The sequence below is a fragment of the Ictalurus punctatus genome, chromosome 5, assembly GCF_001660625.3.
Source record: "Ictalurus punctatus breed USDA103 chromosome 5, Coco_2.0, whole genome shotgun sequence".
In the NCBI taxonomy this organism is placed as follows: Eukaryota; Metazoa; Chordata; class Actinopteri; order Siluriformes; family Ictaluridae; genus Ictalurus; species Ictalurus punctatus.
Window position 1 is genome coordinate 7,711,267 of NC_030420.2, and position 251,051 is coordinate 7,962,317.

Genomic DNA, 251,051 nt, shown 5'->3' on the forward strand with positions numbered 1-251,051 from the left:
AATGTAAATAACACTTAATATTTGGTTGCATATCCCACGCTTGCAATAATTGCATCAAGTCTGCAACTCAGTGACATCACCAAATTGTTAGTTTGTTCTTTGGTGTTGCTTTTCCAGATTTTTACCGCAGCTTCTTTCAGTTGTCATTTCTTTCGGAGGGGTTTCTCCCTTCAGTCTCGTCTTCAGGAGGTGAAATGCTGCTCAACTTGGTCAGTCTAAAACCTTTCATTATTTCCCCCTGATAAAGTCCTTTGGTGAGTTGGCAGCGTGTTTTAGATCATTGTATTGCTGTATTATAAAGTACTCCAGATTAATTTGGAAGCATTTCTCTGTACACTGGCAGACAAAATATTCCTGTAAATTTCTGAATTCATTCTGCTGCTACCATCATGAAATACATCATCAATAACGATTAGGAAGCCTGTTCCAGAAGCAGCCATGCAAGCCCAAGCCATGACACTACCTCCGCCATGATTAACAGATGAGCTTGTATATTTTGGATCATGAGCAGATCTTTTCTTTCTCCACACTTTGGCCTTTCCATCACTTTGGTCGAGGTTAATCTTAGTTCCAGAACTTTTGCGGCTCATCTCTGTATTTCTTTGCGAATTCCAATCTGGCTTTCCGATTCTAACTGATGATGAGTGGTTTGCATCTTGTGGTATGGCCTCTATATTTCTGCTCTCAAAGTTATCTTTGAATGGTGGATTGTGGTAACTTTATCCATGCCCTGTGGAGGTTGTTGGTAATGTCACTGACTGTTGTTTTTGGGTTTTTCATCTCAGCTGTCACACAATGTTTCTGTCATCAACTGTTGTTGTTTTCCTTTGCCCATTCGGTGTCTGTTGCTCAGTACACCTGTGGTCTCTTTCTTTTTCAGTACATTTCAAATTGTTGTGTTGCCTATGGCCAGTGTTTGTGCAGTGCCGCTGATTAATTTCTCCTCTTTTCTTAGCTTCAAAATGGCTTGCTTTTCTCCGAGACAGCTCTCTGATTTTCATGTTGGTTTATCCTTTTTAACAGCAAATGCAGTCTTCACAGTTGAAACTGAAGGCTGGAACCAAGACCTATTTATTGTTTAAACAACCAATCTAGCAGCACACACCTGGTTAACAAGAAACACCTGTCAGTCACATGTTCCAATATTTTTGCTCACATAAAAATTGGGTGGTCTGATACAAAATGCGCTCTGTTCTGACATTTAATACATCTACCAGGAAATAAAAGCTGAAATTGTAAACTCGCATCTCAAATTCTCTGTTGATCTCAAACCCAAATGTCTGCAGCCTACAGGGGGGAAAGCACACAAAAAAGAATTGGCCTTGTTGTTCCAAGAGTTTCGGAGGGAATTGTTGATCATGTATTGCAACTATCGAAGAAGTATAATCTGTGTTTAATTTGCAGCAAAACAATTGTGTTAAAGTACTGGCATCATGAGTGTGGTTGGTGAATGGCCATTGGGTTATTATTCAAGTCTCTTAACCCTTAACAGTTCAGATGTTTGTCGTAATAATGTACTTTTAAAAATTGTGTTGTGTGGTGTTTCCATAATTTTTCTTTATTTTTTTTATGGCATGATAATAGGCCATGTTTGTAGAAATGAAACATGACAGAGCATGCTCTTGTAGGAAAATAATCCACAACATTGTCACAATTTGCCAACAATTACAATTTCTTTTAAAATTTATTCATAAACAGCACCTACTACTTTTAACTGTTTATAGCTTAGTTATATATAATGTAAAAAGTCCACAAGTTACTTCCAATTATCCCATTATAACAGCTACAAAGTCATTTCCTCACGAGTTTCTCTTTTTCTCTCACTTGACGTAAATAATACAAAAAGACTCAGCTTGTTATGTTACTGAGAAATCAGAACGTGCAAAGCCCAATGTCCTGAAGACTTTCCCATTTCACTCATTTATTACTAACCTTAGATTATGCAGCACATCTGATATACAAGCGCCTGTTAATGAGACTATAGGCTATTATAGAAACGAAAACATATGAACACATTAATATAAACGTGCAGTTGACACTATTGTCAGAGCTGTTGTTATGGAAAATTAATCAACACTTTCTGACCAATCACATTCAAGAATTCAACAGCACTGTGGTATAAACAATAATAAACAACATGTTTTAAACAACAACATTTAGATGACTCCGAGCTAGGCCTATAAAGGTGATGTCATGGTTCACAGGCTCTAAGCTGTATTCCCACAGCCATATAAGCTTTGACATATGCATAAATAGAACTATACTGTGCTTTGTAATGAGACAAAAGCATATTTTATTCACCTCAGATGGAAGCATACCACATTAACCATTTGGATTTTCATACTGATATCACCCTTTTGTTGTTTCTTCTCTTATTTTTTATTTTTTATCAATCCCAATAAAATACTTATTGCCAGAACTTCACTTCAGCAGCCACCTACTAGCCTATTTGATTTGGATAAAGGAAGCAAAACAACTCACGCATAATTTCAAATGTTCACTGTATTTATTTTTTGTTGTCTGATTCACAATAACTTTGAAATGCCACATAGATTCATTCATTTTAATCATTTCTGCCTACTTATTAACACACAGTGTTTACAATTTCTTTGCACGGACCAAATATACAAAAGTCAATTGTGCAAACCTCGTGAAATACATTATAACCCTTGGGGTTTACAATTGTGTTGTTTACAACCCGTATGTCTTGACACCCCAGAGAGGATTGCATTAAGTCACTAACATTACCTATTTCTATATCCATGATCTGTGCTTACAGGCGCTTTTATTTAATCGTAGCTCATTCTACAGCCAGTTTTGAAAGCTTATAGCTTATGCATGTCAAAATAAATACAGTTTAATACATTTTAATATATATACAAAGTTAATAGTGAATCGTTATCTAGAGTTCGAGACATGTTCAGTGGTCTACCACGGTCTCCACATGGTTTGAGCGGCGGCTTGTGGCGCAGCCTGAGCTCTACCGGAAGCTGGTCCAGGGATGGCGCTCGCGAGGTTTTCACTAGGAAGGACGTTGTTGGATTTCGGGCTCAGGAGACGCTCGTGCTGGATCGCGCTGGAGTTGCGTGAGCTGCACGTGCGGCAGGCTGGCGAGCTGGAGAATTTCGACTGCTGGATGAAGTCGTGCAAGCGCGCGCAGGATTCACTGTCGAGGCTCGTGCGCGGGAGGAGCGCGGAGACCCGCTGCAGGCACGCTTCATAGCCCTCTCTGTAACTGTCTGCTTGGGCTGGAGTGAAAAAAGGGGAAAATAACATTAGATATGCTATATTTGTCAAATGATAAAAGTAGGCTTTTTTAATCTTGTAAAGTATTGTAAACAAACGCACGCGCGAAATTACCTTTAACTGGTGAAGAGGAGAGTTCTCTAAGAAACCTAACGGTCATTTCCAAGATATCGGCTTTCTCCAGCTTTGAGTAGCGAGAAGTCTAAAAATGTAGGGAAAATTCATAACATTAGGGTACCATTCTCATAAGTAAATGAACCTTAACATTGTTATATGTCATGAATTTCCAACTTTACATAGGCCTACTTACATCTTTGCCAACCAGAGGGACTATCAGCTCCTTTAACTTGTTAAGGCTCTCATTGATGCGCGCGCGCCTTCTTTTCTCCATTAGAGGTTTGAGAGTCTGCAAGAAAAGAGGGGGAAAAAAGCATTAAATACATGACTTTTTTTTAAACAAAACACAAAGAGACTTTTGTGGTAATGTTGAAAAAAAAAAGAAAATAGTATTCACCTTTCTCAGTTCGTTTGCCTCTTTCCTTTGAGCCACAGTCATTCTGGAGCTGAACGAGTACGTGGAGTCAATAAGGATGTTGGGAGTCATGTTTCTGTAAGCCTTTGGTTTGTAGATGTGGGCTCGTAGAAAGTCGACGGTGGTTTGTGGTCGCTGAGACAGGAGTCCTGTCTTATATAGCGGCCTCGGGCGTCGGGGGGAGTGTCACAAATCTATTGTGGCACGAGGTTGAGGAGGAGGGTGACACTGGAGACCCCGCGCGCTTTTCCCCAGCCATCTGCTTACTGGAGGATTGAGTTTTAATCTGAACTGGTGGCACGCGCCGGACTGTTCCAACCGTGTGAGTGTATGACCCTAGCTTTTTTTTTTTTTTTTGGTGCCTACTTCTATGAGTATTGTTAGCATTTTAAACCTTAGTGTGATCACTTGTTGATTTGAAATAAATCAGAATAAAACACCAGTTTGAAAGACTGACCCCTTAAAAAGTCACATGAAATCATATGATGTGAAATTTATAAGTGGTTTTGAGACACTTAATTTATGTTACATGTTTATGACTTATTCACATATAGTGCATGTGTTTTTTTATGTTAATTTTTAACAAGGCCACTTGGTTTTTTTAATTTATTTATTTTACATTTTGTCATTTATTTTCACAAATAGGGCACGTGATTTCATTTCTCAGAAGCACTTTTGGATCTGTGTTCAGATTGTAATTTTGTTAATATTGTAACATGAATCATTCTTTTTCCTCATGTCACTGCTGACATGAAGATCACATGATGAAGCGTGTTTACTTGTGCAAGTTCAGGGCATAACATGATGAAATTCACATGCAATCACATCTGGACAAATCTATGTGAAATGTGTATTTTTTTCTCTTTAATGGGCATGTAGGCTTTTCATTTGTTTAAGTTGCTCAATATTAACTTCTCGTACTTTTTTAATTAAATATTGAATCTTTTTTTAATGTTTTGAAAAAAAGCACAATAAATTTGGTACTATTTAAAAAAGAAGCTCGACATAAGCCAGTATCCTGGACTAGACAAGTCTTTACTTTAAAGCTGTGTATTAATAAACGTGTTCTTGTTTTTCATTTAAATCAATAACGTTGTGCTGCTTTTAAGCACATTTGCTTTTGTGGTGTTTCTATTAATTTACTTTGTTATAGGTTTAACTGTGACCTGACTGCAGATGGCTCTGGGACAGGGGTCATGTGTCTCGATCTCCAAACATTCAGCTACCCAAGCCACGCCATATACTGTATACAAATTTGGCGTTTGTATAAACTTTACAACAGTTCTGATTGGCTGAAATTGTTTGTGTAGTGACCTTCAGCTACCTACAAACTAGGTGACTTCATCGTGGCTGGGGGGAGGGGAGAGTGGTCTGCAGACAACAAAGTCTAATATGCTTGCATACTGAATGCTTTGTCAGAATAACTATATTGCAGTGTATGTTGTTTTTTGTTTATTTGTTTGTTTGTTGGTGTTTTTTTTTGTTTTCCAGCAAGAACGCACAGGCAAGCATTGTTCCAAATATCGTCTAATAATGTGTGAAGAATGCCTATGTTTATTGTGAGTGCATAGAAATCAAATAATAATTCCGTGAAACTAAGCACGAGAATTTTTTCTGAATAAAGAGCGAAACCGTTAATCGTTAGAAACGTTCATAGATACTGTTCTCACGCGCTTGGCACGAGCCATTGATGCGCGCCAGATGGACATCTGCTACCGCAACCAATGCGCGCACTCTGCCACCAACCAACCCCCAACAACTCTGTCCCACTTGTAACCTATTCAGTGCACATATACAGCAAGTTTGTGACATTGACATTGGTGATTTTAAAGCAACATCAAACGTATCAAATTATTCTTAGAAGTAATAATGCAAAGTTTTATTGCTGAATGATGTCTCAAGCGCGTCTCGTGCTTAACGGTGGAACAGTCAAACTCTCGAGCTTCTTGTTATCTGACTCCTGAGGGGAAAACACCCAAAGGATGATTTCGGTTTGACGCTGTCTTTGTGCATATTTATGGCGTGGGTATCCCATCTGTGCACGCTTCAATCTGTGTTAGCGGATAGACCTGAACCTTCCCTGATAGTGTACCAATTCCAGGGGCACATAAGGAACTCATGCAGTTTCACACCACTACCATATAATATACTATTTTTAGTGATATTCTGGTGAATTGGTCAATCTGTGAACAACAAATAAAAAAATGCAGCTTTACACTTGGTTGATTGGTCTATAAATGATTCATTTTAACTGTGCCCTAAGCTAAACAGAAATCATAGTTCTAGCTACAAACTTCCTAATAACTGTATGTTTTTCATCATATAATAGAACCCAGTGTCTTTGCCTAGTCTTAAATTATGCCTAAATTAGAATATGAACTACGAGTCTACTGCAAATGCTGAAGACCGTTTTTTGTTACACTGATATCATTACAAAGATTAACATTATTGGTTGCCATATTGTGTACGACAGTTAATGAGCTAAAACATATTATAATATTTCTAGCAGGAACAGGTTGCTACAACAAGCAGCAAGCTAAATTCTTCACATTGGCTCAAACCTAATGGTGGGGAAACATCGAGACACCAGCAATGCTGACTTATTAAATGGCAGTTCAAAATAAACCAATAAAAAAACTTTAATAAACTTTAATTTTGTATACTACACATGATTAATAGCATAATGTGTAACCTAAGTCGACCAATAGTCACCGATATTAACCCTAAATAGTAAAATGACATTGTATCAGACATTGCTGATTCTGTAAATATTTTCTTTAATTTTTTAAGCTTAGTCATTGGCACATTACGTGTCAAGCTTTTATATCACTATTTACAGTTATTTTTGTACTTAAATACTATACACAGTTCAAGCAGAATATTTCATATTAGGCCCAGAGACCAAGTTCAAAGCAGGAATTCTTCCTGCATGGGCCAACAGGCATGAAACCAGTCCATTGCAGGGCATCACACACGCTTATGCACTCATTTCTACCTAAAGGGACAATTTAGAATAGCCAATCCACCTAGTGACATGTTTTAGGTGGGAAGAAACCAGAGTATCAGAAAGAAACTTACATGGATAAGCAAGGAGCATACAAAACTCTGTACCAACATTAACCAGAGCTCACGATACAACCACAGACCATGGAGCTGTAGGACACCAACAATAACAATATCTAATCAATACCTCTGGTCAATTTTTTGGAATATACTGAAACAAATATTATTAACATTAAATGATTATAAGTTCTCATGGCTATACAGATAATTTGTCTGGCATACAGTAGAGTAGAATGTTATTTTATGAATGTTTTACAATAGAAATAGTCTCAAAGCTTACAGACATCAGTGGCACCAGTGCACTAACAAGAGTAATGGTGGCAAGGAAAATTTCCATGGGAGTTAAGATGGAGAAACCCTTGAGAGAAACCAATAGACCTTCTAAGCATTGGAGGCCAATACTTATTTGGTCAGGAATCATGAATTACTTTTTATATTCCATAATCTGAAATTTCTAGTTTATGGCATATCCATCAATTGCTAGTATAAGCAGATGCCAGCAGCTCTATATTCTATCATCAACAAACTCAAATTAATGCAAGTAAATAGGGTGGAGTACTGATCTAATTTCACCAAAACTCTCTATGTCCAAGGCTACATAGTCTAGAACATTGGTTCTGAAAGTTGGGTCCAGGGAGACCCAGTGGTCCATGAAAACCTGATCTATTTTTCAAACATCAGCTGTCCAGTTTTGGTGAGCTTGTGCCCACTGTTGCCTCTGATTTATATTATTGGCCAACAGGAGTGGAACTCCAGGAGAGGAACTCTCAGGAGATCAGCAGTTTCTGAAATACTCAAACCAGTCCATCTGGCACCAATAGTGGTCAAAGTCACTGTGTTTTTGATTTCATGAAGCTCTTGACCTGTATCTGCATGATTTTATGCATTGCGCTGCTGCCACATGTTTGGCTGATTCGATAACTGCATGTGAATGGGTGCAACAGTTCAAAATAACATAAACATTGCTTGCATTAGCTTATTTGATTAATACACTCACTTAGACCTATTAGACCTTATATTACAGCTTAAGGGGCCCCTGGTTCCAAAAAGTTTAAGAAAGTATGTGGACACCTGATTATCACAACCAGATGTGCTTGCTGAACTTCCAATTCCAAAACCATGGGGATTAATTTAGTCCCCCCCTTTGTTGCTATAACTGTCTCCATTCTTCTGGGAAGGGTAGATTCCACTAGATTCTGGAGTGGCTGTGGGGTTTTGTGCCCATTCAGCAAAAAGAGCTTTAGTTAAGTCTGGCACTGATGTTGGTCAAGAAGGCCTGGCATGCAGTAGTTCTTCCAGCTCATCTCAAAGGTGTTCAGTGGGCCTGACTTCAGAGCTCTGTGCGGGTCACTTGAGTTCTTCCACTCCAACCTTGGAAATCCATGTCTTTATGGACCTCATAGGGACATTGTCATGTTGGAACATGAGAACCTTTTTGAAAACCTTATGTCCAGTGAAGGGAAAATCATAACGCCACAGCATAAGACGACATTCTAGACAGTGTGCTGCCAACATTGTGGCAAGAGTTTGGGGAAGGCCCACCTATGAGTTTGATGGTCAGGTGTCTATATACATTTTGGCCTTATAGTGTATTTTAAGAGCTATATATAAGTTTACAACTTAACAAGGAAGATGGGGTGCAAACTTTGCAGTTCTTGTAAAAACCTTAGCTACACACTTTTGAGTTCACTGGAGTTGGTTGATGGATGTTCCGCCAATTCTTCTAAAGTGAGTTTCAAATGTCAAGCTAATTCATTCATACCTACTAATAAACACATATTTATACTATATTGAAAGCACTAGGTATATATGGATGAATTATGCACACATGCACAGCTCATTTTACAAATGTATCCTGTTTTGGAAGGTCAGATAGGGCTATGATTGAAATAAACCTGTTATCATTCAATGCCTGGTATCATACAATTATTTATTAAGTAAACAACATCCGGCTAAACTCATGTGATTGCTGAAGCTCAACATTTGGCATTTATGTAACTAGACAAATTTACAAGAAGAAAAGCATTGTTACTATGTTCTATTTTGATATTAATGTACTTTATAACAAACATCAGTGGGCCCAGACTCACCAAAACTGGACAGTTGAAGATAATTTTGCATTTAATGTGTTCTGAGATGCATTTCTGTTTAGCACAGTTGTAAAATGGTTATTTGAGTTACCATAGCCTTCCTGTCATGTCCCAGTAAAGTGTATATAAAGTCAGTGTATATAAAGTACTTTCTCATGTTTCTCATGCACTTTTCTCATGGATCAAAGGTTAAGGCTCTGGGTTACTGATCTGAAGGTCATGGGTTCAAGGTCCAGCACCGCCAAGCTACCACTGTTGGGCCCTTGAGCAAGGTCCTTAACCCTCTCTGCTCCAGGGTTACAGTATCATGGCTGACCCTGTGCTCTGAGCACCAACTTCCTAACAAGCTGGGATATGTGAAGAAAAGAATTTCACTGTGTTGTAATGTATATATGACAAATAAAGGCTTCTTCTTCTTCATGTGAGGGACTCTAGAAAGGATCATTCAACCATTAATGTTTTTTTTTTTAAAGAATGGCATTTAAGAGAGATTTGACATGATTTTTAAAATTTTTTTTAGTTCTCTCTTTTGTTCATTTCTTATAGGAACTGTACTTACATACTAAGAATAACAAAAGAACTTAATCTATCTTCTTCTAAATTTATGCCATTACATTATAGCTGTCTTAAATAAGTGTCTCAATTTTTACTATTACCTTGTCCAAATATAATAGCATTTGCTTTTTCTGATGACTTAATTCAAAACATGTGTGTTGTACACAGATTAAAAATGTGTCCTCATTTGACAGTGAGACATGTTTTGGGATGCTGTACATCAAACTTCTAGTGTCCAATAATTAACAATCCAAATCTGTGCTTGAGCTTCCCAAGCCTAAACTAACGCTACATTGTGAACATCTGTCATTGTGCAAAGATGTGCTGTGTTTAGAATTGATATGTGCTATGTGGATAGTAGTGTGGCTTCCATGTATCGCAACTGTTGAAGCACCAATCTTGAGAGGGGGATGTTCATGTGGAGCTTTTTGCAGTAGACTTTCATGTTAGTTTTCTTTTATTACTTTAACGTTCAGTGAGGTTACAGTAGGTTGTGTTAATATACATATATTTGATAAAACATGCCTGATTACTTCATCTGTATTGTTACTCTAAGCTTCCATTTAGTTTATTTGTTAGAGAACTCAACCCAAGCCAACAAGTGATCAAGCATTAAAGAGCATCCAACAACCAGACATTTGTCCGTCATACAAGCTTCCTTATGTGTTCATAATGGCATCAAGACACACAATTTTCCTTTAATTACACAAAAAAACCCAAGCCAAACATCAAGCCAAGTATATTGAACATCTGCTGATGTGTAACTTTACGCACAAACATTTGTTTTCCCCCTGAGCATTTTGTGACGTTGAGCAGCATCGCCATTTTTTCCACCAATAGAATTGCAGGATTCACTCCCACATCAGGCTTCACTCTTTTGAGAAACGATGCGCCTGCGTCTAGAGTCGACCCCTGAGGGATGCGTGGAAAGTTACTTGGCATCTTTATCTGGTTATCTATATATTGCACACATTTGGTAATTTTTCATAACCTAGCTGTTCTACCCATTCTGATGTGCGCATGCTAGAAAAGAAAGCGCGCTTTTTGAAAGCTGTTGCTCCCCGAGAGCCCGAGGGTGCTTTTTTTTTGGGTCATATTCAAAGCACGAGGACGGCACGAGCCACACAGACAAAAGAGCAGATGGCTCTGCAATTATAATGAATTATAGAGACAAGTAGGCAGCTAACTCGTGCGTTTTCCATTTCCATCTAATGACGGGTGGAAATGCGGTCTAGATGGCTGCATGTTAAAAATAAAAACACGATGTCCAACTACAACATGTTAGATCAGTCTCTAGACATAAAAACGAGTAAATAGGTTTTGTGATATATTTTGCACAAGGGGAGAAAATCAATGCATCATGCAAGTCGTTATTTAGTGTAATCTACACGTGGCCACGTATCAGTTAATAAATTCGTATTATATAAATATGCAGAGTGAATTGTTCAGTTGCATTAAAGTCTCTAAGGTTAGACAGGAGTTCGATGGTTCACGTGGTTCAGGAAAGGGCGGAGATCTGCCCCGCCCACAGAGCGCGTGCCCTCGTCTCATTTGCGCTCGAGCTCCGCGACAGAAAGCGCGCTAGATACAAGCGCACGCGCCAGATCTGCACACCTCCAATACTGCTCATGCAGAATGGGAAAAGAAAAAGGAGCGAATGCCTGGTGAGTGCCAACTCATTTGGGTTTGTTTTTGTTTGTTTGTTTGTTTGTTTGTTTTTCTTAATTTTCTTTGGTAGAAAATAAATAACGTTGCATATTTCCATTCCTGTATTTTATAATTATAAATTGTAGTAATGTAAACAAATTTTTGGAAATTGCATTGCTAAGTTTATGTTAGTTTATTGGCCTATTACAGTCATGCAAAAGTGACGTAGGTTTGAAGCGTGCCTCTGATATGCGAAATCAAATATGATATGCAAGGTCTGCCATAATGAAGGAAAAGATTGTTAGCTTAAATCCATCATCTACTCATGATGCATTCGTTAAGCGTTCTTTGGCTTAGTTTTCTAGAGGAATCTTTAAATGGTTCTGTTTAAACAAAAAACATAACCCAAACCTTTTCCCTATCAGAAAAAAAAAACTTTAACTAACCAAAGAGCCCTTAAGGAACCCTTTTTTTCAGATTTGGTAATAAAAAGGATCATTATTATCTCTGAATCTCAGAAATAACAGCTAAATCTGTTGTTTAATTGTTTTACTAATCTACCTGATAATGAATTTGTTTTATGAAATTAACAGCAATGTGAGAAAGCGCAACCACAAGTGCTCCCATCTTGAAACTGTGGTGAGTCCTAAAGTTCTACAAGAATGATGAACAAGAACAAGAAAAAAAAAATCTTAGTAATGTGTGTGTCCTTTTTTCAAGATATCTGTATTATAGTGTTAATGTAGTACCATGTAATACAATGATTCAGTTTTATTCTATTCAAGGTTAACAGCATGCTATAAAAAGGCAATAATATTAGAGGTTTGTTTAGGGAGGGGGTTTTCAAACTTTTTACAGATACTTTTAGCTTAAATCAAATTCTATGGACTCCATCAGGACAGATTTATTTTGAACACCAATCAAACTATTCAAATAATTGGCTCATTGTTTAAATGTGTATGATAATATTGTAACTAATTATTGGTGTAAAAAAAAAAAACATTTTATTTCTGAGCTTTCCATTCACAGAGCACATTAGGAAGTTGATATTGTTTATAGACCTACATGTTTTGACTTGTTAAGGTTTGGATTAAATCCATTAAAATGATCCATCAAATAGACTACTAATTATAAGAACTTAATAATAACTGTTATAGCTCAGATAAAGGTGGGTTGTGATTTCCACATCTGTATCAAAAATGTTTTAAAATCTTTTTTAAAAAATAAATAAATTGTTTTTGCCTTTGTTTCACCGATCCCCCGACCCCATTTTGAGAACCACTGGTGTAAGATATGGGCATTTAAACCTATACAATAAACTACTATTCAAATATTCACTTTAATTGACCTATGCAGATTCACATTCTTTTTAGATACCTTCATCCTGAGTTCTACACCATCTAGCCTACATGCACAAAACAGGTGAGTGTCTTCATACAGAATGGGTTTATTAAACACTTCTGAATTTGCTGAAGCTGTGCTTCAGTCTTCTAAACATGTTGTGGTTTGACTTCAGCCTACATTAACTGATTGGAGAGAAATTTATGTTAATTACGTGCAATTAAATGTAGAATTTGGGTGGCATGGTGGGGCAATGGATAGCATTGCTGCCTTACTACTCCAGGTTCCTGGGTTTGATCCTCAGCTCAGGTTACTGCTTACGTGGAGTTTTGTATGTTCTCCCTGTTGTTTGCGTGAGTTTCCTTTGGGTACTCCAGTTTCCTCCCACTTTCTAAAAACATGCAAGTGGGTTGACTGTCTAACTCCCGAAGTGTAAATGAGTGTGTGAATGTGTGTACAAGAGATTCGCTGCAATGGACTGGCGTCCCATCTGGGTGAATTCTCCTGCTTTGTGTCCAATTTACTTGGATTGGCTCCAGGATCCACTGCAACCCTCACCAGGATAAACCAGTTACTGAAGATGAATAAATGAATGATTTTCAATTACATAACTTTAATACATTAACCATATTAGTAGTTATCATTTTATACTTATTACATTTTAAATCCATTTTTTAAATTGATATTCACAGAATGGTATCTGCTGATGTGTGTGTGTGTGTGTGTGTGTGTGTGTGTGTGTGTGTGTGTGTGTGTGAGAGAGAGAGAGAGAGAGAGAGAGAGAGAGAGAGAGAGAGAGAGAGAGAATGAAATAAAAAAATTTCTGTGCTCTCTGGGTTTTGTGTCTTCTTTGAACACCAACACACACAGCCAAAGAATAAAATAATTTTCTCCTGGTGTCTGTGTTATTTAACATTTTACACAAATCATCAATATTTGCAGCCTAATGAAACGATAATGCTTTTGGCATTTGTGTGCGAGTGCTTTTCGAGAAAAGGGAAAATTAAATGATTACATGTATAAAATGCATTGATTACAAATGCACAAAACGATAACGTGTGGCATACAACTTACAAAGGAGTGCAATGTTAAAAAAAGGAAATGGTGAGAATAAGATAAATTTGCAAACTGATAAGCCATAATATAGAGAGAAATGTCCATGGTAAACAATGCAAATAAAAATGCACATGCATGGTTTCATGTGTCAAATGTGAAGGACTGATTATATGATGAATGATCAGATTTAGAAATGAATGCAAAAATGAGCTTTATGAAACGCAAAGCAATGTTTCATGTACAAAAGAGGTTGCACTGCTTTAAGCAAAATATTTCTCATGACCAAGTCACGTGTTTATCGGGTTATAAGACATCTGTTAGAAGGCTGTCCAGCAAAAATAAAGCACATCTGTAAGGAATGTGAAGTTTAATAAAAATATGCATTATATATATATATATATATATATATATATATATATATATATATATATATATATTTTTTTCATGATTATTTTATATATTTATATTTGTATATAAATTATGCAGACTGTTTTCAATGTTATTCTGTGAAAAGCACAAATCCAAAAATTTGCATATACTAGGCTACTTACATAATAGCCTAATTATATATAATATTATCAAATGCAATTGTAGGACGTTGCAGTTTCCCGTCTCGCGCCCCAACATGGCTTCCGTGGGTAATGTTTAATGCTCTCACTCTCACGCTATAAGATCAGTCCTGTTTTGTTCTGCACCAGATGGCACTTTTCCGTTGGCGCTTTCTGACTCCTGACACTGATAATTGGAGGGAAATTTGAATAACTGTCACGCGTCTGACGCGTGCGACTTATAATTCCTGCATTTCCCACGCCACGGCTGAACAACTCTCAGCAGGCTATGGAGCTTCTCCAGGGTAGCATACACAAAGAACCCATACTAAACGATATTAAATGTTAGAACCATGTTTTTTTTAGTATTCGTAGGCCAATCCTACTAAACAGATATGCTACTATTATTTATAGGCCTATTTTGGGATAAATATATATTTTGACACAAATGCTACTTATTTTAAAGCAGTTTTGAATTATTTCTATTTACTAGTAGTTACATGCTGTCTACAGCATGCTATATGATGTATGTTTATATGTTTTGGTTATTCGGGACTAAACAAGTTTTATGATATCAGCTACTTTACAACGTTTTATGATTAAAATTTATCAAAATTGCATTTATTATTAAACTGGGACATGGTATTGCCAATAGCCTCCTTTGATGTTTGTTTATGTTTTTGTTTATGTTTTTGAAGCTCAAAATAGCGTGAAATCCGAAATAGTCAGGCAATCACTGCATGAACATAAGGAGAAGTCCATACTCAGTCTGAATAGTTGAGACAACATTCCCTGTGGTCTGTGGGGACCTGTTGCGCGCGAACCCCCTGAGGAATAAGCCGCCATGAGAGTGGCGCGTGCGGCTCAATATCTGTTAAGCGCTTGAGGAGGAGGAGGGAGGAGGGAGAAGGGAGGAGGGGTGACAGCTTGATTGGGGATGGGGGTTCATATGAGTGTGTGGCACGCGCCGGGCACGAGCTTGAACCCCCCCTCCCGTGGGACGTTGACTGCCTAAAAGCAGCTCGAGCAGAACAATTAAGCTCTGGAATATGAATGAGATTTTGGGATGTGAACTAAAAAAAAAAAAAGAAAATAAAATAAAAATAAAAATTGAATGCCTGTTTTTTCGTGGGTATGTAAAAACCATGAACACATTTTAAAGGATATGCAATGTAGTCAAGACATGTATTTAATTTGCACGTGTTACAGTTTACAATGTAACATGTTACAATTTAATAGGCTAGGATAATGTTACGGATCAGTTATGTGCAATAAGGCCTATCTACCAATGCAGTTAGTTTTACTCGGTTGTATTTTAATGCATTTTGCACTCTAGTGTCTTTAACAGTTTAAAATAAAATGCAAATACAATACAATTTAATATAAGAACGCAAAGCTGGAGCGTCGCATTTAACAGCGCCACGCGCATAAATCAGGCTGTGCTCGTCTGCCATCTATTGGTGATAAAGGGTAAAGACTGTTTTATGAATATCCTAACGCTAACAGTCTGGTATTTGTAATAGGCTACACTGACACAGCGGGAAAACCCCAATAATAATAACAACAACAATAATAGTGCAAATTGATAGGATAATAATTAAAAGAAAACTCAACCAAAATAGCCTATACCAACATATTGAACAAAATATTCTAAAGTAGATTAAGTAGAATTAAAACAAAATACACCTGTAAGACAAATATAAAATCCTGCATGGCACTAAATGGGTCAAATGAACTAAAACAAATGAAAACTATCTATAATTGCGTGGTGAATAGAGGCTCGCGCACGGCGGGTGAACTCGTGTAAACATGACGTTGTTTGCACGCGCTGCCCCTTTAAAGCTGAGCCGATTTAAGCGAGGCAGGTAACAACCAAAGCAGCCAATCCTCCTCCCCGTCATAGATTATTTAACAAGTTGTCGAGGCAGCGAAGAGCGTCTAAAGGGACCCGAAGAAGAAAACGCATCAAAATGTTCAACTATTCATCACCAAAAATGTAGGCGGGCTGTCTAGAAAGTTGTGGGAGAATAACGGAAACGGGTAACAGGTGTCCTGGAGCTTTTGGGAAAGCGCGCGACAGGAAACGTCAGACGATCCGCTCGCATTCTAGCAAAATGGACTGGCTTTGCTAGCTCGTGCGCATCTTTTCTCTTAGACTTCTGTTCATTATCACTTAACAACTGAGTAATGCTACATGGCCATGTGACGTGACATGCCGATCGAGCTGCTCTTGCCTTTAAACGATTTATTGCATGGAGTGAATAAGAAAATTGCGTGCTAGTTACTTTTCTGATTAATTTGTTTTGCACTGCGCGACACCTGAGGTTTTTTTTTTTTTTTACATGTTCAATGGTGCATGAATAGTCACCTTGGCACAGGGAGTCATTATGACCGTTGAGGGGACACTTCTCGCCGCCAGGCAAGGCGAAATAGATACTCTGAAAGTGCAATTAGAGGAAAAAGTGCTCAATAGTGATGTAAAGGACTCTCTCGGAGCGACGCCCGTGCACCACGCGGCGCGCGCTGGCAAGCTCAACTGCCTCCAGTTCCTGGTGGAAGAAGCGGGCTTACCGGCGAACAGCCTGGCTCATAACGGCGCGAGCCCCGCTCATGACGCAGCCGCCACCGGCAACCTGGAGTGCCTGCAGTGGCTCCTGTCTCAGGGAGGCTGTCAAGCTTCGGTGAGTGTGATGGGTTTTCCCTCCCAACTTCCCGTTTTAAACACAAACTCAGCTCGGGGTGCACAGAGCAGGTGCGCCAGCTATGCATGATCTGGCACATGGCACCCTCTCCCCAAAGCATCTCTTATCAGTGGAAAGAGACCATCATGATAATCTGGCTGGTGGATCATTCTCAGCGCAACAGCGACATTGATATGATAGTGAGTGTGGTGCTAGTTTGAGTGTTTTAAACACCTCAATGCCAAAACAAAGCCAAAATCCAGGCAACAGCAGCTCTATGCTCAGAAACTGACAGTGATAGTCTAGACCAGTTGTTCTCAAACTGGACCCCCTTGGGTCCACGAAGCATAGCCAAGTCACTGGCAAGTCAGTCCCAACTTGAACCTTCTTGTCCGACTTGACAAAAAGGCTAATAACTATAAGAACTATGTGATGAAACATACTAACTGTGATACTAGTAGGTTGTGATTTGTACCAGTTTAACATAAAAATAAAAAATAAAAATCAAAGACCCCCTGGCTATGCTTCACTTGGACTGAATGAGTTTAATCCAAACTTTAATAACTCAGCTCAGAAACAAGTCAGCCTATAAATGTCAATATATTGTACACTTTGAATTAATGAGCCTAATAAATCTGTTTTTGTTGTTGTTGGTTTTTTTTTAAATGAAGGGGTGTCTGGCTGCAAAAGTTTTTGAGAACGCCTGGTCTTGATGGCCATTAACATAAACTGTGTAGCATATATGATCTTCTTATAAGATAGTCTTATGTCCATGTCATAAGGAAAAGGTTTGAGTTGGGAGTGCAGTCGCCTGAATTTATTCATATTGATCTCATGAATTAAGGTGATTAAGGTGGATTATTGAAGTAGATATGTCAACAACAGTGAACAATTTGCAGCACATCAATTTCTATTCATATTCCATATCTAAATCTTGTGTTTTCCCCCCACTATGGATATATTTAATATCATTAAGGTCAAAACTATCTAATACCCTAATCTGCAAAATAATCAGACACTACTTTTTTTATTTATAAAATTGGAATATTGGATACATATATTAACGTACCTACATGAGCATATCATTATCAAAACATGTTAGGAGGAATTTGTTCACTGGAAATAACCACAAGTCCTCATTTTTTGTGTGTGTGTTTTGGCATCTTGGGAGTCAGCACGTGATGCACAGTAATGACAGCACACATCTTTTTACACTGAACATGACGCAAGCAGCGTGAGGTGAAATCGGAGTCGTGACAGTAAAGCATGTAAGCTTTGTGTGTGGTTACTCATGTAGAATGGACCGTTTGCTGGTTTGTTCTTGATTTATACCTTCCCTGGAAAAGGAAAATATGCCACAATCAGTACGTTTACATGGACAACAATAATCCAATATTAACTTGATTAAGACAATACTCTGATTAAGAAACTAGCATGTAAACAGCAATTCTTTATTACCTTAATCTGACTAAAGTCATACTCGAAGTAAACACAAATCAATTTAAAACATGTGGAGTATTCCTGTTTTAGTCACATTATCAACGTGTATTACAGACATTTAAACAGCTTAATCACACTATTCACGTTGTGTGGGAGTATATACCGCAGTTTGCGATAGGACACGTACACACATGACTTTGCTCAAACGTTTTACGGCAAACAAGAGAGCACGGCTGCGTCCGAAAACGCGTACTTACCTGCTATATAGTAAGCGAAATACATGTATCTCAGCCACTATATAGTAGGTAAGTACGCAGTTTGGATCACAGCCCTCGGCTTCAAGCAGTCGTCTATTTGCATGTATAGCATGACAAATAATTAAGTGCATTTGAAGCTTTCGTAAAAATTAAAAAAATAAACACCCAAAAATGTATACGGTACCATTACGAAGATGAACTGTATGTTTATACGTGAAATGCTGGAGGAAACGTCGGATGGCGTGGCACGGTGATGCAATACCGTTAATCGATCTATGTTCTATAACATGTAAAACGGGAACATGAAAGGAGTATTCTAAAAGCAACTGATGTAAACACCTTAGTCACAATATTGTCTTACTCAGAATAAGGTGAATAATTAGATTACTGCTGTCCGTGTAAACATGGTCAGTGATGTAGACTTCACATTTCACAAATCAGTGGCTGATAGTTGTGGTGACAAGTTCTATGGACTGACAAGGAAAATGTAGTTTTGTTTATTATGTCTCCTTTAAGGTAGCTAATTATCAATTAGTCCAATTTTTCTGTTAATTCGACTGATTTTCTCAAAAAGTCACACATTTGTATCGTCCCTAAGAAAACCATGCAGCTTTATGTGTCACAAATAAAAAAGAGACACCATTAATATAATCTGCATTAGAGGTGGCCAGTATGATTTTTAAAAAATCACAACACTTGTAGACATTTCTACTACACGTGATATGTATCAGAATATATAGGTTCGATAGATAGATAGATAATTTATTGGTCCTCAAAGAGGAAATTTGTTTCCACCGTGGGTGCATAGAAAAACAAAAACATAACAACATCATCCATATAAACCATCGTAGAGGGGAGATGGGAACAAAAAGAAAAACACCAGGATCATCATACAACAAATGCATCTGGCATCACAATGGCTGATTACCTATGTGTTTAACGCTCGTATAGCCATAGGAATAAATCTCCTTCCATAGATGGCCTTTCTGCATATGGGTAGACGATACCTGCGGCCAGAAGGAAGGGGGTTGAAATATTGATAAAGTGGGTGGTTTCCATCATTTAAAATTTTATGTGCCTTCTGGAGCGTATATGAAATGACGCAGTCCGATAAATTGGATGTGGGAATACCAATAATTTTTCTCGCTAAATTAGTTATTTTCAAGAGTTTGTTCTTATTGGTAACTGTTAGCATATGGAAAAAACAAATGGCACCATATATAAGAACCAATTCAATAATACTTTGATACAGAAGAAGAAGCAGACTAGGCTGAACAGACAGATATTTAAGTTTACGAATAACTGTGAGTCTCTGTTAACAGCACTTGTAAATACCTAGAGTGTGCTGATTGAACTTGAGATGTTTATCCAATTTAATTCCCAGGTATCTGAAATGTTCAACCCTTTCAACCATCTCTGCATTAATGGTAATACTGGAATGATGGGTCAGTGTTTTGGAAGAGCTAAAAACAAGTTCCGTAGTGTTTTCGATATTAAGGTGGAGAAAGTTATCATTACACCATGTACTAAAATGTGCTATGGAGCGTTGATAGTCCAAAAAAGAATCATTGTCCGTATTAAGCAATGCAAGAATGGCAGTATCGTCTGCATATTTAAAGTAATGAGTGGTGGTAACTGGACTTTGACAGTCATTTGTATAGAGAATATAAAGAAGTGGATTAAGTACACACCCCTGAAGGGCGCCAATGTTGAGAACAATAATGGGTGATAATGCATTGTCCACCTTTACCACTTGTGGTCTAGGTTTGGTAACAAACTGCCAAAAGAAGTATTGTTTCATTGTTTTTACAAACCTGCGAAAAGCATGGTGGCTTAGTGGTTAGCACATTTGCCTTGCACCTCCAGGGTTGGGGGTTCCCACCATGGCCCTGTGTGTGCGTGATATGTATCAGAATATATATATATATATATATATATATATATATATATGTGTGTGTGTGTGTGCAGAGTTTGCATGTTCTCCCCGTGCTGTGGGGGTTTCCTCTGGTTTCCTCCCCCAGTCCAAAGACATGCATGGTAGGCTGATTGGCATGTCCATAGGATGTGAATGTGTATGTGAGTGTGCCCTGCGATGGGGCCATGATGTACCACGCCTTGTGCCTGATGCTCCCTGGGATAGGCTCCAGGTTTCCCCATGATCTGAAGGAAGGATAAGCAGGATAGAAGATGGATGGATGGAATATTGTATTGTTATATTGCCCAGTATTAATCTGCATGGTGTAATCATTGGATCATTACATTGAGCCCTTGCGCCCATTGTTTTAGTCATTTTTATTGGCTATAATTAATGGACATTTATGAATAGTATTTGTTAAAGACTATGATGTCACTAGTATTGAGCAACAATGTATGGTTTAGCTCAGTGTTACTAAATGCAGTCCTCAGGGTCTACATCTTTGTTCTGTCCCAGCTCCTAATACACTGACCATACTCAGTGGTCTTGAGTGCTTGGTTTGGAGATCGGGGCATGTTGGGGTAGATGAAGTTATGAAGGCTGGGTTGGAAAATAATGAATATGGGGACAGTAATTCACACAGTTCTGTTTAGTTCTGTTAAGTTATATCTCGCAGGCCTTTGTTTTCTACAGTAATAATGATATGCATTGTAGGAGGACATTGTATGAAATCGGTCTTTGTTTGCCAATACTGCATTTGTTTGTATACCGGAATAATGGCCCAAATCTTTGCACATAGCTGCATTGATTGGTAATGCCGGTACTGGAGCTTGTATTATTTCCAGTATAATGTATTTCCAGTTTATATAGTTGGCATGTAAACAAGTCTTTAACTGATAAGACATAATTTGCTTAGGCACATAAAAAAGTGCGATTAGACACAAATCTTATTTTTTGGCTCATGACTTGAACAATTTGGGATATTATGTAATATGACGTGTTATCTAGAACAACAAATTTGTGCTGGCTATCATTTATGCAAGAGCAATTTTTTTTTCATTAAATATTAAGTCTGATAGACATTAATAGTAATGTTTCAGCACTAGCCAGTGTGTTAAGTTGAATTAAGTTCACTCCATCATATAAAATACAATGTAGATTTCAAAGATCTTGTTAATATTGTACAGATCTTAGAGCTGAATCACTTTAAACATATATCTTTACCAGGTTCAGATACTGTCTGCAATCCAAGTGCATTTGAATGAGTGCATTCCCAAAACCAACAAAATGACTGTCATAATAAAATGGTTGTCATAAAAATAAGAGCCTGGCTAAAATAGAGGTTCGAATAGGAGAATATGTTGGATATTATTATAAATGTATAAAAGAAACATAACACAGTGCAAAGACATGAAAACGACATCTTTACCACATTTTTTTCAAGGGTGTAAAAAGATGACTGTTGTGAAAGAAAAATGGTCTTAATATAGACTATGCTGTAAATGTATAAAGGCTGTCCAGAGTAATAGTCTGGAAGGTACTTAGAAACGTAAGGAGCTTTGATCACACAAAAGGTGTATCTTTATCTCAAATTTGTTTCAGTACAATATCTTTAATTTCTGTATGTAAAGTAGCACAACAAGTCGGATATAAGTTTTTTCTTCATGTGACCTTTATGTGCTCTGATTTGCATGCCTTGAATGGTAAAGGCCATTTGAATGACACCAGTGCGGTACTCCACATGGCTTCCTGGTTCAGCAACCTGATCTCATGCAATATTTTAAGGAATTATATGGCCCAAAAGGGAGTATATTGTTTTTTTATATCGAAAGCTCAGACCACAAACCTTGTCTTAATTATTCTGAATATATGATGTGTGTTTAAGGAGTGGTTTGTGACCATAGGTTTGGGTGGGGCAGGATGACCTTGATAATGACATAGCCTCACACAAAAGGCTATCACATTTGACTTCTCTTATAGGCTACCATCTAGTGAATATTTAGAGTAACCCCATAATTGGCAGCTAGGAGTTTGAAAGACTTGAATGAAATTGAACAAACCATTTACACCAATTTTCAGCCAAAGAATGCAAATATGTACTCTGCTGTAAAAGCCAGCGCCCCAGCACGGACGAAACGCCAAACATTGTGTAAAAAATAAATAAATAGACAATTCCTATAATTGATCAAGCCGAACATCTTTTCCATAACACTTCAACCTTTCTGTTTAATTTGTCTAATTTGGAAAGAAATTTAACTCATTGATTTTTCAGGAGTTATTTTTTTTAACACAGCTTTATTGACATCAGACAATAGCAATTGGTGCAGATGGCTTCTGGTTGCTGACAATTGCACTTCAAAGACACATTAACAACATAGCTAATTGCATAGCTAGCTACATAAGAGTATATATTAAACTTGCTAATCACATTCTTTCTAATCAGAGAGAGGGTTAAAAGCTGTGGACTAAAATGATGTGCAGCAGTGTTCACTTATGTTCAAATATATTTTATAAAATAAAATCACCTGTGTTCAATACAGAATTCCCTTCACCATTTCCACAGACAAGGTAATATCATCAACTGCCATTAAGTGTCCTGTCCACTGAGGATGGGGCAGCGTGATGCCTGCCACAATGGGCCTCCATTAGCGCTTGTTGTTGTACCAACTTTTGACCAGTAAATGCCAGAATAACTCTATGGAGCTAAATGGGGCAGTGAGCACACTGTTCTGTGATGGTGCAACATCTAGAAAAGCATCCAAAGCAATAGAGCATCAAATAGCGTCATTTTTTAAAATTGTTGGTTACTCAAAATTTATTAGAATTGAAAATGTTTGAGGACTTGACCTACCTCAGTGGAAGAGCCACTCTTGTGAACGCATTCTTATGAATTTGTGATCCTGAAGCCATGTTACCTTCATCTATTTGATAGGTTATATGAGGAAGTTTAGATCTTTTAAATTTTCACATTCACAGTAATAATTCAGTGTCTCATATATATATATATATATATATATATATATATATATATATATATATATATATATATATATATATATATATGTATGTATATTGCTTGTTACTGGCTGACCCGGTTATAATGAAGTTAGCTTGAATTTAACATTATCATGAAGTGTGTGAAATGAGATGCATGCGGTACATTTGTATTAATGAATTAATTAAAACTCTTACTCCACATGGGAGACAGCATATATCATTAATACAACTTTTAAGAGGTTTAGTTAGATGTTCCACACAGAAGAATCTTTGCTGCTGCTCTTGGTATGCAGTGTTGTGTTCATAGTCTCTCTCTCTCTCTCTCTCTCTCTCTCTCTCTCTCTCTCTCTCTCACACACACACACACACATACACACACGCGCACACACAAACAGCCAGTATAAAAATAAGGCTTGCGTATGATGTAAACGTGTAAATGGAATCATATCCAGTGACCTTTGTGTTAAAAGGTTAGGGTGGTAGCTGCCATAATGGATATGTAACCAGAGCTCACGCTTTCATTTCCATGTTCTTTCTCCTTCTCACATTCACTAACATCAGTTATCTCCTCTGCAATTCGGAAGCTAGGGTTAGTCAGTCGATGTAACATAAAGCTTATGGGATTAGCAACAACACTGTGTTTGATACATGAGGTGGCTACTGAAGTACCGCTAAAAGAGTTTATGTTTGTTTAAACTGCCTCTTAAAGGTGAATGATGCAGAAGTTTGGAATTTTGCCCTCTCTGGTAGCAAAGGGTATTGCAAGCTAAGAACATTACATAATGTGGGTTCTGCTGTGCCTTTCTACACTATCTAATTAAATCTCATGTCTGCGAGTGTCAAATCAATAGACATTCATGGCTGTATACCAAACCACATAATACATACTAAGTAATTTGCCTAAATTCTGGACACCAATGGTGAAATGACTAACTTTTTATACAGTTTTTGCTGTGGAAATAATTATCTGTTGTTTTGTCAGTGTGAGTCAAATTTCTGCTGTACATCTGTATATCTGGTGTATATATATATATACTATATCTGGTGTATATATATATACACCAGTGGAGCCAGCCGACTAACTTAATCTAGCTATCTGTATAATACAGTATAGGGAACAAAACAGTCATGTGTGGTTGCTTCCAGTGTGTGTATTATTATGACCTGTTTGCTGTTCTCTGTGTATTTTGTTCTCCAGCATGTCAAACACATTAGACATGTTTGAAAACTTTTCCCAAAGTTGACCCATGACATGAGATACACCTGAGATCGCATTTCCATTGAAATTTTTTTTTTAAAATTAATTGGAAATGAAAACCTTTTTTTTTTTTTTTTTTTTTACTGAAAACCTGTGAGTAGCTAACTTGTTTTGTTCCACAAAAGTAACTATAATTCAATAAAATGTATGATAATTTCTATAATTAATAACATATTGTAATCGTTGCCAAATTGCTCTGTAATAAAACACTTTGGGTCATGCTGTTCCTGGAAAATAATCAGCTTGGTGTGTTAACTCCACAATGTGTCGGGGCACATGACATGACCACATTGTTGCTAAATTTTTTATAACTGCACAACCCTCAAGGGTTTTATTCCTTATTTAATTTTTCTCTTGTGTTTGCAGAGTAAAGACAACTCAGGAGCCACCGTCCTGCACCTGGCTTCACGCTTCAGCCATCATGAGGTCACAGACTGGTTACTAAAGAGTGGAGAAGGGGATCCCAGCGTTGCCATGGACACAGGTGCTGTGCCTGTTCACTACGCTGCTGCTAAGGGTGACTTGGCCATGCTCAGGCTGCTATTGGGACACAGCCCAAAGTAAGACCATTTAGGTGCACACAGGGGTGGATTAACACCCAGGCTAGCCTAGATGCCCCTACTGTGATCAGGGCTCATTGATTGGTAAATGTTTTTTTTTTTTTTTTTTTTTTTTTTTAGAAATTAGTCATCAATGTCCAGAAAAATGTCTTCCATGACCATATTGTTGACAGTCTACAGTTTATTGTCAATTTTGGATGTGGTGCATCTATGGATTAAAATGACACAGAAAACATCTATGAAAACAAAGTAGCTTTTGAATACAACACTGTGCATAAATGGAATGTACAATCCATGCTTGTTAAAGCATGCTTGTTAAAACTTTAGGTTTAAGGTGCATATTGATGTGTGTCCAGGTCATACTCTATAACCGCATACAATACAACCTTTACGTTGTATTGAACAGTAGAATAGGGATTCTTTTATTGTAACCAAAACAGACAATTTCAAAAAAGTTAATGAAGCTTATGACAAATCAGCAAGGTTAATAAGGCGAAGCACAGAATGGTTATTACTAAGCATGTGTCTTATTTCATTGATTTAGCTGTCAGTTATTTGGTGGATGTCACATAAGTCATGTAGGTCATCTTATAAGATCTTCCAATTCATAATGCATTATATTTTTCGTCAACTTTTGGGATATGAGGCAAAACATCAGTGTAAAATAAGCTCTGCTTTTCACCCTCTTGTCTACCTTTCCTGCCACACAGACACACACACACACACACACACACACACACACACACACACACACACTGTTGCTAATCAGCTCTGTCTCAGTGGAACTCTGCCCCATAGAGATAACACTTAACACTTATGGCCTTGTTATTGTGATTCACATTCTACATGCACCACTGAACACATACATCCTTAACGACACCACCCAGGCCTTTTGTGTAAGTTGCAAATCAAGTGGCAACTTGCAGGTGCATCTCCATTCAAAAATCCCAGATATATCTTGTATGTGACCTAGAAGTCCCAAGCTAGCTGACATGTCAACAGTTTCCTTTCCTTAAACAGTCAAGCATGCAAAAGTTGAAAGAAAACACTCTGAAACACTTGAAGATTGAAACCAGGCGATGTTTTTACAATCTTCAGGTGTCAGGTTTCAGTGAGCCTGTGTCCACTGTAGCCTCAGATTCCTGTTTTTGCATGACAGTAGTGGAACCTGAGGTGGTCTTCTGCTCATGTAGCCTGTCTGTCTCAAGATTGGACATGTTGTACTTTTTTGGAATGCTTTTCTGCTTACCATGGTTGTAAAGAGTGGTCATTTGAGTTACTGTGGCCTTCCTATCAGCTCAAATTAATCTGGCCATTCTCTGACCTCTCTCATCAAAAAGGCATGTACGCCCACTGATATTTTTGTTTTTACACACCAAACTCTAGAGACTGTTATGTGTGGAAATTCCAGATCAAACCAGTCCATCTGGCACCAACAACCATGCCACGATCAAAATCACTCAGATCATATTTTTCCCCATTCCAATGTTTGATGTCAATATTAACTGAAGCTCTTGACCTGTACTATGCAACAGTATATATATACTGTTGTGTGTTCAGGTACACCTACTTTGCATGTACATTCACTGGACATTTTATGATGTACATTAAACATTGGAAATATATCAAATTAACCCATGACTCAATTGCGTTACAAATTGCATCTCTACACTGGTTACATTTGTTGCTGTCTGCAGGGATTATTTCCCAAAGAGGCAACCCAAAAATAATGCGAAATATTTGTCTCAGGTTCTCACTTCTCATCTTTAATGATTTAAACACCAAATACCCAGTGACATTCCACACATTTATAATTACACATTTTCACTATTAGTTTTACTGTAGTCACAGAACAATTCAAAGTATTTGCTGAATATCCTCCAAGATTAATTATTGAATAATAACCTAAAAATGGAGTGGAGTTTGCTAAAAGGTTTACATGTGGGCTGGATACGCTTGCAGCATGGCTGAGTTTTAGGCCTAGTCTGCACTAAAGGTGCCTTCACTCTAGGAGTTCCTCTTGAGTTGAACAGATGCAATACCCCTGAAATTTTAATAAGGAAGAAAGCTGTGCTGGTGCTCAATACCTCAGTTCCATTCAGCAGTGTGTGCTTCCGTCACCATGGTGACCCCTGGCCAAATGAGGTAAACAAATACTGTTGAATAGAGGTCCGCTTTCTGCCGGCCCTGCCTTGTGTTGATAGGGTTGTTTTTGACGTCCAGAGATAACATCCCCATGGCAGAATCTGTTACCTCGTTGAAATATGGCGGATTTGGGATGAGTGCCAAATGCTGAGAATGACCCTCATTAGGGTTATAGTGTTCTTATTGGCACTTGAGGACAGCTTTAATCGCATTTCAGTGGTGATACAACACAACTGCATCGAGTCGCTTTAAGATAATACGACTGAAGTGATACCACAGAGATTCTTTTGTATAATTTGGTAACTGCTTAACCCCCCAAAAAAGTTAATCATTGATTTTCTTAATACTGGAATTGAGAATATAAGCAAGCTACATCAAATGGGGAACAACACAAGACTTAACTTCTGCTGTAATCATAAAGACTGTCCTGAGCTCACCCCAGGAATCTTATTCGCTATATGCTGATACTGAACATCCTCTCAACACATCTAGTTCAGTGTAGAAGAGGAATGATTTATCCAGTGAAACCCAGAATCAGATGGCTTTTCTTTTGATTCTGGTTTCTCTCAGGGTTTCATCCTCATATTGGTTTTTCTTTGCGACTGTTACTTGCGTACTTGCTTGTTGATTAGGGATCTGAAATCTTCGCCAAAATATTTGTAAAGCTGCTTTGTCACAATATCTATTGCTTAAAATAATAAATAAAATTGAATTGAATTGAAATACCACCCTATTTTAAGACTTGGTGGAAGCACCTGTGAAAGAAAAAGTATTCTAGTCTGTTTAATTGTAATGTTGTACCACAATAATGAAGCGATTATTAATGTATCATATAAGAGAAATTTACATTGGAGGTGTAATGACTTATAGCCCCCATGCAAACACCAGATAAACAGAAGGTTAATGGTGCCATCCATAGCGCCGTATCACAAATGAATTGTATTGTACTGTTGAATTGTGATTTGTCAGAAAGTCTCAATTGTCCCATCTTGTTTCCTTGCTATCTGTTCTGAACAGCAGACGTGCTGGCTGTTATCAACCGGTATTCAAGCCAGCCGTTTAATGGTGTGGAATGTGTCCTTCGTTAGGATATCAGTGTCCTTTTGTGAAAAAGTGAAAGGGCTCGGAGACAGATGTAGATAAAGCACTTGGACAGTGTGGCAGCGATTTATGAGAGCCGATCAGATTGGGCTTTTGTTTGTTCGTATCATGTTGTCACAGGCTGTGGACTATATTTTGTGGCTGCCCACTGATAATGTTAATGGAATATAAACACAACACAAGACACATGGACATAAAACTTGCCAGACACATAAGACTCTGCATGGCAGTGGGCAGTTATGCAATCAATTAGTGCAGATTAAGGCTTTAGCTGGGATTAGCAAATGTTTTAGTCCAAATAGGGAGACCATACTGAAGAAACATACATATTTAAATATTAAAATGACAAATTAAGTTGCACTTCACTATTATGCGACATACAGTATTATCTTAGCTTTCCGCATGGTCTCTCTCATTATTGCTAAGTATCATTTTATTTCAAAGAAACTTTTTTTCAGGGCACCTTATAATTGAGTTAGCATTGAGCTAGCAGTTGAGGGTTAAGGGTCTTGCTCAAAGAAAACTGTAGCTATTTGGATGATTTTGTTTAAGTGGTTTAGATTGATTTTGCATTTCTTTTTTGTGCTTACACATTCTAAAAAGAAGGCTAAATATGCTAATTATGTATAAGCAAGTTAACTTGACCATTGCTAGGTAGTTCTTGCTAAATTTTATTTATTGATAGCTTTGATAGCACTTTGGGAGCAACATTGCTTAAAGGTTTGTCCATTTCTGGTAAAGTCTTGGGTGAAATGATTTCTTTTGCCAGGTTTTTTTTTTTTTTCATTTAGAATCTTATGATTAGCAAAAGGTTCATGCTAAGATCAGTAGTCATGCCTCTGTGTCTCAGAGTTAGATTTAATGTTAAAACAGCTTAGCATGTTAAGTGTATATCGAGTGTATTTGATAGACATGGTATAGGCTACAATAGACAGACAATGAATTTCAGTCTTGTTAGTCAGTTCATTTGCAGTAACGTTAGCATGTTGAACTGCAGGTCACCTCTGTGAGGAAAACCCTCAGTATCTCTCTCCAGATATCCAATATGTCCACGCTATGAAAATGAGCGTTTGTCCTTTGAACAAAAGGTCCAGTGAGACTTTTTTGGCCGAGTTAGCTATTTGTCCTCTTGCATTGGCTTGTGTTTGAGGAAAAGACTAACTTTTTTACTTGAGCCTAAATTATTCAAACATTTCATGCCACTGACAAATGATGACATCAGACATGAAAATCAGATGATCTCATGATGGCCAGATATTGAATATGTTTTGAATACATTTCTAAGGATTCTGATTCATATAATGTGCCTGTATTGTTCCTGTAATGTGTGTGTGTGTGTGTGTAGTGTTTGTGTGTATGTGTGTGTGTATATAGTGTGGTAGAGTGATTCTGAGCTTTTTCTGCTTTCTCTCCTGACCCAGTACACAGGTGACTGAGCCTGCTAGGTTACACTCATTAATCTTTCACCCGTCTGACCACTTCCTAATGACAGAGCCCCTGAATAAGCCCTCTTCTTCTAGTTTGAAATATTCAGTGCCTCTTTGTTTTCATTTAGACCAAGACTTTTTTTGTTTTGGCTTGTTTATGGACCTGCATAATCTTGTTGACAAGTTTGTGGGACCTTGCATATTTAATTGCAATATGGAATATTCCCTCCAGTGTGTGTGGGTAACAGAGAGAGGGAGTAAGTGAGAGTGCATGTGTTTTTTCTTTTCTGAAAAGGGGAATTGGTTTCAAGGGGAATCCAGTTCTCCAACTCTTCTCCTTCTCCCTCCTTGACCCTCTCACTCCATTTCCGTCACTGTGTAACACTAAAACCAATGGAGCGGCACTAATCCTCTTAGGGAATTCATTGCTAACTTGTCAGTCGGTGTTCAAATAAAACCGTCCTTATGGGATTTAGACAGGAGGCTTTCACTCACTCTCTGAGCTCCTGATGTGATTGGAGAGTTCGGCTCAGTTTGGCTAATAAGAATGGCTTAAATGTTAAAGCAGCACATTAATGTCACCGATTCATGAAACCATCAGTTCTGTTTTACAGAAATCTGAGATTTAATGCTTCACAATGATGCTTGTTTTCTGAAGTAGATAGACATAGTTTCAGTTGTTATTATAAAAATAAATAAACACCTTTTTTTGTGTTTTACTTTCCTTCATCAGCTAGAAATCGAGCCTAAAACACTATTTAATTATTCTGCAAAAAAAACAACCATTAATTACATCCTCTTTTCTTCGATCAGGTTTGCCTTGTATAATTGCCTTGTCAGCTTTGCTTAAGCTAACCAAGCAATCTCTGTTTTCCATCTTTTATTTTTTCCAGTGTTGTCAACTTCCAAACCAAGAACGGTGCCACTCCTCTGTATCTTGCATGTCAGGAAGGCCATCTAGAGGCTGTCCAGTACCTGGTGAAGGACTGTGGCGCAGAGCCAACTATTAGAGCCAATGACGGAATGACGCCTCTGCATGCTGCTTCCCAGATGGGACATAATACTGTTATTGTTTGGTTGGTGAGTGAGAATAGGTTTTGCACGAATTTGCAATTGATTCTCATTTACATGTGTATAAAGCATTTACATGAGTACACTTTGCACGTCCTTACACCTTCATTCCCTTCCACCTTTTACCCAACAGTTGGGAAATTGCAATTCATTTAAAGTTGCTACACTTTTGTGAAATGTTTCTCTCTTTAGATTTTTTTAAATTATATTCAAATAGATGTGTAAACCCACTGGACTTCACTCCCTGCCGATTATTTAAACCCAAAGTAAAGTTAATGGAGATAATTGAAAGGAATAGTTTGACAAATAAAATGATATGGGGAAAAAATGTCTCACACTAGAAGTACACTATAATTCAGTTCTTTGGCAATATCATGCAGACTTAATCCAGTGTGGTTTAGGATACAGATGGGTGTAATCTATAAAATTGAACACTACCTTATCATCTTTATGGTGAATTATAACAGAAAGCTGAATGATCTGCAGATGACAATGTTATTCCACTTATTCCACTGAAGTATGCAAATACAGATTATCCTTGCTATTAGAAGTGCATCTGTTTGAATCAATTTAGCTTTATCCCTTTGTCTTCAGTGATCAGGATGAACTCAAGAAGTCTGTGATTATTAATTCTCCAAATATCCCCTGAGCCACCGTGATTGTCTGCCACTGTCCACTACATTGGGTCTGTTTCATTTCTGAGCAGATGAACTTTACAAACATCAGCCTGTCTGACCGGGACAACGACGGCGCCACTGCTATGCACTTTTCTGCCAGCCGAGGCCATGCCAAGGTTCTCAGCTGGCTCCTCCTCCACGGTGGTGAAATTGTGACAGACAGCTGGGGTGGGACACCTCTCCATGATGCGGCTGAGAATGGAGAGCTGGAGGTGGGTGATGCACAGAATTAAGTCTGAGGGAATGCTCAGTGTTACAGTATTGTAATTTCTGTTGTCATATTACATACCAAAGATTTATCAGACATAAAAATTTATGATTCTTTTACTTATGACAAATGCAATATATGTAAATTTTGATCTAAATTATACCATTAAGTGAGTAATCATGCTCGCTGTAGTTGCAGCGGAAGTCATACGGCCAATTAAATGGAATATGGGCTTGGCACACAGAGGAAAAAGCAGGTGTTGGTTATGCGAATGCAAAGTGGAAAACCAGCATTTGCATGACTTACAGAGTAAAGCGTAAGCGATCTGGCGGAGCAGATTTTGCCATTAAAGGGAATATTTGTGGCTTTCCCGCCCACATAGGAAGTTGCGTAACCTGTACAGAGGGTCATTTGAGTCTAAATTTTAAAACGGTTTCAGTGTGATTCCCTTAGCTGCGGTGATATTTCAGTGCTAATGCATTATCGGTCTTGCCTTATAAATATTGAGGTGACTATGACTAATGAATATTTCAAAGGAAATCACCCCTGACCCCTGACTACAAAACAGTGTTTTATATATAGCTGTTATCATTCGGCGTGGACAGGCATCATATAGTTTAATTCCATTAGGCTATGAGCAGTAAATAACAAAAGAATCTTTTGTTCACACACATTACCTAAATAATTTCAGGCTAATTGATTTGTGTTTTGACTTCTGATTTGCTTAATCTCTAAAACGAGTAAATTCTCTGTGGGAAGCGAAACAGCAGGTTGAATAAGCAAGCCAGACTAAATAAGACTGTAGCGCTAGACGCTAGTAACTTTATCCCAGCAAAGTGGTCTAGAGAGAATGAGGGCAGACTCACACTCTTTCTGTCACCGTGGGTTTGAACGCAGGACAGCTGTCATCATGAATGTGCTCCTTCAGCAAGAGGCTCTTTTGAACCTAGCAATTGGTTTAAGTGCCCTTAGCTCTTTTTCAAAGACTAACATATGTCAGGGAGTAACACTGACACAGATATTATTCTGTGTTTAGTAGAACCGCTGTATTCAGTGCGTTTTGTCACGGTTGACTAGATTGTGCTAACGAGGCTAAGAGGGTATCAGCAGGAACATGGTGACTGTCCATATTTTATTGGAAATTTTAAAATATGTGTGTGGGGTGAGGGAGGCGAGGGGGCTTGGGGGGAGGGGACAATAATGACTGGGTTGCTGAAAGAATGAAGTCTCTTTGTGAACGAGATAAACCACAGCGAGAAGTGGCTTAGATAAATAATATACGGAATATAATACCAAATAAGGACTACAGTTAGGTCTGTAATAAGTCTTTAGCCAGGTATATAAGGTTGAGCAGTATGATTATATATTGACATTATGATTTGAAATTATGTCACAATGCACTTTTGAGATATCAGTACTGTCAACACTTTTATGACACTAGTTGACTCATTTGTTACTCACAGTAACAGTACACTATTACATTAGTAGTATAGTACTGTAGTACCATTGTACCTAATGTTTTATGTCCTTTCACATGCTTAATAACTTTTTGTACACATTAAATATAACTATCATTGAACTTAGATCAAAGTTTTTTTTTGTTGTTTTTTACTGCCGTTCCATGAGGAAATCTTAGTAGGAATCCTAAATATTGCCATTCATATTGTGTATCATAAAAATGTTTCATAACATATTTACCACTGTGATAAACCAGAGACATAACAGAGAAGCACAAGAAGTACATAGTATAAGGCAATAACCATGGATCAGAAAGTGACTGTCCACTGTTAATTTAAAAATGATTGAAACGCATCATTAAACAAATAACACGTGCAACAGTGGATATTTAGAGCTTGTGAAAGGGTGCCAGTAATTTTGGAGTTGATTGTTATAATACTGTCTGTCTCCAAGTCTCTCTCTTTCTCTTTCTGTCCTCACAGTGCTGTCAGATACTGGTGGTGAATGGAGTGGATCTGGGTATTCAGGACCAGGACGGCTTTACTGCAGCAGATCTGGCTGAATACAACGGACATGAGCAGTGTGCCAAGTACCTCCGTACAGTCGAAACCATGGTGAGAAGCACATGTGTTACTGTTTGTTGTCTTTCCAGCTTTTAGAATAAAAATCCTCTGCATTACAATTCAAGATATCTACCTTAATGCAGATAACATCCAATCCACATGAAATACCAGAAACCCTAAGAGCAGCAAACTTGCATCTAAATCAGCAGGTGGCGGATTCTAGAGGAGTGATTTAGTGATGAAGCTTCAGTATAAATAAAGTAACGGCTTCATCATGAACAATGTATAGAGCTAGAAACTAATGAAGAGTATATTTTATCCTGACTTCCTTCCAGAGCGTGGAGCATCGTGTCTTGTCGCGGGATCCCTCAGCAGAGCTGGAGTATAAGCAGCCTGACTCAGGCCACTCATCTCCAAATGGCACGTTAAACACGGCAGCCCGTTTCGATATAGGATCTCCCTCCAGCTCACTATCCAACTACGACACGCCCAACTCCAGTCCGTCCAGCACGGGGGAGAAAAAGGGCAGCTCTGCACCATTACGAGTAATAGGTAAGGCAAGCATATGAGAGGCATTTTAGGCTATAAATCAAACTGGACATCTCACAAATACTATCATACATTCTCACAGACACTGTCATACTCTGTCATGCACACTACCAGACCTCTTATGCATTCTTTCATACACTCACACACATACTTCCTTACTCTCATACACACTCGCAAACCTCTTACATATACTATCCATCTCTCACATACTGCCATACACACTAGCAAACCTCATACATACCTCATACACACTCTATCATACTCTCTTATAAACTATAATACTCTGTCCTATACACTACCAGACCTCTTGATGTCATACACTTAATATCATACTCCCTCACATACATACACATCTTACATATTCATATACATATCATATGCTCGCACAAATCCATTCATACTCTCTTACACGCTCCCATACTCTGTCATACACACTAACAAACCTTTTACACACACTCTCATACTCTCACACACATACTGTCAAACTCTCTCACACACTGCCATACTCTGTCATAAACACTACCAGCCATCCTACATGTTCTATTGTATTCTCACACGCAAACTGCCATACTCTGACATATACACTAACAAACCTCATGCACACTCTATCATACTTTCACACATACTATCATACTCTGTCATACACGCTATGCCACTATGGCACAGACCTCTTACACATCCTTTCATAATTTCTCACACTTAATATCATACTTCATATCATCACATGCATTGTAATACTCTGCCATACACGCTACCATACCTCTTACACACTCTGTCGTACTCTCACACACATTGCGTACCGTGCCGATGCAGTACCTAATGCACGGCCTTCGAAACAGAACGTACTAATCAGTGTGTGTGTAATATGAATACAATCCCAGACATACTACATCCGCCATGTTGGCATTGTCAAGTGACCTTCGACGTCATCATAAACACAAAAATCTTAAAGGGACCACCAGATTAAAGCAACCGCACTAACGGCGAAATACACATCAGGAAAGTTAACTGAATTAGCAGTTTAAAGTGGGCGGGGTTAACAGGCTGAGGTAAATTCGTTGCCGTTAGCTTGGCCGGCTAAGGCATGATGGAGGTCACATTAAAGGTTTCAAATGCTGTGACAACTATTTTCTTGTTTAAACCTTTAACAAGTTAACAATTTATTCGGGTATTGTTGAACAAGTCCCGTTTAACCAAGGTTTAATACTTAAAAAGAGCCGATTTTTTCATTCTGAGCCCGTCGGCACCAGTCCCGTTGCATTATGGGATTTCACTTGTGTGGAGTTGCACACATCAGTTGCACACTGCAAAATCTTGCCGGAAGCAGAATGCCATCCTGGTATTTCTTGCCTATTGTTTCTCGCCTAGAATTTGGACATACTGCCGTACTGTCATGCAAACCATCAAAACTCTTACCCAGTCTATCATACTCTCTCTCTCTCTCTCTCCCTCTCTCACTATCAAACTAGACACACACACACACACAGATCCTAAAAGGATTTTGATGCATTAACACTGTGAGGCTGGTTGTTGAGTTTGAAACGTCCTGCATCATCATGACGATTGGGACCACATGAGACATTTAGTAAATACAAAGCTGTTTTGTCCTACATGGCTTAAGAAATTGTGTAATTATACAAACAATTTTGTAACCTTCTAAAGACTTTCATAAATCTGGGCTTTGGACTTTATTTCTCTGAATTCCTTTGTGTTTTGAACAAAACCATGCCCTTTCCAGTAACCCATAAAGTGCAGGACTAGTAGTGCTCACTGAACTGGAAGACTGTCCATACAAATGTTCCCAAGGTGATTTGAGGGCAACATGCTTAGAGCAAAACCAGTGGTGCCCTCCAGTGGAAAGACAAAGATCTGCATCTGTTTCTTTGATTACTTTTTTTGTGTGTAGGGCCAGGCATGCATTGTACTATTGGAGCCATTTTAATTCCACTGTCTTGATTCACAGACACACACATATATATATATATCGGCAAATCCACAAGCTGTACTGTATACGCCCACCCAGCCACCTGCAGATCCATGTACCTGTTCTGTTCCTGGTTTCAGTTTCAGTTAAAACAGTACTTTCAGACCATTTTACATGTAATTGAATGTGAACTTGCTTAGTCATCATTATTAAGCAAATGGATGAATGGATAGTGGATGAATAGGTTAATGGCAGACTTTTCTACGTCGGATGAATGCTAATTGTGTGTTTTGTCAAAGGGGGTCCTGAGACAGCAATCAATGACATGCAGACCTACATGGACATGCTGAACCCTGACCTCACTGTTGGGGAGCAGAACAAGAAGGGGCCATCGCAACCTCCGCCTCCTCCCACTTTCCCCCCACCTCCTCCACCTGGCTCTTCACAAATCCCTCCACCTCCACCCACTTATCCTGCACCAAATTTGTCTGAGGACGAGTCTGCTGAGTTTCTGAAGGTGAAGAGCAACCTACGTCACGTGGACAGTTACTCTGTGAAAAAAGAGGTATGCCATGTATCCTTTATCCTGCATCCATTACGTGACTGAAAAATAGCCAAGAATTTGAGCAGTGCAAAATTAAGTCTTATCTTATTTTTCTTTTTAAAGCATATTAAACAGTAACTGCGAAAACTAATAGGAAAAGTATGGGGCAAGCAAGTTGGATCATTAAGCAGAATCAGAGTACGAATCTTTTAATATTATACTAAAATATAGTATAAGATATATTACACAATATTAAAACATGACTATACAAAACAAACATAGCAATCAATCTAATGTCAAATCCCTGATAAATCCTGCTTTAAACAGGAATCCCACGTGAAGATTTGTGTATATATTTGCCTATAAAATATTCTTCCTGGATTTAAAATAAAGAAAATTAGGCAGCCAAGTTGAAAAACTAAGAAGGGCAGAGGAAATGTTTTAAGGTCGGTTTCCATGTTAGCGCTGCAACAGGTGTGAAAATATAAATTTTTGATGGTAATAGTCCATACCAAAATACACTGATGACTGTAGCAATTAATATTGTTACCCACTATCTAGGTTCCTTCTATCCTTACACATCCTGCAGTATTCAGGCATTAAAGTTCATTTGTTTGGTGGACTCTCCATAGACGTTCTAAGCATCATTATGAATTAATTCATTATTCTGCAGAGGTAAACAATCTGAAACAAAATCCTATTCATTTCTCAATAGACCATCTGAGCTTAATGCGGTTGCTCTGTAGAGAACGAACTTTCCAGAACATGAAGTATACCTTCTAGTGTTTTGCCACTGTTGTCTAAGTGAAAAATATACTAATCAGATGTCAGCTCATTAGGGGTATACACCTTCTGAGCGTACAAAGCTTTATGGCATGACAATGTTTTGAGAAGAAGATAAGAGGTTATACTTAACCTAATGGACAGTGGATGGCCGAGTCTATAAGATAATATGGCATGGAGTAATCTGCTAATCTTTAGGGCTTGAATGATATGTTGTTTCTAATATGCTTATCAAACACAGCTCAATTGAACCCCCAAGGCTTGGTGCCTGTGTTACTGAAACCTTGCTAAATTTAAAGCAGCTTGTCAGCCCATTACACACAGGCCTCATTATATATTACAAGGGCCTCACAGGGCATCACATCAAGCATGAAGGAGCGCTGTAACAAGAAGACAGCATTGTGCTGAGAAGCAGGTGGGTGTCATTTATGTGCATGGGGTGCAAAAAGTGTTAAAACATCATGGTGTGAGTGTTTAAAATCTATTAAAATCAATAGTTTACACTCTGTTCTCTAGAAAAAGTACCTAATGTGCAGATTAAATTGTTGACTGCATCGTTGAGTTATTTTGGTGCATTGAGATAACACTTGCACCAGACCATGGATAGTTCATTATATAACAATAGAAATGAACATAATTTCCTCCCAATAGTCAGTTTTATCCTTGGGGAATCTCAATTCTCAACAAATGGCACAGCGGGGAATCACTAAGTGTATCCCAGCTGTGGGACACACCTCCGGCACATCCTCGAGTGGAAATGTGTATAGGTACAGGACAATTCTAAACTAACCACATCACACAACAAAATTCATGATGCAAAGTTCAACGTGTTGTACTGTGGTGTTTGGAGACCATGAGAACGTGAACTTGTGGCCTGGTCAAAATTCATGGCCCATTTCCCACTAATCAAATGAAGGCGACACAAAAGCAAACATACATAATGCAGCTTTTGTGTCATTGTCCTAATGAAGGAGGCCCATTAGCCCGAGCCAGACTCCCACCGGTTTTAATGATGTGCTGAATGATGGACCGGACATTTTCTTCAAGTAATTAACTGTGCCAGCACTCCTATACAAATGAGCCCTTGGTTCTAATAAGGAAAAGAAAATATGTTTTTATAGCTGTATACGGTAGTGTCACATTAAGTAGGGAATAAAACATGCCAAGGCATGCTGTTATAGGAAAATAATAATAGATTTATTTGTGAATGACAGGTCATATTTCTCAGCGTTTATAGTTATTTAATATTGGGCAACATTCGCTAGTGACAGTGGAAATCAGTTGCTGTGATCATTAACATTATAGCAGCTGTAAACAGTCATTCCCTCACCGACCTCTGTTCGTCTTCGTCATGTTACAGAGAAACCAGAGAGTACAAAATTCTTTATGTGGAAGACTTTTCTGTGGTGGAAAACTAACTAACTGTTACAAAGCCCTTACACTGGAGACTCCTTCTATAAATGTTAAATAAACATCTCTTTATAAAGGGCTTCATTGTATATATTATTAAACAGTTTAATTAGTTAAATAACAACATGATTATGATTAGCTTCAGAATATATGGAGCATCCTCTATATAAATTCCTTGTGAATGAGTTCTAATATGTATGTGTGTGTGTATATATATATATATATATATATATATATATATATATATATATATATATATATGTATATATATATATATATTTGTGTGTGTGTGTGTGTGTGTGTGTGTGTGTATGTATATATTGCCAGAGCTGCTGTTCTAGAAAAAAATTCCATACCTTCTGACCAGATTTAAGAATTCAACGCTGTCAATGTGTTTTGTAATATTTTATCAAAACGTTCTGTTAAGTTCTTGGAAAAAAATTATTATTTATTTAAACTTTCTAGACAAAAAACAGGGCTGCATCTCTCGAAGGTATCGCAGTACTACATGACTATGTGCAAAAACAACTCCTGCTTAAATCACATGTTCACTTTGAAGTTCTGTGTGTGCATTCAGTAGTAAGAAGTGTGTTTGTTTTTGTAACACAGGCAAACGGTTTAGGTGTGGTTTACAGGCTCTTAATTAAAAGAGAAAAATCAGTCTAAACCCACCAAACTGTGTCTCTCATCACAAAAGCATTTCTGATATTTGAAAAGAACAATTTGGAAGGATATGTAGCAGTTCTGCAGTTGTAGTTGAACAAAGTCATCTAATATCCAATGTGCGCAATACTGTGGAACATGTAACGTAAATCCTTTGAAATGGTAAATACGTGTATATTTGACGTCCAGTTTCTGGCATGGCTCACTGATACATTGATAAGGTCGGTTAATTAGAGTAACCTACCTCTCATTCACTTCACATGAACACACACACACACACACACACACACACACACCTGCTCCCAGGTGAAAAGCTCTGGTCTGGATTTTTATCACTTGCATTAATTATTAATAAGAGGGACTTTACAGGAACAATTATGCACGCACACACACACACACACACACACACACACACACACACACACACACACACTTTTCCCATTGAACAGAAGGCTGAAATTTAGAAAACAATAAGCCAACTGCTAAACACTAAACACTTTTTTTAAATAATGTGTTTAAAATGAGTGTTCTAAAATATACCAATTTCACTTTGATTTATACTTTTTTTGTGAAACTAAATTATGAAACTAAACAAATGACAAAATGAAAACAATTTAAAACTGCTGCGTTTGCTGCTGTTATACACAGTGTCAGAAATCCTCTTTTACTAAAACATCTGGTTCATACGATGAAGGACGTAATAATGAGCTGGAACAGTTGTGTAGGCCTTAAAAATGTGCCCTCGGTACTGGAGTTGAGTATTGCTGATGTCAACTATTCATGACTTAGTGATTTCTGCACTTAAAGTGGTATTTTAACTGTCGATTTAGTCGACCGAATGTTGACCAACGGAAAAAAAAAAAAAAAGTAAGATGTCACGCTTGCACTGTGCATAGTGTGCTCTTTGTTTAGTGGCAAAGAAAATGGCAATAGACAAAATCAACAATTTGAATAGATGCATTTTCCTACACTAAATATGACAGTGACTGAACATTGGCGAATTTATTGACACTTTTCAGCAGCGCTGTGCATTCATGGTAAGAGCGAGTCATCAGAAAACACTGATGAAAATATTTGCCGAAATGCTAATATTTGTTACTTTTGTCTTAATATAAACTGTTCGGTAGCAATGTTGGGTGAGTTATTCAAGAAAAGTAATCCACTACAGATTATTAATTACTACAAAAATACACTACAATAAAGTTGGATTTATCAGAAAACTCATATGGACGTTTATGCACCTTGCTTTCCTGCTCAGCATCAGAGGAAATTACTGCTTAACGGATTAAAAAATAAATAAGTAAGTGTAATAAATAAAATAATAAATTAAATAAATTAAATAATAAAATAAGTAAGTAAAATAAATAAGGTGTATATCCATTTTTCCTCACACTGACTGTATGAGGTAGCATTTGGCAGACTGAGAGACTGTCAGCCAATAAGACACGAGTATTCCCCTGTATTTTCATGTAAACCGTGTCTGATTGGTCTCACCTCCGTTCACTGAAGATATAAAATTACAACACCACCGTCTTCATTTACTGACATTCAATTATGTAGTGACAAACTGCTCCAAGTGGAGAATTTTTCAGGGCTAAAGAAAAAATCTTTAGGGCTAGAGCCTCGATTGCCCGGGCCAGGTTATGCCCCTGGCAGCCGTGCAAAACGTGATTTATTTAAAAAATGCATTTGACTTAATATTGTTGTCTTAACAGTAAATTCGTAATGCAAGTAACGTAATTTTATTGACATCAGTAACTGTAATCAAATGACATAAATTTAAAATGTATTGCGTTACATTACTGCGTTAGCAGAAAAAGTCATTATAATACAGTTTGTAATGCGTTATACCCAACTGTGTTCGGTAGAAAAGCATGGTGCACTTCCCCTCACAAAAGCGTCACAGCTTTTAGAGTTTACAGATGTTGTTTGTCTTTCACTCAACTGTGCACACCCTTTCATATGTACACTCACATATATATGCACATATATACACTCGCATACAGACTGCAACTCATTATTTATTTGCAGTAGTAATGAGGAGAAAGCAGCATAGCAACAATAAGTATTGTCCATGAAAAACAATCCCCTGAGGCCACCACAGCACCACAGGTGCTCATGGCAACCACTTTCTGAGGCACAGGCTCCTTGTTTAGTCTAATGGAGTTTACTGGCGTTTCATTTGTTTGATGTTATCATATTCACTTGAATAGCGTGTCTAATATAAAGTGCTATATTAATAGAAGACAGAAGCATTGTTTATTGCACAAGTCATATTGCATAGACGTTTCTGAGCTGCTGTTAAACATATATATGGTTACTTTCCTCTATTTATTTTCCTTACTGTGAGCGTCAGTGCATTCATATACTTCCCAGTGTTAAAAGAATCAAACTGTTGTACTTTCAGAATGAAGGAGCTCTGTGTTTGTAATCAGATTCCTGCCAGTGCTCATAACGCAATCGTTAAGCCAGCTGGAGATTCAATACCAAGTAGCCATGCCCTGTGTGTGTCTGTGCTTTGCATAAAAAGCCCTAGCCGCTCTGGGTTTGCGATTGGTCAGCACCTGGGCAGTTACATCACTGTGCTGGGCTAGGATTGGCTAGTGCGTCTGTGAAGGCAGGGAAAGGTAAAGCCAGTGGCAGGTAGAGTGTCACACGCACAGTGGAATAAGGATCCAGTGTCACCTGTGCAACCGGCAACTCTGGGCTTCGCAGTTTCTCTGAAACTGACTGGGCTACAGAGACAGGGTAAGACGCATTATATGCTTTTTTTTTTGGTGTGGGGGGGTGTTTAGATTGTATTTGGTATTTGGATTAATGCTTGGCAAGAGATTGATCCTTCGTGAAACTTCCAGAACGTTCTAACAGCTTGGCTTGTGACCTAGAAGGTACTGTGTAAATGTAAAGTAAATGTTTCTGGGGTTTTTTGTGACAGTGAAGTGGATTTTAGAAATAAATTTCATTGTTATTTATTATCGTTTGTATACGATTACATACATAGTGCTTTATACCTACATACAAGCGCTGATAACCTTCTGTGGATGTTGATCGGAGCTTAGAGGTATCCTGAACACCCTCTGAATGAGTCATAACTAAGTCATGGTTGCGCAAGTGTGAATCGTTAAACGTGTGTGGAGGATAAGTAAGGAAAAGTTCCATAGGTTTTGAATGGGCATGAGTTTAGAAAGGCAGATCTGTGTGGCCAATTTCCCTGAGGTATTACTATCACACCATCTACACAGGGCCGGCTTGTGTTACACCAGAAGCCTATTTACAGGGAGGAAAGGGCTTAAATCAACAGTGCAAATAGGTATGGGGTCAGTAATAATTTGGGTCAGTCTTTGTTAATGGGGGGCGGTATGGATGTTAAAAGTAGCTGTAGTAGCCTGTATAGAATTATATAGAACCAAGGACAAGTTTATAGTTTGTTTTTTTTGTCATTGCTGCTTGACAGGGTGCTTGAAATGTACAAATTTCTGATGAATTATGTTCATCAAGATTGCCATAAAAGCATGCGCGGCAATGCCGCGTCCTCTCTGCTTCCTGTACATTTGAATTATTCAGGCTTGTTTTCGCACACTATTCGTCTGTCACCTGTTTCACCTCTTTATGCTCTCAACTATTCTTTTGTTTTTTGTTTTCTCGTTTCATTTTCCTAACATATTTCATGTTACGGGTTGCAGTTGGTCTTATAGCACAATAACAAACTGTACAGCTTCAGTGGCAGACAGTTGAAGTGTTTTTGAAACCGTACAAGGTATGACCCTTAAAAAGGTGGGATTGGAATGCAAATAGAGGCTTTTTGCATTAGGAAAATTCATTGAGACCAGGAAAAGCAGCGTTGCATATTTTTTGGGACTATCTGGAAGATGGCTGCTTGTATTTAGGTAGAAAAGAACTGCAGAAAAGACCCGTGTGACTCTGATATGTTTTTTTAGTATCAACCAGGATTAGGATATAGACTGTTATCTTGTATGAGTGTATTATAAACAAGTAGAATAAGTGGAATTAAGCAGTGGCTTGATGGGGAGCTTTAAAAATACAAAGCAAAGCACAAAAGAAAGGAAAAGAGGATTGTGTAAATCTCATTCTTTGGCATGTTTCATGTAGACCAATGCCTCTTTTTTGGTCATTGTGCCTGTTATGTATCTAGTTAAGCCTGATAAATATGTGATATAAGACACCATACTATTATTTGCTCTTTTATGTTTTTGCATCATTTACATGTCCACCTCAAACGAATTGTCTATGTGGCAGAATCTATTTTAATCATTGTGCATATTGAATTCCATAATCTACTTCCTCCCTAGGCTTATGCATCAATGGGAATTCCAGTATAGTCTGTAGGTCTATTGATTCAGTCCTAGAACACTTAATTACAATATGGCATGATTAAATTTCTCAGAGCAAGTATGATGTTTCAGGATCAGTTATACTTTTTGTAAAAGGCAAGCAAATTCATAGTGAGCTCAGTGTAACCCTTTGTGTGAGTCTGTGTGTTTTTTACTGTATCTATTACAGTTTGCTTTAATACCCTGCACGTAGTTAATCCACACTGGCATATTTAACTGAGGTTGCCATTAGAAAGCGTTTTAAAACTTAAGCACAAATTAGGTCTAAAAGCATAAATGTGTAAAATATCATTGTGTTTTGTTGACATACAGTCACAGTCTACTTTATTAGGAACACCTGTATACCTGCTCATTCATGCAGTTTTCTAATCAGGTAAAGTGGCAGCAGCACAACGCAAAAAGTCATGCAGATACAAGTCAAGAGCTTCAGTTAATGTTCATGCCAAACATGAGAATGTAAGAAAAAGTGTGATCTCTGTGACTTGGATCCTGACATGGATGTTATGTTAGTAACCGAAGGGCTGTTTGAGTATTTCATAAAATGATCTCCTGGGATTTTCACACTCAACAGTCTCTAGCGTTTACATCAAACGGTGCAACAACAAAAAAAAGTTAATTGAGTGAGCGACAGTTCTGTGAGTAGAAACACCTTGCTGATAAGAGAGGTCAGTGAAAGATTGCTTCAAGCTACCAGGAAGTATATAGTAACTCAAATAATCACTCTTTGCAACTGTGGTGAGCAGAAAAGCATCTCAGAACACAGCACATTGAACCTTGAGGTGGATGAGCTACAACAGCAGAAGACCACATCAGGTTCCACTCCTGATGGAATCTGATGGAAAAGGAATCTGAGGCTATCATGGGCACAGACTGACCCAAACAAGACAGTTGAACACTGGAAAAAGTCCAGGTGATTTCTTTCTAACCTTAGTTAGAAAGATTAGGTTTTGCACTGTGCTGCAACCACATGATTGGCTGATTAGATTAGCTGCATGAATGTGCAAGTGTTCAGGTGTTCCTAAACAGTGAGTGTATATTTGTGAAAGCACACTGACTTCGCCAGGACAAACAGTGTGTCTTTATATACTGAAGGAAATAGGTCAGAATATAATTATAGGCACTATAATGCAAAGAGGCAATAATTGGTTTTATGAAATGCAACACAAGGTTCAACCAAAGTGCATCCACTCCAACCTGATCGCAGGTGTGAATTCAAACAGACGTGGCAGTGTTGATGGATTTTGTTTCATTTCATATGAAAAAGATGGGACAAATGCAAATCCATCACCCCCAAATTACCCTTTGTATAATTTTTATACAAGACTGGATATGAAGACATGCACATAAATAAAAACAGTAACTAATGATGCCATGTGCTGTACAGTGAGGAATGGCCGATGAACAGGAGAGTGTATAGACAGAAGACAGAGTAGGAGGGAGATGTTGTTCAAGATGACAAACAGTCAGACTAGCACACTATCAGCCATGATTTGCGCATGTTTGGCCACATACATCTCATGAGGTGTAGTAAAATCTATCTAGCCAAAAAGAAATGAGAGGGGAGGAACCACTGAAGTCTTCGATTCAATTATTTGTCAGCTTTCTGAGTGTTTATTTTACTTACTTTAATTCCTTTATTCATTCATTTCAGTAACAGCATCGTGTTACGTTTTGGTTATTATTTTACTCTTGAACAAAAGATAATCAAAGGAAATATAAACACCTCAATCAATAATTCATTACATATCTCTTCCTTGTTTGGAAAAATGACAGCATCAAAAGAACTGTGACAACTGTTCAGTGGAAAAATATGATTTGTTGTAGAAATTCTCAAATCTCAAATGTGCTAGGAACTGTGATGTGATTTTAATATTATAATAATGATATAACATAATGAGTGTTCTTGCCTAAATATGAGAATATGAGAAATGTATACAAGAGAATGCGAAGAAGTATAATCTTCAGAATGCTGATCTGAGATCAGTAGCCACTCTACACATTACAATAGAAAACTGGATCAATAGTTTAAGCTTTCATATTTAAGATCACTCATGTATATTTGATTCGACATTAATTTTTGTCTGTGTGCTTTATTTTATCGGCACCAGGTGTCAGGAGGGGAGAACTCAGACAGACTGCGGCGGGTGGACTCCAACAGGAAGTCACGAAGCTTCAGTAAGCAGCCCAGCACTGGAGACTATTACAAGTCCCTGGGCAACGACATCACGGACGTGCAACCCAGGACAGACATGGCACCTGATGAGGAGGTACGTCATGAACTGTTCAACTTTGTAGATATCATTTGGGTACAACTTTGGTGCAAAGTTATTTACGTGACGAAAAAGCACAGGAAAGCAATACCAACATGGCTGCTACGTATTCCTGTGTGTATGTGTTTGTGTGTGTGTGTGTGTGTGTGTGTGGACCATTCCAGCAGCTCCTCTCCTTCACCTGCTACACTAAAGCACAAATCCGTGCCGGGTGTGGCCCAGCACTGGCAGAACCTGGCTTTTAATCCACATATTAGTTGCACTGCTCGATAAACACTATGAGCTGTTTGCATAGCTCTTTCATCATGTTACATAGCCATGACATTTGGGGCCTTGGGTTTTTTATATCATTCATCAAAACAGAGCTACGCCTCATTTCCAAAACAGAATACGAGTCCTCTGTCCATTGTGCACATTTAGTATTAAAACAAACCTGACAGATATAAAACACATTATGCATTTTATCTGAAACCGAGTTACGAAAAACCGATTCCGTTTTGACAAATTAAAAGGAAAATTACTGGATTCTTCACTAGAATAAATAAATGAAAATGGTTTGTTCTTATTTAATAATGAGAGTGGAGGCTATAATGCAAAATGTATTATATCTCAACTGTCATTTATTTTCATTTGTAGTTTCATACAAGAACTTGTTAAGAGACCTAAAAATTTATTTGTGTCAGATTTAAATGCTATATTCATGAATAAATTTTGCATGACATCTTCAGGTGTCTATATTAATAGAAATTCAAAAGTGATAATATAATTTTAAAAAAATATGGCTGCACTGAAATTTTGACTATCAAATTTTCAGTTGCAAATACTCAAAAAAGGCCAAGAGTTCAGCAGAAACATAATTGAGCCTCGTCACACACTGCCTAGTGGATGTTATTTTTAAAATATATTTTATATATTACATATATTTTTTATACCAAAGAAATCAAAGAAGTATTGGTTTTTGGTGTGTACCAGTGTGTCCTAAATTTTCCAGGAATTTTCATGTCGATGCATCATCTCAGTAATATTGCATGCTTTATTGTTGCAATTTATGTTCCTGAGTGGTGCAACAGAAAAGCGTTTGACATATCATTAGGATATTCCATCCATCCATCCATGGTCCATACCGCTTATCCTACACAGGGTCGCAGGTTAGCCTGGAGCCTATCCCGAGGAACTCGGGGCACAAGGTGGGAACCCCCTGGAACTGGTGCCAACTCATCGCAGGGCACAATCGCACACTCATTCACACACTACAGACAATTTGGAAATACCAATCAGTCTACAACACATCTTTGGACTGGGCTTCCGAACCCTCAACCCCAGAGGTGTGAGGCAAATGTGCAAATCACTAAGCCACCATGCCCCAATCATTAGGATGATGCCACAGCCATTTGTAATTCAGAGTCCAAGAGAGCAAAATTGGCTGTGCTCTCTGGTTGGGAGGGATGGAGACACTAGCCAATCATGGGCATCTGTGAGCTCATGTATGTGGAAGATAGCACGATTCTGCTGTGTGTTCAGGTGAGGGTGTCTTCATGTCTCCGACAAAGTACATGTTATCCTTCACCCTCTCTCCAGTTGGTAGCTGTCACGCAGAGGTGATTGCTTTAAGACTACATGGGAAATCCTGCCTCCTCTAACCTTTCACTAAAATGCAGCAATGAAATATTTACAGAAGTGTCTATATTATTCATCAGTCTTGGTGAAATTGATTATATATCTAATATTATATATCTAATATATTTCTGAGATATCTAATATATCTCACTGCAATTCTCACTGTTTGTTCAATTAACATAAATTGTATTTGGAGGACAGTGCAATCTCCTTCGAAGAACCCGATAAACCGCGATAATAATCCAGCAAAGCCTGGATTCTGTGGGCTTCTATAGAAGATTCAAGTACAATGCTTTTGCTGTGTATGTGTAATAAGGGAGAGCTAGATATTAGGGGAAGAACTGGAAGAAATTGGGTAAAAAATATTATTTCTCTATTAAAATTCTTCACTGATACCCAGTGCACACACACACACACCTCATTATTGTCTCTGTAATCTCTGTTGAGCTAATTACACTCCCAGTAGGAATCCACCCTCTCCAGTGGAACCAGATGGCACTTGACATGTCCCCTGAGTAAAGACCCATTAGCTGCTCCATTCATTGTGACATGAAGTGGACCATATGGTGGGAGAGGGGAGAGAAGCGTGGGTTCATTAATTGTAGGGGAGGGAATAGCACGCACGTGTCTGGCACGCGCCACACACTGGGGGCTGTGGGGGCACGTGCCATGGGGAAGGGGCGGAGGGTTAGGAGGAGGGATGCCTTTATTAGTACTGTGACAGCTGGGGGTGCTGACAGGGTAAATAATAGTCCCCTGAGAGCAGGAGTGTGGAGGATTGTAGGGCTTAAGTCACAACAGATGTCTGCTCATTCCTCCGAGTCACTGATCGTCCTCGCTTAGCTTTTGAGCACTAATAAGGCAGCTTGAATATGTGAGCGAGGAGATGTTTTTGAAAAACCTCTAAGATAGTAATAATGAGATAGTAATTATTATAATTTCAGTAATTATATGCAATAATTAAAATTCTAAATCTGTGATGCAATTAATTATTACATTTTGAGGCCTGTGACTGACTAAGCAATTTATCGTATGCTGTTTTACAGGGAATAATCTAGGGTTGAGGGTTTGAATCCCGCCTCTGCCCTGTGTGCGTGTAGTTTGCATGTTCTCCCCGTGTTTTGAGGGTTTCCTTTGGGTACAGAGTCCAAAGACATACGTTGTAGGCTGATTGGCATCTCTAAATTGTCTATAGTGTGTGAATCGGTGCGCAAGTGTGTGTGATTCTGCCCAGCGATGAGTTGACACCCCATCCAGTGTGTCCCCAACCTCATGCCCCGAGTCCCCTGGGATAGGTGCCAGGCTTCCCGTGCCCCTGTGTAGGATAAGTGATACAAAAAAATGTATAGATATTTTATATATTATTGCTATTTAATTTGACTATTTTGAGGGATAAATGTTTTTATAATTTCTTAGGAATTATTTCTGCGCAGAAAACGTGTTCAAGGAAACATAGCAAATAATGTGTGAAAGCCAGGATTGTTTAACACTACCAATTTTGTATCATTCAAACCCCTTGAGTCCTCACTGATGTCCAGTGATGGACAGAATACAAAATAATTTGAAAATAATAACTTGAAGAAAAGCAAAATTAAAAGTAAAATAGTTATGATGCAGACAATGTTACAAATGACTTTTTTTATGTCTATTTGTCTACTGACACATTTAATTTGAAAAGTTGTATTGTCTATTCTGTCCTTTTGATAAATAAACAAGCGAGCTATGCTCAAGTGAGCAGCACCTTCATTATCAAGAGTATAATACAAAAAAGTCAAGTTAGCTGACTGTTGCTCACTAAGCAACTATTTTAATTTGATCAGTAAAGGTAAAAGTACTATGATTTAATAACTGTATACTCAGAAAGTACTGTTCCAGTGAACCATGTACTCAAGTACTGTAATTAGAGTTATTTTCCACCCCTGCTAACTTCAGTTCACAATCAGCCATGTTATAGCTACAATGTGGGAGAAAATACTAACGACTCTTGCCTCTTGGTTTAGTTTGACATAATTTGACAGTAAAATGATGGTGTCTTCTTTCCACATGCAGGGTTCAGTGTTGTTGGAGGAGCCGGCTGACGCCTCCCTTGTAGTGGAGAATGGGTCGGGAGAGAGCGAGGAGCCTCCCGCACCTCCTCCTGCACCTCCTCTGCTTCCTGCCCAGATTCCACCTCCAGCACCCCCACTGCCTTCGGAGGTCCCTCCACCTCCCCAGAGCAACCACGCTCCTCCAGCGGCCTCCAGCCAGCGTCGCATGTCCTCCTCCTCTAGCAGTGAGTACTCTCTGACTCATCAACAACATCCCTCCATCCTCAACTCTTTTCTCCTGTCATTTTATAAATGGTCTCATGGCCCGCTCTCCGTCACACTATCCTCATCTAAATAGTCTTTCAGTCTTCTTAATTTCTTCTCTTTCCGTGTGTGTCTTCTGTTGGATATGTAGGGCTGATCATATAGTCAGGTATTTTTCTGAGGGGAAGCCTGGGTGTGTAAACAGACAGGTGGATGAACAGCAGGTGCTCGTGCGCTCTTTGGTTTCTATGAGCAGCAAGCAGACCTGAGCTCTGGTGCTGTAATTGGATTTAACTTAAATTGAAACAATTTCTAATATAATCTCAATGAAAATGAACTATACGTAAGGAATAAAGGGATATAGCAGCTTTTTTTAATTCTTTCTCTTGAAGTTAATCAGACAAAATAACACAGTTTATCATGTTACTGAGAAACCAGAAAGGTCAATCTCCTCTGTCCTAAAGCGTTTTCCCATGGCAGAAAATGTACTGACTTCTTTTCTTAAACAACAGCACTTTTTTATGTATATTATTAGGCTTAGATTATGTGGCACGTCTGCCATGTAATATAAACCTGTGATCTAAACTAAGTACAGCCTAAACTACTGTCAGAGCTGCTGTTATAGAAAATTAATCAACACCTTCTGACCAATCAGGTTTGAGAATTCACAAACGCTGGGCTTTTTTTTAAAGCTGATAAATCACCCCTGAGCCCTTTGCTTTCATCTTTTGTGTCTTGGGCTTTTTTTTTCACACTCCATGTTTATAGATACGATTCTTTGTGGTTTAACAAATGGATATTGGCACAAATTACACCCAATAGTATGACTGCGCACACTGGGTTACTTTTTTGAGATTCTGTATAAGATTATGTTACTTGAATATAGAAATTGCAACGGTGCAGCTTGTAACGTTACTGAGATGAACAAAATTGTTTTTATTTGAATGTCCATACAGTATTTGCTATGCGTTAAGGTTAAAATTGATTGTTAACTCTATTAAAATGTAATTTTTAATATTAATATTAGTAAAGTTAATAGTAAAATTAATTGAATTTTGATGCCAAAACTGACAACTTAAAGTATGTCCATGTAGTTGGACAAAAACAGCTGTGTCAAATACTTGTTTTAACCATATTTCCATGATATCAGTGTTGAGAATGTTAGATAATAATAGATTAGTCGAACAATGCTTTCCCCACACTGTTCAGCAATAGCGCTCCCCATCAGCTAGATCCCAATCAACCCCTGTTGATTAGCCACTTTGGGTTAAGCTGCTCTCCGAGACTTAGCATTTGGACTACAGGTGTATTTGGGCATAGAGCAATGAAATTATTCAAGCACTAGAGCTTGGCAGTAAGTTAAATTTTTCACTGGTCTCGATATGGACTGGCTATGCTGAATTGACCCTTGGTGTGAATGAGTGTGTGAATGTGTGTTTGTCCTGCGATAGACTGGCATCGCATCTAGGGTGTATTGTTGCTTTGTGTCCAGTTCTCGGGATAGGCTCCGGATGTCCGGATCCACCACGACCTTGACCAGAATAAAGCGCTCACTCACGATGAATAAAGGAATGTCATTTCTATAATTCGGTATTCTTAGTTTAATTTTGTTTGCACTGTTAAGTTCAATAAATACTCTCTATCTCTCTCTGTCTCTGTCTCTCTCTCTCTCTCTCTCTCTCTCTCTCACACACACACACAAACAGCTTTCTTCTTAGCCAATCAGAGTAATCCTATGTGATAAATTGTATAAATTGGTAAAGCATGGCAAGAATTAACTCTGTCAGTTAACTAAATGATGTAAGCCAGATCTATGATGTCTATGCTTACTACTTTTTTTAATGAATGTGCCAATGTGACAATTTCCTCCCATATGAAAACAAATTTATTTTAATATAACAAAAATTGTCACCACTTACTGTTTTTGAGGTGTTTTGAAAATAAAAATATATATCACAATAATTTTTTGTTTATATTAGAAAGCGTTTTTTATGTCAACTCTATTGTGAAGCAATCATTAGGTAGCTTTATGAATTATATATCAAGCTTTATTGATATCATCATATTATAGATATAGTTTCTGGGTTTTTTTTAATTCCTTAATCTTATCAGCATGATAGTAGTGAAAATCCGCCTGATACTGAGCAGGAGTTATTGAGGAGTTATTTATTTATTCAGTTTATCGTTTTTTTTAAAGAATATGTTGAAAAGATATAACGAAAGAAGAAATTATTAAAACAAACCCGATGAGATCACTCAGAAATCTGTAAAATCTCGGCAAATCGTGTGTTTGTCTGTGACAGTACTGCGGAACTATAGTTATCTTAGTAATCTGCCTGTCTTGTGTGAATTGTGTGACATAAAGTTCTCAGGATGGCAATAACACCTTTAACTCCCAGCTTATCATTCATTTTAAACCTCATTATTCAATAACCACTATGACTGATTCAGACAGTTTCATTCACTTTAGTAATATAATATATATTTTTCAATATGCAAAAAAAAGATAAGCTAAATAGCAATGCTCTTCAGGAAAAAGAAGATACATATATTTCACATGGGAATTTTATGATTATTCACAGATCAAATTCATATTTATGTCAGATTTATGAATTATATTCATGCTTTATTTTAATTCATTCATGCCTTTTGTGCAACAAAAGCAGCAACAGAAACGTGTTCCTTCAGTTTCTGTTGTGTGAAAAGATCGAGTAGTGACCCCTTTAGGTTACAGTCTGCAACACATTTGATGTAAAACCCAGTCAGGAGACAGTGTAAATATTTTAAAGATTCACCCTGTTACCATGAGAGCAGCCTGCTTGCGCTTCCCAAATATCCGTTTACGAATTAATGCACGGGGGCTATCGTTACCTCCAAGTCCGGTTTAGTGTTATCCCATTTGCGTAATTGCTCCTCTTCCAAGGGACGTCGGTCTCAAACCATTCAGTTCAGGATTATGTCAACAAAATACGCTGCACTGTATAGCTGGCATTGCTTTTGTGTTAGTCAGTCCATTTGCTCTTCAGAGCATCTGTACCTTAGACAAATTTGAATGAGAACCTGAACAGGTTGTATACACAAGCAGCCGACAAAAGAGGCCTAATGCCTCAGGAGTGGCTGTGAACAAAAGAGCACTATGACTAATAGATTGACTTGTTACACATGAATCTAAGGACTTATGTAAGCAATGTATGCAATTGTGTTATACACTCAGTGTAGTGATGCACTGAGAAACACACTTTTGCAGATAGAGAAATCAGTTTAAATCTGAGACTTGCTTAGTAATTTTGGTGTTGCTGTAGAAATTGACATTAGATTCCATCCTTATCAAACTCCTTACATCAGCACATGTGTAACGCATTTGCAAAAAACAGCAGTTCAGATTTTTGTTTTATTTACTAATTTTGTTTTTGTCCTTTTTGTGTTTATTCACTCCTCTTCTCTTGCTCCTCTTATGTTCATTTTGTTGTATCCTGACTTTTTCATTTGTCACTTGCCTGCTGTCCTTGTCTTTCCATCACTTATTCTGTTATATTCTTTCACTTGGACTTGAACTTGGGTTTTTTCCTACTGGTGTCTCTTTTGGCCAAAATCTTCTTTCCCTCTATGCGGTCGCTCTAAAGGAGGAAATCTCTCCTCTACCTCTGTCACTCCTGACCCAGAATCACTCCGGCAAAGGAAGAGTAAGTATTCATTTCCCTGCAACAACACAGATCTTTCTCCTGCGTGTGTGTTTGTGGGAGTATTTACTATATATATATATATATATATATATATATATATATATATATATATATATATATATATATACATACACACACACACACAGTATCTCACAGAAGTGAGTACACCCCTCCAAAAAAATATTTGATTATATCTTTTCATGTGACAACACTGAAGAAATGACACTTTGCTACAATGTAAAGTAGTGAGTGTACAGCTTGTGTAACAGTGTAAATTTGCTGTCCCCTCAAAATAACTCAACACACAGCCATTAATGTCTAAACCGCTGGCAACAAAAGTGAGTACACCCCTAAGTGAAAATGTCCAAATTGGGCCCAAAGTGTCGATATTTTGTGTGGCCACCATTATTTTCCAGCACTGCCTTAACCCTCTTGGGTATGGAGTTCAGCAGAGCTTCACAGGTTGCCACTGGAGTCCTCTTTCACTCCTCCATGACGACATCAGCTGGTGGATGTTAGAGACCTTGTGCTCCTCCACCTTCTGTTTGAGGATGCCCCACAGATGCTCAGTAGGGTTTAGCTCTGGAGACATGCTTGGCCAGTCCATAACCTTCACCCTCAGCTTCTTTAGCAATGCAGAGGTCGTCTTGGAGGTGTGTTTGGGGTCGTTATCATGCTGGAATACTGCCCTGCGGCCCAGTCTCCGAAGGGACGGGATCATGCTCTGCTTCAGAATGTCACAGTACATGTTGGCATTCATGGTTCCCTCAATGAACTGTAGCTCCCCAGTGCCGGCAACACTCATGCAGCCCCAGACCATGACACTCCCACCACCATGCTTGACTGTAGGCAAGACACACTTGTCTTTGTACTCCTCACCTGGTTGCCGCCACACACGCTTGACACCATCTGAACCAAGTAAGTTTATCTTGGTCTCATCAGACCACAGGATATGGTTCCAGTAATCCATGTCCTTAGTCTGCTTGTCTTCAGCAAACTGTTGGCAGGCTTTCTTGTGCATCATCTTTAGAAGAGGCTTCCTTCTGGGACGACAGCCATGCAGACCAATTTGATGCAGTGTGTGGCGTATGGTCTGAGCACTGACAGGCTGACCCCCACCCCTTCACCCTCTGCAGCAATGCTGGCAGCACTCATACGTCTATTTCCCAAAGACAACCTCTGGATATGACGCTGAGCACGTGCACTCAACTTCTTTGGTCGACCATGGTGAGGCCTGTTCTGAGTGGAACCTGTCCTGTTAAACCGCTGTATGGTCTTGGCCACCATTGCAGCAAAGTGTCATTTCTTCAGTGTTGTCACATGAAAAGATATAATCAAATATTTACAAAAATGTGAGGGGTGTACTCACTTTTGTGAGATACTGAACACACACACACACACACACATACATATATATATATATATATATATATATATATATATATATATATATATATATATATATGCCTGTGTCCTTCCTGCTTCCTGTTCTCTTGTAAGCTTATTTGGATATGATCCGGCGTCATTATTATATTCTTTTATTAGCAGTGGCTCTGTTTGTATGTAAGGAATAAAACACAACGGGGCATGCTGTTATAGCTAAATAATCAAAGACGGGATGGTGTGAGGCAAACTCAGTCACAGTTATCAGTCTGGAGTTGATTATTTTCCTATAACAGCATGCCTGAAGTGTTGTATTCCTCTTATACCACAGCAGTTTGTCAAGAACTACAATTTTTATTAGTTAAAAGAATGACACTTCATTCAAGTTAGTTCCTCTCATACATTATAGCAGCTATAAACAGTCGTTCCTTCACCAGTCAGTCCTTTCTTTCTTTGAAAACATAAAGTTACAGCATTACCTCTGAATGTTACAAAGCGCTGACACTGGGGACTCCTTCCAAAAAAACAAAGTAAAACAACCTCACAGAAATCTTAATCATATCAACAATTATTTAATGTTAGCCTGTTTATGTGGCACATCTGCAATACAATTCCAAGTACAACTACAGGTCTGTTGTTACTTTAGAAAAGATTGTGTATTAGAATGAGCACATTACTATAAACCGTTCAGCCGGAACCACTGTCAGAGCTGCTCTCAGAGAAATTCAATGACCAGTCAGAATTGAAAGTTCAACAGTGCTGTGGTATACATAAGAGTTATATTCTAAAAAACAAATATATTGTTTTTTAGAATATCATTTTAATATTCAAGATGGCTCTCTTGTTAGTGTCTTAACAGTGTATTACATTTAAACCTATGCACTATAAAAAAAGTCTCAATAATCGGTAACAATTTACAATAACAGTACATGAATAATCATGCACTTATACCTGAATTAATACTTACTTATATATAAACTAAAGATGAGTTAAGGCATGTACTAATCACGAACGAATGAAGTGCTTAAGTTCCGAACATTAAGTTCAATGTGAATTTTTTTATGCGCAAATAACGACCACCTTAAGTACGTTAATACATGTTTGTTAGCTAATCTCTTAATTAACACGTATATATACGTGTTAATTAAGAGTAAGCTAACTCAAACATGCTCTATAAGTAAGAATATGAATTAAACAAGCATAATTTCAAATTGTGTATAAAATTTGTCGTATGCAGCTACGTACACAAACATCATTGGATGGCCTTGAGATGAAATTATTGGTGTTTATTATTAGTGTGTCTTTCTACATTCCATAGAGTCGATCGATGCTAATTGTGAAAGTAATCCAGTGCCATCCAACACTGTGAAAGTGTTACCCAGTAATCATTGTTTGCAATAATAAGCATAATGTACACGGCGAGAGCATTTAAAGTTTAACATGATGTGCTGAGAACTTTTAAATGTACAGTACATGTACAGTGTGACTGATTTTTTTAAACACTACAATCACGAAAATAATAGTAACAATTACAAATCCATTGTAACTCAAAGTGCTCTAAAGTGAAGAGTTAGCGATGTAAAAACAGCCCCGGAAATTACGAGCTGGCTGAAATGAAACAAAGTAGAATCAAAAGTAGAACAAATTAAAGCAACAAAATTTGTTGCAAAACTGAAAATATAACTGCAAGTTAGAGAAAGAACAATAAATAAATGTTCCAAAAAATAAAAACATAAGTCATAAATGATATTTTTGGTGTTTTTAACTGTATTTATTTCAGGTTTATTTTTTTAGCATGTTGTGAACTGAGTCACAGCAAAAAAAGTTTACAAAGGCCTGTAAACATCCAGAGGTTTTAATCATAGCACTTACCCCTGGTGACTGAACCCTGCTTTCATCAGTATGCTCTTTCCTGTATCAGTTCGGTCTCTACCATGGCACACACATCTGTCGTGAGAATCCAGGACAGCACTTCTGTTCGTTTTGTAAACGAGTCGAGATCACACTGATATGTGCTTGAAGCTGAAGATGTATCAGGACACTAAGACTGATGGTATTGTGTGTTGTGACTGGCATGCGGATAAGTGTGAGATGAATGTGTGTTTGTGAAAATAAGTTTGTATGTTGTACATTTCATCTGCCTTCTTTCTGTTTGTGGGCATATTTCTGTGTTCTTTCTGCCTCCATTTAATATGTAGTTTGAGGTCTTGAGAGAATTTAAAATGGAGGAGGCGGGGAAGGGAAAGTGCAATCGGAGCCAGCTGAAAAGGTGATGAGAGGATTAGGGAGAGAGGAACGATTGCATGCGAGACTGCTGGAAAGTGAGTGAGAATATAGAAAGGGGAGTCTGGGGTGAGCGACTTGAAATCCACTTCCAATTTGGCAGCGAGTTACAATTTGTCCAAGCTGATTAGTGCTGATCTCTTTAGAGTTCAGAGCTGTGACGAGCCTGAGCTCGCCTTTTTTTTTCAATCATTCTCTGTGGAAAGACTGTGACTGAGCTCGAAGTAGAAGCAAGAGTTTACAGTATTAGGGATGTAAGAACGTCAAGGACAGCTGAACCAAACTCAGAAGGTGATGTACGGTTTTGTTTAAAGTTTTATAATGTCAGGAATGTAAATGCTTGCTTCTAGTCTGAAAATGGATGAAACTGTGGTGGTAGAACATTAAGCATTTGATTTCAGTATTGGATTATATGACAGGCTGTGGTTTCTTTCAGCAGATCCTTTGTGTAATTTGCTTGTGTTCAATGCTTATTCAGATTTTCTTCACATCCTCTGGAGCCTTACTCAAGAATGTGCTATTTAATTTGTTGTAAAGTTACATGTCTTTGTATTTAACTGCTGTGTGCTCATATAATACCCTGAAATGATCAGAACACATTTGTTCGTTGTTTTTGTTTTTCAGTCAAATGTTACGGACAAGTGTCTTTTGTTTCAAAACTGGAACAAAATGTTCCAAAATAACATGATTAAAATGAATAATGTGATTAAAACTCTTTGTAAGAAGATTATGACTTAATCTTGCACCTTGCATCAAGATTATTCTGAAAATTTGTGGGGAAATGCATTAGTTATAATAGAATTGTTTGCTTTAAAACAGTTCATATAACTTTAATGTCTTTTTCCAAAGCAAAATTATATATTTTTTTCAAGAGCCTGTCATCATGTCATAGGATTAAAACCATCCTAAAAATGGTTTCATCATCTAGGAATTATGATTCATTTAAATGGTTGAACTTGAAAATCTATAGTTACGATGCCTCTTTGAATACCAAACACATTTTGAAGCTTTTTAGCAACTTTTTATCAACTACAGCTTTATCAAAGTGATCTTTGTCCTTTATTCAAAAATTTGATTTGCTTCATAAACAATAGTACTCATTATTTAAAGGTCATTATTTTGTGTATTTCGTTATTTAGTTATTCAGATTTAGGTGTCTGGACACTTGTTTCTCTCTCGCTCTCTCTCTCTCTTTCTCTCTCTCTCATGTTCATTTGACTCACACTTCCTGTGTTTGCCTTAGGCACTAAATCCTTCAACATGATGTCCCCTACTGGCGATAACTCTGAGCTTCTAGCTGAAATTAAAGCCGGGAAGTGCCTGAAGCCCACGCCTCACAGTAAAGGTTACACAACCATCTACTCCAGCGGTGGCTCTCCAGTGAATAATGTAAGTGCTATTCTGTCATTAAGTACACAATCTGTGGTCTAAATATGTCCAGGTCAGAAAATACACAGTAACTAGTCCCATTTTTAGGAATTTGAGCCTTATTTACCAGTTTTTATTAAAGCTCTGTGTCACCGTTGTCATGGGCCAAACCGAACCACCAGATTTTCCGCAAGATTTTCAAAAGCTCCAGCAATGCTGAAACATTTCTTCATACTTGTGCGTATGTTGATGAACAGCAATCACCTGTAAAGTACACACATCGCACCGCTCATTTGCATTTAGTCAGACCAACAAAACTCCATAGACAGACAGCTGAAAGGGCAATAAGAGGACAATCAGGTGAAAGAAAAAATATTCTCAGAGGCAGAAGTGGAAGTTATTTTACTTATGTCTACACCAATTAAAAATATTATTAAGCAGTTTAACACTTGAAAAGGCTCAAATCTGGAGACGAATTCCAGGAAATGTAAGTGAAAAGAAAATGGTTTGACATGACAATGGAGAAGAAAATATATTTATATTGTACTCAGGTGAGCATGAGCACCAAGCACTTTAGCCTTTTGCACACTTTGGCCTCTTGCATCCCAATGCTCAATCCCCGATGCTGTGTTGGAAAAGTATTCAGGGTGTTGGACGATGCACAGTCGGAATTATACTGCATCGGCCTTTTATAAGTCACGTGGTGCTGCTTCTAAAGCATTGCACAGCATTAAACGAACATACACTTATTTGTCTTATTTTAGTGACTGGGTTTATTTGTCTAAATTTTTGGATTTTACGTTGATCTTTCTTTAGTTAATACCATTAATATGAAATGACTGGGTTTCACAAAATTGTCATTAGATTTGTGTATGTACTTGAAATAAAGAAGCGGTTTAAACTTGACAGTGTTTAATAACCTCAATAACTCCTCGCCAGTTTTGATTTGAAGGTTTACATTAGTGGGTTTCCTTACATGTAGGTTAACTCAAACTCAAGAGCTCTTGAAGGATACGTGCAGAAGGACACGTAAATTTTTCTAAATTCATTTCATATTCACTTACATGAATATGAAAATTTCTTGCATAATTGTTCCCACAATTGATTTACGAATAAATTTGTTTTGATGCAGCTTGTTAAATTAGGCCCCTTTTTTGTTAGTTATTCAGCATATCAATGGTGGCATAAGGTGTCATTAGGAATTGCATGGCTCTAATATTGACTGTTTTTTCATCTTGTCATCTCTATTGCATATACACAGCTTCAGCCTTCTTTGTTTGACCAATACAGTAAAACATAAGGGTATAGGCTTAATGAGAAAAGACCAGCCAGTCATGAACCTGAAATGACTGCTGGCTGTTCCCTAACATTTTATCTGGGTGAGGGTTAGTATATGCATATATTACTGTTTTATTTATTGTTTTCCAACTGGTGTGTGTTTGTGTGTGTGAGTGTACACTGCTGCACACATACAGGACAATATTTCATGAACATGGCCACAAAAAGATTAAATAGACAAACTAATCAAAGGGAAACAAGGAACAGGTGGGACTAATTGACTGCCAAACAACAGAGACCAAGAAGCTGAGGCACAGAGCATGTAAGGAACCTGGAATGCCAAAAGGGACAAAAGAGGCACATAGCGAGTGGAACATGATAGGGACAGACGTAGGGAAGCTGTAATAGAAATAGGGGAAGACGTAACAGGTTGTATACATGCTACTGTGGCGCCACCGTGGCAGTATCTCTGCTGTTCTGAGAATGATCCACTAGCTAAATAACTTATAAAAACTCGACCTAGCATTAATCCTGGCATTCCCTTTCCATCACTGAATTCCAAATCTCAAATTTTTTACTTTGTCTCAAAATTCTGAGATAATACATAAAATTACAGCATACTGCTTCTGTCAGAATGTTTTTTTTTTAAACACACATTTTTTTTCTTTTCTACCTGGGGGAAATGGACTTCCATAACACTCAATAATTGTGTATCTGTATAGTGCAATTTTATAGTAGGTGTACCTGATTTATTTGTATACATAAATGTATCATTACTCTTCTCTTATTTCTCTTTATTTACAGGAACAAATTACATCCAAAAAATGCGAAACAGGAGTAGTTAGCAAATTATTAGGTTGTAATTGTTTTACTTACAAACATTTATAAATGCTGGAAATAGTTTTTGTCATTTTCACTGAGATTAAGATTCTCACATTTTGATCAGATTTAGATTGTTAAAATATAATTCCATTATAAATCTAACCCTACTGATGTTTCCCTTTTCAGGAAGAAAGTCCAGCGTCGCCACCTCAGTCCCAATCGGAACCCCAAACTGAGCCCCAATCTCAGCCCCAACCTCAGTGGCAGCCACAACCTCAGTCCAATGCAGTCCAATCGACAAAACAAACATCTGATCCCACTTTCCCATCTACATCCACAAATCCTACGGCTTTTGGCACTTCTTCCCGGAAGATGAGCACATCACAGAGCTATGATCATCTGCCTGTTGTGGTGAATGGCAACAGTGCCTCGGGTCAGACGCGTAAGTCCAGCCTGGTGGATATAGAGGCCCTGGTGCCCACCCATGATGAGCAAGGCAGACCCATTCCTGAGTGGAAGAGGCAGGTGATGGTGAGGAAATTGCAAGCAAAGATGCAGGAGGAAGAGGAGAACAAGAAAAAGGTAAGGAAATGGGTGAACCATTTTAATTTTTTTTTTTAAGCAATGTTTTTGGAAGATAAGCTGAGAAACCGTCTTTGCTATTATCAGCATTACATAAACATTGCGTTTTAAATATCTCTCGGCTGGTAATTATAGTAGATTTTCAAGCCATAATTTACTTGAGCATGTGTACTTAAGGGAAGTCACTTTCTCAGCTTAAACTACTGTCATTATTTGTCTCTAGCCTTTTGTGTTCATGAGCCTGAAGTGTGTGGATGTGAGATTTTGCATGTTGTGGTATGTTAGTGTGGATTTACTCTGAAATAATTTCCTGTCTGCTGAGACATCATTTTAAACCATCATATTTTGCTTTCTCATGTATGAGTGAGGCTCAAACATGTAAATGATCTGATAATGTAAAAAATATTCAGCACAGAATTGGTTATAGCGATGAGCAGTTTAGAAATATAATTCCTAGTAATTGAATGGAGCGTATCAAGAGATTTTGGTATCAGTTTCTCTGATCATATCCATGTTTATGTAAACTTCTTAGACTACAGAAAAGCTATGTCTAACAACCTTAAATGAACTTTTCTCTAGTGCGGTCATATATTTATTTAGTTATTTATTTATTTTAAACAAGAGCATTTTGTGGTCATCCATTTGCTCGTGAAAGCCTAAAATGCATTCAGTTGTGTGATGTTGACTTGGTCTAGGATGTGACAGACAGAACATTCCGTCTCTTTGTAAATATATAAGTAAACACACCTGTCACTTGCTGATGGGCTGTCAGGCAGGGCTGAATGTACAACAAGAAGCACTCCATCAGTGGTGTGGGTGTTATAATAGACTCATCTGGTTAGCTTTAATATTAACTGCTTATATGTGATCTTGATCAAAGACCAAATGGGAGACTGGTTTCGTTACACATTTAAGTGGCATAAAAGTTTAAAGCTTAATAGGCCAGAAGGCAAGATTTTATGAAATGCATTCAACACAACTTGCATTTATTTATTTATTTATTTGGTTCCATCTATTACTACTGCACTTTGACTTTTTTGTCTTTTGCATGTGTTTTTGTGTCGTTTGGCTGGACAATGATTTGTCCTGTGGTGTGATGCAGTGTTCACTTTGGGGCTGCTGTGACCATCCCAAGACAATTTTAAATAATATAAATATTGTTTTCATACTCTTGAAACTTGGTAAGATATAGATATTGGTGATGGGGCATGACAGCTCTAAGTTTTTACATGGGGATTCAGTGGTGTGATGCAAGGTGCCCTCACACTGCAAATTATGTCTAAATCTTGGAATGCAGTTATGTCTGTCTACCTTTCTCCCTGTTTTTCAAAATTCATGTCTATATTTTCAAAATCTGTCAAGGCCATTGGTTGTCAATCAAGTCATATAGAAGCACCTGTCATTCCATATATTTTTTACATGTTCATTGAAGGTCACTTGACCATCATGCTTGTACATTCATCAACTGGACTGCTAATGGAATGGACTAATTATGTGGAATGACTGCTTATAGGCTTGGTTCATAATCCAGACTACAAATTCAGAGTAGGCAGGATAAGTGCTCCTGTTAAATAGGAATTTGATATAGCTAGTCTAGAGAAAAAGCTAGTCAAATTGGAAGCTTTTTGCCTAAATTTTCCCATACAAACATGCTATATTGAGATCCTCGGCAACTGCAAGTTGCTAAAGGTCACACTGCTTCAACTCATCTCAGCCATAGTAAAGCAGCTACCATTGCACCACTAAATCCATGTAAGGTTTGAAACGTTTGGTGTGAAGAAGCATGTCTGAGAAGCCTTGGACCTACAGACTGAAGGACAACCCATCCTTCTGTTTTTGTTCATCTCTGTCTCCTCCTCTGACCCTGCTTTAGTTTTCTACCAGTGGATATTTCCAAGCACAAGACTGGCATTACTCTCATGCACACAATGCTATACTGGGTCCATTTGGTGAACTGATGACTGAGGATGACCTCATTCGCATTGAGAAACAGATTGAGAACCTCCAAGTTATGCACAAAGTGACAGAGGTAGAAAAAGAGCTGGAGCAGCTGGAGAAAGAGTTACATCAGCTCCTCCCTGTGTCTGCTGCCCTGACCCAGGACCACTTCTCTGTCAACCCCAAACAGGTTCATGGGCAAGCAGAGGACCTTCCTGCTTGGTGTAGCAAAATTTCTACACTGCTTAAAAGTATGGCCATTCTCCTTGCAACATTAGGTGGTAAAGAAATTGACATTCTGGAAATGATTAATCAAGGCTATACATATGAAGGTCTGAAAGGTGGAAAGGCACAGACAACGTGCGTTACCTCAGGTAACATTGGGCGATCGCAGTCTTTCTCAACCCGAGAGGAGGTGGAGAAGGAACTCAAGCAGTGTGGTGTGTCAGTGAAAAACCTGAAGGCCAATTATGAGATGATCCAGAGCCAGTCTAAGTATGAAGAGGACAAGATGAACCGAGTATACAAACGGAAGAGATCCTTGCCAGTCGTGAGTGAGTGCAGTTATTCTCCTGAGCCTATCCTGGAAGATGAACTACTCTTCACACCTTGTGACATCTCTAGTGACTCTCAAGTCACTAATGGTCTACCACCAGAGCAAGATCCAACCTTGCCATTAGTAGATGAGCCGGTTGTAATACCATCATATGCACCTTTGACATACAGTGGATCTAATGGTGTACCCCAGTCGGGCATGGATAATCTGGTACACCCTCTATCCAGTGACCCTGCACTAAATGGAAACCATCACACCCGCAGCCTCGAGGTGCAGACAGACCTGAGCTATGTTCAGGAGTCTATCGAGATGAGAAAGGAGAGGATTGTGTTCTTGTTTCTGGAGCACTGGAGAAAGTACACTATGACCGATTCTTACAGACCCAAATACACAGGGAGAAGAAGAAGTCAAGGAGTTGGGATGGATGGCTATCACTCCCAGGATAACAATAACCAGTTTGAATTGGATGGGAGCGAGGATGACCAGCTCCTGCACTTTATGAAACAGAGGCAAGTAGTAGGGAACCTGCTTGGCCACTGGAGGACCATTATGAGCCAGGTACCCTCACGTCAGATCCGTCGGCTAAGTCGGGCTCAAATGATCTACTGGCCTGAGCATTTTCTCCCTCATATAAATGGGGCTTCAGTTCATTATGATAACCTGACCCTTGATCTTTTCATGCTTGGCTACTTCCAATTGCTTGAGATGAACATGTCTCGCAGTGAAAGGAAGTTCAGACACTTACTGTGCTATGATATGTTTGATCGAATTGGCAGCCATCCTTGGGAAGTGATCCGTGAGTTCCACCGTGAGGTGATGGAAAGCATTGAGAGAGGGAATCGTGATTGGACAGATGGTTTTGAGGACATCAAGCTGAAATACTTTGGCGACACTATAGACGGTGGAGGGCTGTTGGAGACAACTCAGATTGACTCACCAAAAAAAATTCAGGAGATCTTAGACTCAGGACATGTACCTGAGACAACACAAGAACAAGAGTCTCTTGAAAAAACTGAGCAAAATTCAACACAGGCACCTGCATCTGACAAAGAACAAGCTTCCACACAGGTGCCTGTACAGGACACAGCAGAAGCGAGCTCTACAGAGCAGACTGATAAGCCTAACATATTGGACAATGATCAAAATGCAGATAAAGCTAATGCAGAACAGCCAGAGAACCAGACAACCACACAAGTAACAGCTGAAAAGCCTCTGTCTGAACCCTTCAGCGGTCATGCTGAGAAGCAATTTCCAGGCAAAGATAATGAAGAGCTGAATGAGGACTCGATAAAACTTATTTATGATCTTAAAGAGTTTAGCAATGAGGATATAATCAGATACATTGAGCGAAGTTTTGCCTTCTGGAAGGAGAAGGAAGCAGAATTGTTTGATATCTGACCAATGAAGGCGATTATTTGATCAAAAGGAACTTAAAGGAAGCCTTCAGATAAAGCATGTTATGAGACAAAATGTCTGTCCAGACATGTGAGAGATTTGGTTAGAGAAAAATAATCTGATATTCTCTCCTTGACTGAAAAATGACCGAATGCAGGTTACTGCTGAACACTGCAAATCTAGTGTCCACCTAAAATATAATGTAAGGTTATTTGATGGAAGTCAGTGGACTTTTTAAATTGGGACTCCAATTTTAATCTGATGTCCATGAAGAAAGGGCTATGTTAAATGCACAGTGTTAGGGGAAAAAAGTTTGGACAAGTGTAGAAGGTCCTCAGTCAAATATTTGTATGGAATATATGGATATATGGAGGTAAGGAAATATGGTCAAGTTGTAGTCTTGGATGGTGGTGGCCCATGGTCAGTGCTTGAACATATTTGTTTTTGTTGCTTTGCAAGAGAATACAAATATAACAATTACTGTCTACCCTTGGTCTAGTACAAGGCAATTCAGCTTCACAAGCAAGTGGGCCTAACAGGAAACTGATGCTGGATATACAGGCCAAGCCACAATGTATTGTTAAAAAATGACCAGTATTTTTCTCATATAACCCATAATCTATTTGCTGGTATAGTGAGTAATTCTTTGTTAGTTCAATCTAGATGATATGGTTTTTCTGGGTATTTTTTGTCTTTTAAAAGATAATTCACAATTGCATAATATAGAAAAACATAACATTTTTACTATTTCCAGCTTGTAAATATGGAAATAACATCACTACTAATTAATACAGAGACAGCAGAGACACAATGGGCCGGATTCAGGCCATAAAATATATAGTAGTTTGGTGTAAATTGCATTCATAAAGCGTATTGAGTTTGGCTCTTCCTAATTTTGGTAGTTATTTCATCCATGAACATAAATTAGTTTAATGAATTTGCTTCTGAGGTAAATTAAAATTTACTATTGCCGTTTCATTTTGGCCCTCCTTATTACTATCATTTTTTTAAATTTCATTTTTATATGAGTTTAGCCACTGAGGTATTAATGAAACCAAAACTCTAACCCTCTTCTATAAGCACAACGTTCATACTGGGGTTATGACATGAAATATTACTAAATAGTGAAATCCCTGGTTCTTGGTTCACTGTGATGAACTGGTACGCCACTCAGGCTGTGTTCTCACCTCATGCCTAGTGTTCTAGGGTAGGCTCTGGAGCCACTGTGATACTGATCCGGATAATGATGAATGATTATCTAGTAGCTTCGTGTTCAGGTGTTCCCGCAGTGTATTTAGGATTGTTTAAGGGCTTACTTGGTACTAACTCAAATTTTACCAAAGATTACCAGTATTTCATCATTTTTACCATTCAAATACATGCCCTTTAATTAGCTTGTTTTGTAATGTAATTGTTTTTGATATGCAAGTGAACTTAGTCAGAAAATTATTAGATGTTTTAAACTCAAACTACAATCATTATATCATTAAAGTGTTTATTGATTGTAATTTTGGCTGTTAATGATGTTTTGGATGTTCATTTTGATTTAACAGTTTATCCACGTTTGAAGTGTTTATGTTTTTTTTGGTTCCACATCAATAAAACATGTAGCGTGTATTTCTTGCTAATGTGCTTTTTTTCTGTCATTTAATTTTTATATGCATGCCTTCCTATACATACAGTGAAGAGAAATACATATTCGGTCACTTTTGTTTTTGTTCTTTAATATGCGACTAGTACATTTATCCTTTGTCTCTTGACTTTACTGTGAACAAAAAAGTGAATATTAGGTATTCATAAGCATAAACAAAGATACTATATAAAAATATATATAAATATAAATCAATTTGCAGATACAAATGCTGCAAAAATTTTCTTGTTCAAATTGCACCTGGTGTCTTAAAAGACAAAATACTTATTATTGTTATTGGTTAGGAAGATTTAGTAGGTGAAGGAGCTTCCATGAAGTAGTTTTTACAGACAACATTATTAAACAAAACTTGAGTAGAAAAAGTTACAGAGCCATAACAACAACAACAAAAAAATGTAAAATTGGCTCAGTAGACATTTGGAAAGTTCATGGAACCACAACTAATCATCCCCAGACAGGAGCGCCATGCAAAATTTCACAACGTGCATTCACACTAATGATAGGCAGCAGTTCTTTGAAAAGAGTTGTAGGTTGCCTTGAAAGCAGCAGGAGCAACAGTTACACACAGTGACACAGAGAGACAATAAGTAATGAAGTGCACTGCATTCATCTCCATTCCTATACCCCACGCAAAACTCCTCTGCTAAAAAAAAAGCACAGCGATGCACATCTAAATGCATTTAGATAAATCAGAATTATTTTGGAATAATATACTCTGGCCAGATAAAACAAAAACTAACTGGCAATAATTCACCCTACTGTGTTTGTAGAAAGACGGGTTGTGCACATGATTCCAAGAACACTGTACATACAGTGAAGCACTGGGCTGGGAGCATCATAATATGGGGCTGCTTCTCTGCAAATGGTCCTGTGGCACTGCGTGTCATTAAAGGAAACATGTACCAGGACATATTAGAACAGACTCCATCAAAGGGACCCTCAGAACCTTGAATAATTGAAGACAGCTTGCTAAGAGCTTGGGCCAAAATTGAACCACAATGCTACTAATACCTAACTAGTTACTTTTGAGATGTTACTGTAGACACCTCAAAGCTGTAACTGCCAACAATGGCTTTACAACAAAGTACTAATGTTGGTCATCTGTGGTGTCTGAATACTTTTTCCCCTATGATTTTTTTTTTTAAATCATCTTTGTTTATGCTTATAAAAACATACTTTTTTGTTCATATTTCAAGTCCAAGTACAAAGTCAAAAGATATATTATGTGTCTAAATGTAAAGTGAATATATGCACTGGAAATATATTAAATAAGCAAAAAGTGAATACTGTATAAAAAATAAAAAATATGGAATGTTATTCCAGTCAACATTACTTTAATTACCTGGAGATGTCAATCTGACTATAAAGTCTTTGATGTTTTTTTTTAAAAGGTTAATTGGATAATTAAGGGTTCTTAGCTTCCATAAAGGGTTCTACTTTGAACCTTTTCCAATAGAGAATGAGTCATTTTCATTCCAACCAATCATAGGTCTTTTAATAAGTTAATCGGTCCTGCTTTGTTGGAATAAAGCCAGTAACCACACTAGCCATTTCTGGATAAGATTGATGACTCCTGCTTTAAGAGTTCCTCTATAGCAATGGTTTACAAAAAAGAGCCACAAGGACCCCCATTGGTCAGTAAAGCATAGCGAAGGGGTCTGTGATTGTTTTTTTTTTGTTTGTTTGTTTGTTTTGTTTTGTTTTGTTACAGTGGTTTACAATATTTATTATATTTAGGGGTCCAAGCACCCAAGTCAGCTCAGACCTAGTGTGTTCTATGGGTGGAAAGTTCAGGAATAGAAAACTTTATGGATTCAAAAAATAGTATATGAAAAATGTAAATAATGTTTTTGAAATAGATCCATACTGAGTGGGTCTTTGGAATTATTATTATTATTTATTTTTTTTTTTACAGTTAAAGGGGTCCCTGCCTACAAAACATTTGAGAACCACTGCTTTAGATGGATCCTGTGGCCAAATAGGATATTTTTAAAAAATTGTTTAAAGTTGGCATCCAAAGCACAGTATGTTTTGGTCTTATATATTATCTGAGTCACGTGCACATGCAGATCCCCAGAATTGCTGCCAAACACCACTAGGAAAACGGTGACAAAACACCAATCATATCCAAAGCTTCATTGTTGACATATCAACTTAAACATATCAAATTATGAAACTTGTTTTAAATATTAATCCATTTGTTTTCTTTTGGTCTTTTTTTTCTTCAGTTATAATTCCCAGGGGAGCATTTAAATATTAAGTTGTAGATTAGATTACCATGCTGCTGGAGCCTTTGCCAGTGATAGGGTAGGGTTCCATGCTTCACTGGAGCAGATTTAGAGTAATTGATCCACTTTAAAGGGAAGACGAGAAGCTCAAAATGGCCACCTCCTGCTCTGGCCTCTTGTTACAAAGTGTAAGTCTGCAGGAGATAATGTTTCATTCAGTGTGAAGACAGAACTGTAGACCAGAACTGTAGACTGTAGTGGAATTTGGTTTCAGGTTCTCCTCCTCCTCCAGTTTTCCCTCATGACTTCCGTTGGCGAATCTTGAGGCCTGAGAATACGTTGTGTATGAATTTGTTAAAGGTTTACAAATTGAATGTTTATATGTGTAATGCATTCATACAGAGGTCATTCTTATTAAATGCTTTACATAAGAAGAAAAGATGATAAAATTAATTAAATTATGTGTAAAATAAAATGCAGAAATAAAAATATATTCAGATAAGGTACAAATTAATAAAATAATTGAAAAAGGTATGATGTGCAGAATAAAGTGCACCAAAAAAACAGAAATGTTTTCAACCTGAAAAATATCCCACTTTATGATACATCTAAGATGTTCTGCAGGTTGGTTTCAATGTAGCATGAAAGCACAATTTTAGGCAATGTTAGCTAAGGTACGCATGGATTTTATAGACCTACTAGGTTTAAACTGGTGCTCAAATTTATTAGTTGTTTGTTTGTTTGTTTGTTTGTTTGTTTGTTTGTTTTTTACATATATATGAATGTATATTTTATCATTTTTGTTTAAATTATCTTGTTTTAGATCTATTCTAATACAAAAACCTGAAATTATCACTCTAATTTGGCACTTGTAGCACACTACATTTTAATGATTTACAGTTAATATTGGTTTATTTATCTTTTCCTCAGTCTCCTTTGACTTGTAGCAGTGTAAATAAATTGAAGTTATGTTTCAGTCAGCTCAATGACCACACTGTGTTGTCTCTTTCTGATAGATTGAGGAGGAGGAGGCCCTGCTTGCAGCCATGCCTGCATGGAGAAGAGACATCATGAAGAAAAAACTGGATGAAGAAAAGTGAGTAAACATACTTAAGTTCTGTAATTTTGTCTTCTTTTATGACTAGCGTTCATTTAAAAACACAAATAATGGCACCTACCCTAAATGGTAATGTCAGAGAAATGACGTGTGAAGCAACTTCATAATTTAAAAAGATGATAGACTGATCTGTAGTCTATGTACCTCTATGTACCTCTACATTTGTCTCAGACTTGACTATGATGCCCTCTTTCTGTCTTCTGAATAGACAAGTTACCAGTACAATTCTGAAAGAGGTCTTAAAAGAGACCTGAAAAGAGACTTTTTGTACAGTTGTATGCAATGGTTTGGGCAACCATGGCAAAATTAATTTTTTTTTGCTTTTTGAAGTGAAAAGAAGTAAACAACTTATGCGGCAAACTATTATTGTTGTTGTTCTGCAAAAGTTAATGTACAGTTACTTTATATTTGATTAACTTAAAAAATAGTAATTGTAGCATATGTAAAGGGTTGGACACCCATTCAGAATTTATTTATCATATTTGGCTTTAATTGACTCAAGAATAGTCATTAGGAATTGTTAGCTGATGACAATTCCAACGCATAATTGGAATGCATTTCATTAACTATGAAATGGCAGTTAAGGGGAACTATGGAATACAAGAATCTGAAGACTGAGAAAAATCTCAGATAGTATTGCCTGTGTGCTGGACAGAAAGGCAAAGCAAAATGTGCAAATTACATCAAGGAGTGGTGTCACCATTATTCTCTGCAGAATTGATTGTACAAGCATGATCTGCATGGAAGAGTCATCAGAAGGAAACCTTAGCTGCAGCCTCATCACAAAAGTAAACATCTAAAGTATTTTAAAAAATCTAGATAAGCCACAGGTATTTTGGAAATAAGTGCAGTGGACTGATGGAGTAACAAGGAACTCATCCAAAACATACCTCAAAATGAATAACTTAAAGAAAGGCAAGCTGAGGCTTTTGAAATGGCCCTCAGAGACTTGAACATCATTAAAAATATGTTGGTAGTTCATAAAGTATTTGCTGCAGAAATTACTTCAAAAATCAATAAAATATGTAATTTGGCCAGGGATGCCCAAACTTTTGCACATAACCGTAGCAGTGCATTGTACAGACTAGATTTTACACTGCTTGTAAATGCTTGTCAGTATATTGAAGTATCTATATGTAGTGTTTTTTCACTTAGCTCAGTATGTTCACTGTAATTTATAAATCTCTCATTTTCTAATGTCTCTTATGAACCACCTGGACGGGCAGGAAGCAGAAAAGGTAAGATATTCATAAGATGGACCAGTGATAAATATGCATGTATTCAATCCTTGGCATAGTTATAAATTATCTATGTATCTATCACCAATATCTATCTATCTCTCACTCCCTTTCTCATGCTCTCTCTCTCTCTCTCTCTCTCTCTCTCTCTCTCTCTCTCACTCTGTCTATATACAGAGAGAGAGAGAGAGTCACCTCCAAAAGTATTGGAACAGCAAGGCCAATTCCTTTGAAGACTTTTGGGTTTGAGATCAAAAGATGAATATGAGCTGATAGATCAGAACTTCAGCTTTCATTTCCTGATATTTACATCTAGGTGTATAAAACAACTTAGAACATGGCACCTTTTGTTTCAACCCATCAATTTTTGAAGTGAACAAAGGTGCCCAGGTGTTTCTTGTTGCCCAAGTGTGCACTGTTAGATTGACTGTTTAAACAGTTTAGTTCTGAATGTCTGCTCTTAGTTTGAGCCCTGGGTTTTTCCTGTGAAGACTGCATAGAGCTGACTATGTGACAGAATATTTCTGTAGATTTCTGAATTCATTGTTCTGCTACCATCATGAGTTACATCATCAATAAAGATTAGTGAGCCCATTCCAGAAACCCAAGCCATGCAAGCCCAAGCTATGACACTACCTCCACCATGGTTAACAGATGAGCTTGTATATTTTGGATCATGAGCAGATCCTTTCTTTCTCCACACTTTGGCCTTTCCATCACTTTGGTAGAGGTTAATCTTTATTACAGCACCTTTGTGGCTTATCTCAGTATTTGTTTGCGAATTCCAATCTGTCCTTCTGATTCTTACTGCTGACTAGTGGTTTGTATTTTTATTATTATTATTTATGGGTACGGGGGGTTGGTCTTCTACACACTCTGTCATCAGCTGTTGTTAGCTGTTGTTATTTTCCTTGGCCAACCCATACTGTGTCTGTGGTTTCTTTCTTTGTCAGGACATTGCAAATTGTTGTATCAGTTATGCCCAATGTTTGTGCAATGCCTCTCATTGATTTTCCCTCTTTCCTCAGCTTCAAATGGCTTGCTTTTCTCTCAAAGACAGCTCTCTGGTCTTCATGTTGGTTTATCCTTTTTAACAACATATGCAGTCTTCACATGTGAAACTGAAGGCTAAAACCAAGAGTAGATGTTCAGAGCAATTTATTGTTTAAAAAATCAGTCTAACAGGACACACCTGTCACATTTTCCAATATTTGTGCTCACCTACAAATTGGGTGGTCTGATACAAAATGTGCTATGTTCTGTCATTTAACACATCTACATATAAACACCAGGAAATTAAAACCGAAATTGTAAACTCTCTTCTTATATTCATCTTTTGATCTCAAATCCAAATGTCTTCAGTCTACAGCAAAAAATAATGAATTGGCCTTGCTTTTCCAAAAGTTTCAGAGGGGGCTGTGTATATTAGTTAGTTTGTTCGTGTGAGTGAATATATACTATGCAATAACATTGTGCTATGTTATTGGTATGTTGTTTTTTTGTCCTCTTGTGTGTGTTAACTTTATCGCCCCTCTTCTTTTGGCATGGCAGGAAAGAAGAAGAGCGACTGAAGATAGAGAAGGAGAACGAAGAAAAGATGGAGCTGGAACGGCTGCGTACGTTAGGCTATGATGAGACCAAGCTGGCGCCGTGGCAGCGGCAGGTCATTTTAAAGAAAGGCGACATAGCCAAACAGTAGTTTATCCCCATTCTGTTTCACACACATCTCTCTGCTTCCATCATCTGCAGGACACCGCATTACCCACAATCCACCAGTTCCATTCCACATACTGAGAGGCTCAGCACACAGCACAGCTGTTTGAATTCATGCAGATTTGCACTGTTCAGGACTGTTAACGGATCCATAGTACATTGCAATGAGAATTATGTGTTATTGTAAAAGCCTATAATTCATTAGTGGTCCTCTATTTGTGCGCCTGTAGATTTATTACAAATACAAACAAAAAAATGCCTGCAATAATATTGAAAATACATACATTTCAATGCACCTCACATTTCCACATTTAAAAATCTTCAAAGTATTTTCATGTCTAGAAAGAGTAGTTATTCTATACAAAACGTTTAACTTTTTTTTTTTTTTTTAACCAGCCAATCATTCTAAAGGAAATTTGAATACAGCATACTAGTTAAACAGATTATGCTGACATCAAACTACATACAAGTGCACTGAAATAATTATTAAAGAGTGATTTAACTACTTTTGGCATATGAGAAAAAGATATATTAATTGATAATAATGTTCACAATATTAACCTGGACTTTTGTGCATGTGTTTTAGTTTATGTAGTTTGCAGTCAACCCACCGATTAATAGGATTCTTAATTGAAATAATTCATTTTATTTGTTTTTTTTTACACAGTCATGAAAAGGTGAAATATAACAATAGCCATAACCATAAGATGCATATTGATATTTCCATAATGACCAGAAATTGGCAGAATATGCTGCTGTCGTTAATATTTTACTGTGTAATACATTCTGTCCAAAAACCACACATGTACTTTACTAAGATTTACCAAATCACAGAGTTTACTCTAGGGGCAGAATATTTGTGGTTGTTTGTCTGAACACATGGGCAAGATATATAGATATGGATATGTTAATATCTTATTCTGTTATTACTGTACATTCATTTTTGGTCTTGCGACCAGAAATAGATGATTATGCATGAGGGTGTACATCCGTTTTTATCAGCACACTTTTCCTTCATTACATCTGCTCATAACATCCCTTGTACAGATAGGGTACCTGGACCTTGGAAAAGTGCCGGACGTGTCTTTCTGAATGTCTGTGTATATATGTGGTGTCTGTTCTGTGTCATAAAATGTGTGATAGTTAAACGTGATGTATTTAGAGTGTACATGTTTTGCAAGTGTAAAAAAAAAAATTGTCATTCTCATACAAATATGTGCAATGCATGCAATATTTGGTTTAACTTCATTTGATGCCATATTGATGTTTAAAACAAAGCTATACACAAACGCAATTGCCATTAGAACATTTTCTATTTATGAATAATGTACATAGTTATACTGAGGAAAAAACTTTGCTGCCCTTTTTTTGCTCTATGAAGGTCCAGATTGTCCTCCTCATCCTTTGCTTGCATTGATTTCTTACTCTAAACCATCAATGTCAAACGGGCAAATGTAGCAAAATAAAAATTTGATTTCTTGGAATTCATAATGCTGTCTTTGAATAAATACAAATGTCCTGTTTTGAAAAGCCTGATAGTGCAGTGGTTAGCATTGCAACCTCACAACTCTGTAAAACCCTGATTCAGTACTGAGCTCTGGCTACTGTCTGTGTGGAATTCTCTCACTGTGTTCACATGGGTTTTCTCCAGGTTGTGCAGTTTCCTCCCACTCCCCAAAAACATGCCGGAATGGTTATGCTCTGTGTGTTGGCTATGCATCTGTGTGTCCCTAGAGTCTATGCTAGAGTCTATGCCCCTTTAGCCTATGCTAAATCTTGCACTTAAGTAGGCTATGCCAATCAGCCATGACATTAAAACCACTGACATGTGAAGGGAATAACACTGATTATCTTCTTACGGTGGTACCTGTCAACATGTGGGATATATTAGGCAGCAAGTGAACAATCAGTTCTCAAATTTGATATGTTGGAAGCAGGAAAATGGGCAAGCGTAAGAATCTGAGTGACTTTTTTTTTTTTTGAGGGCCAAATTGTGATGGCTAGAGGACTGGGTCAGAGCATCTCCAAAACAGCAGGTCTTGTGGGGTGTTCCCAGTATGTAGTGTTTACAACCTACCAAACGTGGTCCGAGGAAGGACAACCGGTGAACCGGCGACAGGGTCTTGGGCGTCCAGGGCTCAATAATGCGTGTACGGAGTGAAGGCTAGCTCGTCTGTTCCGATCCCACACAAGAGCTAGTGTAGCACAAATTGCTGAAAATGTTAATGCTGGCTATGATAGAAAGGTGTCAGAACACACAATGTATGCTTGCTGCATATGTGTCTGCGTAGTCGCAGATCAGTCAGACTGCCGATGCCCACTGCCGAAAGTGCCTATAATGGGCTCGTGAGTATCAGAACTGGACCATGAAGCAATGAAAGAAGGTGGCCTGTTCTGATTAATCACATTTTCTTTTACATCATGTGGACGGCCGGGTGCGTGTATGTCGCATACCTGCGGAAGAGAGGCATCAAGATGCACAATGGAGAGAAGGCAAGCCAGCAGAGACAGTGTGATGCTCTGGGCAATGTTCTGCTGGGAACCACCTACCTAAATATTGTTGCAGACCAAGTACACCCCTTCACAGCATTGGTATTCCCTAATGCACTTGACTAATGGCAGTGGCCTCTTTCAGCAGGATAATGCGCCCTGACACACTGCAAAAATTGTTCAGGATTTGTTTGAGTGACATGACAAAGAGTTCAAGGTGTTGACTGGGCCTCCAAATTCCCCAGATCTCAATCTGATCAAGCATCTGTTTGATGTAGTGGACAAACCAGTCTCATCCATGGAGGCCCCACCTCAAAACTTACAGGATTTAAAGGATCTGCTGCTGACGTCTTGGTGCCAGATACCACAGCACACCTTCAGAGGTCTTGTGGAGGCCATGCCTCGACAGGTGAGAGCTGATTTGGCAGTGAAAGGGTGACCTACACAATATTAGGCAGGTGGTTTTAATGTTATGTCCGATCGTTGTAGATCTAGATATGATGGTTGGACATACCTATATTTGACCAGCAGATGGCGCTATGTAGCCTTATCTACAATTAACCAGTCGTAAAGTGTGATAATAATTATACTAATGACCTTCAAATTCTTTGGAGCAAAGAAAGCAACAAAATGTCTCCGTGTTGAAAAAAAGAGGACATTTTAAGCCAGATAAAGCCATTTAAAAGAAGTTCTAAAACGCTTATGAGAAACATCCTGTACTCAAGCACGGATTGTGGGCGTGGCTTCCACACCTGTACTCGCATATCCGTAAAACTCCCACTATGCTCGTCGTGTGAACGTGTCCCAGTGTTAAGCTATATGGGTAAGTTTTATTTTCTTTTGTTTTGTTTGAAATTATCATTAACTATTATTATCATTTTAGCTTAAATGGCAAAAAATAATGTCGAGTCCCAAATCTTGAGAACGCTGTGAAGACATTTGTGTGGGGTTTGTTTGTGTGTACCTGAGGAAAAGTTTCGTGTAGCCGAATTCTTATAGCCTATTACAAAGAGGGAGAGAGAGAGAGAGAAAAAAAAGTCTCTCAAGACAGTGATTATAGATTGTCACGTTATTTTGTTCCGGCTAGTTTTACGCTTTTTGTTAGGATTTACTCCTGTTCCCGAACAAATATATTTCTATTTTCTATTTCCACAGGCTTATTTTCTGTACGCATATTATTGGTTAGTTTATTTATTTATTTATTTATTTTTTAAATCTGAGTTAAATATCCCTGTACTGTGTGTGTGTGTGTGTGTGTGTGTGTGTGTGTGTCAGTGCAGCGCGCGCTTGCGTGTTGATGAACTGGAGAATGATAACATTTCCACATAGATTGAGTTGGGACAGGAGTTAACATCCAGTTTTACTGGGTGTGAATGTTCAGTTACAGAGCACTATTACTGTATCAAAACAAATCGGTTAAATATCCTCAATGACTCATGCACTTGATCATAGACAGTACAGTATAACAGATAATGGAATACTATCATACAGCAACAACTACAGTTGCAACAACTCCTTTTTTTCTTTTTTTTTCTTTTTTTTTTTTTTTTTTAAATCTTGAACAGATGTACAGTGGTGCTTGTGAAACCTTTACAAGTTTTATTTATTTATTTTTAGAATTTATTTCTGCATAAGTCCTACAAGTAGATAAAAAGAGCCCAATTAAACAAATGAAATAAAAAATTATTATATTTGGTCACTTGACCAAATGAGGAAAATGTTCCAATATTATGTAATTGTGAGTGGCAAAAGTATGTGAACCTTTTGGTTTCGGTATTTGGTGCGACCCCCTTGTGCCGCAATAACTGCAACTGAATGTTTATGGTAACTGTTGATCAGTCCTGAATATCTGCGTGGAGGAGTTTTAGTCCATTCCTCACCACAGAACAGCTTCAACTCTGGGATGTTGGTGGGTTTCTTCACATGAACTGCTTGCTTCAGGTCTTTCCCCAACATTTCTGTTGGATTAAGGTCAGGATTTTGAATTGGCCATTCCAAAACACTAACTTTATTTTTCTTTAACCATTCTTTAGTAGAATGACTTGTGTGCTTAAGGTTATTGTCTTGCTCAAGGACCCACTTTATCTTGAGATTCAGTTCATTCACAGATGTCTTGAAATTTTCAGAATTCATTGTTCTTTCAATGATGGCAACTCGGTCTGGCCCTGATGCAACAAAACAGGGCCAAACCTTGATACTACCACCACCCTGTTTCACAGGTGGGATAAGGTTCTTATGCTGGAATGCAGTGTTTTCATTTCTCCAAACATGACGGTTCTCATTTAAACCAAAAAGTTTTATTTTGGTCTCATCCGTCTATAAAACATTTTTCCAATAGCCTTCTGTCTTGTACATGTAATTTTTAGCAAACTGCAGACAGGCAGCAATGTTATTTTTGAAGAGCAGTGGCTTTCTCCTTGCAACCCTGCCATGCACACCATTGTTGTTCAGTAGTGTTCTGATGCTGGACTCATGAACATTAACATTAGCCAATATGAGAGAGGCCTTTAGTTGCTTAGAAGTTACCCTGGGTTCCTTTGTGACCTCATGGACTGTTACAGGTCTTGCTCTTGGAGTGATCTTTGATGGTCAACCACTCATGTGAAGGGTAACAATGGCCTTGAATTTCCTCCATTTGTACACAATCTGTCTGACTGTGGATTGGTGGAGTCCAAACTCTTTAGATATGGTTTTGTAACCTTTTCCAGCTTGTTGAGCATCAACAAATCTTTTGTTGAGGGCCTCAGAAATCTCCTTTGTTCGTGCCATGATACAGTTCCACAAACGTATGTTGTGAAGATCAGACTCTGATGGATAACTGTTTTTTAAATAAAATGGGGTGCTCACTCTCACCTGATTGTCATCCCATTCATTGAAAACACCTGACTAGGGATGTCACGATACCAAAAATCCAGTAGTCAGTACTGATACTACCAAAAGTACCCGATACCAAAGTCGATACCACGGTGAGGTTTAAAAAAAATAAAATAAAAAAGACTTCTTTTTTTTAAAAATAAAATTAAAAACTCCTGGAGGACTACTGTTGGCTGATCGAGAGAGAGAGAGAGAGAGAGAGAGAGAGATTTTAGTTATCAAACACTGTCTGACAATGATTAATAGCAAGTGCTAATATACACTCCTAAACGTGCACGCCTTCCCCCCTATACTCTGAATTAAATTCACTGATATGGTGGCAGGCCAAAAAGCATGAACATTTGAATAATTATTAGTGACATTAGGCTACATTAGCTGGGCTGAATGGCGATGCATAGTGGCCCATTCGGAGGTAGTTTATAACACTGCAATGTGTTAGCGTCGTTAACAAATAACTGGCTATCGCTAACATTACATGGAGTATAACGTTAGCTGGTTTCACGGCCACAATGCCAGCTGCCTCAAACAAACAAACATAATATAGAGCCTTCTTTCAGGTGTTTCGCCAAATTCCAGGTGTTTCCTTGGTTTGTTTGAAACGAACGATAGCATCGGTTGCACACCGGAAACCGATACTAGCTTTCCTCTCTTTTCCTCTAAACGAGTCAGGGCGGAGCTAAACTTGTTAAGCTAAGCTAATCTTTTGTAGTTTTTCCCGTGTGTTTGTAGGCATTCTTCTTCTTCTTGACCACTTGTGGACCGACTAAAACACTTGTGCGTATTTTCTGCCCCCATCAGGTTCGGAAGAATTGCCACCTCGAACCTTCATAACATACGGTACTTACGCTACCGCTGAAAAACAAGTACCGTCACATTTTAAGAGTGTTGGTACCAAAGTATCGATTCTCATGACATCCCTACACCTGACTCTAATTTCACATTCAAATTAAACTGTTAATCCTAAAGGTTCACACAATTTTACCACTCACAGATATGCAATATTGGATCATTTTCCGCAATAAATAAATGGCCTGTGTAATATTTTTGTTAAGGACTTGTGTGAAAATCTGATGATGTTTTGGGTCATGTTTATGCAGAGATATAGAAAATTCTAAACTTTCTATCAAGCACCACTGTATGGGGTTGACGTTAAGAGAGACGCAGACAATTCTGTTTTTAAATCTGTGTACTCGGGCTTCTTTCTGAGACAAAATGCTGTTTAACAGAGCAGCCTCATTCTAAATTCAGCACACAGGATTATACTGTCGTGACCATAATAACAATATCATCCATGTGCAATATTGTGATGTATTAAATCAGTGCTTGCAGTTTGATTTTCCTGCTTATGCACACTTGATTCAACTTCTCAAACAACCTGGAACATTAGCTTTCACTTTGATTTCAGTTTCAATTCCCAATGTATTCTATTGTTTGGAATTATTGTATTTAGTAGACTTTTCTGTGGTTTAATTGCTGTGATGCTTTGTTAACTCAGTTTCAATTCAGCTCAATCAAACTTGTTTAGGAGCCATTTCTGAAAGTTGTTTTACCTGTCTGCCTTGTTAAATAAAGGATATCATGAAAACAGCACAGAAACTTGGCACCGCACTTAAAGTGCTTCACATCCTTGAGGAATCTCCTGAAGGCTGGAGTTTCTACTCTGTTTTCTGTGATATCCTTTATCTTCATGTATTTTCAAGCTAATTACGATCATTTGAACAACTCAGATAAGTAAAACAACTGTCAGAACCTGCTTCTGAACAGATTTGATTGACTTCTGAATTATAAGTCTAGTTGACTACCACCAATCCCACCCTACCTGTCTCTGTTACAACTTGCAGGTTATGACAATGGTCTGCTGACAGCCCCGAGCAAGTAAAACCATTGCAACAGAAACTCTTCAGCGCTTCCCTTCCAAATTAAAACAGGTCCACCATGTCACACCGACAGTCCCAGACACCTACGGGGGACCAGTCTCCTCTCCTTCTGGACAACATGCTCTCCTCCCAGCTTCACCTGGATTGCCAGGCTGATCTTTCGTCCTCAGGCACAAACCTCACTGTACCCGAGCAACCTTCACGGACTCCTGTAATCCTCAGCACCCAGAGTGAAGCAGCTCGGAAGCTTGGAACCCAGCAGCTCATCCCCAAAAACCTGGCTGTCACCAGTCGACCAAAGAACCGCTACCACACCACGGTGGTCACGCTGCCTGTAGTCCGTGAGGCCCAAAAGAACTTCCAGCGTTTCTCTCATTCTCCTGACCTCTCCTGGGAGGACTATGACAGTGATGATGGTGGCTTGAATAGGAACCGCAGGAACAAGTCATACCGAGCTGCTGTCACCAGTCTCGATGCCGATTTGATGTGGAAACAGGATCTATTGCAGCCTGTTAGTGAGGAGAAGGAGAAAACGCCCAGCCCGAAGCCAGTTTCCAGCCCTGGGCGCAAAGTGAGCCAAACTATGACCTCCTGGTTTTCTCTTAATGTTGTTGAACATCTAAGGCCATATTCAGAGTTGTGTTATGAGTGTGTAGTGAAGATTTAATACCAAAATTGCACATATCAGTATTCAGACCTCAGATAAATCTACAGACTAAAGCTGTATTCAGAAGTTACACGAGACTTGCCTAAAACAGAGGTGTGTCTTACTTACTCTTGATACTGACCTTGAGCCAATTTTCCTTGTGTGATATTGGCTCGAGTGAGGAGCAGCCTTCTGTCTAATTTTTAGATATTCTCACAATATGTCACACTGAAATTTATGTTTTGGGCTGTAAAAACTCTTAATGTGAATTTTAAGAAAGGGATGAAGCTATTAGTGAACTCAAATGGCATTAAGTTTTTTGTTTTTTTTCCCTCCCAAATGGAGGTCTTTGGAGAAAGCAGTATCTTAACTGTAAACATGGCTTTTCTCAAGAACTTATTAGATGTTTATTTCAGTGTTTGCCATCTTCCTATCAGTATATCATCATATTAGCCTTCTTTTTTATTGATAAATTGTCAATTTTATATTACAATTTATGGCATTTCACAGCATATGTCTTTAATCCATCCGCATTTTGCATCTCTGATTTTTCTGAAGGCTTAAAGGCAAGTGCTTGTGTTTAAGGGCAGTGGTCTCTAAATAGATTTAACTTTCCATGTATATATTGGCAGCAGTTTTGGGCTTACGTTACCAACTTTGAATGTGACCTTTAATGCATTTTACAAAAATGTGTCTTGTAAAAGTATTCAGATTCCTGACCAATTTTCTGAAACTACTGAAACTCAAAATCAATCAACGTGGCTTAGTGGTTAGCACGTTCGCCTCACACTGCCAGGGTCGGGGTTCGATTCCCGTGGCTCTGTGTGTGTGCGGAGTTTGCATGTTCTCCCGTGCTGTGGGGGTTTCCTCCCCCAGTCCAAAGAAATTCTGAATTTCCAGATTACACGCATGTGTGTCTAAAGTGTCCGTGGTGTATGAATGGGTGTGTGAATGTGTGCCCTGCGATGGACTGGCACCCTGTCCAGGGTGTACCCCGACTTGTGCCCGATGCTCCCTGGGATAGGCTGAAAAGGAGGAAGTGGTTGAAGATGGATGGATATATAGTTACAATAATTCATTTTAATTGAACCATTGATTCAAGTCATCCTGCATCCTGATTCGGCGTTTCACCGAACTATGATTCAAAAGAGTCACTGAAAACACATGGGAGTAATCAGTGTGTTGTGGAAAGTTTGTGATCTGGCTTAGTACTCGGTCCGTGATCGGCTGTGTTCGAGCAAGGAATGTGTTTTGGTTGCTGCAGCTGCCGAATGAAATAAATCATGTTTGGTATGTAAGATACAATATGTATTTGTTGTGCATCCTTATCTTAAATATATTTTAATGACTGTTCATACAAACATGTGGCAGTTGTTATTGTAATCTCCTATGAGTTGTCTTACTAACAAGCTCCTTACATTCCACATGGGTAAGATCACATTTCACCCCATTTCTGTTCTCTCTCTCTCTCTCTCTCTCTCTCTCTCTCTCTCTCTCAGAGAACCTTGGGTAGAAAGAGGAACCAGAAGCATGGCGGATCCTTTAAGGATGGTATGAGACTAAATACAGTGCAGGAGTGGTTGTGATTTTGACATTCATTGCATTCAGCAGTTTGTTCGATGGGGGGCTGTGCTCATCGATAAGAAGAAATTTCTTCTGGATAGTTGAAGGACCCTAAACGTACCAAATATGTCTTTTGTTGTTTTTTTTTTAAGTAGAATAATATGTGTGATACATGCCGTTCCATCTTTGAAGCTAGAGCTAAGCTTTTGTACACAAAATATATATTTTGTTTATTAGTGTTTCTCCTTCTTCAGTAACACTAGTAGGTAGATGCAAGTATAGATAACATGATCCATGATCACTGCCGTCTTGCCACAGATCCACGTTTATACCAGGAGATCAAGGAACGAGGTCTCCAGTCTAACAACCTGGGGCCTGATGATGATGACTTCAGCCAGATGCCAGAGGAGGACCAGGGCATTGTTGTGAAAAACTACAAGGCAGCATACATGACCTGGAGCCAACTTCCTCAGGTAAAGAGGAGATAGGAGCAGGAAGGCAAGAATGATTGAGTGAACTTAAAAGCACTTGTATATAGACCTATGTTTCATATGGTTGACTATCATGTCTGCTTTAAATATTCAACTGATGGAGCTTTAGATCAATTTGATATGGTCTGGAAGTTAAAGAGCCTGGCTTTGTGTCATGGTCCTGAAGACATTTTAGCACTCGTCTTTCAACGTTTAGTCTTAAGGGTAATTCCACAACAGTTTTCAAACTTTCTGATCTGGATGAAGCTATTTTTTACTTTGTAGCTCTTGAGCAGTAAGTTGAATCCTGACCCTCATTTAACAGCTGTGAACTTCCTAGCCAAAATGATCGCAGTATCTGATCTGATTAGTGAATAACCTGTAATTTCCTACAAGTTTATAGTTCTTATCTTTTTGAAACTCACAGGTGAAGGAGATGGGCATTCTAGAGACCATTTCACCTGAGGAGCGTAAGCGGCAAGAGGTAAATAGTGTAAAAAGATCTTGTAATTTGTATTATAGTGGAACATTTGCTGTATGGTTATTATAATTATATGACCGTAAAATACATGTTCTGTACATGTGCTTAATAACGGACAGGACAGGAAACCTGAACGCAAACCCAGCCATGAATATGAGCAAAAGGTTATCCTGCAGTCCTTCAGTCTCTCTTGTTAGAACTTGATACATTGATACAGCATGACAGGTCTAATACACAGAGCTTGCTGTCTTCTATGGAATTTTTTCCTATTCCTGCAGTGAGACATATTGGCGCAGAGCATAGTGGTCATGATATCATTTCTTGATCTTCTGATCAACGTCATCCCGCAGGTGATCAATAGGGCTGGGGATCAACTGGATTTAACAGTCATTTGTATTGCTGAAAGATTGTCAGTTGTTTGGACACAGTGAAACAGCTTTGTGCTACAGTGCCTAGCATCACTAACACATGACCAGCCTACCTGCATGCCAGCAGCAGCTATCCGTTTTGCTTTTTGTAACATTCAGGGCATTGTGGAATGCGCAGGAAGCTAAGCGTGTGCCCTTTTCTGATCTTGAATAGAAAACCTTTTAAAGGTGACCTGACCCATATGAGATCGAAATGCACTGCCTTTCATAGGCTACACCCTGCTTTAAAAATGTAAATAAAAAAATTATCAGATTTAATGATAGGTTGTATTTCTGTGAGAAAACGAAACCAACAGTCATATAGATTTTAACCAAGATTTTCATTTCTGTTTTCCTTTAGTATACTTGCTGTTGATTTTGAATGTATTATATTATCAATACCAAGGAAACATTTTCATTTTCTTTTTTATTGAACTGACGGAATAGCAGGGACTTTCAAATGTGATAAGGCTAAATGCTGGCTCGGTTTATGGCAATTAAATGTCTGGTTTCTGAGTGGAGTCTCAGTGCTGTGTAAATATCAAGGTCCACCTTGTACACACAGCACGGTCACACCCTGTTATTCAGTCCTTGACTGTTTCCTGTCACACAGCATTATGTATGAGGTCAGGTGCTTGTAATTTTGTACTCATGTGGTTTACTTTGAATGCCAAATAGCTTTTTAATTGTCCTGAATCTACAGGATATATGTAACATAATGCTCGATTTTGACTATGCGCCATACATATTTTTTATATACATAATAAACTCATACATACAAAAAAAAATTCTGTCCATAAAGACCTAATGTACAGTATTATAATACATTTAATAGTGAGGGGTAACATACAATTCCATTAAGGGTAATGGAGTAAATATTCCAAAATTGAGGTCCAGGCCTAAAAAGTGTTCCAGTTGTAGCCATGTTCAGAACTACGCACACAGTGAAAACGCCTGAATTCAGATGACTGCCCAGTACAGCCAATAAACTATAGACAAAGGCAAACAGGATTAAAAAAAAGAAGTAATTTTTAAAAGGGTATTAATATCAGTATTACTGTCATTCCACAAAGTGCATTTATGCTTATTTCTGTCTCGGTATTTCCAACCAGCATCTTTCTGTGCATTCACGTAGGGCATTTTCGAGATTATGACATCCGAGTACTCCTACCTGCACAGCTTGGGCATCCTGGTGCGTCATTTCAAAAGCAACGAGGCTTTGAGGAAGACTATGACCGCAACCGAACACCATCATCTCTTCTCCAATATCTCTACAGTCCATGACATCAGCAAGCGGTACAACATTGGAAATACAACTCCATAATTTCCCCACTTCACCAATATGTTATTTCAAAGACACTATTTGAGACTCATTTATACACCTTTTCAGGGCCAGTATCAGACATACTTTGTGACTTATACACAGTACACACGCCGTCACACCTGAAGACATGATCGTTCAAGTGGCAGCAGCACAGTGCATAAAATGATGCAGATCAAGCACTTCAGTTGGTCACATCAAACATTAGAATAGGGAAAAACGTGATCTTGGTGACTCTGGCATAATTATTGGTGCAGTATGGGCTGGTTTGAGAATTTCCGAAACTACTGATGTGAGATCTCAGGAGTTTACACTGAATAGAAAGCTGCAGAAGACTAGGCGACATTATTCCAATCTTCAGCTGTAAAAATTCACTGTACTCTCAGATTCCTGTTCTGGACTGACAGGAGTGGAACTCAATTGTCAGCGTCTTGTGCATACTGAGATGCTTTTCTGCTGACCACTCTTGTGAAAAGTGGTTATTTGAGTTACTGTGCCTTCCTGTCAACTCGAAACATCCTATGACCATTGTCCTCTGATCTCTCTCATCAACATGGCGTTTCTGCCCTTTGGCATTTTCCGTAGTTTTTCACACATCTTTTCGAACTGCTGCTCATGCTGCGTTGCCTGGCAGCATAACACACTCACAGGAAAGTGCCGTGCTATTCGTTCGACATGCATGAACTTGGCTTGGGCCACTGTGATTGATGGGGAAGAAAAGAGTATGACCTCTACCACCCAGAGAGCAGGGCCAAATTTGCTCTCTCGGACTCCTAGATGTGGATGGCTGTGGCATCATTGGGATTCAAACCCTTGATCTCTGAATGATCTGGTGTGCCACTCGGGAGTTTTTCCAGTAGTGTTCCACACCATTCTGTGTAAGATCTACAGACTGTTGTGCATGTTAATCCCAGGAGATCAGCAATTTCTGAAATTCTCAAAATCTCAACTGTATGAATCTGTTCTTATGAGAGATGATGGTTACCATTTTTCTTAACAGATCATTATCATATAAATCAAGTGTAATGAATCTAAAAGGACTTGATCTGGCAATGTAGCTCAACTTCATACTCTTCATTTTGTTTTTATGAAAATACATTACAGATGATTTGCATTATACCATATATACAATACTTATTTGGTAGTTTTGAACTGCTTTAGATTTGTATATTTTATATTTATATATTTACATTTATATATGTGTATACACAGTAGTATTCAGACTTTCAGCAGTATTCAGTCGTCTATGTTCACCTAAAGAGATGTGTCGAGACATGCTTGTGAAACCGGTTTTGCAACCAAACGACTGTAGGTATCAAATTTCTCAAAATGTTGGTCTTCTCGCACAGTGCAGTGCTCTTTACTTTGGCTTTGACTGAGAGAACTGAGTCAAAAATACCGTAATGCTGTCCTGCAGATAGATGGAACAATGTGGTACTGTTCCAGCTTAAGTTATGCATAGCTGGTTAAGTATGCCATTAGGAACAGAGCACAGTTCCTCCAGGTTAAGCTATATAGGGACATGAGAGGGACTCCTTTTGAAATTGTTTTTTTCAGCCTGGGGGTTCTCGTATGTGCGGGTAAAATGGAAAAGCAAACCTCGGGAAAAGCCACCATACATACAGTACTCTATTTCAGCAAAATAGCACACAAAGCAGATTTTTGAAAAATTGTTTTAACATATTGGTGCGATCAGCATTTAAAGAAAATCGAATAGCTCGTTGCTAAGATCTATTTTATTGAATGTTTTTCTGCAGATTTTTTGAAGATCTTGAAAGACGTCATCAAATAAACCCTGTCGTTCAGGACATCAGTGACATAGTCCAGGACCACGCTACGAATCACTTTGAGCCATACATTGTGTATTGCTCCAATGAGACCTTCCAGCAGAGGACACTACAGAAACTACTGTAAGCACACGGGCGGGTAACGACTTGTGTTTAACCCTCAGAATGATACATTTTTGGGTTCATAACCTGGGAATGTTTTGAACATTTTCGAAATTAGAATTAGGGTTACAAGCACTTCTCCTCTCCGATCTTTGACATGACATCTTGGGACTGTTGGAAAATATTAATGTAATTGTTTATTGTTCCCAAAAAATCAAAGTGTGTGAATGTGTGTATGAGACTGGTGTCCCATCCAAAGAATGCACACAACCTTAATGTCAGCCTGTCATTCCCTTTACTCCCATCTATGTGGGTCTAGTATGACTGCCTAAAATATTAATGGTGATAAAGTTTTTTTGTTTAATGGCTAGGGCTTAAGAGATTAAATAATATTCAGTCGATAGATGTCAGTATGAACAAATGAAAAGTAATGATTGTAGTATGAGATGGCAGTATGGCCACCTCAGCACATGACCAACGTGTGTGTGTATGTGTGTGTGTGTGTGTGTGTGTGTGTGTTTCAGTGCATCTAATACTGCATTTAAGGAGGTACTGAAACAAATCGAGAGCAGTCCGGAATGTGGATCATTACCCATGATCTCCTTCCTCATTCTGCCCATGCAGAGAGTCACCCGCCTGCCCCTGTTGATGGATGTGAGGAACACACTAAAGCACACTGTTTCTCTCTTATTTGAAATTGCCTGCAAAGGGGGAAAAAATGTCCTATTACTCCCTAGCGGGACTGAAGTTTCTTCTTTCTCGCTACATTCATGCAGACCATCTGTCAGAAGACCACTAAGCAGACGAATGAATACCATGCAGGTCGCTGGGCGCTGAAGGCCATCAGTAAGGTGTGACAGTGTTTTGAGCTTGTGTCTGCTGTTTGGCACAAACTAAAGTGTTCTTGAGAGTAATTTGATTGTTTGCTCTTCAGCTGGTAAAGAGCTGTAATGACGGTGCCCGGAGGATGGAGCGCACCGAGCAGATGTACACCATCCAGAAACAGATGGATTTTGGAAAGATTAAGGTCTCTGCTTGTGCACTGCAGTCATATCATATCTAAACCATTTAGAATCGCATTCCTTTCGTATTTATGGCAGTTATCATCGCAAAAGTCGATTGTAGCGAAATACTACAATGTGGTGTTGCTTTGTAAATACAGCCTGAGGTCTGTAGGTATATAAACCATTGATAATGGCGAGCGTAGCTGTAATTAAAAGCTATTTTTGTGATGTAACCGAATGCGCGGGTCTCACTGCGACTTGTTGTTCCATTGTATTTGTATAGCCGTTCCCGTTAATCTCATCCTCTCGCTGGCTGCTAAAGAGAGGCGAGCTGGCCATATTCACGGAGGAGATCGGGATCTTCCGGAAGGCCTTCAGCCATAAGAGCTACTACCTCTTCCTGTTCAACGATGTTCTCATTGTTACCAAGAAAAAAAGGCAGGTCTACTCATCTTTCACTACTTTCCACCACCACCACATTACACAGAGCTGTCCAATCATAAACACTGATTATATGGGTTGGTTATTTATTTATTTATTTATTTTTAGATGGGTGGGAGGGGCGTTTGTAATGAAGCCGCTTTCACCACTACACATTTAAAGTATCTTGAGTGGAATGCACAACACATGCACAACAACTTCACACTCCTGTTCAGATAAATTTCAAGTGTTTTAAGCTTTCAAGCTTGAAACACTTCTTGGATATATTAAACAGTTGGGGTTTATTTTCCATGTTAGATATATATTTTTACGACTGCCGAGTAATGGACACAAATGTATTTTTAGCTATTTAAAATTACTACTGCTACTGCTACTGTCCTTTCAGTTAGGGCAGGAGGTCAGAGACAGTTTTTGAGCAAAGACAGATGTGGGGATAGACAGTTGCAGAGATAGACTGATGGACTCAGACAGAGACAGAAGCGGACAGGAAGAGACAGGCTCAGATGAACACTGACAAAGACAGCACTCGCAGTGGGGAGGGTGGAAGAGTTAGTTTAGCAGAGCATGCCTTACATTCCTACACAACTCGTAAACATATGTTGTTTCTGTCCATCTGAGGACCTCAGCCACCAATCAGACCCAAACATTCCAGAGAATGGAATGCCCTAATCATAGTGGGTATGCACAATAATGGCAAAAATTCTAATCATTATTATTTTTCCTCAGTAAACAAATGTTGCCTGTCTAAATTCATTGTAATAAATTATTTTAAATGTACAGAAAGCACCTTTTCACATTATAAAATAAACAGTACTGTTCTTTAGCTAGATTTTGGGCGAAGTTCTCCAAGTGTACTTCATTTGGTTTTATTTTGTGTGTAAATATATGCAGCTCAATGAAATGATTCTGTATTGCTTGAATCACAGGCTGGCTGTAATGTGTTTGTGTGCAGTGAAGAAAGCTACGTGGTGTTTGACTATGCCACCCTGGAGAATGTGGAAGTTGAGGAGGAGGAGGAGCAAGCTGGCAAGCTCTACCTGCGGCTTAAACCCAATAGTGAGGGGCGCTGTGAGCAGATGGCTCTGGTGGCTGAAAGCAAGTAAGAGACACATCTGTAGTGCCATCTGCTGACAGAAGTGATTTACTTGTGTGTGTGTTAGCAGTATAGTAGGATTTAGCAGGCAAATCTTTATCCTACTATGTCTACACCCTCCCCCTTTATATAATATAATATATAAAAACACAGTGCAGTTAATTCAGATTTGTGCATGAGTATGGATGTCTGTGTTTGCAGGCTAGACAGAGCTCGCTGGGTCACTGCTCTACGCTGGTCTAAACTAGGAGAGAGTTCCCCTAACAAAGATGGTGAGTGTGAGCTCACATATTAGAAATGACTAAATTGGTGCTCAGTTTTATTTAATATGTTGACACATATTGTCAGTTAAATGATTGGGTTCTCTGTAAAAATTGCATTGTTCTCGTGGTCATTTAACCATGTTAAAACTCAGACATAAACCTTTAGTCCTGTATAGTCGTTCTCTTTTACTCAAATTTAGATCAGTGCAGAAACTGAAGCCATTTTAGCTATTTAAAAAATATAGGTGCTTGTTTTAATTCTTTGTGTGTATTACAGCACTTCCTCAATATGAAGCCACTAAAGCTTATATGCCCAAAGAGCCAGATGAGCTGAATCTCCAGCAAGCTGAAATAGTCATTGTCTTGCAAGAAGTGGATGGTAAGGCCAGTTTACATACCTTTTTTTAAAAAACAAAACAAAAAAAAAACACCTCAGACCACACATTATAGCACCTAGTCAAAGGAGGCCAGTAGGGACAAGGTGACCTTTACTAGCAGCACCTAATATTCCTAGGTGAATTATTCTTCAGAGCAGAGCCAAACTCACCACTGATGCTAAAACTATTATAAAACTGTGGTTACCTCTAATAAAAAGGATACAATAATATGGTGTTCCAATGTGACAGAACACCATAACCAGACTGGGTTCATTTATAATACAAGTTGTCCATTTCCAGTTATGCAAGCTCATTTTAAACACCTCACTTATGTGCATTACATGCATCTTATAGCACAGTGTGGATTTAATTTTCTGTAGCAGCATGGCTGTTCCAGCTATAACATAAATGAGCTCAATAGTGAACATATTAAGAAAAGTGTTATTACGTTTTCTGTTAAGAGATGTTTAATATTGTGAGAGGAATTTACATTTTTTGGTTTCTCAGTACAACTCTAGTTACAATAACGTTAGTGATGACAGGAACTAACTTATCTTGGGGACATGCCATAATAAAATGTAACTAAACAGCTAAAGCATGTGTTGTGCCATAATAAAAATTGTTTGCACATCCCTGGGATTAAAAGTAATAACACACTCCAGGATGTGCTGTTATAGGAAAGCTAATCCACTGTGGTTTAACTTTATCAGGCCACATCACACATCATCAGCCTAGATTATTTTCCCCTAACAGCATGGAGAGTCATGTTATTCCTTGCAAAAGAAGGGGTGAGACTGGTGCTGCCCTTTAATAAATATTTTTCACATAGGCCTTTAAAGTAGTTTTTTGCTTAAGTGCTGAGGCTAGAGAACATTGACATTTTGAGCTTTATGTCTCAGGTTGGTACTATGGGGAGAGGATGAGAGATGGAGAAAGGGGCTGGTTTCTAGCCAGTTGTGCTACACAGATCACCAACCGCATTACCATTGAGAGCAACATCCAGCGAATGCAGCGACTGCGCAAGGAGACCAATGTCTGAACAGAGACTACAGCACATGACACTCAGACTAAAGCACTGAATACCTGCTGTCAGTTAATACACAAAAGATGGCAGTTTCTTGGAAGAGTAAGCATCTGTGCCTTTCAGAGTGTGAATGAACCTTGCCTAAAGGTGGAATCAAACTCAACGAAGCAGTGAAACTTCACCTTTGATTTTTATTTTTGAGCTTGCTTTTTGTTAAAATTCATGTTCGGATACATAAAAAGTTATTTAAAAATGTCAAACTGACCAGATATCAAATTACTTTATTTTTAAAAACCATTTGGTGTAAAAACATAAGACCGATTTAGAAAAACATCTGTTGTTTCCCCAAAACTTTTAGCTGACAAAAATAATGGAAAAAACAAAAGAGGGCTGCATAGATTCTGCAGGCAATCGGTGGTAATCTGGTCAAACACATGTTGCAAGCTTAGACGATCGTCAGGTCAAATCTGGTTCTTATTGCTCAGATCTTGGATGTTTCTTCTTGTTGACAAAACTGAAAAGGAAATGGGAAGGGGAAAATGTTTTTAAATTCAACTGGAATTAAGGTTCACAAGGTTACTTGTACAATATTCACAGGTCACAAGTGAAAAGAGAAAAAGCTCCATGAGCCAGGCATCCAGTTTGCCTGCTCAAATCCATTGCATTAGCTCATGCTGTTTGTATTGTAAAAGCTGGTCCAGTATGTCAACAGAACCACCCCAAATGCCACACCATTTCTCTTTGCACTAGACATTCACTAATTATTTATAGTCATGGGTGTCATGGATGTGGAATCCAACATGGAGTGCTTTAAAAAAAACACCCCTTATATAATGTTCATTTTTACTTAATTTAAGCCTTAGAATTAAAGTTTCAACACTGTTTTCCCCACTGTGAATGTTGTTTGTCAGAGTCATGATTATTACTTTATTTTCAGCAAGCCAATGGTTTTGAAAGTTTCTACTTTGACAGTCCTGTACATAGTGATTATATAAGAGTGCACAGTCAGTATTGGCACAAACATTTTCGTACTACATTGCCAATTTATTTGAAACATCCTCCCCAAAGTGGTCCAGTATAGGACAGTATTTTTTTGGCCATGTAGATTTTAGAATGCATGTGGTACACAAATGCCCAAAACGTGTAAACATCTACCCATAAACTACTTTGATCCTAAATAATTAGATGAACACAAAAAGACCCAAAAAACACCCCAGTAATTTTACATTAACTAAGTCAACTTTCTAACAAACAATTGCACTAAATGTAGACAGTTATGGTATGGCCATAGTGCATTCTGTAAACCTGTGTATGAACGTCTACAGTAAGGGTCTAATTCACATCCACTGTTAAAGATTTCTTGTTCTTAGCAGTTAGTTGGCAGTATGACCATTAAATCACAGAATAACTGCTGTGTGGTGCCTTTTAAATAGTGATTAACTAAAAGGGTAAAAACCAACCCGGCAGGATGGTGCGAGATGGTGACGCCGGCGGCGGTTGGTCTACTCATTCCCGCCCTGTTCAGCCTCGGGAGCGGCTGATTTGTCGCTTGATGTATCGGCTGCCTTGCCGTCTTTGCCGTCCTGGGGCTTGGTGGTCTGAGGCCGTCTGCGGCGGTAGTTGAAGTTGCGGCGGTAGCGGCGCTGCCTGGGCTCCTGATTCTGACTGCCCTCGCCCTGGTTCTCCTTATCCTCTTCCCCTTCCCGTGCAGGCCGGGGTCGAGGTGGGCCCCTGTGTGCACACAAGCCAGGGTAAGCAATAAAGCGCAATAAAGCATAATCAACTGTACGTAAAGGAAAGCATAAACAAATGTTCCTGGCATTTATCCTGTAACCAGACAGTCAGATCCTCATGCTAGCAAATGCAAGCATACAAACCTTGGTCTGAACCTTGGTCGGTAGCCTCTGTAGTAGTTCTGCCTCACTGGTTTATTGCCCTGGTCTGGACCACCCTGGTTCTCATCACCTTCACCACCCTACAAGCAAGGCACAGAAAAAAAAAATAATAAAAATAATAATAATAATAATAATAATAATAATAATAATAATAATAATGCAACAATAATAATAATAATTATTTAAAAAAAAAACATGCACATACACCTACAAGTGTAGATATAACAGTTTCACTTAAGCTACATAGCAAGCAAAAGCTTTTTTTTTATTATTTATTTTTATGTCATGTCCATGTTTGTCATGATCGTGTGCCAGTGTACCTCAGTCATCTCTCCCCTGGGTGGAGCGTTGGTGTAGGGGGGTCTGCGGCCATAGCGTCTTCTCACGTAGTATGGGGGGTAGCGTCTCCTGCCGGGGAAGGTGGGTTTGCGCGGCTGCTGATCACTTTCACCAGCGCTGTCTCCTGCCTCCCTCTTGTCTCCCTCTCCATCACTTGGGTAGTTGTCCTGGTAGTCACGTGGGGGACCCCTCCTGCGTGGGTAGCGTCTATACCTGTTCCTGTCGGCCGCATATTTGCTGCCCTGTACAGGCACGCCGCCTGGCCCAGTCACATTGGCTGCCTCGGCACCCTACAGGAATATATTGTTGTGAAACAATTATGGGGAAAATGACTGGCTGCACGATTAAAACATGTAATTACACTTCTCTATTACAAACTGGACACACTTTACTATCAGCAACATTTGTATCGCGTCAATTTAATTAGTTTTTCTTATTTTTACGTAGCTTTGTCCACATGGTCAAGATGAAGAGCTAACCTTTTCTCCTTCAACCACATCAAACTCCACAGTCTCTCCATCCCCTACACTGCGGAGGTATTTCCTTGGGTTATTCTTCTTTATCGCAGTCTGGGGACAATAAACAAACAGGAGCGGTCACAACAAGAGTTTCAATGAGACATTCGTTTTGCTTCAGTTTAGGTTACAGTAAGAAACAAAACCATCAGTGTATGTGCCAAATGATTACCTGATGTACAAAGACGTCTTCTTTCGTGTCATTCCTTCCAATCGAAAGAAAACAACCGAACGTTAGAGACGCAATATAAATTGAACAGAGACTAAACAAACGGGTTTCAGATAATGGTCACTGGGTAAACAATATCATGCTGTTTCCAGTACTCAGCAGCTTGCCTATAAGTATTTAAAAACTCTTAATAGGATTGAGGATGTTCCCTGACCCACATATACATACACACACACACCTTATAAACAAACAAACATAAATAAATAAATATATTACACACACACACACAGTCTAGTTTCTGAGGGGGTTCAAAGCAGTTTACCTGTTGATGAAACCATAGCCGTTTCTTACGTTGAACCACTTCACTGTCCCCAGGACCTTTGTTGCTACAAGGGGAATAAATAAATAGGTCAAAAGAACCCATCAGCTTCTGAATCATCGATTACATCTCCCTCACAGCAGTTTTTTTGTGAAATGAAACCGCATAGCTATCAAATCAAAAAAAGCATCATGAACCTAAACCACTGCCAGACTCCAAGCAGAAACTATTTATAGCCTCCAACTGTCCCGCTGTTTATAGACTCTGATTTAAAACTGATGGACTGCATAACCAGCTGCTCGTCTCAGTCTTTTATTTCCAAAAATGTCTTGCCAATGGGTCAAGTATGAGCGTGCAGTCGGAATTTAAAACGAGCTGCTGATTTCAGAGGAGAGTTAGAAGTACAAGACGCATCCCGGATAAACAATTCTCGTCTTACGGGTCACGTAAGGTCACTGCGCGGAATCAACGCCGATTCATTATTTCCAGGAAATGACACAGTGAGGGTTGAAAGCAGGAAGACACGCACAAGTCACACGTGGTGCATGGCCCTAAGAAACTACTATAATATCAGACAGAAATGACTAGAGGCGTGTTGTATCAGGTAAAACCGGGTAAAGACTGAGTACGGTCGGGTGAGTTGTGCCGAGTGTACACGCAGATAGCGAGGCTTTGCTAACTAGCCTGTCCTGCTGCGCTTATAGCAACTAGCCTCAACCATGTGGTCGGACATGAGCCAGGAAGCAAACAGTCGGTTCCTTTGTACCTCAGGTATACATTTACAAACCAATTCCGTGCTTTGACGCACAACGTTTTAAAACGCAGCGGCGCGTTTCAGTGCAGTTCCTCTAAAAAAACAAAAACAAAAAATCAAATCACCCCAAACTCGTGCGCGCTTAGACAATAGAAATGTCCGCATCCTGACAGAGCGGCGGACATTTTGGGAATGCTAAGCTAAACATCCAGCTAGCGGCACTTATAACCGGTTCGGCCTCTACGTTGATTTGCGAATATGGCGATGACTACAGTTTAGGAAAACTGGAAATGAAACGAATCAGTACGTCAGTGTTAAAGCATCCGTTTGATTTGCGCTTTGCCCGTATTATCGCGCAGTACAGCTAGGCCGGAAGGCTAGTCTTACACCGATTAAGGCAAACAAAGAGTGGCTCAGAAAATTCTCAAACAGCTCTCATCAGGAATTTGAGAAATGGAGATTAAAGTCATTGTATTAGTAAATATGCTGTATAATGATGTACTCATGGCTAACAAAAACAAACGGACCACTAGCCATCAGTATGTGGCTTTTGAGGACAGACGGACGCAGATACACACACACACGCGCGCGCGCGCGCGCACACACACACAGACAGCGGGTCATGATCAAGGCCAAACTCACTTCGATACTCGGGTAACACAAACCAAGGTGTCCGATATGGTCAGGTCCACGAACCTATTTTCAGCGGCAAGTTCATTCTAGTACGGCAGAGTAATCGTTTCACTTAAATTTCGGATTAATTTTAGATTTCAATATTCTGGATACAGACTAGTATCTGACCGGCGCTGGAACACGCACTCACAGGCCTCGGGTTAGCACTTCGCTAAGTAGCATATCAGCTAGCCTCAGTCATGAAGCGATGTCGGACTGGCACGCGACAGAACTGGAACACAGCGCGTGCGTTGGTTATTTGGTTATTTTACGAAAATTAACCGTCGGCCTGAGTGAAAGCTGATCCAGCTAAACAAATGAACGTTAACATTATTTCGTCAAGTAAGCAGAGCTAGCTAACTTAGGAAACTTTCAACCGTTCAACTCGTATTTATTTATATTTCCCTTCCCACAGTAACAGTTGCGTCGAAAAACTTCTGGCACCAGAAACAAACCTGTCCCTGTTCATCGTCAGTTAAGAAACGAGATCCAAACGAGATAACGAGTTACCACGGGGCTGGTCACGTCCCAAATGCCTGCTTAAATATACTTTAGAGCGCTGGCCTCAGTGTGTTTTCAATACAGTGCGTACGGTTTAGTAGAGCAGCTACTGGGGCTAGCAAACTCACCGATGACCTTCTTATCCCCCGCGGTAGCTGCGGCTGCCGGGCTGGATGGGCTCTCCTCGTCGTCGGCAGGCTGCGGCGGCTGCTGCTGCTGTGTTTCGGCCTCGCTGCTCATGGTGGTTTCTTGTTGGTAAAGCCGGCGGTGGCTCTCTAGTGTGTTCTTTTTTTCTTCTTCTTCCCCGGTGCTAGATGGTAACCTGGGCCGGCGGTGGTGGTGGTGGGGGCTACTGCCTTCGGGCTCTCTGCTTTCCTTTCTCCGCTCCCGTTGCCGATCGAACTGGACGGAATTAGAAAAGATACCGAAGGATATTCCTGAGCGAACATCCCATTCTTTCATCGGATTGGTCGAGGCGTTGGTCATCAACCTACGTCGCGCGTTTTCCTCAGGCTTATTGGGTGGCTTTGATGTCAGTCACGTGTGCCAGTGCCTATAGGGTCTGTGATTGGCTCGTCGAGAAATGAGTAACGAAGACTTTCCTTTACATGTCACTAAAATGGAGACAGGAAGGAATGAACTCAAATGCCTACATTTTTTTTAACCCATGCGGGCTAGAAATACGATTTTAAATGTCGGGTATAATCAGTTCACCGTCTTTTATTTGTGTTTGTATGTGAGAAAAGTGTCACTTATAAAGCACGACCCTTTAAAATGGAAGTGGGTTTGAAATTACGTCTGATAAATGTTATCACTACAGGCTTTCATTTACAACCTTCTGTTCTGTACAGATCTGTGTGCTTTCACAGAGAGGAAGGCAAGCACTAGGTACTCCTTTTAAAAGAGATTGTCAAATTAAAACAAAATAGTACACGAGGCTGTATTTATTATTTATACTACTACTACTACTACTACTACTAATAATAATAATAACAGCAACAATATTTAGTAATGTGTTGGCAGACAAACCTCTAAGATGGTTTTCATAAAGGATTCTCTTTACTGTATACTGACAAATGCACTCGAGACCCTGTACACAAGCTTTTTATTGGAATAAAACAATACTGTCATGCTCCTTTTGTTTCAACTTAAACAAAATAGTGTGAAACACTTTTAGCAAAGCATCCAGACACAGAAATGTTGCACTGTATGAACCATCATGTCTCTTTTTTTAGCCTTGTGATTGAATTTACAATTTCACCGTAGACACAGGGTGTCTGAAAACCACATCCTCTCACACAGACACTGCCCACTGCATTTTAAACAGGAGCACTAGTTGAGACCGAGTCATGACCAAGTGTGAGACAGTCCCACACAACCTCCTCCACGTTTGTCATGTAAATGTTGTGCTGGCGCTGCAGCCGAGTGGCTGGACGACGTATGAAGAGCTTGTTGTTAACGGCCCGGCACAAAGACGGGCTTTAACATCGACCCTCAGAAACCTCCTGCCGAGACCAGAGCTCTTCCAGCATTTCTGCTGAAAGGGCTCTTTTGTGTGGAGGGGATGGGGGTCTGAGCCATGATAGTGGGTAGAGAAGCAGGCTTTTGGATAGGTTAGGATGTGGATTTGGGGAAGGAGCAGAGACAATAGAAATTTCACTACTCAGGAACTGGCATTAAATGGCACACCTTAGGACAAAGGCTCGGATTGGTTTCAAACTCCTGTTTGAATGCTTCCAATGTTGTGCCGCTTGGATGAATTATTGGCTGAAATTTCAATTTATTAATCAGACAAACAATGGCCAATGCATTAATAGTCATGGAAAGTCAAGGAATGAATGAAACCGTTCCTTACAAAAAAGCTGAAATTTATTCAGGATACTTGGCAGAGAATGCAGTCAGACAACACTGTGAATAGTTAAGTGTAAAGCGATGCAAAAGATGGACAATGAAAGTATTCTTATACCTCAAGAGAAACAGGAGACACTTGTTTTCTGGATTTGTCTCACCATTTTGTTAGATCATCTTACTAAATTTATAGGAGGACATCACAGTTATTCATGTTGGAATTTGTGAAACAGATAATGTATTAGAGCATAGTGATGTTGTAGATCACAATAATGTCAGAAAACCACGCACACACAAAAAAAATCACGATTAAAGGTTTCTCTTTTGGGTGACATGAATATAATAAACCACTGCATACATGTGACAACAATAAAGCTGTTTGAACAGAAGAATGGAAACAAAAGAAAGGATCACATTTCTCCACACTGGGCGATGACGATGGGTAGTTTGGGTTTGTTGTTTGGTCCTGTAGGCACGTTCTGCAACACATGTTTAAAGAAAGAGGTTAAATAATAGCATTTACAAAGCTTATGATGCCAAAAATGCCTCAGGTTTTTTTTCACCATAGTGTCATCTGAAATGTGACTAAAACCCATCAACAGAACTGAAATCATGCATTAATATTTCGCTTTCAGTATGGGCATGGCATAGTCCAAAACCAATTGGACACTGGACATTTTGGCTCTGGACTCCAGAACACTGGCTTTGAAATGAAACAGTTACAACGATGGTACAGTGCAGGGCTTCTGTTTTAATTAGAGGGTGTAGACGTGTGTAGAAATTACAGGCATTTTACTACATAGTGTCATCACTTTATGTAGCCAACAATAATTGTCCAATTTGCTTCTCACTCTGTACTTGGATAAGGGTGCTAACAAAAGGTCAAGAGCTGATCATAGCCAGGACATTTACAGGTATATGTGGCATGTTGTCTCACAACAAAATGAGGCACAGAACAAACTCCCACCATTATGATCTAACATGGATTCGCACCAGAAAATACTGACAAGCTTCAAGAAAAGAAGGGCCAGGGTTACAGCTGGATTACAGCATGACGGGGTGTGCTGTTATGGAAAAATAATCAGTGACAGCGTGGAGTTATCTGTTACAAGTTTGAGGTTTATTATTTGCTTAAAACAGCGCACCCAAAAATGTTTTATTCATCTAATATTATATATTATTATTAATCGATGAACAACAGGTCATACATTTTTATCCGTTTACTATTGTGGAAATTTGCCAGAACAAGTTAGTTCCTGTTATCACTTACGTTGTAACAGCTATAAACAGTCATTTCTGCACCAGATTCTCTTTTTCTCTCTCAAAGGTAATAATAAGAAAACAAGTATATTCGATGGGTGTGTCGCCACTCCCAACAAGTGTGGTCCTTCTTGTTACTAATTTGTATGTCTAATATACCCTTAAAATAACCATTAAAATAACCATTAAAGGAAGCTGTGACATTGACCTTGTTTGGATTTAATCAGTATATCTGCTAGTTATAATGATAATTCCATGTAAATCCCACAAACATTGAATCAATTGTTCTTGGAATATGCAGCCAATCAGAATCTCAGACGGGTACACAGATAGATGTATGGTTGTACAGGGAAAAGGTTTGCCTAAAAGTGCTGACGTGGGCAGGGTGTTCTTTCATAAATGTAAAATAAACATCTCCTTTCAGAAAGGAGTGAACCAGCTCTACCTGTTCTAGTGAACCAGCTGTTTCTATAGAAATTATAACATATTAGAACAAGTACATTGATATAAATTTGTCTTACACTGGCACTACTGTCCGAACTTCTGACCAGGTCCCGGTTTCACGATAAAATTCCCCGACGGTTAGTATTACCGTGTCACATTTAATTATCATTAAAACCGTGATTTATAAAACAAACGGTAAATGCTGTCCACACACACCCAGCATGAGTCTGACGCAAATCTAAAGTGTGGTCATATTTTGGCTTTTATAAAAATGTTAAGGGAAGCTTAATAGAAGATGATAACCTTGTCTGCAGATCTTACCAAAAGAAAGTTGCTGCGAAAGGGGGCTTTGGCGCTTCTTCCTCTTTTCCGCCCTCACTTTTAAATAGCTTATGAATGCCCATGCAGCCGTGTGCATGCACTTTCGCATTTGAATTACTGGCAATTTGGGGGGCAATTGCTTGAATGCTGGGTTCGTTTAAGGGACGTGCAGAAGAAGGTTGGGGGGGCCTCTGGGGGCTCGAGCCCCTGCCCTTTTTCTAAATGATTTGAAAGTGCCCCTGTCAACATTAATTAATAAACAATTATATTATGTAAAAAGCATTTGAATTCAAATTAACATGAGCGTACACAAAGTAGCAAATGAATCAAAGAAAGTCAGAGAATTTTCCTATTTATTTGTCTGACTCGAGTTTCGTCATGGCGCAATCGCGATGCCACCACTGCCACTGTATTAAGAATTCAACAGCAAGGTGCTATAAAAAGGTAGAGCTTTGAGATTTATAAACAGATGAGATAAAGTTTAAGCTGTGCTACTGTGATGGAATCAGTAAAAAGGCTTCTTTCTTTCTTTTATTTTTTAAAAGAGCTGCTAAAGATCCAGTGTCAAACTCAATGGTGGCCCTGTTCACACCTGGTATCAACATCCATCTCGGGTGATCTGATCACTCATGGACAGCTGAGACGGAGAGCTGTTTACACCTGGTATTTGTATGTATATCAAATGCACCACAACTAACCACCTGAGATTAGATTTCATGACATAAATAAGTTAACAAAGCGCTCCAGCAGTAGTATTTGTAAAAGTAGTTTTAATGGGGATAACCTTTACTTTACTCTTAATTCAGTAGAGTGCCTGAATCCTAAATGGTGTTCTATTGGGTACAGAAGTGCACTTCAGTGATTCTAAAATGTTATTACTGTTTAGCCCATATACAATCATGTGAAAAAGTAAGGACATCCCATGGAAATTGTTGGCTTTTTTGATATATTTGGACAAGCAAACATCTGATCCTCTTTGAAACAGTGCCTATTAATAAAGATGATACACTCTATCAAATGACACATAAAATTTACATTTTGTAGTAATTTTCACAATTTAAATTAACAACAACAACAAAAAAACCAGATCAGATCGGTTCACATGGAAAAAGTAAGTACACTCCTACATTTTTCACACCTTCAAATCCATAAAATTAGAATCAGGCGTTCAGGATTGGGTGCCAGTTATTAGAACTGCTTAGGGGGTGCAAGTGGAACCTGTCTTATTTATACACCTCTCATATCTAGTGTCTGGTGTTCCCTTTGTTATCGAGGTGTGTGGTGTCATCATGCCATGATCTAAAGAGTCCCCCAATAAGCGGCACAAGTTAGGGGTTAGTTAAGTGATCACGGAAGAGGTGGGTGTTTAGCTGTTTTTTGAAGATATTGACAGATTCTGCGTCCGGATTGAGGTTGGAAGTTCATTCCACCACTGAGGGACAGTTAGTTTGAAGGTTCTGGAAAGGGACCTCATGCCTCGCTGAGTAGGCACTACCAGTTGTCGGTCGTTAACAGATCGCAGGTTGCTGGAGGGAACATAAACCTCAAAGAGAGTTTGAGGTAGGACAGTGCTGTTCCAGACAAAGTCTTGTACGTGAGCATCAATAACTAGAATTTGATGCGGGCGGCCACAGGAAGCCAGTGGTGGTAAATGAAGAGGGGTGTGACATGGGTTCTTTTGGGCTGGTTGAAAACAAGGTGTGCTGCTGCATTCTGAATCATCTGAAAGGGTTTAATGGAGCTGGCTGGGAGGACTGGGAGAAGTGCGTTGCAATAACCAGTTTTAAGATAACAAGAGCCGGGACTAGTAGCTGTGTAGCCTGTTCAGTGAGATACGGTCTCGCTGTCATCAAACTATGTTTTAACTGAGTATGTCGGTTTTCAACCTCCAAAATGAATTCCATTAAAACAGCTTGCTAGCAAGTCATCATGTTAACAGGTAATAATCTTGAATTACTAATTTTCTCGAAACAACTAGCAAGATTCAATAAATGTAATCAAAGAAAAAATGTAGCATTTATTAGCACTACTCCACTACATGGTCAGTAAAATAGTTCAGATACTTATTAAAAAAAATAGTGTCACTACTGCATGATAAAAGCTTTTTAACGTTTTGTTTTGCAGCTTTCTGATTATGCTGTAGGCAGAAACACACTTACTTTACAAATACTCCAGAACAGAGCATGTTTCTATGATTAACCCGACCATCAGGTCATGGTGCCCAGTAGCTGTTAATGCACAACGAATTTGACAAAGCAGCCAGGAATACGAATCACTGTTGCTCTTTAGCTGCTCAGTGAATGCTGAAGAAGAGTAATTAAAAACACATGGTTAAAGCAAGTGTGGAGTTCACAGCCAAAAAGTAAAATGTACTTGGCTTACCAAGTCTTACGCTCAATGCATACTCCACTTAGCACAAAAAGCACTGAAAACATTCCTTCATCACAGGCCAGGTAAAGAGGACCGTGAAGATATCGTTAGACAGATGTGTGATGTCTATGGTCACGGACTACAAACGGTCACCAATTGCAGTGAATTGTAATCAAGAATTAAATACTATGGATGCATAGTACATCAGGTATTGTTCTAATACTGTGCTCATTTACGGGTAGTCTTGCTTGTAAAAATGCTCTGATACCAGGCTTTGACTAGGCCATTCTATAACCCTCCATTTCTTCTTTTTGATCCATCCCTTGATGGATTTGCTAGTGCGCTTAGCATCATTATCCTGTTGAAAGGTAGAAATTCCAATTTTTGGTCTCTGGTAAGAAGAGTTTAAAATGCACGCACGGTGCTGTGAATTGCGCACACAAAAAAGTGCATAAACATACATGTATACGCTATTCATGACCACTGTGTAAAAGAGGGAAACTAAAAAGAGCTAAGTAGCATGTTCCGTGATGTCCCAAATTGATTAATACTAAATAGGTTACTCATTTTGATATCAGTATCAGTATTAATGAGTATCAAAAAATGTGTATTAATTCTCATAGTTAGTGTGAAATTAAGTGTATTGATGCATCGATGCCAATTTGATTTAAGATCATATTACTTCCAGGAAGTGGGGACAATGTGTGTGCAATGAAATGTTTCGGCTGATATAATTGTACACACCATCTAAATAAAGCTGGAATTCTGTGCTCTAACCTCACAGTCACTCATCAGTATCTAGTGAAAATGACTAATGCATCAAATCTATGTTGCTCACTGAATGACATCATACACTGCACAAAAACACTTATTCATTCTGACGGTGTCAAAGCTCATGGCTTCATCATACACGTTTTAAAGGCAGCATTAGTTTAGTACATGACTGCAACTAGCCTTATAATATAAACATCTGAAGAGCAAGATTATTCAAAGTTTATGGTTGTTTTACTGGGAGTCGTTTGATGATTTAAACTCAGAAGCTTACCTCAATTTTTCTCATGATGAGCAAACCATCCACCACTTTGCCTGAAATGAAAATAAATAATTAAGGAAAAATGCAAGGAATAGTCAAACAGACATTCAGGCATTTCAGAGTTATGCTTAAATCAAGATTTCTGGAGCACCATTAATCATGTCTCTATTTTAAAGTGTCTTGGAGGAATGATGTGTGTATATATACACATGAAACCCACTTCACTTTTCCCCCAACTTGGAAACACAATAGATTTGCAGAATAGGATAGAGTTTCTAGCACTCACCGAACACTACGTGCTTCCCGTCTAACCAGTCACATTTTGTACAAGTGATGAAAAACTGGCAGCCATTTGTTCCTGGGCCACTATTTGCCTGTGGAGAGAGAAAAAAAAAAAGAGGAATGAACACGTTAATAAGATTCAAAACGGGAAAACCGTACAAATGAATATTAGAACTCTACTGATACATTAAGGTCCACCACAAATATCATAAAAGTTCAAACAAATCAAAATACAGTGGTGCTTGAACGTTTGTGAATATATAGAATATAGCAGAATTTTCTATATATCTGCATAAATATGACCTAAAACAGCATCAGATTTTCTAGTCCTTCAGAAGTCTTACATGTGGACAAGGAGAACCGAATTAAACAAATGAGGCAAAAAAATTTTATACTTGGCCATTTATTTATTAAGGAAAATGATCCAATATTGCATATCTGTGAGTGGTAAAAGTATGTGAACCTCTAGGATTAGCAGTTTAATTTGAAGGTGAAATTAGAGTCAGGTGTTTTCAATGAATGGGAAGACAATCAGGTGAGTGAGCGCCCTATTTTATTTAAAGAACAGTTATCTATCAGAGTCTGATCTTCACAACACGTTTGTGGAACTGTATCATGGCATGAACAAAGGAGATTTCTGAGGACCTCAGAAAAAGTTGTTGCTCATCAGGCTGGAAAAGGTTACAAAACCATCTGTGAAGAGTTTGGACTTCACCAATCCACAGTCAGACAGATTGTGTAGGAAATTTAAGACCATTGTTACCCTCCACATGAGTGGTTGACCATCACCGATCACTCCAAGAGCAAGACGTGTCACAGTCCACGAGGTCCCAAAAGTAACCCAGGGTAACTTCTAAGCAACTAAAAGCCTCTCTCATATTGGCTAATGTTAATGTTCATGAGTCCACCATCAGCAGAACACTGAACAACAATGGTGCGCTAACAATCACTTGGACAAGACAGAAGGCTATTGGAAAAATGTTTTGTGGACAGATGAGTCCAAAATAGAATTTTTGGTTTAAATGAGAAGCGTTATGTTTGGAGAAAAGAAAACACTGCATTCCAGCATAAGAACCTAATCCCACCTGTGAAACGTGTTGTTGGTAGTATCATGGTTTGGGCCAGGATGTCTTGTCATCATTGATGGACCAATGAATTCTGAATTATACCAGTAAGTTCTAAATGAAAATATCAGGATCTGCCCGTTATCTGAATCTCAAGACAAAGTGGGTTATGCAGCAAGACAACGACCCACACAAGTCATTCTACTGAAGAATAGTTAAAGAAGAATAAAATTAATGTTTTGGAATGGCCAAGTCAAAGTCCTGACCTTAATCCAACAGAAATGTTGTGTAAGAACCTGAAGCAAGCAGTTCATGTGAGGAAACCCACCAACATCCTAGAGTTGAAGCTGTTCTGTACTGAGGAATGGACTAAAACTCCTCCACACAGATGTTCAGGACTGATCAACAGTTAGGGTACCGTAAACATTTACTTGTAGCTGTTGCTGCACAAGGGGGTGGCACCAGATACCGAAAGCAAAGGTATACATACTTTTGTCACTCGTAGATGTGTAATATTGGATCATTTTCCTCAATAAATAAATAAATGACCAAATGTAATAATTTTTGTTTCATTTGTTTAATTGGGTTCTCTTTATCTACTTTTAGGACTTGTGTGAAAACCTGATGTTGTTTTAGGTCATATTTATGCAGAAATATATAAAATTCTACAAACGTTCAAGCACCACTGTATTTAGCTTTAGTTGAACTTTTATTATGTCCTTGGTGGAACTTTGTGTCATTAGAGTTCTAGTATCTTTTTGTATTGTTATTTTTTCACACATTGCCAGTCACATATAACTGGTTGACTGTTGGTCATTATTTGCGGTTTTGTTTTCCTTCTTTGAATCTTAAACGCTTGAATTTGATTGTCAGCATTTTTTTTTGTAACAGTAACAGTTTTCTTTCACAAAGAGTCCTCAGAGTTGTGGCTATTTTTGTCTGATTTAAGTGAGAGAAAAATGACAGGCTGGTGAGGAATGGCAGTTTGCTCTACAACATTAAACCTAACCATGAATGGAAAAAAGTACTGCATATCATTGTGATATATAAAAATTGGACTCGTTGGCAAATTGCAGTGGTACAAGAGGAATAAAATATGGTGGGACGTATTTTTTTTTAGAAAAAAAAGAAAAACTACTTGTGTGCTAACACAAACTATGCTTTGTGTTGAGTTGCATCACAAAACCCTGTAGTTGATTACTTTCCTAAAACAGCACACCCCATTATGTTTTGTTCCTTATAGAACACTTGCATGACTTGTTTGTCAACCACAGCAGTGACAGTTTTCACACTTTGACTTGTCTGCACACTCAATAACATATATTAAAAGAACAATGTAAATGGATCAGTGTATCTCTGAAGGAAGTTTGGCTTGCATTATGACCAGATCTCAGGTGGGCACGACATAAAAACTGTTTGCATCACGTTCTAGGCTGGGAGGAGGGGGGGGGGGGGGGGGGGGGGTTGAAACACACCTGCATGATACGTAGAATTATTTATACAGTACACTGAGTTATTCCAAAAAAACTACAGGAAAGACTGTGTAGAGGGGGGGTGGGGGGTGGGAGGTGTCCTCTCATAAGGATGACTCTCATAATATAAAGAAATTTCTGGCAATGCTACTGACAGCTCCCTGACTTCGCACACTCTCCTGACTCATGAGCTTATTTACATACTGTGCAGGAGGAACAGGAATACAAAGTGTAGATGTTGAGCAGGGAAATAAATACAAGGTATAAACAAGGGGCCACTTTTTTGGCAAATCCTCTAAAACACTTTCAAATGCATCTATGATTCTACAAAAAGTGTCCCAAAAGTCCCCATACATAGGGAAAACTAACACTTTTTTAGCTAAATGTAACAAACATCCTCTACATGATTGCCATTTCTTTCTTTTCTTTTCTCTCACCTTGCCTCTCCCACTTACGATGAACTTACGGTGTTATGAATGTAACTGCATGTATATTGCACCCTTGCGACAGCTTCTCGATCCAGCCATGAGAATGATTTCAATATGGTCTGTTTTTGTCAAAGGTATTCTTAAAGGCTATCTGAAAAATAAATTTATATGCACTGCCTGGCCAAAAAAAAAAGGTCTCTGTTTGGATTTAAATAAGCAAATACTTAAGAGCCTATGATTGGATCCTTATTGCAGTTATTAATGTGTTTTAGCTGGCAACAATTATTTTAACTCTATCTGATGCAGTGTGTAGCTTCTCATTTCTTAAACAACCATGTCGGAAGACTTATCGCCGGGTCGTGGAAAAGATGTTGCTGTGGTTCAGAAGGGGCAAATTACTGGCCTGCATCAAGCAAAGAAAACAACTAAGGAGATTGCTGAAAATCCTCAAATTTGGTTAAGAACTGTCCAACGCATTATTAAAACCTGGAAGAAATGTTCAAAATCTTGAATGATCGTGATTGGAGATCTTTAAAACGCTTGGTGAAGAAGTCACATTGTAAAAAAATCAACAGTGGAACTCACGGTTATGTTTAATAGTGAAAGTAAGAGCATTTCCACACGCACAATGTGACAAGGGACTAAACAGCTGTGTGAGGCTAAGCAGATAAAAACGGCTTCAATTTGCTAGGGAGCATAAAGATTGGACTGTGGAGCAATGGAAAAAGATCATGTGGTCTGATGAGTCCAGATTTACCCTGTTCCAAAGTGATGGGTGCACCAGGGTAAGAAGGGAAACACATGAAGCGATGAACCCATCATGCATAGTGCCTAGTGTGCAAGCCTCTGGAGGCAGTGTTATGATCTGGGGCTCAGAAACATTATGCAGCAATAAAACGAAATCAGCTGAGTACCTGAATGTACTGAATAACCAGGTTATCCCATCAATGGATTTTTTTTCCCCTGACAGCACAAGCATATTCCAGAATGACAATGCCAAGATTGATTGCCAAGGGTGAAATTATGAATGTTTCAGGGAGCATGAGGATTTTCACACATGACTTGCCCACCACAGAGTCCTGTCCTGAACCCCATCGAAAGTCCTTGTGATGTTTCTGGAGGAGACTTGTGCAGTTTCAGGTAAAACGTGTGACTTGTTCATCATGCTGAACAAACAAACTTAACAAACACACACGGCAAAAAATGACATTTTAGCAAGTGAATCTATCTTGACTGTAGTCAAATGTATCTAGTGTTTTCTACTATACAATTACAATAACCCAAATATAAGATTATTAATCCTATTTTGAGACATTTTTACTAATTTTAAGATTTTGATTTTCTTATTCTATTGGCAGATCATTTTGCTCATTTCACGCTTTTTTCCCTACTGTAGAAAGAAGCTAAATTATCTGCCAATTGTATCTGTATTGTATACCTTGTATTTATTTCCCTGCTCAACGTCTACACTTCGTATTCGTATATATTTTGTACTGTACTGTTTGGTTTCATTTGAAAATGGCATAAGAAATGGTGTGTGTGTGTGTGTCAGATAAGGTTATTACAGTTCAATAATGTTACATATACACAATTAAATAGAACTTACATTAAACACAACAGTATCAAAATACTGAATCCTTCATATTATCCAGACATAGTGTTTTTACTTGCTTAGAGTACATTAATATTGTAGAGTACTGTATCAGCAATATCTCCTACTATGTCACATTTTGACTTCATACAATGTTTATAGTTTTGTTCATTTTTTAAAAATTGTTTATTTTTACGTGCTTAGTGCACATTAATAATCGTGCATGGTCTTTTGTCTGTGTTCAATGTTTACTGTTTGCTACTTTTTGTACTACATAAGTGTTCACTTGCCATTTTTGCACTGTGTCTGGGTAGGAGTGTGCAACTGTAGCACAAGAATTTCACTGGTAGATGCTTAAAGCACTCTTTATGTACATGACAAACTTGAAACTTGATAGAAAATGAGCGTGTATGTGAGCGAGTATATTTACAGGTGAATTTGTATCAATAGGACATATCCAGCATTGAATGTATAATTTAAAAATTTATATTCTATATTATAATATGCATTCACTGTCCGCATTTTCCATACCATTCTGTGTAAACATTAGAGATATTGTGTGCTAAAATCCCAGGAGATCAGCAGTTTCTTATATACTCAAACCAGCCAACAATCATGGTCATGGTCAATGTCACAGAGGTCACATTAATCCCCATTCTGATGCTTGATGTGAACATTAACTGAAGCTCTTGACCCGTATCGGCATTATTTTATGCACTGCAGCCATATAATTTAGGATAATTGCATTAAAATACCTTTGTAAAGTTCATTCATGTGGTGGCTGAATCTGAGCTGAAATAAATGACTCATTTTACCAACTGCAGTAAGTTTGAGTGGGCCGGCAACTAGCACCTCTTTTTAATTAGTATTTTTTTTTATTACAGAGTCTTAGGATTTTTTTGAAGCCATAACGCAACATCACCTCTTGATGATCATTTGTTTATTATACATTATTAATAAGTCAACCTCATTATTAAAGAGTAAAATCACAGATCGTTCTCCCGTGCAATATCCCGCTGAATTCCCTACTCACACCAGTCCAATCGCTCGCAACGTGCATTTGGAAATAAGAGCGTAAAATTATCTGCTGCAATCAGCTGTGAAATTTTCAATTTAACATTTGAAAAGAGTTCCAGCCTTACCTGACCCATTGTACCTGATGATCCAATTCAAGGTGTACATATTACATGTTAATACAAGGTGTAAATATTAGTGATCACTTACCATAGACAGCAAGCCAGGAGTAGAATGTTTCAGTTTAAAATTTTCATCTGCAAATGGACCTCTGTAGATGCTGCAGATTCCCGTGCCATCTCCCTGTGAGAAAACATCATGGAATGAGAGATCTGAAGTTCATGCCACATACACACTCGTCTATTAGTTAACCAAGCTGCATCTGATGGGTTTGAACACTAGAGGGTGAGAGAGGACATTCAGGCAGTGAGCTGTCTTTCTAAAACCCAGTGAACCAGAACTCTTAGTATTAGCTAACAACATTGCAGGTTTTATCTATACTGAATTAATCTATATTGGGTAAAGCTACACAAAATATGCTTAATGGATGCAAAAGTTAGGTTATTTTATGCGGCTCGAATGGGATTTCTGGGCATATGCCCGTTAAAGCAAGATACTTCAGGTCGCAACATCTATGCTGCATCTAAAACATCTCCTCTCTTAAAATGTAGTAGTAAAAATATCAAAACTCAACAGAACTTTTCTTGTCCACCTGTGACCACCCATTATTATTAATTATTTTCATGTAGGAGGCTTTAAACTCCACCCACACAACATAATCCCGTCATGTCGTATATCCCTGAAAAGCTTGTCTCAATTTATGCATCATGATGATACATGTCAATATGTCCTTTATAGAACTTATAAACCACACTAATTAGTGTGGAAACATATTAAAACACAGTGTATTTTTAAACCAATAGACAACAGATCAGAATTTCAGTTTTCATTTCCTTATATTACATCTAGATGTGTTAAACAATTTAGAATATGGCAACTTTTGTTTGAACCCGCACATTTTTTAAGTGATCAAAAACATGTAACTGATAGATGTTCCTTGCTGCCCAGGTGTGCCCTGTTAAACTGAACGAAGAGAGGGTATGCACATGACGTCACGGTAGCCAGAACTCGCCGTGGTCACGCCCACTGAGTGGCAAAAAGACTGAGTGGCAGCATTAGTGTACAAAGTCGTGTGGCTTCTGCTTGGTTGGAGTGAAAACCTGCACCCACACCGGCCCTTTCTGGATACGAATGGATACCCCTGTTCTAGAGCAATCTCATCATTTTCTACATCATCGAATTCTCTGGTGCAGATCACTCCTTTGCAGTAATTAAGAGTGGGATGTGGAAGGACCTTTATTTCAAATGAGCCAAAAAATTTACACAAAGTATATTCTCTGCATTGGCTTTTTTAGACCATTCTACCAGAATCTGTCCAGATCTCAGTTTCTTCACACCTTTCACTGCACCAGCTATTCCTCTAATGCCCTTATGAATGACAAAAGGAGATTTTGTGATCGGCATATCCAAAGACATTGAATAATTATGAATTTTGTCCAACCTCCAGTACTTAGCATGGGAGCATATTGTTTCTCGGAGTTACAGTCTGTGTATAAATCTAAAAGACGCTTCTTGGAGGTATGCTTGGTAGCCATGTGTAAAGTGTTTTACTTCATCATCTCTACTCCCCACCCACCTCGGAGTCCAACAAGGGAATGCACAGAGCTGCAGATATCCAGCAGATTACACCCTAACCCCATAGGGACGGTATACTTGAGCAAAAGGGGCATCAAAGGCTCAGTCCGCTCGATTGACACTTAGCCAACGCCTTCTTGGAGTACCAGAATGATACTTGATATTATATCTCACAGTATTCCCAGGGCAAGTCTTGACCAGCCAAGTGACTGGAATGGGCCTTTCCACCCTCCACTCTAGATAAAGTAGGAGCCAAAGCACCATGTTGAAAAAATGGAAGCTGTAGCAAACCACATTTCTCAGGGACCAGGATCTCTTCTTTTATCGACATGGGTCGCAACTCACGGCAAACGAGTTTATCAAACATTTTAAGTCTTTTCTATGCATACTAAACAGGCCGCCAAGTAGTATAGCATTTTGCACTACATTCATCTATAGAGTATACATTTTTTTCAAGAGTCACATAATGCATACAATCTCCCAGGCCATTTTTAAAGGTACATGGGAACTTAGCCTTCAATTTTTGCAGTATGACTCACCTGATTAAGAGAGTGGCAAAAGCCATCATGTTCTTGGCAGAACTGTCTGTGTTTATTCCAAATATTGCTCCAGTATAAGTGAGCCCAACTGGTCTTTTGAAAATCCCAATTTTACCTTCGACCAATGTAAAAAAACTGACATTTTAAATTAAATTACTACACGTCTTACACAACTTGAAGAGAAGTGAATCCTGTCCAGAATATTCTGCCACAGTTTTTCTGAAATCTGTGTATTGAGCTCTTTCTCTCATTGTTGTTCTAATAAAGATAGGGGCTTTCGAACCGTACGAATGAAGTACATTACTGCACATACCAATGGCATTTTTAGACTGAGGGCTAATATTCACTTTGGTATCTAAGAGTGAATTAGGTGGCAGCAGTGGAAATTGGCAGCTACTTATGACATAACTGCACAGCTGCAAATACCTAAAGAAGTGTAAACGTGATAAAGTGTGTACTAAGTTGTTCTAAGGATATGAAAGTGTTTTCAACATACAGATCTTTTAATGGAGGGCATAAACATATTTTTTTAGTATTAGGCTAAATCTATCTTAAATAATCTAAAGATTATGTTAAGGTTAAAGCTGTACAGTATTTATGTTGTAATGTACATATGAATTAAGATCATGTTTGAGCAGCTTAGGATGCCATGTTAGAAGCTTAATAATAATAATAATAATAATAAAATTATAATAATAAACCTAAAGGAATATGTTTGTTCTACTGCTACAGTAAATATTCATTCAGGAATTGGAACATGTAATGGTCAATATGTAGAGGCTGTCACAGGATTTACCCCACCCAGATGGCAAACACACGATACCTTAAACAAATTTACAGCTCATTCAGCTGTTGTGTGCTTCAGTTGAATTCAGTAATAAGTCATAGAGTCGTGAAAGACCCGGGTTCTGCATATTTACATAAAAAAACCACTGCAAACTTACATTTACAAAGTCGCCACCTTGAATCATGAAGTCTTTAATAACCCTGCAAAAGAGAGAATAATAAAACAGAACAAGGTAAATAATATAATTAGAGATGCACCGATACTAAATTTCTCAGCCGATACCGATTATTCAGCACGATATCGGCCGATACCGATAGTTCTGCCTTTTATGCCTTCTTTTAAATTAATAATAATTAAATCCACAATTCTGAAAGAAATGCAAATAAAACTTTATTCTTTTCATTTCAACAAGTTGTTTCACAGTAACTGGTCTCATAAACAGAAAACACATGACTCAAATTAACATTAACACATGAACTCAATTCTGAAGATTAAAGTAAGATTTATTAACAGAATCCTGTTAGTCTCACATTCACTCACCACAAACAAAAGCATTTCTACTTTATCACTGAACATCAAACTGGTGATATATAGGCCTAATATAAACCTTTTTTTTTAATGATATTAACTCATATTAACATTAACTACACATGAAATATACTACTCTACAAATATTTTACTGTGCAATATATAACTTTTTTCAATTCATCTTCATTTAAAACTTTCAACGGTGTATTGGTCCTTTAATTCAGCATGAGCAGCTCGAGTAGAGCGGGGGAAGTGGGGGGAATTAGACTTGATGCCTTCACTGCTGCAGCGTCCAGTGTAAAATTTTTAGCAGTGCAGAGCTTACAGAGCTTACAAACTACAGTTTTCTCATCATTCCACACAAGAGACATCTTCTTTACAAAATCGATGTGTTTTCCCACCCTCTTTTTATTGACAGGATATAATAGGCCCTGATCATCGGATGTTTTTAAATTATCGGCCAATAGTTGATAGCGGGAAAAATAGCCTTTATCGGCCGATACATCGGTGCACCTCTAAATATAATGTACTGCATTAAAAAGAGCAATATGCATTTGGCAACTCATGGGGCATCGGTGTAATAGTGTATTTGTGAAGGGCTACAGTACAGGCTAACTGTTAGCTCCTATATTATAACAGCTGCAACCAACTGATGTCATTCCACATTCAGTTCATGGATCCAAAGAAACTTTCACATTCTTCGTCAAAGAAATCAACATCATCTTGCTTAACAGAGTTATAAACTATGACCTTCGAGCTGTTTATCCATAATGCCTTCTAGCAGATTACACCATGTCCCTAATACAGTACATGTTTGTAAGATTGAAATGGGTTGCTAGGAAAATAAAGATATGGGACGCAGGCTTGGGACAACTTAGACACCTCTTTATTTTCCATTCTTTCTTTTCCAAGCACTTTCTGACTCCTGGTCTTGCACGGACACATACACAACAACAATCACAAACACAGTTCAGCTTCTGCTCTAGTGCTCTGGCTTCCATGCCACTTCCTCCTTAGAACTTAGAAGGCTTTAAACTCTGCCCATTCAACATAATCACATCACGTCATATATCCTGTGCCAAGATGGTACCGTGTTAGTGGCAACCAATTACAGCAGCTCCTCCTGTCTCTAAATATATCTACTGCAAAAGGCTCACTCCACCACAGTAAGAATCACTTCTATTGATTTCTAGCGCACATTTAACACCATCCACCTTCTCCTGCTGATAGAGAAGAGGAGAAGAATGCTGGTGGACGTTTCCATGATCTCCTGGGTCACTGACTACCTGTCGGACAGACCCCAGGCTGTGTGGCTGGGAACCTGCCTGTCTGAGCACCTGCTGTGCAGCACTGGAGCACCACAGGAAACCATGATCTCCCTCTTCCTTTCACCCTGTACACCGCAGATTTTCAGTACAGGTCGGATCTCTGCCGCCTTCAGAAAACCTGACAACTCTGTGGTGGCCGGGTGCATCAGGACAGGAAGAGGATTACAGGGACCTAGTCAACAACTTTGTGCAGTGGTGCGTGAAAAACCATCTGCTTGTCAATGTGGTCAAGACCAAGGAAATGGTGGTGGACTACAGGAAGAAGAGGACCACAACCATCCCTATTACCATTATGGGTCAGGATGTTGACCTGGTTGGCACCTACAGATACCTTGGTGTCCCATCTCGACAACAAGCTGGACTGGAAAGTCAATTCAGAGGCTGTGTATAGAAAACGGATGAGCAGAATCTACTTTCTGAGGAAGCTCAGGTCCTTTAATGTTTGTACAAAGATGCTAGAGATCTTCTACCAGTCTTTGGTAGCCAGCACAGTCTTGTTTGCAGCAGTATGCTGGGGAGGTGGCATCAGAGCTGGAGATGGAAAACAAAAACTTCAACAAACATGATCAAGAATGCCGGCTCGGTCTTGGTCTGCTCTCTGTACGGTTCTGATGCGGTGGAGGAAAAGAGGACACTCAATCAACTCAAAGCCATTCTGTACAACAAACAGCACCCCCTCCATGACCTACTGGTTACAGCGGAGCTCCTTTAGTAGAAGACTCATTCAGCTGTTCTGTAGAAAGGAGCAGTAAAGGAGGTCATTTGTACAAACAGCGATTAAACTGTACAACAGCTCATCAGAGTATTGGGACACTATTTTGCGTTGAGCCAGTTCATTTTCAGTTCATCCTTGAACTGAAAGTTTATTTCTGTTTACAATGTTTACACTGCACTACCACATCAAACTCTTACACTGTATACTTTTATATATATATATATATATATATATATATATATATATATATATATATATATATATATATATATATATATATATATTCTTATTTTGTTTCATTTACCATGTTAAATTGCTTTTATACTCAGAACCAAAAACCTCTGTTTCTATATGACCTGTAGTCATGAAATTTTGCATGCTCGTTCCAACCCTATTTGGAAGGATATCACAAAGGAATTTCCCAAAATGCACACTTCCTCCTTTTTTCCTCCTCACTGCCACTTAACAGTGAACTAACCACAGGTGCACCCTTATCCCTACCAATCATTCACCAGCCAACACTCGACTGCACCCCCACGGCCACAATGCTTTTGTGCAGCTATAACTCGTAGGATCTTTAAACAACAATGAGCCTGTTGTTGGAGACGCGATACAATCAGCAAGGAAATAAAGTGTTCTCTATGATATGAAGAGATTGAGGAGTCAGTTTTGCTGTTTGTGTTCTCTGGGTGGAAGTTGCGCATAGATCGTTGCAAAAAAAAAAAAAAAAAAAGCTTAGCTAGTCTATTTTGTTGATAAAAAAGTGAGTAAAAAATGCAGAAAGGGTACTACACAGATATGAGGATGCCCCTCATGTGTGTGATGTGTGGAAAAGGTTGTTGAGCTTCACAAAAAGGGAAGTTGCTATAAGAAAATAGCACAAGCATTGAAAATGCCCATTTCCACCATCAGGGCAATAATTAAGAAGTTCTAGTCAACTGGAAATGTTATGATTAAACCTGGAAGAGGACATGTGTCTATACTGTCTCAACACACTGTGAAGAGGATGGTTACAAAAACTCTCCAAGGATCACAGATAGAGAACTGCAGAAGTTAGTTGCGTCTTGGGGTCAGAAAGCCTCCAAAACTACAATCCGAAATCATTTACATCACCACAAGTTGTTTGGAAGGGTTTCAAGAAAAAAGCCTCTACTCTCATCCAAAAACAAACTCAAGAGTCTTCAGTTTGCCAGACACTACTGGAACTTCAAATGGGTTCGGGTTCTATGGTCAGTTGAAACCAAAATAGAGCTTTTTGGAAATAAACACCAAAGGTGGTTTTGGAACGCAGGGAGGTAGCCAGAGGACCTGGACATTTTGTTAGGATACATGGCATCATGGACTCTATCAAATATCACCAGATATTAAATGAAAACCTGGCTGCCTCTGCCAGAAAGCTTAAAATGGGCCGTGGTTGGATCTTCCAGCAGGACAATGATCCAAAACATACATCAACATCAACACTGACCACAAAATCAAGGTCCTGCCATGGCCATCCCAGTCCCCTGATCTGAAACCCATAGAAAACCTGTGACATGAACTGAAAAGGAGAGTCCACCAGCATGGACCTTGAATTTTGAAGGATCTAGAGAGATTCTCTATGGAGGAATGGTCTCAGATCCCTTTTCATGTATTCTCCAACCTCATCAGGCATTATAGGAGAAGACTCAGAGCTGTTATCTTGGCAAAGGGGGGTAGCACAAAGTATTGACTAAAAGGGTACCAATAATTGTTGCACACCTATATTTAACAAAGTTTATATATATATATATATATATATATATATATATATATATATATATATATATATAAATTGTTTGATATCCATGAGAGCAAAGTATTTTTTTGGGGGGGGGCTTTGGACTGCAATTGATACTAACAGTTTTGCTACAATGAATAAGGACTACAATTGCTATGATAGTTTTAGTACTGCAATTGCCACAAACTTGCACAGAAGTCTCCGTCAGTGAACAGTGGATAACTTCAACAAAATAGACTTCATGTGAAAACTCTACTGAATTTCCTGGTTACTCAATTGCACTTTTTGGCCAGGTAGTACACAGTTATAGAAGTGAACTGTGTATAACACTATCCGGTGTCACTATCCGGGTCTTCTCAAGGTTTCTTCCTCCTATTGTCTCAGGGAGATTTTCTTTGCCAAGATCGCCACTGGCTTGCTCTTTAGGAACAAATTTTATATCTTGAATTTATATAGTTCTGTAAAACTGCTTTGTTAAAAGTGCTATACAGATACAACTGAACTGAACTGAATTAAAGACAATCCTGCAAATCCACATTTTAGTGAATAAAAAAATGTGAAAATCATGACAGTCAGAGCCATCACTCAATAGTAAATTTTTTTTTTTTAAATGTTCATTCATTCATCTTCAGTATGGGAAAAATAAACATTTGCCATGCAACAGTAGTCAAATGAAACCAATCTGATAATCTGCTAGTGTCTGGTGCCCACTAGGTAACTTTGCAAAATTTCTTTTTGCTAAAATTAATTAAAAATTAATTAATTAATTAAAATTTCTAAAATGAAATACAGTGTTGGTCAGAGTTTGAAGAAGCAGAGGATTCTACTGGTGAAATGATTTGTACCGTGACATTGGATCACAATAAAGATAACGGATGGAAAATATAGAGCCATAAGCCTTACCTATGGAACGTGCATCCTTTGAATCCGATAGGAACACCGTCTTTCCTGTAAATGATTTGCATGATTCAAATAAAGGTGAAAGAAATGGAAATAGGAAAAATATCACAGCAGACTTCACAACAGGCTAAATCGAACACCAAACAGATTTAAAGTTGAACAAGATTGATCTTTACTGTGTTACTAAAAAAGCTTGAAGCAAGGCTTTTATGGGGTAAAAGGTATTTGTCACAGTAAGTCAGGAAATTCAAGGACAAGCATGCTGACAGAAATGAGGCTTCAAAAAGGTGTAAAATGACACCCGATCTGTAAACAGATCCCCTGAGACTCAGTACAAAGCAATTAGACTGGGTTACCTGAATTCTCCTGTGCAGAACTGCCTGCAAGACAAAACACAAGTGCATTGTAAAAACACAACACACAGACACATTAGGTTTTACACACCAACTACATCAGTTATAAAATAAAAAATAACACAGACAAATATTTTCGACTTCTATTAGAGTTTAGGAAATAAATGGAAAATCGAAAACATCTGTTCTTATTCACTGAACGTTCCATGAAGTAATGAGCAGCAGCGAAATACATAAAATCATGCAAATACATGCCAAGAGCCTCAGTTAATGTTCATATCAAAAGCTGTTCACATCGCCTAGACTATTCCCATCTGTCAACCGTCTATCTTCACTAAGCCTGTGCCCAATGTAGGCTCAGTTTTCTGCTGTTTTAGTCCATCTTCCACAAGGTTTGAAGTGTTGTGTCTTCTTAGAGGCTTTTCTTCTCAGTGCGGTTGTAAAGAGTGGTTATTTGAGTTACTGTAGCCTTCCTGTAAGCTTGAACCAGTCTGACCATTCTCAACAACAAAGCAGAACTACTACTCACTGGATGTTTTTTGTTTTCCGTACCATTCTGTGTACACTCTAGAGACTGTTGTGTGTGAAAATCCCAGGAGAGCAGCAGTTTATGAAATACTCAAACCAGCCATTCCTCATTCTGATGTGTGATGTGAACATTAACTGAAGCTCTTGACCTGTATCTGATGATTTCATGCACTTCTGCCACAAGTACTATCTTAGTGGTAACACGTACTATCTTAGGCTATACTATCTTAGTGATAAAATATATATATATATATATATATATATATATATATATATATATATATATACACACACATACACACATACACACACAGCAATAAAGAAAAGTTTATTTATATTCTTAAATCAGCTGGATAGTTGTGACAAATTTGAGTAAATTCAATACTGAGCAAACTAATTGTGATGATCATTTAAAACATTTTTGTGCCGCCCTGAAATTACATGAATTACATGAGGGTGTAGGTGGTGTAGGACGTGTAGGCCCGCATACTAAATTGGCCTGCAAATAATAAACTGACTGTATTATACAGCACATGTGTATCCTGAATAATAATAATTAAACCATCATACCGGAAATTCTCAGCAGTCTTGGGAACAACATCTGCAAACAGTTCAATCTTCATTCTTCCAACTTCCTGCAAAGACAAACATGATTCAGTTAAAAACGAGCAAATCAAGACACAAGGACACCATACGTGGAGCTCAGTTTAAATTATGCTGCCACTGTATAGTAGGTCGAATACAGTGGGTTGATTTTGGCCTACACATGCCTGCCCATTGAAACCAGACCAAGACAAGCACATGTCCCACAGTGTCACTGAACTGTGTGGGCTTATGAGGGGACAGTCAGCAAGGTCATGTAAAAGGACTCATTTGTCTGATAAGATCGAGTGTAAGTATGTTTAAGACTACAGCAAGCTCAGAGATGCACTGGGAAGCAATCGTTTTAGCTTGTGTCAGGAATTACCTACGGAGAAAAAATTGGCCCAAGAAAATTGATCAGCAGATGAATGCGGTAATGAAGGCCAGGTTTTCACCTTAAAAGCACTGCACATGGTTACATGCAGGTAAGCAATATGATCTTTTTCTTGGCTCCAATCACTGAATTTTCAAGCTCATGCCAAACAGAGGAGGACATACATTGCATTTACATTTCTGGCATTTGGCAGATGCCCATATCCAGAGCGACTTACAGAAGTCCTTTGAAGTCTCTATCAATAAATACATCCTGGTCATCCTCATCCTGGTTCACTAGGTCACGGACTAAAAATACCATCAGTTTTAAAACTCTGTTGGGAGCTAATAGAGTAAGAAAATACAGTTTTGTTTTGTTTTTTATGAAAAGTGCTAATTTAATTACTTTAGGAACTTTAGGAATATTGGTATAAATCCAACAGCTGCTGACCATAGATGTTTCTTGGGGGGTATGTATTAATAAGGCCGCAAACAAAATGAAGTCAAGTGGCTATTTTGCATTATGCTATAGACTACTATCTAGTGAATTTTTTTACCCTGTGATAGGCAGATGAGAGATGACAACATACTGTACAGTAATCCAGGACAGAGTCCAAGAGCTCTTTTTGAATAGTTTTAGAGTTGCCCGATAAAGCAGGTACATTTTCCATTGTCACAGTGTGTAAGCCAATATATAGAAGAGCTAATAACATTGACCAGGGTTGCCAGGTTTCTGTAAAATTTCCAGCCTAACTGCATCTCAAAAAAAAAATCACCCAAAAGCTAGGCCAAAAATGGAGACAGTTTTCTTCTTTCTCTCAGACTTTTGTTTGGGAAACAAGGTCACCTTGTTGCACACGCGTTTCTGATGTATGGACGTTTTCCACTTGAGAATTCGTTTCCCAATTTTTGCAATATAGTAGAATACAGTAGAAATGGTTCTGTACATCATAGACACACTGAATGTGTGTCTATGTTTAATTCTGATTATGTGCTATAAATCAAGTAAAAGTTGGCCTGAATGGTCATAAACAGAGCGCATGGGGCAGCATATGGGCATCTATTAGTGCTTACTGCAGTTCCCATTTTTGCTAGATGCAATAATAACTGTACAGTGCTAAATGGAGAAGTAAATGTACTTCCCCATGATTTATCAACATCTAAAAAAAATAATAATAATAAATTATAAATAAATAAAAAAGTGACCACATCAATGGAATATCGGCTTATATCTGTCAAATAGCAAAAAAAAATAAAAAAATGCAGTAATAGTATTTCAACTGAATTTAAAATGTATACAGTGGTGAATAAGGACTTTATGTAGATGAACACTGTAGGAAATCCAAAATGAAGGACTCTGGACTAAACAAAGCTAAGTCAGTGTTAGATATAACCAACGTGTACAAACACTCAAGAGAATTTAACTGGCTATATTGCTAAATAAGTGAAGTGGAATTGGTGTGTAAGTGTAGAGAAACCTCTTAGACACTGGTGAGAGTGGCTCCACTGTAACGAACACAGCTGAACAGCTAAAACATGATGGCATGGTAATTAAGGCTCTGGGTTACTGATCAGAAGGTCAGGGGTTCGAGCCCCAGCACTGCCAAGCTGCCACTGTTGGGCCCTTAACCCTCTCTAAATTTTTATTTAAAAAATAAAAATGTATATAAATAAAATTTTAAACTCCTAGACGACATCCTCCTCTGGCTAATACTGGCAAAAATAGAGAGGGGGGGGATATTTTAGTCATCAAACACTGTCTGACAATGACTAATAAAACAGTGCTAAGTGCTAATAACAAGTGCTAAGGTGCACTCCTAAATGCGCACACACACACACACACACACACACACACACACACACACACACACACACACCCCTTATACTCTGAATGCAAGCATTAGTTTAAATTCACTTATATGGTGGCAGGCCAAGAAGATTTATTAAAAGCATTAACATTTGAATAATTATTAATGACATTAAGCCTCATGTTGCTGACAGGACATGGGCTGAATGGCGATGCACGGTGGCCCATTAGGAGGTAGTTTATAACACTGCAATGTGTTAGCGTCATTAACAAATAACTGGCTATCGCAAACATTACATGTAGCATAACGTTAGCTGGTTTCACGGCCACAATGCCAGCTGCCTCAAACAAACATAATCCAGGACCGTCTTTCAGGTGCTTCGACAAATTCCAGGTGTTTCCTCGCTTTGTTTGAAATGAACGATGCTAGCTTTCCTCTCTTTTCCTCTCAACGAGTCTGCGGCGGAGCTAACTTATTGCCATTTTCTGTAGTTTTTCCCGTGTACTTGTAGTTGTTCTTATTCTTTACCACTTGAGGACCGACTAAAACACTTACGCATATTTGCTGTCCCCTTCAGGTCTGGAAGAATTGCAAACTCGTTACCTTCATTACCAACAGTACCTACGCTACTGTAGAAAAACAAGTACCGTCACGTTTTTAAAATGCTGGTACTGGGGTATCGGTTCTCGTGACATCCCTAGACCTCAGCTTCCTGACATGCTGGCGTATGCTTAGAAAAGAATTTCACAGTGCACATGTATATGTGACCAATAAAGACTCATTATCATTACTACTGAAAATGTTTGCTTGTGAAGGCTTGCAAATAGTAAAATAAACAACAAATACTTATGGCTTAATTATGCATATCCTTATAGAAGTAAAAATGTTTGAACACCAGCAGCTGCAATTAGAACCGAAACCTCTTCACTTGTTCAGCTCATTCTAATCCCAGATTAATGTTGACTTGGTTTTGGTATACACACACCTATGTCAAGTGATTCTAGCTCAGGAGAACCTACCATTACTCAGGTGTGCATACACGGGCGGGGACGGTCTACTCTGTTCAGCCTTGTAATTGGATTTGTTTGCATAAAAGCATCAAGATGAGCTTCTGTAGCAGTGAAAATGAAAACGAGACACCACACCTGAGATTCACAGAGCTGAAACTGTTTAGTGTCCTAAAGATTACGCAGTCCCTCAAGGATTTTGCGATCGCAGAAATTAAAACAAAGTCAAGGAAACTGCAATATTCACAGTTTTTTTTTTTCCTGCCATTTTTCAAAATTTCCACAGATTTTCTGCAGATTTGGGCCATGTGACTTCACCACAACGCGCATTCAGCCAAAGCCCTCGTCGATTCACGGGTGTCGAAAAAGAGTACAGATAAAAAGTCTCATTTACCAACAAACATCACGGAGAAAGACTGTGCAAAACAATTTCTTGCGATTTCGCCAACTCAAGTAGCAAAAAAAAAGCTAATTTTGAAAAAAGCCACTGCAAAATTAAGCATTTTGGCCACAACAATCACAAAAAACTTAGCAGAATCCTGTATGGACTGATTATGCTTAACTCGACATAATTATTAAAGCAGTATTTAGGGTGTGTAAAACATAGTTTTACAAACTGGGTCCATGAGAAGCAATCCACACCCAGGGAGTATGAATTTCAGGTCTGGTTTCATTCCAGCTCAAGCCTGAGCCTTTTCTCTCACCACCTTTTTTACATAGTCAGAGGACATGGTTATCATAGTTAACATGTAATCCGTTAATATTAATATATAATATTAAATTAATTATTTTTTGGATGTACTAGTTTAGACCTTAAATAAAATAAAACAGCATTAAATATTGCATTACATCTAGATTTATTTCACATCAGTTACTCTTACTCTGACTTTTTCTCACTTTTTTTTTTTAAAGAGACATTTTTTGCATTTAAAAAGTGCTCTATTCGCATATCTTCCTTCCATGAATGTCAACACGATTTCTATATTAAATGGTGCTCTCAGACTAATCCTCAACACAGGCAACGTCTGACCATTATGTAAACTGATCAATACCAAGAGAAGCAATACAGAACTGTTGTGAAGAAGTCTGTGAGCGGTTTAGAAAATTTGGATGGTGTGGTTTTCCATCTTTTGATGCAAAGAATGTTGCCATCACATAATTCTTATAATTCCCTTTTGGTTGTCTTCCCCCCCCTGGTTATAAAAGCTAAATTCAAACCGGTAGATCTAGAGAAACATGAGCAGAGGTGTTTCTTTAGGACCCAGAGAAAGACAAAACCTGGCAGGTGTGGTGAGAAGCAGTTGTGCGCTTCAGATATAATAGGCGTGGTAGAGCAAAAGGAGGAGCATCTGTGCTAAACAATTCACGTTCAGTTGAACACCTCAAGCTTCCACAAACACACTACAATATTGATGGGGGTAGCAAGCTCAATATCTTCAGCAGACGACAAAAGGAAAACAAGAGGAACGGTAAAGGTGACAACTACTATGCACTATTCATGAGTATTTTTATTTTATTTTATATGAATCTTGTTATTGCTGTTTGTTAAATACTTTTCCTGATTCCATTTGACTAAGGAAGTAAAGTAACAAGTGATGTCACTGATACTATGATACTAAAAAATAGCATCTTAATTCTTTAATTCTTAATTCATTATGCACATAATTCATAATTGTAGGAAAATAATACTAAGTACAATATATAACAATTACTGTTTTGCCTGCTTGAATGAAATGCCAGACTTTTGTGGAACAAGAACTGCAAATCATACATTTTGAAATCTTAGGACTTTCTTGTTAAACAAGACTTCTCTCAGACGCGACTTTTTTTTAGTTTTTGATACTTTATTTCCTGGAGAAGGATTTTGCTATAAAGCTCAGGTACATGAAGTTGTATTCACTTGAGCAATCTAAGTCCAAAACTACGTGAATATGTGGTAATGACTGACAAAATGATGAGGATTGCTTTAAGCTTAGCAGAAATCCACTGACTGGTCAGGGTACCAGTTGCACAAGGATATAATTTCCTATGGAATTGCGTAGTGTGGTATATTTGGTTGTGGTTTGTCTCTTCGCCTGTCTGGTAGCTAACATGTAAAAATGTTCATCAAACAAATATAAACCCCTAGTTGAATCCCTGCCACATCTGTTCATGGTGGCGAGCAAGGTCTACAGTGATTGGTTTAGAAATCAGGATACCAACTGGAAGTCAAATGCAAAGTAATTAACATGAGTCTATATTGAACATAATTGGTTACATAATTGTTCATAGCTCGAACATAAATGTTAGAGCTTTGAAACAGTCTCAATGCAAGTGAGTGGACATGGCTTAGTGAATGCTTTTAAATGCTTCATGAGAGGTAGGGAGGGGTGGGACTTCTGCACAAAACATTCCAGATTTGCAGATACATATGCGTCATTTTATTGGTTAAAAAAAACAGATTGCCCTTTTGACATATTTTTGAGCGAAAATTCATACTAGTGTACTGCGATGTTAAACTGCGGAGCTCCTTTGCAAAATGTGTAATGGTGGGCATGGTGGCTTAGTGATCAGCACATCCACAGTTGGGGGATCAAATCCCACCTCCATCCTGTGTGTGCAGTGCATGCATGTTGTCCCCGTGCTTCGTGGGTTTCCTCCAGGTAGTCGATTTCCTCCCACCAGTGCAAAGACATGAGTTGTAGGCTGATTGGCATCCAAATTGTCCATAGTGTGCGAATGTGTGTACTATTGTGCCCTGTGAAGGGGTTGGCACCCCGTCCAGGTTGTCCCCTGCCTTGAGTCCCCTGGGATAGGCTCGAGGGTCCCCTGTATAGGATAAGCGGTATGGAAATAGATATTATCTATTAGGTGTAAATGTCACTGGATACTGTGACAGTGTAATAACGTGTACAATTAAATCGGTGCATTACTTAAGCATCGTCTGCATAGCTTTCGAATTTCGCTGCAGAATTTATTTACATTTTTTACATTTATACAACTGATCAGTTGAAGGTTAAGGACCCAGCAGTGGCAGTGCTGGGATTTGAACTCATTACCTTCCGATCAGTAGTCCAACATTTTAACCACTGCTCAGATTTGTCTTGACTGGTTTCACAAGCTCACTTCATATATCTAATCATTTTCTGTCCATATTTTCTCCACCAGATTGCACTGTCGAAGTGAACCGAGCTGCTGACACAATAATGATTCAATATTCCCCAGGGAGCATGTTGGCCATGATCCAGGAAGAGAACAAGATCTGCTCCCAGGACACAACTCTGGAGTACTTGATCCTCCTTCTTTCCAAAGTGGCTCTGAATACACTAGTCTTGTCCTTCTGGTTGAGGAGCATTACCAAAACACTCCTTGGTGTTTGTAGCATCTTGATATACCTGGCGGATCTGCTGCTGATCTGCTCCATCTTCTGGGCATGGTTGTTCCGGGAGAACCATGGTACCTATGAAGTCGTGTGCTTCAGCCTTTCATACAGCTCCGCTGTTTACTCCCTGCTACCTCTGCCTGTCCTACTGGCAGGAGCTTTAGACTGTGTTATCCATCAACATGTGGGCTTTGATCAGAAGTCTTTAGGCAGAACTGCTGTCCGCTGTGCGGTAGTGTTGCTGATTTGGACACTGGCTTGCTTTTACTCTTTCTGCTACACAAACACAGAGCTGCTGACCATCCAGTACAAAGATGTCAAAGCTCTTGTGTGCTCTGTAGAAGGATCTGTGGCAGTCAGTCATTTCAGTTTGATTCTATTCATCATTTTAGGCTATATACTTCTGTTTCACTGCAGAAAGCTCCCACGCTGGATTCGCCTGGCTAATAAATTGGCCAAGCAGAGGACTGGCTCACTTTCTATGAGTGATCTAGACTTTTCTAGGAATCTGGAAAAGCTTGAATCAGGAGCCTTTGAGGACGATTACATGGATATCATGCAGGATCGTCCTCCTCTCAGCATCAGTCTGGTTCTTTGCTTTGCATTGAACTGGACACCTTACGTGCTTATGAGCGTGACCTGTGATCTCCTGGGATTTACGGTGCCAGCTTACGCAAGTGTCAATCTCCTTTGGACTGCCTGTGCCAACAGCTTTCTGGTGGGTATGGCTTTCTGGTACAGAAGCAATAAGCATGGACCTTTCTGTACACTGCCAGATGACATTTGTCCATGGAGCTTTTACTGGTATTTGAGTAAGGAAAATGGCCAGTTTACAGCTAGCACAAAACTCAAGACTGAACCGTCAATTCTCCAGACTCTACAATAACTTTTGGCAGTGAAGATACCTTTTCATTTGCATCTTGTCTGATCATCTCTGGCACAAAGTCAGATGAGCTACATCATAAACCCCCCCGTCACTTCACAATGGTGAAAAACGCATTTCTATGAATAAAACACATCGGAGGTCACAGGGTGAGCTGCTTTGGGAAAAATGCACAAGGTTGTCCAAAACATGAGAATGTTATATATTCAGTGCTTCAAACAAACCCGTAAGTGTATTAACAGATCCATGTGCTGTTTAATGTGTTCCAGACATGTTTTCTTCAGTACAGAAATTTCATTTTTTTTACCTTTATATCCTTATCTGTAAATGTTAGAAATTCATGCCAATATTTCCATTTTACATAAAAGCTCGTCCTGACAGCGAGTGAGTCTCCATTAAACTTCACTGAATGAGCGCGAGTCCATGCATGCGCGTCAGTCAAACAGCACGCAATAGAAAGGAAGCGCATTAACTTTGACTAAAATATTCATTTTGATCAAATATGTTGTTCGATGCTATGTTTAGAAACAAAAGTAATTGTGTTGAGAGCAGTAACTGTAATGGGGTTATAACATGTCATTGTATATAAATGTAAGACATGTCATACATTACCAGAATAAAGTAACATTACTGTGTTCAAATGAGAGTTTTAGTTTTTCTTTTTTAGCATTTTTAATATAGTGATTTAACTTCTGCTTTAAAGCTTGTGGACAATCAGTTGTTTTTTTGTTTTCAAAATATAATGTTAATATTTGTAAAAAATCCTTTGCACAATGTATAGCAGAACATAGATACATTTAATACCTTTTTCATAGCCTTCAATATGCACAATGTTTGAAGGACAACATTGGGCAGAATGTGAAATAACTTGTTTTTTTAACTCTTTAAAAATTGGCCTTTTAATCCAACTAATCGATCAATTGAAGAAATAATCAACAGATTAATCGATTATCAAAATAATCGTTAATTGCAGCCCTATATTGGAGCATATTGATACATATTGTAAGTGCAATGCACTTTGCAATCTAATACAACTAATATGATGAACTGGTGAAGTGTCCCTGTGCAAGAGTGGCCTGCATTCATTTAACCATTTATTCATTTTATCTTTCCAAAGACAAGGTTAACAAAACATCATCAGAGTGTTTACAGAAGAAGAAAAGTTTGCTTTGTTAGACTGCTCATTTGTAGACTGTAGGCTACTGTAATATCAGCAAGGCAGAGGGCAAAAGTGTGATAACGACACGTTACCCTGGGCAAAACAGAACACACAGTACCGAAGCAACAAGGCAAAGTGTGCATTTACTGACCTAAATTCATGCTCAAACATCATTTTACATGCACAAGGGCATGGTAAAGAAATTTCAGTAGGTCTGTAGTGTACATATACATATTTTTGTACAAAAAAACCCCCATAACCTCAACTCTTTTACATGTACGTTTGAACAAAACATGATGGGTAAATAAATGAGATAAATACTACAGTGCCATAGGTTAACTATTAACATCTCGTGGTGCCTTCAGAACAATATTTGCTATTAGTCACCATGTTTACAAAGAAAATGATATCGAGTCACGTCAAAAATGTTTGTGTAACTATAAATACAATGCAACAGGTTTGGTTAAAGATATGTTATGTTCAAGAATATTTTAGAATGTTATTAAGATGCAATTTGTAATGTACCAAAGTGTTTCTAAATCCATTATAATCATAACGACTTCATATATTTCTAATTGCAACAGTGCTTTGCAGAACCGCTATGTAATTAGCCATCTGGAGTCAGAAAAGAGCTGCTCAACTTCGCAGCTTTTCTTTAAAAAGACAACTTACCTTGCATACCTACTGCAGATTCAACTGAGGGGTCAATAGGGGGAAGGGGAAAAAGTAGTAAATGTGTGCTCCGAGTGGCTCTCTGCAGTATGCAGTCCCATACACGCCTGGTATACTTCCATTACATACACCTCAGGTGATCTGATCATGTGATTCAATAAATCATATATTGCTTCTAATAAGGCAAAATTAAATATATGGCATTCCATGAACTAGTTCTTTCAAATTCAATTCAATTCAATTTTATTTGTATAGCGCTTTTTACAATGGGCATTGTCTCAAAGCAGCTTTACAGAAACATATAAACACATTTTAAGTGTGTGAATGTATCCCTAATGAGCAAGCCGGTGGCGACAATGGCGAGGAAAAACCCCGAAAGTATAGACGATACGAGGAAGAAACTTTGAGAGGAAGCCGACTCAAAAGAGAACCCATCCTCTTCTGGGTAACAACGGATAGTGTGAAAGCAAAGGAAGTTCATTAGGGTTTTTATATGAAGTCTGTTTTGTTGACCTAGTCCACCGTTTACTAAAGGCGACCTGAGTGCAAAACTGTATGTGGTAATTGCAGTCCTAAGGCCATAGTAGCAACCGTAGTCCCAAACAAGGTGATGAAATGGTTTCATAGTATTACATATTATGACAGATTGAAAAAAAAATAATAGCTGTGAGGTCAAGCAAGCCAAATCAAGGACACAAATAGTTTGCACATAGTGAGAATAGTAAGTAGTGTGTATATTCATATTCAAAAATGTCTAACCAGCAAACAAAACATTAACACGTTGCGGATATCAACCGCCGTAATGCAGAATTTCAAATGAGTTCGATTCTGCGTGAAAACCGCAAACCTGGCAACAAAGGTGATCTTTTGATGTTGACTGGGTTTCGCAAGTGTCAATGCCGGTGTCTGGGTGATTGGATCACAACTGATATATCAGCTGCAATGGATCTGTTTACAATATAAAATTTTCAGAAATCTGTACTATATACATCACCATCCACTTTAATAGGAACACATGTACACCTGCACATTTATGCAGCGTTATCATGTGGCAGCAGCACAATGCGTGAAATCATGCAGATACAGGTCAAGAACTTCCGTTAATGTCCACATCAAATGATAGAATGGGGAAGGAGAATGTGATCTCGGAGACTTTGACCGCGGCATGGTTGTTGGTTGATGGGCTGGTTTGAGTATTTCAGAAACTGCTGATCTCCAGGGATTTTCACACACAACTGTCTCTGGAGTTTATATAGAATGGTGCGGGAAAAAAAAAAAAAAAGTGGTCCGTGGAAAAGCATTTCAGCATGCACAAAACATCAGGCCTTGACATGGATGGACTACAACAGCAGAAGACCACATCAGGTTCCACTCCTGTCAGCCAAGAATAAGAATCTGAGGCTATTTTGGGCACAAACTCGCCGAAACCGCTCTTTTTCCAAGTCTTCAACACTCATTTTTGAGTTTGCATGTCAGAGATAGTAGTCCACTTATACAACAATTTGCCAACAATTACAATTTTTTAAAAAATGATTAATGAACAACACACTGCACTTTTTAACTGTAAGCAAGACTTTTGTGCCGTCGGATTTCTCAGTAACATGACAAGCTGTTTATTCTCAAAACAGAGAAAAAAATTCATCCTTTTGAGGGAATAACTTATAGAGTAGCTATAACAATCAATACCAGGAACGATCCTTTGTAAGGACACTTACTGACTTTTCGAAAGCGGCTTCACTCAAGACTCCTTGCACACATTTAAAAAAAAAAAAATAATCTCTCCTTACTGAAAACTCCATCACGTCGATGAATGTCCACAAACCTTTGGCCATATAGTGTACATCCTTGTAAGCGACCCACATTCTTTATCAAAAGCTCAATTATAAAGGTGCTCATTATGCCATGGAAAAGAGAAAGGCGTATACTCTCAGGGAATCTGATACAAGAGCAATTCAAGTGACCGGCCGACTCAAAATCACAGATACATCACTTCAAATACTTCATAAATTCAAACACATGATTGGTTATGGAGAGACGGAGGATCTATATCTTGATCACATCAATCTAACACAGGAGGAGTAAAGACATGTGGACTGCAGGTGCCGCCTTTAACTGGCTTGAAGAAATCAGAAACTAAAACCTTGAGAACGTGATAAAAGGGAAACACTGCATCATATACAGGGTCACTGCAACCTCAAAAAATATTATAGAGACTAAATCATGAGGGAAAATGTGTACAGATGACCAACAAGTATAAACTAAAGTCAAAACAGAAATCGAATATAAAAACATAAAACTGATATAGAATAGTACTGTAAAATAAGAGAGATCATCAACTATAAGTAAAAAATTTACACACCCAGCATTTGCGTCTGGTACAGCTCTGCAATATAGGGTTATGGTTAGGGTTGGTCACACTGTTGCTTTGCCACAAATCACTTTACTACACTATTACAATTCAAAATATAATTGCATAAATCTGCGGCAACTGCACTCATACTTGCAGAAATATAGCTCGGCTTAATTATATTACAGCTCTACATTTTTGTAGTATCCTCCATATTGCATATTTTGCACTGTGCTGTCTGAACAGTCGGTACTTTCTCGAACTCCCTAAGATCATAAATTTAATTTCCCCATTTTCTTAAGACGATCTGCTCTTTCTCGGATTTGAACTGCTATGTTCGCAGTTAGCATGTTAGTAATATTCACTTTCTCCATGCCTCCTGTAGAGATGTACCGTTGCATTGTTTTGTATTGTATTATATTATGTGGCAACTGTTCTGCCCTGAACTATGTGTCAGACTTTGAAAAAAGGACATTCTACACCTGGCTTATGAATACATCCTGATAATGTTTCTGGAAAGCCTGATGAACTGCTCAGGCCAGAAAAGAAACAGGATGAACCACTTTTAGGCAAATCGGATCTACATTCACCAGAAAAAGACTTCACAGGACTGTTTTTCAATGCGCAGAAAGTATGACCAATACCACTCCTTATCGGTGTTATTCTGCTTATTTAGGTCCTGTGAGTTCTAAAGGCGCCAGGTAACTGAGATACTGGAGCAAAAGCAAACAGCCCCACTGTCAGTTTGTTTGAAGAACACATATTTAACAGTCCAACACAAACATCTTAACAGTCATCTAGTCTAAACTGAGTGTCTGTAGTGCAACACTTTCTATAGGTTAAAAGACACCACAGTTAATTTGCCTAAAGGTGCTCTGAACTGAAGGGTGGAGATGTGTACACACACACACACACACGCACACAGTGGGGGAAATAAGTATTGGCTGCATCAACATTTTTTTCAGTAAATATATATTTCCAATGAGGCCATTCACATGAAATTTTCACCAGACATCATTATTAACTCAAGAAATCCAGAAATTCGGCCGAACAAGTGAAAAAGCTGAATAAATTTGACTGTACAATGACGTGTTTGAGGACGTGCCAAATAGCCTAGCAACCAGAGTTAGATGCGCGAATTTCATGACCTCCACTTGCGGCAGCACGCTCGGAGCGATGAGGGGGCGCACGTATGCACGATCTAGGTATGAATAACACTAACCGTTTTTTTTTTTTTTTTGCTATTTTCAGCCGTATAATTTCGGTTGCCAAACATTCGGTGCATCCCTAACATTTAGGGATTTAACATTCCTTAAATGTTAAAATGTTAAATTTAACATTGCTATTATGATAGCACATGCTGCTTGGGATTGATCCTGCTATGTTTATGTATATGGATGTTTGTTCGCTCTTGTTTCTCGGATATTTTCAAGTGTGCTTGCAGAACAGTGAAACCTACTGAGGAGGAGATGCGACTGCTGAAATTGAAGAACAGCCTTCATCACCAGCTGATAAAATCAACGCCCTGTTGTGAGTGGGAGGTTGGAGAGCCCGTTTTTACATAACGGCTGAACTGGTTTTACATGCAGATATACATCACAAAAAGTAAATTGGCTTTAATTTCCTGGGCTTTGTAATGCACAATTAAAAATTTCAACAGGGTTTGATCCCTCGGAGACTGAGACTTCCTTGCATGACCCACTGGAGGGCGAGACCTCTTCCTTCAATCCACTGGAGATCCAGACTACCTCGTTCAACCCACCGTGGGTACAGACTTCCTCGTTCAACCCACTGGTGATCCAGACTTCCTTGTTAAACCCTCTGGAGATCCAGACTTCCTCGTTCAACCCCCTCACCGGACCCACCGTGGGTACAGAGTTCCTTGTTCAACCAGTTGGGATCAAAGCTTTATTGCTTAACCTGCTGGGGGTCAGACAGATTTTGTGTGCTAATATTTTCAAGTGTTACCAACAGTTGTATTCAATTAAGCCACATTTAAATGATGTATAAATACCGTTTAGTCTTTTCACCATCCTGACACTAGCATTAGCACTGTTCAGCAATAAAAATGGACAAAATTCCCTGCCCATCTTTTTCCACTAAACAAAATAGCATTCTCTCTAAAACTGCATACTTACACTAACTGGTTTTCCTATTACAGTCAGGGATTTTTAAAAACCTATCATGTATTCTTCAAACCTACTGAAAGGTCTGTTCCTTGAACCAGAGAGAGAAATAGTTGGTATATATTGTAACCGTAGTTTTGACAGGTATAGGTCAAAGGTCAAAAAGATACACATTCTAACTCTCTATATCTAGATCAAGGGTCATGATCATAAAAATATTAATAGTTATGTTAAATCTGGATCACATCCATTCGTGACCATACCTGGTACGGCCATGTGTTTTCCACCCCACACACGTTGCACGCATGGTCCTTCTAACACTCTGTGGTAGGTCATAAAAATATGGATAGTTATGTTAAATCTGGTTCCCATGCATTCCAGACACATATGTTCTCATACCTGGTACGGCCATGTGTTTTACGCCCCACACACGTTGCACACATGGTCCTTCTAACACTCTGTGGTAGGATGCGAGTTAGAATGTGTATCTTTTTGACCTTTGACCTTAACCTGTCAAAACTATGGTTACAACATATACCAACTATTTCTCTCTAACCAGTCTTCTGGATTTTCTAGATTAGTAACTAATTTATTTTTTTTTTTAAAGGTGATGTCAGAGGTTTCAATTTGAGACACACCTTGAGGCAACAATCAGGATGACAGTGTATTTAACATCACTGTGCATAAAATCACTCAGCATGTTACAGTTTAACTTAGAAACCTGACAGACAAGGATGTTTTGGCTCTGATGTGCCAGAGGGAATGTTGCATTAAATCCTGCACAAGATAGACAGGCCAGTATATGAACAATGCCACATGTGTTGCTGCTGCACCGGCGCACACACACGCGCGCACACGCACGCACGGACGCGCACACACACAGACACACACGCACGCACACAAAGTCAGACGTGAAGTACTAATGTCTGCTTCACGTCAAGTTGTATCATACCACCCCAGCCTGGATTGTCCTATAACGTCCCACTGAGTTTTATGCTGTATTCAGCAAGAGGTCGTAACTCGTAATTCCCAAACTCCAACCAGGAAAAACCAAAGAAAACACACCACACAGTAAACTATGAATTCCTACTCAGGAACTCGAGATGGTCTCCTCTACTCCAAGCTCCTCCAAGTTCAGCAAGTCACGTCAACTCAACATGATTGTCCACAGCAGTAAACAAATTAGCACTTAGGGATTTTGGTCACGTATGTTACTGACATAATAAAATGTTAAAATTTTATAGCAGTCCTAACTTATGAATTTGGAATTTAAAAAAATAAATAAAATGTAGGGAGGTAAAGGCTTGGGGGTCGCACAAATTTCACAATGTTCATTTGGGGTAATTTGCCCAAATATTCTGGGCAAATCTATCTGAAATGTTAGGTTATAATGCATTCATGTTGTGTATAATCTCATTTGTACAAGTGAGATTATTAGACAGGCAAATTTTCCTGCACAAAACCCCTTCTATGAGGAGGCTCGAAATCTTGCACTCACCCTAAATACTTCCCAGTTGAACAAATACACAGGATGTACAAGCCAATATTACATACCCTATGTAGTGCACTCACTACATTTTGGACCTAAATGTATACAGGTAATGTAAACTAATCAGAAGTGTTGTCTCTGTCGCTATATTTAGCAAATTTTTAGACCTCTTCAGTGACTTTCATTCAAATAAGAGCCTAGTGACAAATCTAGTGACTTTTTAAGCACATCAGTAACTCTCTTGAACTCGATACGGTTCTCCAGCTCACATCTCAACTGCTGCTATACAAGTTTAGAGAGCAGGTTCACTCGACTCACTCACCATCAGTGTATTACGCCTGACTGTCTTGCGCTGATGACCAATCCCAGATCACCACTGTTCCCAACGACCAATCCCGGATCACCACTGTTCCCAACGACCAATCCCGGATCACCACTGTTCCCAACGACCAATCCCAGATCACCACTGTCCCCAATCACTGATCACCACTGTTCCCAATGCCCAATCACTGATCACCACTGTTCCCAATGCCCAATCACTGATCACCACTGTTCTCAACACCCAATCACTGATCACCACTGTTCTCAACACCCAATCACTGATCACCACTGTTTGTTCCCCCATTCACACTCCCTCGTTTTTTTTTTGTTTTTTTTTATAAGTAAAAATCAAGTAACCGCTTCCATAATGACTACTCATGGCTTCTTTTTGTCGTTCTAGATAAAATAGTATTTTGGAAATAGTGTAAAGAAATTGTCTGTGGTGCCATGACCGAAGATGACTAATTTCTATAACAAATGATTGAAGAAATAAATGATAATCTACTGTTTTCTATTATGCTCGATTATATTCTAGATGAAACTCTACCTTTCGCCTACTCTAATCCACTGTATAATTTGATTTACCGATGCGTGGATTATTAATACGCAAATGAGTCTGTAACGTCATCTAGCGAGACTTTAAACGTGCTTTACCCACTTTCCCCTGAAAAGAGTTGGCCACGGTGCTGCAGTAAACAGAGTACAGTGGAACCTGAACGCTCCACACAAACCAGAAAACGCATTTACCAGTGACTCTCCTTTAAAACACAAACCGACAGGAAATGCAATACCAACTATTAAAAATTAAGCTAATGAATGTGGTTAAGTTAGCCAGCTACATATATTGTGCCAGTAGCAAATAACTAGCATCACTTCCCACCTGAGAGTGACTCGCTAACCGAGAATCTTATCAAACAAAACCACGCAGCAAACTCCGGTTCTTATGAGTGACTTATAAAAATATTTGTTACGCTGCTTTTTTATTATATATATACACTTTTTTTTAAGAGTAGACACAGCGTTTACTGTACAGCACCTCCTCACGTGCTCATTCAGTTCATGATTTAGTTAGTTAGCTAGCTTGTGGACTAGCATTAGCTGCATAAAGTGGATAAATTACAGCTCTTACCTGTCCTCCGATTGTCACATCAAAAAACACAATGGGATTATTAGGGTTTGAAGGTTGGACGTTCATTATGTAGCATTAATAGGGAATAAAACCAAATACAACTGATTTATTTGGCTGGTTTTAGTGAACAGTTCCACACATTCAAAAACGGAACACTACGGCAAGCTTGAATGGACATATCTACGGATAACACTGAGGGACAAGAACGTCTCGCGCTAGCCGTATTTAGAATTTGTGAACTGAATTTTATATCCTTTACGTTACTTTCTTTCTTTCAGATAAAAACCCCTGTGTAACAATACAGTTATGATAATTACTACAAGGCACATACGTGATTTTCAAAACACTTCCGTGCACTCACGGAATTATAGGCGTTTTTTTTTTCTGGCTATTTCATTTTTATTTATTTTTTGTTTGTTATTTATTTATGTTTGTTGTTTATTTAGTGTAACCACACCAAAGTTGGCTGTTTTCCTATAAGAGCATACCCTGCTGCATATTATCCCTCTTATATGACAGCAAATTGCCAACAAGAAAAACTATCAAATTTATTACATTTATGGCATACATTTGATCAATTTATATTACCATTTCATGTTTTGGGGTATCTGCAAAAGGCCTTCATGTTATCACTTATATTCTAGCTGCTATAAACATTTCCTCAGTTTCTCGTTCAGAGACTGAGACTCCTTACTGAAAGCTTCATCATATCTGCAATTATATTATTCTTCGTTAAATAACGCACTTTTAAAAAAATCTTATTTGACTTTAGACATGGTGCATTTGCCATAGAAGTGTGTGTGTAAAGTAAAAAACCACCACCATGAATAACAAGAATATGAGAATGAGTGCTTTAAATAAACCGGTGATTTGAATTTGTACTGCTGTCAGAGCTGCTGTTATAGAGGATTAACCAACATCATGTGATCAGTCAGGATCAAGGATTAAACAGTGCTGTGGTATAACTACAATGAACATTACACTATATACACTTTTAGTTGTCATTTTTATTATAGCTTTTACAACTTAATTGACTTGTTACAGATACAGGATGGCTTTAAAATGATGTCAATCACACTAAAACAACATTCAGAGATAAGCTCAAATGTCTCCAAAAAATAAATATAATATAATAATATAATATAATATAATATAATATAATATAATATAATATATAATATAATATAATATAAATAAGCCTGGTACATCATACAGGTGTTTGATTATAATAATAATAATAATAATAATAATAATAAATGATGATTAAATCACAATGGAACTGTTCATTATTCTTGGTGCAAAAAGATTGCCAACCCCTAAATTAACCAGATGGCAATAATCCTGATATTATTTACTTTATAGAAATCTATATTAGGCAGATGAAAAGCACAGAAACTTTCAAAATAGCCTAAACATTTCTTCCCAAAGATATACTGATAGATACAACTATAGAGAATCTTGTAAAACGTATCTGCTTTGACTCAGAGTCTAAATCTTCAATTAATCTTCATTAATTTACTCACTTCCGAAATAATTCTTCATTCATAAACAGCTCTCACTGTGATGCTTTATTTTAGGAATAATTCCAGAAGATGCACCACTAATCACACTTAACATTAAATTTGGTCCTTGTTGTATGTTTATTAGGACACTTCCACATGTTTTGTAGGTAGCAAAAAAAAAAGCCAAAATCACTCAAAAGAAACCAATATTTAGAAGGTTCATTTTAATGAAAGGTCTTCCAGAATTTGTATACAGCATTGTGTATCATTTCCCCCAAATGTGCTATATATAAATATATAGATAAAATGACCCACATTTAAAAAACAAAAACAAAACCGTAGAGATTCTTATCTCTTGGGCCAGTTGTGACGAAATCCTCTGAAAATGAAAATATAAGACAAACGTGAAATGTAAAGACAGAGCACAAGCTATGAAACTCATTATAAAAACAAGGAGGAAGGCTGGCAAACAATAAGGTATGCATTTCAATACCTGTCAGATTTTGCAGGCAGGTAGGACATGCTCCGGCCTCCAGCAGCACTTGGCTTATTTCCTTTAAGCTTTTTCTGAGGGGGGGAAAAAAACAAAAAAAAACACATCATCAGTGATCATCCCCAATTGATTAACTACAAATCAACTGAAACAATTTACAATACATCAGAGTCCAGCTCACATGGAGATTATTATTACCTTTCGTTTATGCTCATACGCCTGTCTGTTTGGATCGAACTGCGTGGAGTCTTTGGGTTTACCTAAAGAACAGAATAAACGTTAGTGACAAGTGTGTGTTAAAAAAATAAAATAAATAATAATAAAAAAGAACCGTCTGATGAACAAAGGAACCGTTTAAAGAAAAAAAAAAAAATTGCACCACTGTTCCAGTTGTAATACAGTGGAGGTGGGAAGAAGAAAGTAACTAGAAAAAACTTGCATGGCAACCAGACTGCTAATGGTCAGATTTTATAATGAATTAGGAAATTAAATTTCTGAGGCTGTGTGCAATGTGAAATCATCTCTGTGCTTACATCAAACTCAACCCAGAATTTAAGTTTTGTCCAACCTTTGAATATTTTTCTTCCTGCCTCATTACTGAACTGCCTAAAAAAAATATATCAAACCATGAGATCTTGTGCGATAGAATTTATTTCATTTATTCATTTAGCAGACGCTTTTAATAAAAGTGACTTACAAATGAGGAAATACATGCAAAGCGATATATCAAGTTTGATACACAAACTGTGCTACCATACAAGATTTTTAATTGAGCGCTAGAGGAGCAAAGTGCACAGAGTAGAGGTGTAAGGGCAGTATGTGTGTAGATTTTTTTTTTTTGAGTGGGGACAAGTTAGGGGTTAGTTAAGTGTTCACAGAAGAGGTGGTTCTTTAGCAGTTTTTTTTTTATTATTTATTTATTTATTTATTAATAAAACGATAGTGACTGATTCTGCTGTCCGGATTGAAGTTGGACGTTCATTCCACCACTGAGGGACAGTCAGTTTGAAGTATCTGAAAAATTATATCGTCTCCATTTACAAGCTCCACAATTTAACAGTGTAGTACACTAATAAGAAAGAAAGAAAGAAAGAAAGAAAGCGGACAAGTACATTACTGTGGCAGGAAAATGCCAGGACCATCTTTCACAGGCAGAAATGTTCAGTAGGTAGGTAAAAACAAAGTGCACACACACACACACACACACACACACACACACACACACACACACACACACACACACTTGAACTATGAAGTTTTATGCCATATGCTGGTACCATGGTGAAATTTCAATTACATAATTTATTTAATATTTATTGTACAGTCAGTCAGATTTGCATTGTTTTGCATACAGCTACAGCCAGAACACAGTTTTACTGAATGGTTTTTATTTACAAGTTCATTTCATTATAGTTATTTATTTATTTATTTACAGACCAGTTGCTGAAAGCTGCTTAGATGAAAGAAGACACTAGCATTCTTGTGCATATTCGAGACAAAGTCTGTGTGTCTCTGGAGGTGCGTTACCACAAGTCCTGTTAAGCCTAGTTCATATTACACGACTTAAAGCCCGATTTGCAAGTTGCCGAGCTCGACGACAAAAACCCTTTGGTCGGAGGCAAATCAGTGAACAATCTGCGCTCGCCAATCAGCAGTCGATCGTGTGATCATGTATGACCTTCTAAACGATGCATCAAAGTGGCTCGCAGACACCAGACATATTTGGCATGCTAAATATCTGGGCAACTCCACATCCTGTGGTGGGAAAAGTGTGATCACTGGCAGTGATTGTGGCGACGAGCTACAGCCAGTGAGAGCAAGGCATGGGGTGAGGTCAGCGTGAGGAAGGGAAACCCTTCCTTTCTTGTGTCTTTTCCTTTCTGTGGTTTCTTCAGCACAATTCATCGCACTGCTCGTTTCTGTCCTGCGTTCATCTTCAAATAAAACAACTGTTTCGTGTGTGGTTTTCACCTTATATATCCGTGTCGCTTCTCGCGTGTGTTTTCGTGACTTTGTGAGGAGAAGAAGAAGAAGAAGAAGAAGAAGAAGAAGAAGAAGGAGAAATAGTGCAGAAAACCCAACTTTTGCCTTCTGGAGTTTGTATATCGACATAGTACAGATACTCCTTCTCATCTGTCAATAGCGCGCTTGATGATGGCATGGCTTTTTGCGTATGACGATGTAAATTATGCTAGGTATTTACCTTCATACTGGCTGGAAAATGGTCAATTTGCCCCTCACACATCCTTCTTGCCACAGTGAGCTCAGTATTCAAGGGCACTGGACTGTTCAACATCAAAGAGTCCATGGATTTGCCTCGATTGCTTGTGATCAGGCCATTGAGCAAACATGCAATAGAGATTCCAAGACAAAGGGTGGTTGGACAGGGTTACCTGCATCGAGCTGCAGTATATCGCTGGATATTCTCACAACATGAAAGGGCTGCCATAGCAAGACAATGTGAGGCAATGGCAAGTAAATCCCGATATAAGGAAACGAAAAGACCTTGACAGCACACAAATTCATGCTGATGAAATTTCCACCCTAGATTCCATGCTGAATCCTTTTGACACAAACCAAGATGACATTGTGTGTCTTAGCTCTGGGACAGCTGCAGCTGAAGAAATCATGAGGGATTTGCTCGCAGCTCCAGAAAAGGGGGAAAATGCTGTCAAAGAGTTTATGGACCAATGACTGTTCTCACCATCAGTTGACATATTCGCTCCCATCAAAACACAAAAATTAAAGACCTTCAGTGACCAAGCAAAGAAAACGAAGAAATCTGCAGCAGGCAAGGAAGTGATTCTGCGTACCGACAAGATATTTTTCTCCAGATTACTCGTCATAGGTCAAAGTAGAAAGATAGACCTGCGGGAAATTCTGTTCTTGGGAACGGTGTCATATCCTTTAGCTAGTGCTGATGGTTCACTTACTAAAAAAACAAATCAGCTCTTATGGATTTTTGGAAACCAAAGGTGGAGACTGTTTAGCTGACAAAAGTTCCGGCACACGGAGCCATTCTCTTCCACAGCATAGCAGCCATTCCATACAACATACCTTCAGAGAGCTCACTGAGACCATGCTGCAGTACACAGTCAAGCTTGCTCTGAAGCACAACTGTACACTGATGGACTTTGTGATTGACCAGTATCCGGAAAATGAGTATTGAAAATCTAGAACTGTCACATAGAGCTGGTGGTTGTACACAACTGGTGAAAATTTATGGACGGGATCAGAAGACACCAACACAATGGAAAAAGTTTCTGATGGAACAAACAAATAGGCACAGATTTCTCCATGTTGTGTGGCAAGATGCTGATCTTACTGCTATGGGCAAGTACTTAAGTTTGTACATAGCACATGGAGACCTGTGTCACTGTGTGACTGTAATGGAGGGTTTACAAACTAATGCACCATCGAGACCTGTGTCACTTTATGACTATAATGGAGGGTTTACAAACTAATGCACCAATACCTGATTTATGTCGGTGCCAAAATTGTGCAAACGTTTCCCAGGAAACAGAGGAAAGAGCTACATGGGTTTATAGCTCTGATGATAGTGATAAGGATGTCTTTACTCCTGACGAGTAAAGACGCGCTGTGTCATATTTTTGGCCGATTTTGAGCTGTAACGAATGGCATTATTGAATAATTTGGCATTATTCAAAATTACTGGGGGTAGGGGGTATCATTTCAGAGTGATTTCAGCCAACTTGGGCCACAGTGTACTTTTTTTCTTTCTTTCTGTTATTACACAGTGCCTACAGAAAATTGACGTATAAAACTTCAGTTTTGCTAAATTCACAATATGTACGTTTAATTTTGCTTGGTGCCAATCCGTGAAATTGAAGCGCATCTTCTTCAAATTTGCCTTATTTCATGGTCGACATTCACATTTGAGTATACTACTCCACCAATACCGGTCTCAAATGTTTAGGTTCATGTATAAATTTCAGTTTGAGAGATATTTCGCGTTGCTAAAATGAATATAAAGTTACAAGCAAAACCAGCAGCATAAGATTTTAGTTTTTTTAAATTCCAAATTATTCACATTTATGGATTGTGATGAAAAAAACTGCAGGATATTTTGCGGCGAACTTTTAACATAAAGTCCGTAAGGGTGTTATCTATGCAGAAATGCATTAAAAAAAAAGAAAAAAAGTAGTGCCCAGGTGTGGGAACAAAAATCACTTTCTAGCCACTGTTTCCTAGTTCACGTTATGGCCTAAATCTGGAATAACTACTATATTAACTGACACCGCCCCTTCCCACAGTCTTACATGCCCTCGGACTTCCAGACACTTCCTTTCCGTTACAGAATGTTTTGAGTTCATTCATGTGAAATAAAATCTACAGTTGTGTGTTTCACAAGTACATAGTTAATGCCCGTTAACTAGATTTACTAAGGATGTCACCCAAAACATTTTAGCTAAAAAAAAAAAAAAAAACTAAAAAAAAAAAAACCCCAGTATAAAAAATGATGATGATTGGTGGTGATAATTAGAAACTGGTTAAATACTTGTATCTTGCCAGCAAATCACATTAAAATCTACCACCCATTTAAGTTTTTGAGATTGCCATTGCTGGGATATTATTACACTCCTCCTTTACTCTCCTAAAATGCTATATATAATCATTTTCCAGTCTTTTTAGACTTCAGACTCTGGTTAAAGGCAATTAAATCATTTATTGCCCCATGTAATTCGCAAGTGGTGAAAAAACAATATTGCACAAGCGTAAAATAATGAAAAGTGCATCCACTAATAATACAAATTTCCAGGCTATGTTCCAATACTGTCCAATCTTGATGTCCTTATAAACTTCACCTTCCCCTCGCCAATTTACCTCAGCGGAATCATCACCGCCACAACAAAGACCACTTTAGTCCTCACTTTAAAGTAGAGTAATGAAAATCTAGATTCTTTTCACACCAGTAAACAGGAGCGATGCCAAAAACAGTACTTTATAACGCCGTCTGATGATAACGGTTCCGTCTGTCGATAACAGCTAGCATTACCTAGTTCTCGGATAAAGAAAAGATATTCCTTCAACTATAATGCCGAAAGCAACATCAAGTGAGTGATGAAACCCATTCCCACTACATCTTCCTCCCATTATGCTGCAAGTGGCTTGCGATGTAGAAAAGGGGACGTTGATAAATTACAAGCAGTGTCCAGAGCCGGAAAACCATCGTACCTGCAAACAGTTTGAAATCAGTCTGGCTGTAGTTGTAAGGTGTGAAGGTAGCAGACGGGGCCTGTTGAGGATCTTCAGACTCTTTTTGCTGGCTTGCTTTAGAAGTCGCAGGAGAAGCGGCGCTGGACTTCCCAGTTTTCAACGTTTTCTTCTTCGGCTTGCAAGTTTCTTCGCCCTCTTCACTCGTAACCCTCTCTCTCTTCTGTCCTCCATGCTTTGCTTCCTAATGACACAGTGTGGAAATGATGAGATGGAAATGATGGTCTGAGGTGAGACAAAAAAGTAAATCCAAGCATAAACTCTTTTTTTTTTTTTTTTTTTTTTTTTAAAAACAGAGCTCAGAGCTGCTTACCAGGACCTGCTGTCTGACTGTAGTGACATTCTGCAGGGACTCCTGATAGCTCTGTTTGGCTTTTTTACGCTCCTCTGAAAGAAAGGGCAGATTGCATCCAGCACAGAGGACACACTAATACAGAATAGCTATTATGAAATAAGAATGCATGTAATGCAGGGGAAGGTACCTTTAGTTTTCTTTGCCTGCTCCTTCGCTTGCTGTTTAGCCTGAGTCTCCTTCTGCTGCTGTTCAGTACTCTGCAGCTTCCACCGATTACTGATCTGTTTTAGACAAGAAGCGGGGGGAAAGGGTTAAATATTAATGGAACAAAGTCTTCAAATGTAGTGCATGACTATTAGGTAATCCTAAATGGCTCGTATCTGCTATTACTGCTTTTAGATTAAGTATTCATTCAAGTTGTTTTAAAAGGTTTTAAAATCAAAAACAAAAAACAAACTACTATAATTTCCCAAAAAGTAACCCTAGAAATTGCATTTTGCTCTTTTCCCTTGACACTGGATATGACTAAGCCTGATGAGTCAGTCCTAAAAATCTGAAAGGGGGACAAAACAAAACAACCGGCAATCGAGGAGCACTCTTAAGCCCCATTTTTTCCTTTTCTACATTTATTTGTAGCTCTTTTAAAATGTTTTGTTCCCAATATGGCTTTGACGTACCAGAAGGCTTTTAGCATTGACGTCACGTTTTAAATAGTTTTCTGATATCTTATTTGTGGACAACAGCTGCATTGTACAGACCATGACGTTTCGTTTCAATCCGTTTTACAAAATCCAACTGATTTCAGCACGTCAGCCATTTTTGTTTTTCATTTTTAAAAATCAATTTCTGCAGCCTGTACAAGGTGCATCTTTGTGCCCGAGGATTGAGATTTACCTCGTAAATCTTGGACGAAGGGTCGTATTTCGCATTTTTGGAGATGTGTATATCTTTTGAAGGTAAATACTATAAAAAGAAGGATACAAGTAAATCCGTTAGTGTACAATGTAAATCTCAAGATAAGGCATTCAGTTGGACAGCTCATGACTGCATATGACAATTACATGCATCGCACCATTCTGAAAGGGTTTTCAAAAGACTCCATGATGCTGCGAGCTTTCTGCTGGGCCACGGTGAAGTGAGCGGATTCACGGACCTCCTCTTCCTCCTGTAACGTAAGCAGCGAAAGGAAGGTGCGCAGATATTCATTAACATGGAACACAGAAAACTAAAAACATTTTCTAGTCATTGCAATGTGCTAGTTAAAGTTGAACCAGGGATATGCTCTTGATGGAAAAAAACATTCAGGTTCACGCAGTTTTTTTTATGCCGATGGTCACTCTGGGTAAAGACAAGTAAGATGTAGTTCATGTAGAGTAGGAAAATGTCCCAACATTAATGATACTATAATTAATGATTTTGTAAGATAAGGGTTTTTTTTTTTAGCTGATATTAAATTTGATGCTGCAAATGAATGAATTGCAGTGACCTCTGTTAATTTAGTGCTTTTAGTGGCCATAGAAGTTTTTTTTTTTAGTAGAAACCACATGTCTAATGATCAGTTTTGGCTGAATAACTCACCGTCCACTTTATTTGGAACACTTGCTCATTAATTATCTAACTCAGGTAACCACACGTCATAAAAATCATGCAGATACGGGTCAAGAGCTTCAATTCATTTAAATATGAAAAACACTGCCTGGACTTTTTCCCATTCTTCCAATGTTCAGTTTCGGTGAGCTATCATAGGCACAGACTCACCCAAACTGGACAGTTTAAAACTAGAAAAAGACCAGGTGATTTCCGTTTACTCTTCAACTGTTTTATTCACTCCAGTTTGGGTGAGCCTATTCTCATGATTCCTGTTCTTGTCTGACAGAAGTGGAACCCAATGTGGTTTTCTGCTGTTGTAGCCCATCCACCTCAAGGTTTGATGTGTGGTGCATGCCGAGATGCTTTTCTGCTCACCACAGTTGTAAAGAGTGTTGTACGTGAAAATCCGAGGCTATCACCATTTTCTGAAATACTCAAACTAACTCGTCTGTTGGCCTGTCACGATAATTACGTTACCGACTTATCGTACAATATATGGACATGACCTCGTCGAAATTAAGATAAAAATATTTCTCGAATGCAAGATAAAAGTGCACACTTCAATGCAAAAATGGAATGCATTTGAATTGAAGATGTGTACCAGGCACTGGCACCGATTTTAATTAAAATACACTGCTGAAAAAAATGACATGCAAGATATTAACGATGCACTAAGGCAGTGGTTCCCAAACTTTTCCAGGGCAAGGCCCCCCAAATGGCATTAACTTTTGACCGAGGCCCCCCTTTTGCAAGATTTCTTTAAAACACATTAAAAATACAGACTTCGGAATATATCCCTCTTTTTTATTAATAACTGCATCTTACATCTTTACATTACATGACATTAGGAATTGATTGTGTGCGCGTGTCGTTGTCTGAGAGTGAGAATTTATTTTTCACACCAAATTGTTGAGGCCCCCCAGGCGCCCCCTGGTGGCCCCCACTTTGAAAACCACTGCACTAAGGATGTTTTTTTGAAAAAGAAAAATCTAGAAAGAATAGTTCTAGTGTTTCAAATAAAAGAGCTGAACCTGAACAGTAAATGAACAGCAGTAATCTGAAGCACTTTACTAGCAGGTTAATTAACTCCCTCGGACGCATCCTATACAATTGTGATTAATCAGACACTTACACAACGTAAACGTAATATTACAATTTTCTACTGCACAAAAATGACGTGAACTTAAGCTTAAGTAAGGCGCTAGGTAGAGTGGTAAGTCATGTTGTGAATATACTCTTTCCATAACAACGCATTTAAACACGGACAATGAAGAACTAAAGCATAAAGACTTCACGATATTATATTCCAATCTGTGAATATTCTTAAGAATTAAAAGTTCACTGCTTTTTGAAAGGGTGTACTTGTATTAATATGGTATTATATCGTCATTATATCAGTGGCATAAAATGGTCTTAAAATGACAAATATATCGTTTATCGCAATTATTTCTGGGACGATAGATTATCCAACAGAAATGGCTATCCTGACCAGCCGACCCGTCTGACCCCAGCAGCCATGCCATGATCAAATTTGGGATATCACAGCTTTCCCTGTAGTCTTGATATGATTTTATGCATTGCACTGTTCCCACATGACTGCATAACTGTATGAATGCGCAGGTGTGGATGATGAGTGCATTTATAAAATGTCTTACCCCAAAGAGGGAGATTTTTGCACAAGCTACGAGGCCATTCAGAGACTTCAGGTCATCACTAAGATGTGCATCATCTTCCTCTGAGAAAAGGACTCCAGGTTTGGTCGGGGTTTCTAATGAAAAGATCACAGTTAGAAGTTCAGTAGTTTCAAAATGAACTGCCTGTTTAGCGTTACAGTACACCTGCTGCAAGGCATTCTAATGTGTTTAAACAAGTACAGGCACGCCCTGTGTCTATACTCTCCTACAACTTTATATTGTAATGATTTATAACGTTATCCGGTGTCACTCAGAAGATGCCTTCTCTTTCGAGTTTGGCTCCTCTCAAGGTTTTTCCACTGTTGTCACCTCTATCTTGCTCATTGGGGATCTGAATCAACTGTGAAAAGGACCAGCAGGGGTGTAATTAATAACCATAATTTATTCAAATTTTAGGCGTTTATTTACATGTAGACAATATTTCATTTCCAACACATTATTTATATGCCTGCTTATTTTAGCTACTATAATTTGAATTAAATGCATCCGATTCAAGTCACAAACCCTTATGTCTGCTTCAGGGAGAACCAAAGGACTTCGAAATTAAGCTGTAATTAAGCTGTGAAAGATCTAAAAAAAAAAAAAAAAACTAACTTTTACGCTTAAGACATAAAGCGCTGTCATTTCCAGACGCACATTCTGTAGCTCAGGGTTTTATTCGCTTGCATGTTTCAACCCCGGTGCCTTAGAATAATAAAACAAATGTACATTTTCACCAGTCTTTCCAACCACAGTCCTCAGGGACACAGTTGTACTGTCTAATGAGTTCCCAACACACCTGAACCATGCAACAAGAACATTGAAGAACACTGAACATGAAAACAAGCGTACTAGGAGTTGGAGAGAACGAAACATACAAGACAGTGTCGGTCCTGAGGACCAGTGTTCACTTACCTGCGTGTCCATTATTCACTAGGGAGGCATTAAAAATAAATTAGCTTGTTCTTGGATGAACACCGAGGTCATGGCGGTGGTAGAAATATGTAATTAACTTAGCCTTCAGGAACAGTAATGATATATTTAGTTCAGTGAAGTGAACCATGTTTGACCTACCATGGGAAGAGAGCTCCATAAGGTCGCTCTCGGCCACACGCGAGGAGTCATGGGGACCGAACAACGTCGACTCAGACTGCAAAACAACACAATACAATCTTATTCAGTCCTGTCCTTTTTTGCTCATTCTTATGAAATTCGCATGCACATGGTTTAACAAAAATTGATCAAACCTTTCGTTTAGGTGTCAGCGATTTCTTCTTTTCTGCCAGTAGCTCCGCCTGAGGAGACAGATCACTCAAATTTCTAAATTCTAAAATCATTACAAGATCCTTTAATAAAGATGACCAAGTTTGCCAGTGAATAAAAAAAAAAAAATGCTGGAAAAATGCCAATCGGCCAGTTTTACGGCACAGATTCCTCCAAACCCATGTTTGAAGAAACAACACATCCAATCTCCGAGGAACTATAAAACCAAGCCAAATTACTCAGTGACCATGATGTAAACTTAACATGACCACATGTGTTTGAAGAAGATATACAAATAATAATACTAGAGCTGCCAAGCTGAACAAATATTAAATCAAGTTTAGTTATTTGGCATACGCCCTTTTAGGCATTTGGCAGATGCCCTTATCCAGAGCAACTTACATTTATCTCAGTTATACATCTGAACAGTTGAGGGTTAAGGGCCTAGTAGTGGCAGTGCGGGGATATGAACTCTTGACCGTCCGATCAGCAGTCCAACATCTTAACCATTGAGCTACCAACAGGCTTGGGGAGTAAGGAAATACATGTCACAGCGCTATGTAATCAGGATGCAAAAAAACTGCTAACTGCAACCCGTTACAGTTACGTCAAAAAAAACCCCACAGTTATCAGATTACAAGTATATTTTGCAAAAAAATAAATAAATAAATAAAAAATTTAATGGGAATACTATCAGGATTACAATTCTTTTCATTTAAAACAAAAGAAATTAATCTTTTTACATAACACTATAGAAAGCTGCTTCATTATCGTTCTGGTTCTGTCTTGTGCAAAGGCATTTTGTGAAAAGTTAATTTTGGTAGAAATGAACACAAATTGTTCTCTGAAATGCTTTTGTGATTACCCTTGCGATACCCTGCATCAGGGACAGGGATCTTTTTATGTATTTATTTGTTTGTTTATTTTATTAAAACAAATCCAAACACCGAATATGTTTTTAAGCTCTAAAATAAGCTCTAAAGAAAAGTACTTTAGATCATATTGCTTTTCTCTTGACTTTATTTACATATGTGACCTTGAAGTAATCCAAAAATAATCAGATTACTTTCAGACTGTGATACTTGGATTAGGTTAATGATTACATTTTTTAATGTGTAACTGTAATGGAATACATTTTTGAAGTAACCCTCCCAACCCTGGCTACCACTGCTGTGGTGGCTGTGAATCCATCGCTGCAAAGAATCCTGATTACAACACTCCGTTTAACACTTGAGAAACGGTCAATTACTGTGGCACATCTTTAAAAAGACTTTCCATTAAATCTGGTTATGTGATCATCAAGACCTAAACTGATTTTTGAATTGTAGTTTTACTTTATGAGGCTGATGAAGCATTTATATCCATGATGGTACATTTTTGTTCATTTTGACTGAACAGACAGAAATTACTGGGTTTTTACAAATCAATAAAGCTGATCCAGATGGTGGCTCACCTTCAGCAGTGGAACTTCCCTCGCTTGCTTGATCAGCTGATGGAGTTCATTGATCTGCTGGCGCACCAGTGGTGGGGTGGGGTTACAGCAAGCGACGATGCCCTGCGGCTCCCTTTAACAAAAAAAAAAAAAAAAAAAAAACACACACGTGATGTGTCGTCAAACTGCAGCTAGTCCACACACCATGACACGAAATCATAAAGTAATATACTACAGGAATTTGCAGTATGAAATTCCTATATAATAACCCTCACCCTTTATCACAGTTTTCAACATAAAAGTACAGAACGTCAAATTTGACAAAATCTGTGAATGTGCCAATATAACATGGTTCTTTAAAATGAGGCTCATACAGTGTGTGGCGCAGACATTCTCCCAGCCGATGATGTAATGTTATTAGCTATTGCTATAAGAAACAAAGAACAAATCTGTCAATGAAAGGGGCAGAACTTACCTGGGTAACTCCTCAGCAACTTTCATCATCATGTGGTTGGGTAGGACATACCTGCAAAGTTTAAACATGAGTTAACAAGCCTCTATAATCAAATCACGTTGGGAATCGTATACGTTTTCTCTCACTATCCTGGTACGCCTGAATACTCCAGACTCGTTCTGTTTTGTTTTTACAAGTGAAGTGAAACTGGAGCTTAAGTTCAATAAAGACACTGGTGAAATTAAATACATCAATTTCCCTCGTATAGTCAAGAGGGTTGTGTATTACCCAGTGCTCTCATCTTCCGCTCTTGCTAGTTTATCCCTCCAAGCATACATGAGACGGAAGGCAGTTAACTGCTGGCTGTTGAAGCTCTTCTTCTGCTTTTTGTACAGCTCCATATACGATTCCTCAGTGAAGATTGGCTTCATGTATTTCTGGGGAAATATGAAAAACAATACGATGTGGAAAAAATAAAATAAATAACTAAATAAAAAAATCACCAAAATTGTTTAAATTCGTTTTCAAATGCTCTGTATTAGGAAAACACAAATATTAAGGTTGCCGAATATTTTCGGACAAATGAATGAAAATGCTGAAAATGTATAAAAACAAACGAATTAAATGAATACAATTTATACACTGGCACAAAACACACATTTCTGGTCTTTCAGTTCTTCCCTTCTTTATATGTATTTGTTTTGTCCACAAGGCCCCATCAGGGCTTATCGCCATAGTGACCATAAAATTGTCACTTTTGTCAGTTGGTATTAACATCTCTATAACCAATATTTATAAAATAAATCAACATCCTTTCTTTTACATGTAGTGTATATATATATATATATATATATATATATATATATATATATATATATATATTTTTTTTTTTTTTTAAAACACAACCAATGTTATTCCTGATTATTATCCTTATCCTTAAAATAAACATATATAGATGTACCTTTAGGCAGAGATCTTTGCTTTTGGACCAGACGACCTGGACGAGACCTGGCTGTCCGTTTGCCGCGTCAAACAGATCCGCTCTTAGTCGGTCATACACATAGAGCAGGTAATGTGTGTCAGCCTGGGCATATTTGATCATCTCCTCTGGTAAAGGTCTGAGCAGCATGACACAAACATGAATATACAATATTATCCAAATGTACAAGGAGCAATAAAGGGAATTTTGATATGCCTGTTCCAAAACTTAGCCGTTTCTGCTTTACCGTATTCTCCAGTCGGCAAGTTGGTAGCGTTTATTCGAGTCCACGTTGCAGAAGACTTTGAGTAGGTGATCTAAGGAGTTTCTGCCAAGGTTGAGCGAGCGAGCAGCTTGGTGAGTGTCGAACATGTTGACCACGTAGAGGCCGAAGTCTTTCTGCAGCCACACAATATCCGAGTCGGCGCCATGGAAAACCTCGAAGAACAAAAACAATTGTTCAGGAAAAAAAGAAAAAGCACACAAACTAATTGCTAGCTTCGGCATAGCACAAGCTGAGTGTTACTCAGCGATCATAAGATGCTCCATTCAAATTACAACGTAATGCTAACTGATTTGTTCCACATCAACCTCAGTCTTTCTGGGCAAATAAGCAAAATCACCTTCACAATGCTGGGATTGGTGAAGCTCTCGTTCAGGATGTACATCTCGTTCCGCAGCTCGAGGGCGTCGATGACGAAATCCTCTTCTCTGGTGGAGACCTGCATCAAGCATGTGATTCCCAGAAAGCTTCTGTAGGAATGGTGCTGGGAGAGGGACAGAAAAAACAGACTGAACAGAACGTCTGCATTTTTAAAAATACCTTACAGTATTTAGATTAGAGTTATAGAGAAGAGTGAAAAACAACCACTAAAACTTTCCAATTCGTTTCTCTTTTTCATGTTGTTTGATCACATGTTTGAAAAATAGGCTTTTTTAGAATTAAATGTTGAATGTTCACTTTCATTAGTGCGTTGCAGGCACGCCACACTGAAAGGCAATCACAGCCCTAAGTCGTACTACTCAGAGGCATGGTTGTATTGGGAGAGGGTCCTGTAAGGCTCATGTTCCAGGGGGTGTTACTGTCCACATAAAGGAACAATTTTACATTCTTTTACTGGCTCAGTGACTGTGTTTACATGCACATCAGTATTCCGACATTAATCAGAATTTGGCAATATTCTAATTAGTATCGAGTCACGTAAACACCGCAATCCGATTGCCCGATTTCCACACCTAGAATACGCCCGTTTTAAATCGGGAAATTGTTGCATGTAAACACCTTATTCAGAAAATCCACTGAGAGGAGACATATGCGCATGCTCAGTTTGAAAGGAATTCTGGGTAACAACGGGAGCATCTTGAATCTCCCGGGAAATAACAGCAGGAAAGGAAAAGCGCATGTGTAGATCATTATACTTACAACAAGCGTGTATACGGGAATATTCCTATGCCTGTACGCTCGTAAACATCATATTCAAAATATGGCTGCAACCTGAATACCGACCTTAGACGGAAATTGATGTGCATCATTTCTTCATACCTACTAAAGAGATGGAAAGCTTTTCAGAATTACTACTAAAACGTATCAAGTACTCCCCCTGTAGACTGATTTTCTTTAAAGAGATGACGCCGCCTAAGAGCAAAGCAACAAATGTTTTGCTTTTCAGTGTGGTATGTTTTCTGCATGTCACTTTTGAAAAGTAATAGCAAAAAAAATAAATAAAATAAAAATAAAAATAAAATAAAAAATATGTGGGTATTGCATATTTTTTCCCCTTGCCAGTGTGATTGCTATTTGCTATAGCACATAATGCTCTCCGTTGCATCTGCAAGGTGATCTTAAACACTTAACACTCATTCACTCACCTCCAGGTCGACAGCGAACTCGGTCATCTTGTTCAGCTTATCGTTTAAAGCAGCCAGATCCTCCAAGGTGTTGATGAACTGGCAATTCGTCTCTGCTAGAGCTTTATACATCTGCAAGACCACAAGTGCGCAAAATTGAAAAAGATTCGTTTCGGATTAGTTTGGCAGAAACAGGAGGGGAAACGCCAGTCATAAACCACTTATACCTGTGGTTCAGGTTTACTCTCGAGACTCTCCGGCATGTCCAGGTGGTCCAGCTCGTACTGGTAAGGATGAGAAAACCTGAAAGACACCATGATATCAGAAGGGACGGAACTTGTCACTAGTAAATATAAAGCATCCAGATGTGAAGCAGCACTTACATGTCTTCCATGTGATCTTGTGTTCTCAGCTGGTGGATAAAGTCGGCCAGTGCTACAGGGACATCCGAATCCTCAGGCCTCTCCTTCCGCACACGTTTGTTGCTAAAATCTGCACATAACATAAAACATCTGCATATATAACCACCATCTCCTTCTGAATTTAATGCAGTTATTGTTAAATCGCTGACATTATAACACCATATACCAATTTACTCATCTGAACCATTCACATCACACTTTTGAATTCTGTTTCAGAGATGAGCAATATTTCTGACTGATGGACTCAAATTTGTCATTTGTATTTGATTATACAATTAAAAAAAATTTAGTATCAGAATGCTACAGAGTTTCGATATCCGTCAATTTCTTTTCCAAAGTCCATAATACTTTGCACAGTGACATCATGTAAACTGATGCATATGCAATTTTGCCATTATTTTAGAGCCGACACTCGGCCCATAGCTGGAGCTAGAAATTCCCTGTGACCAATCAAACGCATAATCACCTGTTAACTTACTGTCATCAACTGATCTCATTGGCATGCCCTACCCATGTGCGTGTCTGCATTTCCAAGATGCTGTATTTAATGTAGATCCATTTTTCCATTGCTGCATTACATCATTTTGACACATGAACATTTAGGGGTTTAGAGGTTCAGGAGGTTTTTTCAAACTCACATGGAGCCAGTGGCTGTAACGCGTTGGGCTTGATGAAGATTCTAGAGATGAACGGCGTGTTGCTGTTGTCGACTTTCTCCTTAAACTTTAGCTGCGGCCTCTGAATGTTCTTGGCTTGAAGGAGGCGGAAGGTCTCGGCGTTGCTGTCACCTCCCTGTACGGAAGAAACTTCAAGATGTCGGTCATGTCTCTCTCCTGTACTAATAACACTACACAAAAGTAAACCTCAAACCATAGACTTAAGTAACAGTGCTTTTATATTTCACACAACGTAACTAGCTCAGTCAGTAGAGCCCACATGACTCTACATACTGAAGTGTCCTTGGGTAAGACACCGAACCCAAAGTTGTTCCCGATGGATGGCAAGTTAGCGCCTTACATGGCAGCTCTGCTACCATTGGTGTGTGAGTGTGTAGGTGTGTGTGTGTGTGTGTGTGTGAATGGGTGAATGAGACACAGTGTAAAGCACTTTGGGAAAAAGCGCTATATAAAGTACAGACCATTTACCAATTCATATTTGGTATTTGTTAAACAAAACAAATACACATATGGTAAATGTGACACTTTTACCAGTCCTAACAGGTATCAGCCTCCTAAGTAGCCTTAGTTTGCCATCTAGACTGAACATAATATAATTAATACAGATTAAATAGAAATTGACTTTAATATGATGATGTTTGCCTTCGCTGTGGCTTTGGAGGCAGGAAATCTGAACTTGTGTGACTTGAATCTTAAAGTGGTCAATGTTCCTGAAATAGCAAGCTATTTCATATTTACGTTACTTTAGTTAGACCTCAATATTGGAATATTGGCAATGAAATGTTTTGATTCAACACATTGTAAATCACCTGATATTAACTCACTAACATGATTCATCTTTCACCTACACCATGTCCTCCGTGTTGGTTTAATTGTCCAAACTCCTCACATTACTGGTCGAAAGGTATAGTGCATGATGTCACTAAAAACTTATTTCCCATAAAAATGGCAGCGCCTTTTAAAAAGGGGCGACGTTCCCCACTCGTTCCCAAAGGATTACATCAAAAACATGTGCTGAGAGTCAAAAGGGGAAAAACTGAAAGCACCCGGATAAAGACCAATGAGGAAACTATGCATCGTTATTTTTTTCCTTCCTGACTTCTCGTGTTTGCTGCATAACAAAAAGATGTTATCTCTTGACGTAATTGCATCATGAGAAAATCTCGCACCTTGAGAATGCAGCTGGCATCTTTGCCTTCGCCATCATACATTTAATAATTAACCGCTGTAAAGATGGACTTTATCACCTTATTAAGAGAGAGGGGTGTCAATTTATCAAGTGTCAGACACTAATGTTCAGCTAGCATGAGTCCCTAATCAAATTAAAAACTAGTTTGTTCATCCATGATGCGGCGGGATTTCGCCAAGTTTTTACTGCCTCCAGAATAATAATCACAACGTTATTATGTCGAGTACACAGAAAAATTAAGTAAATTAAGGCAAAATTAAGGCAATTTTTCGTGCCTTCGGCCGATAGTTTAACACGACCGATGATCAGGGCCGATTAAATATCCTGTTAATCAAAAGAGGGCAGGGACAAAAAAAATATCTCGATTTCGTGCTGTGTGTAAAGATGATGTCTCTTGTGTGGAATGACGACAAAACTGCAGTTTGTAATCTCTGTAATTTCTGCACTGCTAAAATTTTACACCGCGGCAGTGAAGCGGGAGTTTCACTGTCGAGTCAAAAATTTTTTGCCGAGCTGCTCACGTTGAATTAAAGCGCCAGTACACTGATAAAAGACTTAAATGAAGGTGAGTTGACAAAGTATATGTTGCTCAGAAAAATTTTTTTAGAGTAGTATATTTCATATCCAGTTCATGTCAATCTATAAAAAAAGTTGATATTATATATCACCAGTTTGATGTTCAGTGATGAAGTAGAAATGCTTTTGTTTGTGGTGAGTGAATGTGAAGTCTAACAGGGGTTTTTTTTTTAGAATTCAGTCACTTAATTCTGTTAATATGAATGAATAACATTCAATAAGTTAAGAAATCTTACTTTAATCTTCAGAATTGAGTTCATGTGTTAATGTTAATTAGAGTAATGTATTTTCTGTTTATGAGACCAGTTACTGTGAAATAACTTGTTGAAATGGAAAGAATAAAGTTTTCATTTGCATTTCCTTCAGAATTGTGGAATTAATTATTCTAAATTTAAAAGAAGGCATAAAAGGCAGAACTATCGGTAACGGCCGAGATCACTCTGAATAATCGGTATCGGCTGAGAAATTTAGTATCGGTGCATCTCTAATAATAACGCATGGCCTCTTAGGCCTTCCTATACCCAAACACTAGAATGTTAATGAGAACTTGCAGAGAGAAACCATTATGTTGCTTTATGGAGCTGCTCCCTGGCTCCCACTTCTGTTTATTATTAGCAATGAGTAAGACTTAAGCTTACAAAACAATAAAAACAACACACTCACCTTGCGATTCCAACTAGACACAACAATTTTGGGAGGCTGATAGCCTGCAGGCATAACAGGCTGTGACCGGGTCACTCCGGAAGCCTCGTCCAGTAAAATCCCCTGATGGGAGTTTGAGACAAAATTAGTGGTTTATACTTGTAAAAACATTTCTCGGCTTGAACATGAGCATTGAAGCATGAGAAGAGATGTCTTTCAGAATGCAGTCAACACATTTGCATTAAAAAAATTTTTTTTTTTAAAAAGCAATGCAAATGAAAGAGAGAGAGAGAGAGAGAGAGAGAGAGAGAGAGAGAGAGAGAGAGAGAGAGAGAGAAAGGTGTGAACAGTTGCCCGTACCACTTTCTCCAAGATGGCATCGTTGGCGTCGACCACCATGTCAAAGCGCTCCTCCAGGCCAGTCAGCTTGCTCCGGTCCGTCAAGCGTGATCTGCAGCCATGGTGCTGCATCAGCTGACTCATACTGACCACAAACAAACAGCACCAACAATGATTAAAGATTACAATTTTAAATGTCAGCACGCATAGGGTGGATTGCAAACATTCGAGTCCAGACACCTCATTTCTGAACTATTTCAAATAAAATACTGCATAGTATTGACAAAACCATGGATACAATGATATAATACACATTAAAATGCACCGATACCACATCATGCGATGATACCGTATAATGTTATAGACATAAGCATAGTGCACTCCAAAACACGCGCACAAACACGCACACAGACAAACACGGGCGTGCGCGCACACTTTATACTCTGGATGCAAGCATTAGTTTAAATTCACTGATATGGTGGCAGGCCAAAAAGATTTATTAAAAGCATAAACATTTGAATAATTATTAGTGACATTAGGCTACATGTTGCTGACAGGACACGGGCTGAATGGCGATGCATGGTGGCCCATTCGGAGGTAGTTTATAACACTGCAATGTGTTAGCATCATTAACAAATAACTGGCTATCGCTAACATTACATGGAGTATAACATTAGCTGGTTTCACGGCCACAATGGCAGCTGCCTCAAACAAACATAATCTAGAGCCGTCTTTCAGGTGCTTCGCCAAATTCCAGGTGTTTCCTCGCTTTGTTTGAAATGAACGATAGCATCGGTTGCACACCAGAAACCGATACTAGCTTTCCTCTCTTTTCCTCTCAACGAGTCAGGGCGGAGCTAAACTTGTTAAGCTAAACTAATCTTCTGTAGTTTTTCCCCATGTGCTTGTAGGCGTTCCGCTTCTTCTTTACCACATGTGGACTGACAAACACTTGCGCGTATTTGCTACTCCCATCAGGTCCGGAAGAATTGCAACCTCCATTATAATCGATTCCAATGCTAGTGCAGAAAAACAAGTACCGTCACATTTTAAGAATGTTGGTACAGACTTGGTACCAAAGTATCGGTTCTCGTGACATCCCTACAATGAACAGAAGGCGCAGAACAACAACAATCTAGACATCATGATTAATGATCATTGGAAAGAAGTTGCAAAAATATAAAGAGGAGGTCCTATAGTAAACTGATTAAAAAAAATAGATTGAAAAAAACATTTAAGTATATTTAGTATAGAAAGCGACGTCAGCCGACTTTAGCACGCTGAGCAGTAACGGTGACCGTGGCCATTAAAGATTAGCGCTAAAAATAACTTCCATGACTCGTGCACACACAAAGGTTTTATAAAAGTGTGTGAGCAGTTCACTTCTTCGAGCACTGAGATGTCCTTTCCCTTCTCTCGCCAAGGTCTTGTGTGCATCTCGAATAGCAATTCACAGCACCTTTTCACCCACGCTCACTGATGATGCTTTTTCTGTGCTCAGGTCATCCATAAGGAAAGAAAATCAAGGTCATCCATAAGGAAATGAAAGCAACATGAGGAGTAGGGATGGGCGATACAGACTTAAAACTATACTGTGATATGATATAAATGACGAAATTAAAATAGCAACATTCAACAGTATCGTTTTGGCCACAAGTCACATCAGCATACAGTCGTGAGAGCCGTGCAAACACAAACATTGATCCAAAAACCCAACCATCATCGAATACTAAACTATACCCATCACTAACATTTGATGAGAAATCTAGGATTTTTTCCAGCCAGTGAAACATTTTGGAAGACTTCTAAATACATATCGCTTTAGTAAAAGCGTTGTCTAGTATTGTTAAGAGCAGGACAGTCCGTTAACATATGCTTAACAGTCGTTCTTGTTTTACAGGAATCACATGTTGGAGGCTCTTCACTGTTCAGTAGGAATGCATGCGTGAGTCTTGAGTGTACAATACGCCATCTCGTGTATACGGTCTGGTCGTGTCTGGATTCAAAAGGGAAATGAGGGAAGTGTCTTACATTTATAGCAGGGTTGATTTTGTGTAGTCCGTTATGAATGCACTGGTCCCATTCCATTTGTCACTTTTTTGAAGATGTACGAGCTTATTATGGGTTTGAGATCTGATGGAGGGATATTTGTTGCCACACAGCTCAATATGGCCTGGTATCCAACGGAAAACGATGTTGAAATCTGTCTCTGTAAAGAACCAACTTTGGGTAGCATGCTTCCAATTACGGGGTGTTCGGACGTTAAAGATTCAGGTGCTTGGAAGGAGGAATTTGAGTCCGTGCAGAATAAAAAGTGCCGTTTTCGTATACTCTCTATCTGCTCTAGGGTTAGGAGCAAAGCCCGGACCTCGACTGTGAAAACCAGAGCTTTTTTCCAATAGAGTCGTCGTTGACCGAATGCTACTGCTGCAGACACACGATTGTCCCTCCAAGATCCATCTGTATATACGGGTTTATGGAATTGGAAACGGCACATTATGTCTAAGGACTGTTGTTTATACACATTTGGGTTGGGTTGATGTTGTCTTATGTTGGGTCAGATCCATTTTAACATTTGGTTTTTGTCTGGGATTGGAATTCCACCTTCCGCCATGGTTCTTCTTGCACGACATCCGAGATGCCCACATTGCAGCATGTAAACACGTAATTGACTATATCGTCAATATCACAGGATGACAAATTCTGATCATGAAGAGTTATAACAGAATTATAACAGTATATCATGAACGATACTATATGGCACAGCCCTAATGAGGAGTTCACTGATAGCAGCACAAGACAAGAACCGACATAAAAGGAGCTAAATAAATGTTCCCTCGTGCCTCTGATTGCTTAATATTACGCATACTACTCGTTTCGGCAACAGCATCAAGGTATATCCAAAATAAAATACTCCTACGCAGTCTGAGGGCGGAAAAATATGCAATAGTTTCTTACCTGTATCATCAGATGGTTACAATTTATAATTCTAATGCAATTAAAATCACCATGTCACAATGACACACCCTGAATCTGACATGGGGAAAGCCTGACCTGTTATCCTGCATTATTTGCTGAGCCACATCAACGATGGCATTTATTAAAAGGGAATATGGCATACGAAAATTCTCTCGATAAAATACTCACTCATTTGTTAGAGGGATTATATGCACGTTAGAGAATCAAGTGACTAAAATTCTCTAGCCCTGAAAGGAACATTTGCAACGGAGTGTTTAAAGCAACGGAAAAATGAAGAGTCCATGCAATCCAGAAACGTAAACTCTGCAGTATTACAGAGAAAGAGAAATATGCAAATGACTTGTATGTGGATATTATTACAAGAAAATGACTCGTTCTGACATACCAGTTTAACAGTCGGCCTCCTTGCACTGAACAGAAATTCTGGAAGCCCGGAAAGCTCCGGTAAAAGTCATATTCGTCTCCTGCTTGCGGCAAACCGGCAGACGCTTTTGTTGCGGCCATGACAGAGCCGAGTCCATACTGCGAGGAGGAAGTACAGAAAAATGTATTGTATACTATATATATATATATATATATATATATATATATATATAATAATCATAGACAAGGTGAAGTGTCCTGTGAGGACACGTTTATTTAGCAAAAAAGGACGTTCCAAAACTGGCGCGTGGTGGCTTAGTGGTTAGCATGTTCACCTCACAGGTTTGGGGGTTCGATTCACACCGCTGCCCTGAGTGTGTGGAGTTTGCATGTTCTCCCGGTGCTCCCCCAGTCCAAAGATATGCATAGTAAGCTGATTGATGTCCAAAGTGTCCACAGAGTATGAATAAGTGTGTGAATGTGTACGTGATGGATTGGCACCCCGTCCAGGTGATACTGGAGGACCAAAGTCAGATTCTGGGTTCATCCACTTGCCTGAACATAGTATGTCTTATTAATAAGGTGTATAGTGAATTTGCTCGTCCAATATCACAGACTACATTTACATGGACAGCAGTAATCTAATCATTGACCTTATTCTGAATAAGACAATATTGTGATTAAGGTGTTTACATGAGTTATTATTAGAATATTCCTTTCATGTTCCCATTTTACACGTTATAGAACTTAGATCGATTAACGGCACACGTCATTACGTCCCCACGCCACGCTGTCCGACGTTTCCTCCAGAATTTCACGTATCGACATACAGTTCGTCTTCGTTATGGTACCGTATACAGTTTTGGGTGTTTTTATTTTTACTTTTACGAAAGCTTCAAGTGCAGTTAATTATTTGTCATGCTGTACGTGCAAATAGACGAGTGCTTGAAGCCGTGGGTTGCGTCCCAAGCCGCATATTTACCTACTACATAGTAGCCGAAATACATGTATTTCACCTACTATATACTGTAGTAGTTAAGTACGCGGTTTCGGACACAGCCTTGCTCTCTTGTTTGCCGTAAACTGTTGAGCACTGCCGTGTGTGATCGTGTCCTGTCGCAAAATGTGGTTAAAACTCACATGATACACGTCAATAATGTGACTAAAACAGGAATACTCCACATGTCTTAATTCGATTTGTGTTTACTTCGAGTATGACTTTAGTCAGATTAAGGTAATAAAAAAAATTGCTGTTTACATGCTCGTTTCTTAATCAGAGTATCGTCTTAATCGGGTTAATACTGGATTATTGTTGTCCATGTAAACGTACTGACTTTCTTAATACATTAAGTATTTTCTTTATAACGGTTTTCTTAGCGTAAAAATATAGTCTTTTCACTTGGATTACGGTCTTAGCTGTAGACAGTTTATGACAAGAAAAACGCACAAGAAAAAATAATTTTCCCTGGTTGCTGTTTGAGTCCATTAAACCAGGGGCTCCCAAACTTTTCCATGGCAAGGCCCCCAAATGGCATTAACATTTGACCGAGGCCCCCCTTTTGCAAGATGTCTTTAAAACACATTAAAAATACAGACTTCTGAATATATCCCCTTCTTTTTATTAATAATTACATCTTACATCACATTAGTAATTGATTGACTGTGTGTATGCTTCTCTGAGAGTGGGAATTTATTTTTCACACCAAATTTTTGAGGCCCCCCGTGCGCCCCCCACTTTGAAAACCACTGCATTAAGCCACGTTAAGCTGCTTAGAATGTCCTTTAATGGAAGGAGTCTCCAGTGTCAGCACTTTGTAACAGTAAGACGTAAAGCTATAACTAAGTTTGGCACCAAGCGACAGTCTTCAGGATGGAGAACGCGTTCTTTGTGATAGGACAACCTTATTTTTCGTCTTATCCATTTCAAGAGCGAGGAAAAATAAGGCTGGTGTAGAACAGACAGCTGATATTTTTGTTATACTGAACACCCCGGAGATGCTATGCAACATTGTTAAATGCAAATATAAACGGATAAAAATACACGTGGTGCTTTTTGATGGATAAAAATCAGTGGATAATTGCTGTGGTGTAAGATGAATAAACCACTTATTGAAAAATATTCCACTCTTCGGGATGGGAACAATAGCAGCTCATTTTACATGCCAACCCGTCGATGATCATTTTCCTAGAACAGCACAACACCTACGTAATTTACTCCTTATAAGACCAACATCACGACATTAAAAGGCTACTAGTGATATACTGATCAAATACACGGCAGCGTACAACAGATTGGTCTTTAGTCATCTGTTAGACATTGTTTTTATGGCTTCTGCTTCAGAGCTTGCTGCCCAGGAAATACAAACACAGTGATAATGGATCACTTTGTCATATCATCTCTCTCTCTCTCTCTCTCTCTCTCTCACTCACTCACTCACTCACTCACTCACTCACACACACACACACACACACACACACACACACACACACACACACACACACACACACACACACACACACACACACACACACACACACAATTTCATAACTTCGGGTTCGTTCACATAAACGCAAACGCTTCCCACGTTGGTGTGGATTTTTTTTCACACCAAGAAAGCACACTCTAACCAGGCCTAAAACAAAATAACCAAACACTGAACCGTCCACTAACCTTAACAAAGGCATCCACATCTTTAAAACCTGGGGAAAACTCTGCTGTCTTTGTATCTGCGTCTTTATTTACAGAATTTTCACTTTCTTTAACAGCGCCGCCGCCACCGCCGCTCGTGGAAGCAGCCATGCTGACAAATATAATATCGCGAGAATTAGCGACAGCAACGAGATTTTATCTTCTTCTGTGTGTTGTAATAAGAAAGCTCGCGTTAGTGTAAACACGACAGCGCCATCTGCCGTATGTAAAAAAAAATACACCGCTGCAATACGCATAACTGAAGTAAATCGGTGAAGATAATGTGATTGGGACTGTGTAAGCGTTTGACACTGAGCTCTACACTGACATCTTCAGGGCAATAAGCAGTCCTACACCAAACCCCTTACTGCCTGGTCCTTGTCCACGGCATCATATAGGATAGGACATAGCAAACATCATAGTGCATACGGCTGCAGATTTTTTTGGGTGTAACATTAAATCATTTATGTTCACTTTTCATTGTTACTTTACTTAGCTTTTACTTACTTATTCACCTTTAGTTAGCCATTTTTACTTATTTAATTTTTACTCACTTAAAGTTTACTTACTTCATTTACTTATTTTACATGTACTCTACTTTTTCTTTCATACACAAAGTAAGTTTTTGCTTACTTTACATACTTATGTCTGAAATATTCAGCATCCCATAATGTGTGAATATTTCAGACAGTATGTAAGGAAAGGAAAGCTTAGTGGTTATCATGATTGCCTCCATGAGCGTAACCACGCATTCTTTGGGGGGATCGTGTCCCCGCCATTGTTGAAGAAATACCAATCTGATATGATCCCCCCATGATCTGTCTTTTCTTCATCTATTCTATTTATTTATGTCTATTCCTTTTTAATATATTTCCGTTTGTTAAGGAAAATCGGTGTGCCCCCCCCCCCCCCCCCCCCAATTGTTCACTTGGTTGCGCCCATACTCAACGCAAGTCCGTTGATACAATTTTAGCAGGTCAGTCTGTAAGAAATAGAGACAACAGCCAAGTGTAGAAAAGTGCAGCAGAACATACAAGCTTTTTTTCAGACAGTCAGTAACTATATACCTAAATAGTAGGTGACCTTAGCTTAGTATAGAAGGCATCATACCATGGCTTGGAACGTCAATTAACTTTTGATATTTGCACACCCAAGAAGTAGGCTAGGCTAACATCAACTCCAGTTTTTGACCATTAACGTTACATTCACTTGCAAATCCTCCCGCCGAGTTCGCTGTGAACGCTCATGTTGTGATAGACTGTTATAAATGTGAGTGAAAGTGAGGAAAGTTGCACAGCATTTCGTTCCTTTACACTACATTTGCACTAAGGACAACTAAGTGATTTTACAAATATAAGGCTCAGCATAATGCTGAGATGTGCTAGCTTGGCAACGAGAGATATATAACTAACGTCTGAGTTGTGGCCATATTGTAGGTATCCATTCAGAACTAGTTATGGCAGTTTGTCTTTAGAATTAAGAAAAGAAAACTCCAGTACCCTTTACATAGCTAACGTTTCAGGTTACCACTATATATTGTTGTACACTTTGTACACTTATTACATAGCAAGCTAAACAGCATGATGACATTAACATTATAAATGACACCAACAGAATATTCAGTTTATCAAATTAAAATGATCAACTAAGTCAGTCATTGCTCTTCTGGGAAAATAATGGTACCTGGTCAGAATGCAGGCAGCACAGCTTTGCTTGGAAGCATCCGTGGGGAAATTGTATTCACAACATATACAGTGGCAAGAAAAAGTATGTGAAACTTTTGGAATTTCATGGGTTTCTGCATAAATCTGTCATAAAATGTGATCTGATCTTCATCTAAATCAAGGGTATTGACAAATATAATGTGTCTAAAATAATAACAAAATAAATTCTGATCCCTCATGTCTTTATTGAACACACTCATTCAACATTCAAAATGGCAGTGGAAAAAGTAAGTGAACCCTTAGAATAAATAACTCTTTGACAAAATTGTCAGTCCTTCCACAGTGCAATCCAAACCCTGCCATGAAAAAGCTGAGAACAAAAGTGATGCAAAATCAACAAAAGATGAAAGCATACCTGGACACAACGTGTAAAGCAAGGATTTCAAAGCTCAAGGAAGGTGACCTTGTAAGGGTGAAAAAACCTGTGCATGTCAAGAAAGGGGAATCAAAATTCAGTGACCCTATTCAGATTATAGGGAGAAAAGGGACACACAGTTACCAGCTGAACGATGGACGAACTTGGGACGTGTCTCATCTGGCACCACTACATGCAGATTTCACTCTGGCTGAAAAATCAGCTTCTGCTCCCCCACTGGAAAATGTTGACTCCCAAGCAGAGAGACATCATTGTAGAAGGAAACCAATGTGGTTGAAGGACTGTGTAACTTAAGGTCTCACAGCAAGAAGAAAGTAAGGGTCAACTAAAAAATACATGTTTATTGGTTCAAGTTAAGTTGAACTGTATGGATACACATAAATATTCATGTTGTTCATGCTTGGTTATTAGAGAATTGGTCTGCATTTTGTGAAATGTATCGGAAAAAAAGACAAATCAGAAAACCTTGAATTAACTGAGTGTACTGTTTGTATCTTGTTCAGTGATACTGCAGTACAGATGTAAACAATTAAGTCTGGGGGAGATGTTGTGTTCACTTTATACTGTTGGATGGTAAATGCCACTAGGGGGAGGTGTTGTATGATGTGGGGAACCAGATGCATGTAAGGAGAAGATGAAAAAGTTGCTGTGTTTAAGTGAAGAACGTGAATGCAATGTTTAAGTGAAGAACCATGTATGTTACGGGGCGCACGGTGGCTTAGTGGTTAGCGCGTTCGCCTCACACCACCAGTTCGATTCCCGCGGGTTCGATTCCTGCGTCTCTGTGTGTGCGGAGTTTGCATGTTCTCCCCGTGCTGTGGGGGTTTCCTCCGGGTACTCTGGTTTCCTCCGGTTTCCTCCACCAGTCCAAAGACATGCATGGTAGGCTGATCGGCGTGTCTAAAGTGTCCGTAGTGTATGAATGGGTGTGTGAGTGTGTGTGTGATTGTGTGCTCTGCGATGGACTGGCACCCTGCCCAGGGTGTACCCTGCCTTGTGCCTGATGATCCCTGGGATAGGAATGCTCTAGATAGGCTCCAGGCTCCCCTACGACCCTGTAAAAGGAGTAAGCGGTTGAAGATGGATGGATGGGTGGATGGACCATGTATGTTACCTGGGTGTAATCTTGCTTGATTTATGTGACTACACAACAACAATGTATTGCTGTAGACAACACAGTTTAATATTGTAAAATGACATGATAATACAGTAGGATGCTGTTTTTTGGTAATAACAGTACTACACTGTAAATGTTGATTACAGAAGTAGTCCTGAAAAAATGCAATAAGTGTCTGGCGACTCAGCTGTCACACAACTCAACTACCCACCTGTGCCTTGGTGAACACACTGAAGAGCAACACATACACACACGGAAATGCATATAACAATAGTGTGCTTGGTGTATAATATTAATATAGTCCATGCACTGGTAAGTTATTTAAATTAACGTCTGCACTCTGTGGGTCTGTACTGTGTGTGTGTGTGTGTGTGTGTGTGTGTGTGTGTGTGTGTGTGTGTGGGTCTGGGTGTTTACTCTGAACTTGGACCACAGCTTGTGCCCTTCGTGTCGCTCCTGAAGTGAGAAGCATGCACCCAGTCCACTACAAAGCGCACATCTGAAGCTCCCTCAGCAGGGGCTAAGATCATGACTAAGGAAGGGTTTCCTGACTGTATTTACGTTATGCACCTGTCCCACACACCACTGCCGGAGACACTGGGAATGACCGCAATACTAAGCAAAATGACCTCTGGGCTTATGAGTTGGCATTCACCACTCTGAAATGTAAGTCACACCACTAATCGTTTGTACATATATTTGTTTGTTTGTTTATCAGTCTATAGATTGAGTTTTTGAACTTGGTTACGCATATTTCCCAAAATATTAAGTGAAAATACTTCTAACGGGTTCTATGGATGGTCCCACACAGATACACTAGGTATTGCACTACTCAAAAATAGTTCATGACCAAGTCGCCATCTTGCTGCTATAATCATACTCATTCACAACTGTGCTCATTCAGAATGTGCTCTTGTTACTCATCAACACCCAGAGTATTGTTTGTCTTTACTCTTCTACAACTGCACATGTAACTGTAATGATTTATAACTTGCTGTCACCCAGAAGAGGATGAGTCTGGATCTCCTCAAGATTTCCTCATTGTGTCGTCTCAGAATTTTTCTATGCTGCTGTTACCTATACATTAGGTTGTTGATTAGGGTTCTAAATATAAACCTATACCTGGATTTCTGCTTTTTTAAAATGTCCATTGTTAAAAGTGCTATACAAATCAAATTCCTTTCTAACTGAAAGACCAGCACAAAATTTTCAATTTAAATCAACCAGTAATTGATAAACTAATGCACCACTGGCATGAAAATATCATTTCCTATTATTTATTGCTTAAATCTAGAAAGGCAATCTGCTAATGGTTTGGGTCCATATGACAGAATAGATAGAAATTGTTTCTTTATTTCATTTCAGAGTAAAATTTTTAGTCAGATTTCCTGCAGAATCTGTTAAACAATATTCACAGCCTATTAGGTATCGGAGAAATCAAATGGAAACTGGTTATTCAGACACTCCCGTCTATCTGCATCTCTCTGATATCTGCTGTTTCACCTGTAAACTAATAAATTGCCTAACATGCTACAACCAGTTGTTTATACACTAAAATTGCACCTTGGGATTTATCAGTTTATTTTGTGTTATAATACCTGCTTATTATTTATGTAGATTTGACAGGTTTGAATATTTTTGCTTATTAGTATTTAACCAATGTCCATGCTGTTAAATACTTGTGGAGGAAAACAGTGCAATCACTTCTGAACACCAAGGTTTCAGCTGAAGGTGTATTTCTACATTGTAATTATATGAGAAACTAATGAGAAGTGCTTATAGTGTTATAAGAAAGAGACACTTGAGACATTTGTTTTGCATGAAAAATTGTCATTTATTGATGATTTCAGATTATTGGTTACTTTAACAAAATGCAATAAAGCAATTAATTAATAAAAAAGTAGTGTATTTAATAAAGATAATAAAAATAGATATCACACACTAACTAATATAATACACTATATTATATAATATATATTATATTATTATATATTATATTATTATATAATATAATATAATATAATATAATACACTAACTAATATGTCTAGCCTACACATTTAATAACTATACATTATAGTAATGCATATATTCTGAATACACAATACAAATCCTACAGTATAAAGCCTATACATTTGTGATTAATACCTACCAAAAGTGGTCCATGGAAAGACAACCAGTGAACCAGCGACAAGGCACCGGAGGCTCACGGATGCTTGTGGGGAGCGCAGGCTAGGCCATCCGGTCCGAACTCACAGAAGAGCTACTTAGGCACAGACCTGGTCAGAGTGTCCATGCTGACCCCTGTCCACTGCCAAAAATGCCTACAATAGGCAAGTGAGCATCAGTGAACCCCCTGACAGGTGCCACTGTAATGAGATAATCAATGTTATTCGCTTCACCGGTCAGTGGTTTTAATGTTATGGCTGATCAGTGTAGCTCCTAGGGGTACTTGAGGTCCAAGATCCATAAGGCAAGAAGAAGAAAGGGAACAATGACCCCATGACAACAGAACAGAAAATCAAGGTATCAAGGTAATACTTACCACCCCTCATGGATAGAAAAGATAAAATACTAACCTCAGATTGTAAAAGATGACTAATGCTAGAATTTAGAGGTGAAATACTTACCAAAGAGTAATGCTGGAGCCTAGAGCTGAAATATTTTCCAAAGCTTTTTAAAAATCTTAATACTGGAGTTTACCTCATGGTATTTTAATAGCTAGTAGTTAGTAGTAATAATAATAATAATAATAATTGTGCTGCCTTAAGGCATTACATTTATTTTCTTGAATTTTAGGTTTTTGACAATAATCTAGTTAATCCAGCTGCATAAACGCCATCAGACGCTTCTTTGCATTCCAGGGTCCTGCAAAACAATTGAGATCTGATTGTGGCACCAACTTCATCGGAGCATGAAGAGCTTGGAATGGACAAAACTATCCAAAGTTACCTCAGTAAGCAAGGATGTATCTGGGAATTCTACACACCACACGCCTCTCACATGGGACGCTCATGGGAACATATGGTCGGCATCACCAGGAGAATCCTTCATGCAATGCTTCTAAAGCAAAACATTCGCTTAACCCATGAAGTGTTGTGCACATTGATGGCAGAGGTCACTGCCATTATAAATGCACGACCGCTTGTGTCGGTGTCTTCAGACCCAGAAAACCCTTTCATACTCTCGTCGTCAATGCTCCTTACGCAGAAAACAGGAGTTCCTCCTCTACCTGGAAACTTTACGGACAAGGACCTGTACAGAAAGCAATGGAGACAAGTTCGGGCTCTTGCAAACCAGTTCTGGTCGCGCTGGAGCCACGAATACCCACCTACATTGCAACACCAACAGAAATGGACAGAATCTCACAGAAATCTTCAAGTTGAAGATCTAGTTCTTCTCAGGGACAAGCAAACTGCCCGCAACTGCTGGCCAATGGCCAGAATCACAGGCAAATTCCCTGGAAAGGATGGACATGTCAGGAAAGTAGAATTAAAAACAGCCAACCAAGGCAATGTAAAAACCTTCCCTCAGGTCAATTGCAGAAGTTATTTTACTTCTACCCGTAGTGACCTCACCTAGGTCAGGGGGAGTGTGTTGCCTTAAGGCATTACATTAATTTTCTTGAATTTTAAGTTTTTAACAATAATCTAGTTAATTATAAAAGTTAACAATTGCTTTACAGTTTATCAAATAATTTGTTAAAATCGTTTCATCCGTTTGTGTCACCTGATGCCGTTACTTCCTGGTTGGTATGTAAAAGAACGAAGCAAACGAGACAAGCAGAGCTGAAAACTATCCAAGCCAATCCGCTAAGAAAGTTCATAGAAGCAGTGCCGTAAGTTTATGTATCTAAAAGTGGACATGTTGAACATCAGTTATTGATGATGATTCTGTCTAAAGAGGAGAAAATATAATGTTTAATACGTTCATTTAAAGCCAACAATTTTCAAGCATGTAGGCTACAAGCTAACGCTTACTGTGAAGCTATGCTAATCGCGATGCTAATTGTTATGCTAACTTTATTTTTGTTTAAACGGCAATTTATGTGAATTTAAATAATAGTTTACAATGAAGGTGTGCTGTAACAAATGACAGAGACTGATTATATTTGTGTTGGTTTATTTCAGTTTTCACCACTCAATTTCTTTGAGGCAGAACGAAGAGTAAAAGACTCAACCTTACATCTCTGTCTTCATTGGCTACGGCTATTAACTAGACTTTTAGTCAGCGTTTCAACACCCTGCACGAGAACATTATAATAACAACTAGAAAAAAGGATGGGAATGGAAATAATTCCATCTGGGTCCAGAATTACTATGGACATGCTGCTAAAGACATTCCCATCTACAATGGGAATGAAGTCCAAAGTAAGTGACAAGGAGTAGGAGCTCCTCTCCAAATAAGTGTACTCAGACAACTCATGGTCATCATCCTCTCGCTCTACACGTAGTCTTCTTCTGGGAGGGGCCTCTTCAATGTTGTCCTCTTCTTCAGACATCTGCTCCCGCCGTCTCCTCCTCCCACAGAAAAGCTCATTGCTGGAGTGCTCTTGCATGTTGTGGAAGCACTCCAAAGCTGGGAATAAGTGCCACAAAAGGGGTGAGCTACTCTCCGAATTACTGAGCTCAGACACCTCACAGTCATCATCTTTCTTCCACATGTTACCTTTCTACTAGGGGCCTCTTCATCACTGTTCTCTACATCGTTCATCTGTTCCTTCATCATCATCCACCAGAAATGTTCACTGCTGGAGGGAGCACCTGCAGATGGAATGAACTCCAAAGTAGGGGATAAGCGCCACGAAGGGGGAGAGCTCCTCTCCAAACTAGCGAAATCGATCCGCTCATCGCCAGCATCCTCTTGCTCCACACGCCGTCTTCTACTGGGAGGGGCCTCTTCAGTGTCGTCCTCTTAATCACTCACCTGCTCCCTCCGTCTCCTCCTCCCCCTTGCTCCCCCTCCACAGTTTCCTCCCTCCATGTTCATGTGTCAAAGGAGATAAAGAGAGTGAGATACATCTGCACATTTAGTAAAAAGGAATTAGAAATGAGCAAACTTTTAGTGAACTATGTAACTTTTTTTTTAAAACAAGTTAGCTAACATTAGACTAATTATCACTATCTTAAACCATTAGCCAAGTGGTTAATTTCTGCCAGCTATTTTCTCCTTTCATTGCCAGCTGGTATGTTAAGAGTTTAACACGTTTAATGCTGTGACACTGTAGCAGTGTGTGACCTGAACATGATTTATTTTAAAAGCAGTGAGGCAGTAAAGTCACATGACCGACTGAAGCTCCTCTTACCTTGAGGCGGAGTGTGGTCAGGACGAGCGCTTCCTCTCCGCATGCGGCGGTAAACGCAGTAACCCGCACCGGCAGAGAGCACGACCAGCCCCGCAGCACAGGCGATCTCACCCAGGGTCCAGTTCTTCAGATCCGGTAGAAATCTTCGGGAATCCATCGCTTTGTTCCAAGTCGCTCTGTGTAGAGTTGAGAGAGATGAAGTTGATCCGTCACGAAGCAGAAACTCAGTGTTGTGTTTTGGTTCAAAATAATTCCATGGAACGCATTTATCAACATGGAGACATTTTAAACACAAACAATTTTAAGAAAAGCAACAAACACGCAGATGACACACAAGATTTAATGCACAGGTTCTCGAACTGGGGGTTGCGACCCCACGTGGGAGTCACCTGAGATGTGGATTTGGGTCTCTGCATGGAAGCTTGATTTATAGAGTATTTCATAATAGGGATGTCATGATACCAAAAATCTAGGAGGAAGACATCCTCCTCTGGCTGATACTGGCAAAGCGAGAGAGAGAGGGGGGTGTTTTAGTTATCAAACACTGTCTGATAATGAGTGGACGTGCACTCCTAAACGCGTGCGCACACGCACCTTATACTCTGAATGCAAGCATTAGTTTAAATTAACCGATATGGTGGCAGGCCAAAAAGATTTATTAAAAGCATAAACATTTGAATAATTATTAGTGACATTAGGCTACATGTTGCTGACAGGACACGGACTGAATGGCAATGCATGGTGGCCCATTAGGAGGTAGTTTATATCTATATAGGTAGTTTATCGTAACAATCGGCATCAACGAAATGCAGAAAAACAAGTACCATCACGTTTTAAGAACCTTGGTACCAAACTATCGGTTCTCATGACATCCCTATTTCATAATAATTAAAGCTGTATTATGATTATTAGTATTATTATTAGTGTTATTGTTAATGTTATTAATATTGTTGTCATCATTGTTTTATTTTTATTATTGTTGTTAATAATAATTATTATAATAAACTTTTATTACCCATCATTCAATCTGGAGCTCCTCTTAAGCAGAATTTTCTAGCCCATTTTACACCAGAACGCAGTCCAGCCTGCTGTCGTGTGCTGCCAGTGTCCAATGTAAAGTCCACTTTGATTCAAATAAAATAAGTGTGTTATTATTTTTGTCCTCTAACTGAAACTCTATAAACTACAACATTCATGCTATATTATTGCAGTGCATGCCCATAATCTAAACAGCACACAGGTGATATTTCAGTCTGTAGCCTCTACAGATGATGATGATGATGATTATTAGTCTTCATTCAGTCTGGAGCTTAAACCCATTTTAGATCAGAATTCAGTCCAACCTCCTGTTATGTTAATCAAAGTGGACTTTACACATGGCAGCACACAGAGTGACTATTTAAAATATAATAAGTGTATTATCATTTTTGCGCGGCATGCTCATGCTCTTCTACTTGAAAAACTACAATATTCATGCTATATTATTGCAGTGCATGCACATAATATAAACAGCATGCAGGCGGTATTTCAGTCTGTAGCTTATTGCAGCTAGTGGCAGAGCCAGGAATGTTTTTGCAGGGGTGGCCAGTCAGGGGCCAGCAATCACTCTGGGGTGGTACAGAAAATGTCATTTTACAAATAAAAGAATGTGTGCAACCTTAAAATTCTAAGCTTTTTTAGGTGCACATAGTACAAGCAACAATAATTAATCGGACTTGTTTGTAAATAAAGTGATAGTTCACACAAAAATGAAAATTGTTCCAAGCACGTATGAAAGAGATGTAAGGCAGAATGTCAACCTCAGTCACAACGGTGATTTAAGACTAACATTCTGCCTTACATATCCTTTTGTGTTTCATGAAAGAAAGTCATTATGCTCAAAATCTTCTGGTTAACTTATGGTGCTGTTAGAGCAAAAAACTACATAGGATCTGAAATCTTTCATATGATTTCTGGGTTCAGAATAAGTGTAATATCTCCTAAAGCTGCAAAAGCATCATTTTAAAAGGACCACAAAAGCCATTTCCCCAAAAATGAGTCACCCCTGCCTCTGATGTTATACTTAATTTTTTCAAGTTTTAAAAAGAACATTAAATCTCTAAGCCAGACTGAGATAGAGGAGGGTTGTGGAGAGGTCCAAGACAGCAATATTCTGCGTCGAGCAAGTAACAATCAAAACCCACAACACTAGCTTGTTTATGGTTCAGAGGCTGACACTGAGATGGAACACCAAAGATGGCAATTAAAGGACAGACATCTAATTTGATTTTAAGAACGTCGGACATAGTTTCGAAAAAAGAGTTCCAAAAGTTCTGCAGCTTGGGACAGAGTGCAAACATATGACTCAGGTCACAGGGCGAAAGTCTGCATTTTTCACATGTCAGGAACATTGGGATATATTTTAGATAGTTTACTCCTAGAAAGGTGAGCTCTATGGACCACTCAATGAACCACTTTAAACTGTATGAAACTAAGTCTAGCCCATGACGTGGCGGTACGTATACTATCTAATGCTCTGCCCCAGTAATCATCCTCAAGCTCCAGTCCCAATTCCTCTTCCCAAGCACTAATGATTTTGATATTGTAAGAATTGTCCTGTGCCCAGATCGTTGCATATATCTGTGAAATATTGCCACCCTTATGAGGATTAAGCTTGAATACCTCTTCCCATGCAGACTTTGTGGGTAAGGAAGGAAAACCAGCAAATAGGGAGGAGACAGAATCATGCTCTGCTTCAGTATGTCACAGTACATGTTGGCATTCATGGTTCCCTCAATGAACTGTAGCTCCCCAGTGCCGGCAACACTCATGCAGCCCCAGACCATGACGCCACTCCACCATGCTTGACTGTAGGCAAGACACACTTGTCTTTGTACTCCTCACCTGGTTGCCGCCACACACGCTTGACACCATCTGAACCAAATAAGTTTATCTTGGTCTCATCAGGCCACATGACATGGTTCCAGTAATTCATATTATATATATATATATATATATATATATATATATATATATATATATATATATATATATATATATATAAAAACAGAATTAAAAATCATTTTAAACTCTGTGACACCTGAACATTAAGAAAAGCCAACATGTGTGTTTCTACGCATGCTGTGCATACTGTGAGCAACTCGCCTTATCCGTCACTGTGCAAAATTAAAATCAATATTAAGTGAAAATAAAATAGCTTTGGCCAAGCAGCTTAGTTACTCGAGGCAAATGGCTAAGCTACTGTCAAGCTAATGAGGGAAAAAAGTTAAGATAGTTACTTAGCTATTTATATCTAGCTACTCCCTAAAACTGAGAAATACTACATTCTCAAATAAATATATTTACCAGAACTTCCGTCTGTTTGAAGCACCTGTCCTCGAACACCATTCCTGTCCTCTGTCCAAACGGTTTGCAGCCATTTTGCCAAATTTTCATTGGTGGATTGGAGTTGAAAATTTAAACAGCTAGGGTGGACCACTTTGTCTTTCCTTTTCCAACGCCATGTCTAACAAATGCCTTAGCTATTTGGTTTCTGCCACCAGCCTTTGCCCAAAGGTCATTTTCTCTTTTATGTTTCCCATTTTAAATCTGACCATGCTGCCTACTGCAGTCTGCTAACAGCATGCTACTCCTACTTGACTCTTGAGCCCATCCCCCCTTTTTAAGAGTTCCAACAGTCTAGAACTCAGCACACTATCTCGGGAAAATTACTGAAAATTTACCATTAAGAGATAAGGTATCTTTAAAAAACAAAACAAAACAAAACTACTCAGTAGTGAAATACATGGCAAAATTTACATTTGATATTATATTTTATTAAATGTTAAAAATCTAAAAGGTGTGCATTATGAACACTGTACAGTTGAGTTTGTGATTGTAAGTCATTCCCTTCAAATGCTCTTGAGCTTTAAATTATTGTATTTTGTGTATGGGCCCATTCAGTAGTGAAATTCAAAATATCCTGCTATGAATATCGCACTATCTGACGTTAAATAATCACAAAAAGGCTAGCCGCAGTCTTTGGAGGACCAAAGTTAGTAGCTCCATCCCTACTTTGGGTTACAAGACTACCAGCGATGCCTGCACTCCTGAAACCTGCTTACCAACGAGAGGCCACTTCCAGGGTGAACGTGCCTTTAGTACCGGGGCAAAAGGCAAACGTCATCCAGGTGATGGACATCCAGATGCTTAAAGCACCGCCTCTGGCAGTCAGTTGAAATGAAATAGAACTACTATTTTCCTATGCAACTGGACAAAGGAGGCTTTATCTTTGACATAAAAAAACAAACAAAAAAACAAAACACCATGTCAGATGACCAGGAAAGTTTTGTTTGTACTTCCTTTTCTGCAGTCACATGGCATGGTGAAGCACATCATCGGAGGGCTCACGTTGTTGTTTTTTTTTTTTTGAAGCTCGTTATCTAGTTGGTGTTGATTTATATTAATAAGGTACAGCTTTAATCTGGTTTAAATGTGGATGCACTGCACTCACTGCTCACTCAAGTTTTAAACTAATTCCATATTAATTCTTGTTCAATTGTATTTGCTGTCCTCTTCCACAAGCCATATTTACTTACAGTGGCGTTTTTTTTGTTGCAGAGTTTGATCCCACCTTGTGGCACTAGCTGAAATTACTCTCACTGCTTTCTTTGATCTACAAAGAAGAAACTCATTACACATTAGGGTTTTAGACAAAAAGCAGTAATACAGTATTCCACTGTAAGAAGTATATATTATGAAGTTATTATTTTTAAAAAATGTAAGCCATTTTTTTTTTTTTTTTTACATCTAGCGACTATATCTGGACAATATGACAATATACAGTAATACCACCATCGTGATACACTGTCCGGAGATATCGCCAGTGTTGCTATAACTATTGTAATCTCTGATTGGAGGCAGCTGAGTAGATTTTAATAGTTAATACTTGATCTTTAAAATGGTAAAATTGTTGTTTATTGTTAAATCATATTTGATGATAAAGTATCACAAAAGTTTTTTTTTAAATCCAAAACTGTTTTTGCTGACAGTGTGTAAGCAAATCTATTCATCATAATTTATATCATGTCTCAAGGAACTGTTTTCAAACACTTTGATATGATATTATTGTCCTATCGCCTACCATCCCTACTTTTTAAAAAAAAAAAAATTATTTATTCGTTTTGATTTTGAAATGATCTTATTCTGTAGGCAGATGATTTTGCTTGTTACGAATGCAGAAATGTGGATACAAGTGCAAAATTATTTGCAAATAATGTAAATAATGAAGGTAATGCCCATGCATAAAATTGTCTGAATAAAAATTTATTTTAATTAGTAATTTTTTACTTCAAATTAACAGCCAAACTCATTTTAGGCAACATTACACTTAGTCCATTGTCAAGTGGGCTTAGAGACCGCAGGTTCACCCGACTCGCTCACCATGAGTGTGTTAAACCTGACCGCGTTGCGCTTCCGACCAATCTCAGATCCCCGTTGTTCCCATTGACCAATCACAGATCACCATTGTTCCCATTGACCAATCACTGATTACCACTGTTTGTCCCGCCCTCGCGCCACACTCTAAACCCTCTTCTTTGAGATATTTATAAACAATAAAAGCGAATAACCGTTTCCTTCATGACTACTCACCTTTCAGAAAGTTGAGTATTTTGTAAATGCATAAAAGTTTTCTGTGTTTTGCCAAGACCAAACACTTATTTCTTTAACAAATAATTCATTTAAGAAATAAATGATAATCTATTGTTTTCTATTCTGATAAAAAAAAAGACCTATTCTTTTCTATATTATCATATTCTAACTGAAAATCTGTGAAACAAGGCAGCAGCTGTTCACAGATAGTTTACATTTAAAACCAGGTGAGTGGTAAATATGTTTTTTTTTGTGGACTTTAGACGGAAGAACAATAATTTTTCATCTAACATACAGGCAGTTGTACCGTTTCAGCTTCGGTAAAGGAAATAAATGGATTATTTTCCTTGTCATTGACCAGGTTAAACACATCCAACCATCTCTTAAAGATTTCAATGTTTACAATCTCACTCATTTGCTCAAAAATACTAAACTAGTGAATAGCCAAAGTGTCGTGTTTTTATGCACTTAAAACAAGACTTTCTGGTTTAGATAATCCTTCCTTTTGTAAACAAGAATTATTAAGTTGTGTATTAAGTTGTGTTTTCATTCATGTTGTTTATTTTAGACAGGTGAAGCAGTGAGGTTGATGGTGGTCAGGAAGGGCAGCAGCTTTCAGCAGACAGTCCACATTTAAAAAGCAGGTAATTGGTAAATGTGTTTATATTGTAATCTATAGACTGTTGTACTGTTTCATCATTACCATAGGAAATTAGTAAAGATTTGTGTACAAAACTATTAGCAATGTTTCCCACACAAGGTTACACCTGGATGGTCTGTCAGTGTATATTGACAGCCACCAAAGTGTATTCTGCCCCATTAAAAATGAAAGTATTTTATTTATTACACCATTGTGGCACTGTTTTCAACTTGGCTTTGAAAAGAACACACTTCGAGGGAAGGAACTCTGAGAGTTGTAGGGAAAGTGTCGGCTGAGCAGACCTCACCTGTCCAAGTAGCTGACTGTAGTAACATCAGTCTGACAAAAACCAACACAGGGAGGGGAGAAAGCCAATGAATTGTCTTGATGAATTCACACTGTTGTACTTAGACATCAGCTAATCGTGATATTTACAGTCCTGAGCTCCTCATACATTAAAGTTCTAGAAACGCCCCTGGGCAGGGTATTTTGAATTTTAATTAGTGACAGGTTACATGATGTATGGTCAGTGTAAAAGGTTTATTGTAGGATGGGTCAGGTGCCATGATGAAGTCTGTCATATCAGAATATTATGAAGCAGGGCAGTTTCTTGCTATAAGCAGTGTAAGTGGTTGCTTAGGGACCCTGGACCACAGGGGGCCCCATGATTTTTAAAACAAATATGCAAAAAAAGCACACTTTACTATTAAAAGGATTGTCTATCATACAGTTACAGGGTGTGGTGTGAAAAGAATTGGTAATTAACATAACTAAAGTCAGATATCAAGAAGAAGCACCGATCATGAAGTGCTCATATCTACCTTAGGCAGAAAAATGCAGAAAAAAGAAAAGAAAAAAAGGATCTAGTCTTAATTAGATCTATTCAGTTTGTCCACTTTTTTTATTCTGCTTGTTAATGTAATTAAAATGGGAAAAATAGTGGCTAACTAGCTAGTTAGTGTTTAGAGCTCGTGGCAAACACAAGGCTCACAGGTCAAATCCGACCCACAGCCTCATTTAATTTGGCCGCCGCGAACTTCGAAAAATAATAGTGAAACGGCCAGTGCTTAACTAAAACCGTCTGATGAGTCTCACTCGAGTTAAACGTAGTCACTCTCAGTTTCTGAATTATTTAAGATTGAGGATGATGATGGTGACAGTTTGTAGTAGCTCGATTCACTTTGGTAGTGCTCGTGATGCCTTATTTATGCTTTCTCTCTCAGTAAATTCTGAAGCTGAGCAGGATAAGTGCTGAGCAACTTGAAGAGGTGCACTTTTGTTTAAGTTTTACGTTACTGCCCACTGACTGTGCCAAAGGGCACGAGAACCAATAAATTAAATCTCACACGCATCGTTACTCTCAGTCTGCCATGTTCTCTGAGCAGCGTACTGTTACAGACAGGATCTGTTTTCATGGTTTTTATGAACCACACTCAATTATTACAATTCTCTTTCATTTCTAATGAAAATTCCAATGAATTAAGGTGGAACTTTTTTGACTTATTATTTAAACGTGCAGCACATGTACTGCTGTTACTGTGTGAGTTATTTACACCAATATTTATTTACTATGATAAAGATCCAGACCATTTATGCGACATTTTGCAATTGTAATATTTATTTATTTATCCAGTGGGTCAGTGCGACACAGGGACGACCTGAAAGAGAAAAGCAGAGACGTGTTACTTTACATAGTGTGTGTGTGTTTATATATATCACAATAAATGTCAAACCTTTTATTATGGTTTATAATATTATCACAATATTGTATTATCATTGCACTATTTGAGCTTTGTTCAGTAGGGAGCTCCCTAGATAGCAGGCAGCAAGATACATTCTATAAGACATTATAAGGACAGCTATGACTGCATGGCTCTGTGTGGACTCAGCCAGGGCTCGGTAGGACGGCTGCTCCCTGTCCACTGATCAGTCTGGGTGAGGGAAGCCTTGTGCTGCCCGTTGTTATGAGCCAGCATCACATACAGGGGCTTCCTGCCCAACATCTTTCCATTCATCTCTCTGATGGCCAATGTAGCTTCATCAGGAGATGAATAGTGCACAAATGCAGTTCCCCGGGAGCGGCCGTTCTCCATCATCACCTGTAGGGGTTAGTGAGGAGATAAAGGAGATTAGCATTACGCACTCTCATGTGGTTAACCACGATTAAAAACTAGCACTGTCCGTACACCAAAATATAAAAAGAACAGCTATGTTATGTTAGCAGTATAGCATCAGGGTTCTGGTATTGCACCTCCCCATAGTCAATATGAACCTCTTTTATGTTAAAGATAATTTCAGGTAGCAACTATAGAAAAAAAACCTCCTTGCTTCACACTCAACTCCTTGTGCTGCAAGTGCACACTGGATTTGATGTAATAGGGCGAGTAAGGTGAAGTGAACACGGAATAAAATAAAAGGATTAGTAGTTGTAAGTGACCTTTGCACTGATGATGGTTCCGAATGGCAGGAACTCTTTATGCAGGCGCCTGTCATCCACACTGTAGTCCAGATTCTTCACAAAGAGTTCGACTCTCTATAGAACAGAGAGCAGAGTCAGTATCTAATGTTTGAATGTGTGCATGTGGGTGTTTGCACTGGGAGCTTTAATAGCACATACTGATCAATCACTCAGTATTAAGCCAGTTATTAAGCTAAAAAAGTGAGACAGCACTTGACCAAAAACTAGCTCAAATAATAAAAGTCCCTGGAATTATAATCAGTATAGTACCTGTGCATCCATGGACTGCAGTGTAGTTTGCGCTCTGCTTGTGGTGTTGTCCTGCTGCTTTTCTCCCTGTTCACCTGTAGATGCATCCAATCATTTCACTTTAGCATCCAATCAGTAAGTTTAGCTAATTTGCATTAGTTTTTTGCTAGTACCAGGTTCAACTTGCATCTGTTTCAGTAGTGAACATAAATTGGCTAGGCAGGAAGTAAAATTTAGCTAATGGTAACTATTGCAAACTTACAGAGACTGAGTAATGATTTCAGGCTAGACGGCATTAAACAAAAATCATCGAACAGTTTTATATTATATATATATATATATATACACACTATACTCTCTCAACTCCAGTATCTTTACACTTATCACAAAACCGATACACAATCAGACAGCTGTGACTCACGCTGTGGCTGGATGTTGTTGTGTGGATTTGGGTAGGGTTCAGTAGGCCGGCTAATCTCCGTCTTATCTCTCTGCCTTCCTTCATGCTCCTTCTTGCTCTGAGATGGAGTCACAAACACCGACCTGCTGCCCAACAACCTGCCGTTCATCTCTAAGATGGCCTTTCTGGCTTCATCAGGAGATGAATAGCTGACAGTTCCAGTGCCACTGGAGAAGCCATTCTCCATCAGGACCTGTAGAGGACAGCGAGGAGATACAGAAAGCATAGAATGAGCATTACATGCGTTAACGCTATCGTCGCTCTCCACATTCAGAAAATAAACCAATTGAGTAAAAAAACACAGCCCTACACACTCGTCACCTTGTGATGCAAGTGTACACTGTTTTTTAAATTTATTTTTAACATCAAAATTGCATTCAATACCGTAGAATATTACTTTTTGGCATGTTAGTTTTTCATATTCTAGCTACGTAATAAAAAATACACATTTTCTCCAACACTTGTCTGAACTGGTCAGATTCCATTTCTCTGTTATTGTGAACACTGGTTTTGATGTAATAGAGCGAGTAAGAGGACGTGAACACAAATTATTGTTAAAGGAATAAAATGAAGGGATTAGTCATTTTAAGTGACCTTTGCACTGATGACAGTTCCAAATCGCAGGAACTCTTCATGCAGCCGTCGGTCATCCACACTGGGGTCAAGATTCCTCAGCATCAGTTTGACTGTCTACAGAACAGGGCAGAGTCAACATCCAGTGTGTTAATTAAGCCAATTATTACACTTAAAAAGTGTGAAATAACATAAAACACCTGGCCTAAACTCATAAAACTAAAAGTCAAAAATCTTTGAGTACATAATTGTTCATTTCCCAGATCATCTACACAGTGTTATGAATTTTCATTTCTTAACTTAGAAAATCTCAAAAAGACTAAAAGAAATGCCAACATTTCTGTACATAGACTCCAGAAAACTCTGAAACAGGCATGCTCATATTCACGCACAAACTCAGAGACACGCCCACACGTCCATAATACAGATATGAATCATGTCCTCTCAGGCCTGTGAGACTTTACTGCTCTACCTTGGTGTTCTTGCTGAGACGTTCCTTAGGGAGCTTCTTGGTCCTAACAGGCAGCAGCTGGACTTTAGCCTGCTCCTTCTGCTCCTCTACCTGGCTGGTGGTGTCCGTGCTCCAGGGATTCTGTTTTACACAGAAAAAGAGAGGGAATTAGAGACACCACAGAAATAAGATTTATATTATGTATGCCCAACTTATTCATAAGCTTAGTGTCTCACATAGAAACAGAAGGGTTCGACGTTCTCCAGCCCACCGTCCTCAGCGTCCATGAGATCACCCCATGAAAGCTTTGGAGGTGCTGGGGGTGTGGATGAGGGTACTTCAGTAACGATGTCTTCGCCTTGCACGGATGGCTCAGACTGTAAATCATTGTGAACAAGGATTTAGGCCCGGCTATCAAATTTGCTAATTAACATAGCTGTAATTAGAGTGAGATTTGCTTACAGCCTACTATTGTCCAAAGATGATGATGTGAAAATGCACATTTTGTACAAAACCTGGTCCAAACTCATAAAAGTAAAAGGACAAAACAGTGTTGTAGCTTTGAGTAACATTGTGCCTTTGGATTCATGGTAATCAGATTTATTTCTGTGACATTAAACACCTTAAACCATGTCAGACTCATAATGATTAATTTCCCAGATCATCTACACAGTGCTATGCATTTTCATTTCTCAACTTAGAAAATCTCAAAAAGACTAAAAGAAATGCCAACATTTCTGTACATAGACTCCAGAAAACTCTGAAACAGGCATGCTCATATTCACGCACAAACTCAGAGACACGCCCACACGTCCATAATACAGATATGAATCATGTCCTCTCAGGCCTGTGAGACTTTACTGCTCTACCTTGGTGTTCTTGCTGAGACGTTCCTTAGGGAGCTTCTTGGTCCTAACAGGCATTTGTTGGACTTTAGCCTGCTCCTTCTTCTCCTCTACCTGGCTGGTGGTGTCCGTGCTCCAGGGATTCTGTTTTACACAGAAAAAGAGAGGGAATTAGAGACACCACAGAAATAAGATTTATATTATGTATGCCCAACTTATTAATAAGCTTAGTGTCTCACATAGAAACAGAAGGGTTCGACGTTCTCCAGCCCACCGTCCTCAGCGTCCATGAGATCACCCCATGAAAGCTTTGGAGGTGCTGGGGGTGTGGATGAGGGTACTTCAGACACGATGTCTTCGATTTGCTGAGACTGTAAATCGTTGTGAACAAGGATTTAGGCCCGACTACCAAATTTGCTAATTAACATAGCTGTAATTAGAGTGATATTTGCTTACAACTTACCATTGTCCAAAGAGGATAATGTGAAGAGTCTGATGAAAAAAATATGTTGTAGCTGAAATCATGCTGTGCGATGCATGTAGCTGCGTGCCTATGCTCAGTGTGCTGACGTTCTGACTTGCGATTGATCAAAACTCACCTCCTATGTGTCCCCACAGATGTTCTAGAATTTTGCAACATTCTGTGTTTCATAGCGATACTAACATCACAGGGCAGTTCCATATCCCCCCCCCCCCCCCCCCCCCCCCCCCCCATTATCATTTGATAATGATTCATTATCATTTGATAATGAATCGGTGTCCATGCAAGGATATAATTTATACAGAATGGATAGAACTAAGGATGGGGGAGGTGTAGCGTTTTATGTCCAAAATCATATTCCACTGAAAGTTAGGGAGGATATTATTTGTAAATTGAGGTGCTTTGGCTTCAAGTTAACATACCTCATATGTTTACTAGACTAGTCGGCTGCTGCTATCGGCTGCAAAGCTCAAATGTTTAGAAGCTGTGGGTGAGACACTGGTAAGGTATGTGAATTGAATATAGAAGTTATTTTTACTGGAGATTTAAATATTGACTGGCTACTACAAAATTGTCCCTTAAAACATCGATTAGTAACTAAAACTGATGTATGTGGTTTGAAACAAATGGTGAGACAACCAACTAGAATAAGTACGAACAATAAGGGAAACAGCACATCAGCTTGTATAGATCATGTTTACTTGAGTGAAGATGATTTTTACACAAAAGCTATAGCAGTCCCAGTACAGTGTAGGTTGAAGTGATCACAATGTACTAGCAATTGCAAAACAACAAACAAACAAAAAAATTGAAATACCCAAAGCCAAGCAAAGAGTTGTGCATAAAAGGTCGTTCAGGAGGTTTACTCAGGATGATTTTCTGAGGGATGTTGGTAATATAGATTGGTCAAATATTTATGATGAAAAAGAACGTGACGGTGCACTTGAATTATTTCTTAAAAAGTTTCAATCAGTTATTGACAAGCATGCACCTGTTAGGAAACTGACAGGAACTATAGAGCACCGCGGGTTGATGAGGAGTTAAAGGCCTGCATTAGGGATGTCACGATGCCAAAAATCTAGTAGTTGGTACCCATACCACCAAAAGTACACGATACCCGATACCAAAGTCAATACCATGGTGTGGTTTTAAAAAAAAAAAAGACGATTTTTTTTTTTATATATACAATTAAAAACTCCTGGAGGACATCTGTTGGCTGATACTGGTAGAGAGAGAGAGAGAGAGAGAGAGAGAGAGAGAGAGAGAGAGAGAGAGAAAGAGATATTTTAGTTATCAAACACTGTCTGACAATGATTAATAACAAGTGCTAATAGACACTCCTAAACGTGCGCGCACACACACACACCCCTCTTATACTCTGAATTAAATTAACCGATATGGTGGCAGGCCAAAAAGATTTATTAAAAGCATGAACATTTGAATAATTATTAGTGACATTAGGCTACATGTTGCTGACAGGACACGGGCTGAATGGCGATGCATGGTGGCCCATTAGGAGGTAGTTTATAACACTGCAATGTGTTAGCGTCATTAATAAATAACTGGCTATCGCTAACATTACATGGAGTATAACGTTAGCTGGTTTCACGGCCACAATGCCAGCTGCCTCATACAAACATAATATAGAGCCGTCTTTCAGGTGCTTCACCAAATTCCAGGTGTTTCCTCGCTTTGTTTAAAATGAACGATAGCATCGGTTGCACACCAGAAACAGATACTAGCTTTCCTCTCTTTTCCTCTCAACGAGTCGGGGCGGAGCTAAACTTGTTAAGCTAAGCTAATCTTTTGTAGTTTTTCCTGTGTGCTTGTAGGCGTTCCTCTTCTTCTTCACCACTTGTGGACCGACTAAAACACTTGCGCGTATTTGCTGCCCCCATCAGATCCGGAAGGATTGCAACCTCGGTAGCTTCATAACGAACGGTACTTACGCTACCACTGAAAAACAAGTACCGTCACGTTTTAAGAATGTTGGTACCGACTTGGTACCGAAGTATCGGTTCTCGTGACATCCCTAGCCTGTACCGTATGTCTCAGAGAGATGAGGCTAAGAGAATATCACAAATAACTGGTAGTATAACTGAGACAAAAACACTGCAAACTGTGGAACCATGTCACAAAACTTAAAGAAAAATAAACATTATGTTGTACAGTTAAGCAGAGAAATGAATGATGGGAAAAGGCTTTGGTGTATTTTAAATAATATAATGGAAAGACATCTCACCACAACCTACTTTGTGGTGAGTACCTGTGGAGGTACTTTTATTACAAAACCCAAAGAAATTGCAAATTACTTGGATAATTATTTCAGAAGCAAGGTACATGAATTAATGAATTATCATGTGGGACAGATAATACCATATCTATTTCTAATATAAAAAATTATATGAAGGATAAACACTGCTATTTTGAATTTAGTGAATTAGAAGTAGAAACCGTTAATAAATTGATCAAGCTTGCTTGTAAAGATAAAAAATTAGGGATAGATGATATAGATGATAAATTGATTGGAAGTGCTATTGAATATATCGCGGATCTGATTTGTCATTTATTAAATATCAGTCTTAGACAATCAACATTTCCATGGGCTTGGAAAGAGGCACAACTTATCCCACTGCCAAAGACAGGAAAACATCATTTAATGGTCCTAATAGTCGTCCTATAAGCTTGCTACCAGGGCTAAGTAAGATCTTGGAGAAGGCCGTATTTAATCAAATAGAAGATTACCTCTGAGAAAACCTCTGGGAAAACAGTCTGACAAATTTTCAGCATGCTTATAGAAAGGGACCCTCTATGTCTATATGTGGCGCAGTCGTGGCAGACGGTGGCTTAGTGGTTAGCACGTTCGCCTCACACCTCCAGGGTTCCATTCCTGCTGGGGCCATGTGTGTGCGGAGTTTGCACGTTCTCCCCGTGATCCGGGTACTCCTGTTTCCTCCCCCAGTCCAAAGACATGCATGGTAGGCTGATTGGCATGTCTAAAGTGTCTGTAGTGTATGAATGGGTGTGTGAGTGTGTATGTTTGTGCCCTGCGATGGACTGGCACCCTGTCCAGGGTGTACCCCGCCTTCTGCCCAATGCTCCCTGGGATAGGCTCCAGGTTCCCCCGTGACCCTGAAAAGGAGTAAGCGGTTGAAGATGGATGGAGCAGTTCTATTATATTATACTATATTACTGTATTATTCAACTCATGGAGTCATTTTTTAAATTCAATAGCTACTTTACACATGTCTACGGGGAGTTTGGCCTCATCACCTACACATCAATACAGTAGCTCCTTATAGCAGCTAGTTAAAATAAAGTTAGCTGTGCTAATGGCCGAATGACACCTATTCAACACCTCAACATGTCTCTTACACTCGTTTAACCCACCATGGGCAATTGAGAAATCACTGCTGCAAACAGTACAGCGAGCTACACTGTCATTTATTTATTTTATTTATTTATTTATTTAATTTATATTAACCCCTATTATACATTTGTACTTTTTGTGTGTGTGTGTGTGTGTATATATATATATATATATATATATATATATATATATATATATATATATATATATATATATATATATATATGGACACTGCCATGGAGCTGCAGACACTAAACTGAACCGAACTGATAGATAAACTAGAGAGAGAGAGAGAGAGAGAGAGAGAGAGGTCGGCTGTAAAGCCCGCCTACCGAGAATCTGATAGAATAGTTCACCAATCAGGACGCACTCTGCGTCACTCTCTCACCAGGTCCGTCTACTGAGTCAGAAAATATTTTACATCTTATATAGGCCTACTGAAACTTGTATAAGTACTCTTTTTCTCACAGCTAGATTATTGCCAGATAATTTGTGGTAGTAATGCAAAAAAAAACAAAAAACGATTTAATTAAACTTCAGCAGATACAGAATAAAGGCTCTGGTATACTAGCACTTCTAATATTTTGAGATACTGGATGTTTGATTTCCATGAGCTGTAAGCCGTAATCAAGATTAAACCAAAAAAAAGGCTTGAAATATTTCACTTTATGTGTAATGAATCTACAATATATGAAAGTTCCACTTTTTGAGTTCAATTATGGAAATAAAATGAACTTTTCCCACAATATTGTAATATTTTGAGATGCACCTATATACTGTTTAGAGCAAGGAACTGTGGTCTGAGTACGGTTCGTTTGTGGTTCGATTTCTTCGTGATACGTGAAAGCAATGAGGTCCTGGTCAGCTTTGCATTTCGTTTCGACATGTGTACCTGGAGGCTTGCCATACCTGCAGCCATGTTCCTTCAGTGGTGAAAACAACACAAAACCTTACACCATGTCAGGTCACTGGGTTGGATGTCAGGAGGAGAGCTGTACACTTCTTGAAATTTCGAAAGTGGATAGCATTAAATGCCAACTATCCTCAACACATAAGAACATAAAAGTGTTTCTTTTGTTTTCTCAAAAAATGAAGGAAAGAGGCTATAACAGAACAGCACTACAATGCTGGGTAAAAAAAAAAAAAAAAAAAAAAAAAAAAACTACGACAGAAGTATATGAGTATCTGTGATAAAATGCGTCGAAGTGGTGAGTCCGCTGAAATGAAGGACTCCTGTCCCTTCTATGATGACTTGGATGAAATTTTGGGTGCATGCTGGGGGCTGAGGTCTTATGATCTTATGAAGTTGTGGTGAGAATAAGAAAGGGTCTGAGATCACTTCATTGCTGAAGAGGACCAAAAAAGAACCGGGTTCTCTTTTGAGTCCACTATATTTGTGAACACCAAAAGGACTGAGGTCACTTTCTGCTTCCCTTTCTGGTTCACTTTAAGTGAACTGCGTTTGGTCCCTTTAAAAGGAAATATATGTAAAAAAACCCTAAAACTACCATAAATGCCTCACGCTTCCAGACAGGTCTTGTGTTCCTGCAGAGCCACACAACTGGAGATTTGCCTGCTCTCTTCTAGCACACTTTATCTGGCCAGTTTAAGAGGTTCATCATTAGCATACATGGCAATTTTGGAAAGTTTACTGGAATTCGACACTACAATTTTAAACTGTAATTCTCATACAGAACTTAGTGTGTAAATGCATCACAAGACAAACTGAAGACATAAGGACACTTCTTTACAATTTATTGGCAAAAGAAATGCTGATCATTTTTCAGGATTAACGCTTTCAATCAAGTATTTAGCTCCCTCGGTCATAATTTCATGTATTCCATCTTTAAGTTAATAAAAGACAGAGACACTTTAAAGTGTCTAATTCACGCAGCGCTCTTAAGTCTGTTTAGCCGATTTGTCGCAAACATGGCATTACAGACCACAAGTGTATCATTAAATAACACGGATAGCAAAACAAGGCTCGGCAGCAGCTCTACCAAAACGGACACCTGAGAAGAGAAAAGAACGAAAAATCATTCAGATTATTCATAACCAGTGCAAGATGCAAGGTGATATCGTTTACTGAGTTCATATACGTGCAAAAACAACTCTGTGTTCATTTGTTGAAATATTCCTGTAGCCTGGATTGATGATAACGGACATACACACACATACCATCCAATGTAACACTGGCACAGGTTCTCGTGTGATGTGGCTTGTTTAATCAACAGCTCTACTTGTGTCGGGACGTCAAGGGTCTCATCATGGGAGAAGTCCCGCCCTACAATGAATAATAATTTGTTGTAAGAGATGGAACCATATCAGATAAATTCACAGTGTAATGACTGTACAAGTGTCACATGCTTTAATTATATCACAATGTTTCATCTTTTAACCCTATGTTTGAATTGTTTTCTCTTGGTATTGTTATAGCCGTAGTTGATATACATTGTATGCATGATATTGTACCTAATCCATAGTTTCTAATATCTATGGTTTAGCTGTAATGTTCTGATTTTTAACAAGCAGTACATCTGAAAACTATGCTGTTCTGCCTGTTCAGCTAAAGCAGTTATGCGAAAAAGCATAACCATCCTCCCAGAGGGACACTGTGTGTAGGGGCTAGACGATGTCGACTCACCTGTCAGTTTGTCCCGCACCCTGTTGATAATCTGGATGGCTTTCTTGTTCAAGGCTTCAGGTTGCACAAGGCCATCTCCGACTGTTTAAAGAAAATGCGATGAAAATAAAAATCAAATGACTATCCATGTATCTCTTTAAGAATAAACGAACAGAACGATGGTATGGACATTTTTAAAAAATGTGATCTGTGATGCACTCGACAGCTATATATATATATACATACATACACACACACACACACACATATATAGGGGAAGCGTAGACTTACTGAAAGAGTGAATAGATTCAGGCACGGTGGTTCCTGGCTTTTTGTGAGTGGTTTCTCCCAGCTCAATACCCTCTATTGTTTCTGCCATTGACACAAAGTAAGCGTGTGGTTACAATGAGAAGAAATAGCACCCTTTCCATTCTTGTTTCCATAATACGAGTTATTTCTTATCGGCCAGCATTGAAACAACTTTCATATTTGATGTGGATCAATGATGGTCATGGCAACTGACTCACCTACAGATTGTCCAGCTGTATAGGAGTCGGTTCTGGTCCTTGAGCGCTTGGTTCCTTTAGTGTTAGCTAGAAGCAATGTGATAACACAAATTTAAAATATTCCGTGATAACGTGAAGGGTTCTCAACATATTACCACACTACTTTACTTTAACATGAACTTAAATAATTACTTATCAATGCCAATTCCTATATTCTGTATTTCATGCATAATCATATTAACTGTTTTTGAAAATTCCTTTATTTCTTCATTCAAAGCTTAATAATGTAATTTTTATGTATGAGCTTTTCTTTGCCATCTTGAATAATACAGTCACAGTTTTCCCATTAGCTTCTACTATATGCTATATTAGAAGCATTAAGAAACACTCATCATTTTTAACTGCTTGCAAAATGTCTTAACCTCTTTACAAATCTGCTCTATTACTTTAATTGATTTAATTCCATTTCACACACACAATCTGTATTATATAACATACATATTGATGTATCCCAATATTCATCAAACTGTTCTTATCCCAACTACATACAATCAACACAGGCCACGAAACGCACGCACATTTGTATTGTCATGAAAATGAATTGCGCAACAGTTTGTCCTTGCACACTTTTAGTCCATTATTACAAAGTCAGCCCTTCAGAAACAGCCCTTCTGATCCTGTATGGACAACATGCATACCGTTTTCCTTTAGTGCTGTGTACTGTAGTAAGGAAATGAGAGGCGTTCACTTACTGTCCATAAGCCTCCAGTTGAGTAAGGGGTCGTAGACGAAGGCCTCCAGCACGGCCATGACGCTGTCTCTGTGCTCTCGCAGCACCTCCATCACCGTGTGGCACGTAATCCGGTAGTTTCCATCCAGCCCTGTCACCTGAGTATACAAAGAAGAGTCAAAACTGGGCCTTATGGATGAAAAAATATTTCTTGGTTAGAACTCATATATAAACCAGTCTTACCAATATAACTGTGCTACACTGGTATACATATCGCAAAAATGCCTTCAACGAAACCTACACGCGTATACAATACTGCAGTGTTATGTCATTTAGTGTCTTTTGGTTTGAAAATATAACGCTGTAAACAGGCACTATAGCATACTGTCGCAGTGATATCGGTTTGGCTTGTACAGTAATCACAACATTTAACCCCTTATCTTACCTCCATGGCATTTGTCAGCATCCTAGTCAACCTGAAGGGGATTTTCTCCGGGAACTTCTCTCTGGTCATGGCAACCTTTCATACAAATCCAAATGTCATTTGTAGGCAAAACCACAACTTACACTGCCGTGTTGTAAAACTTGGGAAACATTTTACCTCAAAGCAATCTCCAAAGTCAATGTGAAGGATCTTTCCACTCAGCCTGTCCAGCATCAGGTTAGAAGGATGCCTGTAAATGTAAGAAAAGACCATCACAATGTGTTCAATGTGTTCACCAGGTGTACTGTTTAAAAATAAAAATAAATCAATAACGGGGTGGTGTGAAGTGTGCGACATGAAGTGTAGCTACCCTCAAGTTAATTATTCTCCCACATCAGCAAATCCATCCTACAGTGTTTTATTGCCTGTACACCACAGCAATTTGTCTACGTTTAACATTAGAGAAGCCTTTAAAAAAAATAACGAATTAAAAATAAGTCTCCTCACAACTTTACCATATAAGTGCACACATTTTGTAAATTAATTCATGTGGAGCATCTACCATATAAGTCAATGTGTAAGGTGTTTCTATAGAAATAGAAATGCTAATGTATTAGAACAAGTGCATCGATATAAACCTGTGATTTGCCTTGCAGCTGGAGCTACTGTCAGAGCTGCTGTTATAGAAAATTAATCAACACCTTCTGACCAATAAGAATAGAGAATTCAACAGCGGTACAAATTGCTTTAAGCGTCAATACGGTCATAAGCATGACTGTCTGTACCTGTCTCCAAGTCCTAGGATATATCCAACCATGGACATCACAGCGAGGGAGCGAGTGTAATTGGTTCTCCTGTCAAACCACACCTATAGAAAGAGAAGTCATTAGGAGGTCATGTAATAATATGCTACATGGAAATAAATAAAAAAAACTTATTAAAACATGATTGCAGTATGCATGGGTGCTATAAATATAGATATGTTATACATTTTTCAAGGAAGCATGTCTTGATACACATTTCTGAGCTTTCTGGAGGGGTGAAGTTACAAGGCGTAAGTGTAAAGACAGAAGAACAGACCTCTGAGCTGGGACTCTTAAGCCACAGCAGCTTGGCAAGGTCATCTCCTGCTGTGTTATTCACGGCATGCTCAAACACCTCGACTTTCTCCATAAGAGTCAAGTGGTCATAGTCTGGAGCCATCTGAGAGAAAGAAAAAAAAAGGCACATAGTTTTTAATATAAATATCTCACAATGAAGAGGTTATCTTCACTGTGTCTCAGTGGATCAGATTAAACACTGATAGATTTGAACAAAATCGTGGTTTGGTGTACCCTGAGCATAATGCGGTGCTCGATGTTCAGCAAGATCTTCTTCTTCTCGCGGTAATCTCGAATCAGAGCGTGCAGTGTGTCACAGTGAGGAACCCAACCAATCAGGCCAGAGTTAGTGGACAAGGGAATCACGGCATACCGCTGGATACTACACACACACACACACAAACAAAACTGAATCATGAACGCTAAAGCACTACATATCCTTACATATTCACAACTGACCTGATTGGTAAACAAAGGTTTTATACATTATATCTGTGAAGTCGTATTTACAACCTGATCTGCATCCTTTCAATCAGGGAATCATTTCAGTTAGGACAGAGGTTTACTCTTCTCTCAGTCAGATTTTCTTTGGGTCTTTATTTTTTGAAGTTATATTTTTATGTACGTATCTGTTCGTTGGTTTTTTTTTTTTAAACATTCATGAGTTGTGTAAGCCTTACTTACAACTGTGTGTATGCTGAACCTGATCTGTGCCCTGTGAGTCAATGACTCCTTTGGTGACTACCAAGATTTGCTTCTCTCCTGTTCAGTGTCTGAGTCAGCGAATCTTTCAATCCTGGCTCCTCTCGCGTTTAGTAATTCAGCTGTCAGTGAGTTTAACGAGTCCTGTTCAGGCTTATTCAATCAGAGCTGTTAAGCAATGATTACATTAGCTACTTTACACTGCTCAAGCTGATAGAGCAGTTTCATGAGCACACATTTGGGCAAACCACACCAAAACTAAATGAACTGGTGAGTGAATCTGAATGTGTATACTTTAAATGAATGAATTCAAATGACTCAAATCACTGGAAAAAACTCACAAAGGCCATTTCTTCTGACATCACTATTTCTCACTGCTTCGCTATAAATCACTGTCCCTTCACTAAACTCTTTCCATAAACACCAATTAACCAACAGTTAACAACTATAACTAGGTCCAGACACTTACAATAACATTTCATAGCTTTATAATATGCAGTTGTGCATATATATAAATTTAACAAACATAAGGAACCAAACGACTAAATTAAAACCACTAGGACACATTGAGCAGATAAACCAAATATAATAGATAAAATGACACAAAAGACTTTGACGTGCCTCAGATTCTTGCGGAGAGATGCTGGGTCATTAGCCAGCAGCGTGTTGACGAGCCCGAAGAGTTGCATGACCCTCTCGTCTTGCCGTAGATCTTCATGACCCTTAAGCAGGAACATGAACTCGTGCCCATTGCTGCCTGTAGGGACCGGTAGAGAAACAGTTCAAACAAGTAATCTGACATACACTGTACTGACATAGTTATAATAACCATGAAGCGTGCTACTCAGACGCATTAAGCCCAGATGTCCTGTCTGTAAGTTTTGGATTGTCATACATTAAATCTAATCTCGAGCACATCCACAGAGTTCAGTGAGGACAAATAAAATGACATTTGCTGAAACATTTCTGGGCTATAGAGTACAGTAAGATCGCAATAGCACTAAATAAAACCTACTCACGGCATACTGAATAAACTCAATAAAAAGATACAGCAAACGGTCTCTATTTATTCAGCAGCTGCCTCGGGTTGTAAAGCCTTAGTGCTGATTTTTTTTTTTATTACTGGAACTGTTCAAGTTACTGCTCCCCACAGGCAGATAGGGACAATGGAGGTGTTCAGAGCAGGCATTAAAAGCTAAAGCATCAGAGCATGCGTAATGGAAAAAAGTGGTGGCGGGAAACGGCCCAGAAGAGGCAGACAGACGGAGCTGTCAGCACTCAATGAGAATAGCAGACAGATAAATGCGCTGTCTGGCAAAAAGAAAAACTCTGTTCAGACAATGAACCTGGGCTTCTGGATCAGCAGGGAGCATGAGAGAATGTGTGTAGACCTGAACGTCAGGCTGCTGCTGTGCACATCACGGCGTGTTTGCCCAGTTGCTGGATGGGAAGCAGTTTAAATGCCTAGTTCTCTAACTGAACATGGCAGAAGAAAAATAATGATCTCAGCTCAGGTATCTAGAATTTTCTCTATTACACCAGTAACTGTGTTTATATTTGTACTGGTCTTATTACATGAATAGTCTTCTCTAACCTAGTCTTCTCAGCAGTGGCAAGTCCTAATATGACACCCTGGAACATGTAGTTGACGTCAAATATAGTGACAAAAAATGGATTCCTAATATGGGCAGTATCATAAAGTCGACCAGTAATTAAAAAAAAAAAAGAAGCAGTAGATGAGTTGTCTCTTCCAAGGTTATAACAAAAACTGATTCAGGACATCATTATTTTATTAGTGCAGTTAAATACAGATAAACTCCAGCAAAGAGTGCGTCAAACTGCGCTTTAATTAACAGCCACACACTGTCTACAAATGACATTTCCAGATTCAGTGGTTCTCAATTAATGTTAACAATAAATCAATAACACAGTGCGATAAATGTGCAAAATAATAAATCGGTCTGCCAAGTCTTAAAATGCATTTGTGTGGACAACCTGTGGGACATGTCTCAGCAGAAACAGCTGATTCTGACAGTGTGGTGTTGCGCAGCGTAGCAGCTCATATCCACCAACAGCCTCAACAGCATCCAAAAAAAAATTTTAATCTGGAGTGACCTATGTAGATTCTGCTTGCCTCTGCACAATGTGCTCTTTTGCATAGGGCTGGTCATGAGGAAATGAACTTTGCAACAGGGCAAGGATATTATTTCAGTTTTACTTAGCTTTAACTGACAAGAAAAATAAATGTGGGAAGAAGTCCTTCAGAAGCAGGTATAAATAAGCAAAATAATAATAATAATAAATCATTTTCTCAGTGTAGTAGACTGACAGTTTTTGCAGTTTTTCAGAGTGTAGAATTGGCTTCATCTATTCTGAAATATTTTCAGATATTTAGCCTTCTTTTTTCCACCACTCGACTACTCAACATCCCCAGAGTGGTGATTAACTAGTTCATGCAACCCCCCCCACCACCACCACTCTCTCTTGTCTGCTTCTTGGCCTTACCCATGATGGTCAGCTTGCGTGGTCTCTGTTTGGAGGTGATGACCTGTAGCGAAGGTGCGATGGATTGGATGCGTATGACTGGCTGGTTGGGGTCATAAGTGCCGGGCACAGCGAGCTCCAAATCACGACACATGAGCAGTTTTGGTGAGACGTACTGCAGCTCCAGAGAGGTGAGCTGAGGAAAAACAGACATGATCGCAGCCATGTTAACGCAGGTTATCTCTCTGTCTGTCTCCCTTTCCGTTTTAGTCCTGTCAATCTTCTGGTCTGTGCTACGGAGCTGTTTTCCTTGGCTCGATCCAGTAAAATAATATAACAACACAGCAGGTAAGGCAGTGAAATTCACACCACCTGAAATAACATCATTGGACAACAACATGATCCCTGTCTTAGGAAACCCTGTTTCTTGTCACTCGCCACAGAAATGTGGGGAATAAAATCCTGGAAAATAATATCATTGAAAATAAAATAAGAAAATAAAAAGCCTTAGGTAGGCATTAACTGATTTGAGGCGAATCAAAATTTCTCTAAAAACCATGAAAGTGAAGGATTATTAATGTTTATTAAACAAACAAAAGAGAAAAGTATACTGATTGAGATGGGTGTGTTTGCAGACTGTTCTTTTATAATATTTCATAAAAAAAAAAAAAAACCTAACATGATTTTTTTTTAAATGGCCATATGTGCAGCAGTTTTCCATTACTTGCCTTTGAAGACTGTACTTAACTGTAATAGAGACCAGTGACAGCTGGTCGTGATGTTAGATTGGGAGTGCTAAAATCTATCAATAAAGATCTATCAACAGCTCAACAATGACTGTTGAGCAATGCGTTATATCATGAGGTCTCATTAGTTACATAATAAGAATATTATGCTATTACACACACAGACAGGCAGCTGCATTTGTGATGCAAGGTTTCAAGTCCATAAAGCCTAACTGGGTTCATTTCCCGTTCAAACAAACAAAACTAAACACTAAACTTACAGGTCTGTTGTCTGTCCTTTTGTGTAATTTCTATTTGACTGGACGTGTGTTTAGTTTGGCTTCTTCTCCAAAGGCATTTTATGAAAAAAGAACAAGAGCGTAAATAATGCACCTCGTTTTTGTCCAGTATGCCAGTGACTGTATTTCATGTACATCTTCTCAATCACTGCTGATCACGAGTTATGGATGTGTCAGCGACATTGGCTGAAAAAAACTTCAGCCCAAAAGAAGATCAAAACTAGGGATGTAATTAGAGTAATTACAGAAGCCTTGCTTCTTCATAGCATTCTGTTTATTTATTTATTTATTTTACAACCAGTAACGGTGCTGTTGCATTTGGTTTCACAAAACCTTTTTGCCTTTTTATCTAACCTTGCTTGTGCGTTTATACCATCTGCCACTGATAGAGACAGCATTTGAAAATGTTGATTTACACCAGGGTCTCATTTATACTGGTAAAGCACTAGGAGAGCGGCCATTGTTTGGCTCACCTGTGGAAGCTGCTTGGCGATCCTGCGGAAGACATGATAATAAAGGTCCCAGGCCTGGGTCAGGTCCTTCACGTTACCCGAGCGCATGTACTTCCTGCACCAGTCCTGCGCCTCCATCAGATCACGGCCGTATGCCTGGTCAAACACAAGTCTGCTTACAATAGTGCAATGTCATAGCATTTGAGAAAATATATACTCTAATACTCAAGTCTAATGCTTGCAATCTGTTCAAGTCATATACAAACCAGCACTACATTTCTGGGTGAAAAGCCCTATTTAATGTATACACAACAGTCATTTCTTCATAAGGCTGTACTCATGAGAACACTGCATACCTGATTGAAAGAGGTCTCTTTTAGGGTCTGAGGTCCTCTCTCCATCATTGCATGTAGTGGCTCCAGCACAGCAAACATGCCCTTGACGTTCCTTTCGCCAAAATACAGACGGGAAGCCTCCTCCAAGCCCTCATGCCACATCTCATGCCACAAGATGGCTACCCTGATCAGCTCTTCACTCACCTGCAAAGGCAAAAACCCAAAAATACCTGTAGCTGTTATACAACAGACATGTAAACCAGAGCACTACTCAATCTGAGGAAGTAGATATGTTATATACTGAATGCTAGGCTGAGTTAAATTAAGATAAAATCTTGTTCACTAGTGTCAATAACGGTTGAATACTGCAAGCTTTTTCCTTCAGCCCTTTCCCCAACATTGTCATAATAAACGTCATAGTAACAGCTCTTTCAGAGAAACTTGTATGGCGGACGGTTCGCATACTCTAAGCGTAATAATAAAGGAGTTAAAAAGAAAGAAGAATGTATAGTTTCTGATATGGTGAAGTTTGACATTTATGGAAGGAGTCAGCGCTTTGTAATGAAGAACTTAGTTCTCAATTCAACTCTGCTACACTACTTGGCTTTTGCTTTGTTTTTTCACTGGTCTTCACTTCCATCACTTCCTTTCCCACTGTGTGTGTGTGTGTGTTTGCATGATCATACCATGATGGCTTGCTGAACCAGTGTGTTACAGTGCTCACACATGTTCTTCAGGATTTTATTGGCAGCATTGTGGCGAGCTGTAGTGGTGGACTTGGACGCCACAGTCAGTGGGTAGATCAAAGCCTGCAAACAGAGACCAAGGACTCATGATTTGTAGGGAGGAATCATATTTAAATATTTTAAGTACATATTTAAGTGTTTTGAAATAATTCTCAAAAAATAAAGAAAGCCACACTGATTAACATAGCTGTTAACTTAATTGATTCACACTTCAATAGATCTTGTCTAAGACTGCATTCTTGGAAATATTGAAAGTGATTTTTTTTAACGTGTCACTTATTTTCAGAAAGCAGTGTGCAAAAATGGTTAAATCTATGCTGATATTTTAGTATTCCTTACCTAATTAAAACAAAATTAAAAATTATATATATATATATATATATATATATATATATATATATATGTTATTGTACTGAAGAGGTAAATTAATAATTTGAAAATAACTGCTGGAGAATGAAAGCTTAACTACAATAAGAGATGTTGCAAAGTATCACAGTAAGCTCTGGTAAGATCCAGCACTTAAAACATCCTCAGTTCAGATAACTTTCACTTACCTGTGGGTGGTAGCGGCCAATGTCGGTGAGTAACTGATGAATGAGGCGTCCCACCAGTGGGCGAGGGGTATCGATACGAGCGATCAGCTGAGGAATAACCTGACCCAAAGAGAAAGGGAATGGTTAGGGAGAAGAGATGATGTGCCCATGTGAAAAAGTGACGACAGAAAGGTGCACAATCTTACCTGTAACCACGTATCTATCTGTATAGTTTTGATTCCTTCCACTAGAGCTTCATTCACTTCAGGCCAATGGCCATAATCAAACCACAAGGTCAAAACTCTGAAGCAGAGAGGGTGATCACATTTTAAAACAGAAAAAAAAACAGGATAGAATGACGGATGGAAGGATGATCACTATGGAATATAAAAAGCAATTACGGTTATATCCGAAGACTGGCACTAGCACAAGAGGGCACCCTCTCCACATAATACGCAATTTGAATCAGCAACATGTTTGTTTTATGTGTTAGCTCACCTCAGTGTGTCCTGCAAGTTGTTTCCACGTGACAGGGATATAGATCGGAAAAATCCCTGCACAGCAGGAACCGTGTAAAGCAGCAGAGTCTTAGACAAATCCTATTTAACAGACACACAAAAAACGTCCAATCGACCCAGAGATGTAACTGTGAATTTCACCATTCCTGGTATTGATCACCACTAACTAGAATCACCGTAACATTTCCTTATTGGTTAAGACATAAGCATCAGGCATGATAATCTATAAATAATGAAAAAATCTTTGCACCGACCTATGTGGTAGTTATTTGTACTGGATTAAATATAATGTTTATGTAGCAATTAGTACTATTAGTAGTTTACGAGTTATATAATGTTTTTCTGGGAAAAAAAAAAAGAAAAAAAGTGATAACTGAAATAAAGCCAAAAACATACCAGATCCTAATGAAGGAACCATTCAAGCTGACATAGGACGATGATTAAAAGATCACATGCTCATTCCCCAAATCAAGCAAAAACCACAATTTGACATCAAGATTAATAATAATAATAATAAATTAGCAAATGACCCCCTTGGGAACTGCACGAGAAGCATTTTCTTCACTGTTTAAATATCTTTCCAAAGAAAAAAAGTACTAATTGCTGACATCAAGGTACAGAAATCAGAATGTTGGCCCACAGTTACAAAAAACAGCTCTTCCAAAAAAGTTTATTGAAAGCTCACTGGGACCAGCATACCTGGCTGAAGTACCACTTTATTCATAATATACACTCACCACCCGCTTTATTTGAAACAGCTGTACCCCTGTTCATTCATGCAATCAGCCAATCATGTGGCAGCAGCAGCACAGTGCATGAAATCATGCAGATCATGATAAAGTTCAGTTAATATTTATATCAAACATCAGAATGCGAGGAAAAATGTGATCTCTGTGACTTTGGACGTGGAATGGTTGTTGATGCCAGACAGGCTGCTTTGAGTATTTCAAAAGTGCTCATCTCCTGGGATTTTAATGCACAAGAGTAAAAGAAAAAAACAAAACAAAAACAAAACAAAAACAGCCCATGAAAGACAATCCTGCAGGCAGAAACAGCTTGCTGATGAGACAGGTCTGAGGAGAATAGCCAGACTTGTTCAAGATGACATAAATGCTATGGTAACTCAAAACACCCCTTTTTCACAACTGGGGTGAGCAAAAAAGCATCTCAGAATACAGTTGACACAGACCTCAACTGTACCTTGACATATCATAGCCTACCTATCAACTTCAACCAATCTGGCTATTCTCCTGTGACTGCATTTATAAACAAGGCATTTTCGTCTGCACAACTGGCACTCACTGGATGGTTTATTGATTTATTTTTCCCGTATCACTCTGTGTAAACTCTAGAGACTGTCGAATGTGAAAATCCGAGGAGATCAACTGTTTCTGAAATACACAAAATAGTCCATCTAGTACCAACTACCATGTCACCGGGATCACATCCCCCCCCAATTCTGATGTTTGATGACACAAACATTAACTGAAGCTCTTGACCTGTATCTGCAAGACTGTATGCACTGCATTGCTCCCACATTATTGGCTGACTGGATAAGAGTGTGAATGAGCAGGGGTACAGGTGTTCCTATTAAAGTGGCCATGAGTGAATGGACTCTATTTGAACCTCACCTCGCTGACTTTTTTCTGGCCAGGTGAAGGAACTGGGCTGTGGTCAGCACTGTCAGCTTCACTATCACTGTTGCTGGCTTCACTGTTGGCGCTGGCACCACTAGCGCCGCTGGCGTGCCGGAACTTCTTCTTCTCGTCCCGGCCTTGGTTCTGGTGCTTGTAGTGCAGTACGGCCTCGAAGTTCATTACAGCCCAGGCGTGCCAAGCCTGTTTGGGTCACAATCAATTCGTTTGCTGTCACTGATACGGCTTACAACTTTAGACATCAACAGGATCTTCAAAAACATCTTGTGCTCCCTTCAAAAACCACTACACGCAGAAATGTGAACTGCTCCAGTACAACTGTGGCAGGTACTTCATTTCTTTTTAGACCATATTACATAATCTTTAATTAATTCTAAAGCCAAGAAAAAGATGTTTCGATGGTGCTGACATTGATCTCCATAATAATAGGAACGGAGTCAATAGTAGCAATCAGAGGAACTTGTTCTGATTCATTCTCTTACTTAAAAAGAACAATCTGTTCTGCCAAATTTTCTAAACACAAATGAAGGTTCATTTCATTTGGGTTTTAAAAAGAGCCACTACAAGTTGAGGAAACGCATATCTAAACACTGATGATGATTCGGAACATGGTTTCAAAACCGGTCACATTGTGGAAATTCTTCACTTTAGTCCATGCTTTCATGTGAAGTATGAAAGCTCACCTTGTACCAGTTGCGGTCATGCTCTGTGGAGTGACTGTAGTATTGAAGCACTTTCGGTATGGTGCTTTCATTGATGCCCTGAAGACTCAGCTGCCATTCACCCAACTTTAAGAAACATCTGCGCAGAGGGAAGAGATGAGCAATGAGTTAGAGAGTGGAAAAAGTTGGGCAACAGGAAGAAAAGCCTCTTGTGAGCTTCCAACATTTGCATCACTTGTGAAAGATCACAAAATAAGGCAATTTATTTATCCAGCTGTGAACTGAAGTCCTTCAGGACGCTCATCTTTTATTTGATACTTTCTTGGTTCTGTTGAAGTCCTTATTTGCTAGAATAGTCCTACTATACACTCAAATCCCTGCTGGCAACCAGACGGACGTCATCCCACCTCCATATACTCTAGGGTTCCAATACAAAGGTCTAAAGAACAGATCCTCAGGAAATGTAGTCTTATTTCATGGCCCTGTTGTTCAAAATCTCTCATTTTGATTTGACAAAAATGTATTTTCCAATAATCAACCAAAAATGAGCTATGTGTGAATGAATAAGAATGACTGAAGGAAAATGGGTAAAATGTAAAATGGGTTTGATTTGCCATCCTTGGATGTCATCATTGAAGTGACGGAGTGGAATTTATTGAACACTCTGGAAATGCTTTTTTTCACTCACATGTGCAATGATTACTGTCTTCAAGCCAAACTCTACTCCATTTGTCCTTCCTTTGCCATAAATCTTGTATGTGCTGGGAGAGGCTCAAAGAACTCCGGAGTCAGACTAACTGTTTATGAAAGTGTGAGCCAGAGGTATGACCTGCCTTCTATTCTTACGAGAGGCTCTCGCTGTGAAAGGCAGAGCCAGCTAGAAGGCCACATCCACTAACACTGTGCTGTACTGTCTACTGTGCCAAACCACAGAGTTATGCAATTCCGTTTAGTCATATACAGATCATCATGCAAAGTTACCGCACTTTAAGCCTGAGTAAGAGAGGCTGTGAATGAAGGCCAATAACGCTCAGCAATAACAAATCTCGGCAGGCTGAGGCGATAGTGCAATGAGCAATTTCTATTGCCAGTTTCTTTGTTGGATCAAATAATAATAATAATAATAATAATAATAATAATAATAATAAATAATTCATCAGATTTATACAGGCCATGATAGAATGATAGATAAGGGCCAATTGGGAATTTCGCCAGGACACCAGGGAATTTAATTCCACTTACCAAATGGACATAGCAACACAGCTCAGCAAACTGCCCATGATCCTACATTTTGGCGTAAATTCCACTGCAAGACAACCTATGCGGAATTTGGTTATGTGCTTATCTTGAAACAATTTAAAGTTTCCAAATAATAAGAACAAGCTCCCAATATGTACGGAATGTCGTCCCCCTCCGCCAAAAAAAACTTGTGTTTTGTCATGGTCACAAAATAAGCAACAAAGATCAAAGTTGAGCAATAAGCAATCAGGAATAAGCTTCATTTCGGGAAGTGTCTGAAATGAATATCAGCTGTAAAAGTATGAAAGAACATATTTGCAGACTTTACAAGGTTTTCACAGAAACACAAAACAAAATATAGCTGCAGGCAGCGATGACGGGCCCAAGGACTACGGTGCTATCGCCACCCGATGGTGTGTATGAAAACAATGCATAGTGAAGCGAGTACTGTAGGGTAACTTGTTTTGTGCTGATGTGTTAGGTTAAGCCCAGGTCTAAGCCCATAGCTTCCATGTCCAAACAAAATTCAGAGCTTGCAATTTTCAAAAAAATCCACATTAAATACTTCCTGTTGGGCAGCGCTAATGACTGACATTCTGAAAGTTGTCCAGCTTGATGAGAACAATATACGTACACAGTTTGGTGACTGTAATTTGGTGACCCCCCCATGCCCTTGTCTTAGCCTTTGCCTATGCCTAACAGCCAACAACTCTGACATGTGTGACACACTAAGAGCCTCAAAAACACCCGAAAACACAAAGAAGAGAGTATTCAAGGCTGATGTATTACTATGGGAACACTATATCCAGACTCTTTCCCCAATTTTACATCAGCCATGTCTCGACATGATTAGGACCAAGTTTGAAGCAATTCGGGTAAATATAATAAGATTATTACTGCCAGTTGGTGGCGCTATGACTGTGACTCACAACAGCCACATCCATGTGCTCAGCCTCCAGTGCCAAATATACAGCTCAAGTTTCATATAAATCACTCAATACGCTCAGAATATATGAGACACTTCCAGTTTCCCTTTTTTCACCTTAAATGTATTACCTCGCCATGGCGACACTGTACAAGATATCAAAAATCCCTTCGTAATTTAGCATCCTCAATATCTTGGCACAATGTTGACCAAGTTTGGTGATAATTCAATTCAATTCAATTTTATTTGTATAGCGCTTTTTACAATAGACATTGTCTCAAAGCAGCTTTACAGAAATATCAACACGGTATACAGATATTAAAGGTGTGAATTTATCCCAACTGAGCAAGCCACTGAGTGGCGACGGTGGCAAGGAAAAACTCCCTAAGATGTTTTAAGAGGAAGAAACCTTGAGAGGAACCCGACTCAGAAGGGAACCCATCCTCATCTGGGTAACAACAGATATTGTGAAAAAGTTCATTATGGATTTATATGAAGTCTGTATGGCGTTAAGAGCAGCCGTAGTCCCAGCAGTCTGGAATTAAAGAAGATTTGAGCTCCATCCAGAGGCAGAAAGGATCTGGATCTCTAGTATCTCCATAAATTCGTGTGGGGCTCGGTGAAAGGAGAGAGGGAGAAAGTAGAACAGAATCTAGTCAGGGTAGGCTTGAGTAAACAAATACGTTTTAAGCTTAGACTTAAACACTGAGACTGTGTCTGAGTCCCGAACACTAATAGGAAGACTGTTCCATAACTGTGGGGCCCTATAAGAGAAAGCTCTTCCCCCTGCTGTAGCCTTCACTATTCGAGGTACCGTCAGATAGCCTGCATCTTTTGATCTAAGTAGGCGTGGCGGATCATATAAAACCAAAAGGTCGCTTAGATATTGTGGCGCGAGACCATTTAGTGCTTTATAGGTTAATAAGAGTATTTTATAATTAATGCGAGATTTTACTGGGAGCCAATGCAGTATTGATAATACCGGTGTGATATGGTCGTATCTTCTAGTTAGGACTCTAGCAGCTGCATTCTGGACTAATTGGAGCTTATTTATACTCCTACTGGAACATCCAGACAGTATGGCATTACAATAATCTAATCTAGAGGTGACGAATGCATGAACTAGTATTTCCGCATCATGTAGTGACAATATGTTTCTTATTTTAGAAATATTTCTGAGATGAAAGAAGGCTATCCTAGTAATATTATCTACATGAGCATCAAATGATAGGCTGGAGTCAATAATCACTCCAAGGTCTTTAACTGCTACACATGATGAAACAGAAAGACCATACAGAGTAACCATGTGATCAGAAAGAATACTTCTAGCTACACGTGGGCCTAATAAAAGTATTTCTGTTTTATCAGAATTAAGCAGAAGGAAGTTAATTAACATCCAATGTCTAATGTCCTTTACACAATCCTCAACTTTACTAAGCTTATGTCTGTCCTCTGGCTTCGCTGAAACATACAACTGTGTATCATCAGCATAACAGTGGAAGCTAATTCCATGTTTACGAATAATTTGACCTAGGGGTAGCATATATAAAGTAAAGAGCAGTGGGCCTAAAACAGAACCCTGTGGAACTCCAAAAGTAACCTCAGTACGCATGGAGAATCACATGAATCCCTTAGGATGAGGATTTAAAAGTTCACTGGGCGCTTTTCACAAAATCCAAAATGGCCGACTACCCGTTGGGCGGAGCTAATGATTGTCAGCGTGAAAGTTATTCGGGTCGATGAGAACAATATGTGTACAGAGTGTCGTACATATACGTGAAAGTATGTATGATATATGCACCATCGTTTTGTACCTTTGTAAAAAGGGCCGCTACAGAGCCCCCCACCTCGCATGTGTGACCCTTGCCTGGGCCTAATGGTCGACGACTCTGATTTGTGTCCCCGAATTTCATGAGTTTTTAGCATGGCAAAAAAGGGCCCCACATGCCCCTGAAATCTTGAAAATAAAAATAAATAAATAATAAATTCTTAGGAAAACAACAGGGCTCTAACTACTAAACAGTCGCGTGAGGAAATTGCTACCCTTGTGTTCTTCTCCGACTGGAGAGGATAGGTTAAGCAGGACATCTACCTCCAAACACCTGTCTATTGCAAATGCCTATGAGAGACGGCAGAAAATTCCAGAGAAGCCCATGCGGCAGGAACCAGGTGTGAGCCATTCCCGCACAACCCATCATTGCCGAATTATTTTGGGGTGAAAGTATGCCAGAGCATTTGAAGCAGGAAAAGTGCAGAAGCTTATCAGACAGACGTTTAGCTCCAGTCAAAATCCACAAACGCTGCAAAGGCTCCAAGCTACAGTTACGATATAACTGAGAATTCCTGGCCACAGTTCCACAGCCTCCCTGCTGACCTGAATCATACTGTATGAGAGAACGTGGTTGGCGCTAATGTGCTGCTAAAAGGTGCTGTCAGCTGAAGAGCCAAACACTTCATTTAGAGGTAGGAATGAAAACAGTACAGTCGGTATGTGCTTTCACTGAAAAACAGTGCAACTTAATAACATCACTGTTGAATCCTGGAATCTGACTGGTCCGAATGTGATGATTAATTATCTATGACTACAGCTCTGACAAATTTACATTAATGACCTTGTTCTAATACAGTATTGTTTCTATAGTAACAACTAATTCACACAGACTTGTATTGGAGAGGCTCTGCATAATCTATAACTGAAAATAAACTTGGTAAATAACGTTATTTACGTAAGAAAAAACTTCTAATTGTTGCTATGGTGAGGTTTTCTGTACAGAGACGTTTATTAAAGAAGCTGCTGACTGTTTGGTTGGGGAAGTCATCATCGTACGTTTGTTTCGACACAGAAGAACTCCTTGTGCCGTCAAAAGTTGCTTGCTCTTAAACGAAATAAATACATGTGTTCACTTGCATTTGAATGACTTTCCATACATCAAGAAGGTGCTGTCTCCTCTGTAGACCACAATATCCATTTCTCTGTCATTGTTAAACTTAAAACCGGAAGTAACGAGACCAATTCAACCGATCAGGATAATTGACGCAAGGACCTGTTTTCACTCTCGATGTCGTCCACACCCAAGTTCACTTGAAGCAAACTACAGATGACCGTGGACTAGAAATCAGTTCCTTCAAGTGCACTCCAGCCCAGCAAAGAAAAAGCACAATTATGAAAGCATCCTTAGTTTCAGGTAGTAAAGTACCATGACACTCATTTGCAGTATTCATCGTATAGTGCACTATTTTGTGATTCAGACATTTTGTAGTGTTGCTTGAACTCTCATTGTACCAATTCTATTATTATTATTCAGTGTATATAATGGATGTGCACTACTTCTACACTAAGTATTGCAATGCGTAGCTTAAGATGTACTAGTCAGGATAAACAGCAGAGTGATCACTGTTGCGTACAAACATAAATAAATGTTGTTTAATAACACTTTATCCGAACGAGACAAAAATGTCCCCATACTAAGTGTCTTGTCATCATTTTTATGTTTTTGATGTTTATGCATGTATTTGTTAATGTACGTAGCGTACGTTTCGTGTGACGTAGGCTTTTCTGTGAGTTGAGGCGGTAGCGAGCTGACAGCATAAACAAGGTGAAATCGACTATAACAAAAAAACCAACAAAGGATTAATTATGGCTGATGGTGCACCATGTCCTGCAAAAAAGAGGACGACGTTACTTTAACAAGGAGTGGGAGACAGAATTTCTCCTCACAAATGAAGAAGGCAATAGTGTAAGCTTCGTCTGTGGGGCTAGCATCGTAGTATCCAAGAGGCACAACGCGGAGAGAGATTTCACCACAATCCACAAGGTACATCACTTAGAAAAGCAAACGCTAACGAGTTGAAAGCAACATTAAGTAGGCAGCAATCTTTTTTTTTTTTTTTTTTAACCAGACCCACTAAGAAGTCACAGGCTGCAACCCAAAGCTTCGTTTAAGGTGCAAATTATATATTTTTGAGTACATCAAACAAATAACCCTCTAGACTATTTTATCCCTTCAGGAAGTCGTCACTCACAAAAAGGTTGGAGACCCCTGCTTTAGTTCCATGGAAAAGTACGAAAGGAAGCAAGTCCTGCCGGAGCGTGTTAATAAGAGCTAAGTATAAGTTGTTAAAGTGCTAATACCTTAAGGCAGCTACCTGATATTCCCAGGAAAAGGCCATTAGTGGATACAAGTGCTAACAGGAAACCGCAACCCTGGAACTAAAGATGATTAGAGTAAAGTTGAGCTTAAAAGACAAAAAGATCCAGACGAGACTAAGAAAAAAAAAAAAAGACAAATGAGAACATGTGAAAGCTTTGCTGTGATGGGAGGACACAGCACATTCTGTTCTGACTTAACAGAAAAGAAGTTTAGACTTCTCCACTATTCTGCACTACTTTGTTTCTCTGGTTCATTATTATTCTGCTCTAAGTCTTGCCACGGTCTACAATAATAATACCAGAAACCTACAACCAAACATCAGTACACGTTAATTTCTAATGACCACTGGTGCTTATTATTTGCTATAAAACTGTCAGTAGGTCGCTGAGAGTTTCAGTTCTGTGACTGTTATATGTTATAATAATAAAAAAGCCCCAGGGTTGGCAGATTTTACCAGAAACTCTATTTAAATATATAAATAGATCAATCTTCGGTATCCGCTTTGTCCTGGTCAGAGCTGCGGTAGATATGAAGCCTATCTCGGGAAACCTGGGAGCACGGCAGGAATATTACACCCTGAATGGGAAGATAGTCCACTGCAGGACACCACGCATACATACATTCACAACGAATTCACCTGGGCAATTTAGAGTGACCAAATATATTTACTGGTGTGATTCTGGAAGGTAGGAGGAAAGCAGAAAACCGAGAAGAAACCCACACAGACACAGGAAGAACATGTGAAACTTTGGACAAACAGCAACCCGAGCTCAGTTTCGAGGGGACAATGGAGCTTTGAAGAACCAACAGCATCTGTCGTTCCTCCGTTCACTCCATCAGGGATGTGTATTTAATAAATAAAAAAAAAGAACACTGAAACTAGAGTGTGTGAACAACAGGGAGAGTTTACTAATGACATGTGCAGTAAAGCTTTGTGTGTACATGGGAGTGTATGGATGCAGTCTGTGTGTGTGTGTGTGTGTTGACCTGGCCATAAGCTTGTGAAGCTCCTGCTTTTGCTGTTGGTCCTCGGCTGCGATGGCGTGCTGAGCCTTCTGCTGCATGGCCTGCACAAAGTGCTGCATGTGCTGGAACGCGTCGATCTGCATGAGAGTGGGAGAGAAAGAGAAATTCTAAACTTACTCAGAGAACCTAAAAGTTAAAATGTGCAACTTCAAGACAACCTTGACATCAAAACTTGTTACCTTATTTCGGCAAAATAAATCAATCAATCAATATTTCCACCGAAATGCAACAACTTTTGTCCCCTTTTAATCGTCTTCTGGGCAGGCACCATGTGCACGATGAGGAAAAAATTAAACAATAATTTCAAAATCTTTTCTCTCTCCCTCTTTGGTCTCCCTTTTGAGTCTGGTTCCTCTCAAGGTTTCTTCCTTATGTCCAAAGTAATGTTCTTTAAATCTCGGATCCAATAATGTTGCAATGTGACGATAACCGTCGGCTAGATCGAGAGTGAAATCTGAGCGCCGAGCACTGAGGGGCGGGGTGTGGCCCGGTGTGGTGTTTTCCTCTTTAGGCCAAAAACCGAAAATGGCATTTTCGGCGACCGAAATTTCAGTGCTTCCCTGATTTGCTTTGTCCTAGGCTGCCTTTCATTAAGATATCAGCCCTGTCAAATCTCAATATCTGATTTCTCATGATCCCTAATCCTTAGGGAACCAAGCACTAGCCACAATGAAAGTATGAGGAATATTAAAATATGTTAAACTGTTATTCTGTAAAGTGTGGTAAAGGGCATACAGAAGAAATACAATGTATTCACAGTTCCAGAGGTGTTGTGGATCTGGATGTGTCCCGGGATTTATTTTAGTTTGTCTGGCTTTAGGAAAAAGTGAAAAAGCAGGGACCCCTATGACCACAGGCATTCACACACACACACAGTGTCTAACACTTACTTTTCCATCATTATCCTTCACCATCATGATGGAGGCAATGGACTTTCCAAGAATATTTAAGGAGAAAATGACATTTCTCTATCTCCTCTCTCATCATCAGTGAAGATGATGGGTGAGGAGTGAAATGAAGTGAGAGAATTTGTTTATCAGCATCCTGAGAGTCACACAACTCTCACATCTGAGCCTAAAGAGGAGAGACCCTTCACATTCAATCCAGTACCATTCCTCTGACACGCAACAGCTAACTTTCGAAGCTCTTATTGCTGTTTTAAACATCACTAACGTATTACAAAGAAAGGGAACGCATGCACAAACAATCAGCTCAACACACCAAAACAGAGTTACTCCATAACACTACGGTTCGAAATTGTGACCCGAGCTAAAAGACAGATGGCCTTGTATTAAGCCGTCTGTTCGATATGTTTGAGTTCTGGAATAACCCAGACAGATATGCTTGGAGCTCTGAAATTAGTTTGCCATTTGGACAGGTGAAAGAAGTTGTAAGAAACATTAAAAAGGAACAAAAATGTTATGTTTCAACGTTTGCTTGTAAACAAACCTGAGGAAACCTTGTTTACGTACCTTGCGCGCACTCTTCCACATGTACTTCATATAAGCGTACGTCACGTGTGGGTGCGCTGTGGGCATAGGCTGGTCCAGCTGTTTGGACGGATCAACACCGAGGAGCAAGACCAACGTCTTATGAGCAAGAGCCTGAACACAGAAAGATGAATTAACCAGCAATATCTGAATGCATTTAGGTAAAGCTAGCTTTCTTTTCTTAGCACATAAGTACTTTGATCAGTTTAGCTTCCATTATATCAATATGCGGTATTCTAAAGATTAGAGGTATTCGGCTGTAATGAAGCTGTTAAGGTCCAGGTGCATAAACGTTCCTTGTTTACGAAGGTCAGGATAAGCAACTAGTCTGACTGAAAGGTGGCAAACATTATCTTTTAATGCTTAACCATTAATGTTAGTATATGGCTTTAAATAAGACAGCATGAGGTATGTATGTTTTGTTTCACAGTGGTGCTTTACATTACCACTTTTGACTCGCGCCAACATTCTTCAAGCATTGTTTTCGCTGTCGAATTGTCTTTAAATGAGCCCTTGCAGCTTGCTAAGCAGACCATAGTGGGTAAAAAACAATCCTGTGAAAGCTGTTCCTTCTCTGACCTAATGTTTCTACCCCTGTAGTTAATCTCTGGTCCACTGAGCTGCCTTCACCTAACTAATTTATATAAATGCTCGCATGTGTTTTTTGCAACAGAGGATCTGCTACAGAAGCTGCGCTGGTTAACGTTTAGAAAACCTGACCATGTGCAGTTTAGTAAATATTACAGTTTATTAATAAGAATTGCCATCTCTCCAACAGATCCTAACGTTCATTTATCAGTTGAACTAACTGAATGCAGATCAGTAAGACTCTCTCTTGGTAAAAGACATGTGCATGGTGACATGACTGTGACACTGCCAAAACAAACGACGACAAGATTGATCAAAAAGTCATGGTGCTTTGGGTCCCAGCAGAGAAACTGCGCTTGAAAAAAACTCAGGTCTTCCACAAATAAATAGCTCAACAAGCCAGCTTCCACGATCCCTGACCTCACAGAAGGTAAGCCGTCCTGAGAAACACTGCCGTCATTCTTTCATGTCTCGTTCATCGCCCCCCCCGTCCATCATAATCATTCAGTGACTTTTCATCTCTGAGAACACTTCCTCTTGTGATCGGCATTGGGGGCCTAAACTGTGAGGTCACGACTTTTCCCGATCATCCACGTCCGCCGAGGTCCAACTCAAAACACCGGCCTAAGTTTGAACTCACTGTAGATTTAGCCTAATCGTTTAGAATAACATTTATTCACACTGGAGGCACAGTATGGCAGCATAAACATAAACACAGCACGTCTGAAGTAGTTTTTTTTTTTTTTTTTTTAAATCAACCCTCACATTTAAAAGGGTGTTTTGACTGTAGTTATTGGTTAAAGAAGCATGACGTAAGTTTTCTCAGTAAATGTTCCTTGCTTCTTTCTTCCTGGAACTAACTGTGTCCGTTATAGCTGGTGGGGTCATTTGACTGCAACTAAAGACAACTGCAGCAAAGAGTGTTGTGCAAAATTAACAGCGTACATTACTAAACATTATTAAACCACTTTTTTTCAGAACAGCTGGTAAAACTGGCAAGACTTGTATAGTATCAGTTCAATATCAGCTCAGAAACCCAGATTAAAAATGCTAACCATACTAATGTTTAAAGAGCAAATCTGATCTAGACATCTGAAGCATCAAGGCCATCTGAATCATATACAAACAGCTCCAGAACTGTTGGCATCCTGGATAAAAGTTGAACTTTACCAACATCCACTATTCATATCCATATGCACTGCCACTTTACTTCTATTCATTTTCCACATTCTTTCCTTTTCTCAAATTCGCCCCAGTGCACAACCACATCGTTATACATCGAATACAGTCTTACACTGTATCCTTTTTTAATATTATGTATATTTATTATTATTGTGTTTCATTTATAATGTTAAATTTCTTTTAATATAGCTCAAACTCTCTCTGCTGCTACAGTAGGTGAATGGGATGAATAAAGTTATCTATTTATCTATCTATCTAGAAGAAAAGTGTCTGTGGTTAATTTGCTTCATCTCACAATGGAAAAAAAAAACATGAATTAAAATATATACAGTATTTACAAAACTAATAAATATAACATTAACATGATATAAAATATTCCCGTCATCAGTTACATTTTCTTCACAAGTACTTCCGATTAATATATATAAAAAAAATAATAATTATGCGCTTAGAATAAATTTTGTTAAATTAAAGGTTAGATTTATCATATATTTTCCATGTTAGATTAAGCTAATGAAACACAAAGACATTTCTCCACAACTTTACCAAAGTTGACAATAATAATAAACCCAACTGTATATATATTCTCTCTGTGTGTGTAGGAACATTTAGGCTCACATGGCATGCTTCACTGGCGTGTTAGCAAATAGCATGCTCAGTATTACCAGAGTAAACCTGGGGGGGGGGGGGGGGGACCAAATGGATGCTCTCTCACCAGACGTCCACTCTTTCCACACAAGCTGGCATACTTCAGCCATGTCCTCATGTCCTCATGGGGATTGATGACTAGAGAACGGACCATCAGGATCCTCTGCCAGTCCTCCACTATTCGCTGGCAGCCCTGCACACAACACACAGGATTCTTTCCTTATTGGAAATATTACAGTATTTTGCTGCGTTCTGAAGGATGTTGGTGAAAGTTGGTGCGATTTAGCTATCACACCGTCTTCTGTGTATGCTGTGTAATTGTGTGTCCTGTATTCTGAAGTTACTGTATACTGTATTCCATACACAGTAGAAGAATTTGGCAAGAGGTTTAAATGTATAGTTAACGTAACACTTAGGATGACTATAAGAGAAGGCTCTGGTCTGTGCTTCCTCAGAACGCATGCATGGATCTGAAGTGATGCTAAAGAAAGTTCTCAGTTACTGATCTCAGATTCATTTCCAATCAAGGCCCTGTGAGGAGCTTACACTCATCCATAGTCTCAACCATCCACAGTTTCAAGTGAAGTTAGACAGTTCACTATAAAAGTGCCATATACACGTAAGAACGGTGTGACATTCTCAATAATGCTGGCCGACCTAAGATATGTGCTCTTCATAATGTGTTTTATTCATACATGCTGGCTAAAGCGCAGCAGTGGAGATAGTATTCAGGCATCCCAGGTTGTAATTCAAAGAAGTGCCAGGTCTCTACCAAAGCAAAGCCCTACAGATGCTTGGCTTTATTTGCCAGTAAATCACTTCCATGAATATTCCATCGGCTCTCTGCCAACACATTCTGCACGGTCTGAACTGGTCTCACCAGTACATCTCTCTCTACCTAAAATGTTGATGGTTGAAGTTGAAAGCTTTGAGGTTAAACTGCAACGATATTTCATATCTGATCCACTGGACACATATATGTGAATGGATACACGATGGAAATAAGTGTGCAGATGATTGTTCATTAACCCTGCAACTGGAAAATATTTCGATGAATAAATATTTTTGTACAACATAACACAGTAGATGAGGATATTGGAATGCAAGAGTGATGTTCACACATGCAATATTGTCACTTGAGATGCCTACATGAATTTGGAGCATGTTTTAGCGAGAATTTAGGTTGTAAATACCGTAGCTAGTGTTACCTACAAGTGAAGAAACCATAACTGCCTGCATGATCACCTTAAACATCCAACAAAAACATTTCACCACAAATACTTAGTTCTCCAGCAGTGATAAGTCTCTACAAGTCAACTGTGTGCTAAGTGAAAGTTCAATTAAAAAAAACAAACACCACCACACACCGGGGGGAAAAAACCTTACAGATATATAGAGATGCTACAACACCCAGAATATACACTATAGATGAACAGAAAATCAAGTTTTTCCAAGTTAAACCACATCACCATTCAATTCTCAACTGTGATTGGTAAGAAGGTGTTAATGAATTTTCTACAGCAGAAGATTGGAAAGCAGTGTGCGCTCATTCCATCAAAAAATTGGACTCTGCAATTTTCCAGTTTCTGTCGAAAATGACAAACTTTTTTTTTGAGTTTTTGAGAGAGAAAAAGAACTAACTTTTCTCGTGGATGTCTTCTAAATGTAACTGTAAATTATTAAAAGGTAAGACTTTGAAATTAAACGAAATTCCACTTGCGTCACACCATATCTCACCACCACCGTGCTTATGTTTCTATAACTTAGTAACTTGTTTAATTTAACTTTGGAACATCTCGCAGACTCTTCCCTCTAAACTGACCTTGTCTTCCTGAACCAGACAAAATGCAGACGATCATAGGTGAACCTAGGTTACCTGCAATCTTTCCCACCATGTATCCCTGATGATGTCCCTCCTCTCTGGAACCAGTTTATACTGGATCACCTCCTCTAGTTCTGACAGCATCTGGCATGACACCATGGCCTAAGAGTAAGAGACAGGACAATACCGTGAAGGACATGGGAAAAGATAACAACTGCATAATTGCAACTGATTCTGATTATATTCAATGTGTTTAACCATTTAAAAGTTTGTTCCTGAAGTACCATTAAAGAATTTGTGGCTAGATGCTAATATGTGGCCCTGCTAGACATTAAGAGTTCTGTGCACTCTTGATTGTCTCAAAAACCTGCGATCGGGTTTCCATGAGAAGGAGGGATGCAACCCATTAATCTAAGCAAAAATAAATAAATCAATCACCAGATCAATGTCATTATGGCCCACCACAGCAGACAATTATCTACAGAACATTGATTTATTATTGAATAGGTTTTCCAAAAGACAAACAGGTTCAGCAAATAAATTCAGACTTTGTGTTTTGGAGAGATCAAATCCCAAAATTGCAGACAGTTTGACTTACTCGCATTAGAGCAACGGTGTGTATATACAAATAAACATGCCTAACTCATCAGGCCCCACATCTGTATAAGATAAACTCGTATGACGTCCTTCCACCCGTGGAAATTTATGGCCATTGTTATATAAACCACATCAGACTTATGTTTTTTGGGGGGGAAGAATAGATTTCAATTGCTGGCATGGAAGAAAATGTGGACGGTATAAACACACAGACTACTAACAGGCACAGATCTGGTTTGATCTCAAGGATGTTACCAAAGACTGCACCTTCAATTATGAGGGAAAAATAAATAAAAAATAAGAACGCAAATCATTCCTGCTGCCCATCACTGGTGCTAGTCAATGCTGCTACTCTTCTGGAGCTCATCTGCAGTGTTAAATGAGGCCAGGATCTTCACAAGAGGCCTGTTAAATAAGCAATGAAATCTCACCCCGTATGCTCTGCTGTAGCTCTCTCCAGCCATGGCAGTCAACTCAGCGTCCAGCAGGTCTCTGGCCTTGTCGATGCACTGAAACACACACACACATTAATGCGTACATGTTCTGGGTTTGGCATTTGGACTCAAGTAATGAAACACAGGTTTGAGGCTAATAATTCAACATCCATTCTCCAGTTGCTGACGTCTTTCGCCTCAACACTACACTTACTTTCTCCCTGCGAGGTCCTACCTACATTAAGCTGCATAGATAGGTACGACATGCCATTATGGCTATTTCCCAATTTCTCCTAAATCAGCTTAACTACTCGTTAGTGTGGCGAATGCGCTCAAATCCTGCAAATTCTAGCACCTGTTGCATTATGGGTGGAAAGCTGTTAACACTTCACCTTGATGTGGCACATGCAGCCAGATGTCTCTAGAAGAAATGCCTATAATAAAAACACCAAACGTTCCAGTCATTATCAAACTAAATAAAATGAATTACTGGATGCCAGACAGGTTACCAGCAAAAGAAGCACACAGAGAATGGGCGCGCCCAAGTGTAGTGGCTACGGAAAAGTCCGTAGGTTTACAGGCGTCTGGTCAACACCTGCAATCCCCATGCGGTAATTAACTCATCCGGAGGAACTGACGGGAATGAGCGAGGGAAACGCCAAATAAAAGGAGAGCACGAGATAAAGAAAGAGGTTTTCTCAAGCTTAGGGTGTGAGCTGCCATTTTGGCATCCTGACCAGCAATTACGGCTCAGCCTGATTAAATATCAGAGAACAGAACACACACGGTGTGTGTATACGTCTGTGTGCGTGAGTAGGAAAGAGGACGGAGCTTACTGTATGAGCTTATCTAAAGCCCAAGATGGATTCTGCAGATCAACCATTTATTGACTGGCCATTTATTTGGGTTATTCGGGTTTATTTGACTTACTTGGAATAGAAGATTAAGTCAGAAGGACAGAAACAGTTACCTATATTATTTCCACCACACTGAACAAGCTATAAGGTGATGAGATCTGAGCTGTGATAAAAACTCTTTGGCTCTTTAAGCACAACCATGGCCGCTCAAAACTGTGAGCAGTTAGCCTTACTACAATGCTATTAACCAAAAAAAATAGATATACATTGCTCAGTTTTAAGAAATGTACTATTGAATGTAATATTAAAAACATTTTAAAATGAAACAAAATCATCTGAATGAAGCTTTTGCACCACACCTAGTCAGAGAAAGTTTATTTTTCTACTCAGTCATGTCTTAATTTTGCTGCTCAAGGTTATTTTTTCCCCCCTCTTAAATCCATGGAGGATTCCCAGCTATCAGAAAAAGCCGTTTTGAGACCCCTTAAATACTCCAGTACGATCACATCTGGATCCAGTTTGGGGTTTTTTTTTGACAGGAATAGGTCCATCTGTGGACAGCTGTCTTTCTTTTCAGCTGAAAAATGGAGAGAGTTGGTCTCTGTCTTTGATTAGGACGAGGACACATAAAGCAAGCAGACAGGATCATGGTTGCAGGATGAACTTTGGGATGCCTCCTCTGACAGGAATGCTGCTGATCATGATGCTGAACACCTGTGGGGATGGAGGCTTGTCTTCTTTTCACAAAGAGCATTCAGCTCATTGCAAACTCTCTCTGTATAGAACAATTTTGTGCACTTTAACACTGTTGCTGGATGTTATGTCTTTTCTAGCATGTCGATTAGGACAGTCATTATGTACCCAACAACAAATTGGAGCAAATAAATAACGTGTGATCCCAGTAATCGTGGCATCGTTGCTGGTGCCAGGCAGCATTTTCCTGTTTCTTTAACTGTCCAGTTTAAAGTCTGTGACTTTGATGTGTAGCCTTTGATTCTTGTTCTTGGCTGAGTGGAACCCGGTGTGGTTTTCAGCTGTTGTAGCACATTCACCTCAAGGCTTAGTGTGTTGTGCATTCTGAGATGTTTTTCTGCACACCACGGTTGTAACAAGTGTTTATTTAAGCTACAGTGCATCCGGAAAGTATTCACAGCGCTTCTCTTTTTCCACATTTTGTTATGTTACAGCCTTATTCCAAAATGGATTAAATTCATTATTTTCCGCAAAATTCTACAAACAATACCCCATAATGACAACATGAAAGAAATTTGTTGGAAATCTTTGTAAATTTATTAAAAAAACAAAACAAAAAAAAAAGCACATGTACATAAGTATTCACAGCCTTTGCTCAATACTTTGTTGAAGCACCTTTGGCACCAATTACAGCCTCAAATCTTTTTGAGAATGATGCTACAAGCTTGGCACACATATTTTTGGGTAGTTTCTCCCATTCTTCTTTGCAGGACCTCTCAAGCTCCATCAGGATGGAAGGGGAGTGTCGGTGCACAGCCCTTTTCAGATCACTCCAGAGATGTTCAATCGGGTTCAAGTCTGGGCTCTGGCTGGGCCACTAAAGGACATTCACAGTGTCCTGTAGCCACTCCTTTGTTATCTTGGCTGTGTGCTTAGGGTCGTTGCCCTGTTGGAAGATGAACCTTTGCCCCAGTCTGAGGTCCAGAGCGCTCTGGAGCAGGTTTTCATCAAGGATGTCTCTGTACATTGCAGCATTCATCTTTCCCTCGATCCTGACTAGTCTCCCAGTTCCTGCCGCTGAAAAACATCCCCTCAGCATGATGCTGCCACCACCATGCTTCACTGTAGGGATGGTATTGGCCAGGTCATGAGTGGTGCCTGGTTTCCTCCAGACATGACGCTTGCCAACCAGGCCAAAGAGTTCAATCTTTGTTTCATCAGACCAGAGAATTTTGTTTCTTATGGTCTGAGAGTCCTCCGGGTGCCTTTTGGCAAACTCCAGACAGGCTGTCATGTGCCTTTTACTGAGGAGTGGCTTCCGTCTGGCCACTCTACCATACAGGCCTGATTGGAGGAGTGCTGCAGAGATGGTTGTTCTTCTGGAAGGTTCTCCTCTCTCCACAGAGACACGCTGGAGCTCTGTCAGAGTGACCATCGGGTTTTTGGTTACCTCCCTGACTAAGGCCCTTCACCCCCAATCGCTCGGTTTGGCCGGACGGCCAGCTCTAGGAAGAGTCCTGCTGGTTCCAAACTTCTTCCATTTACGGATGATGGAGGCCACTGTGCTCATTGGGACCTTCAATGCTGCAGAAATGTTTCTGTACCCTTCCGCAGATCTGTGCTTCAATACAATCCTGTCTCGGAGGTCTACAGACAATTCCTTGGACTTCATGGCTTGGTTTGTGCTCTGACATGCATTGTTAACTGTGGGACAATATATAGACAGGTGTGTGCCTTTCCAAATCATGTCCAATCAACTGAATTTACCACAGGTGGACTCCAGTCAAGTTGTAGAAACATCTCAAGGATGATCAGTGGAAACAGGATGCACCTGAGCTCAATTTTGAGTGTCATGGCAAAGGCTGTGAATACTCATGTACATGTACTTTTTTTGTATTTTTTTTTTTTAAAATAAATTTGCAAAGATTTCAAACAAACTTCTTTCATGTTGTCATTATGGGGTATTGTTTGTAAAATTTTGAGGAAAATAATGAATTTAATCCATTTTGGAATAAGGCTGTAACATAACAAAATGTGGAAAAAGTGAAGTGCTGTGAATACTTTCCAGATGCACTGTACATGATGTTATTTTGTTTTTCACACCATTCTGTGTAAACTCTACAGACTACTGCATGTGAAAATCCCAGGAAATCAGTAGTTTCTGAACTACTCAAACCAGCCCGTCTTGCCCAAACAACCATGTCAAGGTCAAAGTCACTGAGATCATATTTTTCCCCCATTCTGATGCACTTTAACTGAAACTTTTGACCTGTATCTGCATGATTTTATGCATTCCACTGATGCCACATGATTGGACAATTGCATGAATGAGCAGAGATACTCTATTAACATGGCTGGTGAGTGTATATACTATAAAATATTGTACATTAAAGATAAGAAGTGTCACTCACTTGTTGGGCCAATGAGAAGAGGTCCTGGTGCAAAGCAAGCACTGCCCTGTAAAAGGCACCATCGTGGGTGTCTCTAGGGATCATACAGGTGTACTCTTCCATACTGTCCCAGTGCCCTTTAATACACACAAACACACATGTAGAATATTACATTAAACCATTACATAATCCTTCCCCTTTTACAAGCGAGTCTGTTTACAGCATGGTTGTTGTAAAAAAGATAATTAAAAAAAATAAATAATGTAGCCTACAATTTTAACTGTTCATACATAAACACTTGTACATTTATTTACACTACCTGCTGCAAATTTATTTATACCCTACACCACTCGCTAAATGCATAGATCAGTTTTGGTAAGCACCTGTTACTTTTTCAATGACAGGATAAGTCAATTTAAAAATGAAAATTTTATGTTGAACAATATTGGCCTATTTCACAAGCTTTCTACAATATACTCCTCTGTTCTTCCTTCCCAATGTGAGTGATGCTATCATCTGTCAAGGATTAGCACAGATTAGGTGTTAGTCATAGCTGATATCTGATTACATTGCCCCGTCCTGAATGGAATTACGAATAAACGCTTATTACAACAGGATGTTCAGATGCAAAATCTAAGCGGGAAACACAAGTAGGCCTCATAAATTTTTTTGGAATAACAAAAATGAAGTGTGCTTGTTTCTTTACCCAGGCCCCAGGCTGCAGCGGCTGCCATGCGTGCCATCTTGGCCTGTGTCTCCTCACTAACCAGAGTCCATTCCTCACAACACTGCTGGTGTAGCTGACCCCTGAGAGAGAGAGGGGGAGAGAGAGAGAGGGGGGCACACACAAGACAGACAGGGAAGGTCAAGCATTCATCTGTGTCTTAGCAATAGTCTTTCACCATAAAGTCAAGGACTTTCACTGATTTGTGCTAATACGGCTGCGATAGACCAGAAAACTCCATGACATCATGTCACAACCAGGAGGCATGAAGCTGTGAAACAAAGAGGCCTTCTGAGGCCTGAGGTTGATATGGGCTTTTCCAGAGCGCCGTCTGAAGAATTTTTAAAAGTCATGGAAGACTGTGTTTGTCTCACTGCACAGAGCGGGCCCCAAGACTAGCAGCATGTGGGTCGGTACTCAGACGGCTTTTAGGGGTGAGGGTGAATTAATTGCTTTCCCAGCTGACTGGAGGACTTGTTATATGAGCTATAACAACATTAGGAGTCTGTCTAACACGCAGACAGACAGACACACACACACATATACAGGGAGAACAGAGGAGCTAGGTTACCATCTTGTGAAACAAAATCACTCATGAGAATGAAATCTTGCTGCAATAGTGTAATAAGTTGTCCTTTTGCCTCTGAGGCCAAATGAAAAAAATGTGTAAAAAAGACATTTATGGACTTAATCATCCCTAGCAATGCAGACCTCTACACTTAGAATATGGATTATATTTATGGCCACCTTGTAATGTATGTTATTTTTGAATTAATGTGGTTTTGAATTACAGCCTACAAGAAGAAACTGTATTTTTAAGCCATACATGAAATATATAGCAGTAAAGGTTCTCCACCATCTGAAAAAAGACGCTTGCAGTGATTAATTTTCTACAACAGCAGCCATATGACAAAATGTGCCATGGTCTAATAAGACTAAGGTAGAACATTCTGGGCATAATATTTTGGGCACAAAAACAAGACAGCTTATCACACAAAGAACACCACACAAAGAACACACATGGTGGTGGCAGCATCATTCTACGGGGTTTGCTTCTCTTCAGTTAGAATCATGGATAGCTCCAAATACTCAAAATCTATTTTGGAACAAGATCTACAGGGCTCTGTTAGACAGCTGAAGAAAAATTAACTTTCCAGCATGATGACAATGCAAAGCAAAAATCCAAGTTAACAGTGGCTTCAATAACAATCAAGAAGATCTTTTGGAATGGCCCAGTCAGAGCCCAGATATAACCCTACTGAAAACATGTGGAATGACATGAAAGGGGCTGTGCATGGGAGATCCCTTCACAATTAGATAGATCTGGAGCATTTTTGCAAGGAAGAGCGGAATATAAATGCCAAATCACAATGCATCAATTTCGTGGACTCTTACCCAAAAAGACTGAATTCTGTACTGCAACCAAAAGATGCTTTAACAAAGTATTAGTTACGGTCTGTGCACACTCGCGCAACCAGATTAGTGTAAGCTTTTTTCTTTTTACCCTAAATGTTTCTATTTGCTTTTCACTTGGATTTTGTTGACTGCTATATCACATTAAATATCTAAAAAGAGCTGACATGATTTATCTTTTTTTTTTTTAACCATCCCAAAACCTACCATTTTAACAGGGGTGTGTAGACTTTTTATATCCACCGTATAGTGTAAATGATAACGGGAACTACCTTGTTTCAGGGATAATCCACAATATTAAACGCAACTATAAACAGATAAAAAGTACATCTCCCTCTTTAATAAATAAAAATGGTAAATGTTGGCAAATTTTTGTGGTATAAGAAAAAAAAAACCTTTTAGAAATGCAGTTATTGGAAAATGGTCAACCTTGGGGTGGAAACTCTGATCATGTCTGTGATTATTTTCTTATAACAGCATGCCCCGTGGTGTTTTATTCCTTTTTGCATTATTTTCAAATTGGACTTATCATTTCCTCAGGTATTTGGCTTGTGATGTGTACTTTTCCTATAAGCCTCATACTTATCTGTACTCACTCAGCATAAAACCCCAAGGCAGGTTACTGAAAACAGCCACTGCGCAAAAGAAAAGCGCGTCCAAGCTTATGACTCGACCGTACACAGTGTCCTGCTACCACTCCCAGCAAACGTGCACTGTTCCTGTTAAAGGAAATGCTCTGCATTTTCCTTTCTCCTTGCCCAGTGGCTCTGTCAGATTCCATCAGCAATATTAAGGACTCGGTAAGCACAGACAAAGAGTGTCCAGTCAAAACTCGGGTTCACACCATTCTCCTGGGAATATTAGATTCGCGTTTCGATTTATCTGACGCCATTTCTAATAATGGCAATCAAACATGATTTGACCAAACTCAAATGAAGGGGAACCATGAAAGACTTTTTAAACAAGAAGGATTAAAGGGGGAAAAGTGTTGTATTATTTCCCAAAATGTACTTTTAAAACCAAGAAACTCACTGGGAGAAAATGTGTAAACTGTTTTTTCATCAAAATCACCATTCTCCACCATGCACTCACCATTCTCCCAGTGCCTCTAAACAGCGCATACGGCCCAGAATCAGCTCCGGGTCCCCTTTATTCATGTCGATCTTCTTATCATAGGCTACCAGAGCATCTTCCCACTCATGTAGTTTCTCGTACCAGGTGGCCTGAATCTCCTATAAAAGAGGAAAAATGCAAGAGGTACGTAGAAAAAAAATCAAACATTTTTGACAAAATTTCCAACACTTCTTTCTATGGTTCACCAATTTATTAAAAGAACTATAGCATTCAGTGAATAAATGAAGTAATTTATTTAAGAATAATCCAGTTTTCTACCAAATTTTAAGGAGAAACAATTTGAATTGCATGGCATAATGAATGGGATTTTTTTGGGGGGGGGGGGGGGGGGGGGGGGGGATGGGTTAAAATTTTCAATGCAGGTAGTATAAAGATTACATAGTGGTCCTGTCTCATTTCAAGCCCTCTACAGCAATTTAGTGCAGCAGACGTGTCAACATATAAATCAACCTAAAGCCTGATGTTCTCTTGTTATTTTCTCAAAGGAGAGCCGATGAACTCTCACTGGGAGGTCTTCAGTTTGAACGTATCAAGCCTGCCGTTTTGGTTTTGTCATGGTGTCAATAGGGCAATCCAGGCAAAATAAAACACACACATACATAAAAAAAAACAGTTAAAAGAAAGAAAAAAAAAGGCATTCTATTTTTCGTGATCTATTTTATGATTTAGGAAAAAGAATCGATGTTAAAGAAAACTTTTTATTAATTAATGGTAAGTAATACCAAGTAACAGACCACATTTCTGATAAAAACGTGATTGAGGCTGTCTGGTATTTTACTCTAGCAGATACAGGAGAACTGTAGCGACATCTCCACTTACCAGCCAATTTCCTTAAAAAATACATAAGAATTTATGCAGCTTTAAACTCAAAGGCAAATTATTACAGATGCACTGATGTATCAGCCGATAAAGGCTATGTTTCACGCTATGGGCCATCGGCCGATAGTTTAAAAAGTTTGAGTCGGATTATATCCTGTCAATCAAAATTCAGCTCGCGCTGAATTAAATCGCCAGTACACTGTTGAAAGATTTAAATGAAGATAAGTTGAACAAAAAAGTACATATTGCACTGAAAAAAATATTTGTAAAGTAGTATATTTCATATCCAGTTCATGTTAATCTATAAAAAAGTTGACATTATATATCACCAGTTTGATGTTCAGTGATGAAATAGAAATGCTTTTGTTTGTGGGGAGTGAATGTGAAGTCTAACAGGAGGTTTTTTAGAATTCAGTCTCTTAATTCTGTTATGAATTATTAACATTTAATAAGTGAAGAAATCTTACTTTAATCTTCAGAATTGAGTTCGTGTGTTAATGTTAATTTGAGTAATGTGTTTTCTGTTTATGAGACCAGTTACTGTGAAACAACTTGTTGAAATGGAGAGAATAAAAGTTTTTATTTGCATTTTTTTTCAGAATTATGGAATTAATTATGATCAATTTAAAAGAAGGCATAAAAGGCAGAACTATCGGTATCGGTTATCTGTATCGGCCGATATCACTCTGAATAATCGGTTATCAGTAGAGAAATTTTCTATCGGTGCATCTCTACAGATAATTTTATATATATATATATATATATATATATATATATATATATATATATATATATATATATATATATATATATATATATATATATATACACACACATACACACACGCACACACACACACACATATACATATATATATATGTGTGTGTGTGTGTGTGTATATATATATATATATATATATATATATATATATATAAAAACTAAAAAAATCATTATCTTTGAAGGTAGATACTCGTGTAAAAGAACAGTTGTTTTTTTCAAGGAACTTAATTCAGCACATTAGTGTTGCATGTAAATGGTCTGATTCTATAACATTCGATAATCACTGGCCCCTTTTTTGTACACGTTTAACTGTGGAACTTCTGGCACTAATGCTCAGACAACAACTTGTTTCCAGAGTCCTAAGTAGTCAGAGAGCTATGCAGTTCTAACACATCACTTCAGAGCAAAAAAAAAAACGATTTGAATTATTTAGTTATATTTGTTTAATTTTACTTATTAAGTCCTTTGAATTCATAATAAATAGGATGTTGTCAATTAATACAACGCACTAAATTAAGGGTGTTCAGTGACTTATCTAAAGTATCACTACACTTTACCTGGTATTGGTATCGAAGTAAAACTGATCATATCGTGACCTACAGGTCAGCCTATACAACTTCAGCACTTTCAACTATAATATTGCATTCTCAGACTCTCAGGAGAACAGCCTGATGTGAAATGCTAGTTACAAGCAACTTGCTTCAGTCTGAATATTGTAGAGAACACTCCAGAAGAAAAGTAAACATTTGGCACGATGGGGTCTCCAGCTAACAGTTCATCATGCACCACCCCATGAAAATGTCCTCTTCAATATTTTACAGAAAGACACATCTGAGGCATGTAAATCAAAGTCTAGTTTAGCGGTCACATTCTCCAAGCCAATCCCATTACCCTCCATTCCTGCTCTTTACCAGACTGTTACCTGTAAGAAAAATAACAAAGATGGACTGCGCTGTCAAGAACTAATGAGAAAAAGAGATTCTCTGTAAAAAAGAAAAAAAAGAAAAAGAGAAACCAATCTTCTTAAAACACGTTCTGCCGAATCTATATGCTCGATAAAGATCAAATCTTCTCTGATAACAATTCTTGTTTCACACTATTTTCGTCTGATGTGCTTACACATGCCACATTCTATGCACATTTAATCATGGCTCCTGTGCCTCAAAGAATGCAAGTCTGTCTTGCAGTCAGCTGTTTGGACCAGTTCTTACTTTGTTGCCGTCAAATAAGACACATGAAGCAGTGTGCAGAGCCGCGCAATTGTACCTTGGAACAATTAAGTACAATCAAGTCTAACAAAAAGAGCCTGTCCACTGGGTTATGCAACAGATGTGGAAAAGCATCTGCAGTCTTCCTAGGAACATCCTTGTTTATTGATGTAATTTCTTATCTGGACCGTGGCCCTATAGTCAGCATGAGATACTTAAGACAGGATTTAGGTGTGAGTGCTCTGGCTCCAGGGTTAAAGCGGAAGAATCGTATGAAGGAATTAAATAAATCCTAGTAATTATCTACTTCTGCTCACAGTAGTAATACTGGTTATGACTATAGCCAATTTAATCATACTTGGGTTGAAATGTTTTGCTCCACTGTTTATGCACATGATGAATATTGGCTTAAAACTAAAATTGGCTTCACTGGGAGAATATTTTTCAGTATTCATATACAATTTGGTGTACTATTTTCACTCTCAGTTACTGAGGAAAGCCACTGATTAGACCAAGGCTGTTTCTCTATATGCGTTTGCATGCGATCTTGCGTCTTTGTGAATTTGTTCTACGAATTGGAATTGAACTACGAAGTTCAATTCCAATACTCAAGAATGCAAGTACCAGGGAAGCATGAAAATCCCCGGATGTGTTCTTGAGGCATCGGATGCAGATCTGAGTGCACCGAACCCGCTTGAAGTCCCAGAAGTCAGTGTGGCAAAACAATAGCGGATGACGGAAGCCTGACCTATTCCTGCAGTTTTAACATCTTTTTAACGACAATAATCTAAATAAATCAAAATATGCATCTAAAAAAAGAATGTTTTTGAAATATGATTTAGATTGGGATATATATGGGGTTGTTAAAGTCAACTTTATCCCTCAGAAGTATTTTAATGAAACTTCGCTGGCTTCCATCCTGACGCAACGGTACACTCGTTCGCCTGGTTTTAAGTTAAACGTGAGGTTGCAGTTGCAAACAGCGACCTTACTACATTAAAACGTGCTTAATTAACTTTTGGTTAATCAGTAAATCTATTAACGAGCTGAAACATATTACTTAAGGAGCACAGAAGAGATGAGGACACTGTCCCACTAACAGAAATGTGCTGGGACGGTCCATTGCGCAACAGGACGCTCACAGCACGTCTCAATTCTCGCAAAGATGCGTTCGTGTCTTCCTGTCCTTCCGAGTTCGTTCTTTCAAGGTAGCCTAGCAAGACCGCTCTTTGCGTTCTTAGAATTGAGAAACAGCCCAAGTGTTGTAAAATTAGGGAATGAGACTGGTGAAAAATATATGGGTGTAAAAAAATGGGGGAAAAAGCTGCTCACCAATTCGCCAAAATGTTTCATGGCATACTCCAAGACCCCTGATGCGGCCTCTGGCTGCTGCAGCTTGTTGTTGATACTGTAAAAAGACAGAGAGAAGTACTTTAGCACAGGGTAACTCAAGTCTGGGAACATGTTCGAAAAGTCTCTGAAGAGCTGCTTTGTGTGAAGGATGGTAGCCGAGGTCACCTATACACAACAATTAAAAACACACGGTACGGTAGATATGCGTTCCAGACAGCGCTTCTAATGTAGGAATGATGGCGTCAGATGCTAATGCTGGCGGCAAAAAAGGATACCGTACAGTGAAGGATTATTTCAGGGAACTCCAGTCCTGTAGATTCCGGAAACTGTGGCTATGCATGCATTACAGTAGCACTGAGTGGGAGTGACTGACTAATTATACCAATATGCACAATTCAAGTTTGTTATTAATAATATGCACAAGCACAAAACTGGGAAGGACATTCGAAAACGTTGTTAAACCACCTTAAATACCAATGCACAGTGCTCTTTTAAAGACGTCTGGCCATCTATCTTTGTAATGGACTTCTATACACTAAGCCATGTTTCCATTTGTCACTTGTCAAGTTGGACACAACGTTAACCTCTATTGGAACTAATCCTTTTCTCTTCAGTCTTCTTGTACGAGATATGACAATGTGAAAATAGTGCCTGCTAGGTTTATTGAATAAAGGAACCATCGTCTATTTTTCTGTCATGTCCGTGATCCTTCTAATGCCTATTTGAAGTCTCTCCATCTGGAACTACTCATGTGTAATGTAAGTCTGCACTTTTCCTCAGTTGCAAACACCATACTTGGCAGCACTTCTGTAAAATAGTAGCATTTAACAAATCTGAAGTTTATATCAGAACACAGGCAGTGAGTTCAAACCTTTGGACTGGCTGAAAACTTGAGAAAGACCCCTCAACTTCAATTGCTCAGCTCTGTGCTTGGAAAAGGATTTTGCTTCACCTGAAGGTCACGTTGGACAAAAGTGTCGTCCAAATGAATCAATTTAAAACGTTAACGAACAAGAGGTGAGACATTTGACAGCAGCAGGCAAATTACAAAAATGGAAAAGCCTCATGTGACCTGGAGAGGCCAAGACGATTAAGAGGTTTCTAGGGTTAGTAGACATTATTACACATTATTTGATCATATCTAAATGTGCAAAGTGTACATAATATGAAAATGTATCACAAGAAAAGTCTCATCATATCAACAATTACACGTATTTTAAATTGTGTTTATGTAGAGCATCTTACAAGTCTGCCATATGTGTAATGCAAACACATTAATAGAAATCATATGCAACTGTCCGAGTTGCGCTCAGACTAATCAGAATCGAGCATTTAACAGTGCCACTGAACAATAATGATTACCATTGCACTTACAATGTTAAAAAGTCAAATACATGATATACATCTGATTATTTCTCAACTGTCGATGGCTAAAGCGGCGGTCACACTAGACTTTCAGCGTGCAAAATTTCCATTGCCTTCCTTTCATACGCATGCGAATGCTGGAGACCGGAAACGCAAGCTTCATGTGAAGAAATTTCGCATTTCGCTGTGTTCCAAAGTCCAAGTTTGGTCAAGTCTGACCTGCGAATTTGTATTACGGGATGATGTATGACCAATAGAAGATTGACATTTCACGGCGTGACCATTTCAGAAAGATTATAGCGGTATCGCACCATCCCGCTTTATACAACTCATCTTTAAATCGATGTAAAATCAGCATCAAAAGAGAAGTTGCCTGGATTGTGGTGTCGCTGCATACAGGAACAGATTTTAACACTGGCATGTGATGTCATCTCTGGTTGCCGCCCATATTCACACCGGTCTCTAAAGAAATTGTGACCGCCGCTTCAGGCTTTTAAAAGAAAAACAAGTGCCTGTTCTTTTTCCAACTTTCAGCTGTCAACTTTCGGTCAAGCTGTTCCCACTGAACCCGATACAGTCTTCTACCATTGTAGCTCATCATGGTTCGATGTGTTTTGCACTTTGTGATGCATTTCTCCTTACCACCAGTCTAGCCATTCTCTTCTAACGTCTATCGTTCTTCCATTTGACGTATTCGTTTTTCCACATCATTTGATCTAAACTCTAGATACAGTTATATGTGAAAATCCCAGGAGATCAGCAGTTTTTGAAATACCCAAACAAGCCTGACTGGCAAAGTAACTGAGATCACATTATTTACCCCAGTCTGATGATTTAATGTGAACATTAACTGAAGCTCTTGACCTGCATCAGCTTGATTTTATGCATTGCCCTGCTGCCAAATGACTGGCTGATTGGGTAATTGCATGAACGTGCAGGTATATTAGAATACATTAGTGTTAGAAAAGCATTCATCACAATCTACGTCATAGTTTGGGAAAGTAAAAATAGAAACTCAATAAAGTAAGAACAGACCGACTCTTGGTCAGAAAGTCTGTAAGTTTTATGATAAATCAAGTTCAACCAGGCACTGCTGCTGTAAAAGTCCTAAACAAAGAGCTAGTGTGCTGCTTCAGCAAATATTCCTTCCCCAGTGACATAGGCCCTCTGCGTTTAGAAAGGATTCGGTTACTATTTCTCACATATTCCTGCAATAAAACCTAATTATGATATACCAATGAGGTGCACATGGCCGGTGCAGTGATCTATGCAGCAAACCTTCATGGGCTATTGCGTCTCTCATTCTTGGAACACAGTAAATGGTGCCTCCTTCCTGCTTTTGACCTCAGGGCAACACCGGTGACATGCTTCCAGTGAACCATCTCTGCAGTAGTCATACAGATAGGCATGCAACTTTGAATGGGGAAAGTAAATATAATTGAGAGATAAAATAACTGGACATGAGAAGAAGTAATTAGCACAATTAGTTTTCTTTGCCTGTTTGCAGTTTTTTAAACCTTGTGTGTATCTTCTTGCGTTTAACAGTCCCTGCATTCTTTTTAACATAATTCAAACATTGTTTATTTGAGCAAAATTTGTTGGAGACTGTTAATTATTTTAAATTGGTGAACCAATATCGGTGTTGTAACTGCTGCATGTCTTTTTCATACCAGCAAATATGTATATTCCATTATGAATGAACAGACAAAATGACGACACATCATTAATTTAGGATCCAATGCAGGCTTGAACAGAGATAATACCAAGAAAACGACTGACTAACCATGGTGGTAAGCTACCTAATGATTCTGTTGCCTTAAGTCACCTTTTTCCTTGTGGCCCACAATACAATATGCAGTTTGATTACTTTCTGCAGTTAGATCACCTAACATTAATATAATAGCTAGTACTGCAACATTTTCAGGAACCCCTAAAGGGTCACATATACAAATAGGGATCGACAACCCCACACATTTCGGATGAAGATTTCATGTCTCATAGATAAGGAATTCATGGGCAGCATTAAATGAGACTTCCCACTATTGATTTCCCATGACTAACATTTCCTTCCAATTCCCAAAACAAGAATCAAATAAATCATGACTGCGATAGATGCAATTAGACTAAAGCCAATAAGAAAGGACCTAGTTTAAACACTAATAGCCTTTAAAGTCAATGCTAGCATGTGTAAAAATTTAACCATTTCGATAATCTAATGGCTAAACAGTTACAATTGACTAAGTGAAGACAGACAGGGATGGAAAATACCCTGCTGAGGATATCCCCAGGAGTTGTGTTGCAGTTCATTGCTGGACGCTGACTCTCTGTGCCTTTTTGACTCTGTAGAAAGATTTGTTGGTTAGATCAAGCAATCGTGTTTACCCTTGGAGACAACTTAAGATCAAATATGCTAAGTAAACGCCCATGCAGGTAAACTGATAGTTAATTTTTTTTTACATTTCCATTAGCACAGATGTTCTTAAATCTCCATCAAGTGCAAACAAAACTGGTATCTCCCAGAATCTCAAAGCACTTTGTGGAATTCATACCATGAACAACTGAGGCTGTTCTGAGGGCAAAGAAGGGTCCTACCCGGTATCAGTATGGTGTGCATAATACACTGGCTGGTAAGTGTGTTTTGAAATACTAAAGAAAAGCCAATTCAACAAGGAGGTGAAAATGCAACCATATGTTCACAATGGGATAAGGTTAGGCAAGCTATTCCATGTGCCACCAAAACCTTATTATCCAGCAGATGGAATATATGACTCACCAGTCCTTCGTTCCCATCTCAATGCGAATTATACAGACACAAATTCCGTTATATTGTTTTCATTATTATTTTTTTTGTAATTATCTTCTCTTTGTGACAAGATTTTTCTACAGAAGATGGATTAGTCCAGACAGACCCAGTAAGGTGGAGTAAGGCTTAGTGAATCATGAAAGAGAACAGATGTGATTTGCAACACAACATTCCTGACATTATAATTCCCCGTTATATTTCTATCACTCGTTTGTTGACTTTCACAGTGATTCATTTTTGGTTCAATAAGATGGAACATAAAAATTGTTTTACCCGCAAAGACCCAGGTGTGCATTCTGAGACCCACAGGACTGCAGGTGTACATATAATCTGACCTTGTGGTCAGGAGATGGTCACCTGGATGTTTCATTCTTTCAAAATGACTGCTCTCATGTTTCCAATCTGCCTGTGAAAGTAAGGACAGATTTGCTGTTTGGCAATCCAAAGGACTACTGGTTCCCATTTCATCCTGTGACCAGGTTAAAACAACTACAACTTATATTTTGTAAAAGTTCTTTTGCTAGGAATCGTGAAAAAACTGGAAACAGTGCCCGATTGCAATCAATGACATTCCAAAATGGAACTGTAGCTTAAGATCAAGGAATAGATACCTGTTAAAGTATGCTTTCTTGGATTAGTGCACGGACAAAGGTTTCTATGTCCTAAACTGGTCCCATGAACATGACAATGAGTTCAGTGGCCTCCCCAGTCACCAGATCTGAATCCAATATTTTATCTACAGGGTAGTCATAGTCATTTTTAGTCCCTAAACCCTAGTGTTTTATTAATATAACATCTCTTCACTGCTTATAAGAAAAGAGGGGCATGCTGAAACCAATTCAGCATTAGATCTGATACTCATGGTTAATATAGACTAGAGCAGTCCAAAATATCACTGTCAACCACATAGTCCTTAACCAGCAATCTGCTGCCTATTAGGTGGGAATTTGACAGGGTCTAGATGACTCCTTGTGCTCATTATGTTAAAGGACACCTCAAATGTTTACGAGCTGATTAAAATGTCATGGGACGATCAAGCCTCTATTTTGTAGCCCTAAAGGAACAGGTTGGGAAGTTATTTTTACTGAAATACTTCCTGTGCAATACACTGAGGTTCCCTCGTAATAGTTTAGCATTTCCTCACTGGTTTTAGGGATGGAACAAGTTTGCCACACAAGTCCTGAAAAGTGAAGCCATAATGTTCTGATCACCCCAGGTGGCTGGATGCTGTCGAGGTCATAAACCCTGCCCTCTCCATGTAATCACATCTAATGGGACGTGAGACAAACTAAACAAATTACATTTAAAAAAATCATTGAAGGTAGTTTTTATCACGCTGATGTAAGGGTGTGACATCATGATCGATAGCTGTGATTGACTTCTCTGAGCGAAGTAGTCACTGAGGCACCAAAGGACTTTTTTCAGGATCTTTGCTAGGAGATTGGAGCTTCAACTTTAATTTCTACATTTCCATAACTGTTTATTTCATACTGACATAATGAGTTGAAAAATTTCAGGGGCGTATGCTTGCGATTGATTCTGCGGGAGTGTGGACGGGGCTTTGACACCGTGGCTCCACTTCACGCTCACTACTGCACAATATTGGGACAATGGAAGAGAGTGAAGGTGTGTCGTCCATCTTTTTTTTTTCTTTTTTTACACAGTCTATGGGATGGAATGGTAAAAAGTAGTTGACTTTTATGCTTGTGCTTCACATTAATGAGTGCTGCATTCATACTGTGGGATGTACTAATCAACGGTTAATAAAGCTTACATTACCTTGGCAGACCCAAAAATCATAGAGCTGAATATCTGTATCAGTAAAAAGTATTGTGCTCTGCTAATGCTGTAGGATTAGCTTCTTATATCTACTTCATCTATAGATAAATCAGTTGTGAAGAATCAGGGTGCTGAAGAGAATTGGTACACAACCTAAAGCCTGTTAAAGTGCACTGATGAAGCGAAATAAAATAATAAAACTTCATGTACATACAAATGTTCAGTTCTATGATTTTTGAGTTTTTGTGGGTGTGTTTATGTTCTTGAAAAGACTCTTATCTATCAAACTAACCTTCCTAAAATGTATTTCATATGGCTATAATATGGTAGTAGTATTCCTCGACCATAATAGTCAAGAGCTTAATTTTTACAACAATTAAGACAGAAAAAAAATCATCACGTTGCCTCATCAAAGAAATACAATATGTAATCATTAATCATATAATCTTTTCATCAGTTATCATATCACATGAGGCTAAAAGTAGCAACTAGACACAGTAGTTTCTCTTACTATAAATATATATATCTTCTCTCTTCAGCTGTTCTCAGCCCACTGCAGGGCGTAGGCCTCTGTTGAATGCCGCCACCAACTACGATCCTGTGCCCTTTGTTGCCAATTGATTCCAGCGAACTTTCTGATGTCATCAGCCCACCTGGCCTTAGGTCGTCCTCTTGGGCGTTTGGCTTCCAGTGGAGTCCAATTTAGGACTGCAGACGTGTGTGTGTGTGTGTGTGTGTGTGTGTGTGTGTGTGTGTGTATATATATATATATATATATATATATATATATATATATATATATATATATATATATAAAAATATATATATAAATAAAAAAACCCTTCTTACATACCTCAGGAATGGGTGGCTAGTTATGATTCATTAAATAGAGACTACAGTTATATACACTAGCCTATATGACCCCAAACATTAACTCACGGGAAGACCAGCTGTGAAAACAGTTGCTGCTGAGACTAAATTCCAATTCAAACTGTGGAAGAACCGAAACTCATATCGGTGTTAATTTCAATTTACTATATGAAAACTGCTCAGTGTCAAACTAACACGGTTAATAGCATATCAAAACGCAATACAGCATTCAACCAGAATTAATATCGGCGCAGATGAGTTACTGGGAAATCGTCATTACGATTCTTACTTGTATTAAAAATAAAAAGCCTTTCTGAAATTATGAGCTGAGGTGCAGTGATGGTGTGAGGGTAGGAAAGATGAAAAACTTTCTTCCACTTTTCTAAATGGAGGCTCGTGTGGGCTCCTCTGCTTGTGTGGGCAAGAATGTCGATGGATTGATTTGTATTAATATGCACATTTCATTATGACATCACAACACCGGAGAACCCCGTCTTATTAAATGAAGCTAATGAAATTCTACTTATATGTTCGACACAATGAATCGCTAGCTGGGACTAACAACATGTAAAGCACATGCATTTATATAAAAATGAGACAAGATCAATCACTGAAATGATAAATTATTTAAGAATTTAAAAACCTCCTAAAATTGTTATTCGTTAAGAACATAAAAAGGGAACACTACAGAAATTTTGGTTGGGGCAGCTCCGCGCATATTAACCAAATTTGCGAGACTAACAGCCATCTGTGTTTATCTTTTCTAAACCCATTTGTATTACAGATTATTCGTACAAAGAAACTTTTCCTAAACAATGGAAAATGCATAATCTATTTGTCCTTTTCTTAATTCAGTGGCTATGTATTACATCTAAATTCTGAAAGAACCTTTCATGAAGTTGTTATACCGTATTGTACAACATGGGTTTACCAAAGGACAGGAACTAAAAACTACCCACTATGGAGTTGAAACATGTTGAGCCACAAAACAATACAATGCAAACTAGACTGTTCCTTAGGTAATCAAGCTCCATCAAAAGAAAAGCAAACAAACACAGATTTTTTATATTCAACAGGCTAAATACATGGATATTTCGCAGAAATCCCTCCATTCCACTGAGACTGCTGTCACACACTATTCAGGAAACCGCAACAGAATAAACAGAGAAAGAAATGGCTTTAGAAAGATTTGTCTGTTTTTCTCCTCATATCCAATGCTATGTACATTCACTGGATGACCAACAATCTGGTCCTGACTGGTGTCCATCCCACATAATCAGTACCACATGGCCCCTCTGTTTAGATAAAAGAGCTGTGCATGTCCATCACATCTTTAACAATGCTTTTGAAAATACATTCTTGAACCAAATTATTCATACCTAGTACCTAATATTTAGTTTCTTTCTTTTCCTCAATGAAACTACATTGGAAAAAGACCAGGTGATGTTCTTCTAATCTTCATCTGTCCGGTTTCGGTGAGCCTGTACCCAGTGTACCCCCAGATTCCTGTTCTTGGTTGACAGGAGTGGAAACTGATGTGGTCTTCTGCTGTTGTAACCCATTCGCCGTCAACATGTGACACGTTCTGAGATGCTTTTCAGCTCACTAACAGTTGTAAAGAGTGTTCATTTTAGTTTCTCTAGCCTTCCTGTCAGCTCAAACCTGTGTAACCATTCTCCTCTTACCTCTCTCATCAAAAAGCCGTTGTTGCCTACAAACTACTGCTCACTGGATGTTTTTTGTACCATTCTAAACTCTAGAGACAGGGGTACAGGTGTTCCTATTAGAGTGGCCAGTGAGTGTAAAAACTAGACGCCAACAGCATTTAGTCAGATTTTTGTTGTCTTTTTGAATGTCACTTATGCAAGAAACGAAGGAGATTGACTGAACTGTCTGCAGCTCAAGGACATTCCAAACCCAATTTTCAACACATTGTGCACTACATCCTTTGGCTCTTCTAGTTCTTGTCCTTTCATTTTATTATATACAACAATTTAGGAGTGCAAAACGCATGACCATGTCATGTCTTCTGAAATGTACAACCGTATTAGATAAAGATGGCCTGATTGTGTTTTATGCATTGAAATACATGATCACAATCCTTACATACAGACACTTCATGTAAAGGGTGACATCATTCAGTATCTTTACCAATTTAGTCTGAAAAATCACCACAAAATACAGATCTGTCCAGGGTGTCATAACATTGCCGTCCCTGTTTACAGTGCAAACACACAGCTCCCAAGTGACTAAAGTTCCCTGTGGTTGAAAGAAAATCCAACTTGTCTTTAAGCCAGATGGAGACCACACAGCCAAATTGTAGGCCTTTTCAACATTGCCTAAATTGCTATTACTAAATGCCAGGCTAGATTTGGCACCATGGCTATTAAACAACCCGATGATCTGCTGGAAGTAAAAAAAAATATATATATATAAAAAAAAAAAAAAAAGCTGCATCTGACCGAATATCTACCGAGTGCCACATAGAATGACTTTATTTGTGTCATATTTTGGAGAGGTTGGTTCTCATTTTAAACCATTTTTTGTCTGCAATTCCACCATATGTGCAAAGTTTACAAACAAATAAACAAAAAAAAAAAGACTGACAGACACAAGGTCAGCCTGCAACAGAATAAATGAAAACACACCCCAGACGTTCCATGAACTCACGAAACGCATTTTTACTGCATTCTTTCCTGGCATCAGATAAAAGAGAGCACACTTTCCATTAGCAACCTCGGGCAAAAAGATATATAAATATTACATAAGCCCAACAGTGGGAGAAGGACACAAATACTTTGACATTCATTTTCTTTCCCCATAACTGAACTCATGAATGGTCTGAATGGGGAGTGTCAGTTCACACTTATACAGTGCTCTGGTTTCAGAATATTTTGATTCCATGAGTTTTACTGCATTTTTTTTTTTTTTTTTTAAATAGAAGACATCTGGCATGAGCTTTTTCTAACATGAAACAGTTGTGAACACAAACGCCACAGGGAGAAAAGCTATTATACAATCAGCTTTTCTAAGGAAATAAAAGGATCATTTTGCGAATAAGTGTGCAACTAGTTGAGGACCTTAATATATATTAGTGTGCTTTGCCATTATTAAATTCTTAGTGCTCTTATTTTAGCAAGCTTTCACAGGAACACACTCAGGGACTCTCCATTAGCCATTTAGAGTTTTTTAACTGCAGCCTAGAAAATGTAAGCTTAAGTATTATATACACCATTTCCTTAAGGTGTTATTTTTCCCCACATGGCAAAAATATATTTAGTGATAAAAATCTGTGTGGCCCAGAGAGCGTGTCTGTTTTCCAGATTCTATGTGTCTGCCTATATGCAACTAAGTATGCATGCCTCTGGTTGTAGACATCATCTGATTGATTTTACTCAGGAGATGACATATGAAGGTGTAAATGGAATGCAGCAACAGATGTCATGTCTGACTGGTGCTAATGGCGCTCAGATGTTTTTATAAAATTAATGAGGCACATAAATACTCACATTGATACTATAGTGAGAATTAAAAAAACAAAACAAAACCAGTTGTTCTGTCCTGAAAAGATGCATGAATCAGAAACTGGGTTGTACAACAACATAATGAAACAATGATAAAATAATAATTTGCTACATAATGAGGCTCAAAGATTAGAGTTAAGATACAATGAAACAAGATGCAAGTCGAAAAAATTACAGTCGGAAAGATAGTCAATAAATGACGAAAGATATGAGTGGCCAACATCTTGGGCAAGAAAACTGATGTAACTCTGGCATAACAATAATATTTCCGAGCAGAAGGGTTCTACACAATTACTCATGCTATGACGAGCAATGAGTCATGATATGACTATTTCTAAATGTAAAAAAAAAAAGAAAGTGAATGCAGACAGCAGGAACCATGCTGTTGTGATGCTGTACAAAACGTGAGATGACTAAATCAACATTCTGGCCAGATGGTTTGAATTAACATTATTGCCAGTATGGTGCAGCTATACAGATGCTAATCAGTTGTGGTTAGATTCAAAACCTTGACTAATCTAATCAAAAGGACTACAGTTAAAAAGAAACTGAAACCCTGGAGAAGCTCAATCTAATCTCAACAAGCTCTCCTCAGTTCAGAAAAGCAACAGCTTAACTATAAGGCTATCCAATATTTCCAGGCTCGTCAGCCTATCATGTAGATCCACCAAACATGCAGTAGAGCCTTGTGTCTGTCGCCTGTACTTGCAACCTTATTCTTTCAACCACTACACACAACTCGCGATCATATTTGAGGATAAAGACGGCAGATAGTTTGAAAGAGAAGGCCAAACAGAGAACCTGGTCTGAAAACTAAGCTTCTGTTTCACTACCACAGACAGTAGGTAACACTACTACCACTGACCTTGATTTGTCAAGTTCAAGCTCTCTTTTGTGATCACTCATGATTAAGATTCCAAGGTATTAAATTTCTACAACAGGGGCAAGTTCTCTCCCCTCACTATTTTCCATGAGAGAACCATGACCGTGAATCTGAAGGTGCCCATTTTCATCCCAGACGCTTCAAGCTTGGTAGTGAAATGTTCAAGTGGTCCACTTCAAGAAGTCTGCTTCAGATGGTGCCAATAGCATAACATCATCTGCAAAAAATATACATCTCTCCAACCTTGGCAGCATCTTGATAGCCTGTCCTTCAAAATGACAAACAGCCATGGAGACAAAACAAACTCTTGATGGAGTCCAACATCTACCTTAAATGGTTTCAGCATAACACCAAGAATGCAGACAACTCTTACTACATGTGTGTGTGTGTGTGTATATATATATAACTAGAGAGAATGGATCACATCAAGTAACACGCAAATACCCAGGACTCCTTCATTACACCCACAAAAAAAAAAAAAAAGTCAAAACACACCATCATAGTATACACATGTAGACCGTATTAGTATATTCCCATGGGTATATTCCACACACAAAGCTGTCCAAGATTAAAGATCTGGTCTGTTGTTAGACAGCCTGGGCGTACCCGCATTGTTCATAGTAAAACCTAGGTTCAGCTATCAGATGGAGTGTCCTCTCCAGAACCTTGGCATATACAGTTGTGCCCAAAAGTTTGCATACTTCTTGCAGAATCTGCTAAATCTTAATACTGTTAACAAAATAAGAGGGATCACAAAAATCCCACGTTGTTTTTTATTTAGTACTGTCCTGCATAAGCTATTTCACATAACAGACGCTTACCTATAGTCCACAAGACAAGATTATAGCTGAATTTATAAAAATTACCCAGTTCAAAAGTTTACATACGCTTGATTCTAAATACTGTGTGTTTGTTATCTGGATGATCCACGACTGTTTTTTTATGTTTTGTGATAGTTGTTCATGAGTTCCTTGTTTGTCCTGAGCAGTTAAACTGCCCACTGTTCTTCAGAAAAATCCTCCAGGTCCTGCACAATCGGTGCTTTTCCAGCATCTTCTGCATATATATATATATATATATATATATATATATATATATATATATATATATATATATATATATATATATATATATATATATATATATATATATATATATATATTTTTTTTTCCATTTAGTACTGCCCTTCAGATGCTGAATAAGATATTTACAGATTATGTCTTATGTCTCCCAGAAGACAAAATACCAACAATTTCTCCAATGTTCTCCTTCCATTCCTCAAAGATGACACCAGTAAAATACAATAGATTGTATTTTCTCCCCCTTCTGAGGTGTTAAATATTTTGCCACAACATGCTTGAGGCTACCCGAAGGTCTTTTTCCATGGCCTCTCTGCTTTACAACTGCTTTTGCTACAGCATTTCTGGCTTTCCTATATCTTTTAACTGAATCAGGAGACCCCTCCATAAGCATTACTCAAAATGGCTTCTCCAAAATGTGAGGTTCCCTCATCACTTTAGGAATTTAGGTTACCACAGATACTCCCTCTTGTTTCAAAATTGTCCAAAATTTGTGCAACCTTTTGTTAGAACAGAAGTGTTTATTATTAACAATCTAGCCTGAACAGAAATCTAATAGCATTTCGCCACTGGGGTTCATATCCAGAAGGCCATTCCGCCCAATCACGCCCCTCCAGGTATCTCCACCATTCCTAAGATAATTAGTGTCCTCTAGTAGCACTATGGAGTGAATAAGAGGTGCCTTGCCCTCTTGACGACCTGCTCCGCCCTCTCCAAGTAGGCTGAACACACCAAACTCAAAACCCCATATAGGCAGCCCCGTTGTCCACCGGGGGAAAAACTCCAACTGTGAAGCCTTCATCCTGGGAACAATGAGTATCCCCACACCTGACTGAGACCCATCACCTGTGGGAACCCTGGAGTAGAAAAGCGACCACCCTTGATTGAGACATTTGGTACCAGAGCCAGTCCTGTGTGTGGATCTAAGGCAGACTATATCTACTCCACAGCTTTTCATCTTACACACTAACTCAAGCTCTTTCTCCAATAGTGAAGTAAAAATCCACATTCCTAAAGCCAGTTTCCATTCTGTCTAATATTGTCCATCATACGCCTGCCTCCTGACTGGCATTGCACCTGACCTCCACCCTTCGTCTTGCAGGTGGTGAGCCCGCAACTTGGCTCCATGTTGCCATTTTGAGCTGGACCCAACTGGATTTACATGGGTGGCCAGGTCACCAAGCACTCATCTGGCGACACCACCCCAGGCCTGGATCCCAGGGTGGACCCCGGTAACCCTAAATCACTGAAGGGTACACTTAGTCTTCTTTGTACCTTTCATGTTGGTCTTTAGGCTTCTCTTTCTATCCTCACATCTGTCTGCCAAGGGTGGCCGTACTAGAAGCATGGTGACAAAGCTCTGAGGTTCACCAAAGTACATATGCTCTCGATCCACCAGCATACTTACATAAGCATACTTATTACAATATGACATACAGAGAAAATTACTATGCCAAGAACTACATAAATACATGTCTGAAGCATGCCATGAACACAAGGGAAAAGTATTTTTTACCTGAAAAACCTCAAACGGCTACTAGACTGAAATGCACAATGGAAGCACATTGTTTTATTCATCTAAAAATGTGTTTTATTAGATAGTTGCACAATTACACGATTTAAGAAATTCCTAATAATTTAATTAATCTTAATTTAATTGATAAATGATTTCCATATTCATTCTTGTCTCAATTGAAAATGTCAGTCAATACGGGTTTAAAAAACTAAAAAGGTATAGCTTCATAGGTTGCACGTGAGAAACAAAGGAACCAAGCAAAGACAAAGACTGTATACAGATGGAGGACATTGAACATGGTAGCTTAGTCTTTCTGGACACCCATAATAAAACACTTTGGTTAGACCTCAGGGCGGGTGTTTCCTACCCCAGACACCTTAGCATTCATTTGCCCGCATGCACACACACGTCCGTGTTAAGCTATTCTGCTTCCCTCTTTGGACACTGTGATTTTCCTGCAAGTGCATTATTATCATTGCTATTATTAGAGCATCTATCACCCTTAAGCAGTTTTCTGGAGCCGACTACCAAGATCACATCTGTTTTCTTTTGTTGTGTGATACAGAACACTCGGAGGGTACAGAAGAAAGTGATGTCACTGGAATGTTCTGCACCCAGTTTTGCTTAATTCAGATATAGCGCACCATAATTCTGCCACACAGGATAGCACCCCAAGCAAAATACAATTGCCAGCTCTGGTTCTTAAGCAAAAATGTTTTCCACTCGTATTATTGCAGTGTACAGCTAAATCCAAGATTTATCATCATTTATCATATTAGAGGGTAAAGCAATTTGACACTAATAGTACTTTCCTAAGTGGAGGAATAAAATCAAGATGCACTTCAACTTGCAAGAGATAACTGCAGTAATAAAGAATTGTTTGTGAACAGTTACAGACTGAAGTGATTTCTAAGAGTTTCTCTCGATAATAAAAGCTTGTTAAATAAAAGACAACTTTTAAAGCTTAAATGGGAATTCTTAATAATAAAAAAAAAGAAAAAAAAAAGGAATGCTTGAAGGGTGTCCTCTGAGAAAGAATTTTCATTGTGCACTCTTACATACCTATTCTGGGTGCTCAGAAGAAATATGACTATGTGTTCAGGCAAAGAGCACACCTGATGAAAACTGAGCTGGAACCAGGGTGGAACCATGCACAGGAAGGAGGGGGTGGAGGACAGGGAGAGAGAATTGAATAAGAGACAGATAGTGTGCATGTGCGTGTGTGTGTGTGTATGTGTGTGACCATGTGGCTGTAAGAGTGAGAGAGCGGTGAGAGGGCGGACAGGCTTCAAGCCCAGGGGGTGGTGTAGGTAGTGGTGGTGGTGGGGTGTCAGTGACTGTGAGCCTAACCGAAAGGGGAGGGCACAGATGTAAAGATATTTAAGATGTGGCCACAGCAGAACTTGAGTTAGAGGAGAGAGCAAAGGCCCTGCAACAACAGCTGAGGCCAAAAAAAAAAAAAAAAACAGAGCAAGAGAAAAAGACAGAAGAAGCAATCAGAGTTCAAACTCACATCTCCTAGACACTTGTTAGCCACACGGGAGAAACCATCAGGAGCAACTTAAAAGTCTTCGCTACGAGAGACCAAAACCACTTTCTTAAGCTACGTCCATGAGAAGAGCTACAATGAGGACACCGGTCATCTCTGCTGCCCTTTTTCTTTTGCTGCTAGGCCTGACATGGGCTCAGAATCCTTTAAAGAAGCATGCGGTTTCACCAAAAGTGACAAAGACGCAGTGCTGCGATGATGTGCGAGCCTTGAAGGTGCAGGTGGCCAACCTCACCAGCCTGCTGGAGGAGCTGAGCAGGAAGCAGGACGCTGATCGGATCTCCCTGGTGAAGCAAGTGATGGAGCTAGAAAAACTAAACCAGCAACAGGAGGCCCGAGTAACTGAAGCTGAAAGCAAGTATTCAGAGATCAATAACCGCGTGGACATTATGCAGTTTCAAGCCATGCAGGGTGCCCCACAAACTACCTTAGGTAAGGAAAAACACTGGAGAAAATTCTTATTTTATACAAATGGCTTGTCAGCCATTCAATGAGTTCTTTTACTGCATGAACATGTCCTAGGTTTGCCCAGACCTTCCAGGGTCAGGGATCACATATGCAGGATGCATTTGCTACTGCTTGACCGCTTCAGTTAAATGGAGAAACATAATTCACCTCAAAAGTTTAGTCAAGGTGACTTAAAAAGTTGTACAAGATCAATTGAGACTATAAGGCTGAAAGGAAAAGAGAACGCTTATTAGGAAACTTCACAGGTTTTCATTGAAAACAAACAAAAAAGTTATATTACTACATAAAAGAAATTACAGGCCATTAGAAATAATACAGATACTATTTTCTGTATCCAAAGCCATAAATATGTCTTGAGTTTGAACCATTGAAAAACAAAAAACAAACCAAAAAAAATATGTGCATTTATATCATATTCATCATATGTGCAGTCTGGAACTACTTTATAGTCTGATGTCCAGTTATTAAGTCAAAGAACTGACTAACAAGATTCACACCCATTAACCAAATCTGTAATTTAGAACATTAGGATTTATAAGATTAAGATCGCTCAAGACTTTGAAACAAGGTAGCGATCATATTGTGCAAACACATTTGGGCGCTCAAATGCGACCAAGACACAGCTCATAATCTGTGTCCATAACCTTTGACTCACAAGAATGCCAATAAAAATAACTGTCTGGTCCATCAAAAATGTGTCTCATAAATTATGCTTAGTCCCTACCACATCATTAATTTTCAAACCAGAGGCAGACTGTAAGCATAACTATGATGTAATCCTATATTATTCCCAGTTAATTGGCACCTAACTATATTTCTTCTCTCTCATTAGTTCTGTGAGCACAGTAGAGCTTTGTTAGAAATCTACTAAATATACAGGCTCTGTTTCAAAAAGTACAAGAGCACAAACCACTGTAGACCCAATAAATTTTCCTCTTCAACTGGCTAGATTAATTTCTATGCTGCAACCTTCAGATTTAATGAATGATGTGCTATTCGTTTATAAAAGCCAGACGGCATCATGAGGAACTGAATCATACTGGATGTAAACTCATGTGATTTACTTGAACCATTTAAAATTTTACAACTGAACCCTTTGCTTTATTCTCTCCTAGATGCAATCTATGACTGTGCATCTCTGTACAACAGAAACTACAGAATTTCTGGGCTTTACAAACTGCCCAAAGACGATTTTCTGGGAACACCTGAACTGGAGGCAAGTTATTAGTGGATCTTCATTTGAAAAGATGTTACTTTTAATGACGCATTTTAATTACTGACTATTTGTGACTGTTTTGTGCAGGTTTACTGTGATATGGAGAAAAATGGAGGTGGATGGACAGTCATCCAGAAACGCAGAGTGGGTCTGACCAGCTTCGACCGGGATTGGAAGCAGTACAAGAAGGGCTTTGGTACAATCAATGGAGACTTCTGGCTTGGCAATGAAAACATCTATCGCCTGACCCGGCAGCCCACAGTGCTCCGCATAGAGCTGGAGGTAAGAGTGGTGCTATAATGCATAGCGTATTTTCCCTTAAGTCTTTGATAAATGTTTAATAATTTGCTGAGTGTTACTGATATTGGTCAACTATTTCAGGACTGGGAGGGAGCAACACGCTATGCTCAGTATGGTTTCTTCACGTTGAGCAACGAACTGAACAGCTACAAGCTCTTTATTGCCAACTACACCGGAAATGCTGGGGACTCACTTCGCTACCACAACAACACCAACTTCAGCACCAAGAACAAGGACAATGACAAGTGCGTGGATGACTGTGCCCAACTTCGCAAAGGTAAGACACTATGAGACTGACTATGTGATTTCTGGTCAAATTAAATTATATATTAAATTTAATCAATACTTTTCTGCAGGTGGCTACTGGTACAACTGCTGCACGGACTCAAACCTGAATGGTGTGTTCTATCGCCATGGGATGCACACCAAAAACACGGATGGCATCACTTGGTACGGCTGGCATGGACCAAACTACTCCCTCAAACGGGTGGAGATGAAGATCCGACCCCAAAGCTTCACTCCTTAAGTTAAATTAACTGCTCTTGCTTACCATAACCACATGCAAACATTATGCAATACACACTAATTCCTTCTGCCTTTACCTGGGTAAAAACAATCTCTATGCCATTTTTCTTACAGAATGTTTCTAGATTGAATGTGTTATGAGCAACGAATGATTGTAAAGTGCTGTTGTTTTGATATTTATCTCAGATATTTTATTTTCTTTAAGCTTTCCTTCCTAGATTGTCCCACTTATCAATGAGCAAGAATTTCGCTTCATATTTGGCTTATGTTAAATAAAGACACGTTCACCAGATTAAGTCATGTCTTTAATGGAGTAGCTCTTATTTTAGAATGGAAAACAAAACAAAACTGAAAGATACTCTATAGAAAATTTAAAAAAAATAAAATAAATTTACTTTTGGTAAATTGACTGATAGATTATACTGAATTGTGTAAAATGTAAAATGTGTACAGTTCTATATATACGACTGAATGATGAATTAAATTGTATTTTTAAAAATCGTGTTTCTCATTTTGTCATTCTGACATTGAAAATGCCCTACAATCTCACCTGATTTTGAAACAAAAATGAAATAAATAAATAAATAACAATCACAATGCCTACAAACCTTCGGTGCTTGGCCCCTAATTATCAACCAAGATGCAGAAACTGAGACAGGACTATTGTATATCTCGCTTTATTGCACTAGAACACACAGTTCTCACGTTTCACATCCCCATGTTCAAACATGACCTGCTTGCTGAGTCCCTGCATTCAAGAAACACAGTCCAGTTGTCACCAATTTGTCACAAACAGGATGAATACTGAGCATCTGTGAGAGACTTTGGCTTGAACATAACTACACAAGCCATTCGTTTTTATTAAGAACCATAAAACCCATGTGTTAAGGTCACTAGCAGCCAAATTCCTGATAACATGTTCAGCTTAGTTGTCTCTCTGTTCTGACGTAATGAGTTCTGAATGCCTTCAAAAACATCTAATCATATTCACCAAACAGTAAGTCTGTCAAAAATAATGATAACAGGGAATGAGGGATGAATGCTACATAAAAAAAAAAAATCACTGACAAACACATGGTAAAGAAGGCACGTCACAAACAAAGCAAGTGAACCATGGAAAGAGTGTGAAAGACTGAGACAACTCACACAAAGAACAAATGCCACTCAGTCATTCCACTTTTACGTTCACAGTGTTCTATAAACACGTTTGACCCACAGTACAGCTGATGGAGGTCTTCAGGAATCCTGGGAGGTCAAAGCAACAAGAACTATGCGGCCTGGCTTGACCTTTGACAGGCATATGTGCAGTTTCCTGGTGGCTGTACTCCGTTTCACAAAGCCATTCATCACACAGTCTTCTAAAGACTGCTGAGGTTTGTTCCTTTAATTGTGAACCATAAGGAAGCCTTGGCTCAACCTTAGTCACTAATTAGGATCTCAATAAAACTGTTATTTTGGTTTAGCTTACACTCAGGTTTCAAAGTAATCGCTGACTCATTAAGTCAATGAGGTTCAGATTTGCAGCATAACGATTACTAAATTATTTCCCTGTCTATCTAGAAGCATTTTACAGAAAGCATTTATAGTTAAATATTTACTATGTATGTTTGTTTTTATTCATTAAATCTGGAACTATGACACACACTTCAAAGGAAAGGAGTCTCCCCAATTGAAATGCTCGAATTTCTCACCACAAAATACTTCAAAGGGTATGATTTGCCTCATGAAGACTATTTAAACTCAAAATTAATTTGATAATAGTTATCAAAAAGCAGTGAGCACATAGTATTTCTACACAAAGTATGTCATACTCATGAAAAAAGGCTTTTTGTTTTTTATTCCACAATAAACTTAAAACCTATAATAATTACTACATAAATAATTTAGCATTCTACCAGGTGCCAGTTAAAATGAAATAAAGTGCCTTGACCTTACAGAGAACTGGGCATGTGTCTTCAAAATATTACTACTTTATATTCTATTCAGGAAGCAGCTGTTGGGTTAGACTGCATTCATGGCAAAACATTTTGGCTGAATGTGAAGGTAGTATTGCATATATCTTAAGCAATTGTAAGCCGGTAATCCTGTTTACTAGATGAAAGTTCTGTGAAATTTTTTTAAATATGGAGGGACTAAACTGTCACGTTAACTTCTCCAACTGAGGAAAGTGTTAAAAGTGTTTGAAACTGACTTACAGCAAATATTTTTCACTATTGTGGTTAACTGTCATATTTGTAATTAGAGATATATAAGAATTCATTCATATAATTATATGTATGTAATAAATATCACAAGACTTGAAAAAATACATAATATACATTTCCCTCCACTAATATTGGCACCCTTGGTAAATATGAGCAACGAGGAGAGTCCACCAGCATGGACCTCGAAATGTGAAGGATCTGGAGACATTCTGTATGGAGGAATGGTCTCACATCCATTTCCATGTATTCTCCAACCTCATCAGGCATTACAGAAGAAGACTCAGAGCGGTTATCTTGGTTAAGGGAGGTAGCACAAAGTATTGACTAAGAGGGTGCCGATAATTGTTGCACACCTATATTTAACCAAAATATATATTTTTTGATCAACCTGCGTTATGTTTGCAAGTGTTTGATATCCACGAGAGAAGAGTATTTTTATGCATTTTTTTCAACAAAAAAAATATCAAACAATGAATTTTTCACAGCCTTCTTTGCTAATATTTACCAAGGGTGCCAATATTAGTGGAGGGTCACTGTATAACTAGCGAGCTATGTGTATTAATTGCCATGAGGAATAGCCTTATTTTAATACTTTAGGTGCTTTCTTATCTAAATTAAAATGATAAGAAATGTAAGTGCCAAACAATATGTTACAATAATGAATATAATAAATGCAGTATAAAAATGCAAAAGTAGCAAAAGATAAATTTTTAATTTTTCTCTGATCAATCCGTCTTAATCTGTTATCTGTTGTCATGTCAACCTGAGCTAATGTGAACCTATACACCTAGACTCTTCATAAAAATCCTTCAGTCCTTTTCTATTATGTTATTCAGTCTATTCTGACCCGATCAAAGTTACTGCAGCTTCGTCTTGTGCAAAGACCTCAGCAGACATGGTGTCTGAACCTGAACAGTGTCGCAAGACTTACTCATACAGCAGTGTTTGCAGGGAAATGTTGGCACAATACAACTGTATCAAAATGATGGAAAAATACGAAGTCGGACTTCTGGGTATACAACCCAGTGATGACACATTCACTACCAGTAAAGGTAGTTGATACATAACTGACAAACCGTGGCCTCTTTATAGCTCTTAATAGAATAATATGATGAGATTTACAGTAAACCTGAATACCATCATGCAAATATTAGGTTTGGTCTGAGATCCAGATTGTCTAAGTATCTAATTCGATTTGGACCTTGAGCACATCAAGCTCTCTGAAGATGGTGAATTATTCATATTCTCAAGTTTCTCAAAATAAAAATTTGATTGAAGTCTTTAGACACTTAATGTAACATTTATGGAAGGAGTCTCCAGTGTCACTATTTGGTAACAGTAAGTTAGTAAGGTTAAAGAGTGTTATAATCGCTGTGGTATAAGAGGAGTAAGAGGTATAAACCACTGTGGGATGTGCTTCGACATGGTTTTCCTATAACAGCACAGCCCGTCATGTGTTATTCCTTAAATATTCAACATTCTATTATTCATATATTAATATATTGTCTTCTTATGGTTTCAGGTGAAAATTCTTCTAAATTATACGGAAATAATACTTTAAGTACTTGAGGGACATGGCTTTTGATACATTTCAAATTACACAGCACAATTTCAACAAAGGTGTCCCTCAAGAATACAGGTAGTGTCCAGTTTATTTTAGATTAATGATAATAACGTAAGTAAGGAATAACTGTCGACAGGCCAACATATTAGAAAACAATGCACACCACTTGGTGGTAATAGGACGTGAAATTCAACACTGCTGTTATATAACATAGTCGAATAAATCCTTTTAGACAGAAACAGATCTACTGTTGCACGTGAGTTTTTACTTCGGGATTTTCTCTGCACGGTGTGCCACTTACCTATCCGGAGCCATATTACCCGCTTTGGCTGGTTAGTGAGCTGTGCTAACCTGCTGTCTCGCATTATATATATATATATATATATATATATATATATATATATATATATATATATATATATATATATATATGTATTGTGTTGTACTTGTGTGTGCCTGTCCTAACCGTGGGTGTTGGTGACTTTTATTCAAAGCTTGTGCACTCTCCTCTCCATTCCTCGCGGTTCATCCGGGGGGTAGGAGTATTTAATTTGATTACTTTTTACTGGCTCTCTTCATGCTTGTATCCAGAGGCTCCCCATTTTAGCAGCTATAGCTTTCAGCACTATTTCCACGGCCTATCTTTTGAATTGTAAGCTCTGCCCTAACAAGCTTCTTCCTGACGATGGGCATGATCTCTTCCCATCATGCCTGGGAGTTCAGCTTCTGACGGAAGCACTTACGGACCGTTGTCCGCATTGTAGCTTGCTCCCGATGTCTGAGAGACAGCTGCGTTTGGCTGGACTGGACCACAACCGGGACTTTGGAAGCAAGTTTTGGTTTGAGGAAGAGAGCATAAAAACGCCATGCCTTAGCAGCTACTGGCATTCCCTCAGCTAAAAGAAGATCTAGCTCTAGGGGAAATCATTTGGCAGGGCACCTGTTATCAAAGAAGGTGGCTGGCCTTTCTTCTTGAAACGTCTCTTGCAGGACCTCCAACCAACAGACTCAGTTCCTGCTTATACTATGGCTCCCATCGGGAACAGTTGCTCACACTCTTCTAGCGAGGCTACTAGCTCACCTTTCCCTCGTCATAGCCCCCACAATGACGCTATATCTACATGTGCTTCTGACACACATTTTCAGGACCATCTCCTCACTGATGTCGCTGGACAAGCCAGGTGGGTCCACGTTAGCTGGTGGCTCTGGTGATGGCTCTCTCCACTCTTCGGGGATAGCCCAACCTCAGATGGATGACACATTAGATGTGCTTCGGATGGCAGTGGCCCGTCTTGGCCTGGACGAATGCCCTGCACACCCTGTTCAGTCCAGTGTGTTTTTTCGCAGGCCTTCCCCATAATGCTATGCCCGCATGTAAGGACTTTATTATGGAATTCTCGAGTGCCCTTAAAGGGCCAGGGATGGCCAAGAGGCGTTCCAAGACTGTTCGCACCTTAGCTTCCATGGCAGAAGCAGAGTCCATCGGGGTGCAGAATGTACCAGAGGTTGAACAGTAGGTGTATCACAGGATGAGGCACTGCGTTCAGTGTAACCACGCAAATTCCTTTCTGAAGAAAGCATATGAGTCCGTTGCCTACGTCGCTCGGGCCGAGAACACTACTGCCAATTGATTTTGGGGTCTGTAGAAGTGGATCCTTCTGTTCCACGATTTCTGCAGACAGCCTAGCTGGCCATCTGGCATGTGACTCGAAAACTGGCCAGTCTCACTGCAACACTCTTGACTGCTCGCGGGCAGGTTTGGCTTGCTTAAGCCAGCTTGATGGAGAATTATGTAAAGACTTCGAGAGAGCTTCCCATCGTTTTAGGATATCTTTTTGGTCCAGATGTATCTGAGGTGTTGGAGAGGCACATAAAGTTGTCCGGGACCACTCAGCAGCTAACACAGGTGCAGCATGCTCTGAATTATAGGGTGCCAGCAGTACCTGCTCATTGTTCTTGCAGGTACGTTCCGTTCCGTTGGGGATTGTTTCCTCTTGTTGGGAGGTGGTAACAACCAATGCATCCATCAAGGGTTGGAGAGCAGTTTGGAACCACAGGGGTGTCAAGGGAGCAGTCTATGGAGCACATCAACCTGAGACACTTCTTCCCAGTGCTGACAGGCCATCAGATAACACTTCAACAGTTTTCAATCTGAAATCACCAAGGGGGCACGAGGTCAGACAGCTTGCTTGTCTCAGCTGGACCGGTACATTTGGCATCTAAACCCAGCCCGCCTACAGTTATGGATCTGGCGTCTGGGGCCAACTCCCTCTGAGCAGACTGTGATCATTTGGTCACCCTGTTCTCAACATGAGGGCTGCTGCCATGCGAGCGCTTTATGCCAATCAATGGAAGTCTTTTTGCACGTGGTGCGAGACTCATGGGTTTGACCCTGTACGATGTGCAGTCCCTGTGGTTTTAGGTTTCTTACAAGGTCTTCTGGACAGTGGTAGGGCAGCCTCTACCTTAAAGGTTTACGTGTCGGCTATCTCTTTGCACCATTCACCTGTGAACAGCTCATCTTTGGGCTCCCATAGCCTAATTTGCAGTTTCTTAAAGGGTGTGAGGCACCTCAATCCGGCTCACGCTCTCCATTCTTCGTTGTGGAGTTTAAGTCTGGTTTTGGAGTCCCTTTTTCAAGGCAGCTTTTCTTCTGTCTGTGAGTCAGTCCTGCATGAGATGGAAACCAGAGGGTACCGGTGGTGTCCTCTGGCCCAATCCAGCTTTCCTTCCTAAGGAGCTTTTGTA

At 38.8% G+C, this 251,051-nt stretch overlaps 11 protein-coding genes and 2 long non-coding RNA genes across 19 annotated transcripts in view; 7 read left to right on the plus strand and 6 right to left on the minus strand.

Annotated features, from left to right (window-relative positions):
* Positions 1-2,510: 2,510 nt before the first annotated feature.
* On the minus strand, positions 2,511-4,069 carry LOC108265059 (transcription factor HES-2). Its single transcript, XM_017467150.3, has 4 exons — positions 3,761-4,069; positions 3,557-3,652; positions 3,361-3,448; positions 2,511-3,248 (listed from the first exon to the last, which is right to left on the minus strand). The coding sequence occupies exons 1-4, from the start codon at positions 3,848-3,850 to the stop codon at positions 2,929-2,931; spliced, it is 594 nt and encodes a 197-aa protein (XP_017322639.1). The 5' UTR covers positions 3,851-4,069; the 3' UTR covers positions 2,511-2,928.
* A 6,985-nt stretch (positions 4,070-11,054) lies between these two features.
* On the plus strand, positions 11,055-14,958 carry LOC108265064 (uncharacterized). The gene is made up of 4 exons (XR_008396427.1): positions 11,055-11,150; positions 11,727-11,772; positions 12,507-12,555; positions 14,777-14,958. It is a non-coding gene; the product is annotated as an uncharacterized LOC108265064 (long non-coding RNA).
* Positions 14,959-15,899: 941 nt separating this feature from the next.
* Positions 15,900-74,988, plus strand: espn (espin). 3 transcript variants are annotated; one of them, XM_017467128.3, is made up of 14 exons: positions 15,900-16,759; positions 24,993-25,186; positions 30,753-30,939; positions 31,637-31,819; positions 33,756-33,887; positions 34,172-34,388; positions 36,609-36,874; positions 46,170-46,328; positions 49,998-50,220; positions 58,832-58,977; positions 61,243-61,638; positions 70,423-70,502; positions 71,750-71,761; positions 73,313-74,988. In XM_017467128.3, exons 1-14 carry the CDS (start codon positions 16,466-16,468, stop codon positions 73,458-73,460), a joined length of 2,637 nt encoding a protein of 878 aa, XP_017322617.1. In that variant the 5' UTR covers positions 15,900-16,465; the 3' UTR covers positions 73,461-74,988. The 3 variants fall into 3 exon arrangements, with proteins under 3 accessions (XP_017322617.1, XP_053536133.1, XP_053536132.1); XM_053680157.1 differs by having other exon boundaries at positions 15,901-16,759; positions 71,741-71,761; XM_053680158.1 differs by lacking the exon at positions 71,750-71,761.
* LOC128632839 (espin-like protein) lies at positions 63,405-66,991 on the plus strand. The gene has a single exon (XM_053680159.1). It carries the CDS (start codon positions 63,596-63,598, stop codon positions 65,528-65,530), a length of 1,935 nt encoding a protein of 644 aa, XP_053536134.1. The 5' UTR covers positions 63,405-63,595; the 3' UTR covers positions 65,531-66,991.
* A 1,690-nt stretch (positions 74,989-76,678) lies between the features above and the next one.
* arhgef16 (Rho guanine nucleotide exchange factor (GEF) 16) lies at positions 76,679-93,291 on the plus strand. 2 transcript variants are annotated; one of them, XM_017467133.3, is made up of 15 exons: positions 76,679-76,787; positions 80,680-81,286; positions 82,861-82,912; positions 83,243-83,397; positions 83,822-83,878; positions 85,418-85,578; positions 87,361-87,513; positions 88,017-88,146; positions 88,269-88,343; positions 88,427-88,519; positions 88,780-88,934; positions 89,890-90,036; positions 90,232-90,302; positions 90,571-90,672; positions 91,570-93,291. In XM_017467133.3, the coding sequence occupies exons 2-15, from the start codon at positions 80,774-80,776 to the stop codon at positions 91,707-91,709; spliced, it is 2,004 nt and encodes a 667-aa protein (XP_017322622.1). In that variant the 5' UTR covers positions 76,679-76,787; positions 80,680-80,773; the 3' UTR covers positions 91,710-93,291. The 2 variants fall into 2 exon arrangements, 1 of the variants encoding a protein (XP_017322622.1); XR_008396428.1 differs by lacking the exon at positions 91,570-93,291 and having other exon boundaries at positions 89,864-90,036; positions 90,571-90,639.
* Positions 91,866-97,371, minus strand: ybx1 (Y box binding protein 1). Its single transcript, XM_017467141.2, has 8 exons — positions 96,987-97,371; positions 94,935-94,998; positions 94,616-94,649; positions 94,408-94,497; positions 93,910-94,218; positions 93,572-93,669; positions 93,155-93,425; positions 91,866-92,208 (listed from the first exon to the last, which is right to left on the minus strand). The coding sequence occupies exons 1-7, from the start codon at positions 97,342-97,344 to the stop codon at positions 93,197-93,199; spliced, it is 1,182 nt and encodes a 393-aa protein (XP_017322630.1). The 5' UTR covers positions 97,345-97,371; the 3' UTR covers positions 91,866-92,208; positions 93,155-93,196.
* A 1,334-nt stretch (positions 97,372-98,705) lies between these two features.
* Positions 98,706-136,527, minus strand: ppih (peptidylprolyl isomerase H (cyclophilin H)). The gene is given in 9 exon segments (NM_001200580.1): positions 98,706-99,185; positions 104,147-104,187; positions 104,421-104,508; positions 110,196-110,288; positions 113,164-113,206; positions 118,240-118,284; positions 118,593-118,616; positions 119,688-119,752; positions 136,374-136,527. Coding segments are annotated over 9 exon segments (534 nt in total). The 5' UTR covers positions 136,440-136,527; the 3' UTR covers positions 98,706-99,116.
* si:dkeyp-100a1.6 (probable G-protein coupled receptor 160) lies at positions 124,252-127,771 on the plus strand. 2 transcript variants are annotated; one of them, XM_017467142.3, is made up of 2 exons: positions 124,252-124,361; positions 126,034-127,771. In XM_017467142.3, exon 2 carries the CDS (start codon positions 126,072-126,074, stop codon positions 127,131-127,133), a length of 1,062 nt encoding a protein of 353 aa, XP_017322631.1. In that variant the 5' UTR covers positions 124,252-124,361; positions 126,034-126,071; the 3' UTR covers positions 127,134-127,771. The 2 variants fall into 2 exon arrangements, with proteins under 2 accessions (XP_017322631.1, XP_017322632.1); XM_017467143.3 differs by having other exon boundaries at positions 124,252-124,355.
* A 1,549-nt stretch (positions 136,528-138,076) lies between the features above and the next one.
* exosc10 (exosome component 10) lies at positions 138,077-163,160 on the minus strand. Its single transcript, XM_017467123.3, has 25 exons — positions 162,996-163,160; positions 160,347-160,483; positions 157,004-157,127; positions 156,665-156,766; positions 154,198-154,351; positions 153,521-153,629; positions 153,365-153,440; positions 153,159-153,269; positions 151,913-152,056; positions 151,537-151,727; positions 151,272-151,428; positions 150,599-150,747; positions 150,332-150,382; positions 149,878-149,989; positions 148,409-148,456; positions 148,236-148,311; positions 147,144-147,256; positions 144,971-145,063; positions 144,793-144,861; positions 144,086-144,179; positions 143,917-143,990; positions 143,565-143,787; positions 138,567-138,628; positions 138,369-138,442; positions 138,077-138,254 (listed from the first exon to the last, which is right to left on the minus strand). Exons 1-25 carry the CDS (start codon positions 163,122-163,124, stop codon positions 138,224-138,226), a joined length of 2,703 nt encoding a protein of 900 aa, XP_017322612.1. The 5' UTR covers positions 163,125-163,160; the 3' UTR covers positions 138,077-138,223.
* Positions 163,161-177,077: 13,917 nt separating this feature from the next.
* Positions 177,078-189,325, plus strand: LOC108265063 (uncharacterized). Of its 2 annotated transcripts, none has more exons than XR_001812604.3 (3): positions 177,078-177,391; positions 177,733-177,808; positions 189,258-189,325. It is a non-coding gene; the product is annotated as an uncharacterized LOC108265063 (long non-coding RNA). The 2 variants fall into 2 exon arrangements; XR_001812603.3 differs by lacking the exon at positions 189,258-189,325 and adding an exon at positions 181,035-181,115.
* Positions 179,391-183,447, minus strand: LOC108265051 (polyadenylate-binding protein 3). Its single transcript, XM_017467138.3, has 10 exons — positions 183,304-183,447; positions 183,080-183,211; positions 182,865-182,984; positions 182,232-182,372; positions 182,017-182,136; positions 181,566-181,661; positions 180,933-181,164; positions 180,533-180,606; positions 180,242-180,337; positions 179,391-179,903 (listed from the first exon to the last, which is right to left on the minus strand). The coding sequence occupies exons 1-10, from the start codon at positions 183,304-183,306 to the stop codon at positions 179,664-179,666; spliced, it is 1,254 nt and encodes a 417-aa protein (XP_017322627.1). The 5' UTR covers positions 183,307-183,447; the 3' UTR covers positions 179,391-179,663.
* The window catches only part of mtor (mechanistic target of rapamycin kinase), a 109,179-nt gene continuing 46,557 nt past the window's right edge, over positions 188,430-251,051 (minus strand). For both annotated transcript variants that reach the window (XM_017467113.3, XM_053680160.1), the window contains 30 exons: positions 226,638-226,713; positions 222,457-222,596; positions 219,934-220,034; positions 219,249-219,364; positions 215,285-215,362; positions 214,311-214,418; positions 212,502-212,627; positions 209,999-210,130; positions 208,488-208,603; positions 201,207-201,324; positions 200,500-200,706; positions 198,849-198,949; positions 198,557-198,653; positions 198,372-198,470; positions 197,758-197,880; positions 197,093-197,275; positions 196,758-196,892; positions 195,282-195,456; positions 193,398-193,533; positions 192,309-192,456; positions 192,055-192,177; positions 191,760-191,842; positions 191,152-191,224; positions 190,996-191,070; positions 190,573-190,708; positions 189,842-189,907; positions 189,606-189,686; positions 189,336-189,416; positions 188,870-188,975; positions 188,430-188,703 (listed from right to left, as the gene is read on the minus strand). In XM_017467113.3, the coding sequence (XP_017322602.1) occupies positions 188,688-188,703; positions 188,870-188,975; positions 189,336-189,416; positions 189,606-189,686; positions 189,842-189,907; positions 190,573-190,708; positions 190,996-191,070; positions 191,152-191,224; positions 191,760-191,842; positions 192,055-192,177; positions 192,309-192,456; positions 193,398-193,533; positions 195,282-195,456; positions 196,758-196,892; positions 197,093-197,275; positions 197,758-197,880; positions 198,372-198,470; positions 198,557-198,653; positions 198,849-198,949; positions 200,500-200,706; positions 201,207-201,324; positions 208,488-208,603; positions 209,999-210,130; positions 212,502-212,627; positions 214,311-214,418; positions 215,285-215,362; positions 219,249-219,364; positions 219,934-220,034; positions 222,457-222,596; positions 226,638-226,713 (3,355 nt within the window). In that variant the 3' untranslated portion in view covers positions 188,430-188,687. The remainder of the gene's footprint in view (positions 188,704-188,869; positions 188,976-189,335; positions 189,417-189,605; positions 189,687-189,841; positions 189,908-190,572; positions 190,709-190,995; positions 191,071-191,151; positions 191,225-191,759; positions 191,843-192,054; positions 192,178-192,308; positions 192,457-193,397; positions 193,534-195,281; positions 195,457-196,757; positions 196,893-197,092; positions 197,276-197,757; positions 197,881-198,371; positions 198,471-198,556; positions 198,654-198,848; positions 198,950-200,499; positions 200,707-201,206; positions 201,325-208,487; positions 208,604-209,998; positions 210,131-212,501; positions 212,628-214,310; positions 214,419-215,284; positions 215,363-219,248; positions 219,365-219,933; positions 220,035-222,456; positions 222,597-226,637; positions 226,714-251,051) is intronic.
* On the plus strand, positions 241,861-244,827 carry angptl7 (angiopoietin-like 7). The gene is made up of 5 exons (XM_017467147.3): positions 241,861-242,458; positions 243,610-243,710; positions 243,798-243,992; positions 244,092-244,287; positions 244,367-244,827. The coding sequence occupies exons 1-5, from the start codon at positions 242,089-242,091 to the stop codon at positions 244,534-244,536; spliced, it is 1,032 nt and encodes a 343-aa protein (XP_017322636.1). The 5' UTR covers positions 241,861-242,088; the 3' UTR covers positions 244,537-244,827.

Coding starts and splice junctions, on each gene's coding strand:
- LOC108265059 (XM_017467150.3), bottom strand. CDS start 3,850: ATGACTCCCAACATCCTTATTGACTCCACGTACTCGTTCAGCTCCAGA. Junction 3,653..3,760: donor AGGCAAACGAACTGAGAAAG/GTGAATACTATT, acceptor CTTTTCTTGCAG/ACTCTCAAACCTCTAATGGA. Junction 3,449..3,556: donor TCCCTCTGGTTGGCAAAGAT/GTAAGTAGGCCT, acceptor CTACATTTTTAG/ACTTCTCGCTACTCAAAGCT.
- espn (XM_053680157.1), top strand. CDS start 16,466: ATGACCGTTGAGGGGACACTTCTCGCCGCCAGGCAAGGCGAAATAGAT. Junction 30,940..31,636: donor ATACTGTTATTGTTTGGTTG/GTGAGTGAGAAT, acceptor ATTTCTGAGCAG/ATGAACTTTACAAACATCAG. Junction 58,978..61,242: donor GTGGCTCTCCAGTGAATAAT/GTAAGTGCTATT, acceptor TTCCCTTTTCAG/GAAGAAAGTCCAGCGTCGCC.
- LOC128632839 (XM_053680159.1), top strand. CDS start 63,596: ATGACTGAGGATGACCTCATTCGCATTGAGAAACAGATTGAGAACCTC.
- arhgef16 (XM_017467133.3), top strand. CDS start 80,774: ATGTCACACCGACAGTCCCAGACACCTACGGGGGACCAGTCTCCTCTC. Junction 88,344..88,426: donor CGCTGAAGGCCATCAGTAAG/GTGTGACAGTGT, acceptor TTTGCTCTTCAG/CTGGTAAAGAGCTGTAATGA. Junction 88,520..88,779: donor TGGATTTTGGAAAGATTAAG/GTCTCTGCTTGT, acceptor GTATTTGTATAG/CCGTTCCCGTTAATCTCATC.
- ybx1 (XM_017467141.2), bottom strand. CDS start 97,344: ATGACCAACGCCTCGACCAATCCGATGAAAGAATGGGATGTTCGCTCA. Junction 94,999..96,986: donor GGGGGATAAGAAGGTCATCG/GTGAGTTTGCTA, acceptor TTCCCCTTGTAG/CAACAAAGGTCCTGGGGACA. Junction 94,219..94,407: donor ATGTGGTTGAAGGAGAAAAG/GTTAGCTCTTCA, acceptor ATATTCCTGTAG/GGTGCCGAGGCAGCCAATGT.
- si:dkeyp-100a1.6 (XM_017467142.3), top strand. CDS start 126,072: ATGATTCAATATTCCCCAGGGAGCATGTTGGCCATGATCCAGGAAGAG.
- exosc10 (XM_017467123.3), bottom strand. CDS start 163,124: ATGGCTGCTTCCACGAGCGGCGGTGGCGGCGGCGCTGTTAAAGAAAGT. Junction 153,441..153,520: donor CAAGATCACATGGAAGACAT/GTAAGTGCTGCT, acceptor GGTGTCTTTCAG/GTTTTCTCATCCTTACCAGT. Junction 138,443..138,566: donor CGTATGAGCATAAACGAAAG/GTAATAATAATC, acceptor TCCCCCCCTCAG/AAAAAGCTTAAAGGAAATAA.
- LOC108265051 (XM_017467138.3), bottom strand. Junction 181,662..182,016: donor GTCTCAGCAAGAACACCAAG/GTAGAGCAGTAA, acceptor CCTGTTCTGTAG/ACAGTCAAACTGATGCTGAG. Junction 179,904..180,241: donor GAACCATCATCAGTGCAAAG/GTCACTTACAAC, acceptor TAACCCCTACAG/GTGATGATGGAGAACGGCCG.
- angptl7 (XM_017467147.3), top strand. CDS start 242,089: ATGAGAAGAGCTACAATGAGGACACCGGTCATCTCTGCTGCCCTTTTT. Junction 242,459..243,609: donor TGCCCCACAAACTACCTTAG/GTAAGGAAAAAC, acceptor ATTCTCTCCTAG/ATGCAATCTATGACTGTGCA. Junction 244,288..244,366: donor CTGTGCCCAACTTCGCAAAG/GTAAGACACTAT, acceptor ACTTTTCTGCAG/GTGGCTACTGGTACAACTGC.